We start from the raw sequence: 288,358 nt of genomic DNA, 5'->3' as shown, positions 1-288,358 counted from the left end.
GCTTCATTCAGGCATTCATCACCAGCCCCCGGAAGCCACCTCTCCTGTCCCCACGGGGAGGGGGGGCCGAGACCGCAGGCGTCGCTGGGCTTACAGATCCCCAGGCTGGCAACCCAGCGAAATCAGGAGGGCTCGGCCACGGCCCTGGAGGGAGACGGGTACTGGCTCAGGTATGCGGCACACGGGTCCTCATTTCCATGCGGCGTCACCTACGACAGCGTCGGGTGAAAGCCAGTGGGGCTTGGCATTCCTGGGATAGACGGTCCTGGAATTACAAGGGAAGCTTTTTCACTTCTCCCCTCTGAACACATGAGGTCCATGGTCCCCGCTCACATCTAACCCTGGGAATCGGAATCGGTGACTCCTTGTCCACCTGAGGACCACCCAAGAGGATCCACACACCTGCTGCAACAGCAGCACTGCACCTGGTCCGCAGGGTAGCAAAGCAAATCCCACCTTTTGACGAAAACTGGATTACCCCGACACTGGCAGCCTGCAGTGTGTATATATCGTCAGGCCCCCACATCTGCGGCGCCACCTGCAAGAGGAACACAAACCCTTAGTCCCGGGTTCTCACGATGGCCTGTGAGGTGGATGCTGGCACCTTCTCTCCTCCCAGTGGAGAGGAGAGAAGGCCAGGGCCAGAGCTGGCGTGTCAGGAGGGTCAGGGTTCAAAAACCCCATCATCCACCTCACACAGCAGCCCTGACCGTTCAAGTGACTTCTATCATCAGCCTGAAAATGGACCACAGTTACCAGTAATTCTGAGTGCTGTTCCTTCTGACGTCAGACATTTCGCTAGAAAGATTTTGCCAAATCTGCTTTCAAAATCCTATGCTATGAAATGTCTAACGAAAATCTGAGCTGTGAAATAAAGCACACATTTCAATGAATCCCAAAATGACTATCCCGAAGGAAGTTGTAACTTGAAGTGAAAAATACCCTCTAAAAGACATCAGCCAGAATTACCTGCCATCATTACTGATCCCATATGATTAATGAATTCTACAGCATCCTCTCAGATATAAACTTAAAACCATGAGCTGAATGCACATGTTAGCACAACCAAAGTTCTGCTTTCATAAGCAGCACAGGCGTCTCTGGAGAGGATTTTAATTGGGACTACAATGCGCACGGTGGTGGTAAGAGGTTTCATGCCGGCTGTTCTCCAAGGTGCAACACAGAAACACCACTAACCTCGAAGACACCTTTGTAACGAGATGATGAGAGACGATGTGGACAGAATACTGGAAATATTTGAAAAGGAGAAACAATGCAAGGAAAGAATCTTATCAGTTACCCTTTAACACGCTTAGAAAAAACCGATTTCTCTTTTGGGATGATTAAAGAAGAAAACGACATTTCTGGAGTTTTCTTTTTCTTGTCTTTTTTTTACATTTTCCTTTCTGAGACAGGGTCTTGGCTCTGTCACCAAGACTGGAGTACAGTGGAGCAATCACAGCTCACCGTAGCCTTAAGTGTTCTTCCCACCTCGGACTCCAGAGTAGCAGGGACCACAGGCACGCACCACCATACTCAGCTAATTTTTCTGTTGTGAGAGAGATGGGGTGTCTTGCTCTGTTGTCCAGGCTGCTCTTGAACTCCTTGGCCTCACAAAGTGCTGCGATTACATTACAGGCATAAGCCAGCGTGCCCAACCAACCTTTTTCTTAATTCTATAACAATTACGCCGCATTCAGAGGAAGGATAACTATTAGTGAGAAGAGACTTGGCGAAGCAATATGTTGATACGAAAACAAAATGGTAACAATTCCTCCTTGGGACATTTGAGTTTGAAACTGTTAACATACCAAGCAAAAATGATAGCTCAAATCAGGTTTTACAAAGAAGTCCAATAGATGATGATTCCAATTGTATGTTTGTTTCTAGATCTGAGAAAGTCAGTCATAGCCAACTTCTACAGTTTTGTTGCCATAGACCCAAGATTAAATCACAATGTGCGTGCGAACGTGCCCCAGGGTGCGGCAGGGAACCCCACGCCCACCAAGCACGCATATGCAGAAATATTTTGCCCAAATCTATTTTCCAACATATAATTAAAGAGGTCCCAGATATACTTCTCTCTCTCCCCACCAAGTATGTGAGGTCAAGTTTATCCTAGTATTCGATAAAAAGGCTCATGTGAAAAAGGGAACAGCAACGCTCAGGCGACCCACGCAGGCCCCGGCAGACGCTCTATAGCAGAAGGGACGCGGCACAGGCAGGGCTGTGGGTGCACCTGCACCCTCGCTAACCTCATGGTGGCAAGCACCCGAGGCTCTACAGATTCCACTCCCAGAGTTAGTGGGAAACTCCATCCTAGCACCGGGATGCTCTGCGTTGCTAGATGTACCTGCTTTAAGATATGCATGAACTGTCCTTACTCTACACACGAGACTCACTAGGAGATACTTTCAGATTTATCGGAAAAGAGACATTCCAGCAAATGCATTTCTGTAAGATTCTCTACCTCTTTTCACTGGGGGGGGGGTGGGGGAGGGGGGAGGGGGGAAAAGGTAACTTGCCTCCAAGGGTTGGAGACAAAGCCGTTACTGCAAGACAAGAGTGCTGCGCACCCCGGGAACCGCTGCGCCACGAGGCACGAGGCACGAGGCACGGCCGTGCACCCCGGACGCAGGAGTAGCACACGAGGCTAGCACAGGTTGACGCCAGCCCTCTCCAGAAGCAGGCCTGTCCCTTCCTCCTCCCCCTCAGCCCCCAGCTCCCTCCAGGCCTCAGTGGCTGCTGACAGGGCAGAGGCCACAACTAGAGGAGGCTCTCAACTCCACCAGGGACAGGAGCCCCGGACGCTGGGGACTCCGCTGCTGCCCTCCGCGCCCACCTCCCTCTGCTCCGCCCTATCTCAGGAGCCAGGCGTGGCCACTTTGACCCTCTCCTTCCCTTCTGTGACTCCTACAAAAACCAGTCCAGCGAGTCCAGGCTGCCTCGCACGCCACGGATGCCCGGCACAGGCCACATGTCCTCATCCAAGCTCCTGGGGCAAGAAGGCTCTTGCAGTATTTCGCTTTCTGGTTGAGCATCCCCAGCCTGAAATCCAAAGTGCCCCGAAGAGCATTTCCTGCGAGTGTCATATGAGGGAGAGCTCGGAATGTTTCAGGTTTCAGAGCATTTTGGAGTAGGGACGCTCAGCCTGAATTTGAACGTCTTTTCAAGGAGGCCACACACTGAAGCCCCCGATGTCCGCCCCACACAATCCCAGCACACCCTCTGAAGTCCCCAGCAACAAGATTTTCTTTCTTCAAAAAAAAATAAAAAATAAATAAATAAATAAAAAACCCCAAGTCACATAAACTCACACGCAACCACTGAAGGGGGTTGTGGACACCTGCACAGACCGGATGAAATGGAACTGTCACATCTTTACCAGGGTAATTTCAAGTCATTCCTCAAAACACACACCTGTTTTACTGAGCTGCATTTTAAGGTGAACACACACAAATCATTTCGGGGAAACAAATGTCACTTTGGGCCGTGTGTGGTTTCTTGACTCCTGGGAATAACTCAGCGTTCACACCCTCACTTCTGGATAAGGGAGAAGATGCAAAGAAATCTGTTAAAACAAAGACATGGAAACAAGTTTAAGAAGGGTTTGAAAGGTTCCTCCTGTCCCCCTGGAGGGGAGAGGAGGACACCTGGAAGGCTTACGGGGGACAGGAGCACAGCCTCCTCGGTGTGCCATGGACGTCGCCTCGCTGAGGGGAGAGGACGATGCCTGGAAGGCTCACGGGGGTGGGAGCACAGCCTCCTCAGTGCTTTCTACACTCAGCAGCTTCAGAGATTCCCGAAGAAGCAGAACGCGTGAGAACCGAGTCCGGAACACACCCCAAGGAAAGGGGATGAGGGGTCAACAAAAGCATTCGCTCATTACCAAGGAGCACGGGCATGACGCCGCTTCAAAGAACGTGTGAAAAAGTCACTCACGGGTGTTTCAGAAAATAAGGGTAGCGTGAGATTGCTCGATCAGTTCAAACAGGCTGCCATCCCCCAGGCCATGAAGCCCCTGAGATGAGCCTCTCACGGTGAACAGAAGTCACTCGCACCTCTGCCAGAGAAAGTCCTACAAGCCGACACGTGACCTCACGAAACCTGGCCTACAGCCCGTCGACCACAGTGAGTCTGACACGGTACATCCCTCCAGATGGTTAAGGACCCCAGCCTTCTCGGCACCAGGGATGGGTATCGCGGAAGACAATTTTTCTGAGGGGTGGTTTTGAAATGCAACTGTTCCACCTCAGGTCAGGCATTGGATCCTCATAAGGAGCACCTCCGAGATCCCTTCACATGCCGTTTACAATAGGGTCCCAGCGCCTAGGAGAATCTAAATGCTGCCGCTGATCCAAGAGGAGGCAGAGCTCAGGCGGTCATGCTCACTTCGCCCGCCACTCACCTCCGGCTATGACCCCGGTCCCTAACAGACCATGGACCAGCACCAGTCTGCAGTCCAGGACTAAGCCCTACTGGCCAGCACACACACACCAGCCCAGGTGGAGACACTACTCGTGACCCTGGCTGGGCAGGAAGGAAGCCTGAGGGCCATTTCCTGACCAGGATGCCACACCCCCGACCCAAATACAGAGGTTCCCCATAAAAACCCACTGTACACTCACCAGAAAACAGAGCCACACCTGGGCAACACAACAAGACCCCCCCATCCCTGCAACAAAGAAAAGAAAAATTAGCCAGGCATGCTGGTGCGCGCCCCAGGTCCCAGCTGCTCGGGTGACTGAGGGGGGAGGATCGCCTGAGCCAGGGATCACGCCACCGCATGCCAGCCTGGGTGACAGAGCAAGACCCTGTCTCGGAAAATATAAATAAACTAAAAACCAACAGAAACTGGGTGCATGTAGGGTGGAAGAAACGCCGCAGGAGACTAGCGAACGGCACCACAGGGTTTCTATCAGGAAGAACAGCACGTCTCCCAACCAAGTGCTCACGCCCTCATGAGACCCTGTGCTTGGGAAGCACCAGCGAGGCCACGTGGCTGGCCTCTTCCTGCTTTAAATCAAGTGGAACCAGACGCTGTGATGACACACAGGGACTATGACAAACCCTGGAGGTTCTAACTGAGAAAACAATGACATGTGTGAGTTCCTATGACAACGTCTCAAAACAATGGAAGGAGGGTACCGTTTGCAGATAAGACAACTTCTGAAGTCTATTCAAGTGTTACCTCTTGGGAAAATAGGGAAGACTCATTTTCTCCATAGACAGCGCACACACAGCACTTTGCCACACATAATACAAGGCGGTTTATGGCAGTGGCCGCATATTTTCACGTGTATCACCTTTTGGGCATCTTCTAGGTTTGCTAGAGCCGGCGGCTACTTTTATTCCCCACAAAACACACAGAAATGCATGAGCATTATCTCCTCTCATGGAGCATCTACACTAACAGGAAGAAGAATGTCGTGCTCCAAGTGTACCTGCAAACACGGTTTTCTTCTGAAAACCCAAGTGCATGCAAAGCAAACACGGCATATCACTAAAGCGCACAGGAGAGCAGAGCACCTCTTAGTAGAAAGCATGTAAAGGATAGCTAGTTGGGAGCATTATTTTAAAACGTTTCTATGGAATGAGTTATCCCAGGGAGCCCGTTTGGTACCTGCATTCAAAGGCAAGTCATTATTCGACATCCAACCTTTAACAGAAGGTTCACAGTAAGATCCCCGGAAACGGCATTCCCCTGGTGACTTTTCAATGCTCAGATTGCAGTATCGATACAGCTTGGTAAGCAGTCAGGAGAGGGGCGGCTCAGAGGCTGAAAGCACACAGGTCAGGGCCCTCCTGGGTCCGACAGCCTCACCTGGGCCTCGCTTTCTGCACTGCCCAGGGCTGCTCATGAGATTGTGCCGAAACGGAGCTGTGCACGCCAAACAGCTCTCAGCAGGGGCTCAACAGCCAGAAGCCGTTCCACCACACCGTCATCCCCCTTCTAACCAGAGAACACCCGATACAGAAACAGGAGAAACAGGTATTAAATGAGTTGGCAAAGCCAAAATCCACCCGGATCTACCACTCCAAAACAAACATACACCACACTGCCCAATATTGATGGGAGCCAAAAACATGGAAGTCCTGAGAGCCCACACTGACCACAGCCAGACACCACTTCTGCAAGAACCAAGCACGCGCCTAGAGATCGCCCGTGATGACCCAGGAGAGCAGCTTGGAGCAGAGACAAACGTGAAGGAGAGGCACAGGGGCCAGGGTGCTGGGTGTGCCCGTCTGTGTGACCTCACTGAGATTGCTGACCTCTGGCCCTTGGTGTCCGTCCTGTGGAGGAGGTAGCCCCCAAATCCCTGCCTCCCTTCAGCGCTGACGGAGGCTGCCCTGAAGCCTCCCCAGGGCTGAGACCGCTTCGAAATCCTGTCAACTGCACACCCACATAAGCACACAAATAAACAAAGTGTCAAGTACGCAGACAGGAAAAGAAAAGTATGCCAATCCTCCCCTATCCAACAGGCATTGAAAAAGGAACAGGAAAATTGTGGTAGTCTTGAAACCACCACCAGCTATCACGTCCTGTTGAGATGTTTTAGCCAATCAGGAACATCTCTTTACCAAGCACCTGTGTGTTTAGGAAGTCCGTTGACAGATTCCAAACAACCTCGGAGCCTGCGACCTGACCCCCATTCTACGCGCATCACCTCTCCGGCGGAACAAGCCCTGGACACCATTCAGATGGTGAGGAACAGGAACAAGGGTAGCTTTCCCTGACCACCACCAAACAAGCTCGACCCCGAGGAGCCCGGAGAACAGCGACGTTTGCTTAGACGCTTTCCCACTGACCTTGTCAGAGCGAACGTTCCCATCCCACGCCACCCAGTGTTTGACTCTCCCTGGGATGCCAGCAGCCGCCAACCCTCACAACTCACAAGCTGGAAACAGAGGCCAAGCTGACAGGAGGGAGGCCTCTCTCCATCCCCTACTGAATTCGCTCAGGACACGGAGGTTCCCAAACACACACGGCCCCGGGTATTCCACACCTGGAGAACATTCTAACAACAGACGCTGCAAAGACGTTCCCCTAAAGAGAAACTCAGTTTCTAACTTCCCTTAGGGAAAAATAGGAGGCCCAGAACTTTCCAGAAAATCAAGCCTGGGAGGAAGCCCCTCACCTCTGGCACTTCCTAAACCTGCCTTCCCGCAGGTGCTCAGGGATGTCCCCGCGCCAGCCCCGTCCACCCAGGACGGCAGCAGGGCTCAGGCAGCCAGCACCTGGGCAGCAGGCGAAGCAACCCCAGGGTGAAAACGTCATCCCAGGCACCACTTCCCGGAGCCCCTCAGCAAGAAAAACAGAGGCGGGACCAGAACCGAGGGCTGACTCGAGGCTGGGGAGCCACAGACCCGCACAGCTCAATCATCGGACACGCTCTGCTGTGGACAGAGGAGCCCAGCCCAGGGAGAGGCCAGCACAGAGATCCTCGTGCCGGCTCCACGGGCCAGCGTCCCCCAGGGCTGCAAGTTTGCGATCACAGCTTCAGAATCGGGTTCCAGAATCTTCCGGAATCAAAGACACACCCAACTGTAAAGCTGCCAGGACAGCAGGGCCCAGGAGCAGGCTCAGGGGAGGAGCAGGTAGAAACCCCACACACAGCACACACGTGTGCATGCTTACTCCACACATGCCACCCCTTCACCCGATACTATACACGCAAACGCCTCTATGCACTCCATACACACCCTCAAATACACTCACCAAATGTGATGCGTGTACACACTCCACACACCCTCCAACATACACGACACACGCATGAACACGCTCACTCCACACACACCTGCTAAATACACTCACCACACACGCACAAACGTGACACACGTGCACACTCATTCCAGACCTCACGCCCCTCACCAAGTACACAGGTGCACACATCCCCAAGTCCAGCACCTGCAGACTCCACAAGCTTTGGTTTCCCCCACTGTTTCTCTCATCACATGAGATCCACACACACACGTGTCATTTACTGACATCTAACACCCGGGGAGGCCCTTAGAGAGAACTGCAGTCACAAGTCGGCTTCATTCAGGCATTCATCACCAGCCCCCGGAAGCCACCTCTCCTGTCCCCACGGGGAGGGGGGGCCGAGACCGCAGGCGTCGCTGGGCTTACAGATCCCCAGGCTGGCAACCCAGCGAAATCAGGAGGGCTCGGCCACGGCCCTGGAGGGAGACGGGTACTGGCTCAGGTATGCGGCACACGGGTCCTCATTTCCATGCGGCGTCACCTACGACAGCGTCGGGTGAAAGCCAGTGGGGCTTGGCATTCCTGGGATAGACGGTCCTGGAATTACAAGGGAAGCTTTTTCACTTCTCCCCTCTGAACACATGAGGTCCATGGTCCCCGCTCACATCTAACCCTGGGAATCGGAATCGGTGACTCCTTGTCCACCTGAGGACCACCCAAGAGGATCCACACACCTGCTGCAACAGCAGCACTGCACCTGGTCCGCAGGGTAGCAAAGCAAATCCCACCTTTTGACGAAAACTGGATTACCCCGACACTGGCAGCCTGCAGTGTGTATATATCGTCAGGCCCCCACATCTGCGGCGCCACCTGCAAGAGGAACACAAACCCTTAGTCCCGGGTTCTCACGATGGCCTGTGAGGTGGATGCTGGCACCTTCTCTCCTCCCAGTGGAGAGGAGAGAAGGCCAGGGCCAGAGCTGGCGTGTCAGGAGGGTCAGGGTTCAAAAACCCCATCATCCACCTCACACAGCAGCCCTGACCGTTCAAGTGACTTCTATCATCAGCCTGAAAATGGACCACAGTTACCAGTAATTCTGAGTGCTGTTCCTTCTGACGTCAGACATTTCGCTAGAAAGATTTTGCCAAATCTGCTTTCAAAATCCTATGCTATGAAATGTCTAACGAAAATCTGAGCTGTGAAATAAAGCACACATTTCAATGAATCCCAAAATGACTATCCCGAAGGAAGTTGTAACTTGAAGTGAAAAATACCCTCTAAAAGACATCAGCCAGAATTACCTGCCATCATTACTGATCCCATATGATTAATGAATTCTACAGCATCCTCTCAGATATAAACTTAAAACCATGAGCTGAATGCACATGTTAGCACAACCAAAGTTCTGCTTTCATAAGCAGCACAGGCGTCTCTGGAGAGGATTTTAATTGGGACTACAATGCGCACGGTGGTGGTAAGAGGTTTCATGCCGGCTGTTCTCCAAGGTGCAACACAGAAACACCACTAACCTCGAAGACACCTTTGTAACGAGATGATGAGAGACGATGTGGACAGAATACTGGAAATATTTGAAAAGGAGAAACAATGCAAGGAAAGAATCTTATCAGTTACCCTTTAACACGCTTAGAAAAAACCGATTTCTCTTTTGGGATGATTAAAGAAGAAAACGACATTTCTGGAGTTTTCTTTTTCTTGTCTTTTTTTTACATTTTCCTTTCTGAGACAGGGTCTTGGCTCTGTCACCAAGACTGGAGTACAGTGGAGCAATCACAGCTCACCGTAGCCTTAAGTGTTCTTCCCACCTCGGACTCCAGAGTAGCAGGGACCACAGGCACGCACCACCATACTCAGCTAATTTTTCTGTTGTGAGAGAGATGGGGTGTCTTGCTCTGTTGTCCAGGCTGCTCTTGAACTCCTTGGCCTCACAAAGTGCTGCGATTACATTACAGGCATAAGCCAGCGTGCCCAACCAACCTTTTTCTTAATTCTATAACAATTACGCCGCATTCAGAGGAAGGATAACTATTAGTGAGAAGAGACTTGGCGAAGCAATATGTTGATACGAAAACAAAATGGTAACAATTCCTCCTTGGGACATTTGAGTTTGAAACTGTTAACATACCAAGCAAAAATGATAGCTCAAATCAGGTTTTACAAAGAAGTCCAATAGATGATGATTCCAATTGTATGTTTGTTTCTAGATCTGAGAAAGTCAGTCATAGCCAACTTCTACAGTTTTGTTGCCATAGACCCAAGATTAAATCACAATGTGCGTGCGAACGTGCCCCAGGGTGCGGCAGGGAACCCCACGCCCACCAAGCACGCATATGCAGAAATATTTTGCCCAAATCTATTTTCCAACATATAATTAAAGAGGTCCCAGATATACTTCTCTCTCTCCCCACCAAGTATGTGAGGTCAAGTTTATCCTAGTATTCGATAAAAAGGCTCATGTGAAAAAGGGAACAGCAACGCTCAGGCGACCCACGCAGGCCCCGGCAGACGCTCTATAGCAGAAGGGACGCGGCACAGGCAGGGCTGTGGGTGCACCTGCACCCTCGCTAACCTCATGGTGCAAGCACCCGAGGCTCTACAGATTCCACTCCCAGAGTTAGTGGGAAACTCCATCCTAGCACCGGGATGCTCTGCGTTGCTAGATGTACCTGCTTTAAGATATGCATGAACTGTCCTTACTCTACACACGAGACTCACTAGGAGATACTTTCAGATTTATCGGAAAAGAGACATTCCAGCAAATGCATTTCTGTAAGATTCTCTACCTCTTTTCACTGGGGGGGGGGGGTGGGGGAGGGGGGAGGGGGAAAAGGTAACTTGCCTCCAAGGGTTGGAGACAAAGCCGTTACTGCAAGACAAGAGTGCTGCGCACCCCGGGAACCGCTGCGCCACGAGGCACGAGGCACGAGGCACGGCCGTGCACCCCGGACGCAGGAGTAGCACACGAGGCTAGCACAGGTTGACGCCAGCCCTCTCCAGAAGCAGGCCTGTCCCTTCCTCCTCCCCCTCAGCCCCCAGCTCCCTCCAGGCCTCAGTGGCTGCTGACAGGGCAGAGGCCACAACTAGAGGAGGCTCTCAACTCCACCAGGGACAGGAGCCCCGGACGCTGGGGACTCCGCTGCTGCCCTCCGCGCCCACCTCCCTCTGCTCCGCCCTATCTCAGGAGCCAGGCGTGGCCACTTTGACCCTCTCCTTCCCTTCTGTGACTCCTACAAAAACCAGTCCAGCGAGTCCAGGCTGCCTCGCACGCCACGGATGCCCGGCACAGGCCACATGTCCTCATCCAAGCTCCTGGGGCAAGAAGGCTCTTGCAGTATTTCGCTTTCTGGTTGAGCATCCCCAGCCTGAAATCCAAAGTGCCCCGAAGAGCATTTCCTGCGAGTGTCATATGAGGGAGAGCTCGGAATGTTTCAGGTTTCAGAGCATTTTGGAGTAGGGACGCTCAGCCTGAATTTGAACGTCTTTTCAAGGAGGCCACACACTGAAGCCCCCGATGTCCGCCCCACACAATCCCAGCACACCCTCTGAAGTCCCCAGCAACAAGATTTTCTTTCTTCAAAAAAAAATAAAAAATAAATAAATAAATAAAAAACCCCAAGTCACATAAACTCACACGCAACCACTGAAGGGGGTTGTGGACACCTGCACAGACCGGATGAAATGGAACTGTCACATCTTTACCAGGGTAATTTCAAGTCATTCCTCAAAACACACACCTGTTTTACTGAGCTGCATTTTAAGGTGAACACACACAAATCATTTCGGGGAAACAAATGTCACTTTGGGCCGTGTGTGGTTTCTTGACTCCTGGGAATAACTCAGCGTTCACACCCTCACTTCTGGATAAGGGAGAAGATGCAAAGAAATCTGTTAAAACAAAGACATGGAAACAAGTTTAAGAAGGGTTTGAAAGGTTCCTCCTGTCCCCCTGGAGGGGAGAGGAGGACGCCTGGAAGGCTTACGGGGGACAGGAGCACAGCCTCCTCGGTGTGCCATGGACGTCGCCTCGCTGAGGGGAGAGGACGATGCCTGGAAGGCTCACGGGGGTGGGAGCACAGCCTCCTCAGTGCTTTCTACACTCAGCAGCTTCAGAGATTCCCGAAGAAGCAGAACGCGTGAGAACCGAGTCCGGAACACACCCCAAGGAAAGGGGATGAGGGGTCAACAAAAGCATTCGCTCATTACCAAGGAGCACGGGCATGACGCCGCTTCAAAGAACGTGTGAAAAAGTCACTCACGGGTGTTTCAGAAAATAAGGGTAGCGTGAGATTGCTCGATCAGTTCAAACAGGCTGCCATCCCCCAGGCCATGAAGCCCCTGAGATGAGCCTCTCACGGTGAACAGAAGTCACTCGCACCTCTGCCAGAGAAAGTCCTACAAGCCGACACGTGACCTCACGAAACCTGGCCTACAGCCCGTCGACCACAGTGAGTCTGACACGGTACATCCCTCCAGATGGTTAAGGACCCCAGCCTTCTCGGCACCAGGGATGGGTATCGCGGAAGACAATTTTTCTGAGGGGTGGTTTTGAAATGCAACTGTTCCACCTCAGGTCAGGCATTGGATCCTCATAAGGAGCACCTCCGAGATCCCTTCACATGCCGTTTACAATAGGGTCCCAGCGCCTAGGAGAATCTAAATGCTGCCGCTGATCCAAGAGGAGGCAGAGCTCAGGCGGTCATGCTCACTTCGCCCGCCACTCACCTCCGGCTATGACCCCGGTCCCTAACAGACCATGGACCAGCACCAGTCTGCAGTCCAGGACTAAGCCCTACTGGCCAGCACACACACACCAGCCCAGGTGGAGACACTACTCGTGACCCTGGCTGGGCAGGAAGGAAGCCTGAGGGCCATTTCCTGACCAGGATGCCACACCCCCGACCCAAATACAGAGGTTCCCCATAAAAACCCACTGTACACTCACCAGAAAACAGAGCCACACCTGGGCAACACAACAAGACCCCCCCATCCCTGCAACAAAGAAAAGAAAAATTAGCCAGGCATGCTGGTGCGCGCCCCAGGTCCCAGCTGCTCGGGTGACTGAGGGGGGAGGATCGCCTGAGCCAGGGATCACGCCACCGCATGCCAGCCTGGGTGACAGAGCAAGACCCTGTCTCGGAAAATATAAATAAACTAAAAACCAACAGAAACTGGGTGCATGTAGGGTGGAAGAAACGCCGCAGGAGACTAGCGAACGGCACCACAGGGTTTCTATCAGGAAGAACAGCACGTCTCCCAACCAAGTGCTCACGCCCTCATGAGACCCTGTGCTTGGGAAGCACCAGCGAGGCCACGTGGCTGGCCTCTTCCTGCTTTAAATCAAGTGGAACCAGACGCTGTGATGACACACAGGGACTATGACAAACCCTGGAGGTTCTAACTGAGAAAACAATGACATGTGTGAGTTCCTATGACAACGTCTCAAAACAATGGAAGGAGGGTACCGTTTGCAGATAAGACAACTTCTGAAGTCTATTCAAGTGTTACCTCTTGGGAAAATAGGGAAGACTCATTTTCTCCATAGACAGCGCACACACAGCACTTTGCCACACATAATACAAGGCGGTTTATGGCAGTGGCCGCATATTTTCACGTGTATCACCTTTTGGGCATCTTCTAGGTTTGCTAGAGCCGGCGGCTACTTTTATTCCCCACAAAACACACAGAAATGCATGAGCATTATCTCCTCTCATGGAGCATCTACACTAACAGGAAGAAGAATGTCGTGCTCCAAGTGTACCTGCAAACACGGTTTTCTTCTGAAAACCCAAGTGCATGCAAAGCAAACACGGCATATCACTAAAGCGCACAGGAGAGCAGAGCACCTCTTAGTAGAAAGCATGTAAAGGATAGCTAGTTGGGAGCATTATTTTAAAACGTTTCTATGGAATGAGTTATCCCAGGGAGCCCGTTTGGTACCTGCATTCAAAGGCAAGTCATTATTCGACATCCAACCTTTAACAGAAGGTTCACAGTAAGATCCCCGGAAACGGCATTCCCCTGGTGACTTTTCAATGCTCAGATTGCAGTATCGATACAGCTTGGTAAGCAGTCAGGAGAGGGGCGGCTCAGAGGCTGAAAGCACACAGGTCAGGGCCCTCCTGGGTCCGACAGCCTCACCTGGGCCTCGCTTTCTGCACTGCCCAGGGCTGCTCATGAGATTGTGCCGAAACGGAGCTGTGCACGCCAAACAGCTCTCAGCAGGGGCTCAACAGCCAGAAGCCGTTCCACCACACCGTCATCCCCCTTCTAACCAGAGAACACCCGATACAGAAACAGGAGAAACAGGTATTAAATGAGTTGGCAAAGCCAAAATCCACCCGGATCTACCACTCCAAAACAAACATACACCACACTGCCCAATATTGATGGGAGCCAAAAACATGGAAGTCCTGAGAGCCCACACTGACCACAGCCAGACACCACTTCTGCAAGAACCAAGCACGCGCCTAGAGATCGCCCGTGATGACCCAGGAGAGCAGCTTGGAGCAGAGACAAACGTGAAGGAGAGGCACAGGGGCCAGGGTGCTGGGTGTGCCCGTCTGTGTGACCTCACTGAGATTGCTGACCTCTGGCCCTTGGTGTCCGTCCTGTGGAGGAGGTAGCCCCCAAATCCCTGCCTCCCTTCAGCGCTGACGGAGGCTGCCCTGAAGCCTCCCCAGGGCTGAGACCGCTTCGAAATCCTGTCAACTGCACACCCACATAAGCACACAAATAAACAAAGTGTCAAGTACGCAGACAGGAAAAGAAAAGTATGCCAATCCTCCCCTATCCAACAGGCATTGAAAAAGGAACAGGAAAATTGTGGTAGTCTTGAAACCACCACCAGCTATCACGTCCTGTTGAGATGTTTTAGCCAATCAGGAACATCTCTTTACCAAGCACCTGTGTGTTTAGGAAGTCCGTTGACAGATTCCAAACAACCTCGGAGCCTGCGACCTGACCCCCATTCTACGCGCATCACCTCTCCGGCGGAACAAGCCCTGGACACCATTCAGATGGTGAGGAACAGGAACAAGGGTAGCTTTCCCTGACCACCACCAAACAAGCTCGACCCCGAGGAGCCCGGAGAACAGCGACGTTTGCTTAGACGCTTTCCCACTGACCTTGTCAGAGCGAACGTTCCCATCCCACGCCACCCAGTGTTTGACTCTCCCTGGGATGCCAGCAGCCGCCAACCCTCACAACTCACAAGCTGGAAACAGAGGCCAAGCTGACAGGAGGGAGGCCTCTCTCCATCCCCTACTGAATTCGCTCAGGACACGGAGGTTCCCAAACACACACGGCCCCGGGTATTCCACACCTGGAGAACATTCTAACAACAGACGCTGCAAAGACGTTCCCCTAAAGAGAAACTCAGTTTCTAACTTCCCTTAGGGAAAAATAGGAGGCCCAGAACTTTCCAGAAAATCAAGCCTGGGAGGAAGCCCCTCACCTCTGGCACTTCCTAAACCTGCCTTCCCGCAGGTGCTCAGGGATGTCCCCGCGCCAGCCCCGTCCACCCAGGACGGCAGCAGGGCTCAGGCAGCCAGCACCTGGGCAGCAGGCGAAGCAACCCCAGGGTGAAAACGTCATCCCAGGCACCACTTCCCGGAGCCCCTCAGCAAGAAAAACAGAGGCGGGACCAGAACCGAGGGCTGACTCGAGGCTGGGGAGCCACAGACCCGCACAGCTCAATCATCGGACACGCTCTGCTGTGGACAGAGGAGCCCAGCCCAGGGAGAGGCCAGCACAGAGATCCTCGTGCCGGCTCCACGGGCCAGCGTCCCCCAGGGCTGCAAGTTTGCGATCACAGCTTCAGAATCGGGTTCCAGAATCTTCCGGAATCAAAGACACACCCAACTGTAAAGCTGCCAGGACAGCAGGGCCCAGGAGCAGGCTCAGGGGAGGAGCAGGTAGAAACCCCACACACAGCACACACGTGTGCATGCTTACTCCACACATGCCACCCCTTCACCCGATACTATACACGCAAACGCCTCTATGCACTCCATACACACCCTCAAATACACTCACCAAATGTGATGCGTGTACACACTCCACACACCCTCCAACATACACGACACACGCATGAACACGCTCACTCCACACACACCTGCTAAATACACTCACCACACACGCACAAACGTGACACACGTGCACACTCATTCCAGACCTCACGCCCCTCACCAAGTACACAGGTGCACACATCCCCAAGTCCAGCACCTGCAGACTCCACAAGCTTTGGTTTCCCCCACTGTTTCTCTCATCACATGAGATCCACACACACACGTGTCATTTACTGACATCTAACACCCGGGGAGGCCCTTAGAGAGAACTGCAGTCACAAGTCGGCTTCATTCAGGCATTCATCACCAGCCCCCGGAAGCCACCTCTCCTGTCCCCACGGGGAGGGGGGGCCGAGACCGCAGGCGTCGCTGGGCTTACAGATCCCCAGGCTGGCAACCCAGCGAAATCAGGAGGGCTCGGCCACGGCCCTGGAGGGAGACGGGTACTGGCTCAGGTATGCGGCACACGGGTCCTCATTTCCATGCGGCGTCACCTACGACAGCGTCGGGTGAAAGCCAGTGGGGCTTGGCATTCCTGGGATAGACGGTCCTGGAATTACAAGGGAAGCTTTTTCACTTCTCCCCTCTGAACACATGAGGTCCATGGTCCCCGCTCACATCTAACCCTGGGAATCGGAATCGGTGACTCCTTGTCCACCTGAGGACCACCCAAGAGGATCCACACACCTGCTGCAACAGCAGCACTGCACCTGGTCCGCAGGGTAGCAAAGCAAATCCCACCTTTTGACGAAAACTGGATTACCCCGACACTGGCAGCCTGCAGTGTGTATATATCGTCAGGCCCCCACATCTGCGGCGCCACCTGCAAGAGGAACACAAACCCTTAGTCCCGGGTTCTCACGATGGCCTGTGAGGTGGATGCTGGCACCTTCTCTCCTCCCAGTGGAGAGGAGAGAAGGCCAGGGCCAGAGCTGGCGTGTCAGGAGGGTCAGGGTTCAAAAACCCCATCATCCACCTCACACAGCAGCCCTGACCGTTCAAGTGACTTCTATCATCAGCCTGAAAATGGACCACAGTTACCAGTAATTCTGAGTGCTGTTCCTTCTGACGTCAGACATTTCGCTAGAAAGATTTTGCCAAATCTGCTTTCAAAATCCTATGCTATGAAATGTCTAACGAAAATCTGAGCTGTGAAATAAAGCACACATTTCAATGAATCCCAAAATGACTATCCCGAAGGAAGTTGTAACTTGAAGTGAAAAATACCCTCTAAAAGACATCAGCCAGAATTACCTGCCATCATTACTGATCCCATATGATTAATGAATTCTACAGCATCCTCTCAGATATAAACTTAAAACCATGAGCTGAATGCACATGTTAGCACAACCAAAGTTCTGCTTTCATAAGCAGCACAGGCGTCTCTGGAGAGGATTTTAATTGGGACTACAATGCGCACGGTGGTGGTAAGAGGTTTCATGCCGGCTGTTCTCCAAGGTGCAACACAGAAACACCACTAACCTCGAAGACACCTTTGTAACGAGATGATGAGAGACGATGTGGACAGAATACTGGAAATATTTGAAAAGGAGAAACAATGCAAGGAAAGAATCTTATCAGTTACCCTTTAACACGCTTAGAAAAAACCGATTTCTCTTTTGGGATGATTAAAGAAGAAAACGACATTTCTGGAGTTTTCTTTTTCTTGTCTTTTTTTTACATTTTCCTTTCTGAGACAGGGTCTTGGCTCTGTCACCAAGACTGGAGTACAGTGGAGCAATCACAGCTCACCGTAGCCTTAAGTGTTCTTCCCACCTCGGACTCCAGAGTAGCAGGGACCACAGGCACGCACCACCATACTCAGCTAATTTTTCTGTTGTGAGAGAGATGGGGTGTCTTGCTCTGTTGTCCAGGCTGCTCTTGAACTCCTTGGCCTCACAAAGTGCTGCGATTACATTACAGGCATAAGCCAGCGTGCCCAACCAACCTTTTTCTTAATTCTATAACAATTACGCCGCATTCAGAGGAAGGATAACTATTAGTGAGAAGAGACTTGGCGAAGCAATATGTTGATACGAAAACAAAATGGTAACAATTCCTCCTTGGGACATTTGAGTTTGAAACTGTTAACATACCAAGCAAAAATGATAGCTCAAATCAGGTTTTACAAAGAAGTCCAATAGATGATGATTCCAATTGTATGTTTGTTTCTAGATCTGAGAAAGTCAGTCATAGCCAACTTCTACAGTTTTGTTGCCATAGACCCAAGATTAAATCACAATGTGCGTGCGAACGTGCCCCAGGGTGCGGCAGGGAACCCCACGCCCACCAAGCACGCATATGCAGAAATATTTTGCCCAAATCTATTTTCCAACATATAATTAAAGAGGTCCCAGATATACTTCTCTCTCTCCCCACCAAGTATGTGAGGTCAAGTTTATCCTAGTATTCGATAAAAAGGCTCATGTGAAAAAGGGAACAGCAACGCTCAGGCGACCCACGCAGGCCCCGGCAGACGCTCTATAGCAGAAGGGACGCGGCACAGGCAGGGCTGTGGGTGCACCTGCACCCTCGCTAACCTCATGGTGCAAGCACCCGAGGCTCTACAGATTCCACTCCCAGAGTTAGTGGGAAACTCCATCCTAGCACCGGGATGCTCTGCGTTGCTAGATGTACCTGCTTTAAGATATGCATGAACTGTCCTTACTCTACACACGAGACTCACTAGGAGATACTTTCAGATTTATCGGAAAAGAGACATTCCAGCAAATGCATTTCTGTAAGATTCTCTACCTCTTTTCACTGGGGGGGGGTGGGGGAGGGGGGAGGGGGAAAAGATAACTTGCCTCCAAGGGTTGGAGACAAAGCCGTTACTGCAAGACAAGAGTGCTGCGCACCCCGGGAACCGCTGCGCCACGAGGCACGAGGCACGAGGCACGAGGCACGGCCGTGCACCCCGGACGCAGGAGTAGCACACGAGGCTAGCACAGGTTGACGCCAGCCCTCTCCAGAAGCAGGCCTGTCCCTTCCTCCTCCCCCTCAGCCCCCAGCTCCCTCCAGGCCTCAGTGGCTGCTGACAGGGCAGAGGCCACAACTAGAGGAGGCTCTCAACTCCACCAGGGACAGGAGCCCCGGACGCTGGGGACTCCGCTGCTGCCCTCCGCGCCCACCTCCCTCTGCTCCGCCCTATCTCAGGAGCCAGGCGTGGCCACTTTGACCCTCTCCTTCCCTTCTGTGACTCCTACAAAAACCAGTCCAGCGAGTCCAGGCTGCCTCGCACGCCACGGATGCCCGGCACAGGCCACATGTCCTCATCCAAGCTCCTGGGGCAAGAAGGCTCTTGCAGTATTTCGCTTTCTGGTTGAGCATCCCCAGCCTGAAATCCAAAGTGCCCCGAAGAGCATTTCCTGCGAGTGTCATATGAGGGAGAGCTCGGAATGTTTCAGGTTTCAGAGCATTTTGGAGTAGGGACGCTCAGCCTGAATTTGAACGTCTTTTCAAGGAGGCCACACACTGAAGCCCCCGATGTCCGCCCCACACAATCCCAGCACACCCTCTGAAGTCCCCAGCAACAAGATTTTCTTTCTTCAAAAAAAAATAAAAAATAAATAAATAAATAAAAAACCCCAAGTCACATAAACTCACACGCAACCACTGAAGGGGGTTGTGGACACCTGCACAGACCGGATGAAATGGAACTGTCACATCTTTACCAGGGTAATTTCAAGTCATTCCTCAAAACACACACCTGTTTTACTGAGCTGCATTTTAAGGTGAACACACACAAATCATTTCGGGGAAACAAATGTCACTTTGGGCCGTGTGTGGTTTCTTGACTCCTGGGAATAACTCAGCGTTCACACCCTCACTTCTGGATAAGGGAGAAGATGCAAAGAAATCTGTTAAAACAAAGACATGGAAACAAGTTTAAGAAGGGTTTGAAAGGTTCCTCCTGTCCCCCTGGAGGGGAGAGGAGGACGCCTGGAAGGCTTACGGGGGACAGGAGCACAGCCTCCTCGGTGTGCCATGGACGTCGCCTCGCTGAGGGGAGAGGACGATGCCTGGAAGGCTCACGGGGGTGGGAGCACAGCCTCCTCAGTGCTTTCTACACTCAGCAGCTTCAGAGATTCCCGAAGAAGCAGAACGCGTGAGAACCGAGTCCGGAACACACCCCAAGGAAAGGGGATGAGGGGTCAACAAAAGCATTCGCTCATTACCAAGGAGCACGGGCATGACGCCGCTTCAAAGAACGTGTGAAAAAGTCACTCACGGGTGTTTCAGAAAATAAGGGTAGCGTGAGATTGCTCGATCAGTTCAAACAGGCTGCCATCCCCCAGGCCATGAAGCCCCTGAGATGAGCCTCTCACGGTGAACAGAAGTCACTCGCACCTCTGCCAGAGAAAGTCCTACAAGCCGACACGTGACCTCACGAAACCTGGCCTACAGCCCGTCGACCACAGTGAGTCTGACACGGTACATCCCTCCAGATGGTTAAGGACCCCAGCCTTCTCGGCACCAGGGATGGGTATCGCGGAAGACAATTTTTCTGAGGGGTGGTTTTGAAATGCAACTGTTCCACCTCAGGTCAGGCATTGGATCCTCATAAGGAGCACCTCCGAGATCCCTTCACATGCCGTTTACAATAGGGTCCCAGCGCCTAGGAGAATCTAAATGCTGCCGCTGATCCAAGAGGAGGCAGAGCTCAGGCGGTCATGCTCACTTCGCCCGCCACTCACCTCCGGCTATGACCCCGGTCCCTAACAGACCATGGACCAGCACCAGTCTGCAGTCCAGGACTAAGCCCTACTGGCCAGCACACACACACCAGCCCAGGTGGAGACACTACTCGTGACCCTGGCTGGGCAGGAAGGAAGCCTGAGGGCCATTTCCTGACCAGGATGCCACACCCCCGACCCAAATACAGAGGTTCCCCATAAAAACCCACTGTACACTCACCAGAAAACAGAGCCACACCTGGGCAACACAACAAGACCCCCCCATCCCTGCAACAAAGAAAAGAAAAATTAGCCAGGCATGCTGGTGCGCGCCCCAGGTCCCAGCTGCTCGGGTGACTGAGGGGGGAGGATCGCCTGAGCCAGGGATCACGCCACCGCATGCCAGCCTGGGTGACAGAGCAAGACCCTGTCTCGGAAAATATAAATAAACTAAAAACCAACAGAAACTGGGTGCATGTAGGGTGGAAGAAACGCCGCAGGAGACTAGCGAACGGCACCACAGGGTTTCTATCAGGAAGAACAGCACGTCTCCCAACCAAGTGCTCACGCCCTCATGAGACCCTGTGCTTGGGAAGCACCAGCGAGGCCACGTGGCTGGCCTCTTCCTGCTTTAAATCAAGTGGAACCAGACGCTGTGATGACACACAGGGACTATGACAAACCCTGGAGGTTCTAACTGAGAAAACAATGACATGTGTGAGTTCCTATGACAACGTCTCAAAACAATGGAAGGAGGGTACCGTTTGCAGATAAGACAACTTCTGAAGTCTATTCAAGTGTTACCTCTTGGGAAAATAGGGAAGACTCATTTTCTCCATAGACAGCGCACACACAGCACTTTGCCACACATAATACAAGGCGGTTTATGGCAGTGGCCGCATATTTTCACGTGTATCACCTTTTGGGCATCTTCTAGGTTTGCTAGAGCCGGCGGCTACTTTTATTCCCCACAAAACACACAGAAATGCATGAGCATTATCTCCTCTCATGGAGCATCTACACTAACAGGAAGAAGAATGTCGTGCTCCAAGTGTACCTGCAAACACGGTTTTCTTCTGAAAACCCAAGTGCATGCAAAGCAAACACGGCATATCACTAAAGCGCACAGGAGAGCAGAGCACCTCTTAGTAGAAAGCATGTAAAGGATAGCTAGTTGGGAGCATTATTTTAAAACGTTTCTATGGAATGAGTTATCCCAGGGAGCCCGTTTGGTACCTGCATTCAAAGGCAAGTCATTATTCGACATCCAACCTTTAACAGAAGGTTCACAGTAAGATCCCCGGAAACGGCATTCCCCTGGTGACTTTTCAATGCTCAGATTGCAGTATCGATACAGCTTGGTAAGCAGTCAGGAGAGGGGCGGCTCAGAGGCTGAAAGCACACAGGTCAGGGCCCTCCTGGGTCCGACAGCCTCACCTGGGCCTCGCTTTCTGCACTGCCCAGGGCTGCTCATGAGATTGTGCCGAAACGGAGCTGTGCACGCCAAACAGCTCTCAGCAGGGGCTCAACAGCCAGAAGCCGTTCCACCACACCGTCATCCCCCTTCTAACCAGAGAACACCCGATACAGAAACAGGAGAAACAGGTATTAAATGAGTTGGCAAAGCCAAAATCCACCCGGATCTACCACTCCAAAACAAACATACACCACACTGCCCAATATTGATGGGAGCCAAAAACATGGAAGTCCTGAGAGCCCACACTGACCACAGCCAGACACCACTTCTGCAAGAACCAAGCACGCGCCTAGAGATCGCCCGTGATGACCCAGGAGAGCAGCTTGGAGCAGAGACAAACGTGAAGGAGAGGCACAGGGGCCAGGGTGCTGGGTGTGCCCGTCTGTGTGACCTCACTGAGATTGCTGACCTCTGGCCCTTGGTGTCCGTCCTGTGGAGGAGGTAGCCCCCAAATCCCTGCCTCCCTTCAGCGCTGACGGAGGCTGCCCTGAAGCCTCCCCAGGGCTGAGACCGCTTCGAAATCCTGTCAACTGCACACCCACATAAGCACACAAATAAACAAAGTGTCAAGTACGCAGACAGGAAAAGAAAAGTATGCCAATCCTCCCCTATCCAACAGGCATTGAAAAAGGAACAGGAAAATTGTGGTAGTCTTGAAACCACCACCAGCTATCACGTCCTGTTGAGATGTTTTAGCCAATCAGGAACATCTCTTTACCAAGCACCTGTGTGTTTAGGAAGTCCGTTGACAGATTCCAAACAACCTCGGAGCCTGCGACCTGACCCCCATTCTACGCGCATCACCTCTCCGGCGGAACAAGCCCTGGACACCATTCAGATGGTGAGGAACAGGAACAAGGGTAGCTTTCCCTGACCACCACCAAACAAGCTCGACCCCGAGGAGCCCGGAGAACAGCGACGTTTGCTTAGACGCTTTCCCACTGACCTTGTCAGAGCGAACGTTCCCATCCCACGCCACCCAGTGTTTGACTCTCCCTGGGATGCCAGCAGCCGCCAACCCTCACAACTCACAAGCTGGAAACAGAGGCCAAGCTGACAGGAGGGAGGCCTCTCTCCATCCCCTACTGAATTCGCTCAGGACACGGAGGTTCCCAAACACACACGGCCCCGGGTATTCCACACCTGGAGAACATTCTAACAACAGACGCTGCAAAGACGTTCCCCTAAAGAGAAACTCAGTTTCTAACTTCCCTTAGGGAAAAATAGGAGGCCCAGAACTTTCCAGAAAATCAAGCCTGGGAGGAAGCCCCTCACCTCTGGCACTTCCTAAACCTGCCTTCCCGCAGGTGCTCAGGGATGTCCCCGCGCCAGCCCCGTCCACCCAGGACGGCAGCAGGGCTCAGGCAGCCAGCACCTGGGCAGCAGGCGAAGCAACCCCAGGGTGAAAACGTCATCCCAGGCACCACTTCCCGGAGCCCCTCAGCAAGAAAAACAGAGGCGGGACCAGAACCGAGGGCTGACTCGAGGCTGGGGAGCCACAGACCCGCACAGCTCAATCATCGGACACGCTCTGCTGTGGACAGAGGAGCCCAGCCCAGGGAGAGGCCAGCACAGAGATCCTCGTGCCGGCTCCACGGGCCAGCGTCCCCCAGGGCTGCAAGTTTGCGATCACAGCTTCAGAATCGGGTTCCAGAATCTTCCGGAATCAAAGACACACCCAACTGTAAAGCTGCCAGGACAGCAGGGCCCAGGAGCAGGCTCAGGGGAGGAGCAGGTAGAAACCCCACACACAGCACACACGTGTGCATGCTTACTCCACACATGCCACCCCTTCACCCGATACTATACACGCAAACGCCTCTATGCACTCCATACACACCCTCAAATACACTCACCAAATGTGATGCGTGTACACACTCCACACACCCTCCAACATACACGACACACGCATGAACACGCTCACTCCACACACACCTGCTAAATACACTCACCACACACGCACAAACGTGACACACGTGCACACTCATTCCAGACCTCACGCCCCTCACCAAGTACACAGGTGCACACATCCCCAAGTCCAGCACCTGCAGACTCCACAAGCTTTGGTTTCCCCCACTGTTTCTCTCATCACATGAGATCCACACACACACGTGTCATTTACTGACATCTAACACCCGGGGAGGCCCTTAGAGAGAACTGCAGTCACAAGTCGGCTTCATTCAGGCATTCATCACCAGCCCCCGGAAGCCACCTCTCCTGTCCCCACGGGGAGGGGGGGCCGAGACCGCAGGCGTCGCTGGGCTTACAGATCCCCAGGCTGGCAACCCAGCGAAATCAGGAGGGCTCGGCCACGGCCCTGGAGGGAGACGGGTACTGGCTCAGGTATGCGGCACACGGGTCCTCATTTCCATGCGGCGTCACCTACGACAGCGTCGGGTGAAAGCCAGTGGGGCTTGGCATTCCTGGGATAGACGGTCCTGGAATTACAAGGGAAGCTTTTTCACTTCTCCCCTCTTGAACACATGAGGTCCATGGTCCCCGCTCACATCTAACCCTGGGAATCGGAATCGGTGACTCCTTGTCCACCTGAGGACCACCCAAGAGGATCCACACACCTGCTGCAACAGCAGCACTGCACCTGGTCCGCAGGGTAGCAAAGCAAATCCCACCTTTTGACGAAAACTGGATTACCCCGACACTGGCAGCCTGCAGTGTGTATATATCGTCAGGCCCCCACATCTGCGGCGCCACCTGCAAGAGGAACACAAACCCTTAGCCCCGGGTTCTCACGATGGCCTGTGAGGTGGATGCTGGCACCTTCTCTCCTCCCAGTGGAGAGGAGAGAAGGCCAGGGCCAGAGCTGGCGTGTCAGGAGGGTCAGGGTTCAAAAACCCCATCATCCACCTCACACAGCAGCCCTGACCGTTCAAGTGACTTCTATCATCAGCCTGAAAATGGACCACAGTTACCAGTAATTCTGAGTGCTGTTCCTTCTGACGTCAGACATTTCGCTAGAAAGATTTTGCCAAATCTGCTTTCAAAATCCTATGCTATGAAATGTCTAACGAAAATCTGAGCTGTGAAATAAAGCACACATTTCAATGAATCCCAAAATGACTATCCCGAAGGAAGTTGTAACTTGAAGTGAAAAATACCCTCTAAAAGACATCAGCCAGAATTACCTGCCATCATTACTGATCCCATATGATTAATGAATTCTACAGCATCCTCTCAGATATAAACTTAAAACCATGAGCTGAATGCACATGTTAGCACAACCAAAGTTCTGCTTTCATAAGCAGCACAGGCGTCTCTGGAGAGGATTTTAATTGGGACTACAATGCGCACGGTGGTGGTAAGAGGTTTCATGCCGGCTGTTCTCCAAGGTGCAACACAGAAACACCACTAACCTCGAAGACACCTTTGTAACGAGATGATGAGAGACGATGTGGACAGAATACTGGAAATATTTGAAAAGGAGAAACAATGCAAGGAAAGAATCTTATCAGTTACCCTTTAACACGCTTAGAAAAAACCGATTTCTCTTTTGGGATGATTAAAGAAGAAAACGACATTTCTGGAGTTTTCTTTTTCTTGTCTTTTTTTTACATTTTCCTTTCTGAGACAGGGTCTTGGCTCTGTCACCAAGACTGGAGTACAGTGGAGCAATCACAGCTCACCGTAGCCTTAAGTGTTCTTCCCACCTCGGACTCCAGAGTAGCAGGGACCACAGGCACGCACCACCATACTCAGCTAATTTTTCTGTTGTGAGAGAGATGGGGTGTCTTGCTCTGTTGTCCAGGCTGCTCTTGAACTCCTTGGCCTCACAAAGTGCTGCGATTACATTACAGGCATAAGCCAGCGTGCCCAACCAACCTTTTTCTTAATTCTATAACAATTACGCCGCATTCAGAGGAAGGATAACTATTAGTGAGAAGAGACTTGGCGAAGCAATATGTTGATACGAAAACAAAATGGTAACAATTCCTCCTTGTGACATTTGAGTTTGAAACTGTTAACATACCAAGCAAAAATGATAGCTCAAATCAGGTTTTACAAAGAAGTCCAATAGATGATGATTCCAATTGTATGTTTGTTTCTAGATCTGAGAAAGTCAGTCATAGCCAACTTCTACAGTTTTGTTGCCATAGACCCAAGATTAAATCACAATGTGCGTGCGAACGTGCCCCAGGGTGCGGCAGGGAACCCCACGCCCACCAAGCACGCATATGCAGAAATATTTTGCCCAAATCTATTTTCCAACATATAATTAAAGAGGTCCCAGATATACTTCTCTCTCTCCCCACCAAGTATGTGAGGTCAAGTTTATCCTAGTATTCGATAAAAAGGCTCATGTGAAAAAGGGAACAGCAACGCTCAGGCGACCCACGCAGGCCCCGGCAGACGCTCTATAGCAGAAGGGACGCGGCACAGGCAGGGCTGTGGGTGCACCTGCACCCTCGCTAACCTCATGGTGCAAGCACCCGAGGCTCTACAGATTCCACTCCCAGAGTTAGTGGGAAACTCCATCCTAGCACCGGGATGCTCTGCGTTGCTAGATGTACCTGCTTTAAGATATGCATGAACTGTCCTTACTCTACACACGAGACTCACTAGGAGATACTTTCAGATTTATCGGAAAAGAGACATTCCAGCAAATGCATTTCTGTAAGATTCTCTACCTCTTTTCACTGGGGGGGGGTGGGGGAGGGGGGAGGGGGAAAAGGTAACTTGCCTCCAAGGGTTGGAGACAAAGCCGTTACTGCAAGACAAGAGTGCTGCGCACCCCGGGAACCGCTGCGCCACGAGGCACGAGGCACGAGGCACGAGGCACGGCCGTGCACCCCGGACGCAGGAGTAGCACACGAGGCTAGCACAGGTTGACGCCAGCCCTCTCCAGAAGCAGGCCTGTCCCTTCCTCCTCCCCCTCAGCCCCCAGCTCCCTCCAGGCCTCAGTGGCTGCTGACAGGGCAGAGGCCACAACTAGAGGAGGCTCTCAACTCCACCAGGGACAGGAGCCCCGGACGCTGGGGACTCCGCTGCTGCCCTCCGCGCCCACCTCCCTCTGCTCCGCCCTATCTCAGGAGCCAGGCGTGGCCACTTTGACCCTCTCCTTCCCTTCTGTGACTCCTACAAAAACCAGTCCAGCGAGTCCAGGCTGCCTCGCACGCCACGGATGCCCGGCACAGGCCACATGTCCTCATCCAAGCTCCTGGGGCAAGAAGGCTCTTGCAGTATTTCGCTTTCTGGTTGAGCATCCCCAGCCTGAAATCCAAAGTGCCCCGAAGAGCATTTCCTGCGAGTGTCATATGAGGGAGAGCTCGGAATGTTTCAGGTTTCAGAGCATTTTGGAGTAGGGACGCTCAGCCTGAATTTGAACGTCTTTTCAAGGAGGCCACACACTGAAGCCCCCGATGTCCGCCCCACACAATCCCAGCACACCCTCTGAAGTCCCCAGCAACAAGATTTTCTTTCTTCAAAAAAAAATAAAAAATAAATAAATAAATAAAAAACCCCAAGTCACATAAACTCACACGCAACCACTGAAGGGGGTTGTGGACACCTGCACAGACCGGATGAAATGGAACTGTCACATCTTTACCAGGGTAATTTCAAGTCATTCCTCAAAACACACACCTGTTTTACTGAGCTGCATTTTAAGGTGAACACACACAAATCATTTCGGGGAAACAAATGTCACTTTGGGCCGTGTGTGGTTTCTTGACTCCTGGGAATAACTCAGCGTTCACACCCTCACTTCTGGATAAGGGAGAAGATGCAAAGAAATCTGTTAAAACAAAGACATGGAAACAAGTTTAAGAAGGGTTTGAAAGGTTCCTCCTGTCCCCCTGGAGGGGAGAGGAGGACGCCTGGAAGGCTTACGGGGGACAGGAGCACAGCCTCCTCGGTGTGCCATGGACGTCGCCTCGCTGAGGGGAGAGGACGATGCCTGGAAGGCTCACGGGGGTGGGAGCACAGCCTCCTCAGTGCTTTCTACACTCAGCAGCTTCAGAGATTCCCGTAGAAGCAGAACGCGTGAGAACCGAGTCCGGAACACACCCCAAGGAAAGGGGATGAGGGGTCAACAAAAGCATTCGCTCATTACCAAGGAGCACGGGCATGACGCCGCTTCAAAGAACGTGTGAAAAAGTCACTCACGGGTGTTTCAGAAAATAAGGGTAGCGTGACATTGCTCGATCAGTTCAAACAGGCTGCCATCCCCCAGGCCATGAAGCCCCTGAGATGAGCCTCTCACGGTGAACAGAAGTCACTCGCACCTCTGCCAGAGAAAGTCCTACAAGCCGACACGTGACCTCACGAAACCTGGCCTACAGCCCGTCGACCACGTGAGTCTGACACGGTACATCCCTCCAGATGGTTAAGGACCCCAGCCTTCTCGGCACCAGGGATGGGTATCGCGGAAGACAATTTTTCTGAGGGGTGGTTTTGAAATGCAACTGTTCCACCTCAGGTCAGGCATTGGATCCTCATAAGGAGCACCTCCGAGATCCCTTCACATGCCGTTTACAATAGGATCCCAGCGCCTAGGAGAATCTAAATGCTGCCGCTGATCCAAGAGGAGGCAGAGCTCAGGCGGTCATGCTCACTTCGCCCGCCACTCACCTCCGGCTATGACCCCGGTCCCTAACAGACCATGGACCAGCACCAGTCTGCAGTCCAGGACTAAGCCCTACTGGCCAGCACACACACACCAGCCCAGGTGGAGACACTACTCGTGACCCTGGCTGGGCAGGAAGGAAGCCTGAGGGCCATTTCCTGACCAGGATGCCACACCCCCGACCCAAATACAGAGGTTCCCCATAAAAACCCACTGTACACTCACCAGAAAACAGAGCCACACCTGGGCAACACAACAAGACCCCCCCATCCCTGCAACAAAGAAAAGAAAAATTAGCCAGGCATGCTGGTGCGCGCCCCAGGTCCCAGCTGCTCGGGTGACTGAGGGGGGAGGATCGCCTGAGCCAGGGATCACGCCACCGCATGCCAGCCTGGGTGACAGAGCAAGACCCTGTCTCGGAAAATATAAATAAACTAAAAACCAACAGAAACTGGGTGCATGTAGGGTGGAAGAAACGCCGCAGGAGACTAGCGAACGGCACCACAGGGTTTCTATCAGGAAGAACAGCACGTCTCCCAACCAAGTGCTCACGCCCTCATGAGACCCTGTGCTTGGGAAGCACCAGCGAGGCCACGTGGCTGGCCTCTTCCTGCTTTAAATCAAGTGGAACCAGACGCTGTGATGACACACAGGGACTATGACAAACCCTGGAGGTTCTAACTGAGAAAACAATGACATGTGTGAGTTCCTATGACAACGTCTCAAAACAATGGAAGGAGGGTACCGTTTGCAGATAAGACAACTTCTGAAGTCTATTCAAGTGTTACCTCTTGGGAAAATAGGGAAGACTCATTTTCTCCATAGACAGCGCACACACAGCACTTTGCCACACATAATACAAGGCGGTTTATGGCAGTGGCCGCATATTTTCACGTGTATCACCTTTTGGGCATCTTCTAGGTTTGCTAGAGCCGGCGGCTACTTTTATTCCCCACAAAACACACAGAAATGCATGAGCATTATCTCCTCTCATGGAGCATCTACACTAACAGGAAGAAGAATGTCGTGCTCCAAGTGTACCTGCAAACACGGTTTTCTTCTGAAAACCCAAGTGCATGCAAAGCAAACACGGCATATCACTAAAGCGCACAGGAGAGCAGAGCACCTCTTAGTAGAAAGCATGTAAAGGATAGCTAGTTGGGAGCATTATTTTAAAACGTTTCTATGGAATGAGTTATCCCAGGGAGCCCGTTTGGTACCTGCATTCAAAGGCAAGTCATTATTCGACATCCAACCTTTAACAGAAGGTTCACAGTAAGATCCCCGGAAACGGCATTCCCCTGGTGACTTTTCAATGCTCAGATTGCAGTATCGATACAGCTTGGTAAGCAGTCAGGAGAGGGGCGGCTCAGAGGCTGAAAGCACACAGGTCAGGGCCCTCCTGGGTCCGACAGCCTCACCTGGGCCTCGCTTTCTGCACTGCCCAGGGCTGCTCATGAGATTGTGCCGAAACGGATGTGTGCACGCCAAACAGCTCTCAGCAGGGGCTCAACAGCCAGAAGCCGTTCCACCACACCGTCATCCCCCTTCTAACCAGAGAACACCCGATACAGAAACAGGAGAAACAGGTATTAAATGAGTTGGCAAAGCCAAAATCCACCCGGATCTACCACTCCAAAACAAACATACACCACACTGCCCAATATTGATGGGAGCCAAAAACATGGAAGTCCTGAGAGCCCACACTGACCACAGCCAGACACCACTTCTGCAAGAACCAAGCACGCGCCTAGAGATCGCCCGTGATGACCCAGGAGAGCAGCTTGGAGCAGAGACAAACGTGAAGGAGAGGCACAGGGGCCAGGGTGCTGGGTGTGCCCGTCTGTGTGACCTCACTGAGATTGCTGACCTCTGGCCCTTGGTGTCCGTCCTGTGGAGGAGGTAGCCCCCAAATCCCTGCCTCCCTTCAGCGCTGACGGAGGCTGCCCTGAAGCCTCCCCAGGGCTGAGACCGCTTCGAAATCCTGTCAACTGCACACCCACATAAGCACACAAATAAACAAAGTGTCAAGTACGCAGACAGGAAAAGAAAAGTATGCCAATCCTCCCCTATCCAACAGGCATTGAAAAAGGAACAGGAAAATTGTGGTAGTCTTGAAACCACCACCAGCTATCACGTCCTGTTGAGATGTTTTAGCCAATCAGGAACATCTCTTTACCAAGCACCTGTGTGTTTAGGAAGTCCGTTGACAGATTCCAAACAACCTCGGAGCCTGCGACCTGACCCCCATTCTACGCGCATCACCTCTCCGGCGGAACAAGCCCTGGACACCATTCAGATGGTGAGGAACAGGAACAAGGGTAGCTTTCCCTGACCACCACCAAACAAGCTCGACCCCGAGGAGCCCGGAGAACAGCGACGTTTGCTTAGACGCTTTCCCACTGACCTTGTCAGAGCGAACGTTCCCATCCCACGCCACCCAGTGTTTGACTCTCCCTGGGATGCCAGCAGCCGCCAACCCTCACAACTCACAAGCTGGAAACAGAGGCCAAGCTGACAGGAGGGAGGCCTCTCTCCATCCCCTACTGAATTCGCTCAGGACACGGAGGTTCCCAAACACACACGGCCCCGGGTATTCCACACCTGGAGAACATTCTAACAACAGACGCTGCAAAGACGTTCCCCTAAAGAGAAACTCAGTTTCTAACTTCCCTTAGGGAAAAATAGGAGGCCCAGAACTTTCCAGAAAATCAAGCCTGGGAGGAAGCCCCTCACCTCTGGCACTTCCTAAACCTGCCTTCCCGCAGGTGCTCAGGGATGTCCCCGCGCCAGCCCCGTCCACCCAGGACGGCAGCAGGGCTCAGGCAGCCAGCACCTGGGCAGCAGGCGAAGCAACCCCAGGGTGAAAACGTCATCCCAGGCACCACTTCCCGGAGCCCCTCAGCAAGAAAAACAGAGGCGGGACCAGAACCGAGGGCTGACTCGAGGCTGGGGAGCCACAGACCCGCACAGCTCAATCATCGGACACGCTCTGCTGTGGACAGAGGAGCCCAGCCCAGGGAGAGGCCAGCACAGAGATCCTCGTGCCGGCTCCACGGGCCAGCGTCCCCCAGGGCCGCAAGTTTGCGATCACAGCTTCAGAATCGTGTTCCAGAATCTTCCGGAATCAAAGACACACCCAACTGTAAAGCTGCCAGGACAGCAGGGCCCAGGAGCAGGCTCAGGGGAGGAGCAGGTAGAAACCCCACACACAGCACACACGTGTGCATGCTTACTCCACACATGCCACCCCTTCACCCGATACTATACACGCAAACGCCTCTATGCACTCCATACACACCCTCAAATACACTCACCAAATGTGATGCGTGTACACACTCCACACACCCTCCAACATACACGACACACGCATGAACACGCTCACTCCACACACACCTGCTAAATACACTCACCACACACGCACAAACGTGACACACGTGCACACTCATTCCAGACCTCACGCCCCTCACCAAGTACACAGGTGCACACATCCCCAAGTCCAGCACCTGCAGACTCCACAAGCTTTGGTTTCCCCCACTGTTTCTCTCATCACATGAGATCCACACACACACGTGTCATTTACTGACATCTAACACCCGGGGAGGCCCTTAGAGAGAACTGCAGTCACAAGTCGGCTTCATTCAGGCATTCATCACCAGCCCCCGGAAGCCACCTCTCCTGTCCCCACGGGGAGGGGGGGCCGAGACCGCAGGCGTCGCTGGGCTTACAGATCCCCAGGCTGGCAACCCAGCGAAATCAGGAGGGCTCGGCCACGGCCCTGGAGGGAGACGGGTACTGGCTCAGGTATGCGGCACACGGGTCCTCATTTCCATGCGGCGTCACCTACGACAGCGTCGGGTGAAAGCCAGTGGGGCTTGGCATTCCTGGGATAGACGGTCCTGGAATTACAAGGGAAGCTTTTTCACTTCTCCCCTCTGAACACATGAGGTCCATGGTCCCCGCTCACATCTAACCCTGGGAATCGGAATCGGTGACTCCTTGTCCACCTGAGGACCACCCAAGAGGATCCACACACCTGCTGCAACAGCAGCACTGCACCTGGTCCGCAGGGTAGCAAAGCAAATCCCACCTTTTGACGAAAACTGGATTACCCCGACACTGGCAGCCTGCAGTGTGTATATATCGTCAGGCCCCCACATCTGCGGCGCCACCTGCAAGAGGAACACAAACCCTTAGTCCCGGGTTCTCACGATGGCCTGTGAGGTGGATGCTGGCACCTTCTCTCCTCCCAGTGGAGAGGAGAGAAGGCCAGGGCCAGAGCTGGCGTGTCAGGAGGGTCAGGGTTCAAAAACCCCATCATCCACCTCACACAGCAGCCCTGACCGTTCAAGTGACTTCTATCATCAGCCTGAAAATGGACCACAGTTACCAGTAATTCTGAGTGCTGTTCCTTCTGACGTCAGACATTTCGCTAGAAAGATTTTGCCAAATCTGCTTTCAAAATCCTATGCTATGAAATGTCTAACGAAAATCTGAGCTGTGAAATAAAGCACACATTTCAATGAATCCCAAAATGACTATCCCGAAGGAAGTTGTAACTTGAAGTGAAAAATACCCTCTAAAAGACATCAGCCAGAATTACCTGCCATCATTACTGATCCCATATGATTAATGAATTCTACAGCATCCTCTCAGATATAAACTTAAAACCATGAGCTGAATGCACATGTTAGCACAACCAAAGTTCTGCTTTCATAAGCAGCACAGGCGTCTCTGGAGAGGATTTTAATTGGGACTACAATGCGCACGGTGGTGGTAAGAGGTTTCATGCCGGCTGTTCTCCAAGGTGCAACACAGAAACACCACTAACCTCGAAGACACCTTTGTAACGAGATGATGAGAGACGATGTGGACAGAATACTGGAAATATTTGAAAAGGAGAAACAATGCAAGGAAAGAATCTTATCAGTTACCCTTTAACACGCTTAGAAAAAACCGATTTCTCTTTTGGGATGATTAAAGAAGAAAACGACATTTCTGGAGTTTTCTTTTTCTTGTCTTTTTTTTACATTTTCCTTTCTGAGACAGGGTCTTGGCTCTGTCACCAAGACTGGAGTACAGTGGAGCAATCACAGCTCACCGTAGCCTTAAGTGTTCTTCCCACCTCGGACTCCAGAGTAGCAGGGACCACAGGCACGCACCACCATACTCAGCTAATTTTTCTGTTGTGAGAGAGATGGGGTGTCTTGCTCTGTTGTCCAGGCTGCTCTTGAACTCCTTGGCCTCACAAAGTGCTGCGATTACATTACAGGCATAAGCCAGCGTGCCCAACCAACCTTTTTCTTAATTCTATAACAATTACGCCGCATTCAGAGGAAGGATAACTATTAGTGAGAAGAGACTTGGCGAAGCAATATGTTGATACGAAAACAAAATGGTAACAATTCCTCCTTGTGACATTTGAGTTTGAAACTGTTAACATACCAAGCAAAAATGATAGCTCAAATCAGGTTTTACAAAGAAGTCCAATAGATGATGATTCCAATTGTATGTTTGTTTCTAGATCTGAGAAAGTCAGTCATAGCCAACTTCTACAGTTTTGTTGCCATAGACCCAAGATTAAATCACAATGTGCGTGCGAACGTGCCCCAGGGTGCGGCAGGGAACCCCACGCCCACCAAGCACGCATATGCAGAAATATTTTGCCCAAATCTATTTTCCAACATATAATTAAAGAGGTCCCAGATATACTTCTCTCTCTCCCCACCAAGTATGTGAGGTCAAGTTTATCCTAGTATTCGATAAAAAGGCTCATGTGAAAAAGGGAACAGCAACGCTCAGGCGACCCACGCAGGCCCCGGCAGACGCTCTATAGCAGAAGGGATGCGGCACAGGCAGGGCTGTGGGTGCACCTGCACCCTCGCTAACCTCATGGTGCAAGCACCCGAGGCTCTACAGATTCCACTCCCAGAGTTAGTGGGAAACTCCATCCTAGCACCGGGATGCTCTGCGTTGCTAGATGTACCTGCTTTAAGATATGCATGAACTGTCCTTACTCTACACACGAGACTCACTAGGAGATACTTTCAGATTTATCGGAAAAGAGACATTCCAGCAAATGCATTTCTGTAAGATTCTCTACCTCTTTTCACTGGGGGGGGGGGTGGGGGAGGGGGGAGGGGGAAAAGGTAACTTGCCTCCAAGGGTTGGAGACAAAGCCGTTACTGCAAGACAAGAGTGCTGCGCACCCCCGGGAACCGCTGCGCCACGAGGCACGAGGCACGAGGCACGGCCGTGCACCCCGGACGCAGGAGTAGCACACGAGGCTAGCACAGGTTGACGCCAGCCCTCTCCAGAAGCAGGCCTGTCCCTTCCTCCTCCCCCTCAGCCCCCAGCTCCCTCCAGGCCTCAGTGGCTGCTGACAGGGCAGAGGCCACAACTAGAGGAGGCTCTCAACTCCACCAGGGACAGGAGCCCCGGACGCTGGGGACTCCGCTGCTGCCCTCCGCGCCCACCTCCCTCTGCTCCGCCCTATCTCAGGAGCCAGGCGTGGCCACTTTGACCCTCTCCTTCCCTTCTGTGACTCCTACAAAAACCAGTCCAGCGAGTCCAGGCTGCCTCGCACGCCACGGATGCCCGGCACAGGCCACATGTCCTCATCCAAGCTCCTGGGGCAAGAAGGCTCTTGCAGTATTTCGCTTTCTGGTTGAGCATCCCCAGCCTGAAATCCAAAGTGCCCCGAAGAGCATTTCCTGCGAGTGTCATATGAGGGAGAGCTCGGAATGTTTCAGGTTTCAGAGCATTTTGGAGTAGGGACGCTCAGCCTGAATTTGAACGTCTTTTCAAGGAGGCCACACACTGAAGCCCCCGATGTCCGCCCCACACAATCCCAGCACACCCTCTGAAGTCCCCAGCAACAAGATTTTCTTTCTTCAAAAAAAAATAAAAAATAAATAAATAAATAAAAAACCCCAAGTCACATAAACTCACACGCAACCACTGAAGGGGGTTGTGGACACCTGCACAGACCGGATGAAATGGAACTGTCACATCTTTACCAGGGTAATTTCAAGTCATTCCTCAAAACACACACCTGTTTTACTGAGCTGCATTTTAAGGTGAACACACACAAATCATTTCGGGGAAACAAATGTCACTTTGGGCCGTGTGTGGTTTCTTGACTCCTGGGAATAACTCAGCGTTCACACCCTCACTTCTGGATAAGGGAGAAGATGCAAAGAAATCTGTTAAAACAAAGACATGGAAACAAGTTTAAGAAGGGTTTGAAAGGTTCCTCCTGTCCCCCTGGAGGGGAGAGGAGGACGCCTGGAAGGCTTACGGGGGACAGGAGCACAGCCTCCTCGGTGTGCCATGGACGTCGCCTCGCTGAGGGGAGAGGACGATGCCTGGAAGGCTCACGGGGGTGGGAGCACAGCCTCCTCAGTGCTTTCTACACTCAGCAGCTTCAGAGATTCCCGAAGAAGCAGAACGCGTGAGAACCGAGTCCGGAACACACCCCAAGGAAAGGGGATGAGGGGTCAACAAAAGCATTCGCTCATTACCAAGGAGCACGGGCATGACGCCGCTTCAAAGAACGTGTGAAAAAGTCACTCACGGGTGTTTCAGAAAATAAGGGTAGCGTGAGATTGCTCGATCAGTTCAAACAGGCTGCCATCCCCCAGGCCATGAAGCCCCTGAGATGAGCCTCTCACGGTGAACAGAAGTCACTCGCACCTCTGCCAGAGAAAGTCCTACAAGCCGACACGTGACCTCACGAAACCTGGCCTACAGCCCGTCGACCACAGTGAGTCTGACACGGTACATCCCTCCAGATGGTTAAGGACCCCAGCCTTCTCGGCACCAGGGATGGGTATCGCGGAAGACAATTTTTCTGAGGGGTGGTTTTGAAATGCAACTGTTCCACCTCAGGTCAGGCATTGGATCCTCATAAGGAGCACCTCCGAGATCCCTTCACATGCCGTTTACAATAGGGTCCCAGCGCCTAGGAGAATCTAAATGCTGCCGCTGATCCAAGAGGAGGCAGAGCTCAGGCGGTCATGCTCACTTCGCCCGCCACTCACCTCCGGCTATGACCCCGGTCCCTAACAGACCATGGACCAGCACCAGTCTGCAGTCCAGGACTAAGCCCTACTGGCCAGCACACACACACCAGCCCAGGTGGAGACACTACTCGTGACCCTGGCTGGGCAGGAAGGAAGCCTGAGGGCCATTTCCTGACCAGGATGCCACACCCCCGACCCAAATACAGAGGTTCCCCATAAAAACCCACTGTACACTCACCAGAAAACAGAGCCACACCTGGGCAACACAACAAGACCCCCCCATCCCTGCAACAAAGAAAAGAAAAATTAGCCAGGCATGCTGGTGCGCGCCCCAGGTCCCAGCTGCTCGGGTGACTGAGGGGGGAGGATCGCCTGAGCCAGGGATCACGCCACCACATGCCAGCCTGGGTGACAGAGCAAGACCCTGTCTCGGAAAATATAAATAAACTAAAAACCAACAGAAACTGGGTGCATGTAGGGTGGAAGAAACGCCGCAGGAGACTAGCGAACGGCACCACAGGGTTTCTATCAGGAAGAACAGCACGTCTCCCAACCAAGTGCTCACGCCCTCATGAGACCCTGTGCTTGGGAAGCACCAGCGAGGCCACGTGGCTGGCCTCTTCCTGCTTTAAATCAAGTGGAACCAGACGCTGTGATGACACACAGGGACTATGACAAACCCTGGAGGTTCTAACTGAGAAAACAATGACATGTGTGAGTTCCTATGACAACGTCTCAAAACAATGGAAGGAGGGTACCGTTTGCAGATAAGACAACTTCTGAAGTCTATTCAAGTGTTACCTCTTGGGAAAATAGGGAAGACTCATTTTCTCCATAGACAGCGCACACACAGCACTTTGCCACACATAATACAAGGCGGTTTATGGCAGTGGCCGCATATTTTCACGTGTATCACCTTTTGGGCATCTTCTAGGTTTGCTAGAGCCGGCGGCTACTTTTATTCCCCACAAAACACACAGAAATGCATGAGCATTATCTCCTCTCATGGAGCATCTACACTAATAGGAAGAAGAATGTCGTGCTCCAAGTGTACCTGCAAACACGGTTTTCTTCTGAAAACCCAAGTGCATGCAAAGCAAACACGGCATATCACTAAAGCGCACAGGAGAGCAGAGCACCTCTGAGTAGAAAGCATGTAAAGGATAGCTAGTTGGGAACATTATTTTAAAACGTTTCTATGGAATGAGTTATCCCAGGGAGCCCGTTTGGTACCTGCATTCAAAGGCAATTCATTATTCGACATCCAACCTTTAACAGAAGGTTCACAGTAAGATCCCCGGAAACGGCATTCCCCTGGTGACTTTTCAATGCTCAGATTGCAGTATCGATACAGCTTGGTAAGCAGTCAGGAGAGGGGCGGCTCAGAGGCTGAAAGCACACAGGTCAGGGCCCTCCTGGGTCCGACAGCCTCACCTGGGCCTCGCTTTCTGCACTGCCCAGGGCTGCTCATGAGATTGTGCCGAAACGGATGTGTGCACGCCAAACAGCTCTCAGCAGGGGCTCAACAGCCAGAAGCCGTTCCACCACACCGTCATCCCCCTTCTAACCAGAGAACACCCGATACAGAAACAGGAGAAACAGGTATTAAATGAGTTGGCAAAGCCAAAATCCACCCGGATCTACCACTCCAAAACAAACATACACCACACTGCCCAATATTGATGGGAGCCAAAAACATGGAAGTCCTGAGAGCCCACACTGACCACAGCCAGACACCACTTCTGCAAGAACCAAGCACGCGCCTAGAGATCGCCCGTGATGACCCAGGAGAGCAGCTTGGAGCAGAGACAAACGTGAAGGAGAGGCACAGGGGCCAGGGTGCTGGGTGTGCCCGTCTGTGTGACCTCACTGAGATTGCTGACCTCTGGCCCTTGGTGTCCGTCCTGTGGAGGAGGTAGCCCCCAAATCCCTGCCTCCCTTCAGCGCTCACTGAGGCTGCCCTGAAGCCTCCCCAGGGCTGAGACCGCTTCGAAATCCTGTCAACTGCACACCCACATAAGCACACAAATAAACAAAGTGTCAAGTACGCAGACAGGAAAAGAAAAGTATGCCAATCCTCCCCTATCCAACAGGCATTGAAAAAGGAACAGGAAAATTGTGGTAGTCTTGAAACCACCACCAGCTATCACGTCCTGTTGAGATGTTTTAGCCAATCAGGAACATCTCTTTACCAAGCACCTGTGTGTTTAGGAAGTCCGTTGACAGATTCCAAACAACCTCGGAGCCTGCGACCTGACCCCCATTCTACGCGCATCACCTCTCCGGCGGAACAAGCCCTGGACACCATTCAGATGGTGAGGAACAGGAACAAGGGTAGCTTTCCCTGACCACCACCAAACAAGCTCGACCCCGAGGAGCCCGGAGAACAGCGACGTTTGCTTAGACGCTTTCCCACTGACCTTGTCAGAGCGAACGTTCCCATCCCACGCCACCCAGTGTTTGACTCTCCCTGGGATGCCAGCAGCCGCCAACCCTCACAACTCACAAGCTGGAAACAGAGGCCAAGCTGACAGGAGGGAGGCCTCTCTCCATCCCCTACTGAATTCGCTCAGGACACGGAGGTTCCCAAACACACACGGCCCCGGGTATTCCACACCTGGAGAACATTCTAACAACAGACGCTGCAAAGACGTTCCCCTAAAGAGAAACTCAGTTTCTAACTTCCCTTAGGGAAAAATAGGAGGCCCAGAACTTTCCAGAAAATCAAGCCTGGGAGGAAGCCCCTCACCTCTGGCACTTCCTAAACCTGCCTTCCCGCAGGTGCTCAGGGTTGTCCCCGCGCCAGCCCCGTCCACCCAGGACGGCAGCAGGGCTCAGGCAGCCAGCACCTGGGCAGCAGGCGAAGCAACCCCAGGGTGAAAACGTCATCCCAGGCACCACTTCCCGGAGCCCCTCAGCAAGAAAAACAGAGGCGGGACCAGAACCGAGGGCTGACTCGAGGCTGGGGAGCCACAGACCCGCACAGCTCAATCATCGGACACGCTCTGCTGTGGACAGAGGAGCCCAGCCCAGGGAGAGGCCAGCACAGAGATCCTCGTGCCGGCTCCACGGGCCAGCGTCCCCCAGGGCTGCAAGTTTGCGATCACAGCTTCAGAATCGGGTTCCAGAATCTTCCGGAATCAAAGACACACCCAACTGTAAAGCTGCCAGGACAGCAGGGCCCAGGAGCAGGCTCAGGGGAGGAGCAGGTAGAAACCCCACACACAGCACACACGTGTGCATGCTTACTCCACACATGCCACCCCTTCACCCGATACTATACACGCAAACGCCTCTATGCACTCCATACACACCCTCAAATACACTCACCAAATGTGATGCGTGTACACACTCCACACACCCTCCAACATACACGACACACGCATGAACACGCTCACTCCACACACACCTGCTAAATACACTCACCACACACGCACAAACGTGACACACGTGCACACTCATTCCAGACCTCACGCCCCTCACCAAGTACACAGGTGCACACATCCCCACGTCCAGCACCTGCAGACTCCACAAGCTTTGGTTTCCCCCACTGTTTCTCTCATCACATGAGATCCACACACACACGTGTCATTTACTGACATCTAACACCCGGGGAGGCCCTTAGAGAGAACTGCAGTCACAAGTCGGCTTCATTCAGGCATTCATCACCAGCCCCCGGAAGCCACCTCTCCTGTCCCCACGGGGAGGGGGGGCCGAGACCGCAGGCGTCGCTGGGCTTACAGATCCCCAGGCTGGCAACCCAGCGAAATCAGGAGGGCTCGGCCACGGCCCTGGAGGGAGACGGGTACTGGCTCAGGTATGCGGCACACGGGTCCTCATTTCCATGCGGCGTCACCTACGACAGCGTCGGGTGAAAGCCAGTGGGGCTTGGCATTCCTGGGATAGACGGTCCTGGAATTACAAGGGAAGCTTTTTCACTTCTCCCCTCTGAACACATGAGGTCCATGGTCCCCGCTCACATCTAACCCTGGGAATCGGAATCGGTGACTCCTTGTCCACCTGAGGACCACCCAAGAGGATCCACACACCTGCTGCAACAGCAGCACTGCACCTGGTCCGCAGGGTAGCAAAGCAAATCCCACCTTTTGACGAAAACTGGATTACCCCGACACTGGCAGCCTGCAGTGTGTATATATCGTCAGGCCCCCACATCTGCGGCGCCACCTGCAAGAGGAACACAAACCCTTAGTCCCGGGTTCTCACGATGGCCTGTGAGGTGGATGCTGGCACCTTCTCTCCTCCCAGTGGAGAGGAGAGAAGGCCAGGGCCAGAGCTGGCGTGTCAGGAGGGTCAGGGTTCAAAAACCCCATCATCCACCTCACACAGCAGCCCTGACCGTTCAAGTGACTTCTATCATCAGCCTGAAAATGGACCACAGTTACCAGTAATTCTGAGTGCTGTTCCTTCTGACGTCAGACATTTCGCTAGAAAGATTTTGCCAAATCTGCTTTCAAAATCCTATGCTATGAAATGTCTAACGAAAATCTGAGCTGTGAAATAAAGCACACATTTCAATGAATCCCAAAATGACTATCCCGAAGGAAGTTGTAACTTGAAGTGAAAAATACCCTCTAAAAGACATCAGCCAGAATTACCTGCCATCATTACTGATCCCATATGATTAATGAATTCTACAGCATCCTCTCAGATATAAACTTAAAACCATGAGCTGAATGCACATGTTAGCACAACCAAAGTTCTGCTTTCATAAGCAGCACAGGCGTCTCTGGAGAGGATTTTAATTGGGACTACAATGCGCACGGTGGTGGTAAGAGGTTTCATGCCGGCTGTTCTCCAAGGTGCAACACAGAAACACCACTAACCTCGAAGACACCTTTGTAACGAGATGATGAGAGACGATGTGGACAGAATACTGGAAATATTTGAAAAGGAGAAACAATGCAAGGAAAGAATCTTATCAGTTACCCTTTAACACGCTTAGAAAAAACCGATTTCTCTTTTGGGATGATTAAAGAAGAAAACGACATTTCTGGAGTTTTCTTTTTCTTGTCTTTTTTTTACATTTTCCTTTCTGAGACAGGGTCTTGGCTCTGTCACCAAGACTGGAGTACAGTGGAGCAATCACAGCTCACCGTAGCCTTAAGTGTTCTTCCCACCTCGGACTCCAGAGTAGCAGGGACCACAGGCACGCACCACCATACTCAGCTAATTTTTCTGTTGTGAGAGAGATGGGGTGTCTTGCTCTGTTGTCCAGGCTGCTCTTGAACTCCTTGGCCTCACAAAGTGCTGCGATTACATTACAGGCATAAGCCAGCGTGCCCAACCAACCTTTTTCTTAATTCTATAACAATTACGCCGCATTCAGAGGAAGGATAACTATTAGTGAGAAGAGACTTGGCGAAGCAATATGTTGATACGAAAACAAAATGGTAACAATTCCTCCTTGGGACATTTGAGTTTGAAACTGTTAACATACCAAGCAAAAATGATAGCTCAAATCAGGTTTTACAAAGAAGTCCAATAGATGATGATTCCAATTGTATGTTTGTTTCTAGATCTGAGAAAGTCAGTCATAGCCAACTTCTACAGTTTTGTTGCCATAGACCCAAGATTAAATCACAATGTGCGTGCGAACGTGCCCCAGGGTGCGGCAGGGAACCCCACGCCCACCAAGCACGCATATGCAGAAATATTTTGCCCAAATCTATTTTCCAACATATAATTAAAGAGGTCCCAGATATACTTCTCTCTCTCCCCACCAAGTATGTGAGGTCAAGTTTATCCTAGTATTCGATAAAAAGGCTCATGTGAAAAAGGGAACAGCAACGCTCAGGCGACCCACGCAGGCCCCGGCAGACGCTCTATAGCAGAAGGGATGCGGCACAGGCAGGGCTGTGGGTGCACCTGCACCCTCGCTAACCTCATGGTGCAAGCACCCGAGGCTCTACAGATTCCACTCCCAGAGTTAGTGGGAAACTCCATCCTAGCACCGGGATGCTCTGCGTTGCTAGATGTACCTGCTTTAAGATATGCATGAACTGTCCTTACTCTACACACGAGACTCACTAGGAGATACTTTCAGATTTATCGGAAAAGAGACATTCCAGCAAATGCATTTCTGTAAGATTCTCTACCTCTTTTCACTGGGGGGGGGGGGGTGGGGGAGGGGGGAGGGGGAAAAGGTAACTTGCCTCCAAGGGTTGGAGACAAAGCCGTTACTGCAAGACAAGAGTGCTGCGCACCCCGGGAACCGCTGCGCCACGAGGCACGAGGCACGAGGCACGAGGCACGGCCGTGCACCCCGGACGCAGGAGTAGCACACGAGGCTAGCACAGGTTGACGCCAGCCCTCTCCAGAAGCAGGCCTGTCCCTTCCTCCTCCCCCTCAGCCCCCAGCTCCCTCCAGGCCTCAGTGGCTGCTGACAGGGCAGAGGCCACAACTAGAGGAGGCTCTCAACTCCACCAGGGACAGGAGCCCCGGACGCTGGGGACTCCGCTGCTGCCCTCCGCGCCCACCTCCCTCTGCTCCGCCCTATCTCAGGAGCCAGGCGTGGCCACTTTGACCCTCTCCTTCCCTTCTGTGACTCCTACAAAAACCAGTCCAGCGAGTCCAGGCTGCCTCGCACGCCACGGATGCCCGGCACAGGCCACATGTCCTCATCCAAGCTCCTGGGGCAAGAAGGCTCTTGCAGTATTTCGCTTTCTGGTTGAGCATCCCCAGCCTGAAATCCAAAGTGCCCCGAAGAGCATTTCCTGCGAGTGTCATATGAGGGAGAGCTCGGAATGTTTCAGGTTTCAGAGCATTTTGGAGTAGGGACGCTCAGCCTGAATTTGAACGTCTTTTCAAGGAGGCCACACACTGAAGCCCCCGATGTCCGCCCCACACAATCCCAGCACACCCTCTGAAGTCCCCAGCAACAAGATTTTCTTTCTTCAAAAAAAAATAAAAAATAAATAAATAAATAAAAAACCCCAAGTCACATAAACTCACACGCAACCACTGAAGGGGGTTGTGGACACCTGCACAGACCGGATGAAATGGAACTGTCACATCTTTACCAGGGTAATTTCAAGTCATTCCTCAAAATACACACCTGTTTTACTGAGCTGCATTTTAAGGTGAACACACACAAATCATTTCGGGGAAACAAATGTCACTTTGGGCCGTGTGTGGTTTCTTGACTCCTGGGAATAACTCAGCGTTCACACCCTCACTTCTGGATAAGGGAGAAGATGCAAAGAAATCTGTTAAAACAAAGACATGGAAACAAGTTTAAGAAGGGTTTGAAAGGTTCCTCCTGTCCCCCTGGAGGGGAGAGGAGGACGCCTGGAAGGCTTACGGGGGACAGGAGCACAGCCTCCTCGGTGTGCCATGGACGTCGCCTCGCTGAGGGGAGAGGACGATGCCTGGAAGGCTCACGGGGGTGGGAGCACAGCCTCCTCAGTGCTTTCTACACTCAGCAGCTTCAGAGATTCCCGAAGAAGCAGAACGCGTGAGAACCGAGTCCGGAACACACCCCAAGGAAAGGGGATGAGGGGTCAACAAAAGCATTCGCTCATTACCAAGGAGCACGGGCATGACGCCGCTTCAAAGAACGTGTGAAAAAGTCACTCACGGGTGTTTCAGAAAATAAGGGTAGCGTGAGATTGCTCGATCAGTTCAAACAGGCTGCCATCCCCCAGGCCATGAAGCCCCTGAGATGAGCCTCTCACGGTGAACAGAAGTCACTCGCACCTCTGCCAGAGAAAGTCCTACAAGCCGACACGTGACCTCACGAAACCTGGCCTACAGCCCGTCGACCACAGTGAGTCTGACACGGTACATCCCTCCAGATGGTTAAGGACCCCAGCCTTCTCGGCACCAGGGATGGGTATCGCGGAAGACAATTTTTCTGAGGGGTGGTTTTGAAATGCAACTGTTCCACCTCAGGTCAGGCATTGGATCCTCATAAGGAGCACCTCCGAGATCCCTTCACATGCCGTTTACAATAGGGTCCCAGCGCCTAGGAGAATCTAAATGCTGCCGCTGATCCAAGAGGAGGCAGAGCTCAGGCGGTCATGCTCACTTCGCCCGCCACTCACCTCCGGCTATGACCCCGGTCCCTAACAGACCATGGACCAGCACCAGTCTGCAGTCCAGGACTAAGCCCTACTGGCCAGCACACACACACCAGCCCAGGTGGAGACACTACTCGTGACCCTGGCTGGGCAGGAAGGAAGCCTGAGGGCCATTTCCTGACCAGGATGCCACACCCCCGACCCAAATACAGAGGTTCCCCATAAAAACCCACTGTACACTCACCAGAAAACAGAGCCACACCTGGGCAACACAACAAGACCCCCCCATCCCTGCAACAAAGAAAAGAAAAATTAGCCAGGCATGCTGGTGCGCGCCCCAGGTCCCAGCTGCTCGGGTGACTGAGGGGGGAGGATCGCCTGAGCCAGGGATCACGCCACCACATGCCAGCCTGGGTGACAGAGCAAGACCCTGTCTCGGAAAATATAAATAAACTAAAAACCAACAGAAACTGGGTGCATGTAGGGTGGAAGAAACGCCGCAGGAGACTAGCGAACGGCACCACAGGGTTTCTATCAGGAAGAACAGCACGTCTCCCAACCAAGTGCTCACGCCCTCATGAGACCCTGTGCTTGGGAAGCACCAGCGAGGCCACGTGGCTGGCCTCTTCCTGCTTTAAATCAAGTGGAACCAGACGCTGTGATGACACACAGGGACTATGACAAACCCTGGAGGTTCTAACTGAGAAAACAATGACATGTGTGAGTTCCTATGACAACGTCTCAAAACAATGGAAGGAGGGTACCGTTTGCAGATAAGACAACTTCTGAAGTCTATTCAAGTGTTACCTCTTGGGAAAATAGGGAAGACTCATTTTCTCCATAGACAGCGCACACACAGCACTTTGCCACACATAATACAAGGCGGTTTATGGCAGTGGCCGCATATTTTCACGTGTATCACCTTTTGGGCATCTTCTAGGTTTGCTAGAGCCGGCGGCTACTTTTATTCCCCACAAAACACACAGAAATGCATGAGCATTATCTCCTCTCATGGAGCATCTACACTAATAGGAAGAAGAATGTCGTGCTCCAAGTGTACCTGCAAACACGGTTTTCTTCTGAAAACCCAAGTGCATGCAAAGCAAACACGGCATATCACTAAAGCGCACAGGAGAGCAGAGCACCTCTGAGTAGAAAGCATGTAAAGGATAGCTAGTTGGGAACATTATTTTAAAACGTTTCTATGGAATGAGTTATCCCAGGGAGCCCGTTTGGTACCTGCATTCAAAGGCAATTCATTATTCGACATCCAACCTTTAACAGAAGGTTCACAGTAAGATCCCCGGAAACGGCATTCCCCTGGTGACTTTTCAATGCTCAGATTGCAGTATCGATACAGCTTGGTAAGCAGTCAGGAGAGGGGCGGCTCAGAGGCTGAAAGCACACAGGTCAGGGCCCTCCTGGGTCCGACAGCCTCACCTGGGCCTCGCTTTCTGCACTGCCCAGGGCTGCTCATGAGATTGTGCCGAAACGGATGTGTGCACGCCAAACAGCTCTCAGCAGGGGCTCAACAGCCAGAAGCCGTTCCACCACACCGTCATCCCCCTTCTAACCAGAGAACACCCGATACAGAAACAGGAGAAACAGGTATTAAATGAGTTGGCAAAGCCAAAATCCACCCGGATCTACCACTCCAAAACAAACATACACCACACTGCCCAATATTGATGGGAGCCAAAAACATGGAAGTCCTGAGAGCCCACACTGACCACAGCCAGACACCACTTCTGCAAGAACCAAGCACGCGCCTAGAGATCGCCCGTGATGACCCAGGAGAGCAGCTTGGAGCAGAGACAAACGTGAAGGAGAGGCACAGGGGCCAGGGTGCTGGGTGTGCCCGTCTGTGTGACCTCACTGAGATTGCTGACCTCTGGCCCTTGGTGTCCGTCCTGTGGAGGAGGTAGCCCCCAAATCCCTGCCTCCCTTCAGCGCTCACTGAGGCTGCCCTGAAGCCTCCCCAGGGCTGAGACCGCTTCGAAATCCTGTCAACTGCACACCCACATAAGCACACAAATAAACAAAGTGTCAAGTACGCAGACAGGAAAAGAAAAGTATGCCAATCCTCCCCTATCCAACAGGCATTGAAAAAGGAACAGGAAAATTGTGGTAGTCTTGAAACCACCACCAGCTATCACGTCCTGTTGAGATGTTTTAGCCAATCAGGAACATCTCTTTACCAAGCACCTGTGTGTTTAGGAAGTCCGTTGACAGATTCCAAACAACCTCGGAGCCTGCGACCTGACCCCCATTCTACGCGCATCACCTCTCCGGCGGAACAAGCCCTGGACACCATTCAGATGGTGAGGAACAGGAACAAGGGTAGCTTTCCCTGACCACCACCAAACAAGCTCGACCCCGAGGAGCCCGGAGAACAGCGACGTTTGCTTAGACGCTTTCCCACTGACCTTGTCAGAGCGAACGTTCCCATCCCACGCCACCCAGTGTTTGACTCTCCCTGGGATGCCAGCAGCCGCCAACCCTCACAACTCACAAGCTGGAAACAGAGGCCAAGCTGACAGGAGGGAGGCCTCTCTCCATCCCCTACTGAATTCGCTCAGGACACGGAGGTTCCCAAACACACACGGCCCCGGGTATTCCACACCTGGAGAACATTCTAACAACAGACGCTGCAAAGACGTTCCCCTAAAGAGAAACTCAGTTTCTAACTTCCCTTAGGGAAAAATAGGAGGCCCAGAACTTTCCAGAAAATCAAGCCTGGGAGGAAGCCCCTCACCTCTGGCACTTCCTAAACCTGCCTTCCCGCAGGTGCTCAGGGATGTCCCCGCGCCAGCCCCGTCCACCCAGGACGGCAGCAGGGCTCAGGCAGCCAGCACCTGGGCAGCAGGCGAAGCAACCCCAGGGTGAAAACGTCATCCCAGGCACCACTTCCCGGAGCCCCTCAGCAAGAAAAACAGAGGCGGGACCAGAACCGAGGGCTGACTCGAGGCTGGGGAGCCACAGACCCGCACAGCTCAATCATCGGACACGCTCTGCTGTGGACAGAGGAGCCCAGCCCAGGGAGAGGCCAGCACAGAGATCCTCGTGCCGGCTCCACGGGCCAGCGTCCCCCAGGGCTGCAAGTTTGCGATCACAGCTTCAGAATCGGGTTCCAGAATCTTCCGGAATCAAAGACACACCCAACTGTAAAGCTGCCAGGACAGCAGGGCCCAGGAGCAGGCTCAGGGGAGGAGCAGGTAGAAACCCCACACACAGCACACACGTGTGCATGCTTACTCCACACATGCCACCCCTTCACCCGATACTATACACGCAAACGCCTCTATGCACTCCATACACACCCTCAAATACACTCACCAAATGTGATGCGTGTACACACTCCACACACCCTCCAACATACACGACACACGCATGAACACGCTCACTCCACACACACCTGCTAAATACACTCACCACACACGCACAAACGTGACACACGTGCACACTCATTCCAGACCTCACGCCCCTCACCAAGTACACAGGTGCACACATCCCCAAGTCCAGCACCTGCAGACTCCACAAGCTTTGGTTTCCCCCACTGTTTCTCTCATCACATGAGATCCACACACACACGTGTCATTTACTGACATCTAACACCCGGGGAGGCCCTTAGAGAGAACTGCAGTCACAAGTCGGCTTCATTCAGGCATTCATCACCAGCCCCCGGAAGCCACCTCTCCTGTCCCCACGGGGAGGGGGGGCCGAGACCGCAGGCGTCGCTGGGCTTACAGATCCCCAGGCTGGCAACCCAGCGAAATCAGGAGGGCTCGGCCACGGCCCTGGAGGGAGACGGGTACTGGCTCAGGTATGCGGCACACGGGTCCTCATTTCCATGCGGCGTCACCTACGACAGCGTCGGGTGAAAGCCAGTGGGGCTTGGCATTCCTGGGATAGACGGTCCTGGAATTACAAGGGAAGCTTTTTTACTTCTCCCCTCTGATCACATGAATAAGGTCACCTGACGCCCGCCCTTCGCACCAAACATACAAACTGTTTTTCACACAAGACTGTGATGGAGCTAGCTCTCAGCTGAAAGCAAATACGTGAAACTTTATTTTCCCCATTTTGGATGGAGTGTGAAGACTGTCAGCAATCCAGGGCCCCAGTGTGAAGCAGAGAACAGATGATCTGACTCCCGCCTGAACATTTTCTTCCCTCCCCTGTCTTGGGTATTGAACACCCTCAGAGCTACTGAGTCACCCACATTTGCAGGTCATTTATCCAGCCACCAAGATAACGTAATTATGCGAGAAAAATGCCTTCTCAGGGCTTTGTCATACTCAACAAGGAAGCTCAGAAGGCTAGGGAAGGCCAAGAAAGGGGAAGCGTCCTCCAAACAGACAAAAACCGAGGAAACCTGTGCAGAGACTCTCTCAAGAGAGCAGAAACAGAGCCCGCTGTAGCCTTTAGGCCCTGTTGGCCGCAACCCTGCATTAGGTGACACACTTTCCACAGATGCATCCTGCTGGACCCATTTGAAAAGTCCCGCTGGCGAGACACTGACACCCACTTCCAGCTCCTGCAAGACCGGCTGCAGCCCCACTCCACCCCGGGGCCAAGTCTCATTGGTTGGGAAGGGGATCTCACTGCTCAAACACTCCCTGCAAACAAAAAATCCAAAACCCCTCTTTAAGAATGTTTACTATAACCTCAAAAGACGACTCATCCCAAGACCATGGAAGATACACACACCTGACATCTGGTGGGCATCAGTGTCCAACGCCACGGCTTCCGTGTGGCGTGTGAAGCTGGAGTCCTGTCACGGTGACTCAGGCTGGGGTCTGAATAGGGGTCTTAAAAGCAACTAAGCAACTAGGACGTACACCCCAAAACCCAAGTCCCCACACTCATGTACCTGTCAAATGCTGCGTGGCCATCACCACCAGATGTGAACCAAGATCGATCTGTATCCTGTGGCCCTCATAACCTCCGTACATGCCTGGGCCCAGCACAGGCCTGCACGGTACCCTGCTCACCTCCAGTGGGGCTCTCTCCTGCCAAGGGGGATGGCCCTGAATTAAGTTGAGATTTCCAAAGCTCTACAAAAGTCATCCTTCCTCCTGCTGGTTCAGAAGGCCTAAAGCCCTGAAGACACCAGTGAGAATTGAGCTAGCCTCTTAAGACAGCTCAAACACCTACACACAGAACGCTGGACCTCTCTGCCCTGGAGAGCAGCCGATAACCCACTGGGCTAAACAGAAGGCACAGACATCACACACCCAGAAGCAAGTGGTGCTCACGTTTGCATTCCAGGAGCCGCCCATGTGAGTCCCCCCCTCCAAGGCTTCCAAGTCCCACTTGATTGTTTTCATCATATCTCTATAACATCAGAGACATTATATCTCGTGGTATCTATGAGATCGCCTCTACTTTTACGAGCACATATGCTCCCTGAGTTACCATGGGATGAAACTGTTCCAATAAACCCAGCGTAAGCTGAAAATATCCTAAATAGAAAGTGCATTTGACATAATAGTTTCAACTTACAACGGGTTCATCCAGAGGCAGCCCATCTCGATTCGAACAATGCACCGAGTGTGACCAGTTCACACCATCACAAGGTTGAAAAACAATCACAAATGTAACCATTGTGAGCCAGGGACCATCTGTATTGTGGCTCCTGTCTTCAGAGACAACAGAAACCTCTTCTTAGACAAGAATCACGATTTATAATCCTCAAAATGTTTAACTAAAATTAGTTTAACAATCTACAGGTTCAAACAAAGCCGAAGTAGGCCCACAAGGCCGTTTGTGCCATTCACTAAGACACATGACTCTGTAGTAACCCTCACCACAGCCCCTCATGGTGGGTCCCACAGGTGGCTGAGGCTTGTGGCTACGGACACTAATGAAACCAAAATCAGTATGCAGGTGCAGTCAAGTCATATGACTTCTCCACTAGAATATGCACAAATATTCATCAGCAAATCTGATCTTTGCTTTACCTCCCCCTCCCATGACCTAAAAAGGAGTCCACCACACACACACCCCACTTGAAAAAAAATTCGTCCTTGCATTCAATTCTGGGCATTTGGAATAGACCTAATGGGGGATTAAACCTTTCCTCCAACCCATTGATTAGTCTTCTTAGAGGATGAAGGATTTTGCATAACACAAGTCAGCATGTAAAAGATCTTGTATAGAAACATACTTTCGAGTGGTCGTCATAGTGATTCAATATACAAAGGACCCAACACACAGCACAATGTCTATTAGAAGAATGATTAATTTGTTCCCCTAAAAATCCTAATATCTACATAGAAAAAATACCCTACACACATTTTATCATTCTTTACCAGTATAGTCATACAAAGGAGTATCACAAAAGCAAAAGAACACATTTGGTTTGACTCACAGTTCTAAATTTAATATAAAATTGCAAAAACCACCAAGACAAACATGACTATGAAGTATTTAACGATCTTCACCTAAATTCAAGTCACCATTCAACCACCAATACCTCTGCTCTCCTTACAGGAACTTTCCAAAAGTCAATTCTGGAATTAACAGGACAAATTTTTCTGGTGATAGAAATTAGGAAGAAATTGGTTGAAGACTGTTCCTTGGCTGTCAAATTTTTCTCAATAATATTTTGTAAAATAAAAGCGTCAAACAGATCTTTACATTAACTTACAATCTATCAAGCAATACTGGAGCAAGCTTTAAATATTAGCCACATTCTCACAAGACAGGGATGCCCTCTCTCACCACTCCTATTCAACATAGTGTTGGAAGTTCTGGCTAGGGCAATTAGGCAAGAGAAAGAAATCAAGGGTATTCAGTTAGGAAAAGAAGAAGTCAAATTGTCCCTATTTGCAGATGACATGATTGTATATTTAGAAACTCCCATTGTCTCAGCCCAAAATCTCCTTAAGCTGATAAGCAACTTCAGCAAAGTCTCAGCATACAAAATTAATGTGCAAAAATCACAAGCATTCTTATACACCAGTAACAGACAAACAGAGAGCCAAATCAGGAATGAACTTCCATTCACAATTGCTTCAAAGAGAATAAAATACCTAGGAATCCAACTTACAAGGGATGTAAAGGACCTCTTCAAGGAGAACTACAAACCACTGCTCAGTGAAATCAAAGAGGACACAAACAAATGGAAGAACATACCATGCTCATGGATAGGAAAAATCAATATCATGAAAATGGCCATACTGCCCAAGGTAATTTATAGATTCAATGCCATCCCCATCAAGCTACCAATGACTTTCTTCACAGAATTGGAAAAAACTGCTTTAAAGTTCATATGGAACCAAAAAAGAGCCCGCATCTCCAAGACAATCCTAAGTCAAAAGAACAAAGCCAGAGGCATCACGCTACCTGACTTCAAACTATACAAGGCTACAGTAACCAAAACAGCATGGTACTGGTACCAAAACAGATATATAGACCAATGGAACGGAACAGAGTCCTCAGAAATAATACCACACATCTACAGCCATCTGATCTTTGACAAACCTGAGAGAAACAAGAAATGGGGAAAGGATTCCCTATTTAATAAATGGTGCTGGGAAAATTGGCTAGCCATAAGTAGAAAGCTGAAACTGGATCCTTTCCTTACTCCTTATACGAAAATTAATTCAAGATGGATTAGAGACTTAAATGTTAGACCTAATACCATAAAAGTCCTAGAGGAAAACCTAGGTAGTACCATTCAGGACATAGGCATGGGCAAAGACTTCATGTCTAAAACACCAAAAGCAACAGCAGCAAAAGCCAAAATTGACAAATGGGATCTCATTAAACTAAAGAGCTTCTGCACAGCAAAAGAAACTACCAGAGTGAACAGGCAACCTACAGAATGGGAGAAAATTTTTGCAATCTACTCATCTGACAAAGGGCTACTATCCAGAACCTACAAAGAACTCAAACAAATTTACAAGAAAAAAAACAACCCCATCAAAAAGTGGGCAAAGGATATGAACAGACAGTTCTCAAAAGAAGACATTCATACAGCCAACAGACACACGAAAAAATGCTCATCATCACTGGCCATCAGAGAAATGCAAATCAAAACCACAATGATACACCATCTCACACCAGTCAGAATGGCAAACATTAAAAAGTCAAGAAACAACAGGTGCTGGAGAGGATGTGGAGAAATAGGAACACTTTTACACTGTTGGTGGGATTGTAAACTAGTTCAACCATTATGGAAAACAGTATGGCGATTCCTCAAGGATCTAGAACTAGATGTACCATATGACCCAGCCATCCTATTACTGGGTATATACCCAAAGGATTATAAATTATGCTGCCATAAAGACACATGCACACGTATGTTTATTGCGGCACTATTCACAATAGCAAAGACTTGGAATCAACCCAAATGTCCATCGGTGACAGATTGGATTAAGAAAATGTGGCACATATACACCATGGAATACTATGCAGCCATAAAAAAGGATGAGTTTGTGTCCTTTGTAGGGACATGGATGCAGCTGGAAACCATCATTCTTAGCAAACTATCACAAGAACAGAAAACCAAACACCACATGTTCTCACTCATAGGTGGGAACTGAACAATGAGATCACTTGGACTTGGGAAGGGGAACATCACACACCGGGGCCTATCATGGGGGAGGGGGGGAGGGATTGCATTGGGAGTTATACCTGATGTAAATGACGAATTGATGGGTGCAGCACACCAACATGGCACAAGTATACATATGTAACAAACCTGCACGTTATGCACATGTACCCTACAACTTAAAGTATAATAATAAATAAATTTAAAAAATAAATAAATCATGCTGCTATAAAGACAAAAAATATATATATTAGCCACATTCTGTCAGGGCTGACATTAAATCAGCCTCAGTCTCATGTCTTGCAGCATCCACAGCTCATTTTCTCAAAACCACTTAAGATTTCAAAATTAACTCAGTTAAACAATGTAAGTCATCTCCTTGATCTTTGACATGAAGGGGTAATTTTCCCCCAAAATAGTACCTCTTTCCTTGACATGATTTAATCTGCAGTTAGAGTATTTAACAGGGTTTTTTTCCTTCATAGAAAATAAAATATACACCTTTCCAATATGAAAAACACTAACTGATAACACTTTTGACCTGGTTCAGCTATAGTTTGTTTTTTTTTTTTTAAAGTTTAAAAAAGGAACCTAACTACATCTTTGGACCTTATGTGAGGTCGTGTCCAGGGTCACTGGGACCCCCGCTTGGTTAGTGCAGCCAGGTACCAATTGAAGACAGAAACCCAAGAGTTCACTCAAAGCCCCTTCCCAGTGGTTCATCCTAGTGGAATCCATGGGCACAAAGGAATACAGCATTCCACGGAGGGCTTTGGGGATAGGCTGCTTGAGAACAAAGAAGTGGCTCACGTCCCCCAAGTATAAAAGTCAGTGACTGCTCCCAGCTTCAATGCAGCATCATCCACATCAGCCAAGGTCTGGAATCACCCGAGACCCCATCAACAGGGGATGAACGGAACGTGGCCCGAACATACACAGAAGCAATACTCCACCACACAGCAGAGAGCCCTGTCATCTGCGGCAGCATGGATGGAGCTGGAGTACATTACGTTAAGCAAATGAGCCAAGCAAAGAAACAGCGCATGTTCTCACTCAAGCAGGAGCTGAGAGATCTCATGGAGGCCAAGAGTAGGTGGTGAACAGGGCCCAGCAGAGCCCACTCATAAGCAGGATGGGCAGAGGCTGGTAACGGGCACTAACAGCCTAATGGGAGCACAAGACCTACTATTGACAAATCAGCAGGGGGATGGCAGTGGGTCATCTACTGTGTATTTCAAAACAGCTAGGAGAGAATAATTTGAACATTACCAGCACAAGGAAAAGAAAATGTTTGAAGTGAAAGACATCCCAAGTACCCAGATTTAATCAATATAGGGATGAATCAAAATATCACATGCATTCCGAAAATATGTATATATATTATGTATCAACAAAAAGAAAAACTGATGACAGAACCATTTGCGAAGCACGTGCAGGAGAAGAATGGGAAGCCTGACATGGTGGCTGTGTGTCCCCACCCAAATCTCATGCTGAACTCTAACCCTGTGTTGGAAGTGAGCCCTGGTGGGAGGTGATTGACTCATGGCGGTGGTTTCTAATGGTTTAGCAAAATCCCCCCCAAGTGCTGTCCTCGTGACAGTTCTCCTGAGATCTGGTTGTTTGGAAGTGCATGGAACCTTCCCCTTCCAGCCATGTGAAGGCATGCCTGCCTCCTCTTCACCTTCCACCCTGATTGTAAGTTTCCCCAGATGTAGAAGCCTGTACAGTCCACAGAACTGTATGCCGATTAAACCTTTTTTTCCTTATTACCCAGCCTCAGGTAGTTCTTTTATTGTAGTGGAAGAACAGTACAGTTCTCAGGACCAGCAATGTTTTCCTTCTACCCAGTGGCCAACAAGGTCCCACACCCTAGCTGGTTTTCTGAAGCCTTTGCCAGAACACTGAGGCTGTTTTGGGGATACTAACTCCCCATCTCTGGCAAACCAGATGGGGCATCCTATTTCCCTTTTACCACCTTTGAGAGAGACCCCACCTCTGAAATGACCTCTGCCAGGGGCCTCCTTCAGCAGCAGCAAAGCTGAGTATTCCTTGCACTTCCCTTCTTCTGAACAAGTGAACATTTTAAGCTTGTTTTTCCATCTTCCCAGCTCATTGGAAAAAAAAAAAAAATCTTATGCTTTTTATACACACACACACACACACACACACACACACACACACACACACACGAGAAGTGCCATGAGGGCAGGGGCTCTTGTTTTCCCAGATCTGAGCCTGGCCCTCAAACACTAGCTGAATTCCTACTAACATGATATCCAGAGGCAGAAATGCAAATATCCCCACGACTTCAAATACCCTAAGGATCTAACAGGCCTAGTGGCCCATGTAACTATGGTTTGTGCAGGGCCATTCAACTAGTGTCCAAATCCCTGTCCAAGTGAGCTCTTTAATTTTAGGACTTTTCAGACAGCTTTTTTTGGTTGTTCTGTTTTGTTTTTGTTAAAGGGATCTATTACAGTTACAATCAAGAATATCCCAGGCCGAGTATGGTGGCTTATGCCTGTAATCCCAGCACTTTGGGAGGCCAAGGTGAGTGGATCACCTGAGGTCAGGAGTTCAAGACCAGCCTGGACAACATGTTGAAACCCCGTCTCTACTAATACAAAAATGAACCAGCCATGGTAGCAGGCACTTATCCCAGCTACTCAGGAGACTGAGGCAGGAGAATGGCGTGAACCAGGAGGTGAGGCTGCAGTGAGCCAAGATCATGCCATTGCATTCCAGCCTGGGCAACAGAGTAAGACTGTCTCAAAAAAATAAAAATAAACCAATATGCCCACTTACTTCTTCACCAATGTCAGATATATCAGTTAAAACAAAAATATGAAACATGTTTTTAAATTTCAGTGTTGAATTTAACCATATCTTTTGAGATATGGAGATAGAAGTTCCCCAAGGATCAGGGGAGAAAAAAGTTAAGAAAATTTCAAAACCTCAGGAGAAAAACAAGTATGGGGTAAGACCTCAAGGCAAAACTTTTTCTTTGTACTTTGATTTCAAAAGAACAGAGATACCAAAAATATGAAGTCTCCCATCTGCATTTTATACTCCTCTATGTCCTTTGAAAGGCTGGAGATGGGATCCCAGGTTCCAAAGTGCCTGGCCACGGCTCACATCAGGTGGCATCTTTCACAGCCGTTTACTCCCCTGTGTCTAGAGAGCTCTGTGGCCCAATTTACACAAAAAGGTCCTAATTTACACACGTTCATCACTTTGAACAAAGTCTCAAGAAATGAGACAAATATTGATACTCCACAGAAGTATTCTCTTCCGAAAAGTCAAGTGTCAGGCTTCCATGAGCCAGGCAGCTTGGTTACAGAAAGCACTGGCTGACTTGCTTGTTTAATGTTAAATGCATTTAAAATGCTAAGTGATCCGGCCCCCCCCAGTGGGTGTGTGTGTTGAGCTGGCTGTAGTAGTGATGCACACAGGACCATGTTCTTTCCTTTGGTTTTGCTTCAAGCAGAGCACCCCACACCCAGGAAGAGGCCATAGGATGGCATCGAGGTCTAGGACAGTTCTAAGGAGAGCTGCAGGCTGACTGCCTCATCCGCAAATAGTCTCTCATTTCAGAGGAAATCATTGAACAGAGTTCATAACACGTGAATGTTAAAATTTCTTATTTCTAATTTCATCGCATTAGAACTTTTGAATAACAGATGTGCACCTGCTCCAAGTCAATGAGGATGCTCGGACAGTCTCTCACAGGTCCTCCGCCTCCACATCCCACCTAGAAAACGTCAGCTCAAGCCGATCACAGCGCAGTGCGATTTTCTATAATGTGCACGCCTGCATCTCAGCAGAGATGTGAATGTCTAGAATGTGCCTGACAGGCCCAGGAGGAACTGCAGCAGCTGTGGGGACACACTCCGCTTAGGAATCCGATTTGGAGGGAACTCAAGGCAACTAAAACTAGTTCCACTGTTTTTTCTTGGCAAGGCTTGACCAGGGAAACTTATCACTGTTGCTAATTCATGGTAATTGGGATGGGGACTTAACAGTAATTAGAGCAATTACAGAATTTGCTAGTCAATTACAATGGCACAGATTCCTGAGAATGGAAGAACTGTTGCCCAGGAATAGAGTTCAAGATGTCCTCCCCATGCCCCGGGAAACATGGCATTTCCATGCACCCCTGCTTTGGTCCCCCAGCCACCACCCTCCTGATCTCAGCCATCTGATGGCATCACTCCCCACAGCTGGAAACACCTGACCTCTTGTCACCCTCCCATCTCCCCTGCCTTCTTCCAGCCCGGGGTCTTCAGGGATGCCCACAGAAGGGACCAGGAAACCAGGGCCTGCATTCAAAGTCCTCCACGGCAGGACAATCACCAACGGCCAATACTCCCAGAACCTTCCACCTCTAAAACGCTGCATTCTCTTTGCTATGTACACACGGAAGCATGTCAGGTTCCACCTAAAGGTATCATCAGGTTCCACGCTGGTCAGGAGCCCAAGCCTAGTCACTCTGCGTGACTCAATTCACCATCCACCGAGAAGCCTGCAGTTTGGATGGTGGATGCATTTCCCCTGAAGACTCAGAGACGGGAGCCTGGCCAAGGAGACCCATCAACCCCAGTCCCTGCAAGGCCCGGATATCCCCTCTGCTGTCTGCACAGAGTACCACAAGTCTAGCAGTGCTGGCTCTGTGGTGGGATCCATCTGAACCTGCAGAGGACCCGGGGCAGAACCGTGCAGCCTAGCTGCAGCCAGAGGCCTAAGGGATTCCCACAAGGCTCTCCAGCCAAGGTGCCCTCACCACAGGCAAAGCCATGCAAGAGAACTGCCTGCTGAACTGGAAACGTCCCAATCTGCTCAGCCAACACAGAAAGACAACAGCCACCTACAGCTGCTGAGCCCCGAAACGTGGCCACTGGGTCTGAAGGGCTGAATCTGGAATTTAATCTGTGAAGTTCTTTTCAAATGTGTTTAGCTATGTAATCAAATCTTTATTCTAATTAAATTTAAAGGAGCCTCTGGATATGGGCTCCCTTGTCAGGCATCACAGCTCCAGGGAATAATGGGAGAGAGGCCCAGAGCCTCTCTGCATTCTCCACGCTAATTCAACACATCATCATAAGGAAAGGCACTCCAGCAGGAGAGGTGTGCACAGGAAGAAATGGATTGGCCCTGACACAAGCATGACCCCCATGGCATCACAGCTGCCTCAGCCAACAGGCAAAAGACAATGATGCCCACCTGGACAGGCCACCGGATGTGATGACGCAACCCAAGCCCTAGGCCCACAGCAGCCAGAGACCACCCGCTGCTCGTCCCGGGTGAAACACAAGCCCTGGTCCCACAGCAGCCAGAGACTACCCGCTGCTCATCCGGGTGAAATAGGCAGAGCTGCCTGAGCCCTCAAAAGCAGGAAGAATTAAGGAGGCAATTCCCGTGATTCCCAGGACACACATGACACGCCTCGGAGACAGACACAGGCTTCGCTGCGAAAGTGCAGAGGATGGTGCAGTCCCTAGGTGGGCTGCTTCTTCCAATGATCGGGGAAGAAACCAGATCCATTTCCTTGTAGGAGAACCATTTGTACCGTGATTAGACAGGAGACAGAAGGTGGCTGATGTTATCAGATCACCAAACACCGCACGGCTGCTTCTCCAAGGAGAGCCTGGAAACTTGCAGCCACCCGTGTAGGGGCTGCAGTGTTTACAATGGAGACATGGGTGACTGAGGTCTGGCTTCCTCAGGGAAGCTAAATTTGAACTTTCACCACTGAGGAATCTGTCATTTACAGTCACTCTCCCTCAGTGCAGAAGAGGGCTCAAGACACTGCACCAGACTTCAACACTCAGGGACAAATTCACAAGTTTTACAAAATGTCTATTTACTTGGGATGCCAGAAGAGATGTAGCTTCACACACACACACCCCCGGGTTTGCTTAGCCCCTCCACCAGTGGACCTCACCAACGGATGACACATCCACGCCTCATCCATGGCAGCACAGAAAACCACTTGGAAGACAGCCACTCCCACCAATCTTCCTGGTTTTGGTGTTTAAAACCTGCATCTCATACGTGAGATTACACTTCTCCGAACAACAGACATTGCGACTGTCATTTCACCCAAAAGGGCTTTAAGAAATGACACACGGCCCAGATGCCACAGGTCGCAGGCCACCGTACTCTAGCCTAATTCCTTTGTACCTGTATGGAGGCTTCACAGATACAGCCCCATCACATTAATGACCGTATGAGAAGCTCAGGGCAGAGACTAACTCAATGCTGAATTTTTACATATTTATCGCCCTTTTATCCAGAAGACAATGGAGAAAGGCTGGGGCAGATCACCTCATTGAGTGTAATGACTCCAGCCACTTCTCTTCATCCCAGGTCACTCCCTCAAATCACACGCTTTTGAGAAACCAAAGTCATTCTGTTCTCTTCACTCTGGGTTCCAAGTACTAAATTCCTCCATTTTATATCTGGACTGCAATCTGATACAAAATTTAAAGCTAATTTAGGTTGCGGTAATAGCTCCTATTTACGTTATAGAAAAGGCATGAATGAAAACTTTAATCTGTTCATAGGACCAATTTTGTAAACAAACCAATTATTCAAGCAATGATTGTCTACAGTTAGATGCAAATTACTTTGCTCATAAAAGATTTTCCAATAGGCATTTTTAAATCCATGGTCTGTATTTCCTGAGCCTGTCTCTGCACCTTCCCGAGTGCACAGGACTTCTCAGGGCATCCCATCAGCAGGCCCACTGAAGAGAACAAGCCCGCAGCCCCCAGCCCAGCAATCAAGTCCGAGCCCCAGCAGCCCCTCATCCAGCTGGGGCTTCCTCACCAGCACAGCACCCAGAGGACTCCAGGTTTAATGCCACGTGTGCATGGAAAGTCGCGTGCTGGAAGGACCACAGTGGACATTCTACAAATGCAAATTCCCTCCTCGAACAGCCCAGCAACCCTCTACCTTCCTCAAAGTACCCATGCCAGGCAGGCATAGAGTCTAATGGGGTGCCTAGGAATCAGCATTTAATACGATTCTGATGAATAAAAAAGTTTGAGAGGCCGGTCAGCGAGAGGCTGCCATGGCCTCCACTGATTTGCAGGCTCTGAAGAGACACATCCAGGTAACAGGTCAGACAGGACAAGGATGGGGAGGTGGAGGGCAAATCCCATAGGCCACCAAACACCCCGCCATCCCCAGAGACTCCGTGATTTAAGGAGAGGCAAAACCAGGGAGAAAAGATGCCTGCACCACTCGAGGGACTGAGCTTTCACCTAAAGCGTGCAGCATGTGGCTGAGGGTCAAAGTTGGGCAAGCCAGGAGCACAGAACGGGGTTCACAGGCCCAGAGGTGCCCCCCACACCCAGACCTCCCAAGCACTGCCTGTCTCCTGCTCCCCTCTATTGTGTTGGTTTCTCAGCTGCCCCCCACCACCTTACACTTCTCTACAAGCTTGGTGAACTGAAAATAGCACGGGGGTGTAAGAGCTGGGCTCTGGGGCCAACATCCTGCCTGAGACATTAGTTCCACCCTACCCAGCTGTGATATGAGCCCGAGATTTCTCAAATGTGAGATGGGAAGGAACTGAACCCACTTCCCAGGGCGGCTGTGGAGACTGAGATCACATATAGCCACACCTCGGCGTCCAGCACACGTGGGACCCCAGCCGCGTTGACCCTGATGGGAATCCCTCTATGCCCCCTCTGCTACCAGAGCCAACTCCCACCAGTAGCTGTGGAGGGTGCGTCCTCTATTCCCACGCCACTCACCTCCCATCACTCCACACAGTGACCTGCCGCGCAGCAGCCACCAGCAAACCCAGCCCCACTATCCAGGCTCCTGTGGATAACCGAACCCTCACCTTGGGGCGTCTTCTACTTGCGGTTCCAAAGGGGGCCGAGAAACCGCCCTCAAGGGCACTCACCTGTTCCTTATTGCACGTAATGACGTGTCACGCAGGTCCACCAGCAAACCCGGCTCCACCATCCAGGCTCCTGTGGATAACCGAACCCCCACCTTGGGGCGTCTTCCACTTGCGGTTCTGAAGGGGGCCAAGAAACCGCCCTCAAGGGCAGTCACCTGTTCCTTATTGCACGTAATGACCTGCCATGCAGGGCCACCAGCAAACCCGGCTCCACCATCCAGGTTCTGGTAGGTAACTTCCCCCACCCCGGCTTCTTCCTAGGTGTCTGGGAGGCTCAGAAACTGCCCTCCAAGGGCACTCATCTGTTCCTTATTGCACTAATACCTCGTTTACAGAAACCCACTTTGACTTCCAGCACTGCAGGTGTGACAATTTAGGAATCCTGCTTGCTTGCATTCTCCAAGAGCTTGAGATCATGTCCACCTCACCAGCATCCCAGAGACACAGCACTGTCCCACTGTTTAAAATTCCAAAATACTCTTTCAAAATGCTAGTGGCATTTGGTTTGCACATAAAATGCTAAACACCTTCAAGTGAAACAAGTATCTTCAACAGTTTGATTCAATCATAACATGTGAGTTACACATCTGCGAAGTTGTAAAGCCTCATGCATTTATAACATTTTATGCATGGTCAAATGATTAATATAAATTATGAGAATCTCTAACAGGTTTTTTTTCTGACATTAGATGACCAAAGGAAAACTGGGTTCTGGCTGGCTTGTGGGCCTGTAGAGGCAGACATCGGCTGACACAACCAAGCTCCTTCCCACTGACATGGCCTCATCCCAGGCCCCTCACCCGGACGCCCGTAGGCCCCTGGAGGAGCAAGCTGACCTGCCCACATTTCTCAAATGCACAGCTGTTGCTCACACTGCAGATGGAGCTCAAGGCACGAGCAGGCCACCACGCTAAAACTACCACGCAGCGTCCACGCCAGGTGATGGTCGTTTTCACTCCATCCCAAAGCCCCATATTTGAGTTTACAGCTATGACTACTAAATGGATTTTTAGACCCTCAAAAACATACTTTGTTTGCTTTTATGCAACAAAGTTAAAAGTTTATCCCTCAGATACAGGCTCTGAAACTGTGGAATAATTATTTCGGAACAGAGCCTCTGCCAGATCAGGATAAGCACTTGGGACAACACCCCGTGACCTCAGCCCACACAAACCCATCCAGAGACCTCCCGCACTGCTCTGTAATTTCTGTGGATTTCTGTAAACGCGGTATTAGTGCAATAAGGAACAGATGAGTGCCCTTGGAGGGCAGTTTCTGAGCCTCCCAACCACACGGCCATGTTCAGGCTGAAGCCGCACCACCTGCAGAAACACTGTCCCTCCCCGAGGTGTGCCTGGCTTCTCCCTTTTTCCAGAACTTAACAAAATCTGAAAGGACAGGTCTGTGTAGAAAAACACAAACTACTTGCGATTTCTTTTCCCAGTTCAGGCTGTAGGAAGCTCCTTTCAGCCCTCACCGTGTTCTGACTGTGGCTTGGTTCCCATAAGAAATAAAGTCAGAAGCCGGGCGCAGTGGCTCAAGCCTGTAATCCCAGCACTTTGGGAGGCCAAGACGGGTGGATCACGAGGTCAGGAGATCGAGACCATCCTGGCTAACACGGTGAAACCCCATCTCTACTAAAAAATACAAAATATTAGCCAAGCGTGGTGGTGGGCGTCTGTAGTCCCAGCTACTTGGGAGGCTGAGGCAGGGGAATGGTATAAACCCAAGATCCGGGCACTGCACTCCAGCCTGGGCAACAGAGCGAGACTCTATCTCAAAAAAATAAAAAAATAAAATAAAGTCAGAATTCTAGTCCCCGTCTCCTGGGCAGTGTGGCAGGCATACATACCTTCAGTTACATGAGGAAAGGCGTGGCAAGCCCCCTTCCTTCAGTAAAACTGCACAGTTCCCAGAACCCTGATGCCATCCCCCTCACGCCACTCTGAACACCTGGACAGAGCACATTTCAATGCGTGCACCTTTGTAGGCTAGTTTTCTATTTCTCCACTAAATCACCCCAAATTTAGCGCCCTAAACACTGACTTATTTTCTCACATTTCTGGAAGCTGGAGTCCAAAACAGGTCCCACCAGCTAACGCCCAGGTGTCAGCAGGGCTGGCTCTGGGGGAAGCGAACATCTCCTTCCCTCCTGTGGCCTCTAGAGGCTTCACACATCCCCTGGTCCATATGGCACCCACCAGTCTTCAGAACCCACAACAGCCCTGATGGCCCAACAGGAAGACGCAGAACGTCAGGAACCCAGGCTCCAGTGCTATGGCCAAGCCTCCACAACCTCCCAGCATCTCACGCACTCCCGTGCGAGCTAGTATAGATTCCACTTTAACTAGTGTCACCTGTGTAAGGGGTAAGTGCCCAGCTGTGAACTGGTTAACCTCACCCACACAGACGCCGGGAATAAACTCACAGGCCATGGACCACTGCACAAGCAATGAGCGACCACCTGTTCGGGGACCTCCATGGCCCAGCAGAGCCCTCCGGTGCCTCCCCATGGGCTCAGGGACCGGCGGCCAGGGTCTGCAGAGCCAGAGGGCCCTGGATTAAAAAAAAAAAAAAAAAAAAAAAAAAAAAAAAAAAAAAAAAAAAAAAAAAAAAAAAAAGGCAGCTCCTATGTTGGGACGCACCCGCCCGTGGTTCAGTTCCCGGTACTTTAAGTAGCCCAGGTGGACAAGCCGCTCCGCGTGCAACCCCATCACCAGAATAACGTCTGCACGTGGCGACTGCACGGGTGTCCACCCCTCAGCCCAGCTGGCCGCGCTAAGCACATCGCCGCCGTGATGCCCAATCAGACTCAGCTGCTGGCACAGCCCAGGCATCGGACCCCAAGAACATTCCGGATCACAATTCACAGTAGTGATTGCGATCAGGGCCACATGTGGCTGAATGTATTTACAGGAGGACGCCACAGCCGATCTATCTGGACTGAGAGCATTTCCCACTGTACATTCTTACAACACCATTTTATTTGCACTTTATTAAACTTTTATGGCTTTTTCTGCCTATCTACTTTATGGGAGTGTTCTTGTTCTTATGACTGCAGTGATACTTCAAGCTACAGCTATCAATGTGTAAAATTAGTTTGGAAGGCGCCTTATCATTAAACATTTCACAAGCAAGCAATCAGAGGCACCTAACCTGGAGGCCCGTTTTCTTCTCTGAGCCAAACCTACGTTGGACTCAAAGAAAACAGCACACGGAGAGGGGCTGGATCTCCAGCACTCATTTCTAGGGGGCCTCCTGGGGAGCAGATATGGAGGGAGAAGCCCTGGGCTACGGCACTGTTGTACTAAAGAAAAGTCCATTTGGGTAAATGCAAGCACCAGACTGAAGAGATTAAGCAAACCATGAAAAGAAACCACTAACTACAGCTTCTCCAAAACAGAACTAAGCTCCCTTTAGTTTGAATTGGAAAAGCAGAAGTGATGATCAGGATACAAAAGAAATGACACAGTATCTGAACACAGGAGAATAATCAAGGGCCACTGTCTCTTCCGGTGTCAGTGGGAGCCTCACATCTAAGCTGGATTTAGAAGGTTGCTACTTTGGACTGAAAGTTATCCCCAACCCTAGGTTGTAAGCAAGTGGAGTAGAACGCTTCAATTATTTCAAAGTTTAGAAGTAAAGTTCTGCAACTCTCACAACCATTTTAAATGGTGTGAATTTTAAAGTGACTCAATCTGTTGGCTGGAGTATCTAACGGCTTAACCACAGGGTCATGTTGGAAAATTATTCCAGTTGCTTTTGTTTTTCCTACTGAAGATGTATTTGAACGTTCTTGTAGTTTGCAGTTGGCTGGTTCTGATGTTTGGTCCTGAGGAGGCCCAAGTACCCAGAGAGGAAGAATCTGAAACCTCAAGACACTCCAGTGCTATCTGGGGAGATGGAGACCCCAACCTAAGGGCTACTGACAGACTCAGCATGGGCGCAATCCCGCCTGACGCAATGGGCCACATATTTTCCGCTTACAAAACAACATAAGCACATACCCCCAGGTGTGCACCCATGCTCTGTACACGCTCATGTCTGTCCATGCCAATACCAGTACACACCCCCAGGTGTGCACACACGCTCTGTACACATCGGTCCCCGCCAACACCAGCACACACCCCCGGGGGTGCAAACACACTCTGTACACGCTCACGTCTGTCCATGACAACAGTACACACCCCCGAGGTGTGCACACATGCTCTGTACACATCTGTCCCTGCCAATGCCAGCACACATCCCCAAGGTGTGCACACACGCTCTGTACATGCTCACACCCCTTCCTGCCAATATAAGCACGCACCCCCAGGGGTGCACACACGCTCTGCACATACTCACATCTGTCCCTGCAGTCTGAATTAAACAGTCACGGAGAGGCAGAAGAGGAGGAGGAAGGACGCAATGGGCACTGAGGTCCTGGGCCGGCTCCCCTCCCTACCTCGGGAGACACCCCTCATGTGATCCTACTGTCACTCACCCTTCTGCCTCCATCCTCCATCCTCCCATATGGATCAGGAGGACGCCCACTGCACAGAGCTGTGATGAGCATGAACAGAAGATGGCAGGAGCTCATGCCAAGGTGCTGAGCACGGGGCCTATGGAGTGCTTCTTTCTGCTGTGGCTGATATCATTAAACAAGAGGCTGACACAGCTTCCGGAGAGAATGTCACTCACTGAGAAACTGAAACGTGTGACCTAGGAGCCTGTGAAGGTCTAAGAACCAACAAACCAAATGATTTTGTTTGTTTTTCAAACACTGTAGCCTGTTTTTTCTTTTTTTAATGCTCTACCTTGGGTATCATTTAGTTTAATTTCAAAGTAAGTCCAATAAATACACAAAATCACAGGACTGAGCATGGAGCATTGTTTCACTTCATGTCCTCCAGCCTTTAGGACACATTAAGGAAAGACATGATTCCAGGATTCCCATTAGAAAGGCTGCCCTGAGGCACCTGCTGGGACAGCCAAATTGCAGCTGTTGAAGTTGCCCCCAAGCTGCTTGGATGAAGCAGAAGATTCCTGAGGTCTCTTCTCTTCTGTGCCTCACCCAGGAGAGAAGGTGGAGGGAGAAAGGTGAGAGAAGACAGGAAGAAGGAGGAGGGAGGGAGGGAGAGAGGAGGGGGGAGGGAGGGAGAGAGGAGGGGGAGGGAGAGAGAGAGGAGGGGGTAGGGAGGGAGAGAGGAGGGGTAGGGAGGGAGATAGGAAGGGAAGGGAGGGAGAAAGGAGGGGGGAGGGAGGGAGGGAGGGAGGGAGGAGGGGCATGTTCCATCCACCAAGGCAGCTGCACTGCAGAGAGAATGGAGGGTGTGTTGCCTCTCAGGACAGCAAGTTCAAGCTGTTTATAATTGTTAGTGTAAACAGTGACCAGCTGAGGACAGGGCTGTAATTGGAGTTGACAACGTTTTATTTTCATAGTTGATATTGCGGACCTGGATCTAAAGCACCGTGCCTTGCCCTTTTGCCAGATGGGCCAATGCCTCTCTATACTTAAGTCTATTTGACTAAATACCTGATATTGACTAGGAATTATGTTGGGTAGGATACCCCTTACCGCAGTAACGTCAAACTCACGTTCTCAATGCAATTTGCTCAGGGACTGGCTTCTAACTCTGGGTGGGAATGTTAAACTCAGTCCAGTTCAATTCAATAAGCATTTATCAAGAAACTCCTAGACCAAGAGCTGTGTTAGACACTGGGTATGGGGTAATGGGGATACGAAGATGTAGAATTAGGACTCAAGAAGCTCAAATGCTCTCATTTAATTCCCTAATGCAATTACCCAGCTTCAACCTGAGGGCTGTAATGTCTAAATTCACTTTTTCTTCATTCCAGTTCTACATAACAAAGCATAAATAATAATAGAGGAATGATTCCGTGTTGGATTATTCAGTGGACAGAGAAGAGCATTCTGACCGGCGTAAGACACTGTCTCCATTTCCAGGGAGCCTGTGACGTGGCTGCACGGAGCACACGCGTGAAGATTCAGGAGCACGAGCGTCAGGTGACGGGAGGAGCACGGAGGCAGCACCAGACAGATGCCTGCCGAGGGGCCGCTGCAGCCGAGCTGGCCGGGAAGGTCACGGGAGCGGGCGCAGGCGTCTCCCTCCAGCCACACTTGGTTTTCATGAGGACGCGTGCAGGGAAGGGGATGACACCGAAATGCTGTGGCGTTGAGGGGAGGAGGGGAGGAATGCAGGGTTGAGGGCTGGCCACCACCCCTTGCGTCCCTGCCCCTATGAATGCTGCCAAAATCAGCCCCAATGGGGAGAAGTGAGGTGGCTGAAAGAGGTGGACAGACTTGGCTTCCATGGAATTCACAGATTCCAGTCATTAAAATTACCTTCTGACTTTTCATTTAGAAAACTTTGCAAAGGTACTTAGGGACAAAAGGCAGAAGATGAAACCAACACAGTTGGGCTCAAACCGCTGCCCTTCTCCTCTCTGCATCCAACACCCACCCTGAGCCCCTGAGTGCGAGGACCCGGAGCTGCCCAGCCCAAGGGCGCGGCCCCTGACCAGAGGAGGGAGCCGCACAGCGGGGCCCCCAGCATGTGGATGGCAGGATCTGTGCTATCTCAGTTCCAAGGCCCCAAGCAGAGAAGGCCTGGGGCTCCCAGCTGAAGCTTTGCTGTCTCCTCTGTCACCAAAGTCGAGAAGGACTGAGTGAGACCAACGCCGGACCTGCCGGCTCCTCAGTGGCTGCCGATGTGGCCCTCAGGCTGCGGGTGAGACTGTCTAGGGGAGCCCAGACAGCAGTGAGAATCACAGCCACGAGTGCTCCAGGGGACCCAAAACACAAGCGCAGCCTGAGGAAGGCAGCGACTGCTCAGATCCCCGTCCAGGCTTGTGTGCCACACTCCAGAGGCACACGGCATCAGAACATGGCGCTTTAAGTGGCTTTGTGGGGTGCAGGAACACAAAGTGGGGCCTCGAGTGGCTCAGAAGTCACTCCCACTAGACAGCGGGGACCTGGGCGGCCCCTCTGGACGTGGCTGGAGTCTCTCCAGGGCGGGCTCCAAAGTTCCACGGAGGAGGTGAGAGTCCGTCTTGCTCTGACCTGAGAAAGGCCCCTAATAGGTATCCTGAACATGCAGGCACACAGCTGGCTGACTCATCTGAAGGGACCTGCTGTTGCCACAAGCCAGGGAAGGCTGGAGAGAACTCGACTAACACAAGAACCTTGCCCAGGCACCCACCTGGGGCGCCCACGAGAAAACTAGGGAAGCTGTGAAGACGGAGGTCTGCACAGGGCTGGGAGAACCCAGGGAGGAGCCGCACTTGGGACCAGGTGGGACGGAGGGCTGGGCCTCACAAGCAAAGGACGGAGGCGCTCAGTGCCATGAAGATCCCGCTGCACCCACAGCTGCAGGCGTGGCTGGCAGCACGAGCTTGGTTGCAGGGGCCCAGGAGCACGTGTGTTTGGCAGGAGCTGCCCTCCTGGAGCCGCACTACGGGTACCGTCATTTTAGAGGCAGGCACCTGATATCAACGATGATAATCAACCATGCCACCCTGAATTACAGCCGTGTCCTCAGCGGGTCACTCTTTACGCTGACAATTACAAAGATCTTGAACTCGCTGTCCCAAGAGGCGACAAGCCCTTCATTATCACGGCGGCAAGCCTCTGTGCGGCCCTCCACCCCCGCCGCTTCCCGTTGGGGGCAAGTGAAGTCCCGTGACGGTGACTCAGAGCCAGCCCAGTAGCTTCAGTGCAGGAAAAATCACAAACACTCAAACACATCCTAAACATGGGCAGTTGGTAGGAGCCGATTCCTCAATTCAACCTGTTCGGAGGCTTTCTGGGCTAGCACAGCTCTGATCACAGGCTTGCGCTTTCTGCTCCCTGTGAAGGGCGGCGAGGAGGCCGGGCTCTGCCATTCTGCAGGCTCCACTACGTGAAGTCTGCCCGGTGGCCTGTGCCAGACAGTGTGACCGTTGCCCGCAGCGAATACTCGGCACAGCAGAGCCGGCGTGGGGAAGAACAGAAAGTGCCTTGTAAACCCACAGAAGACGCTAAGCCACGCACGGCCTCACGTGCACTGCGTGTCAATCACGGGAAGCAGGAAGGAGCTCTTAATAGTTCCAGTAAATGCAAAGGCCGCCCTGCAAAACTGCGTGAAACTTTCTGACGACTCACAGGTGAGGAGCCACTGCCTGAGACACAAAGGTAAAGAATTAATCTGAAACTGCATATTATAAAACTTATTTTTAAATGACGGTGCTTAATTGAAAAGACTCCCAAAGAGTACTGCATTAGAAAGTGACAGAGTGAAACCGTGAGGCTGACCACAGGAGTCCCTGGAAAATTCACCAATGGGGACATTGTTTCCCAGTGTCAAAACTAGGAAACAGAAGAACCGCACCTGATAAAACATTCAATTAATCACTTGAGTCCTCCCCACATACGAAGCTATGTTAAAAAGTGTTCCCAGAAGCTAAAGTGAGCAGGAGGGCTGTGAACACACAAAGAAAGAGCCACTTCGTCTGCGGACCACGACAAAAGAAACGCTAATGAGTGCCTATGACATGCTGGAGTCCAGGGCTCTGGGTACAGCTGTGACGGGGACACTCAGGGTTCCACTGTCCAGATGGGAAAACAGGGTGGAAACACCAGGGAGCCTGTCCCAAGGTGCAGAGCCAGTGAACGGTGGTTCATACTGGGCCAATCCCAGCTGCCAGGCTCTGGGGCTCCTGGGGACAGAAGCCTGTTGACTTCACTCTGGTGTGTGAGAGGCGGCAGCATCCCCCAAAGGAGCCTGGAGAAGTGGTGTTACCCTCCATCCCTCCATCCCCTGTCCCCGGTGTTACCCTCCGCCCTGTTCCCAGAGTTACCCTCCGTCCCCCCATCCCAGGTGCTACCCTCTGTCCCCTGTCCCCAGTGTTGCTCACCATCCTCCTCACCTCCGGGTCCCTCTCCCTGTCCTCCCTCATTTTCCTGTTCACCCAGAGCACGTCACATGACTCTTCCCTTTTCAAGAGGCTCAGCTATACCCAGAGGCATTCCAGCCTATTCAGGACAGGACACACACCCTGGGGAAATGCTAACACAGGGTTGGAAGGGCCTGAGACCCTCACTGTCACCCAGGAAGGATGGAAGAGCCCACGGTCATGCTGCTTGTGAGGCAGGATGAAAACATCTGTGTCCAAAATATTATTTTCACTAGAACTGTTCAGACCATTCGTGAACGAATCAGTTAAATACCAGCAAGGGCCATTCCCACTTATTCTCTGGCTACAGTTTTCCACCCACCAGCAACCACACTCCTAGGAATTATCCCTAATGCAGTATCAGCGCCTTGTGCCTTTAGGAAAACCTCTTTCTCTCCAGCTTTGTCCTCCTTCCACAAAAGGTGCCTCTGACTCCCTCACTCACCGTACCAGGATTTCGCTCGGCTACAGAGGAAAATCTGCATGGGGCTCAGAGGTGGGTGGTCCCCTCATGGGCAGCAGCTCTGTGACATCCTCCGAGGAGCCTGGCCCAGGCCTGCCCCACACACCAGGACTCTGCCTTCTGGCCCTCAGGCCCCCGAAGCTGCTTTCCCTCCAGGGGTCATGCCTCGGGCAAGAAGGCCGGACAAGAGCCCAGGGCTGCTGTGGGTCGGGAAAGTCTCCTGACACCTCCCACTCCAGGACCCCCCATCAGCATCCCAGCATCTGGACCTGTGTCACCAGCCGCTCTGCCGTGCAAGAGAATTGGATTTTCAGCTGGGTGTGCTGCTTCCCTAAACAAAGTAGGGTGTTGTTACTGAGGAAAAAGGAAAAAGCTAGCATCTTCCTGGCAACCCCACGACATCCAGCCACTGGTTCTCACCACCCCAGAGATGTCCATCCAGGGCAGATAGTGTCTTCAACCAAGCGCCACTGACCCAGAAGTGCAGTAATTAGTACACTTTCACCAGAATCACCCACTCCTTCACCTTTACACCCAAGAAAAACATGTTTGCCAGGCAAATTAGATGTCCAGGAGGTGTAAGGAAACCCCAAGCCTGCTTTAAGCCTCAGACTTTTGAGACCGTTGAGGGCTGTGCGCACAAGAGCAAGGCTGCACCCGAAAGCTCTGCTCCTGCCGGACGTCATGGACAGACCACACGGCTCAGCCACATGGACCCTTCCAGGACTTCACGAGAGGGACCTCCGTGGTACATGCAATGATGTGCACTTCGTTCAGCCTCGAACAGACCACGCCCTCGTTACAGGGTCAGTGATTCACCTCCTGCCATCAGCCCCCCACCTCACCGAGGGTCTGCATCTGCATCTGTCATAACTTTGCTGTTTTACCCGGGTACTAAAATGCAGCATCGGAATGTTTAAAGGTCTTTAAATATCAACCCTCCGGGTGCAGTTCTTGGCACTTTAATGCGGTCACTCGATGCAGGCCTCACTCACAACTCTGAGGTAGCTCATACCTTTCCTACCTAACCAAGGAAGAAACGAAGGCATGGAAGGTGCAGCTCCTAAGGAGCAGATTAGGATTCAAACCAGTGATCTTCGTCACATGCTGAGCTACCTCCCAGGCTGAGATAACATTCAAAATTAACCAGGTAGAACAGCGTTCCATAAATCAGCCAGAAATGGTCCTTGTGGATGGGCCTGTGGTTATTCCCTGAAGAACAAGACCATTCGCCCAAAAATCCACCTGTGTCACACTCAAATGTTTACATATCCAATTATTTTTAAAATACCCCAATCAAGCATGTTCACAGCCATTTAGAGCCATACAAATTGTCTGCTTTGCTTACAATCAACCCAAGACCTCTGTCGGCAAAGGGCACGGTGCCAGGTCCAGAGAAGGTGGGACAGAGACACAAACAGGAACCGCTCCGTTTCTTTGGGAGCCTCGCTCTGATGGGCCCGCGAAGACATGGCGCAGACGGCGGGGCACAGGCAGAGGGCAGGCCAGGAGAAGGGGCTGCATTGCCGGGAGGCAGTGCTTTGAGCTCTAATGGATGGAACACTGCTAACCAGCGAAGGTGGAGAGAGGGCAGCCGTCTGAGAGGACGAAGAGGCAGCAAAGCACAGTTGGCCTCGGGGAACCGGAAGCCACAGGGACATCAGGCTGGGTGCTGCTGTCTGCTGGCCACCGGCTGGGAGACTGTACTGGGCCTGGAGGGACATCCCTGACACTCCCCACTGGATGCCAGGGGCACCCCCAGCCCCAGGTGAGAACCACGGATCCCATGGTGAATGAGGACAGCCTGTGGGAAGTAGGGCTGGGACAGCTCTGCACGGCTTAATAGGAAAGTTGGGTTCTATTTTGTGGGGTTTTGGTCACGCCAATGGCCGGTCAGTGCTGTCCATCAGGAAGTGATTTGAGGATAGATTAGAGAAGGGGCTGCCAAGGCCAGCTGGGCATTCGCTGCCTGGGTCCAAGGAAAAGGAAATAAAGGCTGGCGATGTGACAGTGTGGGGGAGCACAGAGGGAAGGAACTGGTGGAGACACAGGACTGGCTCCGCACAGGGCCACGAGCAGCTACCCGGGGGTCGTCCTATTAATTCTCCTTAGGGTCCAAGAGGCGGCTGTGAGGATCCCTCTCCTGAGGACAGAACTGCTCCAGAGCCACACAGCGAGGATCCAAAGAACCAAGATCCCGGCCAGCTCCAAAGTGGGCGATCTTGACCCCTCACCCGTGGTCCTGAGGCAGGGATCAGAGCCCCCTGGACACACAGACCCTCCCAGGAACTGCAGGAAGGGGAAGCAGACGCCCCGGACCAGCGGCAGGACCCAGGGTTTCTGCCCTCCAGGGCACATTTGGACCAGCCACTGCACAGGTGGACACACGGTGCTTTAACCCGCGCTGGGGAAAGGAGCCCTCGCTGTCAGGATGGAAGGGTGGAGACCCCACCCTCGATGGGGACCGGCCTCCCTACTTTAACCCGCGCTGGGGGAAGGAGCCCTCACTCTCAGGGTGCAGACGGTAGCTCGATCGGGCTGGCCTCCCTGCTAGGCACAGCCTGAGCCACATGACGAAGTCCAGAGAGGATTACCATTGTACACCTGGCCCAGCTTCCGGCAGCCCCCGACCAGGCCACTACCCTCACTCCAACAGCCCGGTCCATCACCAAGCCCCACCCTCTTCTGCCAGCCCTGCCCCCACAAGGCCCCTCCTCTCGCTGCAAGTCCAGCCCCCAAGGCTCAGCTTGCCTGCAGCCCCGCCCCACTGGCTCCACCCCATCGCCTGCAAGCCCCATCCCCAAGGCCCAGCTCATCCCCGCCTACGAGGCTTCACTCCTCACCTGCAAAGAGCCACCCCTTACTAAGCTCCTCCCATCACTTGCACAGCCCCGCGCAACATAGCACTACGCCCTCCAGGAGCCCCTCTTTTCACCCGCGCAGCCCCGCCCTTCACCAGGCCCCACTCATCTGCATAGACACGCCTCTCGCCACGTCCCACTTCTCCCTTGCCCACTTCCCCCTCCTTCTACTGTCCACATCCTGCTGCTGGCCCCACCCCGCCCCTTTCGTCAAGCCGGCCGCGCCCCTTTTACCCGTGAGCACGCTTCTCCCCTTGCCGCCTCCTTCGGCATGTCGGCCCCGCTCCTCCCGCCCATCGCCCTCTGCACCGCCCTCCCGCCCGTCCCAGAGCAGTGGAGGCCCGCCCTTTTCATCTACAGCCTATCGCAGAGGACGTTGCCGTTCGCGCTGACCAATAGGAGTGGTGGCCGTCACGGCAAGCCCCGCCCCACGCCCTACGTCGCGTTAAGTGGGGTCCCTCGCCAGCCCCGAGCTGGTCTTACGCCATGTGGCGCTGTGGCGCGCGGAGGGGGTTGAGTTCTCTGAGGCGGCTGAGCGGCGGGTGAGGCGCTGCGGTCGGCGGCTAGAAGTGCTCGGCGTGCTGGCTCCCGGGAGAGGAAGGTCCAGGACGGGCCGGAGACGTAGGGGTCCCTGCGCCCAAGCCTTGCAGCTCCCCGCACTGTGGGCGCCCCGCACCCCGAGGCCCTGCCGGGGCCTTCCTTGGGCTCCCACATCCGGGGTTCTGAGGCCGGAGGACCCCGGGGCCGATGCCCCGGGCTGGGGGCCGGGTCTGCCCGTGGCGCTCCCGGCAGGGCCCTCCTTTGGAGTGGGCTTTAATGGGGGTAGTAAATGGGGCCGGCAGTTGCGGTTCTCGCTGGTGTCTTTGCTCCTAGTTCATTTTTGTTGGAGGCCGAGTCCTTAAGAGACCCGAGGCGCCCACAGCCCACTCTTAAAGTCCGGCTGTGTTCAGAGAACTGAAGCCTCCCGGAATTTAACTTTTTTTGGTTTTTTAACGACTCAGTTTATGGGGGAAAAAATTGACGAAGCGGTTTAGTGCTCATGGTAATCCACGAGCCAGTATTTAATGTAACAGTTCAGCGCTGCCGGCCCAGGCCGGGGGGAGACACGGGGCGTCCGTGGCGTGAGTTTGGCAGCAGGTTACTGGAAAGTTCGGGGGAGACCCTGGCCTTACCGCTCATGGGTTTCCTATCATGTCCTTGCTCATAAGTAACTTCTTAAAATGCGTCTCTGTCCCATAATTCTGAAATTTGCTAAATCAGTAAGCAAATGTTGACTACAGCATATCTTCATAATGTTGACAGTGACTGAATAGGTGTTTTCTTTTCCCCTGTATATATCTTTAAAATATTTTGGTGGGATATATTAATGTAGAAAAGCCCGTAAGACATATAGTACAATTTGAGAAAATAAAGTGTTTTTTTTTTTTTTTTTTGAAGAGACGGGATCTTGCTCTGTTGCCCAGGCTGGTTTTGAACTCCTGGGCTCAAGTGATCCCCCTCCTCAGCCTCTCACATTGCTGGGCTTACAGGCGTAAGCCATCTCATCCAGGTGAGAATAATTAGAAAAGAAGTAGGTTGGGCGCGGTGGCTCACGCCGGTAACCGCAGCATGTTGAGAGGCCAAGGCGGGCGGACCACTTGAAGTCAGGAGTTTAAGACCAGCCTGGCCAACATGGTGAAACCGCGTCCCTACTAAAAATACAAAAATTAGCTGGGCGTGGTGGTGAGCACTTGTCGTCCCAGCCACTCAGGAGGCTGAGGCAGGAGAATTGCTTGAACCCAGGAGGTGGAGGTTGCAGTGAGCCGAGATTGCACCACTGCACTCTAGCCTGGGCAACAGAGCAAGACTCTTGTCTCAAAAAAAAAAAAAAAAAAGTGTCCGCATGACCAAGCTGAAGATTTCCCCTAACTGCTCATAACCCTCTCCCTCCCGCTTAGATTAGCACTATCATACAGAAATGTCCTTGCTTTTTAAAAATATTTTACCATCTCTATGCATTCTGACAGTATCTTGTTACCTGTTTGAATAATACCTGTTTAGGATAATACTGTATCGTGTGTATCTTTTGTTTAACATTATGTGACCTTCATCTTTGTTATATGCAGTTGTAGGCACTTTTGTTGGTTAGTTTTTTTTTTTAATTGAATGATTAGTCTGCAGTTTATCCATTCGCTGTCGTTACACCTCCAGGTGAGTTGAGTTTGGGACTATCAGAGTTTGTGCTGACAATCTTGTCTGTGAGTGCTGGTGCAGCAGTGTAAGGTGTGGAGGATGTAGACCAAGAGGTGAACGGATTTCCAGTATTCAGATTTTTTTTTTTTTTTTTTTTTTTTGACGCCCAGGCTGGAGTGTAGTGGCGTGATCTCGGCCCACTGCAACCTCTGCTTCCCGGTTTCAACGATTCTCCTGCCTCAGCCTCCCAAGTATCTGGGACTACAGGCACCTGCCACCACGCCTGGCTAATTTTTGTATTTTTAGTAGAGACTGGGTTTCACCATATTGGCCAGGCTGGTCTGGAACTCTTCGGCTTCCCAAAGTGCTGGGATTACAGGTGTGAACCACCATGCCCTGCCTGCTTAGCTTTCTAAAGAATGCCAAGTGTTTTTCCAAAGTTGTTCCACTTTGTACTCCCTGTGGGACAGGTAGCAGTGTATGTAGCAGTATGAGAGCAGTATGACTAGCAGTGTGTGAGAGCTCCTGGTAATATTAGGCTTTTTAAAAAGTTTTCACCAATTCGGTAGGCATGTAATGGGATTTAACTGTAGTGTGAATTTCTTCCAATATTTTGAAGGCTTGTGAGGATTCTGTGAGGAAAAGAAGCCCTTTTGTTTAAGAGTTTCTTAAGGGGAATTTAAACCATGATTGTATTATAGTTATTTTTGAACATGTATAAAGAAAAGGTTTCCAACACTGAAGCTTTAGGTAAGATAAAAGGTCATTAAAATGGGAAGGGTCTTACCAGAAATTAGTTTTCTGGAATGTGCAAGATTTTGGAAGATGCAGTATTTAATTTTTATCTAATTAATGATCTTTATCATGTAAGAGTATTTTCACTATGTGGCTGAATAATGTTAGCCAGATAATTTTCCTGCAGCTCATCTAACTTAGATGACCTTTAGTCTAGACATGCACACCACAGAGCGTGGCGATGGAACAGTAACCGGGCTTGTGAGAGGGCTCTACACTATCAACTAGGAGACAAGATCCACGGATTCACCATAAACCAGGTATGGGTCCTTCTCGGCACCTCCTCATAAATCCACATACATTGCAGGTGTGGTTTCTGGCATAGGTACGGGCCCTTTAGGGTGGAGACTAGCCTTGTCCTCGTGTCCCAAGGCCCTGGCCCAGCTCCTGTTGCATGATGGCTACTCGGCTGAACAAAGCTTGTGAGAGAAATGACCCCCGGTCCCTTCCTGGAATCCCGCGAAGCCTGATTCTTGTCAGATTTGAGAGAGTAACACTTCCAGCTGGGTCTGTCATCAGACACACTCAGGTTTCTGCAGCCAAACCTGATGATTCGCTGAGTGTGAGCACGAAGACTCAGTGCCCTGATCTGTTCAGTCAGGTTTTGCCATCAAATAGTTTGCTCTAAACTTCTGCAGAATCTTTCAGTTTTCTGAGCCTTTTGGGTTTCAAAATTATAAAGAAGAAATTGTGGACTTATACTTACTTGGGTTTATATTAAAATGGATTCATTTTTGTTTTGTTATTTGCTTAAGTCTTTTCCTTTTTTTTTTTTTTTTTTTTTAGCATAGTAACTAAAAATGACCACACTTCACATATTTGGCCAGCTGTTGGCTCTGTGCTATGCTTGATGTTGTAGCAAATTTAAAAAACAACTTACCGTCTAGAAAGACTGATGCGGCTGTGACTGGAAGCACATGGTGGATGCCATGCGGAGGGCCAAGGACAAGGGTGGGAGCTGCTGCTGCTGCTGCTGCTGCTGCTGCTGCTGGGGGGAAAGGGAAGAGCTCCTGGAGAGGGTGGTGTAAGAAAGCAGCTGCCTCTGGGCAGGGCTCCAGCAAGGGAACCAGCGCAGTGACTAGGGGGTCCCAGGCAAGGTCCAGGCATGGGAGTCCTGACAACAGACTCAGAGCATTTGTGAAATCCTGCAAAGTGAGGGCAAAGACACCTCACTCTGGGTGAGGTCCTTATTAATAGTAGCCAGTACTATAAACTCACTCCTTTATTTTTCAAATTTTATAGAAATGTACTTATTTTTGAGACTGGTACTCACCATGTCACCCAGGCTGGAGTGCAGTGGGATGATCTGGGCTCACTGCAGCCTCAAACTTCTGGGCTCAAGCGATCCTCTCACCTCAGTCTCCCAAGTAACTGGGACAAGGTGCCCCCACGCCTGGCTCATTGTGTGTGTGTGTGTGTGTGTGTAGGTGGAAACTTGCTTTGTTGTCTAGGCTGGTCTCAAACTCCTGGGTTCAAGTAATCCTCTTGTCTTGTGTATTAGTCTAATCTCACACTGCTATGAAGAAATACCCAAGACTGGGTAATTTATAAAGAATGACCTAAAGAGTAAAGAGGTTTAATTGACTCACAGTTCTGCATGGCTGGGGAGGCCTCAGGAAACTTACAATCGTGGTGGAAGGCACCTCTTCACAGGGTGGCAGGGAAGAGAATGACAAGTGAAGGGGAAAGCCCCTTATAAAACTGTCAGATCTCGTGAGAGCGTACTCACTGTCACGAGAATAATATGGGGGGAACCGCTCTCATGATTCAATCACCTCCTACCAGGTCCCTCCCACAACATGTGGGGATTATGGGAACTACAATTCAAGATGAGATTTGGGTGGGGACGCAGCCAAACCATATCACCTTGGTTTTCCAAAGTGCTGGGATTAAAGGTGTGAGCCACTGTGTCCAGCCATAGAAACTTATGATAAGTCATGTTTCTTGTTTGAGAAATAGCTACCATGAGCGCTATTATTATTAAAGCTATATATTGTTAGAAAGCAGACATCTCACTGTATCTGCTGATTTTAAATGCATTGATCATCTGTTACAAAGTACGGTAAGCTTGGAAACGAGTAATTTAACAGCGGTAGATGATGCAGGTCGTAGTGGGCCACTTATGCATGGTGGTTGGATGGCAGGCTCCCTAGATTGGGCTGAGGAGACCCGAGGTCTCACCTCTGCCAGCGACTTGCTGTGTGTGCTTGGCCAGGTGACTCATGGCACCCGGACGGAGTGGGTGGCAAGTGTTGTGATCACAGGGACGTGGTATGTGATTGAGGGAGAGGGCCGGCTGGCATGACTGAAAGAGAAGACAGTTTCTTTCATACCGAAAAGTATGGACACTTACCAGGAGGCTTACCTAAAGTAAGGTCGGGGGCCAGAGTATGGAGCCACTGCCTCATCTCAAGAATAGCTACAACTTACTGTCCTAGGACAAAGGGGAAATGAGGCTTGAGACTCAATAATTTTAGTAGAAATCTGTTATATTTTACAATTTCACTTTTCATTTGTACCCAGCTAGTGATTATACTCTGTATCCATTTTCCACACAAAATCCCAAGGACCTTCAGAATCTCCTCTCGGTGTATTTGGACGCCACCTTTTTCCCATGTTTACACGAGCTGGATTTCTGGTATGTCATGAGTGATTAACTAGTTGATGCAGACTTTAGTATTTGAGTCACTGTCAGCTTATAATTATTTGTCCTCAGGCAGGAAGGATGGCGGCTGGAACACGAGAATCCTAGCGACCCCAGACACCCTTGGTCTTTAAAGGAGTCGTCTTTAGTGAGATGAAGGGAGGGTTTGTAAGTTTTCTTTCTTTTTAATGTTGTGTTCAGCTTACCTTACCCATGTACAGAACCATGATACAGACACATCTGGAAGGTGGTTGATTTTTATATAATATTCTCATTATAGGTGACATGTTCTTGGATTAGCTAGGTCAGTGCTGTGAGCAGAAGCCAGGGGATTAGCAGGGCCAGGATGCTGTCTCAGACCATGTCTGACGACCCCCGTGTATGATCTGCAGCGAGAGAAAAGCTCTTTTCATACCACTATCAACACATTGTCTTTTTCACTCATTCTTGCCCAAGTACATGGTGTACTTTCTAGAGGCTGCGTGGCGAGGTGTGTGACACGCACCAAGCTGCATACAGAGCAGATGGGGGAGTCCAGCTTCACCTCTGACCCAGACACTACAGAGGTTTGCAAAAAAGGCAACACAGCATCACTCTAAGTAGTCAGTTTTTTACTTTGTTATGAGAAATATTTTTCAAACATATTTATATTATCATGTAATGATGGCTTACCTTAATGCATAAGTAGTTTTTAAATGTCTCAGCTTTAATTTAGAATATAGAAAAATTATATAAACACACACAGGCACCTACACAGGCAAAAAAGCTCACATAATCAAAAGCTGCTTGGGTCCTCATTAAAACCCATTTATGCCTCGTGTTCCATTATTGGAATCCTAAGCTTGTGGGAGTTATTTATATCCTACAGCTCAAGGTCATTGCCAAGGTCTGAATTTTTACCAAAAAAATTGCAACCTCAGGCATAAATGGGTTAATTTTTCAGAGTGTAAAGGAGCCTTGAGACCATTTTGGATTAAGAGCTGCTGTCCTGGGCCCGTGTCTTCATGTCCCCTTGTGACTTTGACAACCTGCCTGTGCTGGTGTCCCTGGGGCTTGTGGGTGGCCTGCTCTCTGACTCCCGTAGCCCCCCTCAGCTGGTGAACTATTTCTTACCTTTCATTCTCAATTTGGTGGTCTTTTCTTCCAAGGAGCCTTCTTAAAACTCAAGTTAGGGTGAGAGCTTCTCCCCACTTCCCTCCTGGCTGGTGGGCAGACCTGGTGATCCCTCCAATTTGCAACACACATCAAAAAGTCCATTGTTCTCAATCCTTGGGTCCTGTGCATGGGTGATGAGTGATTGAATACGGTGTTAAACAATGCCTGCAGGGGTGTCTTTTTTTTTTTTTTTTGTTACCATTAGAACAGTTTTATTTGCAAAGTATTACAGGCATATGCACCAGAATGTGATCAATTGGCTATATTGTAAGTAATGTATGTGTGTATTATTTTAAATGTATATATTCTTATTTATTTCACATTTCAAGACAGACAATGAGAGGATATTCCCCCAGCACCTTCAAAATAGACTTCTTCCCGACCACACATACTCAGTGGTCTCCAGGGGTGACCCACTGTGCATCCCGGAGCTTATGTGGGAGAAGCTTAAGCAATTTCATACCACTCACTATCACCCAAGCAATGCTAGGTAATATTTTGTTGGAAAAGTTTGATGGTGGATTGTGGAAAGTTAACTTGTTTGTGTTCTTCCAATTTCATGACATGGTGTCTCTCACATTTAGCAATGCTTAGCTTCGAGCCTCTCCTTGGCATGGAGAAGTGCTCTTCCGATAGTGGATGCAGTCACAGAACCTTCATCACATCCTCACTTTCTGATCTATCGCTTGTTTCTTATGTCACTAGTATAAGGTCATTATAGTAATAATATAGTTATACGTATCCTATAAAACACTAATAATTTACATATAAATGCTAATGTAAAAACATATTTGCAAGGTTAGTTTATATAAAAACAATTATGAAAACTTTCAAGTATACAGAAAAGTAGACTAGGATAATGAGCCCCTAAACACTTATCACATAATAGATATCCTTTTCCTTGTGAAGTTTTTGGAAGTAAATTATAAATGTCATCATTTACCACTAAATATTTGAATTTGTGACCTGAAAACATGATTTTTTCTTACATGAGCTAATGCCATTTTCAGTTTTAATAGAATAAAACATACTTTCATAAAACTGCCTATTTCTTATTCCATATTCACATTTTCTAGTTGGCCCCAAAGTGTTTGCTGCACAGGGTCCCACAGATCACACCTGGTCAGCCCGGGTCTCTCCTGGGCACCCTCTCGGGGACGGCAGAGAAGTGTGCAGGCCGGGTTTCCTCCAGGCGCTCTCACTTTCCAGGTGTCCTGGCTGCTCCTGTGTGGTGTTGGGTGCCATGTTCCTGTGTTTCCTGAGAACTGGAACTTAGATCCAAAGCCTTAGTTTGAGTCAGGCTGTGCCTTTTTAAGCAGAGTCCCTCGTGGGGAGTTCTGCATTGATGGCCACATCCTACCATCGTGTGAGGCCTGCTTGCCTCCACCGGGGGGTCTCACACCAGCAGGGTGCATGCTGAGAGTCGGCCACTGTCTTGTGAAGATCTGCTTTCTCCCTTCAGCCACAGACCATCTGGTGCACTTGAGTTTCTGGTGTCCTGTGATAATTCCTCATCAACCTATTAATGGTTTTCATATTCATTGAGGATTATTGCCTGAATCATTTATTAGAGTTTGTGAAGTTTTCAAATTCTGTAATTCTTCATTCGTTTGCTGGACTTCTTCAAAGGAGAGCTCCACATCAGCTGGGGCTCTTGGGTTATCTTGAAATATGGTTCTGTGGAAAAGGCAGGGGCGGCTGCTCTCCCTGGGAAGTCCAGTTTGAGGAGGAGGGGTGGTGCAGGAACTACCTCTAATGTTGACAGAAGAAGCTGTCTTTTTTTTTTTAAAGACAGGGTCTGGTTCTGTCCCCCAGGCTGGACTACAATAGCATGGTCTTAGCTTACTGCAGCCTCAGCCTCCTGGGCCACCTCAGCCACCTGAGTAGCTGGGACTACAGATGTGCACCCCCATGCCCAGCTAGTGCTAATGTTTTTTGTAGAGACAGAGTCTCGCCGTGGTGCCCAGGCTGGTCTCGATCTCCTGAGTTCAAACAGTCTGCCCACCTTGACCTCCCAAAGTGCTGGGATTACAGGTGTGAGCCACTGCACCCAACATGGAGAAAAGAGTTCTTTCTTTTCTTCTTTTTTTCCCCCCAGTCGTCTTTGTTTTGTTTTTTAGTACCACTGTGACCTCACAAATATTTCTGTATATGTATATATTTGAGACCATGTGATCAGATGGAATTTATTTATTTTTATGCCGACATTTGCCACAGCTGTTGGCCCATTTTGGTCTCACTTCTTTGGTTTGTATGCCCCCATCCCCACCTCCCTAACGCAGGCACAGCCAGGCCTTCCTCCTCCAGAGGCTCAACTGTCTGTTTCCCAGGGAGCTCTGATTTCTGTGGCTAGTGGGGAAGGGCCTTTGGAGAGTAGCATCGGGACACTAGGGGTGGTGATTGCTCCTGGATTCTCTCAACCCCGAGAGTGTAAAATTTGTTTCTAAATTCTAGAATGAGAAATTTCTGAAGGTTCTTTAAGATACTAGTTCCCCAAACCTTAACCATAGCTCAGACAACATAGTAAAGAAAAAGATAAATTCTGTCATTGTAACCTTTTTCTTCTGGTTGAATAAATGTGTTATCTTTATTAACATGTATAACCTTGAACTTGTTGCCAAAAATTGACTTTTGTGAAATTGTCAGTTGGATTACTCTATTACTGTACCTAGGGTTATAAAGTATTTTAACAAATACTTCGTTTGGTTTTTGTCACATCTCTAGATGAAGTTTAAAATGAAAGATCAATTTCTGGCTAGGTGTGTTGGCTCATGCCTGCAAATTCAAGCACTTTGGGAGGCTAAGATGGGAGAATTGCTTGAGGCCAGGAGTTTGAGACCAGCAAGAGTAACCGTGAGAACCCATCTCTAAAACTTAAAAATTAGCCCACTGGGCATGGTAGCTCAAACCTGTAATTCTAGCACTTTGGGAGGCCGAGGCGGGGAGATCACCTGAGGTCAGGAGTTCAAGACCAGCCTAACCAACGTGGTGAAACCCTATCTCTACTAAAAGTACAAAAATTAGCTGGGTGTGGTGGCAGGCGCCTGTAGTCCCAGCGACTCAGGAGGCTGAGGCAGGAGAATGCTGTGAACCCGGGAGGAGGAGCTTGCAGTGAGTGGAGATGGCGCCATCGCACTCCAGCCTGGGCGACAGAGCGGGACACTGTCTCAAAAAAAAAAAAAAAAAGCTGGACATGATACACAAGGTGACCCCAGGAGACTCCTGTGCAGAGTAGAAACACACCCCAGCACTAAACTCAGTCCCTGAAGTCCCTGCGGGATTCTCCCCACCCCCCACCCCCGGGTCCACCTGTACCCACCTGGAAAGAACAGTGACACCGCCCCACAGCAGGAGCACCATCAGCGGCCGCGGCACCCCAGGTAGCTGGGCCACCCCCAGGGTTTCACAGGTGGAGAGGGAGCCTGGGAACGTGCATTTCTAGCAATTTCCAGGTGACGGGGCACCACACTTTTAAAAATACACAATACTAGGTCTTGAAAGGACTTCTATTCACTTGCACGTTGGTGGGATGGAGCCCTACATTGCAAAGGGCTTTTCTTCACGTGTCCTCCTTGAGCTCAGGGGCTGGCAGCACTTGGTGGGACCTAGTAGGGCGTCCCTTGCTGACTGCACACCCACAGCTAGAGCCCTGGCCCGGATGATTCTCACAGGAAGCCCGCAGAGCTCCTGACACCTCCCTGGAGGTATGAGAAAGCTGAGGCTCTGAGGGGGATAAACTGATTACTGGAAGGTAACGACCTTAGTGAAGTGGTGAAGCTACAGGGTAAACCCTAGTTTTATTTCCTTTTAACTTTCAAGACTTCCTGATTTCCTCTATTACGATACCTGTGCCTTAGAGTCACCAATGGGAACTTGAAGGAAAATAATGCCTGCTGAGGCCAGATGCTCATTTAATTGCCTGGGGGTGGAGCCTGTTTGGTTCTAAGCCCTCCCTCTGAACTTCTGAATGGTGAGGACTGCAAATCAGCTGCCTCCTGCTGGGCCCTGCAGGGTGAAACCTGATGAAGCCCCAGGAACATTCAGTGAGGGGTTAGGAGGGAGGAGAACACGGGTAGATGAAAAGCAAGAAGGAAATGCACCAGCATTCACTGGCAGGCTCTGTCACCCACAGGACAGGGATAAAGACGTGCACACCTGCAGTGCGGACTTTCACAGCCTGGCAATGAGGGCTTTCAGCCTCACAGGTAAATGTCACCTGTTTCACCACCTCCTTAGGGCTGTTCTAGGGCCCCGGCACACAGCCATTTGGGACAAAGGGCAGTTTCAGTGTCTTTCACTCCACGCTCAAGCTACAGATTGTCCTTATAGCTCAGGTATCCTGGGGATAATCCATCTTGTTTTGGTTTTGGGAGCCCAACCCAAGAATCAAATAACTTTCCTAAGGATTTCCAGGAGAAAACATCTTCCCACCAAGGAAGAACCTTACCATTTGGAAAAACACCTCCTGGTAATTTGCAAAAAACCCAGTTTTCTGGGAAGTGATAATCTTGTCATGAGAACCAAAGATAAAGTTGGAGATAATGAGGGAGTGGTTACATAGGAAATATGTGGTCATTACTCTGATCAATTAGTAAATCACTTTCTTCATATGATATACTTTTTAACAGCTTCTTACTAAACGACAGTGCAGGTAAGAGTCACAAGACAGCTTCTTCCTTGAGTCAGTCATCCCCGGCCCACACCAGGGCCTAGCAAGAATGACTTAGGTCACCTGGCTTATTTCCTGGCTACTTGGAGGAGATGGATTTCCCAGTTTACAAATCTCAGCTTCCTAGGATTCTATTCTGATAAAATCTAAATTGTATTTTTTTAAAAAAAGGAATAGGCTGGACACGATGGCTCACGCCTGTAATCCCAGCGCTTTAGGAGGCCAAGGCAGGCAGATCACGAGGTCAGGAGATTGAGACCATCCTGGCTAACAGGGTGAAACTCCTCTCTGCTGAAAATACAAAGAAAACTGAGCCGGCCGTGGTGGCATGCGCCTGTAGTCCTAGCTACTTGGGAGGCTGAGTCAAGAGAATCGCTTGAACCCGGGAGGCGGAGGTTGCAGTGAGCCGAGATTGCGCCACTGCACTCCAGCCTGGGTAACAGAGCGAGATTCCCTCTCAAAAAAAAAAAAAAAAAAAAAAAAAAAAGAATAGATGAACTCTAGTGAAATAATCTAGGTCTATCCTTTTACCTCCTCCGTTGTCTGGAGTAATAAAGCTCCCTGCCTCGCCCTCTCTCACAGCACTGAACTGCTTTTCCTGAATTTTCCCACACTGCTGATCACTCACTTGCTAATTTCGATGCATACATTCTTTTTGAGAAAGTCAGTTTGCCAACTCCTCCCACTGGTTTGTCAGAAAATGAGCTTACACTGCGCTGATCTCACTCCTGCTGCCAAACCTCCTTCTAGGGGTCTCTCCTTTGATAATGCAGGGATTATGTAGGCATGGGGAGGTGGGATACCAAGGGGGGATTCTGTCGACGGTGCTGTTCCCCCCTCCCCACCCCCGCCGGTTCAAAGTCATCGAGCCGGGGGGCCTCTCTGACTATCTGGACTGTGCAGACCACCGTGTCTTCCGGTAGGGTCAGGGGAGGGCTTGAGATAAATCTGTAGGGCTCAACCACCAGCCACTGTCCACCTCAGGTGCCCCAAGCGCCATCTCTGCCGGGAGCTATGTGGATGCATCGGTGACAAAATGGAAAGCCTCTGGTCCTGGCGGAGCTTGTTCCAATCAGGAGAGACCCGAAAGCAAGAAACACAGTGAACAAATGCATGATGCCCAGGGGTGGATGGCCGTAAGCACTGAGGAGAAAAATAGCAAGTGGGGTGGGGGGTGTTAAGAGGGTGGAGGATGGAGATGGGCTGCCATTGACAATCGGAGAGCCTGCAGACCTGCCTGAGAGTGACGTTTGGGGAAAGAAGGAAAGGGAAGAAGGTGAGGGAGGTTAGCTAAGTGGACATCTGGGAAAGAGCTCAGGCAGCAGAGGGGCTGGGGTGGGGGCGCGCTGGCAGCCTGCTGCATTCCAGGGTCCTCTGTGTGGCTGGGACGGTGTCGGCCCTCCCCTGCCCATCCCTCAGGGCCTTCGCAGAAACACTCACACGGGGACCTTCTATGTACAGGCAGCACACGCCACCCATCGCCGTGACCACACTGTCCCTCAGAGGAGCCGCTGGCCACGTGTGTCCCGTCCACATGGAGATGTACTTGAAGATTCTTTACACACTGGGTTTCAAAGACTTAAGTATGGAAAACAGTGTAAAATATTAATAACACAATAACTGATTGTTATCAAAATAGTGGGCTGAATAGAAAATATAGTTTGTTTGTTTATTTATAGATAGGGTCTCACTTTATTTATTTATTTATTTATTTATAGATAGGGTCTCACTCTGTTGCCCAGGCTGGAGTGAACCGGTGCAGTCACAGCTCACTGAAGCCTCCAACTCCTGGGCTCAGGCAATCCTCCCACCTCAATGTCCCACGGGGCTGGGACTGTAGGTGTGCACCGCCACATCCAACTAATTGTTTTGTATTTTTTGTAGAGACTGGGTCTCGCCATGCTGCCCAGGCTGGCCTCAAACTCCTGGGCTCAAGTGATCCACCTGCCTTGGGCTCCCAAAGTGCTGGGATTACAGGCGTGAGTCATGGCACCCAGCGTCCCCCCCTCCGGACCTGCCTTTCTTTAATGTGGCAACTAGATCATTTAAAATTGCATATATAACACAGGCCACCCATGCAAGCCGCAATCCTGGGAGATGCTCCCGTTGGAGAAACCTTCAAGAAGCGGATCTGCTTGGATTTGCAAACGGCCCCTCTGGCCCCAGGGGGATCTGCTGTGCAGAGCTGCTCTGGACTCAGCTCTTCAATACTGCCCTTGAGTGTACTGGGCACCTCCTGACTTTCGACCAGCACAAAGCTCCTTATTAAACGCTGACAAAAATTCCTTCCATTCCAGGTGCCATAATGGATTCATTAATCTCCTATTGATAGTTTTTTGCTGGTTTTCCCACTTTTTGCTATTCTAAGCACTGCTGCGAAGACTCTCCTTTTACCCCACCTGCCTGTGTCTGCTGCAGCTCACATGCTCCGCCTTCCAGCTGTCATAGCTGAGTCCCTGGGTCTCCTCGGCGGGGTGTGTCTGTGGGCACAGGGCTGCCCTGCCACATGCCCCACCCCATAACCTTCCATCTGTGGCCGCTCCTTGTGAGACCCTAAACTCACGACCTCCCCTCCTGTCCTCTCCTCTCCACAAAGCCACCCTTATTGGAGACAGTCAGTCTGCTTCCCAGTTCCCCCAAGGCGAATCCAAAGTCCTCCACTGGCCCACCCACCTCTACCGACTCCTCCCTCACCCTCCGGTCAGGTCAAACGGCCCCAACCAGAGGCTCCCCGGGCCCTTTCATAAGACAGGAGCTTTTCTTCTCAGGTCCGGCTACAGGTACATTGTACCCGCACCTCACCGCAGGAGTGAGAGCCGCAGGGGCGGAGATGGCTTAGTTCTTTTGCCTAAAGCCTGCCCTGACTCACCGAAGGCGGTCGTTAATGTGCGCAATGATTACAGAAACACAGAAATAAGGCTGGGGGTGGTGGCTCAAGCCTGTTATCCCAGCACTTTGGGAGGCCGAGGCAGGTGGAGCGCTTGAGGTCAGGAGTTCGAGACCAACCTGACCAACATGGTGAAACCCCATCTCTACTAAAGATACAAAAAAAAAAAAAAAAAATCAGGTGGGCATGGCGGCACATGTCTATAATCCCAACTACTTGGGAGACTGGGACAGGAAAATCACTTGAACCCGGGAGGCAGAGGTTGCAGTGAGCCCAGATCAAGCCACTGCACTCCAGGCTGGGCAACAGAGCGAGACTCCATCTCAACGTCCCCCACCCGCCCCGCCACACACACAAACAAAATCTTAATCGTAGTAAGACACAGCTGAAAAGATATGACGGAATGACTCCCCGAGGCTACTGGATGCCACTCCTTCAATCATTTTCCATTCAGAAAACTTCAGATCAGATCATTTACATATGTACGTTAAGACAAGGGGTCCTATATTAATGAATCTTCTCCGTCAAAATCCTGGTCAAAGTCAGAAAACAATCCCACCGGACTCCTGGGAGCATCTGATGTTGGAGAAACCTGGAGAAGTGGAGAAGCTGATCTGCAGGATTTGCAAACCGCGGCACTGCCCCCAGGGGGACCCGCAGCACCGGCGCCTCCCCGTGAGAGTCGGAGCCTCACTGAGACCCACACAGTCAGGATCTGCACCTCCAAAGGCTCCCCCAGGCGGCTCTGGGCACACGGAAGCTGGGAAGACAGCAAATGGGCCCCGGGGTTGGGGGGGGCCAGCACAGTCCAGCCTTTTCTCTTTTGTCTCCTGAAGACTTTCACTGTGGATGTGTGTTAGGGAAGGGGGGAGTGAAGAAAGAGACAGGGAGAGAAGATAGAGACTGAGTGATGCCTCCATTCTGCAGAGAAAAACACCGAGGCCCTATCTCAGCACTCGAGACAGTGGGGCCACGGCGGGACTTATTAAGTCTCTGCCTCTCAGTGCTCTGATCTGCCATGTGTCTGGCTGCCTCTTCCATCCTGACAAACACAATGACTGTAATTCCAAAGTACTGGGAGTTGGGGGTGAAGATGCAGAGAACGGAGGAGTGGGGAGGGAAACGGCAGCCTCTGGGCAGCTACTCTCTAATAAACACGAACACAACACCAGAAAGGGCTTGTAGAAAAGAAACATAAAATGCAACCCAACTACTGACACATGGCCCTCTGTTCCATATTCACCCACACGTTCTTAACAGAAACGCAACTGTGAACATGCAATCTGGTATCCTGACATTTGCCCTGACCAGGTTGTTACCGCATCTTCATCTTTCTAATTTTAATTGCTTCTGACGGCCCATCCGACTGGTCGAGCTTATTTAAAGAGCCCTGATTCTCCCTGATAAAAGGTTGGAGTCCTGTATCAAAAGCTTTTAGTTTTCTGTAACCAAGGGGGAAAACATGCTTCTTTTGAAAGATGACAAAATGTCTAGCTTCGAAGGGTCATCCGAGTATGGCACACAAGGTGGTCTGCATTCATAGAAAATGATGCCATCATATAAATCTCCCACTGTGTGACGGGGTGACACCATCACTCATCATCTGCCTCCCAGACCCAGTAAGTTTTGCAAAATTAATTACTGCACTTTACACTGAAAAGATCCCATCAAAGAATGTGTGTGCACAGGATGGTGAGGGGCGCCGGAGCTGTGTGAGGAGAAATGGCACTGTTCTCAGTTTCCCCTTCCATCCTACTGGGCTCTGAAGCATTGCTTCGGAGATTTTCAATTTTATCTTATAATTAAATAATATGAACTCTACTGGGGGAAGAAAAGCAGCCCATCACATTGGTATTAAGCCTTAATATCATTTTTGCCATCTTGACTCCTATCGCTATAAAAAGTCATTTTCTGTTCCCCTCACAAAACCACCCAAGGAATATTGCTTCAGATACCAAAGGTGCCCATGTGGGGCTCAAGCCTGGTGTCCAATAAATATGTGTGTCATTGACCTAATGCATGTCCAGTCAATTGAAACCTCACACTTCTGACTTCGGTTTTTAGGTTGTAATCTTGAAGTCTTAACAGTTTATACGCATTGACCTGAGGATATTGGAAACTTTTGATTAGAGAAGGTTGAATTCCTCTAAAGGACTTCATGAATGAAGAAGACAGCTAGAACCCCTGGTTTCCTGCTCCTCAGTGGAGATTCCAGGCGGGAGGCAGGCAGCAAACGCTTGCGTTCCTGTCAAGCGCCAGGCGTGGTGCTGGGCGCAGGATGGACACCAGTGAAGACACAGCTACACGCAGCCCTGAACATCCCTGCAGCAGCCACAGGGCCTGGCCACACCAGGGAGCTCTGTGAACTCAGGGAAGCCGGTACACCTCGGGCATCCCTTGCTCATGTGTAAAGTGGGGATAAGTCAGTGCCCAGGATCACTGAGGGCCTGCCACATAACAGAGTCACTAAACGCTAGCTATTCTCACTAGGATTGGAAAGGTTGAAGCTTACTACATTTCTGTGAACTTTCTATAAATACTGTATTGATGTTCACGTCACCACAGGCAAAAAGGACGCCGCTTTCCCATCCAGCCCACCCTAAGAATGCCCCTGGACTTCCCAGTACACTCAGCTCCACCAGGCACCAGGCCCTGCAGAAGCCACAACCTGTGACGAAGACAATGAGTCACTCTTGGTGTGTGGCACAGCGTGATGTGGCGGTGGGTACTTAGTCATGGTCAGTCCGCGATCCAGAGCTGTGGAGCTTATTTTAGGTTGGGTGAAAATCAATTTAAGTTTCCAGATATGTCTTGGGACAACAGAAGATACCCAAAGAAGCAGGGAAAAAAAAAAATAAAAAACAAAAACCCAGAGCCTGAGACAGAAGATACCCAAAGAAGAAGGAAAAAAAAAAAAAAAAAAAACAAAAACAAAAAACCCAGCCTGAGAAATACTTTCTTCATTCAAGGCCTGGGGAGTCAGGAATACAGGAAAGATATTTTCAATTTTATATTATAATTAAATAATATGAACTCTACTGGGAGGAGAAAAGCAGCCCATCGCGTTGGTATTAAGCCTTAATATCATTTTTGCCACCTTGACTCCTATCGCTATAAAAAGTTATTTTCTGTTCCCCTTACAAAACCACCCAAAGAATATCTGCGTAATTTTGAGCAAGTTGGGTTTTGCTCACTTTTGAGCATTAACTAGAATAAGGAGCTTCACCAAGAAAGGCCCCTGAAAAGCATGGTGGAGGCCTGACATGACGGCTCAGGTCTGTAATTCCAGCTCTTTGGGAGGCCAAGGCAGGAGGCTCACTAGAGGAGGCCAGGAGTTCAAGACCAGTCTCAGCAGCATAGTGAGATCCTGTCTCTACAAATAATAATAACAATTAGCCGGTCATGATGCTGCATTCCTGTCTTCCCTGCTACTCAGAAGGCTGAGGCAGGAGGATCACTTGAGCCCAGGAGTTTGAGGCTGCAGTGAGCTGTAACGGCACCACTACACTCCAGCCTGGGTGACAGAGCCAGACATAAGTACTCTTCGTGGTCTAAGGGAGAGTACAATATTTGGAATTAGGATCTGTTTTGCTCCTACCACAATCGCGTATGCACCTCACTCCCTTACCTAAGTTATTTTTCTTTGTGAGTCTTTCTCCCCACTTCCAAAATGAGGGCATGCCTCTCTTGGGACCATGTATCTAGGCTTGGAGATAAGAATTGTAAAGCTCCTAGTATACAAAATATTTTCAACAAATGGTAGCTATGGTCATTTTAATATATTGAATTGTACCATAATTTCACATCTGACAGATAATTCCCCTGAAATTGATACTTGAATGTGAATGTGTTCTCTGACCTCCAGCTACAGGCAATAGTCTTCTATGTCAGGGAAAATCAAGTACTAATATAGAATCAGAATAAAATGGCAAAAAGAATGGGGGCACAACAGATAAATTCTCGAGGAATAACTTACTTAAAGGATTTGTAAATCTGTGGCAGCTAAGACCAGGCCCTCTAAGCACATCTGGAGGTGAACTTCCTTAAAAGAAATGGGTCCAAATGCTCCAACAGGTTCAAGATCATACCTCGGAAGGGTAAAGCTCTTTACAGAGTTTACAAAAAAATTTTGACTTCGGCTCTGCCAGGGAAAGAAAGCCCAGGCGACCCGCCATGGCGGGCTTTCCCAGGGACAGCCCAGGTGTGACCCACGTGGGCTCAAGGCCACCGTATTTGATGCCATCTGCAGAGCTGAGAGCAGCTGTCTCCCATTAACCCGAGGCTGTACCAACCAAGCCACGTTCCCACATAATACTGGTTTCCAAAGTACCTTTTTCCCCAGAAGAGAAGAGGCGTGGACTTACTAACCTCCAATATGTGTAACTCCTCCCAGGTGGCAAAACCAGGGCAACAGAGAACACGGAGATTCTGCCAATGTATCCTAATTTCACGTACCTGTACACAAACTCCCAAGCATTTTAGCAAGCTTTTGGACATGGAGCTCAAAAGAATGACCCATAAATACTTTCCAATACATACAGCATCTTAACGTGTTTTTCTTTCTTTTTTATTTTTTGTAGACACAGAGTCTCATTATGTGGTCCAGGCTGCTCTGGAACTCCTGGGCTCAAGCGACCCTCCTGCCTCAGCCTCCGAAAGCACTCGCATGACAAGCATGAGCCACTGTGCAGGACCCACAGCACTTAAATTCCAAAATCACCTTGAAACCCTGACCTTCCACCTGCCCTGGTGGCTTCCAGAGGTCAGTTCCTCTTCCCGTACCAAAGGTTTCTTGTCTTTCGCGGCCCAGGTAAGGTCACTCCAGGTGCTCCCTCTGCTTTTGAAGGCCTTTGACTGAGAAGCCACTCTGGGTCCTATTAGGACCCCAAGGCGGCTCCATTCGTACTCGCACATCTCCCGGCCGGTTTAAGTCACGCTGGCCAGGCTACTTCCACTTCACTCTCCTAATTTCTCCAATCCCATCCTCTGCTGCATCACCTTTTCTTTCTCTGAGAACCCAACCCTGCAGGAGGAACGCTGATGCTGGGGTCCTTTAACTAGAACGCTAACGCCAGAGCACTTCCCCGGGCGCTGGGGGGCGGGCTGCCGGGCGGGGCCTGGCGCTGCCACCGGGGTGTCCCGCGGGGAGGGGGGCGCTGGGCCTAGGGAGGCTGCGCTGCTGGCTCGGGGAGCGCGCGGCGTACGGATGTCAGGGCCAGGGCGCATGGAGACGACGGGCCGGGCATCACGTAGGCGCTCGCGGCGGGCGGGGCGGCGCTGACAGCGCCCCAACATGCAGCACCCGTGCCGCCCCGAGCGCTCAAGGGCGAAGGGAAGGTCACCGGGACCGAGGGCGGGGGCCCATTCCCGCTCCATCCTTGTGCAGTGCGCGGTCCCGAAACGGGAGGAAATCCGCCATCCGCGCCTTTCCACGCATCTGCGGCAGGAGGAACCGGGAAAATAAAAATCAAAACCCAGCCCCGGGCGCGTCGCGTCTCCAGCCCGCGCTATCACTAAGGCTCCCAGGTGGCGTTCGCCTGGGAAGCGCCGATCTACCCGCCAGGGGCTGCGCGGCCTGGGGCGCTCCACCGTCCGGGCACCGGCGCCCTCACGTGCACCCGGGGCCTGGGGCGCGCAGTCTCCACCACCTCCGGCTCTTCAATGTTAAATGTCCTCCTGGCGCGCCCGCGTCGTGGACCCAGACTCGGGTCCCTCCTGGAGAGCCGCTTCCACATTGCAGGGCAGGGGAAACCCAGAGCCCGCGCCGCGGCGCCGCTGACGTCCCGGAGTCCCCGCTTCCTGGTCCTTCTCGTCCGCGGAGGTCTGCGGGGAGGGCCTGGGACCCATTTTAGTTTTCGGTTTTCTCACGAGCCGAAAGGCAACAGCACATGCGAGCGCAGGAAACCCATTTTTAAAATCTCCCAGCGGAAACGCGAGGGGCTGCCGGACCGCCTCGGAGACGCCAGGCGGGAACCCAGAGCACTCCTTCCGCGTCCCGCATTGCAGCAGCCAGGACCCCGCCCACGCCGCGCGGGGCACGAGGCGACAGGAGGCGCGCGGGGACCCGGCCGTTTCTTCCTCGACATGCTGGGGGGCGGCGTGGGGCGGAGTTGAAGGGCGGGGGGCCACTTAGGAAGTGATCGCGCTGTACCCACGCTTCGGAGGGGAAGCCCGGCCGGGTCCTACAGCTCAGAGGCAGAACGACTCCCGAGGGTCCTCCAGGCGACCCCCTCTGTCAGGCTCAATTTAAAACATAAACCGGAGGGGGTGGAAAGCTCACTATCTTCCGGATGGAGGTTCCTATCGCCATGTCCCTTCCTCCTCCGCCCCACCCGGCAAGGACCCGCGGGCTGCCTTGCTGGCTCACGCCGCCCCGCAGGTACCCCTGCCGCTGCCGGGCACGGGCTTCTCCCCAGTTCTCCCCATCGCTTCCCCGCTCTTCTCCCTGGTTCTTCCCATCGCTCCTCCACCTTTCCCCGCGTCCTCCCGTCGCTTCCCCCCTCTTCTGCCCCATCCCCCAAATCCCCTTCGCCTTGTTCTCCTCGGCTCCGTCCGCCCCTCCCTCGCCGCCGGGAGGGAGGTGCGCACCTTGAGCATCCTCGCCTCTGGTCAGCACGCCGACTGCCTTGCCGGCCCCGGAGAGGTGCTCCAGGAACTTCCGCAAGGAGCCCTTAGGGGCCTGGGAGTCGTCAGTGTCCATGGCGAGGAGGTCGAGAGGAGCCGCTAGTCCCGGTGCGCAGTAGGCAATGTGGACCCTGCCCGCGCGCGCGGGAGTCGGAACTGCTGCCCCGCCCCGCCCCAGGGCCAATGGGCGGTGACGGGCGGGGCCCGAGCGCACGGGAGGGGCTGCGGGAGCGGGGGCGTGGCTAGGTGCAGGGAAAGGGGCAGGTGCGGGCGGGGTGCGGGAGTGGGCAGGAGCACCTACGCCGGGGTCGTCGTAGGTGGGGGCCGTGCTAGCGGTGAGGTGGGCCGCAGACGTGGGGATAGCGCCACAGGTAGGCGGGGTCCCTGCGGGTGGGGCCGCGTCTCTGGTGCTCGAGACTCGCGGGTGGGCTGGAAGGCTCTGGTTGGGGACTTCAGAGATGCCCGGAGTGCCACAGGTGGGAGCAGGGGCAGCGTCCGGGGGACGGGAGACCACAGGGGGGCGGGGGTCACATCGTTTGGGGGGCGCGCCAGGGTGGGGCGGGATAGAACGCGGGGAGCATCTCCCGGGCCGGGTGAGGGAGACCTTGAGTGGGCGCGAACGTCTGGGCGGGGGAAAGCCCTGCACTTGCGGGGAGCGCCGATGGCGGGGCGGGGTGGAATTGGGGCGTGGAGACCCCACCTGGATGCGGAAGTTCGCAGCAGGCCCGGCCGCTCCGGCGGTTGTTGGCGCAGAGCCCCGCTGCGCGCACAGCTTCTAGTTGCCGGCAGGATTCCTTCTGGGGCTGCGCTGGGAGCCTCTGGGCGCGGCTTCCTCGACCTTCGCCCCCAGGTATTCTCTGTAGTCTGAGGTCGGGAAGGACGAACGGAGAGTAGATCCTCCAGGTGGTGGGAAAAACTGAGCGCGGCGGGCTTAGCTATGACGAAGCTGCGATTTCCCGGGCCCACGGGGGCTGTGGCGTCCACTCGGTTCCTGCTAATCCCACTGTATTATAAGGTGGGGAGAGTCAGCTTGCATAGTGAAACCAAAGAGAGCTGCGAGATGGAGAGTGAGAGTGAGAAACCAAGAGAGTGAGACACACACACACACACAAACACACACACACACACACACACACAAACACACAGAGAGAGAGAGGGAAAGAGAGGGAGAGTGAGAGAGACAGAGAGAGAGAGACAGAAAAAGTCAGAGAAGCAGAGACACAGAGAGACATAGAAAGATAGAGAAAGATGAGGGGAAGAGAGAAACAGAGACACACAGAGTCTTAAAAAGAGACACAGAGAGACAGAGCAACCAGGAGAGAGACACAGAGAGGGAGAAACAGAGACAATTTAAACCAAAAGAGAAAAACAGACCAGAAAAGAAAAACAACTAGTAGAGCTCGGAACTGCGAAGGTGGAATCATTCCGTTAGTCTCGGGTTTTGCTTCCTGGGTTTGTGACATGGTCAGAGTCCTTGTCTTTGATTTCCTAACACAAGTTGTTAAAGTTGGAAGTGAGTGTGAAATTGAGTTAGTCTAGCTTTATTCTTTCACGGATGAGAAGTGAATTATCTTCAGCAAGGTGGGTGCAGGCGTGGTCCCCGGGGGTCACTGTGGTGAACAGGCTGCCCTTGTGGGCAGCCAAGTTCGTCATCACTGGGACAGAGCCCAGGACACTTCCCCGGCTGGCCAGCCTTTTCCTAGAACCCCACACATTGCAAAGGATGGAGTCCAGATCTATACCATAAAGAAACGAGGGTGGTTACAGAAAGCACCACGATCTCAGCTGAGTGGCTCTGAGCACCCCAACGTTGGGGCACCTCAGTACAGGTTGGGGCAGCTCAGGCTGTGCCCAGCAGGGAGGCCGGCCGATCAAGCTGCAGTCTCCACCCTGAGAGTGTGGGCTCCTTCCCCCAGCGCGGGTTAAAGCATCGTGTGTCCACCTGTGCAGTGACTGGTCCCAGTGGCCCTGGAGGGCTGAAACCCTGGGTCCCGCCACTGGTCCAGGGCATCCGTTTCCCCTTCCTGCAGTTCCTGTGTCTGTGTGTCCAGGGGGCTCCGATCCCTGTCTTAGGACCATGGCTGAGGGGACAAGTTCACCCGCTTTGGGGCTGGCCCGGATCTTGGTTCTGTGGATCCTCGCTGTGTGGCTCTGGAACAGTTCTGTCCTCAGGAGATGGATCTTCACAGCTGCCTCTTGGGGCCATGAGGAGAATTAATAGGACGACCCCCGGGTAGCTGCTCAAAGCCCTGTGTGGGGCCAGCCCTGTGTCTCCACCAGTTCCTTTGCTCTGTGCTCCGCCCCACTGTCACATCGCCAGCCTTTATTTCCTTTTCCTTGGACCCAGACAGCGAATGCCCCGCTGGTCTTGGCAGCCCCTTCTCTAGTCTGTCCTCAAATCACTTCCTGACGGACAGCCCTGACTAGCCATCAACGTGACCAAAACCCCACAAAATAGAACCCAACTTTCCTATTAAACTGTACAGAGCTGTCCCAGCCCCACTTCTCACAGGCTGGCCTCATTCGCCATGGGATCCATGGTTCTCACCTGGGGCTGGGGGTGCCCCTGGCATCTGGTGGGGAGTGTCAGGGATGTCCCTCCAGGCCCAGTACAGTCCCCTAGCTGGTGGCCGGCAGACAGCAGCACCCAACCTGATGTCCCTGTGGCTTCTGGTTCCCCGAGGCTGGCTGTGCTTTGCTGCCTCTACATGCTCTCAGACGGGTGCCCTCTCTCCACCTTCACTGGTTAGCAGTGTTCCATCCATTAGAGCTCAAAGCACTGCCTCCCAGCAATGCAGCCCCTTCTCCTGGCCTGCCGTCTGCCTGTGCCCCGCGGTCTGTACCGTGTCCTCACGGACCGATCAGAGCGAGGCTCCCAGGGATGGAGAGGTTCCTGCTTGTGTCTGTTTGTGTCTCTGTCCCGCCTTCTCTGGACCTGGCACCGTGGCCTTTGCCGACAGAGGTCTTGGGTTGATTGTCAGTGAAGCAGACAATCTATATGGCTCTAAATGGCTGTGAACATGCTTGATTGGGTTATTTTTAAAATAATTGTATATGTAAACATTTGAGTGTGACACAGGTGGATTTTTGGGCGAATGGTCTTGTTCTTCAGGGAGTAACCACAGGCCCATCCACAAGGACCATTTCCAGCTAATTTATGGAACGCTGTTCTACCTGGTTAATTTTCAACGTTATCTCAGCCTGAGAGGTAGGTCAGCATGTGACGAAGTTCACTGGTTTGAATCCTAATCTGCTCCTTAGGAGCTGCACCTTCCATGCCTTCGTTTCTTCCTTGGTTAGGTACGGAAGGTATGAGCTACCTCAGAGTTGTGAGTGAGGCCTGCATCGAGTGACCGCATTAAAGTGACAAGGACTGCACCCGGAGTGTTGATATTTAAAGACCTTTAAACATCGCGATGCCGCATTTTGGTACCCAGGTAAAACAGCAAAGTTATTTCAGATGCAGACACAGACCCTCGGTGAGGTGGGGGGCTGATGGCAGGAGGTGGACCACCGACCCTGTAACGAGGGCGTGGTCTGTTCGAGGCTGAACGAAGTGCACATCATTGCATGTACCACGGAGGTCCCTCTCGTGAAGTCCTGGAAGGGTCCATGTGGCTGAGCCATGTGGTCTGTCCATGACGTCCGGCAGGAGCAGAGCTTTCGGGTGCAGCCTTGCTCTTGTGCGCACAGCCCTCAACGGTCTCAAAAGTCTGAGGCTTAAAGCAGGCTTGGGGTTTCCTTACACCTCCTGGACATCTAATTTGCCTGGCAAACATGTTTTTCTTGGGTGTAAAGGTGAAGGAGTGGGTGATTCTGGTGAAAGTGTACTAATTACTGCACTTCTGGGTCAGTGGCGCTTGGTTGAAGACACTATCTGCCCTGGATGGACATCTCTGGGGTGGTGAGAACCGGTGGCTGGATGTCGCGGGGTTGCCAAGAAGATGCCAATTTTTTCCTTTTTCCTCAGTAACAACACCCTACTTTGTTTAGGGAAGCAGCACACCCAGCTGAAAATCCAATTCTCTTGCACGTCAGAGCGGCTGGTGACACAGGTCCAGATGCTGGGATGCTGATGGGGGGTCCTGGAGTGGGAGGTGTCAGGAGGCTTTCCCGACCCACAGCAGCCCTGGGCCCTTGTCCGGCCTTCTTGCCTGGGTCATGACACCAGGAAGGAAAGCAGCTTCGGGGGCCCGAGGGCCAGAAGGCAGAGTCCTGGCGTGTGAGGCAGGCCTGGGCCAGGCTCCTCGGAGGATGTCACAGACCTGCTGCCCATGCAAGGACCACCCACCTCTGAGCCCCACGCAGATATTCCTCCGTAGCCAAGTGAAATCCTGGTACGGCGAGTGAGGCAGTCAGAGGCACCTTTTGTGGAAGGAGGACAAAGCTGGAGAGAAAGAGGTTTTCCTAAAGGCACAAGGCGCTGATTCTGCATTAGGGATAATTCCTAGGAGTGTGGTTGCTGGTGGGTGGAAAACTGTAGCCAGAGAATAAGTGGGAGTGGCCCTTGCTGGTATTTAACTGATTTGTTCACGAATGGTCCGAACAGTTCCAGAGAAAAGAACATTTCGGACACAGAAGTTTTCACCCTGCCTGACAATCAGCCTGACCGTGGGCTGTTCCATCCTTCCTGGGCGACACTGAGAGGGTCTCAGGCCCTTCCGGCCCTGTGCTGGCATTTCCCCAGGGTGTGTGCCCCATCCCGAATAGGCTGGAATGCCTCTGGGTGCAGCTGAGCCTCTTGAAAAGGGAAGAGACATGTGATGTGCTCTGGCTGAACAGGAAAATGAGGGAGGACAGGGAGAGGGGCCTGGAGGTGAGGAGGATGGTGAGCAACACTGGGGACAGAGGACGTAGGGTAACACCAGGGACAGGGGGATGGAGGGTAACGCCTGGGACAGGGGCATGGAGGGTAACGCCGGGGACAGGGGATGGAGGGTAACACCACTTCTCCAGGTGCCTTTGGGGGATGCTGCCGCCTCTCGCACCCCAGAGTGAAGTCAACAGGATTCTGTCCCGTGGAGCCCCACAGCCTGGCAGCTGGGATTGTCGCAGTATGAACCACTGTTCACTAGCTCTGCACCCTGGGTCAGGCTCCCTGGTGTTTCCACCCTGGTTTCCCATCTGGACAGTGGGACCCTGATGTCCCCGTCCCAGCTGCGCCCAGAGCGCTGGACTCCAACGTGTCGTCGGCACTCATTAGCGTTTCTCTTGTTGTGGTCCGTGGATGAAGTGGCTCTCTCTTTGTGTGTTCACAGCCCTCCTGCTCACTTTACCTTCTGGGAACACTTTTTACATAGCTTCGTATGTGGGGAGGACTCGAGTGATTAATTGAATGTTTCATCAGGTGCAGTTCTTCTGTTTCCCAGTTTTGACACAACATTTGGTGAAATTTCCAGGGACTCCTGTGGTCAGCCTCACGGTTTCACTCTGTCACTTTCTAATGCAGTATTCTTTGGGAGTCTTTTCAATTAAGCGCCATCATTTAAAAATAAGTTTTATAATATGCAGTTTCAGGTTAATTCTTTACCTTTGGGTCTCAGGCAGTAGCTACCTACCTGTGAGTAGTCACAAAGGTTCACGCAGTTTTCTCTAGGCGTCCCTGGCTCATAGCTCAGCAGATCCCTTCAGATGAGTCAGCCAGCTGTGTACCTGCATGTTCAGGATACTTGTCAGGGGCCTTCCTCAGAGCAAGACCGACGCTTACCTCATCCTTGGGACTTTGGAGCCCGCCCTGGAGAGACTCCAGCCACATCCTAAGGGGCCGTCCGGGTCCCACAGGCTGGTGGGAGTGACTTCTGAGCCACTCCAGACCACACTTTGTGTTCCTACACCCCACAAAGCCACTTAAAGTGCCGTGTTCTGGTGCTGTGTGCCTCACCAGTGTGCCACACAAGCCTGCACAGGGATCTGAGCGGGCGCTGCCTTCCTCAGGCTATGCTTGAGTTTTGGGGCAACTGGAGCACTCGTGGCTGTGATTCTTGCCACTGTCTGGGCTTCCCTAGAGGGTCTCACCCGCAGCCTGAGGACCACATCGGCAGCCACCGAGGAGCCGCCAGGTGCGGCCTTGGTCCCACTCAGTGCTTCTCGACTTTGGTGAGAGAGGAGACAGCAAAACTTCAGCTGGGAGCCCCAGGCCTTCTCTGCTTGGGGCCTTGGGACTGACATAGCACAGATCCTGCCATCCACGTGCTGGGGGCCCCGCCGTGCGGCTCCCTCCTCTGGTTAGGGACTGCACCCTTGGGCTGTGCACCTCCTGGTTCTCACACTCAGGGGCCCAGGGAGGGTGGTGGATGAAGAGAGAAGGAGAAGGGTGGCAGTTTGAGCCCAATTGTGTTGACTTTGTCTTCCGCCTCTTGTCCCTAAGTACATTGGCAAAGTTTTCCAGATGAAAACTCAGAAGGGATTTTTAATGACTGGAATCTGTGAATTCCATGGAAGCCAAGTCTGTCCACCTCTTTCACCCGCCTCATTTCTCCCCGTTGGGGCTGATTTTGGCAGCGTTCATAGGGGCAGGGACGGAAGGGGTGGGGGTCAGCCGTTGGCCCTCTGTCCCTTCCCTCCTCCCCTCAGCGCCACAGCATTTCGGTGTCATCCCCTTCCGTGCACGCGTCCTCAGGAAAACCAGGTGCGGCTGGAGGGAGATGCCTGTGCCTACTCCCGTGACCTTCCCGGCCACCCTGGCTGCAGCGGCCTCTCGGCAGGCATCTTTCTGGTACTGCCTCCGTGCCCCTCCCATCACCTGACGCTCGTGTTCCTGAATCTTCACGCGTGTGCTCTGTGCAGCCACCTCACGGGTTCCCTGGGAACGGAGACAGTGTCTCACGCCAGTCAGAATGCTCTTCTCTGTCCACTGAATAGTCCAACACAGAATCATTCCTCTGTGATTATTTATGCTTTGTTATGTAGAACTGGAATAAAGAAAAAGTGAATTTAGACATTACAGCCATCAGGTTGAAGCTTAGTAATTGCATTAGGGAATTAAATGGAAGCATTTGAGCTTCTCGAGTTCTAATTCCACATCTTCGTATCCCCATCACCCCATACCCAGTGTCTAACACAGCTCTTGGTCTAGGAGTTTCTTGATAAATGCTTACTGAATTGAACTGTACTGAGCTTAACATTCCCACACAGAGTTAGAAGCCAGTCCCTGAACAAATTGCATTTAGAATATGAGTTTGACGTTACTGTGGTAAGGGGTATCCTACATGTCATAATTCCTAGTCAATGTCGGGTATTTAGTCAAATAGACTCAAGTATAGAGAAGCATAGGCCCATCTGGCAAAAGGGCAAGGCACGGTGCTTTAGGTCCAGGTCCCCAATATCAACTATGAAAATAAAACGTCAACTCCAATGACAGCCCTGTCCTAAGCTGGTCACTGTTTATGCTAACAATTATAAACAGCTCGAACTTGCTGTCCTGAGAGGCAACGTACCCTCCATTCTCTCTGCAGTGTAGCTGCCTTGGTGGATGGAACATGCCCCTCCTCCCTCCCTCTCCCTATCCCTCCCTCCCCCCTCCTCTCTCCCTCCCTCTCCCCTCCTCTCTCCCTCCTTCCCCTCTCCTTCTTCCTATCTTCTCTCACCTTTCTCCCCCCACCTTCTCTCCTGGACAAGGGGTAGAAGAGAGGAGACCTCCGGAATCTTCTGCTTCATCCAAGCAGCTTGGGGGCAGCATCAACAGCTGCAATTTGGCTGCCCCAGCAGGTGCCTCAGGGCAGCCTTTCTGATGGGAATCCTGGAATCGTGTCTTTCCTTAATGTGTCCTAAAGGCTGGAGGACATGAAGTGAAACAATGCTCCATGCTCAGTCCTGTGATTTTGTGTAATTATTGGACTTACTTTGAAATTAAACTAAATGATACCCAAGGTAGAGCATGAAAAAAAAGAGAAAAAACAGGCTATGGTGTTTGAAAAACAAACAAAACCGTTTGGTTTGTTGGTTTGTTCTTAGACCTTCACAGGCTCCTAGGTCACACGTTTCAGTTTCTCAGCAAGTGACATTCTCTGCAGAAGCTGTGTCAATCTCTTGTTTGATGATGTCAGCCACGGCAGAAAGAAGCACTCCGTAGGCCCCGTGCTCAGCACCTTGGCGTGAGCTCCTGCCATCTTTCGTTCATGCTCATCACAGCTCTGTGCAGTGGGCATCCTCCTGATCCCTGTGGGAGGATGGGGGATGGAGGCGGAAGGGTGAGTGATGGCAGGATCACATGAGGGGTCTCTCCCGAGGTAGGGAGGGGAACCGTCCCAGGACCTTAGTGCCCATCGAATCCTTCCTCCTCCTCCTCTGCCTCTCTGTGACTGTTTGACTCAGGCTGCAGGGACGGACATGAGTATGTGCAGAGCCTGTGTGCACCCCTGGGAATGTGTGCTCATATTGGCAGGGAGGGATGTGAGGTTGTACAGAGCGTGTGTGCATACCTTGGCCGTGTATGCTGGCGTTGGCAGGGACAGATGTGAGCACGTATGGAATGTGTGTGCACACCTTGGGGATGTGTGCTGGCATTGGTAGGGACAGATGTGTACAGAGCGTGTGTACACACCTCGGGGTGTATGCTGTTGTTGACATGGACAGATGTGAGCGTGTACAGAGCGTGTGTGCACACCTCGGGGTGTGTGCTGGTGTTGATAGGGACAGATGTGTACAGAGCGTGTGTGCACACCTGGGGGTGTGTGCTTATGTTGCTTTGTAACCGGCAAATACGTGGCCCGTTGCGTCGGGCGGCCCTGCGCCCATGCTGAGTCCGTCAGTGGCCCTCGGGTTGGGGTCTCCGTCTGCCCAGACAGCACTCGAGTGGCTTGAGGTTTCAGATTCTTCCTCTACGGATACTTGGGCCTCCTCAGGACCAAACATCAGAACCAGCCAACTGCAAACTACAAGAACGTTCAAATGCATCTTCAGTAGGAAAAACAAAAGCAATTGGAAAAATTTTCCAACGTGACCCCGTGGTTAAGCCGTTAGATACTCCAGCCAACAGATTGAGTCACTTTAAAATTCACACCAATTAAAATGGTTGTGAGAGTTGCAGACCTTTACCGCTAAACCTTGAAATAATTGAAGCATTCTGCTCCACTTGCTTACAAACTAGGGTTGGGGATACCTTTCAGTCCAAAGTAGCAACCTTCTAAATCCAGCTTAGATGCGAGGCTCCCACTGACACAGGAAGAGACAGTGGCCCTTGATTATTCTCCTGTGTTCAGATACTGTGTCATTTCCTTTTTTTTTTTTTTTTTTTGTATACTGATCATCACTTCTGCTTTTCCAATTCAAACTAAAGGGAGTTTAGTTCTGTTTTGGAGAAGCTGTGGTTAGTGGTTTCTTTTCATGGTTTGCTTAATCTCTTAAGTCTGGTGCTTACATTACCCAAATAGACTTTTCTTTAGTACCACAGTGCCATAACCAGGGCTTCTCCCTCCATATCTGCTCCCCAGGAGGCTCCCTAGGAATGGGAGCTGGAGATCCAGCCCCTCTCCATGTGCCGTTTTCTTTGAGTCCAAGGCAGGTTTGGCTCAGAGAAGAAAAGAGGCCTCCGGGTTAGCTGCCTCTGACTGCTTGCTTGTGAAATGTTTAATGATAAGGCGACTTCAAAACTAATTTACACATTGATACTTGTAGCTTGAAGTATCACCGCAGTCATAAGAACAAGAAACACTCCCATAAAGTAGATAAGCAGAAAAAAAGCCATAGAAGTTTAATAGAGCACAAATAAAATGGTGTTGTAAGAATGTACAGTGGGAAATGCTCTCAGTCCAGCCAGATCCAGCTGTGACGTCAGTCCAGCTGTGGTGTCCTCCTGTAAAAACATTCAGCCACATGTGGCCCTGATTGCAATCACTAGTCTGAATTTTGATCCAGAATGTTCTTGGGGGCCGATGCTGGGACTGTTCCAGCAGTTGAGTCTGATTGGGCGTCACAGTGGTGATGTGCTTATCGCAGACAGCTGGGCTGAGTGGTGGCCACCCGTGCACTCGCCACGTGCAGCCGTTATTCTGGTGATGGGGTTGCATGCGGTGCGGCTTGTCCACCTGGGCTATTAAAGTACAGGGAACCCAACCGCGGGCGGGTGCCTCCCGACATGGGAGCTGTCTTTTTTATCCAGGGCCCTCTGGCGCTACAGACCCCTGCCGCCAGTCTGAGCTCACAAGGAGGTACCGGAGGGCTCTGCTGGGGCATGGAGGTCCCTGAGCAGGTGGTCACTTATTGCTTGTGGAGTGGTCCGTGGCCTGTGAGTTTATTCTCGGGGTTTGTGTGGGCGAGGTTAACCAGTTCACAGCTGGGCACTTACCCCTTACACAGGTGACACTAGTTAAAGTGGAATCTATATTAGCTCACACAGGCGTGTCTGAGGAACTGGGAGGGTGGGGAGGTTTGGCCCTAGCACTAGAGCCTGGGCTCCTGACATTCTGCGTCTTCCTGTTGGGGGGCCGTCAGGGCCGCTGCGAGTCCTGAAGACAGTAGGTGCCATATGGACCAGGGGATGCAGAAGCCTCTAGAGGCTGTGGGGGGCAAGGAGACGGTCGCTTACCCAGAGCCAGCCCTGCCGACACCTCGACGTTAGATGGTGGGAACTGTTTTGGACTCCAGCTTCCAGAAATGTGAGAAAATAAGTCAGTGTTTAGGGTGCTAAATTTGGGGTGATTTAGTGGAGAAATAGAAAACTAGCCCACAAAGGTGCACGCATTGAAATGTGCTCTCTCCAGGTGTTCACAGTGGTGTGAAGGGGATGGCATCAGCGTTCTGGGAACTGTGCAGTTTCACTGAAGGAAGGGGGTTCGCCACTCCTTTCCTCATGTAACTGAAGGTATGTATGCCTGCGACACTGCCCAGGAGACAGGGACTGGAATTCTGACTTTATTTCTTATGGGAACTAAGCCACAGTCAGAACACAGTGAGGGCTGAAATGAGCTTCCTACAGCCTGAACTGGGAAGAGGAATCGCAAGTAGCTTGTTTTTTTCTACACAGACCTGTCCTTTCAGGTTTTGTTAAGTTCTGGAAAAAGGGAGAATCCAGGCACACCTCAGCGAGGGACAGTGTTTCTGGAGGTGGCACGGCTTCAGCCTTAATGTGGCCGTGTGGTTGGGAGGCTCAGAAACTGCCCTCCAAGGGCACTCATCTGTTCCTTATTGCAGTAATACTTCGTTTACAGAAATCCACAGAAATTACAGTGCGGGAGGCCTCTGGTCTGGATGGGTTTGTGTGGACCGAGGTCACGGGGTGTTGTCCCAAGTGCTTATCCTGATCTGGCAGAGGCTCTGTTTCCAAATAATTATTCTTCAGTTTCAGAGCCTATACCTGAGTGATAGTCTTTTAACTTTGTTGCATAAAAGTAAAGTATGTCTTGAGGGTCTAAAAACCTATTTAGTAGTCATGGCTTTAAACTCATACATGGGGCTTTGGGATGGAGTGAAAACCACTGTCACCTGCGTGGATGCTGCGTGGTATTTTTAGCGTGGTGGCCTGCTCATGCCTTGAGCTCCATCTGCAGTGTGAGCAACAGCTGTGCATTTGAGAAATGTAGGCAGGTCTGCTTGCTCCTCCAGGGGCCTGCGGGCATCCGGGTGAGGGGCCTGGGATGAGGCCACATCAGTGGGAAGGAGCTTGATTGTGTCAGCAGATATGTCTGCTTCTACAGGCCTGAAAGCCAGCCAGAACCCAGTTTTCCTTTGGTCATCTAATGCCAAAAAAAAAAACCGTTTCTTGGAGATTCTTGTAATTTATATTAATGAACCATTTGACCATAAATAAAATGTTATAAATGCATGAGGCTTTACAATTTGGCAGATGTGTAACTCACATGTCGTTATATCAAACTGTTGAAGATATTTGTTTCACTTGAAGGCTTTTAGCATTTTATGCGCAAACCAAATGCCAGTAGCATTTTGAAGGAGTATTTTGGAATTTTAAACACAGTGGGACAGTGCTGGGTCTCTGGGATGCTGGTGAGGTGGACGTGACCTCAAGCTCTTGGAGCTTGCAAGCAGGATTCCTAAATTGTCACACCTGCAGTGCTGGAAGTCAAAGTGGGTTTCTGTAAATGAGGTATTAGTGCAATAAGGAACAGATAAGTGCCCTTGGAGGGCAGTTTCTGAGCCTTCCAGACACCCCAGGAGGAAGCGGGGTGGGAGGCAGTTACCCACCAGAACCTGGACGGTGGATCGTGTTTGCTGGTGGCCCTGCTTGGCAGGCCATTACGTGCAATAAGAAACAGGTGAGTGCCCTTGAGAGGTTTCTCAGCCCCCTTCAGAACCGCAAGTGGAAGACGCTCCAAGGTGGGGGGTGGGGGTTCGGTTATCCACAGGAGCCTGGTTGGTGGAGCTGGGTTTGCTGGTGGTCCTGCGTGGCAGGTCATTATGTGCAATAAGGTACAGGTGACTGCCCTTGAGGGCGGTTTCTCAGTCTGCTTCGGAACTGCAAGTGGAAGACGCCCCAAAGTGAGGGGAGGCTGGTGGTCGGTTATCCAGTGGGACCGGGTTTGCTGGTGGCCGCTGCATGGCAGGTCACTGCGTGGAGCGATGGGAGGTGAGTGGAGTGGGAATAGAGGATGCACCCTCCACAGCTACTGCTGGCAGTTGGCTCTGGTAGCAGAAGGGGCATAGATAGAGGGATTCCCATCAGGGGCAACACGACTGGGGTCCCACGTGTGGTGGATGCCGAGGTGTGGCTATATGTAATCTCAGTCTGCACAGCCGTCCTGGTGAGTGGGTTCAGTTACCTTCCCATCTCACATTTGAGAAATCTCGGGGGCTCACATCACAGCTAGGTGGGTTGGAACTAATGTCTCAGGCAGGACGTTGGCCCCAGAGCCCAGATCTTACCCGCCCCCACTCTTTTCAGTCCACCCAGCTTGTAGAGAGGGTTGTGTGGTGGTGGGTGGTGGCTGAGAAACCAACACAGTAGAAGGGGGGGAGGAAATAAACCAGGCAGGAGACACAGGCAGTGCTTGGGAGATCTGCACGGGGTGTGGGTGTGGGAAGCACCTCTGGGCCTGTGAACCCCGTTCTGTGCTCCTGGCTTGCCCAACCTTGGCCCTCAGCCACATGCTGCGTGCTTTAGGTGAAATCTCAGTCCCTCATGTGGTGCGGGCATCTTTTCTCCCTGGCTTTGCCTCTCTTTAAATCACGGAGTCTCAGTGGGGATGGCGGGGTGGTTGGTGGTTCACGGAATTTGCCCTCCACTTCCCCATTCTTGTCCTGTCCTGTCTGGCCTGTTACCTGAATCTGTGTCTCTTCCGAGCCTGCAAATGAGTGGAGGCCACGGCAGCCTCTTGCTGACCGACCTCTCAAACTCTCTTATTCATCAGAATCGTGTTAAATGCTGATTCCTAGGCACCCCATTAGACTCTACGCCTGTCTGGCATGGGTACTTTGGGGAAGGTACAGAAGGTTGCTGGGCTGTTCCAGGAGGGAATTTGCATCTGTAGAATGTCCACTGTGGTCTTTCCAGCACTCTACTTTCCACACACACACGGCATTAAACCTGGAAGATCCCTGGGTGCTGTGCTGGTGAGGAAGCCCCGGTTGGATGAGGGGCTGCTGGGGCTCAGACTTGATTCCTGGGCTGGGGGCTGCGGGCTTATTCTCTTCAGTGGGCCTGCTGATGGGATGCCCTGAGAAGTCCTGCTGTGCGCTCAGGGGAAGGTGCAGAGACAGGCTCAGAAAAGACAGACCATGGATTTAAAAATTCCTACTGGAAAATCTTTTATGAGCAAAGTAATTTGCATCTAACTGAAGACAATCATTGCTTGAATAATTGGTTTGTTGACAAAGTTGGTCCTATGAACAGATTAAAGTTTTCATTCATGCCTTATCTATAATGTAAATAGGAGCTATTACCACAACTTATATTAGCTTTAAATTTCGTATCAGATTGCAGTCCAGATTACAAACGGCTGCTTGATAACCTAATTGATAAAATGGAGGAATTTAGTGCTTGGAACCCAGAGTGAAGGGAACAGAATTGCTTTGGTTTCTCAAAAGCGTGTTGACTGAGTGGTGACCTGGGGTGAAGAGAAGTGGCTAGAGTCATTACACTCAAGGAGATGATCTGCCCCCGCCTTTCTCAGCTGTCTTCTGGACAAAACAAAAGGGTGATAAATGGAAAAATTCAGCACTGAGTTCGTCTATGCCCTGAGCTTCTCATACGGTCATTAATGGGCTGTATCTGTGAAGCCTCCATACAAGCACAAAGGAATTAGGCTAGAGTAAGGCGGCCGGCGACCTCTGGTGTCTGGACCGCATGTCATTTCCTAAAGCCCTTTTGGATGAAATGACAGTCGCAATGTCTGTTCGGAGAAGTGTAATCTCACGTATGAGATGCAGATTTTAAATGATGCAGATTTTAAACACCAAAGTCAGGAAGCTTGGTGGGAGTGGCTGTCTTCCAAGTGGTTTTCTGTGCTGCCATGGATGAGGTGTGGATGTGTCATCTGTTGGTGAGATCCACTGGTGAAGGGGCTAAGCAAACCATGGAGGTGGGGGGGTGTGAAGCTGCATCTCTTCTGGCATCCCAAGGAAATACATTTTGTAAAACTTGTGAATTTGACCCTGACCCTAACCCTGAGTGTTGAAGTCTGGTGCAGTGTCTTGAGCCCTCTTCTGCATTGAGGGTGAGTGACTGTAAATGACTGATTCCTCAGTGGGGAAAGTTCAAATTTAGCTTCCCTGAGGAAGCCAGACCTCAGTCACCCGTATCTCCATTGTAAACACTGCGGGACCTACGCGGGTGGCTGCAAGTATCCAGGCCTTCCTTGGAGAAGCAGCCGTGAGGTGCTTGATGATTTGATAACATTAGCCACCTTCTGTCTTCTGTCTAATCACGGTACAAATGATTCTCCTACAAGGAAATGGATCTGGTTTCTTCCCGATCGTTGGAAGAAGCAGCCCGCCTAGGGACTGCACCGTCCTCTGCACTTTCACAGCGAAGCCTGTGTCCGTCTCCAAGGAGTATCACGTGTGTCGTGGGAGTCGCCTCCTTAATTCTTCCTACTTTAGAGGGCTCGGGTAGCTCTGCCTGTTTCACCCGGGATGAGCAGCGGGTGGTCTCTGGCTGCTGTGGGACCAGGGCTTGTGTTTTACCCGGGGCGAGCAGCAGGTGGTCTCTGGCTGCTGTGGGACTAGGGCTTGGGGGTGCATCATCACATACGGTGGCCTGTCCAGGTGGGCATCATTGTCTTTTGCCTGTTGCCTGAGGGAGCTGTGATGCCATGGGAGTCATGCTTGTCAGGGCCAACCCAGTTCTTCCCGTGTACACCTCTCCTGCTGGAGTGCCTTTCCTTATGATGACTTGTTGAATTAACATGGAGAATGCAGAGAGGCTCTGGGCCTCTCTCTCCCGTTCTTACTCCCTGGAGCTGTGATGTCCAACAAGGGAGCCCATAGCCAGAGGCTTCTTTAAATTTAATTAGAATAAAGATTTGATTACATAGCTAAACACATTTGAAAAGAACTTCACAGATTAAATTCCAGATTCAACCCTTCAGGCCCAGTGGCCACGTTTTGGGGCTCAGCAGCTGTAGGTGGCTGTTGTCTTTCTGTGTTGGCTGAGCAGATTGGGGCGTTTCCAGTTCAGCAGGAAACTCTCTTGCATGGCTCTGCCTGTGGTGAGGGCACCTTGGCTGGAGAGCCTCGTGGGGGATCCCTTAGGCCTCTGGCTGCAGCCAGGCTGCACGGTTCCTGTGCCCCGGGTCCTCTGCAGGCCCAGATGGATCCCACCACAGAGCCAGCACTGCTAGACTTGGGTACGGTGTGCAGACAGCAGAGGGTCACGTCCGGCCCTTGCAGGGGATGGGGTGACTGGCCTCCTTGGCCAGGCTCCTGTCTCCGAGTCTTCAGGGGAAATGCATCTACCATCCACCATCCACACCGTGCACCAGAGGAAAACTGCAGGCTTCTCTGTGGATGGTGAATTGAGATCATGCAGAGTGACTAGGTTTGGGCTCCTGACCAGCGTGGAACCTGATACCTTTAGGTGGAACCTGACATGCCTCCATGTGTACAATGCAAAGAGAATGCAGCATTGTCAGCTTGAATCCAGATGTGCTCCCATTTTGAGGTGGAAGGTTCTGGGAGTATTGGACATTGGTGATTGTGCTGCCGTGGAGGACTTTGAATGCAGGCACTAGTTTGGGATAACCCTGGTTTCCTGCTCCTGTATGTGGGCATCCCTGAATATCCCGGACTGGAGGAAGGGCAGATGGGAGGGTGACAAGAGGTGTCAGGTGTTTCCAGCTTTGGGGACTGATGTCATCAGATGGCCGAGATCAGGATGGTGGTGGCCAGGGACCAAAGCAGGGGTGCGTGGAAATGCCATGTTCCTCGGAGCATGGGGAGGACCTCTTGAACTCTATTCCTGGGCAACAGTTCTTCCATTCTCAGGAATCTGTGCCATTGTAATTGAGTAGCAAATTATGTAGTTGCTCTAATTACTTACTGTTAAGTCCCCATCCCAATTACCATAAATTAGCAACAGTGATAACAGTTTGCCTGGTCAAACCTTACCAAGAAAAACCAGTGGAACTAGTTTTAGTTGCCTCCAGTTCCCTCCAAATCACATCCCTTAGCGGCTTGTGTCCCCACACTTGCTGCAGTTCGCCCTGGGCCTGGCAGGCACATTCCAGACATTCACATCTCCGCTCAGATGCAGGCGTGCACATTATTTATAGAAAATCGCACTGCGCTGTGATCGGCTTGAGCTGACGTTCTCTAGGTGGGAGGTGGAGGTTCAAAAGTTCTAATGGGATGAAATTAGAAATATGAATTTTAAAAATTAACGTGTTATGAACTCTTCAGTGATTTTCTCTGAAATGAGAGACTATTTGCAGATATTTGCAGGCAGTCAGCCTGCAGCTCTCCTTAGATCTGTCCTAGACCTCGATGCTGTCCTTTGGCCTCTTTCTGGGTGTGGGGTGCTCTGCTTGAAGCAAAACCAAAGGAAAGAACGTGGTCTGCATCACTACTGCAGCCAGCTCAACGCATACACCCACTAGGAGGGGGGTTTGATCACTTAACATTTTAAATGCATTTAACATTGAACCAGCAAGTCAGCCAGTGCTTTCTGTAAGCAAGCTGCCTGGCTCATGGGAACCTGGCACTTGACTTTTTGGAAGAGAGTACTTGCTTCTGTGGAGTGTCAATATTTGTCTCATTTCTTGAGACTCTGCTCAAAGTGATGAATGTGAGTAAATTAGGACTTTTTTTTTTTTGTAAATTGGGCCACAGAGCTCTCTAGGCACAGTCAGGGGAGTAAACGGCTGTGAAAGATGCTGCCTGATGTGAGCCATGGCCAGGCACTTTGGAACCTGGGATCCCATCTCCAGCCTTTCAAAGGACACAGACGAATATAAAATGCAGATGGGAGAGTTCATAATTTGGGCATCTCTGTTCTTTTGAAATCCAAGTGCAAAGAAAAAGTTTTGCCTTGAGGTCTTAACCCATATTTGCTTTTCTCCTGAGGTTTTAAAATTTTCTTAACTGCTTTTTTCTCCCCCGATCCTTGGGGAACTTCTATCTTCATATCTTCTTAAAAGATATGGTTAAATTCAACACTGAAATTTAAAAACATGCTTTCATATTTTTCTTGAAACTGATGTATCTGACATTGGTGAAGAACTAACTGGGAGTATTGGTTTATCTTTATTTTTTTGAGACAGTCTTGCTGTGTTGCCCAGGCTAGAATGCAGTGGCACGATCTTGGTTCACTGCAGCCTCACCTCTTGGTTCACGCCATTCTCCTGCCTCAGCCTCCTGAGCAGCTGGGATTATAAGTGCCTGCCACCATGGCTGGTTCATTTTTGTATTAGTAGAGATGGGGTTTCAACATGTTGGCCAGGCTGGTCTTGAACTCCTGACCTCAGGTGATTCGCTCACCTTGGCCTCCCAAAGTGCTGGGATTACAGGCATGAGCCACCACACTCGGCCTGGGATATTCTTGATTATAACTGTAACATATCCCTTTAATAAAAACAAAACAGAACAACAACAACAAAACAGCTGTCTGAAAAGTCTCAAAATTAAAGAGCTCAGTTGGACAGGGATTTGGACACCAGTTGAATGGTCCAGCACACCATAGTTACATGGCCACTCGGCCTGTTAGATCCTTAGGGTATTTGAAGTCATGTGGATATTTGCATTTCTGTCTCTGGATATCGTGTTAGTATTCAGCTAGTGTTTGAGGGCCAGGCTCAGATCCGGGAAAACAAGAGCTCCTGCCCTCACGGCACTTCTCTTCCATGTGTGTGTGTTAGGAAAATAGAAAACACAAGATATTTTTTTCAATGAGCTGGGAAGATGGAAAAACAAGCTTAAGATGTTTACTTGTTCAGAAGAAGGGAAGTGCAAGGAATACTCAGCTTTGCTGCTGCTGAAGGAAGCCCCTGGTGGAGGCTGTTTCAGAGGTGGGGTTTCTCTGAGAAAGGTGGTAAGAGGCAAATAGGATGCCCCATCTGGTTTGCCAGAGATGGGGAAAGTTAGTATCCCCAAAACGGCTTCAGCATTCTGGCAAAGCTTTGGAAAACCAGCTAGGGTGTGGGACCTTGTTGGCCGCTGGGTAGAAGGAAAACATTGCTGGTCCTGAGGACTGTACTGTTCTTCCACTGGTATAAATAACTATCTGAGGCTGGGTAATAAGGAAAAAAAGGTTTAATCGGCATACAGTTCTGTGGGTTGTACAGGCTTCTACATCTGGGGAAACTTAGAGTGGAAGGTGAAGGGGAGGCCAGCATGTCTTCACATGGCTGAAAGGGGAGAGAGAGTGAAGGGGAAGGTGCCATGCACCTCCAAACAACCAGATCTCAGGAGAACTATCATGAGGACAGCACTTGGGGGATTGTGCTAAACCATTAGAAACCACCACAATGAGTCAATCACCTCCCACCAGGGCTCACCTCCAACAGAGGGTTAGAGTTCAGCATGAGATTTGGGTGGGGACACAGAGCCACACCATGTTGTGCTTCCCATTCTTCTGCACGTGCTTTGCAAATGGTTCTGTCATTGGTTTTTGTTTCTGTTGATACATAATATTTTATTTTGTATCTGAAAAATACATATTTTCAGAGTGCATGTGATACCTTGATTCACCCCCATATTGATGAAATCTGTGTACTTGGGATGTCTTTCACTTTAAATAGTTTCTTTTCCTTGTGCTGGTTATGTTAAGTTATTCTCTCCTAGCTGTTTTGAAATACACAGTAGATGACCCACTGCCACCCCCCTGCTGATTTATCAATAGTAGGTCTCGTGTTCCCATTAGGCTGTGTGTTTGTGCCCGTTACCAGCCTCTGCCCATGCTGCTTATGAGTGGGCTCTGCTGGGCCCTGTTGACCACCTACTCTTGGCCTCCACGAGATCTGTTCTCAGCTCCTGCTTATGAGTGAGAACATGTGCCGTTTCCTTGCTTGGCTCGTTTGCTTAACGTAATGTCCTCCAACTCCATCCATGCTGCCGCGGATGACAGGACTCTCTGCTGTGTGGTGGAGTATTGCTCCTGTGTATGTTTGGGCCACGTTCCCTTCATCCACTGTTGACGGGCACTCAGGTTATCCCGGACGTTGGCTGCTGTGGATGGTGCTGCACTGAAGTTGAGAGCAGTCACTGGCTTTATACTCGGGGGACGTGAGCCACTTTGATGTTCTCAAGCAGCCTATCCCCAAAGCCCTCCGTAGAATGCCGCATTCGTTTGTACCCATGGCTTCTTCCACTAGGATGAACGGCTGGGAAGGGGCTTTGAGTGAATGCTTGGGTTTCTGTCTTTAATTGGTACCCAGCTACACTGGCCAAGCAGGGGTCCCAGTGACCCTGGACACTACCTCACAGAAGGTCCAAAGATGCAGTTAGGTTCTTTTTTTAACTTAAAAAAAAATGCTTTTGACCTGGTTAAGCTATAGCATTATCAGTTAGAGTTTTTCTATATTGGAAAGGTGTATATTTTATTTTCTAAGAAAGAAAGAAATCCTGTTAAATACTCTAACCACAGATTAAATCGTGTCAAGGAAAGAGGTACTATTTTGGGGAAAAATTACCCCTTCATGTCAAAGATCAAGGAGATGACTTACATTGTTTAATTGAGTTAATTATGAAATCTTAAGTGGTTTTAAGAAGACGAGCTGTGGATGCTGCAAGACATGAGACTGATGCTGATTTTATGTTAGTCAGCCCTGACAGAATGTGGCTAATATTTAAAGCTTGCTCCAGTATTGCTTGATAGATTGTAAGTTAATGTAAAGATCTGTTTGACGCTTTTATTTTACAAAATATTATTGAGAAAATGTTTGACAACCAAGGAACGGCCTTCAATCAATTTCTTCCTAATTTCTATCACCAGAAAATTTTGTCCTGTTAATTCCAGAATTTACTTTTGGAAAGTTCCCGTAAGTAGAGCAGAGGTATTGGTGGTTGAATGGTGACTTGAATTTAGGTTAGGATCGTTAAATATTTCATAGTCATGTTTGTCTTGGTGGTTTTAGCAATTTTATATTCAACTTAGAACTGTGAGTCAAACCAAATGTGTTATTTTGCTTTTGTGATACTCCTTTGTATGACTATACTGGTAAAGAATGATAAAATGTGTATTGGGTATTTTTTCTGTGTAGATATTAGGATTTTTAGGGGAACAAATTAATCATTCTTCTAATGTACACTGTGCTGTGTGTTGGGTCCTTTGTATATTAGTTGAATCACTATAATGAGGACCACTTGAAAGTCTATTTCTATACTAGATCTTTTATATGTTGACTTGTGTTATGCAAAATCCTTCATCCTCTAAGAAGACTAAGCAATGGGTTGGAGGAGAGATTTAATCACCCATTAGGTCTATTCCGAATGCCCAGAATTGAATGCAAGTACTAATTATGTTTTTGAAGTGGTGTGTGTGTGTGTGTGTGTGTGTGTGTGTGTGTGTGTGTGGTGGACTCCTTTTTAGGTCATGGGAGGGAGGTAAAGCAAAGATGAGATTTGCTGATGAACATTTGTGCATATGCTAGTGGAGAAGTCATATGACTTGACTGCACCTGCGTACTCTGATTTTGGTTTCGTTAGTGTCCGTAGCCACAAGCCTCAGCCGCCTCTGGGACCCACCCTGAGGGGCTGTGGTGAGGGTTATTACAGAGTCGTGTGTCTTAGTGAATGGCACAAACGGCCTTGTGGGCCTACTTTGGCTTTGTTTGAACCTGTAGATTGTTAAACTAAGTTTAACATTTTGAGGATTATAAATTGTGATTCTTGTCTAAGAGGAGGTTTTTGTTGTCTCTGAAGACAGGAGCCGTAATACAGATGGTCCCTGGCTCCCAAAGGTTACATTTGTGTTTTTTTTTCAACCTTGTGATGATGTGAACTAGTCACACTCAGTACATTGTTTGGCCCAAGATGGGCTGCCTCTGGATGAACCCGTTGTAAGTTGAAACTATTATGTCAAATGAACTTTCTATTTAGGATATTTTCAGCTTACGCTGGGTTTATTGGAACAGTTTCATTCCGTGGTAAGTCAGAGAGCATATGTGCTCATAAAAGTAGAGACAATCTCATAGAGACCGTGAGATATAATGTCTCTGATATTATAGAGATACGATGAAAACAATCAAGTGGGACTTGGAAGCCTTGGAGGGACCCACATGGGCGGTTCCTGGAATGCAATCCTGAGCGCCACTGGCTCTGGATGTGACATCTGTGCCTTCTGCTTAGCCCAGTGTGTTATTGGCTGCTCTCGAGGGCAGAGTGGTCCAGCGTTCCTGTGTTTAGGTGTTTGAGCTGCCTTAAGAGGCTAGGTCAATTCTCACTGGTGTCTTCAGGGCTTTAGGCCTTCTGAACAAGCAGGAGGAAGGGCGACTTTGTAGAGCTTTGGAAATCTCAACAGACTTCAGGGCCATCCCCCTTGGCAGGAGAGAGCCCCACTGGAGGCGAGCAGGGTGCCGTGCGGGCCTGTGCTGGGCCCAGGCATGTACGGACGTTGTGAGGGCCACAGGACACAGATCGGTCTTGGTTCACAACTGGTGTCGATGGCCACGCAGCATTTCTGCCAGGTATATGAGTGCGGGGACTTGGGTTTTGGTGTGTGCGTCCTGGTTGCCTAGTTGCTTGGAAGACCCCTATTCAGACCCAAACCTGAGTCACCGTGACAGGCCTCCTGCTTCACATGCCACACAGAAGCCGTGGTGTCGGTCACTGACACCCACCAGCTGTCAGATGTGCGTGTGTATCTTCCTTGGTCTCGTGATGGGTCTTGTTTTGAGGTTATAGTAAACGTTCTTTACGAGGGGTTTTGGATTTTTTATGTTGTTTGCAAGGAGACAGCAGGGAGTGCTTGAGCAGTGAGATCCCCTTTCCAACCAATGCAATTTCAGATCCCAGCAGGTAATTAAGGCAGCGGAGCTATAGGATCACCTTTCCAACCAATGAGAATTCAGATCCCAGCAGGTAATTACGGCAGCGGAGTGGGTGGCAGAACCCTGAACTGTGGCTGTTTCTGGTGTCTTGCCCCGCGGACAGAGCGTACTGGGGCCTCCGTGGTCCTCTGTGGGGTGAGTGGAGCGCATGAGCTGGGTGCTGCTGGGCCCTGGCTGGCTCCCCAGCCCGGGGTTTATGCAGCACTCGTTAGACAACTTGGAACCCAGAAAGCAGCACGAGGAGAACGGGATTGTGCCTTTCTGGATCGTTGGTGCTTCCCAGTCTCAGACACTGAGCAGGCTCTGAGGGGTCTCACCTGGAAAACTTGCACAGTCGGCCCCCAGGGTGGAGTGGGGCTGCAGCGGGTCTTGCAGGAGCTGGAAGTGGGGGTGAATGTCTCGCAAGTGGGACCTTTCAAATGGGCCCAGCAGGATGCATCCGTGGAAATGGTGCCACCTAACGCAGGGCTGCGGCTAGCAGGACCTGAAAGGCTGCAGCGGGCTCTGTTTCTGCTCTCTCTCTCGAGTCTCTGCACGGTTTTCCTTGGTTTTTGTCTGTTTGGAGGACGCTTCCCCCTTTCTTGCGCTTACCTACCCTTCTGAGCTTCCTTGTTGAGTATGACAAAGCCCTGAGAACCATTTTTATCGCATAATTGTGTTATCCTGGTGGCTGGATAAATGACCTGCAAATGTGGGTGACTCAGTAGCTCTGAGGGTGTTCAGTATGCAAGACAGAGATGGGAAGGAAATGTTCAGGCAGGCATCAGAGGATCTGTTCTCTGCTTCACACTGGGGCCTTGGTTTGCTGAGAGTCTTCACACTCAATCCAAAATGGGGATAATGAAGTCTCACGGATTCGGCTTCAGCTGAGAGCTGCCTCCAGCACAGTCTTGTGTGAGTAACAGTTTCTATGTTTGGTGCGAAGGGCGGGCGTCAGTTGATCTTATTTGTGGTGATGCTTATGGTGGGTTTTCCGTAAGGAATGTAGACTTTATTAGCTTTGGCAAGGGAATCCTGAGTGATAAATTGGAAGAATGTTTCAGGAAATTCTGGAACCTGCAGTGAATCTGGAATCTGTATGAAATTGAGATTTGGATTCTCACGATTTCCTAATGCTACCCCGAAACCCAGTAGTTGAGACAGTCGTAGAGCTTCAGTTGTGCTGCCCCGGTTCCCCATTTTAAAAGGAACACGTTGCTTTCATCTAGAATGTTCTGAGCTCTGAGTGCTGCCGGCAGAGTGACCAGCTCTCTGCATCAGAGGGGAAGCCAGGGCTGTGCTCAAGGTGTCGCAGCAGCTGGGAGCTGACCCTGGACTTCAGGCACGTGTGATGCTGAGCATTTTCTGTAATTTCCAAGGGTGTAGTGGTCTCCTTGGCGCTTTACAGTCTTCTGAAGCTTTTGATGTGTCTGTACTTTATAGATTTTTCAGAAGTAGACAGCATTTTCCCACACCCTTGGGCTGAGTTTCATCAGAGGCTGGTGTGTGGGAAGCACCACACCCACATTCTGACAGGGAAGACTCTGGTGCCCAACTGAGGTCAGAGTGGAAATTTGTTCTTCCTTCCCTCCAGTCTGGTCCAGCTGCTCCCTGGTTGGCCAGAAGAAAATCATGCTTATCCAAGTCGTAGGCAAACCCCCGAAGTCAAACATTTGTCTTTTTTCTTTAATAGGCCCATTTAGTTTATAAGGGATGATAGGTAGATAAATGTCTTTTAGGGGAAAATTAATTTCCTTAATTACAGAGAACTTTTTGGATAAAAACTGCAATCAGGAAGCTATTTTGTAACAAGATCTAGTTAAATACTACAGTGGAAAGCTCCTTATATTTGATCTTAAACTTGGGCCCTGTGTGCGTGTCCGCACGCTCGTGCTCATGACGCCAGGCGCAGATGTGAACTACAGGCACAGTACATACTTTCTGGTTGCTTTTTTGAAAGTCTCATTGCTTGGCCTCTCCGACTCAAATGTTGAGTTACGTTGATCCTGTTCAGAATGTTCATCCCTCCGTCTAAGGTCCAGTCGTCTTTCAGGGAGGAACCGTCTTCATCATCTCTGTCTCCTACAGTATTGTATATTTAATAGTCAAATATTTATAGGTTACATGGGTACATGGGTGACTGATCTGTTCATTAGGAGGAAAACGATGCCAATTTTCACATCATTATAATGCACTTTTTAAATGATTGTTACTATAATGAAGTTTCCATGGCAAAAGAGGCTTTGCAGATGTGAGTGTAATGGACAGTGAGATGGGGGAGGACCCTGGGTTGTCCAGGTGGGTGCAGTGTTTTCACATGTGCCTTGATGAGAGGGAGTATGAGGGTCTGCCTCAGAGGAGGAGACCTGAGGACGAGATAGAGGCCAGAGGGCTGTGGGGCTGAGGGCGAGTGTGGGGCAGGGGCCGGAGGGGTGCAGGGCTGAGGCCGGGGCAGTGGTAGGAGGGGTGTGGGGCTGTGAGTCAAGCTGCATGGTGGCCTCTATGAATTGGGGGACTCCAGGCAGGAATACAAGCTACTGACCCCTTGACTTCAGCCCTGGGACTCCTGACTTCCAGGGCTGAGAGGAGGTTTGCATTTGTGGTAATTTGTTGCAGCAGCAATAGGAAGTTGATGCATTGTATCTGTTCTTCACCTCCAAACCTTTGAAAAGTAACCCTGTTGTATTGGCCTTTTGTGTGCCCTAAATTCTAATGAGACGGTTTGTAGGAAATAATGGACACAAACGATGACAGAACAAAAAGTTGGACAGAAGCAGTGTCTTCTGCGGTTCTGTAGTTTGGGTCTGTGAAGTTAGATTTCGGTCAGAGAGTGTGTGGTCTTGTTCAGCGTATACCTGGAGTACTTGTTCAGAGCTCCTTGGGGGGTGGTCTTTAACACTGTTAGGATTAAAACTCCAAGCACATCAGGGCCAGAGTTCCTGAGTCAGTGTTAGGCGACCTTTGAATAAGAGTTGGCATGTAGAATCTGCCCACTTTACTAGTATGAAGCAGCAAAATCTTTTTTTTTATTTTTTGAGGTGGAGTCTGTCACCCAGACTGGAGTACAGTGGCGAGGTCTTGGCTCACTGCAACCTCCACTGTCTGTGCTCAAGTGATTCTCCTGCTTCAGCCTCCAAATTGTATGATTTATTTTCCTGTTTTATTTACTAGTATGTGAAAACTCTGCAAACTTTATTAATACAAAAGACATGCCAGAACTTAGGAGAATCTGGCATTTTCCCATGCAAATTAGTAGTGATGTGGAATTCCTGGGCTGGTTTGGTTTTATAAGACATGGGGTGGATTCTTTGCCTAATTTCTGTGGAGCTAACAATTGTTAATCACCCAGCACTCTTACCTCCCCCAACAGCTCAGGTGAGGGGGGTGTTATCCCTACTGTCGTGATGAGAGGCAGGAGACTGAGGCTTAGATGAGCAGGTGACACATTACTGTCCAGCCCCACCCACCCTGTAGTTTCCTGCCATGGCTCAGTTATCTTCCTGCAAGAAAGGACAGACACCCTGGTGCTGGGTAGAATTCCTTGTGAACCCCTTTCCAACCTCCAGGGAGTTCTTGTTTCACAGTGGTGGCTCATGGGGAGTCCTCTGGCCCACTGAGAAAAGTGACTCATGTTGTGACATTACTGCCTCTGTCCGGTTGCTGTTGATTGGGTGATTTGTAAAGAGACATTTATTGCTCACAGCTCTGGAAACTGGAAAGTCCAAGGTCAAGGCAGTCCAAGGTCAAGGCACCTGCACATCTGGTGCCCCAGGGCCTGTGGCTCACAGAGGGCAGCATCTCGCCGGGTCTTGCATGGCAGCGGTCGTCTCGTCAGAACTCACGTGGTGGAGGAGCAGGCCTCCCAACAAGGACACCAACCCCAGTCCTGAGAGCAGGACCTCCCAAGGGCCCCACCTCTTAATGTATCCCATCAGAGATGGTTTCAGCATGAGGTTTTGGGGACATTCAGGCCACAGCCATTGCTCTGCTGTGGTGTTAGGGCTGCATGGCATCATTACTGCAGCAGAGCCACAGCTTCTTATCTGCATTTGCTGCAGGAGGAAGGCACAGGTGCCTGTGCAAGTTGGGGTTCGGTGCAAGAAGTGGAGACCCTCTGGGAATCTTAGCAGGAGGAACTTAAGGGCTTTGAGAACTGACACTTTAGGACTGTAGTTTTCTTCAGACTATAAAAACCTTGGTGTGTGACAATACTGAACATTGCCTGAGCCCTGTGATCCTGTAAAACAGTGATGGTTAAGACACTCCCCCTCCCCACAACTGCGCTCCCACTTTTACTGCAAGAAGCCCCTTCCCATGTGGCTTAGGCTGACTGGTGGATGACCATTTACCGAGGGCAAGGCCAGATACAGGCCTTCAAACCCCCCTTCTCTGCCTTATAAGTGATTAGCTAAACTGCCTGTTCCCACTAATCAATCACCTCCCACCTTGAAATGGTTCTTCGTGGTGCGGTTGCGCCTAGGGGGGTGGACTTGTCTTTGACTGTCGCCTTCCACAGACGACAGTTAGGGTGGGCAGGAAAGAATTCTCTGCTACAGGTCTGCATTCCAGGCTGTTTCCAGAACTGGGAATTCTGGGGCCCTGGAGTCTGGGAATGGATTTCTAGTTTCCCAGCCTCAGGTGGAGTTGAAATTGAGTGAGGCAACCCACCACACCCATCTGGAGCCAGGAACTGGAGCCATTTTTAAAGTGGCAGTTTTTCCATAAGATTACCCAAAAAATGTGCTCAGCACGTTTCTTTCTTTCTCATATGCATTTGGCCATCTAAAATGGGAATGGTGGTTTTTGGAAGCATGGATGTAGTTTTAAATTTTGAGTATTGTAAACCTTAATGTAGCTTCTTAAAATGTTTGCCTGATTATCTAGAGATTTACTAAACCTTTGGAGTGGTAATAATGAGTTGATCTATATGACTTTGCTTTCTATGATGCAATGAAAGTACTCTAGTTAAAACCTCTGCAGTTGGGTCAGCAGGTGATTGGCCAAAACACATTCTGCTTGGGTTTCTTTAACCAAACAAGGGAATAGAGTGTAGACTGAAGTGGCAAATTCATTTCAGAGCATGCCAGAGCCCTCAGTGATTGAGCAGCCTTCTCAGGTGAACGTGTAACGTGCCGTGAGTCTTGGCAAGCCTGGCTACTGATGTGTGCACGTGACACCACAGAGCCACACCTAGGAAGATGTGGTTTCTGTAACAAGCTTTGGAAAACCAAAGTTCAACTTAATTATCCAACTTTGTTACAGAAAAAGCTTAGACCAGATAGCCAAAGACCTGATTGTTTCATGGTTGAGACATGGTTATAAAATTGCCCTTACTTGGTGCCAATCAGTGTTGGTCCACAGTGATACTCTTCCAACATCACTGAATAGTTTGGAGACTGATATGAGACTGTGAAAATCTCCTTAAGGTGAAAAGGGCTCTGAGGCACCCGGGAATGTCCACACACCCGTGGCCATTCCCCTATAAGGTGGAGAGGACGGCTGGGTCACGCGGGAGCATCAGCACACCCGTGGCCATCCTCTTTAAGACGGAAAGGGCTGCTGGGGTGCCCCGCAATATCTGCACACCCGCGGCCATTGTGGCTGTCCCCCTTTCTGCTCAGTCACCTCTGTGTTCCCGCATTCAGGCTTTGGGACACTCATGAACAGCTCGTCCCCTGGGCTGGTGAGGAAGGAGTGGGAGGTTGTTCTGAGGCTCTGTCACTGTCTGCCCTGTCATGAGCTGGGCAAGGCAGTGGCAGTGACCCTGGAGGAGTCTGGTCAGGGAGGGCTCCGGCAGGAAGTGCTGAGGCTTGCGGTGGCTCTGCCAGTCGTAACTAAATGTCTTCCCTCTTATTTCCATGATTCCTTCTAGTTCTGCACCTTGCACTGCAGTGTCTCTGTGTATCTATAAATACATGTGACTTATGATACAGGTGTCTCTTTCCCCTCTGTCTGGGGCTGGGCCCAGGGAGTGAAGTGCAAGACCCCCTTACTGCTGGATCCCCACCAGCACGAGGCACTGCCTGCCCTGCTGACAAATGCCTACAGCGAGTCCTGGAAGCCTCCTTCTGAGCACCTGGCCTGTTAACGGTGTATACAGGAGACAACTGAGCTCCCCTTGCCCCACCCTGGGCAGAGACTAGGGAGGCGGCGGCAGCACTGCCTCCATGGTGCATCCTTGGTGCATGGAGGAAAATCTGTTCATGCTTAAAACACAGCCCATCCTCTCAAAAGCAGGGTGACAACCACATTTACTTCTGGAATCTTAAAAAAGAACCCGTCTCTTTGAGAGAACGTGGCATGTATGTGTGTACCTGCTTTGTTTTTTTTTTGAGACTATTTCCCTCCGTCACCCAGACTGGAGTGCGGTGGTGCGATCTCAGCTCACTGCAAGCTCTGCTTCCCAGGTTCATGCAATTCTCCAGCCTCAGCCTCCCAAGTAGCTGGGACTACAGGCACCCGCCACCACGCCTGGCTAGTTGTTTGTATTTTTAGTAGAGACGGGGTTTCACCGTGTTAGCCAGGACGGTCTCGGTTTCCTGACCTCGTGATCTGCCTACCTCAGCCTCCCAAAGTGCTGGGATTATAGGTGTGAACCACCGCGTTGGGCCGTATGTGTGTACCTCTTTACAAGTCTTGCCCGACCTTTGCATTTAAAAATTATTGAAAAACTTAAGGATGTAACTGACAAGAAGTTTATAGGTTTCTCCAAGTAAAAATTTGGAAAAGTTAAGTGAACCCATAATGTGTTTTATTTCTATGAGTCCCACACTTGGATTTTTAAATGTGGGCAAAACATCTGTATGTTCTTCAGCCTGATTTCCGTGGAATCGTGAATGAAACCTGCTGAAGTTGCCGTGCGGATTTTGTTATGTGGCGATGACAAGTGGGGCTGGTCATCAAACAACTGGAGGGATCCTCGTCCTTTCTGTGCTCCTGTTGGACACTAGGCACGTGCTTGGGTGTTTTCTGTGTGTGTGGACAAGATGAGGACAGAATTTCCAGATTCACACGGTGGTATCTTCTCCCTTTTCTGTTAAAACGTGTCTTCTGCTGCTTCTACATAGACCAAGTGTTTCTTTCTCTTGCCTGTCTACATAAACGCTGTTTAACAAAAACCGTATTATAGACATGTGAAGCTGAATTCCACATGATAAAGCAGATAGAGATGACTGAGTATACTGTTTTGTGGAAGGAAGGTTTAAAATGATTTTTAACTTTTTCCCTGAAATAGGGAATACTTTTAACTTTTTCCCTGAGATAGGGAATAATGAAATGGGAAAATAATTAAATTTTCCCATGTAATTGTTAGATTATATTTAATTATTAGATTATTCATGTATTGCAAGGGAAAAAGGAACTAGATCACCCCATGTACTCAAATGAAAATTTAAAGGGTACGGGCGAGTTCATTTGAACTCCTTTAATTTGTTTTTGTTTGTTTGTTTTTGACAGTCTCACTCTGTTTCTCAGGCTGGGTGTAGTAGTACAATGACAGCTCACTGCAACCCCAACCTTCTAGGCTCAAGTGATTCTCCTGCCTCAGCCTCCCCAACGGCTGGGATTTACAGGCGTTAACCACCACACACAGCTTATCACCTCTTGGAGACTAGCTTTGAGTTTGGGCATTCATTGAACTATATTTTGGTTAATTCTCAAAGTTTGTCACTGTTTATCTTTAATTTGCTAAAAATCTACATGTATTGTAAAATGCGTTACATTTCCTTAGCATTCACGGATTCCCCGTTAGTGGGGCAGAGACACAGAAGGGCAGAAGGCGTTCGGACATCATCAGGGTTGCAGTTGAGTCCTTGCCCCGAACACACTGGAGCTCTGGGCTCTGTGGCCCCACGGGGGTCCTCTGTCCACTGAGGGGGCCGGGTTACCTGAAGGTCCCTCCAGCCTCTGCAATTTTGCCCTTTTCAGGTTAACATCTCATTGTTGTCCTGGACAGCACTGCCTTTCGTTCACTGACCCACGAGTGAACAGCTGGTCAGTGGCCAGTGCTGCTTCCTTCAGCTGGGAGGTGGTGATGTGATAACACTTCCGTGGAATTTGGTTCTTGGTGTATTAAGGGTTCAGTTGTATGTTTATTTTTATTTTTATTTTTATTTTATTTTATTTTATTTTATTTTATTTTATTTTATTTTATTTTTTTTTTTGAGACGGAGTCTCGCTCTGTCGCCCAGCCTGGAGTGCAGTGGCACAATCTCGGCTCACTGCAAGCTCCGCCTCCCGGGTTCACGCCATTCTCCTGCCTCAGCCTCCCGAGTAGCTGGGACTACAGGCGCCCGCCACTGCGCCCGGCTAATTTTTTTTCTATTTTTAGTAGAGACGGGGTTTCACCATGATCTCGATCTCCTGACCTTGTGATCTGCCCGCCTCGGCCTCCCAAAGTGCTGGGATTACAGGCGTGAGCCACCGCGCCCGGCCTGTATGTTTATTTTTAATCTGCACCTCTGAATTGGTCTTTTGATTGCAAAGAGATTGCTTACTGGATTTGTTTCTGAATATTTCGTGGATAACAGGAGAACCTTGGTTATCTGTGTGTTCATTTAATGTGTTTTTGCCTGGCATTTATTTGGGTGTGTTAGCCCTTAGCCCACTTTCTGTGTGTGGTGGAGTCATTGAAATCATTTATGTGAAGTGTCTCTTCTATTAAGGCCAGAGGACGTGGGGTGGTGTCTCCCTAAACTAGGGGGAAATGGCATTGTTCTGCCCTCCTCCCTGGGAAAGCTGGTGTTTCCAGGTCTCTGAACTTGGCTCCCACACTGGGAGAGTGGCTGTGGCTTCTGGAGCCCGTTTTGTGCAGTACTGACTCCTTCACTTGCTTTATTCCTCACTGTCTTTGCTGCTTTATGACGCAGGGATGAGGGAGTTGGGCCCAGGGGCCTTGACTATGCCTGAAGGACCCGATGCAGAAAACTCCTGGTGGGAAGGATGTTCCTTGAGGGCAGCTTTTGAAGTCTTTTCCTACTTTTAACTGAGAAGCAGCTATTCACATGGTTCTATTCTGCTGGTATGTTTCAAAATAATTGGCGTAGAGTTGCGAAGATGTCCGAGACACCCATGATCCACTCCGGGCCAGTGCCGGGCATTGTGCTCAGATGCCTTCAGACCGCATTCACATGCCAAAGATTCTTGCTTGGTTATTCTCAAACTTATGAGAATCTAAAACACGAGGCACGGTATGGATTTTCTCTTGAGCCCCCATGACTTTGCCTTGTATTTTGGGCATGAATGACTTCATCAAGGGGAAAGAATTTGAGGAAGGAGCCTCTGAGGCTAGGAGGGGGTGGGAAGGGGCGGGGGGAAGAGGAGGGAAAAGGCAAGGAGCTGTAGAGAGAAGAGCCAGGCTGGGGCTGGGGCATCTCCCCATGATGCTCCCCCACCCCTGGCGTGAGGCCCCAGGGACTGACTGATTTTCCCACAGGAAATGTGCATGATTGCGTGTCTGTTTTGTGGGCTGGCCATTTGGATTGAGGGAATGTCTGTGTTGTGATTCCTTATAGATTCAAAGGTTGGAAAGGTTTGTGCTCAATACAGGGGTCTCTTGGTGCGATGGGAAATGTGATCGCAGCCGCCTTCAGGGTGGGGAGAGCCCTTGAGGCCCTCAGTGGTGGCCGGTGTCGGCCTTCGCTTTCCTGGGTGAGCTGCCCTCAAGGTGGGAAGGGAGGCCCTCGGTGGTGGCCGCTGTTGGCCTTCGCCTCCCTGGGTGAGTGCTGTTCCATCCCCAGCTCTCCGACTCCTTGCCTGGCACCTTCCTCGTTGGAGACCGTGATCCATGAACTTTTTCCACGCGTGTCCTGCAGACTAGTGCTGACTGCAGGTTCAGGAGTGGTCAGAGGAGGCCAGAGGAGGCCCTCGTGATGCGAAGCTAAACGTTTAATGATGGCGCTGTTGAGTGCATGAGCCGCGTCAGCCCAAGAGTCTGGGTAAGAGGGAACCTTGGGGTGTGGAGGGAAGACTGGACAGATGGGTGCTTTCCTCGGCCCCCGGGAGCACGGCCAGGTCTGTGCTCAGACCTCCTGGTTTCTCCCATATTTCCATAAATAGCAAGGGAAGGACTTGGGGGCACCCAGGGACCTCAGGGGTATAAGCTGTGTCCTCTCGTGGCCCCAGTTGTGGCCAGTGACATTATTCTCTTTAACCTCAGGCTTATTTTCTATAAAAACACAAAGGGACAGAAGTAGTTCAAGGGCCTCTAAAGACTTACGTAATTGTTAATAGGTCTAATTTTATGCTTTCTTATGTATTAAGAGCAAATCATGAAACAAACTCATTTCTGTTTGAAGAAATCTTTACTGCTCTCATTTTTGTGGCAAGCAGCATTGATTCTTTGCTTAGTGAGCGTTAGTGCCCTCCTGCCTAGTGCTGCTGCCTGGTGTGTCCTCGCACACACCTCTGTCCATTGGTCTCCGTTCACCTTTCCGCCTAGAATTGTAGGAGGGGTGCTGGGATCTTAGGGCTAGAAAGAAACTCTGAAGACCACTTTCAGGGGCGGCTTTTAGTCAGGGCTTCCAGAGAGACAGCCAGCCGGGTGTGCGTGTGTCTCCAGGGCGAGGCTTGTTGCAGGGGCTACAGTGTCCAAGAAGCCCCAGGACACACAGCCTGCAAGCTGGAGTCCTGGGAGGGTGTGGCTTGAAGACTTGAGAAGCGGAGGGTGCAGATCCCACCCGGGTCTGAGGAGCTGAGACCCAGGAGCACGGGCTGCAGAAGACAAATGTCACTGGCCCATCAGCCAGACAGGTGGAGTGAACCCAGTTTTCCCCGCCTTGCTGTTTTACTCGGGCCCTGGGTGGATAGGGTGGTGCCCCCCACACCGGCGAGGATGGGTCTCCACTCAGTCCAGAGGCCAACATGCATCTCACACAGAAATAATGCAGAACCAGCCATCTGGGTACCCTAGGCACGCTCAGGTTGATGCACAAAACCAACTCCGTGCGTGGCCCTGACGTCTGCGTGTTCGCATCACTCCATGCACATTACTCGGTCGTCGCCTTGGTGAGTTTGTAAGCTCGTTGTGTGGTTCTGGGGCTCTTTGTCCCGGGTGGTAGTGGTAGTGATGTCATCACCACCCAGCTCAGGTATGAAAGGTGATGGCACCAACAGCTCCTTGTTTCTCAGACACTTGAGCGGGTGCTCTGTGCAGCCAGTTCCACCTGCAGCAGCATCTGTTCCCTATGCCGATTCCATTCGGAGTATGTGCCTCCCTTCTGTTGAGGGTGCAGCCTTCTTTCAGGGAAGAACTGTGTCCTGTTCGCCTATATCTCCTGTTGTGTATCTCATGGCTGAATAAGTAGCTATAGGATACCTCGGTGGCTGAATGATAAGTTCATTGGAAAGAAAACTTTATAATCTTTTTTTCTTTTTGGGATGGAGTTTCACACAACGCCCAGGCTGAAGTGCAATGGCACGATCTTGGCTCATTGCAAACTCTCCCTCCTGGGTTCAAGTGATTCTCCTCCCTCAGCCTCCCAAGTAACTGGGGCTACAGGCGTCTGCCACCATGCCTGGCTAATTTTCGTATTTTCGTTAGAGAAGGGTTTTCACCATGTTGGCCAGGCTAGTCTTAAACTCTTGACCTCAGGTGATGCACCCACCTCGGCCACCCAAAGTGCTGGGATTACGGCCATGAGCCACCACACCCAAGAACTTATTACCATTTTTTTAAAAATCATAATGGGCTTGTTAAATGCTTACATTAATGTTTATTTTTAAAAATGTTATCTGTGACCTTTTAGCTTTTCATAGCACTTCTCGTGTGAGTATTTAAAAAAGGCCCTTTAGTCGTGGGGGAGAAGCGGTTATCCCTTTCAGCAGAGGGAGATGGAGGAACAGGCCCTGGTGGGTCTGAGCACAGGCAGTCACCCCAGCCTTGGTGCTTGCTTAGGTCTGTTCTCCGTTCACCGTAGCCGCATCCACTCTCATTGTCAGCTTAAAAATAAGCTTTTTCCTCTTTCTAATCAGAACAGTTAGTTTGTTAACCATCACGTTAAGGTATCGAGAATGATGGCTTTCAGGCCTCAGATATGACACAAGTAATAAATGCAGCTGACCCTGAACCACATAGGTTTTGAGCTTCGAAGGAACACTTATGTTAATTATTTTCCAACCAAACCCTTACTGAAAACACCTGGCTTTGTGGAGGGCCGACGTTTCCTACATGCGGTTCCATAGGGTGGCCGTGGAGTCCTGTGGATACGTAGATTTGTGTAAACTCGGGGGGTGTTCTGGAATCCATGTCCCTGTGTATACAGAGGGACAACTGCAGCTTTTTAAAAGTTTGTGTCCTGCCTTATCCTAAAACGGCTCCAAGGTGGATGCAAAATTATTTCATTTTTTTGATTTTCTTGGTGGGATATTGATGTTTATTCTTCAGTGTCTAAAATCCTGAGTGAACAGAGTTACCACTTCAGGAACAAAGCCAGTCTGGAAACACATATTGAGATATCCACCTCTTCTTCATGGTTTCACAAAAGGCCATGATCATATTTTATTCAGTTGAACTATAGGAAACTGGCAGTATTTGCTGTTTTTGGCCTACAAAATGGCAAGTGCGTACGATATTAAAAACAAAGGCTTCCTGGATGGGGAAAATAGGAATCGGTAAGAACCTGAAGTTGTCTGTCATGGCCTCTGAGTCACAGGTAAATAAACCTGCGTGAGGGGAAGTTGGTTGTACAGTATTTTCCTTCTGTTTTGAGACTGTCAGAAAAAGGTCAGTTCCATTGCGTTGGGTCCCTTTGCCTCACCTTTGCTGCATAGGGGATTTGCCATTATACCTCTTGTTTCCAGTGCCCAAGAGGCTGATGCCACATAGAAGACCTGCAGGTCGGTGGATGTGAAACAGGCATCGGACACGCTGTGCACCTTGGGACGCATCTGAGAAGTGCGTGCTTGCGGCAGGTCTGAGGTGAGGGTGTGTTCCATCTCCTCTCCCTTCTCTGGCTTTTCAGGCCTTTGAAGTTGGTCCTGGAAAGTGAAATTAGTTAATGCTGATTTAAGCTCCAGGTCAAAGTCGGGGGGCCGAAGAGACCCGCCCTTCACTAGGGGTGTGAAGCATTGGACCCTCCCATCAGGAGGCAGCAGGTACTCGAGAAAGCCCCACATGCCCTCCAGTTCCCTTATGTTGAAATTTTTTGTACTCGGCCATGCCGGGTCATTTTGGGAGGTAAATGGGGCGTTCACATGGGGGTGTGCAGTATTGTTAGGTGTCAGGTGTGAGAGTTGAATTTGTAGAAGCTGTGCGGATAGGAAAGGGCGTGGCAGGGAGTGCTGTTTACAGGGAGCAGATTTAACGTGAGGTCTGTGCTCTGCCTGGGTCCATGTCTGACCGGTGTCTCCCAGTCTGCAACAGGACGTTCACGTGACTCGGCGCCATCGTCCCACTCTGTGTAGACGTCTGAGGATCTGTCCGCAGCTGCTCTGTGAGAATGAGTTGTGATAATTAACTGAGAAACAGTGAACAAATCCTGAATTTGTTAGCACTGGTTCCACGGCCACTTCTGCCGTGGTTGGAGTCATTCATAATAAAGTCTGCTGGACTCCTATGCAGAGCTCTGAATTTCACAGGCCCTTTAACTTGGCAGCTAACCAGCCGCTTCCTTCAGAAGACATTTGAGTCCCCTTTACCTACCAGGGTGACTCTGGGAGTTTGAAGATGAGTGAGACAAGCCCTCCGTGTCTTGTGGATTTTGCTGTCCAGAGGGGAGACAGATATGGATGGTGAAGGGGGCCCTATCAGAGGTCAGCGCATGTCAGTTTTGTTTCTTCAGCACTTGCTATGTTCAGGCAGTGCCCCGGGCCATGTGCAGAGCATCTGGGGACCCTGCCCATGGCATCCCAGGCACAGCTAACATCTGTGCCATCTTCGTACTTGGCCTGAGTTTTGGGGAAGTACCGAGGATGGCTTCTGCCTTTGCTGGAGAGAGTTGGAAGTCAGGGCAGCCCTCCACAAGGGAGATGATCGCCAGCTGATTCCTCAAGAAAGAGAGGTGGTCCCCACATGGGCAAAGCAGGGCAGCATGCACAGACCTGGGTGTGGGGTCTGGGGCATGTGCATCTGAGTGGGGTCTGCTGGGAGACAGCAGGGGTGAGGTGTGAAGGCAGTTGGAATTGACAGGATAAATTATCACTAAGGCGATGCTGGGAAAACATAAAATTGGGACTCTCTGGGGTAAACGTGGACTTAGGGTGACCCTGGGCGTGGGTGTTTTCAGGCTCTGAAGGCAGAGATTTAAGAAATTGGGGCAGAGCTGAGCCCCAGATGAGGATGAAGACCACCCTTGGGATGTTAAATGAGACAGGAGTGGAAATCCAGTGAATATCCTGGGGGGTCAGTCCAGCAGGAAGGCAGCAGAGGAGACCAGTGTCCTCAAAGGCCCCTGGGCCTGTCTCTCAAAGTGCTGGGATTACAGGCATGAGCCACTGCTCCCTGCTGATACTTTTAAAATTTCTAAGCTACTCTCTCTCATACCCACTCCCGTATTTATTTTTTTTAGACCAGGTTTATGGCTATATTTTTTCCAAGGGAATCAAAAAGTTACCTGTTTGAAGTACAAATAACACCGTGTTTAAAAACCAAAAATGCTAATTTGCATAGAAGTTTCCAAATACCCAGTTGGTTTGAGCCTTGCATTGCAGTGTCACTACCTGCTCTTAAATTTCTACACGATGTATAGATAGCGAGGCAGGGGGACGGCTCGTACATCTTCAGGTTTCGATTCTACTAACTTGGGCTATATTTTCATTTATTTTGGCACACCTGTGGGTGTGGCAAGCAATGCCAGGGTATTTATTTTGAAGCTTTTCCAACAACAGTTGGGAAGATTTTCACATTTTTAGAATTTTCATAGTAATAGTTATAATTTACAAAGAATTTAAAATTGTGTAGTCATTATTTTGCTTTTTTTCTAGATGTGCCCCAAAACAGGATTGCTAAATATCATTCTACATCACAGGATTCAGAACAGTACCCTTTTGGAGCAGATGCCTGTAATCGAGGAATTCCGCCTAGTCAGTTCACTTTAAACGTGTTTAAAAGGTTTTCTTTATCCTAGTTGGCACCTGTGGCTATAGTTTGTTTTCACTGCTGAGGAATATTCCATGATGGAAACCGTAATTCATCTGTTTTTCATATCGGTGGACATTTGGATTGTTTTGGGAGGGTGTGTATGTCTATTCAGCCTTCATTTTTTCAGGATTTTTTGTAGAAGATAATGTAACAGTGTAACATCCTCTGGTACAGAGCCAACACGAGCCCTGATTACAGCCACACAGACTCACACACAGACTCTCAGGCCTTGTTACCAACGCACAGAACCATTTTCTTAAGTTGAAACACAGTAGCAGAACCTGAAGCCATGTGAACGGGTCCTCTGATCTTACACTTGGAATTCACTTTTTATTACTATGTCTGCCAATTAGGAAGCATATCAATTATACAGAAAACTGAGAATGTAAAATTATACGTTTATAACAGAAAAAACCTTATTTAATACCCCAGAACATATGGCTATGTTTTTCCCTCATGCCCCACCACTGTTTTCTTTGCTTGAAATGGGAAATGACACTTGAAGGTGGTTTTCTAGCGACTGTTAGGCTGGCATAGTTCTTCAGAGACAGAGGATGTAAAGCACATGGAGAATTTCTGTTTGTGGAATGTGATTTCCCGGTCACCTCATTCAGGCTGCCACCGCCTTCCCTTCTGGTCGCCTGCACCGTGGGACGTCTGAGGAGGTCCCTGTTTCATCCTCTGGAAATTCTGAAAAGGAAGGAGAGGAGGGCGTGCAGGGTGTGGTGCATTTGTGTTGGTCCTTCGAGCTTTTATTTGGAGTCTCGGCTGCCTTGGTGGTTCCTGCCTTTATGTCCCTAGCTGGTGGCTTCGTCCTTGTGTCTAACTCACAAGCAGACAGATGGAAAGGGAAGTTGTATTCAGCCAACAGCTTGATGTTATTCTCAAGGCTCAAATCAGCTAGGTATTTGGAGACTTCTGTGCAAATTGGCGTTTTTGGTTTTTAAACATGGTGTCTTATTTGTACTTGAAATGGGTAACTGGTTCTCTGGGAAAAAAATATAGCCATAAAGCTGGTTCTTTAAAAAAAAAAAAAAGGGAGTGGGTGTGAGAGAGTGGCTTAGAAATTACACCAGTAATGGTTGGGCCTGGTGGCTTACGCCTGTAACTCCAGCACTTTGAGAGGAGGAGGCAGGTGGATCCCCTGAGGTTAGGAGTTCCAGACCAGCCTGGTCAACATGGTGAAACCCCGTCTGTACTGAAAATATGAAAATTAGCCGGGCATGGTGACAGGCACCTTGTAATCCCAGCTACTTGGGAGGCTGAGGCAGGAGAATCACATGTACCCGGGAGGCAGAGGTTGCAGTGAGCCGAGATCGCGCCACTGCACTGCATCCTGGGAGACAGAGCAGAAATTCCATCTCAAAATGGGGGGGGGGGGGGAAACACCGCAGTAATGGAAACCTGGTTGCGTCATTTGTGATGGAGATGGCGGATTATTTCCTTTTTAGTGGCAGGATGAATCGGATATGTTTGCAGTATTGATCTTGACAAGGGAAATGGTGAGAACCAAACGTGCTGCCCAGCTTGGGCCTTGCCGTTGGCAGAAGACCGTGGCGGGCAACAGACTGGAGACTCGGAGACCGAGGGAAGAATTCTCACGCTGTGACGCTGGTGCAGTGTGTGCTTCTGGACTCCTGCTGGAGGGAGCGGCCCCTTTGCCTTGCAGGCTTTGGTGCAGTGGAGACCTTCGGACCTGCCCCTCCTGGCACACCTGTGGGTGTGGTGAGCAGTGCCAGGGCTGAGGCACAGGTGCTGAGCCCGGAATGTGGGACGGCAGAGGCTGCACACGCCGGCAGGCGTCTGCTCCAGCAGCCGGGGGTTTCCGCAAGGGGGCGGGGGTTGGTTTTCCTCCTTGAATTTGGGTGGGGAGGGTGTCCTGGGGTGCTGTGTCTGCACTTGTGTTGCTCTGAGGTCAAGTTGTGGCCCCGAGTCCCTGTCCCTCTGCCAAAGTGAGGGTTTGCCCATTTTTAGGTCAGATTTCCCTTGGGTCCGGGTCTCTAGGAGTGGGGCGCATTCCAAGGGGGCGTGAGCACGGTGGACGCGCGTGGGCCTCTTCCTCTCCCCTCAGCGACTGGGCTGTGTGTGAAGAGCTGCCCAGCGGAATCACCCTCCTGCCTGGTATTTCATTCACCAGAAATTGTTCTCACTGTGGACTCTTGAGTCAAATGTAATCCAGGAATGGAACGTCCTGTTGCTGGATGCCACACACAGCATCAGGAGCTTAGTTGGGGATTATATGATCTTACCCCACACCTTAAAAGTAAAGACTATGGTTGTCAAGCCTCTGAGCCCAAGCCAAGCCGTCGCATCCCCTGTGACTTGCACGTATATACACCCAGATGGCCTGAAGTAACTGAAGAATCACAAAAGTGCAAATGCCCTGCCTGGACTTAACTGATAACGTTCTACCAGAAATAAGTGAAAATGGCCGGTCCTTGCCTTAAGCGATGATTTTTTGTGTGTCTGTGTGAAATTCCTTTTCCTGGCTCATCCTGGCTCAAAAAGCTCCCCCACTGAGCACCTTGTGACCCCCACTGCTGCCCGCCAGAGAACAAGCCCCCTTTGACTGTAATATTCCTTTACCTATCCAAATCCTATAAGACGGCTCCACACTTACCTCCCTTCGCTGACTCTTTTCAGACTCAGCCCGCCTGCACCCAGGTGAAATAAACAGACATGTTGCGCTCACAAAGCCTGTTTGGTGGTCTCTTCACACTGGCGTACATGACAATAGTTAAGGGGATACTGAAGTCTTTGGCAGCTCCAAGAGCTTTTTCAGTTTGTGTCAGGACATTTTAGGCAGAAGGAAAAGCTTGCTAAGAGAATCTTACAGAAATGTTTGGTGCAGTGCCATTAACTCGTGGAATAAATGTGTAACTTTCCATGGCGGACCTCTGGAAAGAGATGCAGTTTGAGTGCACCCTGGCCTGCTCGCTGCAAGAATCGGCCGTGTCACCCCGCTTTCCGTGGGTCTGCAGGTGTGCGTGGTCCATTGCCCTGCACTGTGGCCATGGAAGGGAAGATGATCTGGAATGCTGGCGACAGTTATCGGTGTGTGTTGATGTGTGCTGCTTTCTACAGGGGAGAACATTTCTGTTTAATAAACGTCTCATCACGATGATGACTGCAAGATATTTGAGTCTCATTCAATAGTGTTTCTGGGTTCCTTCTGTTTTTAATCTGCTTTCTAGCACTAGGCAAGTGAAGACATGGAAAGTAAATAACCCATCGAACTTGTAGAGACATGGTGTTGTGTAGGAGCAGACTGTAGCCTCTGGCTGTTTAAAGATTGTAGTAAACCTCTTACCTGGCATGGTCAGGGTGTAAATTATCTTGTTTAATTGAAATGTGTACGAGTCAAAGCTGGCGCCTGCATTGTTGATGAAATACCAGATTTTAAGGGAACATGTCAATGTGCCATAAGATACCAACAAAGTTCCTCACTGAGGTTTGGCGCGGGTTCGGAAGAGCTGGGCCTTAGGTCACCAGGGTCGTCTCTGGGAGCAGATGCTCAGTGTGGGCATTAGTCCCTTAGCCTTTCCAGAGCCGAGGAACAGCTCTCTGTGATGGTTTTTGGAACCTGTATTTTGAGTCAGTTTGTCCCACTTGACTTGAAGTTGCCGCGCAATTTCAGACCTTTGCCTCCACCGTGCGCTCGTTTTCTTGTCCCCTGATAACTGCCTCGGTTGCCCCGGCCTGACATTTGAGCCTCGTCGTTCAAGGACACAGGCTCTGCGGTGGGGCCAAGGCCGCGACTCCGGCTTGCACAGTTCCGGGCCTCTCACCATGGTTTATCACATCACTCCCGGGATCTCCCGTTTAGAGGAAGAGTGTCCCTTTCCTGCAGGCCCTGTGTGGTGTGGAAACCACCCCTACCTACCTTTCTCCTGTTTGAACTGTACTGTGAAGCTATTTCTGTTCTAGTCAACCGTCAGAATTTAAGGAACAGTGATTTATGTAACTTATCACACGCTTCTCAGCAGTTCTTTATGAATTTCATTCTGCTGTGAAATTATTGCAGTTTTCATGGCTATGTTGGTCTCACGTTGTGGCCCTTGAAATGAATTCCCTTCCCCATTGTGTGTTAAGGTTGTGCCCGGGAGCTGTTGAGGCCTCACCTCTGCTTAGGGCAGTGGCTTTGCTCTCCTGACAACAGGAAAAATCTTATTTAGAGCATTTCTAATGTGGTTTTTGCTTCCAGACAGAATTCCTTTTTTCACAGAGACAGCCACTAAAGTCATAAATTATGCTCAGGATGGACACACGAGTCAGCTGACAGAGTGGAGTCCAGAACAGATCCAAAGACGCAAAAGCAGTTCAGTGGAATTTGAGTCTTTTCAACAAATGGTGCTGGAATTATGGGACAGCCGTATGCAAAAGAGTGAAAACAGGGAGAAATTCCTGTATGAAAATTAAGGTGGACCATAGCCCTGAATGTAAAATACCAAACTACAAAAGAAAGGGAAATTGTGGAGACCGAGGGTGAGAGCTCTTAGCCACACCGTGATCCATAATCAAGGAAGAAAACAAGTAGGTAAGACTCATCAAAATTAAACTTCTAATATAAAAGACACCCCTAGGGAATTGAAGAGACACATTTTTGATAGACGGGGAGAAGATTTCTGTGAACCATGCAGCCGGCAAAGGACTCGTATCCAGAATGCACAGGACTCCCACGGCTCATGACAGAGAACAAATCACCTGACTTAAAAGCGGAAGAGACCTGAACAGATGCTTCGCTGAGAAGGACTGGGGGATGGCCCGAAAGCATCTGAAATGACCTTCAGCGTGACTGGTTGCACCGAGATGTGCACCGAAGCCGCAGTGAATTTGTTCACACCCCTGTGGAGCGCCTGACTAAGGTCTTCCGACAGCCCCAGGTGCTGGTGAGGACAGGCAGTCGGGACTCCTGTGCAATGCTGGGGTTCAGCACGGTGCAGACAGCTTGGCGGTTTCTTACAAAACTGAACTCACACAAACGTGGGGCCCGGTGACCCCAATCCTGGGTATTTACCCTAGAGAAACAGAAGCTGATGTTTAAGAAAAACTGTGCCCAGATGTTAATAGGGCTGTCTATAGTTGCCCAAAACAGGTTACAATGTGCCACAGCCATACGTGGAATAATATATACCCAGCAGCCCCGAGGCCTGGCTGTTGATCACAGGACACCCTGGGTGCACCTCCAAGCACGATGCCCAGGAAATCGTGATTTTGCGAGTGTTTTGCGACAACACTTGCAAAAGACAGACCTGGGGGATGGGAGAACACAGAGAGGGTGGTTGCTGGGAATGGGAGGGTATGCTTATGAGGCCCCGTGAGTGGGTTTGGGGCTGTTGGACTGTTTTGCTTGTGTGATGATGATTATGGGAATACTTGTGCCGAAATTCACAGAACTGAACACTGTCCACTTTACAGTAATTTTTAAAAGGTGGTAATATGCTTATTTTCGGTACTGTTTTTAATGGAAGATGGAGTTTGCAGATGATTTGTCAGGGCAAGCCTGTCTCAAGAGTTTGTAGACGATTCGTTAGGGGCCTGTCTCAGGGCCCTTGGGTTGGGTTGGGTTGGGTTGGGTTGGGTTGGGTTGGGTTGGGTTGGAAAAGCCTTCCCTGTTGCGGGCAGTAGTATGGGGCATGGAAAGGATATTGCCAAGGAAACACGTAGAATCCTTTGAGGAAACGTGTATTTCTAACTTGCTATAAGATAGAATTGGAAATTGTAATGGTTTTGTTTTCTAGAGTCTTGGTGGAATAGGGAAGACAGTGTAATAAAAGCTAATTTTGAAATGAAGAATTTGAAAGATTTTCAATAGCAATAGCTCTAGGAAGTCACCCTGGAAATGTTTTTAAAGATGTTCAATAGCAATAGCTCTAGGAAGAGTCACCGTGGAGTTGTTTCTTGAGTATTGGTCTCCTAGCTGTATCTTCCGACTTTCATTTTTAAGTTTTGCTGTGAGTTGAGGATGTGTGGGAATAGCCATCCCCAGGTGTTGGGTAGAAGTGGCCCTGCAGGGGGTGTGCATGTGCCCCGAGGCCTGAGGCACTGTTTCAGCCTAGCTTGCAATATGGGTACTCTTGTCAGTGGCTGGAGTAAGAGTACCAGCCTGGCAGGCTGGGGGAGCCCCGGGGTGGTCTGGGCACTGTCCTCCCTGCCTGCAGGATGGCAGCTGGAGGAGCTTGAAGGCTACCTGCCTCGTGGCTGTCAGCGCAGCAGCCCCTCCTGGCCCTGGAGCAATCTTTGGGTCCATAAGTCTCTGCGCCGGGACTTGCCTCCTGGGACCTCCGCCACTGTCCTGAGGGCCCTGGTGCCACTTTCCCAGTGGGACCCAAGCCTCAGGCAACTGCAACCCCAGATTCAGTTGCTTTCCCTGCCGTCTCATTGCAGCACGAGTGCTCATCTCACTCAATGTAGAGCCTCAGGTTCCTTCAAGATCCCCAGAGATGGAATCTCCCAATTTAACAAGATAGTTGGTGACAAGATTTGAGCGACACTGATTTAACTCAGCTTCCAGAGTTTAAGTTCCCAAGACACAGTCCTGCTCCTTCCCTGGCCTCATCCTGTGTGGCTGGTGTGGATGCGGGGTTTCTGGAGGGTGCGGCTGAGGCAGGTCAGCAGCAGGGGGACGGCTCATTATTGATCGCTCAATGCCTTGAGGATAACTAGAATTAATGACCTTTATAGGGCTGTAGTTTTGGAGTATGTATATGTGCGTGTGTGTGTGTGTATATATGTGTATATATGTGTGTGTATATATATATATATTTAAACGAGGTGGACACGGTTATCACTGCATTTTTCTGACATGAAACTTGGAGAGCAGAGGGTTTAGGAAACTCCTGAAGCCACACTGTCAGCGGGACCCGGGCGGTCTGGCCTTAGAACTCACGCTGGTCGCCCCTCCCTGCCACATTGTGGGGTTTTTCCTGCTTCTGGGCAGCATTTGATAGCTTGTGAAACAAGACCAAGACTTACTATGAGTGGATATGCCATTATCTGAGATCCAGAACGTTTCCTGGACCTGGCGTTGCCGATGTCACGTAAGGGAAGGTAAAAACATTTTCATTGTGGTCACTGGGGCTCCTGAAATGGTATTTTTCCCAGTGAAAGTTTACTCATAAAAATCTTTTAACTCAATACTATGTGAACAGGAAGAAATGTGTTGGGCTCTAGTTAAATGTCTCAGAGCCACAGAAGTAAATGAGGGCAGCTTCCGAGCACAGCCTCCCGGAGGAGGCCAAGGACGTTTGTCTGGAGGGTTTGCCATGAAGCAGGACTTGGGCAGGGCTGGTCTGCCTAGGGAGGCCTGTGCCATGAGGTAGGTTAGTTGAAGTAGTTGAGGGGTGGTGGCGTGAGGTCGGTGGTCCCCGAGGAAGCCCCTAGCAAGGCTGGTTTCCGTGGGATGGAAAACTGCCGTTCAGTGGCTTTAATCCTGGCTTCACGGGTCTGATATACAATCCTGCACTTGGATACTTGGATCCCAGCCAGGTCAGATGGCCCTGAAAGGACATTCGGACTGTGACGGCTGCACCCATTCTCAGCATCTGTAGGGTCTCCTATGTATGCATGTGTTTCCATTTTCTTTCAGCACAATTTCTCCCAGCGAAGTCGTGAGAAATAGAAGGAAAGGTGGAATGAAGATGTGATTGAGGAAAGTGTGGTGTGGTCTTCGACCTTATTTTGCTTTGGTTGGTGCTCAAGAACTCCACCTGACCTCAGAGCTGAGCGTTTCTGCCAGGAAGTCCTGCCTTTTATCCTGCCTGGAGGCCTGTTGAGACACTCCAAGAAGCTTCATTAACAAATTGCCTTTTCCTTTTACAGCAGTTGGATATATTTGCAGTAAAACAAAGGAATAACCCCCCAATATGGTGATGAAATGCGTTTAAGTATAGATAACATTCAGTCTTGAAGGGCCTGGGATTTTAATCATCTTTGGGTCATGTAACAAGTGGTGTCGGTGATTAAAATCTCCTGACAGCTTTGTTCTGCCACGTTCCTCAGTTTTGAATGATGATCTTCCTGGTTGTACCTTGGAGGGGCGTTTGTGTCAGTAGAGAGCAGAGTGGTGGTTCCCAGAGGCTGGGAAAGGACAGAGGTGAGGCCCCTGAAGGACGCTGGTCTTCCTGGTTTAGGGATTTGGGGCTCAGTCACCTTCCTGGGTCCGTGTAAATTATACCCAGGATCATTTTCACTCGCCCTACTTTAGTTGAGCATTGGAGCTTCAGGATATGTGTGCCCACGTCACCTGGGCCGTGATCCTGGAGTTGGGTGAGACTGATTCCCAGGTTTATAGAATTACTCTGGGATTATTGAAAACAGAAGCACTTGAGGCATTCATAATGCTATTTCCTGAACATAATTTATGTTCAGTTCTTCAGAAACATTTATCTGAGGAAGCATCTATAACTTTTATTTTCTGCCACTCAGTGCTAGAAAGAATTGTGCAACACTCAAGTGAGTGGCATTATTCCTCTCCCTCCACCATGCAAGCAAGATTAAAGGTACCTCTGGCTCCCCTCAATCTTCTCATCTGCGGGGCGCCTGGCGTGGCAGTGTGCTGCCTTCCGTCTTCCTTTTGGGGAGAATTAGTTGTGTTTGTGTGTACTGCTCAGCTCAGCGCAGTTGTGTGGGTGAGGAGCTTGGATGCTAGGTGACCCTCCCAGGCCTGCCTCCCACCTCCCTAGGCCTTGTTCTAAACTGACAGATAAACAATGTGTTTTGGAAGAGGGCAGCAGCAGGGCAGGAGAGAGTTTGTTCAGACTTTCTCCTTGCACTGACGTTTGAACCTTCATCCAGCTTGGGCACTTCTACAGAGCTGCGTTTGTGTGTTGCAAACCATTCCCTCCCAGTAACTGTGCTTTCAGAGGTTTGGAAATGTGACTTAACTCATCTTCAATTTAAAGCATACTATTAAATTTTAGTGTTGAAACTGATGTATTTTATGGCCTTTATTTGATTTCTCTTGATTTTTTTTTTTCCCCATATGAGACACAGCATCTTAAGGGAGACAGCCTGGTGTTGGCCGCCTTTCCTAAGGATGGAAGTGAATTCTGAAAGCCCTTTATGTAGGCAGTGAAATAATCAGGGAATCGTTATTATAGCTATGCCTGTCCATGTAAAGCGAGCACGACTCATAAGCAGAAAAAAGTGCAGCCCGGGGGCAAGGTGAGCCCTAATGCTGCCTGTGCCTCGCCTCCCTGCCATGAGGAACGGAAGTGCAAGCGCAGGTGGTTGAGTTAGCCTCCAAGCCCAGCCTGCGCCCCCCTCACATCCCTCTGCATCTGCAGAGGCACAGGCCGTGCTGCCACCCCTCGCTCAGTGCCAGGGCTGATGCGTCAGGAACGGGGGGTACTGTCCGCCCCTTGCTCAGTGCCAGGGATGATCTGTCAGGATCCCTCGTGCTCATCTGGTCCTCATGTCTTCATCACCAGCCTCCTGCTGGTAATGGGCTTGTTATTACCTTGGTATGGGTAATAACATACCCATACCAACGTATGTAATAACAGACCCATACCAACGTATGTAATAACATACCCATACCAAGGTGTTGTGGGGCGGTGCTCAGTCCTCCGAGGGAATCGGCCCTTAGCCGATTCATATTCAACAGGATTGGGAAATGGGTTCTTGTTCCCTGTCCTGGATCCCAGGAAGCCCTTGCCCTGGACCCTGTCATGCCCGGGGTCTTCCTGAGAAACGCTGGTGCCACTGGAGCACAGCCCGACCCCCTCCAGTTTCTCCGCTTTGTAACTGCACTTGTGTTTAGCAGGTCTTCCAGGACTTAGACGCTGCTTGGTGTGAGCCAGGTTTTGTGTGGAAAGGGGACAGATCCGAGCCGGCAACCAACCAGCCCAGAACCATCTTTTACGCTTCCAGATTCTGTGTCCAAAAACTCACCCGTGGACATTGAGGGTGATGCATTTCTGCTCCAAGACATCTGTGGACTCAGCTGGAGGGATGGAAAGGATGTGGAGCCTCTTCACTCCTGGCCTGGGCTTGGACCTGCTGTGCAGCCTCTCAGTGGCATCAGGGACCCCTTGTGTCACAGTGGCCTCGGGTTGGTGGCACTGCCCCAGGAAGTCCCAGGCTTCATGATGTCCAGGCTCCCCTGGCATGGTGGCCTCAGGTCGGTGGCACTGCTCTGACGGACGTCCCAGGCTTCATGATAGTAGGGCCTGCTTGTGTAATGGCAGCCTCTGGATGGTGGCACTGCCCCAGGGTGTCCCAGGCCCCAAGGCCAGTGTTCCGTCCAGCGAAGGGAAGTTGTACTGTAAGGTCTAGTCTCAGAAGATGCGTGGGGTCCTATCCTTCAGAGCGGTCCTGCACTCACCACAAATCAAGCCAGGGGAGGCCCTGCCAGAATTTGCAGCTGTGTTTCAGGTTGTTCCACAAGGCCTCTTTTATTTTGGGCTGGTCAGGTATATAATTCTTATTCTCTGGTTTTTTTGAGACAGGCAAAAAAAAAAACCTTTTTGTTGCCCAGGCAGTGGTGTGAGCATAGCTTACTACAGCCTCAACCTCCCAGGCTCAAGTGATCCTCCTGCCTCAGTCTCCTGAGTAGCCAGGACTCACAGGCACATGTTCCACATGTTCCACATGTCCTCATGCCTGACTTATTTTTGTATTTTTTGTAGAGATGGAGTTTTACAATGTTGCCCAGGTTGGACTCAAACTCCTGGACTTAAGCAGTCCAGCTGCCTCAGCCTCCCAAAGTACTGAGATCACAGGCATGAGCCACCGTGCCTGGCCAAGTGTGTTTCTAATTTCAAAATTAAGAGGACCCAGAGTCAGTTAATTACGTCTCTACTGGAACATGCTGCTTATAGTACATTAGGAAAAATCATCCAGAACTTGGAAAAGGGGCTGGACAGACACAGCCTTTCGAGGTTGTCTGATGAACCCCTGGGGTCTTTAACCATCTGGAGGGATGTACCATGTCAGACTCACTGTTGTCAACCAGCTGAAGCCCAGGTTTCATGAGGTTATGTGTCAACTTGTAGTCCTTTCTCTGGCAGAGATGCGAGTGACTTCTGCTCAGTGAGAGGCTCATCTCAGGGACTTCATGGCCTGAGGGACGGCAGCCTGTTTGAGCTGATCGAGCCATCTCGCGCTACCCTTCTTTTCTGAAACGCCTATGAGTTTCACACTTTAAAGACGAGTTCTCACACGGTCTTTAAAGCGGCTTCATGCCCGCGCTCCTTGGTAATGATTGAATGCTTTTTATGACCCCTTGTCCCCTTTCTTTGGGGTGTTCCAGTCTCAGTTCTCATGATGTGTTCTGCTTCTCCTGTGAGTCTTCCAGGCATGATGCTCTCCCCTTGGCGAGGCGGCGTCCATGGCACACCGAGGAGGTGTGCTCCTGTCCCCCGTGAGCTTTCCAGGTGCCCTTGTCTCCCCTCCAGGGGGACAGGAGGAACCTTTCAAACCCTTCTTAAACTTGATTTCATGTCTTTGTTTTAACAGATTTCTTTGCATCTTCTCCCTTATCCAGAAGTGAGGGTGTGAACGCTGAGTTATTCACGGGAGTCAAGAAACCACACGCAGCCCAAAGTGACGTTTGTTTCCCTGAAATGATTTGTGTGTGTTCACCTTAAAATGCAACTCAGTAAAACAGGTGTGTTTTGAGGAATGACTTTAAATTACTCAGGTAAAAATGTGACAGTTAAATTTCATCATCTGTGCGGGTGTCCACAACCCCCTTCTGTGATTGCTTGTGAGTTTGTGACTTGTGGTTATTTTTGAAGAAAGAATCTGTTGCTGAGGACTTCGAAGGGTGTGCTGGGATTGTGTAGGGTGGACATCGGGGGCTTCAGTGTGTGGCTTCCTTGAAGAGGTTCAAATTCAGGCTGAGCGTCCCTACTCCAAAATGCTCCGAAACCTGAAACATTCCGAGCTTCCTTGTGACGCTCGAAGGAGATGCTCTTCGGAGCACTTTGGATTTCAGGCTGGGGATGCTCAACTGGAAAGTGAAATATTGCAAGACCCTTCTGGCCCCAGGAGCTTGGATGAGGACATGTGGCCTGTGCCGGGCATCCGTGGCGTGCGAGGCAGCCTGGGCTCGCTGAACTGGTTTTTGTAGGAGCCACAGAAGGGAAGGAGGGTCAAAGTGTCCACGCCTGGCTCCTGAGAAGGCTGGACCAGAAGGAGGTGGGCGCAGAGGGCAGCAGCGGAGTCCCCAGCGTCCGGGGCTCCTGTCCCTGGTGGAGTTGAGAGCCTCCTCTAGTTGTGGCCTCTGCCCTGTCAGCAGCCACTGAGGCCTGAAGGGAGAGGGGGCTGAGGAGAGGAGGAAGGATAGGCCTACTTTTGGAGAGGGCCAGCATCAGCCTGTGCTAGCCTCGTGTGTTACTCCTGCATCCAGGGTGCATGGCCGTGCCTCGTGGTGTAGCGGTTCCCGGGATGCACAGCGCTTTTGTCTGCAGTAACGGCTTTTTCTCCGACCCTTGGAGGCAAGTTACTTTTTTCCCCAGTGAAAAGAGGTAGAAAATCTTATAGAAATGCATTTGCTCTAATGTCTATTTTCCGATAAGACATGGTCGCTTAGGCTAAATCTTTGGGAGGTCAAGGCAGGAGGATCACTTGAGGCCAAGGGGTTCAAGACCAGCCTGGACAACATAGCAAGACCCCATCTGTATTACAGAAAAGTTAGCTGAGTGTGGTGGTGCGTGCCTGTGGTCCCTGCTACTCTGGAGGCTGAGGTGGGAAGATCACTTAAGGCTACAGTGAACTGCGATTGCTCCACTGTACTCCAATCTTGGCAACAGAGCCAAGACCCAGTCTCAGAAAGAAAAGTAAAAAAAAAAAAAAAAAAATTCAGAAATGTCATTTTCTTTTTAAATCATCCCAAAAGAAAAATCAGTTTTTTTCTAAGAATGTAAAGGGAAACTGATACGATTCTTTCCTTGCATTATTTCTCCTTTTCAAATATTTACAGTAGTCCATCCACATCATCTCTCACCTCATTACAAAGCAGCAGGTGTCTTTGAGGTTAGTGGTGTTTCTCTGTGTCGCACCTTGGAGAACAGCGAGCATGAAACCTCTTACCACGATCATGCACACCGTTTGTAGTCCCAATTAAAATCCTCTCCAGAGACGCCTGTGCTGCTTATTATAGCAGAACTTTGGTTGTGCTGAAATGTACATTCAGCTAATGGTTTTAAGTTCATATCTGAGATGATGCTGTATAATTCCTGAAGCGTATGGGATCAGTAATGATTGAAGATAATTCTGGCTGATGTCATTTAGAGGATATTTTTCACTTCAAGTTAAAGCTTCCTTCGCCATAGTCATTTTGGGATTCATTTAACTATGTGCTTTATTTCATAGTTCAAATTTTCATTAGTCATTTCATAACATAGGATTTTGAAAGCAGATTTGGCAAAATGTTTCTAACAAAATGTTTGCTTATGACGTCCCAAGGAACAACACTCAGAATTGCTGGTAACTGTGGTACATTTTAAGACTGATGATAGAAGTCACTTGAACGGTAAGGGCTGCTTTGTGAGGCAGATGGGGTTTGAACCCTGACCCTCCTGATACACCAGTCCTGACCCTGGCCGCCTCTCCTCTCCACTGGGAGATGAGAAGGGTGCTAGCATCCTCCTCACAAGCTGTCCTGAGAGCCCTGGACTAAGGACTGGTGTTCCTCTTGCAGGTGGCGCAGATCTGGGGGCTTGACGATATACACACTGCAGGCTGCCAGTGTCGGGGTAATCCAGTGTTATTCATAAAGGTGGGATTTGCTTTGCTCCCCTGCAGACCAGGTGCGGTGCTGCTGTTGTAGCAGGTGTGTGGATCCTCTTGGGTGGTCCTCAGGTGGAGAAAGAGTCACCGATTCGGATTCCCAGTGTTAGATGTGAGGGGACCATGGACCTCATGTGTTCAGAGGGGAGGAGTAAAAAGTTTTGCTTGTAATTCCAGGACTGTCTATTCCAGGAATGCCAAACCACTGGCTTTCACCTGACGCTGTCGTAGGTGACACGGTATGGAAATGAGGACTCATGTTGCCCATACCTGAGCCCAGTACCCATCTCCCTCCAGGGCCGTGGCCGAGCCCTCCTCATTTCTTTGGGTTGCCAGCCTGGGGATCTGTAAGCCCAGTGACGTCTCCGGTCTCGGCCTCCCTTCCCGTGGGGACAGGAGGTGGCTTCAGGAGACTGGTGATGAATGCCTGAATGAAGCCGACTTGGGACTGCAGTTCTGTCTAAGGGCCTCCCCGGGTGTTAGATGTCAGTAAATGACACCTGTGTGTGGATCTCATGTGATGAGAGAAACAGTGGGGGAAACCAAAGCTTGTGGAGTCTGCAGGTTCTCGACTTGGGGGTGTGTGCACCTGTGTACTTGGTGAGGGGTGTGATGTCTGGAATGAGTGTGCAGGTGTGTCACGTTTGTGCGTGTGTGGTGAGTGTATTTAGCAGGTGTGGCTGCAGTGAGCATGTTCATGTGTGTTGTATGTATTTGAGGGTGTGTGTGGAGTGTGTACACGCATCATATTTGGTGAGTGTATTTGAGGGTGTGTATGGAGTGCATACATGCGTTTGCGTGTATAGTATTGGGTGAAGGGATGGCCTGTGTGGAGTAAGCATGCACACGTGGGGTTTCTACGTGGTCCTCCCCTGAGCCTGCTCCTGGGCCCTGCTGTCCTGGCAGCTTTACAGTTTGGTGCGTCTTTGATTCCGGAAGATTCTGGAAACAAATTCTGAAGCTGTGATCATAAACTTGCAGCCCTGGAGGACGCTGGCTCGTGGAGCCGGCACGAGAGTCTCTGTGCTGGCCTCTCCCTGGGCTGGGCTCCTCCGTCCACAGAAGAGCATGTCTGATGATTGAGCTGTGCGGGTCTGTGGCTCCCCAGCCTCGAATCAGCCCTCGGTTCTGGTCCCGCCTCTGTTTTTCTTGCTGATGGGCTCCGGGAAGTAGTGCCTGGGATGGCGTGTTCACCCTGGGGTTGCTTCGCCAGCTGCCCAGGTGCTGGCTGCCTGAGCCCTGCTGCCATCCTGGGTGGACGGGGCTGTCGCGGGGGCATCCCTGAGCACCTGCGGGAAGGCAAGTTTAGGAAGTGCCAGAGGTGAGGGGCTTCCTCCCACACGTGATTTTCTGGAAAGTTCTGGGCCTCATATTTTTCCCTAAGGGAAGTTAGAAACTGAGTTTCTCTTTAGGGGAACGTCTTTGCAGCGTCTGTTGTTAGAATGTTCTCCAGGTGTGGAATACCCGGGGCCGTGTGTGTTTGGGAACCTCCGTGTCCTGAGCGAGTTCAGTAGGGGATGGAGAGAGGCCTCCCTCCTGTCAGCTTGGCCTCTGTTTCCAGCTTGTTGAGGGTTGATGGATGCTGGTATCCCAGGGAGAGTTAAACACTGGGTTGTGTGGGATGGGAACGTTTGCTGTGACAAGGTCAGTGGGAAAGCGTCTAAGCAAACGTTGCTGTTCTCTGGGCTCCTCGGGGTCGAGCTTGTTTTGTGGGGTTGAGGGAAAGCTACCCTTGTTCCTGTTCCTCACCATTTGAAAAGTGTCCAGGACACGTTCTTCTGGAGAGGGGATGCACGTGAGTGGGGGTCAGGTCGTAAGCTCCGAGGTTATTTGGGACCTGTCAACTGATTTCCTGAACACACAGGTGTTTGGTAAAGGTGTTCCTGATTAGCTGAAACATGTCAACAGGACGTGATAGCTGGTGGTTGTTCAAAGACTATCACAATTTTCCTGTTACTCTTTAAATGCCTGTTGAATAAGGGAAGATTCGCATATTTTTCTTTTCCTGTCTGCGTACTTGATATTTTGTTTTTTGTTTTTTATGTGGGTGTGCAGCTAACAGGAATTAGAAGCAGCCTCAGCCCTGGGGAGACTTCAGGACCGCCTCAGTCAGTGCTGAAGGGAGGCAGGGATTTGGGGGCTACCTCCTCCACAGGACGGACACCAAGGGCCAGAGGTCAGTAATCTCAGTGAGGTCACAAAGACGGGCACACCCAGCACCCTGGCCCATGTGCCTCTCCTTCACCTTTGTCTCTGCTCAAAGCTGCTCTCCTGGGTCATCACGGGCGATCTCTAGGCGCGTGCTTGGTTCTTGCAGAAGTGGTGTCTGGCTGTGGTCAGTGTGGGCCCTCAGGACTTCCATGTTTTTGGCTCACATCAATATTGGGCAGTGGTGTATGTTTGTTTTGGAGTGGTAGATCGGGTGGATTTTGGCTTTGCCAACTCATTTAATGCCTGTTCTCCTAGGCGCGGGGACCCTTTCGTAAGCCGCATATTCTCCTGGGTTCTGGGACCCTATCATAAGCCGCGTATTCTCCTAGGCGCTGGGACCCTCTGGTAAGCCGCATGTTCTCCTAGGTTCTGGGACTCTATCATAAGCTGTGTGTGCTCCTAGGCGCTGGAACCCTATCGTAAACTGCATGTGAGGGATCTCGGAGGTGCTCCTTATGATGATCCAATGCCTGACCTGAGGTGGAACAGTTGCAATTCAAAACCACCCCCCAGAAAAATGGTCTTCCATGAAACCCATCCCTGGTGCCAAAAAGGCTAGGCAACAGCTGGCCTACCAGGTGCTAAGATGTCAGTAGATTTTTGGACTTGGGCCTCAGTTGAAGAGGATTAGATTTTGAAAGGTGGGGATTCAAGGCTTCTAAAGGGCATGTTTTCATCTCCAGTGGGGCCTGGGCAGAACTGGGTAGAACTGACCCAGAAGCTGACAACTAGTCAGGCTGGCTCACTGCCTGTGTCCTGTGTGTGCAGCCTTGCTGTTTATTCAATTGTCTGGTGTTGTGGTTTCAGAGTAGTGGAACCCATTACTTCAAGGCTGACCTTATTTAACTTTATCAAAAAGACATGAAAATCATTTATTAAAAATCTTCCAGATACCTGTATCCTTTCTTTTCCCAGAGGCTTTTAAGTATTGCAACTTAAAAATCTTCAAAAATAACTTTAAAGGAAAACCTCTAAGTACATTTTTGATGAGCACCCTTGACAGCTTTAATATGTGAAGTAAATTCCCTTGACTTTTGTATTCCTAGAAACTCGTTCATGTTTGCAGAAGACTTCGTATTTTCTCAACAGTGGCCACTGTTCAGTGACCATCATACCTGCCGTGTCTCATTTAGAAAGTTAGATGTGGATGTATTAACTTTTCAGACGCATAAACACATGGGCTGTTTGTTTTTGGTTTTGATTTTTTTGGGTTTTTTCCCCCCAGCTGAATTCAAGAAAGGGAAACAAGGAGACAGAGTACCCGAAAGCGTCTAAGTGGCTGGCTGGGGGATCCTACTATGGTGTTGGATTGTGTTCTGCCAGACATCGCTCCTCGAAAAGCTGACCCTGAAAGGGCTGGCATTGCCCTCACCCTGGGACATTCATCTGTCTCACCAGAAAATTGAAGAATCTGCCAGAGCACTGTGAGTCAAATTCAGTCAGAACTCGATTAACTAAGAGGCTTTGTCTCAAAGGCCAAAACATGAGGACACATTTTTAATTTTTAAGGAGTGCTTTATCGTGAGTCAGTCCTGATGTGTACTGCATTAGGAAACCTTTCAACTTCCACGGTCAGGCCGAGAACTCTGAGGGAAAGTGGTTGTGCCCTTCCCACTGATTTTTGTTACTAGCTTTATTCATTTCCTTAAAACCCTTTTTGTATGAGTTCTATTATAGTTTGAAAAAAAATTCACTTAGGTAGAACTGGAAGAGTTTCCGAAGTATTAATACTCATGACCCGTTCTGGGTCTCGGTATATGTGTACTCTATAAATGTACATGTGTGTATGTGGTGTATGCATACTACGTGTATTTCCACTGTGCATGTATTTACAACGTATAGGTATGTACACTATATTTGTGTCGTGTACACGTGAATGCTGTAGGCATGCATGTACATGTGTATATGTGTGTATCTATGGTCACTATGGTTATATGCACACTACTTGTACACTTATCTCTTCTGCATGTGTACCTACATGCATGTATTTAATGCCATATACATACCTTTGTACGTACACCATGTGGGTATGTGCACATTATTTCTGCAGATGTATATATACATATGTGCACACAAGCATGCATGTACACTATGCACCCTGAATAAACTTCTGGATATGTACACACTAATACATACACATGCTGCATATGTATGTACAGTGTTGCATATATGTATACGCTTTATACGTTAGTGTACTGATGTACGTTGTATACATGTGCATATGTGTACACTGCGCATGTGTATGCATGCTGTAGTGCACCTACGTACATTGGATAAGAGTGTATGCTATACGCACGTGTATACATATAGCAAATAGCATACCTGTGTACATATGGATGTGAATGTGTATGCCATATGCATGTACATACAGGTTATAGTATACCTGTGCACGCTGTATGCATATAGATGGGTGTACGTACTATGCATGCACATATGTGTTAGCTTACCTATGTACATTTGCTATATGGATGTGTGTATGCTCTATGCTTTTACACACGTAGTGAACTTGTTTGTACACTGTATTTGGATGTGTGTACACTCTATGCATGTATACAACATGGATCTGGATGTGTGTGCACTCTGTACGCATGTAGTGCACTTATGTACACCCTACGTATTTGGATGTGTGTACGCTCTACGCAGGTACATATGTTACAGTGTACCATAAATTTACACTATGTGGATGTAAATATGTGTGTGCTCTATGGCACCAGGAATAGGGCTCCCGCAGGGATCCAAGAACACACCATCTCGCTGGCACCGGAGAGTGTAGGATGAAAACAGTTGTTTGTTGCAACCTAGTTGAAATTTGGCAGGTTACTATATCCTTTGCAACGATTTAGGAACAGTCACTTGATTGATGTGTGTGTTCCTGAAATCACAAACAACTCTGTGAGGTGTGTCTCATCCCAAGACGAGAAAGGGAACCGAAACAACAATGACTCGGTCACTTAAGTGAGGTAGAACTAACATAGCAGCTGTCTAGCTTTCTGTATTATAACTTTGTCAGCAGCTCAATGAGAAATCGGCACTCATCAGGAAATGTGTCCACTTTCTACTGTTCTTTATTCGTGGCGTATTTCCTGCCTCGTGTTATTCCTCACGATGTAGCAAAATCCCTCCTAGAGTTGTGAATATAAACAGTTCATGACAAATGTAGTATTTTCTTTGTTAACATTGAAAACGATATGTAAGTTCATCTTCAGATACTGTTTGGAAGGATGAGAAAGAAGATATTTAGGACAAAAGAATAGAGAGCTTTCAAGTAAACAGGGAAAATAAGGACTTTGTGCAAAATATTTCCAAATTTGGAATTTGAGAACACTAAATCTCACATCTAAGATCATAGGTAGTTTTTTGGGGGGGTTTTAAAATTAGTACTTGGTTTTCCATGCCTTTGGGAATTTCAGTCCTGATGGAGGATTGCAAGAATAATCTGATTTTTCAGAACAGAAGGACAGTCTGTCTCAAAGGTAAATTCCAGGTTCTACCATAGAGAAATAGAAATTGCTGTCAACTTTCTGTAAGGTTCTTCAGTTCTTTCCTCTTCTGTGGTTAAAAAACCATCTCTGGGTTTAGTCTCAGCCAAGTTCCTCTTATTAGGCTGCCTTACATTTTGCACAGCTGTTGAGAGTCTTCATCATTCGTAGTTAACTCGTCAAAAGCAAAACTTTGTACTAGTTAGATCTGAGCACCTTGAAGGCAGGGCTTTGTTTTATATTTTTAATAAGCAGCAGGGTGATGGCAGGACTGAGGCCCTTCATCCCATCATGCGTTCCTCAGAGCTTTCAGAGTTCTCACTGCGTGCTGAGTGTGGTGTTGGCTGTGTAGCGTTTAAATAGGAATATGAGGCTCTGCGACTTGGGACGCTCTTACCACCTTCATAGAGAGCTTGGTGACAGCTTAGCATGACAGCTTGCACACCTGTTGTGTATACTTTATTACGGCCCCACAGAAAGGGTATTGATTTAAACGTGACTAATTTCTCGTGTTTATTTTTGCCTTTATTCCTAGTTACAGTCCCGATACTTTTTCTTCCTTTAAAATCTTGCTAATCGCTGGTGAATTAGTGATAAGCTATATTTATGTGTTCTCTAAATCTAGCGATTTAATTGGAGGTCATTATTCTTGTACCATGTGTCAGTGCTATGTCAGGATGGTTCAGTTTTACGTTGTCAAAGGATTAACTAGAGCAGGATGCAGTCTTACTGGAACTTGCTCATTTATGAAATATAGGCACTTTATTTTTTGTTATACTCGAGGTGTGCTCAAATGTAAACATTTTGAGCCATGTTAGAAGGATATACAAGATTGTAATGAAGAAATCAACAACTTGATCAAGTACCAGCTAATGAACTTTGTTTGAAGTTTGTGGAACATGGACCTTGGCAATCAGTTTTCATCTTGACCTTTTATTTTTTTACGAGAATCTTGGTCTGTCACCCAGGCTGGAAGGGTGGAGCACAGTAGTACGATGTCCGTTCACTGCAACCTCTACTTCCCAAGTTCAGGTGATTCTTATGCCTCAGCCTCCCTGGTAGCTGGGGTTACAGGGTGTGTGCCACCATGTCCAGATAATTTATGTTTAGTAGGGATGGGGTTTTGCCATGTTGGCCAAGCTGGTCTGCAACTCCTGACCTCAAGTGATCCACCCACCTCAGCTTCCCAAAGTGCTGGGATTACAGGTCTGAGCCACCATCGCTGGCCTGATCTTCTGTTCTAATATAGGTTATTCAGTCTCAGTGATAGCGCCTGGTTGTATTAATTTGTTGTAGAAAGCACAATTGCAATGAATCTGGTTGTGTATGTACGTGCTGACTTAGCGTTCATGGCTGCACTGTGAGGTGGGCATTGTTCCTGAAGGAAGGCTGGATGGGCAAGTCGGGGCTTAGATACGGGACTTGTGGGCAGTCACTGTTGTCCCATGACTGAGATCAGGCCTGTCTGTCGCCTGTACCCTGAACTCTTAACACACGAACGAGCAAGTGTCGAGTCGGTGCTCGAGTGTGATGTGGCCTGTGGTGTGTGCCTCTCAGCCTTGCTTTGGCTCAGGGTAACAGGGCAACAGCTCCGTCCCTCGTGCGGCTGCCTGGAAGTCCCAGGAGAACCCACTGATACGGTTTATAAATGCCAGACATTGAACGTTCTCCTTGGTACCAGCACATCTGGAATCGGACAGTGCAGTTAGATTCTCGGCCAACAAACCTGTACAGGAGTGTGTGAACTCTGCATTTGCTTCTCCCGGACAAAGGTGAATTCCTGGTCACTAGTGGATGACAACAGGTGTGGCCTCAGGAGCAGCACGGAGACAGGCACCCAGGTGCAGGAAGAGCATCTGCAAGAGGGGTCGGGGAACGTGACAGACGCACGTGCGAGTTTAGCTGCTACAGTAGGGGGTATGGGGTGGGTGAGACCAGATTTTCTTATTGTTGCCCCTTTCTGAAAAGGACCCTGAATTGACTTCTCTGTGGCTCCTCGTGCCTCCTTGTCAGGTTGGAGGAGACTGCTCCCCTGGCTCAGGCCCTGCTTGCGGCAACACGGAAGCTGCTGTTGCTTGCCCTGACCTCCCTGTGACGTCCTCTGTGCTGTTGTCCGGGAACAGTTCTGTTGAGCAAGCTTGGACTCTGCTCCCTTCTCCTCTTGGATTTCATGTCTGGAAGGCTTGTGTTCTTTCCTGATTTTTGATGATGCTGAGCTATGATTTTGCAAGGATCACACGTGCCCATACAGGGAGAAGCTCCTTTGCAACTTTAACATCTTGTCGCTCTCAAGCAGAGCTTGCTATGGAAGTTGACTCCTGTGTTTTTGTTTTGGCAGAAACTGAATTTCAGTCCTAGGACAGCTTCAGCACACTTGATCCTAGCTCTTCTCTCTCACTGCTCCCCTCGTGTGTGGCAGAAATCATATGCCCTGAAGTTTACCAGTCCCTTCATTTGAAAATCAGTTAATGTATGCGATCCTCATGAGAATTTTACTTTTTATAAAAGCAATCGCAAAGACTGGGTTTTGTGAAACCAGTGTTTTATGTGTATATTACTTGCACTCACAATAAGCTTTGTCTTCTAAATATTTCATGTTTCAGATTAGCACTGGAATCGTGCCCTGGAGTAGTTTTGCTTTTCCACTTTTATTTTTGGCTAAGGTAAACTTGAGAACATTGTGATACTAGGTGTAGTGAGCCCTTTAAGCTGCTTCTATGTCTGTTTTCCTTTAAGCCAGAACCAGCAGACGGATACCAGTTTGTGAGCACCTGGCATCTCCCAGGCCTTTTCTGGGTCTTCCCTCCACTGTCTCGTGGACAGAACAGTCACTCGTGGAAGGTGAACCTGAGAATCTGTGCATGGAATTAAGTAAATGTCATAGCTCTCTTCTGTGATGAACTGAATCACATTAAGCCCAGTAAATTGTAACAGCAGGTTTTGCACATACAAAGCGTTGAACACCAGGACAGGTAACCAGGCTGCGACACTTCTGGTCCTGCACAAGACCTCCGGTATCACAGCGCATTTAACAAATTGGTAGCATTGAGTGTTTGAAAACGTTGTGTATGTACCATGTCCGTGATTTTCGAGGGCCTGGAAAAACACCTCTGTGGTTATAGCAATCTTGATCAATGGGAGCTTAAGGTTAGTACTGGGGCAGACTGTGTTTTAAAGAATCAAGGTCTCTCGAGTATGTTTTGGTTTTCCCATGAAGAAGAAAGATGTTAGCTGTTCTTTCCTGGACTGTGACTATCAGAGTGCCCCACCTCGGTCACTCACATGTTTACTTCATTTCCGTTTAACCAGGCTGGGCTTGGGCCAGAGTTCTTCAGTTGTCAAATGTCATATGAGGCTGAGGAACTGTTTTCTGCTTCATCGTTGTCATGTGGAAATACTGTTTTCCAAAGCATACTCTACTTTCTCATTTGTGTTTATATAAAATAATGGAATGGTTATGTTAACTGTGCAGTTTCCTATGCTTGGTTATTTAATTGCAGAAAGATAACGGTTTTATTTTGCTAAAATCTGTGCTAGGAATTGTGCAAAATCTTTGTGAAATGCCCATTTTACTAGCTGAAATTATAGATCTTTGTATAGAAAAGAAAAAGCCTATTACTACAAGGAGCATTGTCTTTATCGATGCAAAAAGCTTTAGGCTTATTGGCCGTGTAGTCAGTAAAATGCATCAGAATGTGGCGAAAATTGAGAAAAGCATTGAAGTTTTAAAATCTGCTATGCAGTTTTCTTCAACTCCCTTGCAAGATACTTAATTTGAATAGAAGACAGAATAAAGTGTTCCCATTGAGGAAAGGGGCAGGAGGACTGTTGATTTTGTTACTCCTTGAACGGCTCTGAGATTGCTCATCGCGAGTTAGACATTTGCAGAAATGATCCAGCAGAGCTGCAGTCATCTTGCAGATCAAATGAAGTTTTTTCTGAAAGCTTGTTACAGGCTTAAATTTCTGACCCTTTCCATCCACTGATCTTGTATGATTGGTTTCTTTTTGCACCCATTTGGGTCTGTGAAGCGTCTTCCCACCGTGGTAGAACTTTAGCTCTGATTTCATGCGTGAGTCGGTATCCTCCTCATCTGTGAGGAGAAAGCGCTGCAGATCCTGCGCAGTTTCCATCCCCTTCCTGCACGCGGATAGATTGGGAGGTATTTGTGGTGTGTGAACTTGCTACCCCCAGAGGCTCCTTGTTCACTCCTCTGGACCGTACTCCTCCCTACTCCGATAGACTGCACTCCTCCCTCCTGGTTCATTCCCTGGACCACATTCCTCCTTCCTGGCTCACCCCCTGCACCACACACCTCCCTCCTGGTTCACTCCCTGGACCACACTCCTCCCTCCTGGTTCACTCCCTGGACCACACTCCTCCCTCCTGGTTCACTCCCTGGACCACACACCTCCCTCCTGGTTCACTCCCTGGACCACACACCTCCCTCCTGGTTCACTCCCTGGACCACACACCTCCCTCCTGGTTCACTCCCTGGACCACACACCTCCCTCCTGGTTCACTCCCTGGACCACACACCTCCCTCCTGGTTCACTCCCTGGACCACACACCTCCCTCCTGGTTCACTCCCTGGACCACACTCCTCTCTCCTGGTTCAGTCCCTGGGCCGAACTCCTGCCTCCTGTTTCACTCGCTGGGCCAAACTCCACCTTTCACCCTCGTGGTTCACTCTCCTGTGTCCCCACTCCTCCCTCCTGGTACACTGCTCTGGGTCCCCACACCTCCCTCCTGGTTCACTGCCCTGGGCCCCTACGCCTCCCTCCTTGTTCACTCCCTTGGACCCCCACTCTCCCTCCTTGTTCACTCCCCTGGACCCCCACTCCTCCCTCACATTTCCATCCCCAGGGCCCCCACTCCTCCGTACTCCCCTGGGCCGCATTCCTCCCTCCTGGTTCACACCCCTGGGTCCCCACTCCTCCTTCTTGGGGGTTTGATAGTTTCTGCTGTGCTTGTGCCAGCACGATAAGGCTGAGTGGCAGCTCTAGGGCTGTGGCTGCTCACGCCACTGTGGCATTAGTGCAGAGAACTGCGGGGATGCAGCTGCCCTTGCTGTGATGCTTCGAGTGTCATAGTCGGTGTCGGAAGCTAGGTGAGATGTGGATGTCCCAGGAAGGGACAGGAGCCTCCCCTCAGCCTCTGTCAAACACTTCTCAGCCACGCGTGGTGGCTCATGCCTGTAATCCCAGCGCTTTGGGAGGCCGGGGCGGGCGGATCACATGAGGTCAGGAGTTGGAGACCAGCTTGACCAATGTGGTAATTTTTGACACATTAAGGATTAAGGAAAATGACTCACACTCATTTGCCTTGCTTCTTTTTTTTTTTTTTAATTTATTTATTATTATTATACTTTAAGTTGTAGGGTACATGTGCATAACGTGCAGGTTTGTTACATATGTTTACTTGTGCCATGTTGGCGTGCTGCACCCATTAACTCGTCATTTACATCAGGTATAACTCCCAATGCAATCCCTCCCCCCTCCCCCCTCCCCCCTCCCCCCTCCCCCCTCCCCATGATAGGCCCCGGTGTGTGATGTTCCCCTTCCCGAGTCCAAGTGATCCCATTGTTCAGTTCCCACCTATGAGTGAGAACATGTGGTGTTTGGTTTTCTGTTCTTGTGATAGTTTGCTAAGAATGATGGTTTCCAGCTGCATCCATGTCCCTACAAAGGACACGAACTCATCGTTTTTTATGGCTGTATAGTATTCCATTGTATATATGTGCCATATTTTCTTAATCCAATCTGTCACTGATGGACATTTGGGTTGATTCCAACTCTTTGCTATTGTGAATAGTGCTGTGATAAACATACGTGTGCATGTGTCTTTATAGCAGCATAACTTATAATCCTTTGGGTATATACCCAGTAATGGGATGGCTGGGTCATATGGTACATCTAGTTCTAGGTCCTTGAGGAATCGCCATACTGTTTTCCATAATGGTTGAACTAGTTTACAATCCCACCAACAGTGTAAAAGTGTTCCTATTTCTCCACATCCTCTCTAGCACCTGTTGTTTCCTGACTTTTTAATGATCGCCATTCTAACTGGTGTGAGATGGTATCTCATTGTGGTTTTGATTTGCATTTCTCTGATGGCCAGTGATGATGAGCATTTTTTCATGTGTCTGTTGGCTGTATGAATGTCTTCTTTTGAGAAATGTCTGTTCATATCCTTTGCCCACTTTTTGATGGGGTTGTTTGTTTTTTCCTTGTAAATTTGTTTGAGTTCTTTGTAGGCTCTGGATACTAGCCCTTTGTCAGATGAGTAGATTGCAAAAATTTTCTCCCATTCTGTAGGTTGCCTGTTCACTCTGATGGTAGTTTCTTTTGCTGTGCAGAAGCTCTTTAGTTTAATGAGATCCCATTTGTCAATTTTGGCTTTTGCTGCTGTTGCTTTTGGTGTTTTAGACATGAAGTCTTTGCCCATGCCTATGTCCTGAATGGTACTACCTAGGTTTTCCTCTAGGACTTTTATGGTATTAGGTCTAACATTTAAGTCTCTAATCCATCTTGAATTAATTTTCGTATAAGGAGTAAGGAAAGGATCCAGTTTCAGCTTTCTACTTATGGCTAGCCAATTTTCCCAGCACCATTAATTAAATAGGGAATCCTTTCCCCATTTCTTGTTTCTCTCAGGTTTGTCAAAGATCAGATGGCTGTAGATGTGTGGTATTATTTCTGAGGACTCTGTTCTGTTCCATTGGTCTATATCTCTGTTTTGGTACCAGTACCATGCTGTTTTGGTTACTGTAGCCTTGTAGTATAGTTTGAAGTCAGGTAGCGTGATGCCTCCAGCTTTGTTCTTTTGACTTAGGATTGTCTTGGAGATGCGGGCTCTTTTTTGGTTCCATATGAACTTTAAAGCAGTTTTTTCCAATTCTGTGAAGAAGCTCATTGGTAGCTTGATGGGGATGTCATTGAATCTATAAATTACCTTGGGCAGTATGGCCATTTTCACGATATTGATTCTTCCTATCCATGAGCATGGTATGTTCTTCCATTTGTTTGTGTCCTCTTTGATTTCACTGAGCAGTGGTTTGTAGTTCTCCTTGAAGAGGTCCTTTACATCCCTTGTAAGTTGGATTCCTAGGTATTTTATTCTCTTTGAAGCAATTGTGAGTGGAAGTTCATTCCTGATTTGGCTCTCTGTTTGACTGTCACTGGTGTATAAGAATGCTTGTGATTTTTGCACATTAATTTTGTATGCTGAGACTTTGCTGAAGTTGCTTATCAGCTTAAGGAGATTTTGGGCTGAGACAATGGGGTTTTCTAAATATACAATCATGTCATCTGCAAACAGGGACAATTTGACTTCTTCTTTTCCTAACTGAGTCCCCTTGATTTCTTTCTCTTGCCTGATTGCCCTAGCCAGAACTTCCAACACTATGTTGAATAGGAGTGGTGAGAGAGGGCATCCCTGCCTTGTGCCAGTTTTCAAAGGGAATTTTTCCAGTTTTTGCCCATTCAGTATGATATTGGCTGTGGGTTTGTCATAAATAGCTCTTATTATTTTGAGGTACGTTCCATCAATACCGAATTTATTGAGTGTTTTTAGCATGAAGGGCTGTTGAATTTTGTCAAAAGCCTTTTCTGCATCTATTGAGATAATGATGTGGTTCTTGTCTTTGGTTCTGTTTATATGCTGGATTATGTTTATTGATTTGCGAATGTTGAACCAGCCTTGCATCCCAGGGATGAAGCCCACTTGATCATGGTGGATAAGCTTTTTGATGTGTTGCTGAATCCGGTTTGCCAGTATTTTATTGAGGATTTTTGCATCGATGTTCATCAGGGATTTTGGTCTAAAATTCTCTTTTTTTGTTGTGTCTCTGCCAGGCTTTGGTATCAGGATGATGTTGCTTCTTAATTGATGATTGGTGTAGCCCAGTAGTGTGAACTTGTTAAGCAACCATTCTTACTGAAAGACTAATCTTTAAAAGTCTCCTCCTCTGGACACGTCTTTGGCTGCTGTAATCAAATGCAATGTAATCAGCACTGGTTAATGGCTTTCCTTACTTGGCTAACAAATGCTCTTCAGAAACTTTGGTTTCTTGTTATTTTCATTTATAATTATGTTTTAAGCCTTCAAATTTTTCTAGCTTTCCTGTGAGTTGGGAATAACTGTGATGGGTGCTTAGTTTGGGATGTTGACATACACTCTATGCCCAGCTACTATGCCATTGTGTGAACACTGATTTGTCACTTTCTCATGAAGACTGATTTCACCTAGTTTGGTAAATTCTATTAATTTTAAGGAAGGGGGTGGAATGCAACTGCTGTTAGGAGGCTTTTTTAAGGGTTGAAGAAATGTTGCCATGATTATTACCGTTACAGAAGGAACATAAAAACACGTGCTGCCTTCAGTCATGATGAATATGTAAGTGCGCATCTGTGACTGCAGAAAACGGCAGCCCCAAATCTTAAAATCGTGTGGATGCACCAAGCCCATCTGCAGGGCACTGTGGAGCAGCCTGCATTAGCCGAAGTTGGCCCACAAGCCCTGAGGGATGGTGTCTGAGTTATCATAAGGCTCTGATTTGGGATTAAACAGGCCTCCAAATACTGTGATATTCTAAACAAAGACATGATACTGCCCAGGGAGCCCAGTGGGCACCTGTAGGCAGTGTAGGTGAGAAAAGGCTCCAAGGAAGATTCCTGCAGCTCAGCTAGGAGGATTCTGTAAGGCAGTAGACACATCAATGTTCACATAGGAGTGTTGAGCTATATTCATTCCTTTTAAGCAGCCAGGCTTGTGTGTGTTTTTAGGGGCACTCACATGGTGCCCCTTCCACAGTCACTGCTGGTTGTGCCTGTTTGATGTTGCATATTTCTGTGTTAAGTGTGTCCACTCTCCAAATGTATCTCTGTCTCTAGAATATTTTAGAGTAGACCATTTATTGGTTAAACGCTTGTTTTTAGTGAGGAAGAAATCTTTAAAACTGGCCATACAGACCCTACTATAAATGTTTAACAATGGAGTGTGTAATGTTTAACACGTAGTGTTTAAAGTCGAAGACAGTTTAATTTAGAAATCCTGTCGGAATGCCAACTTAAATTACCACAATCCGTATGCATATGGAAAAGAATGACAGTGAATGTGCAGAAATGGAATTTTCTCTGTTTTGTAGAGATTCTGTAATGGATCAGGTACAAGCCTCACTTCATGATTTAAATGCATGAAGCTGAAATTACAGAACTTGACAAAAACATGCCTTTGAATAGTGAGCCTTTATCCTCCTTGAAATAGTGATTCATTCACTAAAAGGTCCACCTGCAACTTTGTCAAACACATTTGTTGCATTAGTTCTTAAGAGCTCAGTTTTCCAGACAGGGAGATTATTACTGCTTAAAGTTTGTCCTGATGATGTTAGTGAACAGGGAAAATCCTTTGACGTGGATCCTGTGTGTGTGTTAAATATCAGACGCGGCCTGCCCAACCCTCTGCCTGTAACTGGGAACTTTGACTGTTGGGATCATTGTAGAGAATCTTGATGAAAGCAAAACAAAAAGCCTCTGGAGTAGCAAAAGATGTAGCTGATTTCATGCAGTAAAACTTACACATTTTTCTTTAAAATGCATCCTTCGGAACCTCAGTTTGCTGACTATTTTAGAATCACTGTAGTCTGCTGACAGCAGTTGTGGGAACAGGTGCATGGCCCGGCTGGTGCAGGAGGGTGTCAGAGCGGAGCCACACTGCTGACACCGAAGGAGGGGCTGGAGCCATCATGCTCGTGACTCGTGCAGATGGCCTTGGCTGACCTCCAGAAGAGGAAACGTCAGTATCCAAGAAGGAAAAAGTGTATTAATTTCATGAGTGTTTGCCTTCGCAATGGCTAAAACCCTGAGTTTGTGGCACCTGCTGTCTCTGGAATGAGGAGTCTTCCCTTCCTGACAGACAAGCTCTAGATGGGAACAGGAGCTGTGATTGCTGGATTGAAGAAGTTTCCTTCTTGGGGAGGTGGCCTTCGAGCTTGACTCGAAGGAAATTGTGACTGACGGGAAAGGTTCTTGGAGACAGTGTTTTTACCAGGAGGGTCAGTAACTGAGAACCATCCTGTTCCGAGTGTTGCCATTCTGGTTCTAGACTAAACTTGGGGAGAAACAACAGCCAAAAGCCTGGAGGAATCTTCTGTGATGTTGATCACATTTGGTAGATTTGTTGCTGAGACTCTGAAATGAGAAGCCCGGGAGGTGCAGATCTATCAGGCCATGGGACGTGGGAGAGTTGCTGCTTCAGGGGTTGGAGTCCCCGTACCAGAGGCTCAGTCCTGCAGAGACTTTTGCACAGTGGGCAACAGCTGCCTCCAGTTGATTGTGAGTCCCCCAGATGAATACCCATGAAAGATAGTGTGTCAGTAAAGACTCAAACTCTGTGAAGCATTTGGAGATTTATTCTGAGCCAAATGAGTTAGCATGACCCTTGATACTGCCCTCAGGAGATCCTAAGAGCGTATTCCCGAGGTGGTCAGAGCCCAGCCTGGTTTTATAGCTTTTAGGGAGACATGAGACAATCAATCAAAATAAATGTAAGATGTACATTGGTTTGGTCTGGAAAGGTGGGACAACTGGAGGCAGGGGTGTCCAGGTCACAGGTAGATTCTAAAATTTCCTGATTGACAGTTGGTCGAGAGAGTTGTCAGATAAGGGGTTGTGGAGACCAAGGCTTTGTCATGTGGAAGGAATCCTCCAGGTAGCTTTGGAGATAATAGATTGTAAATGTTTCCCATCAGACTAAGCGTCTAAGTTCTGTGTAATTCCAGAAGGGAGTTGGGGTGATGAGGCAAGTCTGACCCCCCACTGATCATGGCGTGGACTAGTTTTTCAGATTAGTTTTGGAATGCCCTTGTCAAAAGCAGGTGCTGTTCAGATGGCCAATGGGGCTTCGAATTCTAATGTTTTTACAACCAGAAAGTGATTGTGTTTTTTTCTGTAGATGACAGCCAGTGTGGTAATTAATATTTTATTAGCAGATTAATTTGGAAGTCAATGTGTTTTCAAGTGTGCTAATTATTAAGTCATCAACAAACAGAGAAGGGCTTACTTTGAAACCAGCCTGAGACTCAAGAGGTTCATCAAAGAAAACGATGGACTTGGGAGAACTGATTCACGTGTTTACTGCCCCAAGTTTCAGGCATTATGAGAGGTCTGTGCTGATACATTGTGACTTGAGAACTTAAATCTTGACTGACTCTTAAGAGTGAGGCTTTTTTTTTTTTTTCTTTTCTCTTTAAACGTTCACTGTTTCTGTCTCCTGTGTTTTGTCTTCCAGCCGCTGAGTACTTTAGCTTTGTGTTCACGTGGTGTTGTTCCCTGAACCACTGGCTTTGCAGCTCCTCTGTCCTGCCCGCCTTGATCACGTCTTCCCCGCCCCGTGGGTTTTATCCCAAGGACTGTTCCCTGCTGTGTGGAGTGGAGGATCAGTGGACACTGGCTTTACCAACTCATTTTCTATGTAGCTCCCAGTTTCTCAAAATCATAATCATCTTGGATTCCCTGTGAAACTGGGAGTCAGGCCTTGAGCACAGTGCTGGGTGGCCTTGGGTGCAGTACTGGGGCAGGAGGGAGAGATGAGAACAGGACGGACGGTTTGTCAGGGGAAGGAACCCCTTGCTGAATTCCCGTGTCTGTTTTAGGTTAAAGACGAATGGCCGGGTGGTGGATGTCTCCCCTGCTGTGGCTGGACCTCGCTGTGCTGAACCCTGAGCAGGGGCCCCAGCAGCTGCCTCCTGCCAGGCCGGGGCCACAGGGCTGGGCTGCTGCCTCTGGGGTGGGTTGCGAGGGCTCGTGCCAAGGTGCAAGGGTCTGCACCATTCCTGTGTGACCTGAGGAGCATGGGGGAAGCTGGTCTGTGCTCCTTACCTGGGAGAAGCTGAGCTCACCTGGGCTAGAGCCTCTGGGGAGGTAGGAAGGCAGAGGCCTGGAATTCCTGCTTTCCCCAGACAGCAAGAAAGCTCAGTGTTGCACCTGCTCTGAGATGCCCTCAGCAGCCATATATAGTTGACTTTAACATGAGGGAAGGTGTCACTTAACCCGGCTCTGTGGGGAGCTGTGGGGAGTACAGGCCCTGGGCCCCAGGCTTTTTAATATGTTCCTTCCTGAACAAAAAACAACAAAAGATCCCTGTGGCTGATGCCGACTGCGTGGGGTAGGACATGCCGAGCTTGCGTGGGGCTTGCCCCTGAGTTTTCTTGGTGCTCCTCCCAGCCCGCACGGATACCAGCCTTTCCAGGCCGAGGCTTGTCCTGTTTAGACCCTCACTGGTGGGGTCTGTGGTCCTGGATCGAGAGCCCAAGCACTGCTTTCATCGTTATAAATGACTCATCCGAGATGCACGGTTGCCCCCAAACATCTCAGGAGCATGAGATACAGCCAGTGTCACCGCTGCAAGCTCATAATTCTAGTGGAAAGAGGAAATTTTACTTTTAATGTGCTCGTGTGACTCAGATGCAAATATTCAGTTCCCGTTAAACTTTCAAGACTTTGAGAACCTCTGAGATTCCTTGAAAGCCGTTCCTTGGCCCCACGGCTAACTCTCCTGTGGAAGGAGGCTGGGGTGGTCCGCGGGGACTGGGGTCCTGCTGCGTTCTCCAGGATTCCTTAGGTTTCATCATTAGTCCCAGCTCTTCAGCAGGTGGAGCTGATTGACTCTGACATTTCCATTATTTTGTTCTTGTGTTGTCTCAGTTAACTTAGAATAATGAGTATTTACCAGAAATAATTGATGGCGAGATGGGAATTATTGGTGATTCCCGGACATAGGCAGCCTGTATAGGTAAGCGTGTTACACAGTGTCTGATTTCTGAGATGTTGGTCAAAACCTGCTCAGCAACACACTTTCATGGGTAGATTCCTGTGCAGGAGAAGCTGCTTTTCCCCGAGACACGGTGGCGGCCCCTGCACTGGCATGGCAGGGTGGCTGTGTGACTGGGCAGGGCTGGACGTGCTCCTGTCCACCCCTGCACTGGTCGCGTACCTCCATACCACATGTGTGTCGAGGGTGCCTGCCTTTGTTCCCCCAGCTCAAACTCATAGAATTGTATACCTTCCTTGACACATTCCTGCATAGAGATGATTAGATCTGGGAGTTGAATCTCAATCTGACAGGCATGTAGGTAAATTATTCACATGAATGACTTGGGTCCTCCACGTTCAGGGTCAGGAGGCGCGAGGTGGGTTTGGACACAGCTGCCTGGCCTCAGAAAGTTTCTCTCAGAGCCTGTTTCTTTCTCTAGCAAAGTAAATGATGCCTACCTCACGGGGCTTGACACACGCTCAGTACTCAGATACTGTCTGGTCTTTATTATAGTTGGTATTTGGGGAACAGCGTGGCTGGTAAGAAAATGCGTTATCTTTACAATTTATAGAATGTCATACAAGGCAAGCGTGAAACCGGGACTCTACCCTAATCTGAAGATGCTGGTGCTTACTCTTCTCCTTAAGCATTTTGTTGCAATTCTGGCGTGTGTCAGCCAAGTCATATGACGGCACCGCATGCGTGATGCCAGCTCAGTTACCTTGGAACGGGGAGCCTGAGACTGCCAGGGAGCATCCCTCCTGCCTCCAGCCCTCGGCGGTTTCTCTCTCTCTATCCTTCCCTCTGTCCCTCCCTATCCCCCAATCCTCCTCAGCACTCAGGCTCCCCTCCCTACCCCCCTCACTTACTCTACAACAGAGGCCCAGACTTTGACAAATCCCAGCTGGGCCTATTTACTGCTTGGCTGGGAAACCAGAGGGAAAGGGGCCCAGTTACTACAAAAATAGAGAATTGAAATAGAATGTGAGCTACTTTTGCAGATTTTTTATTTTAATCTGAATGTAAAAGGCAAGTATCAACACAAAATCTGTGCTAACTGAGCCACACAGCTCCGAGTCTGCCTTGTCAGGGCTCCGTGGGTTCCCACGCCTTGGCCTTCTCTATGAGTGTCTGGACACGCCGAGACTGCGAAAGGAGCATTTAGTTATGGTCCTTTGAATGTTCCAGAGTCATGTTTAATAAAAATCTTCACGTTTACCCACAGCCAAGTCTTGATTTAATAACAGGTACTGCAGTTCTCTGGGTGGGCCTGAGCCTCTGTTTTAGAAGCAGCCGCACCATCTGAGGGGCAGGTCCGTGTGGGCTGGCAGGCGGCCTGGTCTTTGGAGCACAGGGTGGACCTGACCCAGTCCTGGCAGTGCGGGGCCTTGCAGTTCTAGAATGTAGTGATGCAACCTGTAGCATAAATAAAAAGCCTCATGTGCCCCCATGAGAAGCTGGGGCTTCCCCCTCAGTACTGGGGTGTGCTGTGTTTGTGATCGTGCAGATGTAAAAGTGTGAGGGAGATGTCTAAAAACCAGGCTCCCAAAGACAGTCCTTCATGTCTGGTGCTTTCATGTGTGTATGTACACCTGTTTGACGCGTGTACACCTTCACTCGTGCCCGTTTCATGCGTGTACACCTGTTCATGTGTGCATGCACCTGTTTCGCGTGTGTATGTGCCTGGGCATTCACCCTGTATTGCGTCATACGTTGTATTTTACAGATTTTTTTTTTCAGTTTGTATCGTGAGCTTGTAACGACTTTGTGAAGAAAAAAGGGGGCCCTGGCAGCCTTTGACTTTGAGAAACGTGATGTCACGGGACCAGATGAGACAGCCCGGGTGAGGCCGGCAGAGGCCATCGTGGCCTGGGAGTCCGTGCACATCCACTGTCTGTCGCTTTGTGACAAGTGACCCCAAAACCTAGGGGCTTAAGGCAACGTACACGTACGATTGTACAGCTTCTTCAGGTTGCAAATTCAGGGCAGCCCTGCTGAGCGACTCCGGCCCAGTCCCCCGGGTCACCGTGAAGATGCTGTCCAGGGCTGCGGCCATCTGTAGGCTCAGCTGGGCTGGAGGTTGTGCTCCAGGATGCTGTGCTGACGTGTCTGCGGGCAGAGGCCTGCTCCTCCACACCTGGCCCCTCCCTGGGGCTGCCAAGTGCATTCCTGCCCAGGGCCGCTCCTTTCCCCAGAGACGTAGCAGTGCTGGTCTTATGCCCAGTGTCAAGGTGGCCGGGTCAGGAGCAAAGACTTGTTTCCCCTACTCAGAGTCTACTCCTGCAGGGCTGGGCGACAGTGGAGGTTGCGCAGGAAGGTGTTCGCTGAAGACCGTGCTCTGTGACTTGACGGGTGTTCCTCCCAGGAGGGTGAAATGGAGACTGGACGCTGGGAGCGGCGTCCTGCGCGACCCCGCATGTAGTGGGCTCACAGCAGAGCTACGTCCTTCCTTTACAGATACTTTTCAGAGTCTGCCCGCCTTTAGATTCTCTGAATAACATGTCTGAGGAGGGTCCCAGGAGTCTGCCACCTGCCAGGCCAAGGACGTTCCCTGCATGTGACTGGTCCCTTGACACCCTGAGAAATGTGACTTGAGAGGATCACCCGAGTTTCCTAAATGAGTCAACTGCCTTCTCTTCCCTTTGCTTTCATGCCTCCCACAGGCTGGGTCAGTCCTGTCAGCTGCAGCGATAACTGTATGCTGGGGTTACAAGGAGATTGGGGGTGTGTCTGGTCCCCCAGGGAGATTCAGTGACTGAGGATGCTGTCATGGCAGCCAATATGTCCTTATTGCTTTCACTTTTAGTGAAGTTCAGTGACTACGTTTTCTGAGGCACAACGATGTCCTTGTGAACAATTGGTGATCAAGGAAGCAAACAAGTGTGGGAAAATGATCCTGCCCTGAAACCTGAAAAACGGCAAAACAGTAAAGAGCCCTGAAGAGCCCATGAACCTCCTCATGGGGCAGTGAGGAGACACCTCAGTAATGGCTTAAAAAAAAAATGAGATGATACTGAAGAAAAGGTAAACTAAATTTTGGGTCTCCTATGGGTAAAGAGATTGTGGTTTACATTTTGTAGGCGTGTATTTTCATAATTATTTATTTTTCTTTGTTGGATTTAGAATTAGTAGCAATAAATGTGATTTTTTTTTAATTAAAAAATTAGGGTACACGAAGTCTAATCCCTTTGTGATATTTCTGTACTGTGAGGCTCCACATACAAAAGTGAAGCCCAGACTGTCTATCTCTACTGAACCAGAGAGAAGTGGTCATCTCCTGCAGGTCGGTCTGGCCTCCAGGCGTCTGGCCATCCTCCCAGTTTTGGGCACACATGCGTCACTGGTGCTTCCTGCCAGGCTGTGACTCTGCCCAGGTTTCAGGAGCACCTGGAACAGTTTTCCTGGGGGTCCTGCTTTGTTCTGGCTCCTGGAAGCACAGGCTTTTGATGGAAGGACTCTCCACCGCCAGGTCAATTGGTGATTGCCCCCCAGGCTGTATTTCTCGCATGGGGTGCAGAGAGTGCGGGCGTAGTGTCCTGGCCCTGGAGCCAGCTCTAGGACTGCACAGCGGCCTTGCCTCCACCCCTCATCTGGGAACAGGGCGGTGGGGAGGAGAAGGGAACCCCAGGGTCTTGCACCTTCTGCATCTTGAGAACACGGGAACACATTGTCCCATTGTCTCTCACCATTCACAGCCCAAGCTTGTGTGAAGTATTTATTTTATAACCTCCCCTGACAATGATGTATTTTATATAAGCAGCACATAAAGTGGTGATTTAATACCCTTATCAAGCAAGATCTAAACAATAGGGAACAGATATCACTGTAGAAAAGTTACTTTATCCGGGAAACATTTGTCTACTGCAGGTGGAAATGAATCATGGCTTCCTCCTCGGCGGCTCCTGATGAGCCTGTGAGATTCTGTCCTGTTCGCCACTATTAGTTTATAAGCTACACCTTTCTTTCTATGACGTTAGTTACAAGCTCTACCTTTCCTTCTATGATGCTTCTTTCTTGCCTGTTCAGCACTGTTACAGTTACAAGCTCTACCTTTCCTTCTGCGATGTGTATTTCTTGCCTGTTCACCACTGTTACAGTTACAAGCTCTACCTTTCCTTCTGCGATGTGTATTTCTTGCCTGTTCAGCACTGTTAGTTACAAGCTATACCTTTTCTTCTGTGATGTATATTTCTTGAAGGCATGGACTAAATCCTAATTCCACAGTATTCGATGCACATACTCAAGAGATACTTGTTTGAATGAATGGATTAATGGAAAATAGAAGTGGTGACTTCACTTTTAATTCATTATGCCAAACTTTGTTTACACACAAAATTTTATGGTCTTTTGGATAAACTAGGCTTCTGTGCAGGGTGGTTAGAGATTGTGGGAGTGCAGCAAATGGCTCTGTGCCTCTAGGCTCACAAGGGGCTTGAGGGACTTGATGGTGGCACCTGTGTTGAAAACTCGGTTCTGCAAATCCATTCGCGTGATCTGCCAGCACACACAGCCCTGCTTCCCAGCTGATTTCTGCCCAGAGGCTTCTCCTGGACACCCCAGGTGAACATGGGTTCAGCCAGCACTGCTGGACTTCCACAGCAAGCCAGGTGCTGCAGGGATGAGGGAGAAGAGGGGCAGGACCCGGATCTCCCTGGGTCCCAGGACCCGTGTGGGGACACTGGCTGGCCTGGCTCTTGTTGGGGAGGTCAGGGAAATGATGGCATGGAGCCTCTGTTGGCAGGAGCCGCTTGTTCAAACATGGATCCCAGGTCTGTGTGTGGGAGGCAAAATAGAAATGTATGTGGATATCATCAGTAACATAGCTAATGTGGGCTTCTTCCCTAGGGTGGCTGACCCTCTCGCTCATCTGCTGAGCAAAGGCCCGGCCCGGCCTTCTGGTCCTCCACAGTGAACTTTTCCCAAGCTCTGTCCACTCCATGGAGATGGCTGGAGTCAGGGCAGACATGAGGTGTTTGCCACCTTTCTTTTTTTTTTGAGACGGAGTATTGCTCTGTCACCCAGGCTGGAGTGCAGTGGTGTGATCTCGGCTTAGTGCAAGTTCCACCTCCCGGGTTCATGCCATTCTCCTGCCTCAGCCTCCTGAGTAGCTGGGAGCACAGCCACCCGCCACCACGCCCGGCTAATTTTTTGCATTTTTAGTAGAGACGGGGCTTCACCGTGTTAGCCAGGATGGTCTCGATCTCCTGACCTCGTGATCCACCTGCCTCGGCCTCCCAAAGTGCTGGGATTACAGGCGCGAGCCACCGCACCCGGCCAGGTGTTTGTCCGTTTTTGAAAGCTGCATTTAAAGAATGAAATAGACCGAACAGAATTACTTACTTTTGAATATTTAATACTTAGTTTACAAGAACACTTAAATATAGTTAATGTATTTGAATAATAAGGAAGAACTTTCCCTCTCTGTTTCCAGAGCAAAAGTACAAACCTTTACTTGGCAGGGATTTCACTCTGTTTCTAAAACGCCAGCAAGCACTTTTCCTGAAATAGACCCGTCTGTTCCTCTGCAAAGACCCTACTAACATTTTAACTGCATTTCTGCTGTATCTTCATGTCATAGATGATGGGAAATTCCTTGCTACTGGAACTTCACGATGTTTCCTTTTACACATCAGATAGAAAGTATGGATAGTAAATCTCAGATTAGTTGCCATCTCGGTCTTGGTAGAGCTGCCACCAACAGCCTCTGTCAGTTACAACAGAGTGTGTCTCCCCAGCAACCAGGCTTAGACTGCAGACCGAGCCAGCCTCACCCAGGATTCAGTGCAACGTCCTCCAAAGCTGTAGCCGCTGCTCTCGGAGGAGACTTGAGGAGCCCTCCCTTTGATGCCTGTGCATGGCTGTTCTCAGATCACAGCAGCTGCAGCAGCATCTCGGAGGATGCTGGCAGGGGTGTCCTGGGTATTGACACCACAGCAGGGGCCTGCAGTGTCTGAATGAAATGGGCCGTGACACTGAGCAGCCTAGAGGAGTCCACAGCCACGTTTCAAAGGTGCAGCGGCCCGAGGTGAACCCCAGAGTACTGAGGAGCCTGGAGTTGACGTGGCACGACTCCATTGAGAGAGCTGGCTGAATTCTGTACCTGTGGCGGCAAAAGATGGCTGTTTGGGCTTGGCCCCTTCCCAGGCCAGGGCTAGGGAGGTTGTCTGCACAGCTAGTGGGAGCTTGACTCTGTTCACACTCGGGGCTGAGTCCCTCACCTTTCTGTGACCCCAGGGAAGATAGACATGCCGAGCTCTCCTGGAAGAGGCCCCTGATGAGTCGAAGCTGAGCTTCAGGATGGTCAGCCTTGTGGTGTGCGGGACAGGTTCAGAGTCGGTGCGTGCTACATAGGGGCCCGGCTGCTGTTGTCACTAATTGGGCTCAGTAGACGCTGCCAGTGGTCGTGGCTCCTGTGGTACTTGGTGGTTTTCTCCTCACAGGAGGTACTTGGTGGGTTTCCCTGCGGTGAAGGTGTCGGTCCTGTGACAGGCAGCCTGGCAGGAGGAAGGCGCTGGTAGAGTTGTGCCCCGAGGCCCCCTTCCTCTTGAGGAACAGGAAGGGGATTTGGGATCCTGCTTCCGGCTGCGCTCCCTTGCTATGTTCTTGGCCTCTGGGGCCGGGAGAAGCTGAGTGCCGGCCTGAGGCCTGGACCCGTTCCACAGCCTCCGCAGCGCTTGTGGTGGTATGTGGGATGTGGCCCTTGGAACTCCAAGCCCTACCCTGCCATGCCCGTCTGTTGGGGCATCTCAGGCACCTGTGTGCCAGGCTCCGTGGAGGTGTGGGCGGTAGCAAGGACTGCGGTGTAGAGGGGACATGGTACGCGGATGAAGATGAGAAGCATCAGGGAGGCACTTGAGGCAGTGACAGCAGAGCTGAGACCTGCAAGGAGGGGACTGGCTGTGGGTGTTGGGGCTCAGGGATCTGCCTCTACCAGAGCCACAGTGGCGGCAGAGTAGGGGACCGAGGCCCGGGGAAACCGTGCGCACGGTTCGCATCAGGTGTGCAGATCTGCCGGGCTGTATTGCCCTTCTCAGTCCTGGCTGGGCCTGGGGTCCCAGAGGGCACTGAGGGTCCTCGCGTCTCCCTCTTCTTGCTTACCTGTTTCTTCCTGGTCAAGGGATGCTTGTTTATTGCAACTCTGGCAGTTATTCTGAATGTTAAGAGGAGTTTCACAAAATTGTAGGGGAGAGGGACCAGGGATTCTTTTTTCTTTTTTTTTCTCCCCCCTGATTTTACACGGAGGTTTCTGCTGTCCCTTAGTGTGGAGGCAGAGTGCAGATGCTCTGCAGTTCTGTCCAGGAAGAGAAGAGCTTCTGGAAAGTCACAGATCTGATCATTGCAATAGCACTGACATTTTTAAATGGGAGAATGCTGATGTCTATAATAATCAGAGTAAAACTTTGGTAACTTCAATATAAAGATGCCGAGATGATCTTAGAGCCACTTCGTCCATAAAACCTTCTACAGTGTGGAGTGTGACATCTCTACCAGCCTCTGGTCAGTGGCCGCCTGTGGGTGACAGAATGCTTGAAGTGTAAATGAGAAACTGAACTTCTAATTTTATTCAATTTTAGTCCAATTTAAATAGCTATATGGGCCGGGCACCGTGGCTCATGCCTGTATTCCCAGCAGTTTGGGAGGTCGAGATGGGTGGATCACGTGAGGTCAGGTGTTCGAGACCAGCCTGGCCAACAGGGTGAAATCCCATCTCTACTAAAAATATACAAAATTAGCCGGGCGTGGTGACAGGTGCCTGTATTCCCAGCTACTCAGGAGGCCGAGGCAGGAGAATCACTTGAACTTGAGAGGCAGAGGTTGCAGCGAGCTGAGATTGTGCCACTGCACTCCAGACTGGGGGACAGAGGGAGATTCTGTCTTAAGAAAAAAAAAAAAAGATTTAAAAGCCCCTACATGCCCCTAGTTGCTTCTGTGGGAGACGGCATGGTTCCAGAAGGTAGACTTAGTGTTGAGGACTCTGCAGTGTCAGGCTGGAGACAGTCTCCCTTTCTAGTAGCGTGTGCCCCTGGGCTGCCCCTCTACCAGAAGGGATGGTGACATCTCTGGGAGATATCTGTGGACTCAGATCGGTGTGGAATAGTGACTTGTGTTACTCACAGATACTAAATTTTATGGGTAAATGAATACCTGGACTTGCTGCAACTTCAGGGTGAGATTCGGGAGTAGAGAGTGAAAAGTGACAAGGGGACCTAGGGCTTGTTCTGCCGCCCCCAGGACCTGCTTGAGGCGCCTTCCCGTCTGAAGCCACAGCACCTGCTTGGGGCACCCCCCCTCTCTGAAGCCCCAGCACCTAGTCGGGGCTCCCCTCCCTTCTGAAGCCCCCAGCACCTGGTCGGGGCATCCCTCCCCTCTGAAGCCCCCAGCACCTGGTCGGGTCGCCCCTCTCCTCGGAAGCCCCGACACCCTCCTAGCCTGTGGTGCTGCTTCTCCAAATGTTGCCCTTGGCTGTCTCCCAGGAGTCACCAGCACCCGATCAGGCTACGTGTGTCACTTCTTCACGGATCTGCGGTGTTGGTGAAGTCGGTGAAGCTCATTTGTCTCATCTTCCTCCTCATGTGCCGTATCTCACCTGTTGTCTGTCCGAGTTCGTGTGTGTGCGTGTTGTGCGTTCTCAGGCTGTACTCGGTGCTTAGGTGAGAAGAATGTCAGAGCAACGGACTGTCTGCTCCAAAGGACGCTGTGTGTGAATCGAGACACGGTTTACTTGTGGGGTTTAAATTTCCTTGGTGTTGGAGGCAATTAGGGGGAAACAAGTTCTAAAAAAGCCCCTGTGGCGGAGGAAGACAATAAAGAAAAACATAACTCTATACACACTTAGCAGTTGATTTAATTTGAAGGTGAATTTTGCATTTTGGGGACTCCTAAAGCTACTATTTGTTGGGATTCCTTGATGAGCTTTTCTTGTTTTCTGTCAAGTAGAAAGTAAAGTACATCGGTTTTGCCTTTAGTTTTGTCTGACTAGAATCTAATTCCCTTTTTCCCCCATTCACATTAGGGTGGGGATTGGACTACAAGAGCTGTAGGATCTCTTTATTTCTGATCTTAAATAAATTTTTTTTTCCTTTTTTTTTTTTTTTTGGTGAGTTGCTATTTTTTCCTTCAATGCACTGTTCTTTGGTTTGGGAAATGTGCTATATTTGTACCATGTTTTAAATGTACACAGTGGTTCTAAATTGCTACTTTAAAGTTAGATATAACATCATAATTAAAATGTCATCTATAAATCAGGCACACAGTCTGAGGTCTGGAGACCCCTCTTGTCACTTCCAGCCGTTTCTCCTTCCCTGGCCACGTTGCCTCTGGCCACGTCTCCTCCCCCAACCATGCCGTGTCATCCCCCACCACGTCACCTCTGGCCACATCACCTCTGGCCTCACTGCCTGACTCCCTCCCTCCCGGTGACCTCCGTGGCTCCTGCTGACTGCCCTCCCGAGGGTCTGGTTGAGGCTCCTTCCCCGTTTTCTGCTCCTGAGTGGGTCTCGGGGCCTGGATGTTTCACAGGATGCAAGTTTCTTCCCTTCCAGCCGTGGGTCTCTGGGTGACAACTCCAGAGAGGGCACTAAGCTCTCCTGACCCACCTGGGGGCCCTGAGCCCTGACCGCCAGGGCTTCACTGCAGGGTGTGGGGCGGACTCATGCGTGAATTGGACTACAAAGGTGCTTCCAGGAATCCTTGTTTTAAGTGCATTGGAGCAGAGATGGGGAGAGGGGACCACCTGGTTTGCTCAGAATTTGGTCGTGATCACAGCCAATGAGAAAACATAAGCACCTCCAAAATGAAGCATTCCACAGACTGATTTTACACATGACAGTTGTGATGGCTGGAAAAGGCTTCACACAATGAGTGAGTTTGTGCTGCATTTGAAGGACGAACAGGTCCCTGCTGGTGGAAATGAAAGATAAGGGTGACCCAAGCCATCAGCAGCAGCGGAGGTGGGGTTGTGCTGACTTCCCATGGATGGTTGGCATGGCTGAAATGCCATGGCAGGAGAAGGTAGGGGCACTAAGGAACAGCAGGGCGGCATTACAATCCCCCTGCAGGAAGGGGACGTGACTGAGGTATTATCACATGTATACAACTGAGAGATGATTTGAGGAGGATTTCTGGGAGCCTGTGGGAAGAGCACATGGTCATCATCAGTTCTCTGGATCTCTTTTCATGAAATGAAAACAGTCATGCCTCTGCCTCTCTTGTGAGCTGTTAAGATCAAATCGGATAATCTACAGCGAGCCTTGTAAATGCTAAAGCTTAAGACAGACTGTTCCAGTCCCCTTGTCTTCACCCTCCTCTCCTCCCCGGTATCGTGAACCCTGCTGTGTACCACACTATCTGCCTGGCTTCCTCCTCCATAACGTGAGCCCTGAGTACTTGCTGGGCACCTCGCTGTCCACCTTTCCTTCTCAGTAACGGGACCCCTGAAGTATTTGCTGGGTACCTCGCTGCCTGCCGTACAGCTGGCTGTAGTCTCGTCAAACGTACTTGGCTGGGGCATAAGCAGAAGTGCTCGCCGGGCCTTGGGAGGGCTTTCTGACATGTGGGTGCCTACTTTTCCCTGTTAGGCTGGAGCTGCAGGAGCCCTCCTAGATCAGACAGAGGACCAAGGCTGTGACCTCGGGGTGGGGGCTGGGGAAGCTCCCTGTGTTTATTGTGTGGGTGAGAGAAAACTTCAGTCCCGCTGCGGCACTGGGATTCAGGGTTCCTTCTGGAATGTTCTGAGTGAGAAAGTGTGCACAGGTGCGTGTTCTGCGGATTTTATGGTTATGTAGGGAGAGCACTGGTGCCTCTGAACTATGAACCTGCAGAACCACTTCTTCCACTAACGGCCGCCTTTATATAAAGAATGACTTACAAACGATGCTACTTCAGATGGAGGCATTTGCAGGTGTGGCCTGAAAAATGAACAAAATGACTCTTTCATCTCACGAAAGTACCTTACATTATTCCCAGTGATTAGACATTTGAGATTTCCAGTGAATATTAAACTATAAAAATCTTGTGTCCACCACTTTCTCATGTGATCAGTGGTGATATTGATGTGGTTTTTTTGGACAAAGAATGAAATGTGGAAGCTGCTCATAACTCTGAACCAGTGTTTTCTAACCAATGTGTGATTACAAAATCCTGTGCCTGGTAAAAGCCATTCAAGTACAGGACGGACCAGTGGACTGAGAAGGAATTGGGGCAGAAAGGCCCGTCGACCAGAGCGCAGACTCCGCGTTGCAGACAGCCTGTACGGAAGTGCCGCTTGTTACATTTGGCAGCGGAGAATACCTAAAATTATCTGAAAACACAATGAAAATATTACTTCCTAATTGTATATCAGCATGAGGTCGGACTTTCTTCATAAACTTAAACCACGGCTCTGCAGCCTACTGAACGCAGATGCAGGCATGATAACCCTGCTGTCTGAGGTGCAGAGATGTTAGGCGTTTTCACAGCAGCACAAACTGGTCACGCTGCTGCTTATTTTGGAAAATGGTTTCTTCTTTAAGACTGTGTTAAGATATAATGACTTTATCATTGTAAAATGAACCAAATTGTTACTTTTATGTATTTATTTTTTTGAAACGGAGTCTTCCTCTGCCACCCAGGCTTGAGTGCAGTGGTGTGACTTCATCTCACTTCAACCTCTGCCTCCTGAGTTCAAGTGATTCTCCTGCCTCAGCCTCCCTAGTAGCTGGGACTACAGGTGTCCACCACCATGCCCGGCTAATTTTTGTCTTTTAGTAGAGACCGGGTTTCACCATGTTGGCCAGGCCGGTCTCGAACTGCTGACCACAAGTGATCCACCTGCTTCTGCCTCCCAAAGTGCTGGGATTACAGGCATGAGCCACCATTCCCAGCCTTATGAGAAAGCATTTTTGTGATCTTTAATAAAGTGCAAAGGGTTCCTGAGACCCAAATTTTGAAAACCACTGGCTTAAACCGACAAAATTGTCCATGATACTTCAGTGTATCCTCTAAACTGTTGATGGAGAAAGGACATAAGGGTTGCTTTACTTTTGTCCTTTCACAACTCAATGGTGCTGGGACAACTGGGTTATCCACATGGAAAAGGATGGACTGGACCCTTCCTCACCCTACACACAAAGCTCAAAATGGATCCAGTGTAAGGAGTCGACTTTGAGACCCATTCTGTCAGTCTTCTGGGTACCGTAAAGGACACCACAGACCGTGCGGCTTAAACAACATCTTATTTCCTTTGTTCTGGAGGCTGGAAGCCTGGGGTCAAGGTGCGGGCAGGGTTGGATTCTCTGGGGCCTCACCCCATGCTGTGTAGACGACGTCTTCTTATGTGTGTGCAGCACTGAGGATTGTGTGTCTAAATTGTCTTATAAGAACACCCGTCATACTGGATCAGGGCCTACTCTTAAGATCTTATGGGACCTAAATTGTCAAGTTAAAGGCACTGTATCTAAATACAGTGACATTTTGAGTTTCTGGGGTTGTGACTTTAACATGGGAAACTTGATGAGGGGGACAGTTAAGCCCATGACACCTCTAGGGGAGAATCCTGGTGAAACTATTACATTGGATTAGGCAATGTTTCCTTAGATGAGACGCCTAAAGCATAACAAGCAACTGATGCGAAAAAGACGGTATCAAAATGAAAAATGTTCATTTCAGAGGATGCTATTACAGTAAAAAAAACCCCACAGAACAGGATACATTATCCTGATAAGGGCCTGATATGAAGAATATATTTTAAAACTCTTAATAAAAATCCAATTTAAAAATGGACAAAGGATTTGAATAGACATTCTCCAAAGAAAGACATATAAATGCCTTAAAATGCACATGAGATGTTTAACAGAATTCATCATCTTAGAAATGCAAATCAAAACCAGCGTGAGGTACCACTTCACAACCACCGGGATGGGTAAAACCCCAGTATTGGACAGTGACATGTTGGTGAATTTGGGAAAACTGAAATCTTGATATATTGCTAGTGGGAGGGGAAGTAAAATGGTACAGTTGCTTTGGAAAAGTCTGGCAATTAGTTCCTCAGAAAATTTAAGCATAAAATCACCGTACCACCCAGCAATTTCACTGCTAGGCATATGCCCAAGAAAATTGAAAATATTTTTACCAAAAAATCTTATGTAAGAATCTTCATAGCGGCATTATTCCTAATAGTAGAAACAGCCCAGGTGTCTGTCAACAGATGAATGGATAAAGACAATATGTACACAATGGAATATCAGCCATAAAAAGGAACAAAAGAACGTGTGCTCCAACCCAAACGAGCCTTGGACGTGAAAGACGCCTGCACCAAAGGCCACGCCAAAGGTCACGCACTGTGAGATTCCACTCACCTTGGATGTGAAAGATGCCAGCACCGAAGGTCACGCACTGTACGATTCTCTTCACAATGTCCAGAACGGGCAAATCCAGAGAAACGGAAGTCTGCTGGCGATTGCCTGGGGCTGGCGGAAGGAAGGAGCAGGTGCTGACTGTTGAATGGGTTCGAGGATTCTTTGGCCGATGGTGAAAAATTTCTGGAATTACCTACTAGTTGTTGGTTGATGTGCAGCTTTGAGAATATGCTCTAAAGACTGAATTGTATCCTTTAATATTGGGGCTTTTATGGTTCGTAAATTGCTTTTCAATTTAACAAGGAACTCAAGAATTTCTTTGGTGTTGATACTTAGAATGTGAAAGAGACAGTATCCAAAACATGTTACTATGTAACTCATATTGTAACTCTAATTCAAGCCTACGTTTTCACACTCCTGGTCAGCCTCTACTTACACAACAACACCTAATGACTCACCAATTCCATGCTTATCACATAGTCAAACCTAGCCCCTGGCCACTAACAGGTGCTCTATCAGCCCTCCTAATAACATCCGGCTTGACCATATGATTTCACTTCTACTCGACTACCCTGTTAATACTAGGCCTACTAACCACCACACTAACCCTATACCAATGATGACGTGATGTTGTACGAGAAAGCACCTATCAGGGTCACCACACAGTATCCGTCCAAAAAAGCCTTCGATATGCAATAGTGCTATTCATCATCTCAGAAGTCGTCTTCTTCTCCGGCTTCTTCTGAGCATTTTACCATTCAAGCCTCGCCCCAACCCCCTACTTAGGAGGTCACTGACCACCAACAGGCATTATTCCTCTAAACCCCCTAGAAGTACCCCTTCTAAACACCTCTGTATTACTAGCATCAGGAGTCACAATAACCTGAGCTCACCATAGCCTCATAAATAACAACGGAAAACAAACAATCCAAGCTCTACTCATTACAAAGGAAAGTGGCCATTTCCTTCCTCCTGGCAGGCGGAGTGGGCGGCAGGCTTGACCAAGAGAGATAAAGGCCCACTTCTGGGAGGCCCATCCCCTGGGTCCCAGGCGAGGCCCTGAGCTGTGAGCAGCGTCCCTCTGGGCCTGACACCTGGCACTTCCCTGTCTGGCTGGGACTTGGGAGGCCACAGGGACCGCTTCTGAGCACCAGGCTTGAGATAAATTCAGTGTAACGTAGGTGCGTTTGTAAGACGTCAAAGGGACCATCTCTCTGCTGGCGACACATGTTTTCTGGTATTGATTTTCTGAAAAAGGATGACTGGCATTCGGTAGAATCATTGCAAAATTCACCTGAAAGGCATCCACATGGTACCTTGTTTCCTCCTGACATTCTGGGCACCACGGGGAATTATTCTTGTCTTCACCACTAGCGGGGGACTTTTCCTGAACACCTGCTGCTCTTTGGCGTTGTGGGTGTGAAGGGGTCAGAGTGACCTTGTCTTCATGGAGCTTTCAGACATCACGGGGACAGTGTGGCACGAGTGTCAGGCTCGGGTGCGATAGACGCTTTCCCCAGAAAACAGCTGCCAATTCCAGGATGGCTCTCGACCCCTCCTGCCTCTGTTCCTCCGCGTCATGTCTGAATTAAGGCTGTTCTATTGTAGCGGGGGTGTCATGTTAAATGCAAGTGTGCTTTTGTTCTGGGCAGTAAGTAAATTAATGGTACATTTGCCAAGGACAGCGAGGTTTGATTTGATGAATCTAATGGGGGAAAAGGAGAAGGGGCTTGGCCAGGTAGGGACGTGTGTGATGGGAGCAGAAAGGAGTAGCCATGCAGGCTGGTGGGATGGAGGGACCACACCCGCCGTTCCATGGGGTCCGTTGATGTTTGTGCCACTAGACCTGAACCTCTGTCTCTACTTCTAAAACCTGCATAGTGAGGAAACTCCTGATGGGCCTGAGTTGTTACTTCTGGTGGCCATTGCTGGGAAGTGCCCCGGACGCCTCTCCTGGCTGGTGACGGCCCCAGGCCTGGACACTGGGTTAGTCCTGAGCTCTGCGAGGGGCTTGGGCTCCATGCGCAGCAGGCACCTGCGCATCTCTTTGGATGTGAGATGTTGGCACTCGGTTTGGAGGCCACAGCGATCTGGGTGTGGTCAGGACTGGCTCATTCTTTGGGGAGAGAGCACCTGCCCGGGGGCCCTCTGAGGTGCGTAGCCCTGCAGTGCCCTCACAGGATGGCCTGTCCTCCGGGGACTTCCTGACATTCCCCTGGACTCTCAGGTGTGGGAGTCAAGTGTGGTGTGTGTGTCATGGGCGGGGGTGCTGAGGACACCACGTACCCGCTCATTCGAAGACACGAGGTGCTGCGTGGGCTCGTTTCCAGGGGGCCGTTGGCATCTGGGGGCCTGTGGGTGTCTTTCCACTGGCAGAAAATAATGGGTGGCCCGTGTTACCTTTTTTTTGTGTGTGTGTGTTTTTTTTTTGTTTTTTTTTTTGCCAAAAAGCCATAATGTCAACGGTGCTGTCCCACTGTGATAACTGCCTGTCTCAGGCTCACTGGCCCTCCTGTTTCTGGGTTGTTGTAGTGTTGTTGGGATAACCGTGTTAACTTCATCTGAATTTTCTTCCTGTTCCTTTGGAATAAGTGTTGATAGCTTGTGCTGCTTGTTCACCCCAGAAGCGAGGGTGTTCTTTAGGTCTGGCAGAGCACAGCGGTGCAGGAAGGTGCTGGGCCTCCTCCTCTTGTGCCCTCCACAGCCCTCACAATACATCTGCTCTTCTCTCCTCGTGCACACGGCCGGGGTCACAGGCTGCTCGCTCTGCTGTTTGAGATCCTCAGAAAAGGTGGTGTTTACACTGAAGGGAGAGATTGGGGGTGTGCGGCTGATTTTAAATAGGAGGAAACGACCGTAACAGAATGAGCAATGCCTAGCACTTAGTCTTAGGCTTGAGAAATCGTGTTTTAGAAGCAAGGTATGCCCAACTCCGGTTTTTCTTAATTAAATCTTTTAAAGAGTCCACAAATATAAATAGTTGAAGCCTAAAACTATGTAACAGAGGGCTTAGAGCCCAAGCCACTGCCACCTCTGACTCCAAGACACCTCAGAAACTTGGTGGTCCTCCTCAGAGAACCGGCCTTCTTCTCTTCCCTCCACGCTCCTCTTCCTCCTCCTCCTTTTCCCTGGACAGCCTACCCCTTCCACCCCTTTCCCCCCTTTCCCCCCTTTCCCCCATTCCTCCCTTCCCCCCTTTTCCCCCTTCTCCCCTCCCCCCTTTTCCCCCCCTCCCCCCCTCCCCCCCTCCCCCTTTTCCCCCTTCTCCCCTCCCCCCTTCTCCCCTCCCCCCTTTTCCCCCCTTCTCCCCCTCCCCCCTTCTCCCCTCCCCCCTTTTCCCCCCTTCTCCCCTCCCCCCTTCTCCCCTCCCCCCTTTTCCCCCCTTCTCCCCTCCCCCCTTCTCCCCTCTCCCCCTTCTCCCCTCCCCCCTTCTCCCCTCTCCCCCTTCTCCCCTCCCCCCTCTTCCTCCTCTCCCCCCTCTTCCTCCTCCTCCTTTTCCCTGGACAGCCTACCCCTTTCCCCCCATTCCTCCCTTTCCCCCCATTCCTCCCTTTCCCCCATTCCTCCCTTCTCCCCTCCCCCCTTTTCCTCCTTCTCCCCCTTCTCCCCTCCCCCCTTCTCCCCCCTTCTCCCCTCTTCTCCCCTCCCCCTTCTCCCCCCTTCTCCCCTCCCCCCTTCTCCCCCCTTCTCCCCTCCCCCCTTCGCCCCCCTTCTCCCCTCCCCCCTTCTCCCCCCTTCTCCCCTCCCCCCTTCTCCCCCCTTCTCCCCTCCCCCCTTCTCCCCCCTTCTCCCCTCCCCCCTTCTCCCCCCTTCTCCCCTCCCCCCTTCTCCCCCCTTCTCCCCTCCCCCCTTCTCCCCCCTTCTCCCCTCCCCCCTTCTCCCCCCTTCTCCCCTCCCCCCTTCTCCCCCCTTCTCCCCTCCCCCCTTCTCCCCCCTTCTCCCCTCCCCCCTTCTCCCCCCTTCTCCCCTCCCCCCTTCTCCCCCCTTCTCCCCTCCCCCCTTCTCCCCCCTTCTCCCCTCCCCCCTTTTCCCCCCTTCTCCCCTCCCCCCTTTTCCCCCCTTCTCCCTTCCCCCCTTTTCCCCCCTTCTCCCCTCCCCCCTTTCCCCCCTTCTCCCCTCCCCCCTTTTCCCCCCTTCTCCCCTCCCCCCTTTCCCCCCTTCTCCCCTCCCCCCTTTTCCCCCCTTCTCCCCTCCCCCCTTTCCCCCCCCTTTTCCCCCCTTCTCCCCTCCCCCTTTCCCCCCCTTCTCCCCTCCCCCTTTCCCCCCCTTCTCCCCGCCCCCCCTTCTCCCCTTTCTCCCCCTTCTCCCCCTTTCCCCCCTTCTCCCCTTTCTCCCCTTTCTCCCCTTTCTCCCCGTCCTTCCCTTCCCACCTTCTCCCCATTCCTCCCTTCCCACCTTCTCCCCATTCCTCCCTTCCCACCTTCTCCCCATTCCTCCCTTCCCACCTTCTCCCCATTCCTCCCTTCCCACCTTCTCCCCATTCCTCCCTTCCCACCTTCTCCCCATTCCTCCCTTCCCACCTTCTCCCCATTCCTCCCTTCCCACCTTCTCCCCATTCCTCCCTTCCCACCTTCTCCCCATTCCTCCCTTCCCACCTTCTCCCCATTCCTCCCTTCCCACCTTCTCCCCATTCCTCCCTTCCCACCTTCTCCCCATTCCTCCCCTCCCCTCCCCCTCACCCCATTCCTCCCCTCCCCTCTCACCCCATTCCTCCCCTCCCCTCCCCTCTCACCCCATTCCTCCCCTCTCACCCCATTCCCCCCCATTCCTCCCCCTTTCCCCCCATTCCCCCCCATTCCTCCCCCTTTCCCCCATTCCCCCCCATTCCCCCCCATTCCTCCCCCATTCCTCCCCCATTCCTCCCCCATTCCTCCCCCATTCCTCCCCCATTCCTCCCACCCTCCTCCTTCCTCCCTTCCTCCCTTCCTCCCACCTTTCCCCCCACCTTTCCCCCCACTTTCCACCCCACTTTTCGTCCCCTTCCTCGACAGCTTTCTTCTTCTTCTTCCTCCTCCCTGTCCTTGGGCAACCTCCTTGAAACTCTGGTTGAAAGTCACTGGTCTGTGGGGCCGTCCATTTGACAGACGAGCACGCTGAGGCCCAGGCACAAGTGACTGACTCAGACCTGCATGGAGGCTGACCCAAGGCGGATGCCATCTCCTGCCTCCCGTACCACCGAGTTGTCCCTAATGGAAGAGAATCAATGATGCTGCTTCCCTGATCTCCAGGGAAACCAGGTTGATAACAGGTTATAAACATGGGAACGTTTTTGGAAAATCCGTCGTCCACTTGTCAGCTCCATCTCTCCTGCCCAGAAGATGTAGAGAGAACCTGCCTTCAGCCCATCCTCATCCCTTAACAGGACAGAGGACAAAGGGGCAGAGACCCAAGTCCTGTCAGTGCCCTCAGGAAACCCCCGTTTCCTCCTCATGATGGAAGTGGAAACCGTGCTGCTGGATGATCTTCCCGGGAAGCCCCTCCACCCTGAAAGCAAGGAATCTGGTTTTGAGCGCACTCACATTCTTGGTATCATCACTTTCTGCAGCTGAACCCTGCGTACCTGGCCCATTAATCTTGCTAGTCCAGTGTTACTGGGTCGTGGGAGTTTCTGTGGGCTCATAACCATTGTCATGTGATTCTTTGGGTTGGTTGGGGCCGGGGATGCTCAAAGCTTTTCCTGAGCGTTAAGTTGTTGTTTGAGACAGTCTCGCTTTGTCGCCCAGGCTGGAGTGCAGTGATGCGATCTTGGCTCACTGCAACCTCTGTTGGAATCTGACATTCTGATATTGAGACTCCTAGGCATCAAGCCCCATGGAAGGGGTGGTGATTACATGAGCATTGGCGTTGATGTGGGCACTCTCCAAGCTGGACGCAGGGAGCTAGCAAGGGCAGAAAGAACAGGCCCCTCAGGTGCCATGAGAAGACAAAGTGTTGGCAGCAGTGGTGATGAGGGCTGGTGCCAGGGACCAGGAAGACGTGGCAAAGGGAGCATGTGCCTCAAGGCAGCCGTGGAACTCGCGGTCCCTGCAGTGAAGTCTGGTTTGCAGAGGACGTGGACGGCCACGCGGCAAGGCCTACAGACAGCTTGGACTTGGTTGTCTCAGAACTCTGGTGGGCGTTGCAAACGGCCCCACAGGGTTGCAGTGCACATTCCACGGACAGAAAGAAGACGCTTGGAACTGTTTCCGGCACGAAACCAGTGCCCTGTGAACATTGGCCGCTGCTGTCGTGACTGAGTGCTGTCCAACTCGTGGCATTTGCTCTGCTCAGTTCACTTAATTGGGCCAGGAATGGGGTTGCCCTGCCTTCAACAAGTTTGACACATTGAACGAGAACTCAGTGGATAGTGTACTCTGTAAACACCCTCTCCGGCCAAGAGTGAGCGAAGCCCAGGGAGCGAGTGGTTCTTCAGTATTAGACAGGTGTTTGTGGCGAGGCCAATTGTGCGGCTGCCAGAGCGAGTGTGACCAGGAAGCCTCTATCCCCCCGAGGTGGCCAGCGTTCCTGTTACAAGCGCCGTAAGCAGAAGGTGGGCACTACTGGGGAACTTGCTTATGTTCCTGTTTTCTGATTGGAAATTCAAGGTTTCTGAGCATCCTACGTCAAATTTGTACATTGCTGAGACTGTACACATTTCAACACTTGTTTTTCTCTGCTTTTCGGGTCTATACAGTCTGGCATTTGGCCGTGGCTTCCAGGAGAGACTGGATGCAGAACGAAGTCCTCTCCTCACTGTCAATGTTTGCCGATGTCTTTTTGTATAAAGTTTGTATTTCTTGAGACTTTCAATTAGGTTTTTACATAACTAGACTTTTAAAATTGCCATGGACGTAATTCTACCAGTTACAATGGTGAGCTGACATGGGTTTTTGGTTTTACTTTGATGAATGTTTCACATTTGCATGCTGGATGTGGGGGCGGAGGTCATTTATCTGCTTTTCATTTCCTTCTTGGTTATACTTAGTGACTTTCAGGTAAGGTGTGGAAGGCGTGGTACAGGGTGAATTGCAGGCCGCACTGTGGTTGGTGGATGAGAGGCGCGGGCTGCAGCGGTGTACACAGTGGATGACAGAAAAGGGGAGACTTCCATCCTCGAGGGAAACACACAACAATTTAAAAAACTGATCATATAGCTTACATGAAGTCCAACAAATTCAGTTTGCAAAGTTTAACTTCCAAGTTAATTTAGTAATTTTTTCCCTAAGTCATTAATTTAGTACCTTATGTTCAAATATATTTCCTTTGTCTAGAGCAAGTCATAAATTCTAAAATGAATGACTAAACATGGAATAATTTAGGCATACAGCACCTGAAGGGAAAGCTGCCAGTATGCTAAAATATTGGATACAGATGCTTAAAAAATCGAATGTAGCATTCTTACAATGCATGTGCTTTTAGCATGTAACTTGGTGAGTAGTTTTAAGCTCTATTTGTAGGAATGTGTATCTTGAATACTTCAGGGCACCACTGCAGATGTGTGCGTGAGATGTAGAAATATTGAATGTTCTTCTCCCTTCCCTTAAATGAAAAACATTAGCTCCCTTTTTTTTTTAATTTTAATTTTAATTTTTTTTGAAGTGGACTCTTGCTCTTGTTGCCCAAGCTGGAGTGCAGTGGCACATTCTCAGCCCACTGCAACTTCTGCTTCCCGGGTTGAAGTGATTCTCTTGTCTCAGCCTCCTGAGTAGCTAGGATTACAGGCGCCCGCCACCATGCCCGGCTAATTTTTGTATTTTTATTAGAGATTGGGTTTTGTCATATTGGCCAGGTTGGTCTCAAACTCCTGACCTCAGGTGATGTGCCCACCCCGACCTCCCAAAGTGCTGGGATTACAGGTGTGTGCCACCATGCCCAGCTAACTCCCTTCTGTACTGATTTATACAGTTGTTTTTGCTTTTTGTTTTTTTGAGGCAGAGTCTCACTCTGTCACCCAAGCTGGAGTGCAGTGACTCAAATCTTGGCTGACTGTAGCCTTCACTTCCTGGGCTAAGGTATCCTCCCACCTCAGCTTCCTAAGTAGCTGGGAATAGACACGCGTCACCAAGCCCAGCTAATTTTTTTTTTTTTTTTTTTTTTTTTTTTTGTATTTTTAGTAGAGACAGCGTTTTGCTATGTTTTCCAGGGTGGTCTTGAGCTCCTGGACTGAAGCGATCTGCCCGCCTCAGCCTCCCAAACTGCTGGGATTACAGGTGTGAGCAACACATCTGGCCCATTTTTTTTTCTTTCCAGGATTAGAAGGCGACTTTCAGAAAACTCTTCAACTTTACAAACTTAATTTTCCATAATATGCCTCTAGGATAAAAACAAGACAGAAACAAAGAAGTGTGTGTGGACTGCAGTTAAAAATGTTCAACACAACATAGCTTAGGAGAGTTGACATTGACAAAGAGCAGGAGGCCGGTTCAGTGCCTTCTAGGCATTGGAAATGGCGGTCTGTGGGCGACCCTAACGTGTGTGGCGTCCTGAGACGTGATCGTGGTGCTCACGCTTTTACCGAGGGCCTCCCGGGAGTACCCGAGGCTCTTCTGCAGTCGGCCAGCCAGGCAGCAGCTGCTGGAGGAGGAGCAAACAGTAAAAGACAGATGTACACGGTGTTATTGTGGCAGAGAGGTTAAAACCAGGCTCACTCTGTTCTTACTGTTTTAAAAAGCTACTAATGAAGTCCTTAAATATGTATTGCATTTCAGGATTTTAAAACAGTTGTGGGTGTGTCTGTGTCTCTCTCTAGCTCCCGTTCGGGTGCTCCCTGAGAAGAGATCTCAGAGATGCCACCTTTTCTTGTTGAGGTGACAGGGCCTAGAGAGGTGTGAACCCCGTGGTCGGGGGTGACTGACCTGTGGGGAGGCTGGGTCAGCGTGGGGATCCACCCCCACTCCACGTTCCTGTAGGGAATCCACAGTTCTAAGTCTATGATACGGGTAAGATGAACCTGGAAGAGGTGTTATTTTTAAAGAATTAAGTGCCATGCTCTTTTTTCCTCATATTTCTCCGTGTTTAAGCAGCATTGGAGGATAAGGCACCAGTAGCATGTTGGTTTGGAAACAACCTTGTTGGTTATTTTACGTTGAATCTGATATTAAGGTTGTCTGGTAACAGAAGTTTTCCTTTAACAACATGGAACTCTGTAGAATCTGTTGCCCCATTGTCTGAGCCGTCTGAAGTCCGTGCGGTGGCAGCTGAAGAGGCGGCTTCCCCATGGAGGAAGCCGCTGGATTGGCAGGAGGCACCGCCCTTGATTGAGGGAGTGAGGCGCCTTTGCAGGGACCACTACACCGCACCTGCGGCTCTCTCCTGCCCCTGCTGGCTGGCCAAGCAGCCTCGCGACAGTGTGCTCAGCGTGAATGTTCACGGGGCAGGCCAAGGCTTTTGTTCCAGAAACACTGACTTCAGAAACGGCCGGTCGTGTGTGTTGAGCATGGCAAGAAAGACTTACGTGTGTTTAAAGCTCTTGAACAGAGCAAGCTGATGTTTCAAAGGGTATTGACTTTGCTATGATCAATATTCAGGAGAAAATAGGGTTTGACGAAATAGAAAGACAGGAGTGGCAAGTGACGTGCTTGTGCCCCGTATGACTAAGCGATGACCTGGCCCTTCCACACCATGGCCTCTGAGCAGCCAGCGTTGCAGATACTGGATCAATTTAGATTGGACTCCTGGAGCTGTCAGCCCCCCGGGGGAAGCACGAGGAGTTCTGTGTGCCCATGATCATGATTCCCGCTAGTGTGTCCAACAATGTGCCGGGTTCCGATTTCAGCATCAGGGCAGACCCAGCCCTGAACACTATCACCGACGTAAGTCCGTGTGTGCCTCACCAGGCGGGCGCCGGCCCTTTTTTATCTACCAGTGCGCTAGAAACAGCCTTTTACAAATACCCTGAATGAGAGCTTCTCGTTATTTCCCCACCCCCTAGAAAATTATGTGTTTAGACTCTGAACATTTTTGATCTCCTTCCCAAAAATGTTTTACTACCTCTTCCTCTGTGTGGTCACCGGCGGGGGATGTAGCGTGGCCAATACCCCGGGAGTGCCCATGAGTACCTGCAGTGCTGAGGAGGGCTGGGCCGCAGTCTCCTGTGATTGCACCAGCATTAAAATTCGCTTTTTTTTTTTTTTTTTTTTTTTTTTTGGACATGCTGAGCCTAAATTTTCTTTAAGCCTCCAATACCCATTATGATGAACCCCTGCCTTGATGCTGAGGGTAGAAATTGAACTGAATATTTTATAAGTGTAGTCATTGTCCTGAGCACACCATTGCATTTGTTATCTCTTTGGTCTTGTCTGTTGACCTCATTTTCCTCTTTGTAAACCGGGGCTGTTAAATTACATCTAAGGCAATATTGGGGCTAGTTTAGGTTTTTGCCAAGAGACAATAATAAAACATAAAAATATATTCTTCTGTTTTTTTGTTTTGTTTTGTTTTCTTTGTGGGACAAGGTCTTACTCTGTCACCCAGGCTTGAGTGCAGTGTTGTGATCTCGGCTCACTGCAGCCTCGACCTCCTGGGCTGAGATGATCCTCCCACCTCAGCCTCCCGAGTACCTGGGACCACAGGCACGTGCCGCCATTCCCGGCTATTCACGTGGGAGCCTGAAATCCATACCTAATGCAAGAAGCATTTCATTTTTTTAAAATTTTGGTGTCTAAAATTTTTCACTAATTCTCAAGTTTTAATTTTTCTTGTGTGACTTAGTTCTCATGAATATTTTTCAGTTTTTCTTTTCCTTTTTTTTTTTTTTTTTTTTTTTGCAAATCCTTGGCATGAAACTTATTTCTAGCACTGGTAAATAAAAAAAAGCATTTACCATACAGCACATATAGTAAGTAATGCTTAGCACTTGATTCTTGCTTTTCTGAGCATCTTAAACTTTCTTCACTTTCTTTGCGAAGGAAACCTGCCCAGGTTTTCCCGTGTTCACTGGCTTTGGGGGCAACTTTCACCTTTTTTTTGGCAGTCACTAATCTCTGACCTAGATGTTGCTTCTCTTCTCCCGGTGATGGGTGTCACGGCTTTGCTGCTGCGGGGCTGGCCCAGCTCTGGGCTGACCTTCACGCTGGGAACATGAACATGAGTGTCAGTTTCACAGAGGGGATGCCAGCATGGCTTTCGCTGCTCTTTCACTGGCTTTAGCTGGATTTTTGGGTCCGTGAAAGTTGGGTGTGCAATGGGAGGGATTGAAACTTCTTTTTTCCCAAATTGTTACCTAATAGGAACTTGCCCAGAGGGAATGGGTGGAGAATTTGAGAGCAGTCACTGCAGTTAGCTGAGCATCTGAAGATGTGGGACAAAGCTGCTGTTGATCTCCCTGTGACTTTTTTTATTTTCAACTTTCCACACAAAGAGGTCCTTGTGGTATGTGATGTACACTTTCAGGCATAAAAAAATCTCTCTTTAATTCCAGGGTCCTCCGCTATAAATAACTTTTTTGTTGTTGTTTTTCAGATTGTAAATATGTAATAAATGTGTAGGGTCAAAATTTGAAAACCAAAATACGTGAGGCAAACACCCCCCAAATGATCAGTTCTACCCACTTTGACTTCCCTTGGAGGGACTGTGTAATTTATTATGCGATTGTTTTAAATTCAGTTTTTCATTCATTCAAGTTTCTCAAAGCTAGGTTAAACAATTTCGTTTTCTTTCTTTTTTCTTTTGTTTTCTTTTCTTTTTTTTTGAGACAGGTCCTTACTCTGTTTCTCAGGCTGGAATGGAGTGGTGCAATCACGATTCACTGCAGCCTCCACCTCCCAGGCTTAGGAGATCCTCCCACCTCAGCCTCCTGAATAGCTGGGACTACACGTGCATGCCACTGTGAGCAGCTAATTTTTTGTATTTCTATAGAAATGAGGGTCTCCCTGTGTTGCCCAGGCTGGTCTCAAACTCTGGGCTCAAGCAGTCCCCCTGTCTTGGCCTCTCAAAGTGCAGGGGTTACAGGGATGAGCCACCACGCTGGGCCTTAAGTTAACTGATTACAATAGAGAAAGAACTAGAAAGTGTAGTTAGTTGAGGCTCCCGTTGGCCAGGCACAGCCACCTTGGTAAGGGTATGTGTGTGTCCTCATTGCCCTTCTGATCCTGAGCTCCGAGGAATGAGGCTGTCTTGGGAGTGCTGTGCTTCTAGTCTCGTGATGGATGAGTGACACCGGCCGATCAAGGTCACCCCGGCGAATGCAGCAGCTGCTTGGGAGCCAGGACAGGGATGAGAAAGCTGCTGAGGGGTCCCTCTGTGGACGCCTGAAGGGAGAGGGACGGAGATGTGAACATGGCAGCTGTTTTCTCCAGAGTCCTGTTTACTGACGGCAAAACAGGATGAAGCCTGAGAAGGTTTGGATTTGGGTCTGAACTGGGCTTGTCTGGCCGTAGAACAGGAGCTGGTGACGAACTCAGGACATGAGGGTGTGAGGCAACTTGATGTGGATGGCTCCGGGTCGCTCCAGCCACTGTCCTGAAGCCATCGGAGGTTGAGGATGTGTGGGAGTGAGCGTCTCTTCCCTGTCCGGCCACACCCTCTGTGCCCCATGACTCATGGCCTGGTCCTGGGCAACATTTATGTTTGGGGTCTGTGGATGGCTCCAGTTGTTCAGTATATTCCGTGATTCTCATTGGGATGATTGTGCCCCAGGGGATGTTTGCACCGTCCAGGGAGGTTTCTGGTTAGAACTGGGAGAAGGGATGCTCCCAGCTTCTGGGGCTGGAGACAAGGGACACTGCGGAAAGTCCCTCCAAGCACAGGGCGGGCTCCATAGTAGGAGTCTGGCTCAGGACGTGGCCGTGTTGTGCTTCAGAAGCCTTGGGCGGATCTGATACGGTGAAGTCATCATCTTCTTTGGACACGTGTGTCCTCATCCTCACTCGTGATTTCCTTCTCGCCAGCATTGATGCTTAGCTGATGCCACAGCCCCTCAGAATCTATGCGGTGCTGGTGAGTGGGTCTTCCAGGCAGAACAGAGTGAATGAAATACCTCAGAGCAGGTGTTACACATTCTCAGGATGTGGCTGCAGGGAGTTTCGGTTGGACTCCTTTCATTCCCTAGCGCTGGCTGATGCATTACTCTGTCCTGTAAGCTTGATCAGGTCACATCAGAAACACAGTAGGTGGGTGCCACGCTGCTGTCAGGTGTCGCGAAGGTGGCGGTGACCACAGCATTGAGAGTAATTCCTTGTCATAGTGCGCCCCCCCCCCCCATGTACCCAGGGGCCCGGCTGTGTTCGGTCTTGAGAGTTTTATGCTTTTCTGGGCAGGGTCTCCCCCGTCTTGAAGCTTCCCTCCCCTTTTTTGGAGACTGAAGGAAGGAGAAGAGGAGCGATAGGGAAGGAGGGGAGAGAGGATTTGCAGCAATGGGTCCATTCCCACAGATTTCAATGTGGAGTTAAGGAGCCGAGACCTCCCCCACCTGCCCTCTTGCGTGCCTCAGGCACCAGGTTACACACACCCTCTGGCTTCCAGTGAGGGCTTCTTGGAGAAGCAACCAGCTCCCCGCAGCCAGTCTTGGTCAGTCCTGAGCTAGGGCATTCCACAGTAAAGGAGTGACATCACCTGTCTGAAAAGCATAAGGAGCCCCCCACGTGATGGTGCTGACGGGGCCACATCCTGGGCACCAGGCCAGCGAGTATCTCCAGATGAGTGTTTCTGGCTGGCAAGCAGGCTGGCATTTGGATTGAAGTCCTGCACAAACTGCCATGGCCAGAGCCTGCAAGGCAGAGCCTGTACAGAGCAGCCCAAGAGCTGGGCATGTGCTGGGCCTGGGTGGACGTGGAGGCCATGCCATGGGGCGTGGGGGACCCTGCTCACAGCTCACCTCGTGGTCGCCCAGCACTGACCCATCCACCTTACCCTCCTACCCACCACTCTGTGAACTCACCTGCCACAGATCTCCACCCACTGTCGGAAGCCCTCGGCCCACACGGACTCCTGGCCTTGGGATGCTTTGGGTTGCACCAGGGCTGCAGAGCCTGGGTTGCTCACTGTCCAACTCTCCTGGGGCGATGTGGGCCCCGCCCTGCGTCCCAGCAGTAGCATTTCTGCAGCAGATGTGGGGATATTCACAGGAAGAGGGACAAGTCCAAGTCCATAAACAGTTGGTTTTGCCGCCAAGTGGATGACAAAAATACCTTGCTGTGTGGGGCCGCTTGGAGGTGGGAACAGTGAGCGTGTAGACCTGTCCTGCTGTTACCTTGGTTAACACCTTGAGGTGGAGTCTGGGAAACCCCGGTGCACATGGGCTCCAGAACCGCTCCCCTTTCTGACACCGGAGCCCATTTCCCAGTGGAACCCCAGAGCAGCAACTCGGGCTCTTGCTCGCCTGTGTGGCTTTGTGTGCGGCTTCCTGCCGGTGAGCAGAGATGTGGCGTGGGGCTGAGTGTGACCCGCCGGTAATCCAGCTGCCTGCCTCCTTCCCTGCCTGAGCGTGGAGGCTGCCTCTGCACGATGAAGGCTGTCACTTGGTGTGGTCCTTACAGCTGTGTGCCCATCCCGCTGATCGTGGCCTGCCTGCAGGAAGCTACAGGAATGGCTTTGCCTTTAAACCTGCTGACCGCCCCGGCCTCCCTTACCCACGATGAGATGCCGAGAGCTGAGCTGTCCCGCTCGTGACTAACTCGCCACTGCCTGCAACCTGCTCTGCTGCCTGCCTCACCCCCACCCTGCTGTGCTGCCTGCAGGCCTCCCCTTTCACGAGGACCTGGGCTGTGCCCAGGCAGTCCCCTGTGTCGCTGAGGCCTGTCCTGCTACCGCACAGCCTCCAGAGCTCCCCTCGGCCCCTTGACCCGCATGAACCGGCTTCCGCTGGTGATTCAGGCCCCTTCTGTCCCTTCCTGGACCTCAGCGCAGGCCCTGGGGCTGGCAGGTGAGCACCCAGCACCCCCCGCTAACCGCTTGGCCCTGCTGCTTCAGGCTTACGAGAGCGCATGCGACATGGCCGAGGCGTGAGGCCGCCGCCAGGAGCTTTGCATCCACCTGTGTGTGGTGCCGGCCACGATTAGCAACAATGTCCCGGGCACAGAAATAAGCCTGGGCGCTGACACTGGCCTGAATGCTGTTGTCCAGGTAAGAGAACCCCGTTTCCTCCCATTGCTTTCTTTCATTTATTTTAGCAATTTGTTTTTTCTGTGCTAAGAATGAGCCAGATTTATTATTACTCTTCTCCACCCACCCCCACTCTTTATTAGCTTGACTTTATGTCGATCACACTGGCCAGAACAGGGTAAATTTTTTAGCTTCTCTGCCTTAGGGAGAATCTGTCTTTACTGACTAAAAGTGAGATGATATATTCAGTCCTAGGGGTCATGTTTCTATCCCACCTAGACTGGGGGAGCGGTGAGCACCATTTCTCTGGAGCCTGCCTCTCCTGCCTGCATTGACTAGCGAGGCTGCAGGGCCAGCTGTGGGAGCCTGCAGGAAGGGGTTTGAGTGCGTGGTACGTAAGAGCTCTGGGACACAGCCGTGTCCACTGGGGGCCGCTGCCTGGAACCACAGCCTTCCTGGTGAGATGAGAGGTTCTTGAGAGAGCTGAAATCAAGTCCTCCTGGGCAGGCAGCTTCACCAACATGTGCTATGGGAGGAGTGGATCCTGCCGGTCATGGGCGTGGTGCTGACAGCCACATGGTGGCCCCTCAGGTCCCTGATAAGCTGACCCACCTCTATGGTCATGAGCTGGACATGAGGACCTGTGGGAGTTTCACAGGCCTTTGCTGCGGAGAGGGTCCTCACTCAGCTGCAGACGGGACGGTGGCCACCTTGGCAAGTAGGGTCACATCAGTGGCTTGTCCGCCTGGTGCCTTCTGAAGAGCAGCCGCTGTCCTTTACCTTAGATCTTCACGTCCAAACCACCTCCGGAGTTTGCGGTGAAAACTCCCAGCCCTGTTGGATACTCCTTAGTTCAGCTTGGCACAGAACCTCGGAAAACAGCAGTTCTGTTCCGGGTTCAGCCTCCTGTGCCTCCCACTCGAGCTGAGGGCCATCTCTCTCCTGGGCTTCTCCTTGTCGTGTTCCCTGGTGCTGTGCTGGCCTTGCAGAGGCTGGCCCAGGCTCGTTCCCTGGACTTTCTTGGGCCCCGTGCTTGTCCCCTGTTCATTGAATGCCGTTAGTTCGGGCCATCGCTGGCTTAGCTCTCCTTTAGCACCTTGTAGATGTCCACACATGCTTCCACCCTCGCACCCCACACGTGGCGCAGCACAACCCCGGCCAGCGGCTCTGCTTTGCTGCGGGTCCCTTGCTGTAGCAGGGACGGGACCCCCCACCCCCTGCCCTGTCTGGCCACCGACTTCAGTAGAGGCTCGGCTGCCGTGAGGGATAGCAGTCATGGGAAAACTGGCCTCCCTGCAGATTCACAGAGCAAAGTGGTTCTCACAGAGAAGTCAGTGGCTTTTTTCTACCTTAACGCTGTAGCAAACGCCACCTTATCTTTCACCACCAATTTATAGTTCTTTACACCCACGGAGCAACGTGCTGGTGATGTTTGAACTGTAGCCTGGGCTCTCGCTCCCATGGGACTCCTTAGGGAATTTCCTAGCAGGATCGTGTGTGTGCCCTTGCAGGGGGTTGTGTCTGCCAGGCACATCCCATTGTGTGGCAAGAATGGCTGAGGTCACAGGCTCTGCCTGACGAGTGCGGCTCACAGCTGCTGTCCACACAGGGCCACGCTTGGGATCGGCTTTTTTCTTGTCAGTGCTACTTTGACTAATTGCCTGAGGCACGGCTGGAGTGACTTGCTATTTTTAGAGGCTAATTCAGGCTTCAGATGCCATCTAGGTAATGAGGAGAGAGTTCAGGAAAGCTGTATCTAAGCTCCAGCAAAGGCGGGTTCTTCCATCCCAGCTTTCACTGCGTTTACACTGAGAGGAGCAAACGGTCGGGGGCGTGGCTCAGGTGTCAGGGCTGCGCTGTTCCACGCACCCACAGCAGCAGCCTGGCGGGAGCAGAACTCAGACACTCTCGAGCACAAATCAGCCTCTTGGGAGAGCTGTTTTGCCTGCGGAATTCTTTTGCCATTAAGTGGTTGATGTCATTCTTTGAATGAGTGACAGTAATTCCCCACCTCAGGGTGGGCTGCGGGGGAGATTCAGTAGGAAAAATAACCCATGAGGCTTTGTGCCTCTGGGGGTCCTGACACCCCACCCACATTTTCCTTCCCATGCCCAGGATTCTCTAACACCAAGGGCAAGTCTTAAAGCCTTATGGCATCTTAAGTCTTAGATTGCAATTAGAGAGAGAGCCGGTACAGGTGGAACAGTGACACCCTCAGAATTCTGCACTGGCCCTTCAAGAAGGCAGTTGTGGGCTCTTTGGACCCTTGACGGGCTTCTGTCCTCTGTCCTTCCTAAGCACAAAGACAGGAATTCTTCCCATTGCCTGTTTCTCTCCCCACCTCGGCTTCTACACAATGCAAAGTGGCCCGCTAACTAGAGCCCGTGTTCAGTTTTGAATACATCAACCAATTATTTTGGGAGGAAAAGAATCTGTCAAACGAAGTATAGGTTGCAATGGTTTAATCAAGCCTGTGTTTATTCAACAAAGTGCGCTTTTAAATTTCATCCGAGGCACTCAAGTGAACATTTCCCAGTGGGTGTTAAACTTTCGTGCACAGACTCTCATATGGCTCCCAGTCTCAAGTCCACACCCCCACTTCATGCTTTTACTCTTGGCTGAGTCCCATGGAGGCCGGTTAGGGAATCCTGCAGGATCAGCCCTTGACCTGGACGGACGGATGGACAGACGACTGGCTGGGGAATACTGTGCTTATGTCATTCAGTGACAAGTATTTCTTGAGCGCCTGCTGTTTGGGCTCGGCCGGGTCCTGCTGATGGTGCAGTGGTGTGAGCCCAGCCCACCGTTCCTGCCCTCATGGAATTTGCAGCCTAGTGAGGACTGCAAGTCAAATAACCACGAGGTAACTGCAGGGAGAGACACCGGGGTGATTTCTATGAAGAGAGAACATGGGGTGCCCCGAGAGCCCATGACAGAGGGAACTTTGCGGTCCTAGAAACCAGGCGGTGTTTTCCTGAGGAAATGGCATTTCCCTCTGGGTCAGAGCTGAGGAAGGTGCCTGTGTGTGTCCCGTGGCCGCTGTGACCCTGACCATACACCTGGGGCTGGAAAATAATACTCCCTCTCCCACAGCTCTGGAGGGCAGGAGCCATGGACTGAGACCGGAGTGTTTGCTCCAGGAGAGTCCCTCGTGGCCCATTCAGGTGCCCAGAGCTGCGGGCCTTGCACGCCTTGTTCCCTGGCGCCGCCTCCTCCCCTGTGGGTGTGCAGCATCCTGCTCCAGGGCCTTCAGCCTCTGCACCCCTCATCTGCCGATGCAGGTCGTGGCACTTAGGGCCCACCTGGGTAGTCATCAGAATTCACCTTTATCACCGCATGAGGGAACAGTCCCAGGTTGCAGGGATTGGAACCGGGATTCCTTTGGGGGTCGCTCTCCCGCCCACCACTGTGCCTGAATGTGACGCACACGGCGGCCAGCATATCCAGAGGCCCCAGGAGGACCTGGGGTGGCTGGAGCTACAGTGGGACCTGGTGTCAGAACCAGGCGAAGCAGGGATTCTCGAGAAAGGCTTGACGTGTACTTGAAGTGAGCAAAGGGTTTTGAATGACTGGATCAGATTTATGTTTTTTATAGATGGGTCTCCAGTCTGTGTGAACAGATTGGAGGGTGCCGGGGTGGGAGCTGAGGCACAGGTAGAGGCCCCGCGAGGTGGGGTCCAATAGCCATCCCCTCTCCCCTCCTTGGCTATTGGGAGCCATGGTGGACTCATAGCCTGTTTAAGATATTGTGAGTAATATTGTCTCCCCCTCTGGAAATAATGAACTCTTTCACAGACGGGTGTACACCTTCAGTGTATTGCTCAGGGAACAGTGATATAATTAATTATTAAACGTCAAGAATCGATTGTAATAATTATCAGTAATACTATCAATTAAAATTTTACCATTAATATGGATAATTATTTTAAATAGATGATGTCAAATTACCGTTTAATAATTATATCATTTATTAATGTTACTAATTTTTAATATCGTTTTTTGCCAGCATCACTCAGTATTGATTTAAGATTAATTGTTGATATCTTTATTTTATTATTAATAGTGTTAATATTAATACTCATCGTTAATATTTTTAATCAGTATTAATATTTAGTGTCTTTATTGTCATTAATCTCGATGATTAACATTAATTTGTATTATATTAATATTAATAATAGACTTGTTCCTCATATGCGGTGGGTAGAAGATGATATTCCTCCCAATATCGCAGAAAGTGTACATTCCTCTATGATGTTTTTCCTAATAACCAGGGGATAGAAGATATTATTGAAACTACCGCAGTGTGTGTACATCCTTTCGATCATCTTGTTCCTTCTATCCAGGGTACGAGAGGATGATATTACTCCCAATATCGCAAGGGGCCTGGACCTCCACTGTGATATTTTCCCTCACATCCAGCCGGGGAGAGGAAGATATTACCCCTCATATCACAGGGGTGTACATCACCTTGTGATGTTGTTCTGTATATCCTGGGATGGAGAAGATAATACTAATGGCAATATCGCAGGGGTTTTACACACCCACTATGCTATTGTTCCGAACAACATGGTATGACTCCCAGTATCACAGGAGGGGTACATCCTCCTGTGATATTGTTTCTTATATTCAAGGGGAGAGAATGATATTACTCCCAATATCGCAGGGGTTGCACACACCTCCTGCGATATTGTTCCTAATATCCCGAAGAGGAGAGCATAATATTACTCTCAATATCTCAGCGGGTGTACACCTCGTTTGTAATATTTTTCATAATATCCAAGATGGGAGAGGATGATAAGACTCCCAATAGGCCAAGAAGTGTACATCCGCCTGTGATATAGTTCCTAACATCCAGGTGGGGATAGGATGGTATTACTGCCCATATCGCACGAGTTATAAAACCCTTTCAATATTTAGCCTACGATCCTGTGGGGAGGGGATGATATTACTCCCAATATCAAAGGAGGTGTACACCCCCTTGAGACACTGCACCCAATATGCACGTTGGGTGATGATGACAATATGCCCAATATCGCAAGGGATGTACACAAACCCTGGGATATTGTTCCTTATATCTAGAGTGGGAGAAGACACTATTACTTCCAATAACACAGGGACTGTGGCTGTACACCCTTCCTCTGATATTATTCTTAATATCCTAGGCAAGAGAGGATGATACTACAGCCAATATCGCAGGGGGAGTAAACCCACCCCGTGATGTTGTTCTTAATGTACTCAACCTCCTACCTCCAGGGATATCGTTTCTAATATCCAGGGGAAGAGAGGATAACATTATGCCCAATATTGCAGGGGAGTGTGCACACCCTCTCTGATGTTGTTCCTAGTATCCAAAGGTAGAGACAATGATGTTACTGGCCATATCGCAGGGGGTGTACACCCTTCTGTGATATCATTTTTGACATTCAGTGGGGGAGAGGATAACATGAATCCCAATATCGCTGAAGGTGTACAGACCCCTGTGCTGTAGTTTCTAATGTACAGGGATGAGACAAGAATATTGCTCTCAATATCACCGGGGGTGTAACCACCCTGCCCCCTGTATGTTGTTCCTGATATGCAGTGGGGTGGAGGCTCATAGTACTCCCAATATCCCAGAAGGTGCACACACACCTGTGATAGAGTTCCTAATATTCAGCGGGAAAGAGGCTGATTTTACTTTCGATATCGCAGTGGGTTTACACCGCCCCCAACCCCGGGGTATCTTTCCTAATATCCAGGCGGGAAGAGGATGACATGGCTGACAATATCGAAGGGGGTGGACAACTCTACTGTGATATGGTTCCTGATATCCGGGGGGTGAATGGATGATATGACTCCCAATAACGTAAGAACCGTACAGCCACCCTGGGATTTTGTTCTTAATAACCACAGCGGAGAGATGATATTACTACCAACATTGCAAGGGGTGTACCCCCCTCCTGTGATACTGTTTCTTATATCCAGGAAAGAAGATGGTATTACTACCAATATTGAAGAGATATACAACCCCTATGGGATATTGTTCTAAAGATACAGGTTGAAAGAGGATGAGACTCCATCCAATATAACAAGGGGTGTACACACCTCCTGTGATGTGAATCGTAAAACCTAGGAGAGAATGACATTGCTTCCAAAAACACACGGGGTGTACACCCACCCTGTGACTTCGTTCCTGTCATCTAAAGGAAGAGATGATGATACTAGTCCCACTACCGGAGAAGGTACACACCCCTCTGGGATATTGTTCCTCATAACTTGTGGGGGAGAGCATGATATTATTTCCAGTACGACAGTGGCTTGACACCCAGTCTGTGATATTGGTTCTGCACACCAAATCTGTGCCCCTCATTTCCCATGCATTCTCTCCACACTTTTGGAACCTCGGGGGAGGCTTTGTCTTTGGTTACAGATGAAGAAACGAAGGGTCTGAGAGGTTAAGCAAGTTTGTTACTGGAAAGCAGTTCCGATCCAGACCCCAAGAGAGGTTTCTTGGATCTCACGTAAGAAAGAATTCCGGGCGAGTCCATAAAGTGAAAGCAAGTTTATTAGGAAAGAAAAGGAATAGAAGAATGGCTACTCTGGCCAGGCGCAGTGGCTCACTCCTGTAATCCTATAACATTGGGATGCCGAGGCAGATGGATCACCTGAGGTGAGAAGTTCGAGACCAGCCTGTTCCAACATGGCAAAACCCTGTCGCCACTAAAATACAAAACATTAACTGGGCGTGGTGGCAGGTGCCTGTAATCCCAGCTACTAGGAAGGCTGAGGCAGGAGAATCACTTGAACCCAGGAGGTGGAGGTTGTAGTGAGCCAAGATCACGCCACTGCATTCCAGTTCAGCCAATAGAGCGGGACTCCATCTCAAAAAAAAAAAAAAAAAAGAAAGAAAGAAAGAAAAAAAGAATGGCTGCTCCATAGGCAGAGTGGCCCCAAAGGCTGCTGGTTGCCCTTTTTCATGGTTATTTCTTGATCATACGCTAAACAAGGGTTGGACTATTCATGAGTGTTCCAGGAAAGGGGTGGGCAATTCGCAGAACTGAGAATTTCTGCCCTCCCTTCTGAGACCACGTAGGGTAACCTCCAGATGTTGCCATGGCATCTGTAAACTGTCGCAGCGCTGGTGGGAGTGTCTTGTAGCAGCTAATGCATTATAATTAGCATATAATGAGCCGTGAGGAGAACCAGAGGTCACTCTCGTGGCCATCTTGGGTTTGGTGAGCTTTGGCGGACTTTACTGCAACGTGCTTTATCAGCAAGGTCTTTATGACCTGTATCTTGTGCCGACCTCCTATCTCATCCTGTGACTAAGAATGCCTAGCCTCCTGGGAATGCGACCCAGCAGGTCTCAGCCTCCCTTTACCCAGCCCCCATTCAAGATGGAGTCGCTCTGGTTCACGTGCCTCTGACAAGTTGGCCTGGGTTGAGTGTTCCCTAGTGTGTGGTGGTTGGAGCTGTTCCTAGGAGTAAGAGGTATTGCCAGTAGGAAACAGGTCTCTGTTAGCCCGGGGGCTGGCACTCTGCACCAGTATGTCGGCCTCATTTTAGTGGTGACAAAACTGGGGCTCAGAGACATCAACTCCCTCATCCCGACCCCCAGACTGTCAGTGGTGGGCTGGGGTTTGAATGTGGGGCTTGAAGACCCATCATCTCTGGTACCCCAGTCTCTTCTGCCCAAGAGGAACAGGATCCCAGGATCCAGGCCCCTCATGGCACCAGCCAGGGTGGGTGGAGATGGGGAGGCAGAGTTCCAAAGCCCCCCGGACTCTGAGGCAGGTCGGGGACCAAGAGCAACCCGGACCTACGGGCCCCACCCCGAGAAGAATGGCTGCAGGCCCGGCCCAGCGGGCAGGAGGTCTGTGTCCTCACTCAACGTGACGGCGCTTCCGGCTGCTCCAGCCAGGCCGTGCTGTCTTCAAGTTTCCAATCATGCGGCCTCCTCTCCAATTCCCAAACCCAACCCACAGAGACAGCGATCTGGGGTCTTCGTGAGGTTTGTCAGCAGCTCTGACCCGCTGCTTCCCACCAGCCCCGCGGCCGGTTCTGGAAAGCTCTCTGCTGCCCCCTGCTGGGGAGGCTCAGGGTAGGGCTCTGGCTGCAAGCATGGGGTCCCAGAACCTCCTGGCTCTGTCACCTCTGCTGGGTGGAAAACCAACCCAGGATTGAACCAGCAGATGGGTGCCTGATTCCTTATTATCAGAGCTCCGCCTAATGGCAAGTCTCTCTCCGGGCCTCAGTTTCCCCTTCCATTAAACGAGGGGCTTGGGGGATACCAAGGAGGGGTAACTGCTTAGTGAGGATGGGAGGTTTCTTCTGGGGAGATGAATACATTTTGAAACTAGATGGCGTGAGTGGTTGCACAGGACTGTGAATGCACAAATGCCACCACATTATTCGCGTTGAAATAGTTGCATGCGATGTGAAAGTCACCTCATTTAAAGTGTTTAAAAGAGGGGCCTGGGAGAGTGCAGTGTACGTGAGAATCAAGTGAGACACCCATAGTCTCTGAACCTCTGTTTTCTTGTGTAAACTGGCAAAGAGACCGTGTGAACTGTGTTCCCTGGGGCCAAGAGATTCCAAGAAGGAAAACCTGGGATTCCTGGCTCTGGGATGAGGGCTGGGGGCCAGAAGGGGAGGGGCATGTGAGGATGGCTGGGGTCAGCCCAGATAAGGCTTTCAATACTGGGTAGCAGCGTCTACACAGGCGGAAATCCCTGCATCTCACTTCCCGCAGGGCTGACCAGTGGCCAGAGGTAGGACTGGCCAGGCTCGGCCCAACCAAGTCTGGGAGCAGAGGACACTAAGTGAGGGATCCCCGTCGCCACCCTCACTGGCCTGTGGCTCTCCTGACACCACAAGAGAGCTCCAGGAGCTGACCTTGGGTCCTAATGGGGGACACCTTCCTGGCTGCAGGCTGGCAGGGTGGTGTGGTGGTCAGGGTACTGGGCTCTTCGTTTCTGCCCCTACCTGCTGTGTGACGGTGGGCCAGACACCTAACCTCTCTGTGCCTCTATTTCTTCAATGGAGCCCCCACATTTGGGCACAGTGGCCTGAAGGTTAAAGGCAAGAGCAGCACGAGACCTGCAGTAAAAGCTCTGAGCAGGGAGAACAGGGAGCTGCCCAGGGAGTTCCACCACCATCTCCCCTCTGGCCGCCGAGGAAACCGAGGTTCATGGTGACCTGGCCCAGGTCTGTTGGACTCAGGGTCCTTCTCATCCCCAAGATCAGAGGGCTGCCACCAGGGAAGGAGCTGGCCCCTAGACCCAGCCCAGGAAGCACACAGGGAAGGATGCCCTGGGGACTTCGGTATGTTATTGCAAAAAAAAAATTTATTGCTATATGAACCCTGCTTTCATTCCTCCATTTCCCAGAAAATGAGCCACGGGAGACACCAGGAGAGGCAGGAGACCATCCTCCTTGCACAATACCCACTCCCTTGGATGCTGTCCTCAGCGAGGGTGGCTGGGGTCAACCAAGGGGCCCACCCGCAGGGTGGCAGAGGAGGTAGGTTGACCCTGTGGACGTTGAGCTCGGTGGCAAAGGTCCTGGCCCTCTGGTAGAAGAAGAGCGACTTCTCGCTGTCCAGGAGGAAGTTGTGGGAGATGGTGGCCAGCCGCGTGTAGATCTTCAGCTGTGCCTTCTTGTTGCCCAGGTCCACGGCGGCTGCCAGTGCCAGCTGGTAGTACCTGGCTGCATCAAACGGGTTCTGAAGGAGACAGGCCATGCTCAGCAAAAGGGGGACTCAGAGCCCATCTTCCCAGAGGCCATTCCTGTCTCCAGGTCATTCCACATGTCCAGCCAATGCTGGCTCACCCCATGAACCCCGAAGCCTGTGACACTGCTGTGGTCTCAGCTGCAGGAGGTGGGGACGACCCTGATACCCCTGGAAGACTTCCTGACTGTCCCTACGCCCCACTCACCCCAAGCCTCCTGCCCCAGTGCCACCCTCTCTGCAGGCAGTGGCTGCTTTCCCCATGGGCTGAGGTCAGGGCAGATCCTGCCTGCTCTGAGAGTTCCATGCAGGACCCGTGGCTCCAAGCCACAGCAGGGGCACAGTGTTGAGTGACCCAGGCTCCCCTCTGGCCCCTGTCCATGCTGACCATTTCCAGGCCCTCCACGGGCCAGGCCAGGTAGAAAACCATCTCTAAGGTGTCCTCTTTGGCAATGTTCCCTGAAATATTGACAGAATGTGACTCCCCAGATATCCACTCCCATTGTCAATGCATCTTTGGCTCAAACTCACCATCGCTGGGATGGGATGCCATCTCCCAGACCTCCTCCTTGACCCTCCCATCCCCCACCCGGCTTCTCCCCAGGCTCCTCCTCCACATGGGGGTCACCTAAGGGACCTCTCTAAGACCCATGCCTGGCCTGTCCCTCTTTACCATCTCAAGATGGCTCCCAATGACAAAGTCCAAGATGCAGCAGTCCATTCCCTCACTGTCCCACCCCACACACGGAGCAGGGGCGTGAGAAGGCCCCAAGTCACCGCCACTGCTCATCCAATGCACCCGGCCCAGCCGAACACTGGACTCTGTGCTGGGTGCGTGGCTGAGCCTAATGTCCTTGCTCCCAGTCTGAGGGCCTCGGGAGTGAACACTGACCACACAGGGTGGCCCGGGCTGTGGCAGAGGGAAGCCCAGGAGGTCCCAGACTCAGCCAGGGGTGAAAGGCAAAGGCTTCCTGAAGGGGTGGGGACTTCCCAACTAAATAGGAAGGAGCCAGCCAAAGCATATGTCTCTACATGTGCCTGTGCGTACGTGTCCCTGTGTGTGTGCGCGCACCTGTGTGTGCCTGTGCGCATTTTCATCTGCCTGTAGTGTGTACAGCAGCTACTGAGTGGCAGGCTGAGCCAGGACACACCTAATCCACCCTATTCCAGGGCTCACTCTCATGTGTAGACTAAAGGGGACACCATTTTAGAGGCAGTTGGCAAAGATGCCCATTTACCCCTGCTTCTCTGCCAACCTTCCAGGTCCCATCCAGCCCGGCTTTTTCTCCCACTCCTCTGGGCCCTGGGTCCAGAGCCTCCTATACAAGGAGGAGGGTGTAGCCTTGGAAAGACAGCCGCCCTTGGGGAATTCCAAGGGGGCCTCCCTGTGGGAAGCTGGCCTGCGCTGACAGCATAGTCACGATGAGGCCCAGAGGGCTGTGCATGGGAAGGAGGTGAAGGAGGCCACTGTCCCCCGACCCCAACCATGGACTTTGGCCTCTCAGGTACTACTTGGCGCTTTCCTTTCTCCTGGACAGGCGGAGTGGGCGGCAGGCTTGACCAAGAGAGAGAAAGGCCTCTTCTGGGAGGCCCGTCCCCCTGGGTCCCAGGTAAGCCCCTGAGCAGTGAGCAGCGTCCCCCTAGGCCTGACACCTGGCACCTCCATGTCTGGCTGGGACTTGGGAGGCCACAGGGACCACATCTGACCACCAGGTGTCGCCAGCACTGGGCTGAGGCATATCGGGCTGCTGTAGGCCTGCAGTGGGGGATACAGGGCAGGGTCTTAGGGCTGCCCCGCTCCTCAAGTTGTTCTAAGGCCTCCAAGATCTCGGCCCCTGGACTGGAGTGCCCGGGCCCCTCAGCCCATAACGAGTACTGACGCGGTGCCGGTGTGATGCTAAGGAAGGGCGGTGCCTGCGGGGCAGAGGGGTGGAGACAGCCCAGGTCTGAGTCTGCCAGTCCCAGCTCTCCAGCCCTGCAAGGCTGGGGCAGACAGAGCACAGCACGTCCCCTCCAGACACACCCGACCCAGCAAGGCCTCAGCCTGGCTGGCTGGGGCCCCGCCCCACTGCACCTGCCCTGAGCTGGGGTTTCCCTGTTTGTGAACCCAATGGTAAGATACTGGTCCCACCCCACCCTTCCTGGGTGATGTGAAGATTCAAGGTGTCTCGGGACTCCAGGAAGGAGTTGCTCCGTGCAGGCTGGCACCCTGCGCAGGCTTCCTAGAGGAGGTGCCAGGATTTGGGTTGGATCTTGCAACGTGGATTCAATGTGAGGATGATGCTGTCCTCCGAAATGTCCTTCTCCCGACCCTATTTTCTTTGTTAAATGCACCTTGACACTTGACTGTCAAGACTCAGCTTTGATGTCACCTCCTCCAGGAGGGCCTCCCTGACTACAATCCTCCTTCTTAACCCAGAGGCCACCATTGCCCACTCATGTGTCAGTCTCCCTGGCTGAGACTGAGTTCCTGAGGGTGGGGCCTGGCCATCTTGGGAGCTGAATTGTATCTGCTAACCTTGCTGGCTCCTCCAGCCGGGCATAGAGCTCCAGGGCGGCCACTGGGCCATTTCTAAGGAAGGCTGGAACCCAGGCCTCGGGTCTGGGTGGAGATCCCACTCCAAGGGGACTGGGAACACCCCGAGCCCTGCCCCTCCCTCCCACCTTCAGGTCGTAGAAGATGATGTCACGGAGCATCAGGTACACCTTCACGTAGTAGAGGGTCTCCTCGTCGAACCCCAGTGGCAAGTTGCAGAGCTACAGGGTCTTGAGGTAGAAGTGCTCCGCCAGCTTGTCATGGCCCAGCCGGTGGTGCAGGGTGGCCAGCCGGTGGTAGGCCACGCGCTCATTCAGCCGGTCCCCTGGGGTGCAGGCCAAAGGGGCAGGTGTGAGGACGTGGCTCCCTGGGGCAGGCAGGGCACAGGCCCCTCAGGAGCAGGTATACAGACCCCAGGCAGCACTCGTGGCTTGCCTCCAGGCACCTGTGGTCACCTGGGCAGCTCTGGCCATTCCCTTCTGGGTTCCCAGACTCACTTTCCCGTCTGGAAAGCAGAATTAATAAGGCCTGCCCCTGTCTACTGTGAGGCTTTGGCAAAGTCGGACCTGGATGGCCCAGCTCTGTGTCTACACATAGCCACCTGCCTTTGCTCACTGGTTTTAACCAGGGGAGCCCATGCAGTTCAGGTGCTCCCGGGTACCCCAGCTCCAGGCAACCCACAGATGTGACATCTGACTCCTCCTGGGTGTGTCACGATCAGATCCCCCTACCTTGGGAAGTCAGCTGCACACCTACTGTGTACTGGTCCACAGGACACAAGGCACTGGCACATGTGGCCTGCCTAGGGTTCCCTGTCTCTGGAGGGGGACAGACGACCCTGGCACAGCACCAGGGGATGCCCGGCCTTAAGGGGCAGACTGCTGGAAGGGGAACTGGGATTTTTATCAGCCAGAGAGCCGTGTGGTTGATGACGGTGGGAAAGGCACAAGACAAAGGGAATGTGCCACTCAGCCTGGCACATACAGGGACCAACGAGATGCCTGGCATGTCTGGAAGGCAGAGGGCACACTGGGCGGCCCTTGTGGTCAGCAGCGGGAACAGGCAGAGGAAGCAGAACTCAGGCAGGCAGGGAGCTCTGCACTGCGTGAGAGACCTCGGGCTGTGCCCCACAGCCGGACGGGGAAGCCAGTTGGGCAGATCTGCCTGCCTGGACAGGAGACCAGGAAAATCCAGCAGCTGTTTCAGCTCCTGGCCTGCAGACCCAGAGGCTGGGCTCTGGCAAAGTGTGGGTCCTGGCAGGGTGGGGGCTCAGGGGACGTACCCAGAGTGATGCTGAGTGCTAGGACCATGTGGGCAACCTCCAAGCCCTCCTGTGGCTGCTCCATTGTGACCAGGAGTGCCACCAGCTTGCTGCACAGCTGTAGCTGCAGCTCCACCCTGCGGTTGTCCGTAGTCACTGCCAGGGGCAGGGCCTGGTCCTACCACACAGGCAGGTGGGGTCAGGTTTCCCACAGCACCCACCTTGCGCAGCGTCCTCATCAGAGCTCAAACATGTGCTTGGAGCTTCCCACACCCCAGCTACTCCTGCACCTCGACACAGCTCTGTGCTGTGGGATAACACATAGTTCAGACACCCAAGTTGGGGGCTGAAGAGTCACCTGAGGCCCATCCAGCTACTCCCGACAGCCTCAAACCAGCCGCTCCCACCTGAGCACTGGGGGTCTGACTGGGGGGAGCCAACACTCCTCTCTGCTCTAGAAACACCACACTGATCTGTGCCCAGGGCTGAGCCACACTGTGAGCTCAGAGGAAAGGAGAAGTCGTCCCGCTTCGGGGTACATGCAGACCTGGGCCTCCCACTGATATGCTGTGTGTCCTTTGACATGTCCCTGTGCCTCTCTGAGCCTCAGTTTCCTCATCTGGAAGATGGGGACAGGACTTCCCACTCATGGTTGCTTGAGGTCATCAGGTACAAGGGTAGAGCAATTGTCACGTCCAGGCTCCGAGCGTTTTTCCCGGGCAGCGGCATGGTCATATGCCTCAGACCACCAGGTGCCCCACTGAGGCCCACCCACATCAGCCCACAGGCCAGCTCACTCGGTAGAAGGGCATGCCTTCCTCCTGCTCCCAGGGCCCATTGAAGAAGATGTCTCCAACTGCCTCAAACAGCTCCAGCCCCAGGTTGGGGTCGCCTGTGTGCACGTCCACATTCTGTGCCACCTGAAAGGAGACAGAAGTTCGCTCCAGACCCACACCTAGCAACGTGGCTACGCGCACCTTTGCCAGCCTCTTTTCTCCCACACACTACAGGTACACCTGAGCATTTTTCAGACCCTGTGCATGGAGGCTGCCCCCACCACTGGCATGAGGACAATGAACTGATGCACCTGAGTGCCAGGAGGTGACTGAGCAGCTGCAGCCCAGGAGCCCGACACCTGTGAATCCTACCACCAGGGGTAGCCCTAGCCCACTCCCCCTGCACTCAAACCAGTCTCCGTGGCCCCTAGATTGCTGGGAGCCCAGCCCCTGTCTCCTTTCTGCGTTGTCACATCCCTGCCACATCAGCAGTGTTTCAGTGTTTGTGGGTGGGCCTGGTCCCCTCTTGGCCATGAGCTCTTGATCCCTCTCCTCAGCTCAAGGAGGTATACAGCAGGTGCTCAATAATGAAAGCTTCACCAGGCTCCTGGGCTTCACAATTTGTACCAGATCACACAGTGTTTCGGAAAGCCTCTGAAAACAGCCACTATGATAGATTCATTTTGTAAGGAGATGTGCCACGTGTCGCTTGGAGCAAGTTCTTCTGTGTGTTAACTGAGTGGTCACATTATTTGAGGATGTGCTGTATACCAGCAAGTGCTGTGCACTGTGAGGGGCCGCGCCTCTGCCCTCAGGGAGAAGATGCTGGCCACCGGAGGAGGATGTGAGGGAACCAGTTGGAGGGAGGGAAAAGGCACACAACAGGTGCTCAGCAGTGGCTTAGGAATGAGTGGATGGATGGATGAATGGATGAGGAGATGAAGACACATGGATGGATGGAAGGGTGTGTGGATAGATGAATGCTTGGATGGATGGGTGGGTGGGTGGAATGATGTGTGTATGTATGGGTGGGTAGATAATGTATGGATGGGTGGAGGGTAGATGATGTATGTACATGTGGATGGATAGATGGTGGACAGACGAATGTATGGATAAACAAATGGACAGATAGATGAATGGAGGGATGCATTAATAGGTAGATTGGTGGGTGGGTGGATGGACGAACGGTGAATGGATGGATGGGTGAGAGGATGGATGAATGGAAAGATCAATTGGTAGGTGGATGAATGATGGATGGATGATGGATGGATGGATGAACAGGTGAATGGATGGATGATGGAAGGATGAACGGACGAACAGATGGACGGATGGTGGCTGAATCAATGGATGATAAAGGGATGGATGGATGGAAGGATGAGCAAGCGAGTGGATGCATGATGGATGGATGGATGATGGATGGATAGAAGAATGAACAGGTAAATAGGTGATGGAAGGATGAACGGATGGGTGGATGGACAGGTGAATGGATGGATAGACGGGTGAATAGATGGATGATAAAAGGATGGATGAATGATGGATGGATGAAAGGACAGACGGATGGATGATGGATGGATGGATGGAAGGATGAACAGGTAAATAGATGATGGAAGGGTGAATGGATGGGTGGATGGACAGAGAGTGAACAGCACAGGAGTCCTCCTGCATCCCTTGCCACTCACCTGGATGTACAGGTCCACCAGCTCGCTCTGCCGCAGGAGGTAATAGATCTTCCCTGCTTGCAGCCAGGCATGTGCCTCCTCTTTCCTCTGGAGGTCAATGAAAATCCCCAGACTTCGTTTGGTGTAGTCCAGAGAGGATTTGTAGGCCCTGGAATCACTGGAATCAGACACAGGTGTCAGAACAAGGGCTCTCATCCTCCTGGAACCAGTCTGCCTCCTCCCGTGGGTCTGGTGACAGATGAATCTGGCATGTGGGGACTGGGAACGGCCCTCTTGTGTGTGCAGTGTTCTGCCCTTCCCAGGCTGCTGGGATGGCCAGAGTGAACACACACGGCATGGAAAAGATGAAGGACATCCTTCTGAGGGAATCGAGCATCATGCTGCCCTGTGGCAGGAGGAGTGTGCTAGTCCATCTCCCCTGCCTCCCAGACATGGCCTGTGTCTTCTCCAGACGCACCAGGAGCCGTTAGTGTTCAGAGGCTATCTAGGTCGATGGTTCTCAAGGTGTGCAGGCATCACAGTCACCCGGAGGCCTGTCCTTATAGCTTGCTGGCCCTGCCCCCAGAGCTTCCGGCTCCACAGGCCTGGGGCAGGCCCTAGAACTCCCACTTGCCACAAACTCCTAGGTGACATGGATGCTGCTCTACTGGTCCAGGGACTACACTTTGAGAAGCATGGCTCTAGCACACTGTCCCATTTTCCTTCTGTGAACTTGAGGCCAAGACTACAGTCAGTCTCCCAGGTCCCTATGGAATCTGGCTCCTTCTCTGCTTTCTCAGTAAGTCCAACACTCAAGGGGCTGGGACTGCAGCAATGTCACTGGGCCCTATGGGTGGGGTGGCCAGGGCCATGGTTACCCCACCAGGTCAGGATGCTTGGGGGAAGCTGACTAGGCCAAATATGGGATGTGAGACCTTGAAACCCTGCCCCAGGGAAGCAGGTGACACAACTGGCTCTGTCTTCTGTGGGAGAGAAGCCACAGGTGGCTGCTGTGGTCACATTTAAGGGGACAGACGAAGCCCAGGAGTGAAGATTCGGGGCAGGCACAGGTAAGATGACAAAAGCCACCATAGTAGGAAGAACAGCCCAGAGTGCACCTACTGCCTCTGCTGGGGTTGAGGTGACCTTTGCCCCAACAAGGGAGGCTCAAGCTGGGACTCATGGGCCAGCAGCAGCCCTGGGATGACCCCAGGCCGGCCAGCTCAAAGCATCTGATGCCAAAGCACCAAATGATCAAAAGGAGAGGGGCTGCTGGGCCCTGGGCCAGCTTCCCTGTGCCCTTCTCCCTGCCCGCCCCCACCTCCACCACTGCAAAACCAGCCCTTACCGCTCCGTGCCCAGGGACAGGTACAGCTGACTGATGGTCTCCAGGAGCTGCCCCTCCAGCACCTTGTCGGCCACCTTGCGGGCCAGGGAGAGCTGGAGATCGTGGTAGATGACATACTGGGCCTCGCTGGGCATGACGGCGCTGTAGAAGTAGCACAGCCACTGGACGGCCCGCAGCTGGTCTGGGCAGAAGACAAAATGGAAGACGTTAGTCTCCCAGCATCGAAGCGAGGCTGGCTGGGCTCAGAGGCCCCTGCTTGCCTCCTTCACACCTCTGTGAGCCTGGGCCCCATAGGCGGGGCGCCTGAGCGCAGACAGGCCATGCACCTGTGCCAGGGCAGACGCCAAGCACACTGTGACATGGGCACATCTTGGTGCAGATGCTCATGGTACAGGCCGGCCTTCTTTACAACTCCCAGGGCCGAGGTTGTGGATGGACGCAGAGTGAACAGCAGGGGCTTGGCACCTGCACCAGGCCATCTATTTCTGCTTCACAAAGACCCTCTGGCCAGGATCAGGGCTGCCTTCAGCCTGAGCTGATGAGGCCAGGGGCACAAGTGGCCCCTGTCACAGATGGAACCCTGAGAGAGCAAAGCCAAGCATCACGTCTGCCACACATGGCATCATGTTGGGGGAATGGGATTCAAAGCTGGCCCCTGGCGTTCCCACACATGCTTCTCTCATGCAACCAGGCTCCCAACCCACAGGCTCACTGGCCTCTCCCAAAGCCTGATTTTCTAGTGTCAGAAACATTCCGGAGATTAACATAGGAAACCAGGTACGCCGAATGGACATCTGTCACACACGCCACCCAACAACAGCCGAATACACAGTCCTCTCGAGCACCCATGGGACATTCCCCATGACAGACCATGTGCCAGGCCACAAAACGAGCCTCAGTGAATGGAGAAGGACTGAGACCAAAGCAGAGGTGTTCTTCAGCTGTACTGGCACAAAACTAGAAATCGACAGTGAAGGAAATGTGGGAAATTCAAAAAATATGTGAAAACTACACACTCCTAAACAACCAGTGAGTCAAAGAGACCAGCAGGGAAACCAAAAACTAATTTGAGAAGAATGCAAACAAACGCACAGCCCCGGCCAGTGCGGTGGCTCACGCCTCTCATCCCAGCACTGTGGGAGGCCGAGGCAGGAGCATCGCTTGAGTCCCGGAGTTTGAGATCAGCCTGGGAAACATGGTGAAATCCCGTCTCTATATTTAAAAAAAATACAAAAATTAGCCGGGTGGAGTGGTGCACATCTGTAATTCCAGCTACTCGGGAGGCTGAGGCATGAGAATGGCTCTAACCTGAGTAGAAGTTGCAGTGAGCCAAGATTGCACCACTGCACCCCAGCCTGGGCAATAGAGCAAAACTCTGTCTTTAAAAATAAAAATAGCACAACGTATCAAAAATTCCAAGATGCAGCTAAGGCAGTGCTGAAAGGGAAATTTATAACTGTAAATGTCTACATTCAAAGAAGGAAGAAAAATCTCAAATCAAAAACCTAACCTTCCACCTTGAGAAACTAGAAAAAGAACTAAACCCAAAGTGAATAAAAGGAAGAAAATAATAAACGTGAGAGTGGAAATGGAAAGTAAAAATACAGAGAATGGAAAAACAAAAGAGATAACAGAACCGAAGGTGGGTTTTTTGAAAATAACACAATTGACAAATCGTTCACTAGACTGACCGAGGAAAGAAAGACGGGACACAAATGACTAAAATCAGAGACTGAGCACCATGGCTGACGCCTGTCATCCCAGCACTTTGTGAGGCTGAGGTGGAAGGATCGTGAGGCCAGCATTCAAGACCAGCCCGGGGGAACATGATGAGACCCCATCTCTAATAAAAATGAAGAAATAAAAAATTACAAACCCAAGTTTCTAAAATCAGAAATGAAAGAGGAAACATTATTGCCGACCTGACAGAAATAAAAGGATTCCACGAAAACACTACGAACAATTGTACACCAACAAACCAGACCATCTAGACACAACAGCCAAATTCTTAGAAGGACACAAACTACCGAAAGTGACTCAAAAATGACCCCAAGGAAGCATGTGGGGTATCAGCCCCGCCCTTGGTCTCCTCGATCGTTCAGCGCAGGGTGGGGAGACAGGGAAGCATGATCCCCGTTCCCTGGCCTGCATTTCCAAGTCTGAATCCCCTAGCACCCCGGGGAGGGCCTCGTAGGAGGAGGTACCACAGGCTATTGTGCCAAGAGCCACTGGAGGCTGCAGTGGGGGCTGGGGCACTGGGTTCCTGGAGGGTCTCCTTCCAGTAAGAGAATGTCCCTGGGGAAGAAGCCTGGGTCTGAACCCCCCAACCCTCCTTGGGCAGATGTGTGGGACCGGGGCCCCTTCACACGGTCCTTTCCAAAATCTTATCCCTCCTAGGGCCAGGAGTGGGTGCCAGGCCTGTGCTGGAAATGGGCAGGTTTGGTCACAGCCCCTGGGGCTCTGGTCCAGGTCACAGGAGGCACCTCTGAGTGGTCTCACTATGCCATGACAAAGCGCTGCAAGACAGAGGGGACCCACAACAGTATCCCTTGTCTCAGCCATTTCCCTGGACTCAACTTCCTCATCTATTCTCTGTGGCCTAGATTTCGGACAGGCCTGCCCACCTACTGTCCGTTCACTGCTCAGTCTGCAGTGACTGTTCGATAGCACTCCATGGCTCCCCAGTGCTCTTGGGGAAAAGGCCAAGCCACAGCCTGAGGCCCCAGGCCCTGCTTAGCTCTCCAGAAGAGCTTCTCACCATCCAGCACCCAACCCACCCCCTCCCAACTCTGCACCTCCCTGCATAAGCCCTGTTCACTCATCCCCGCTCCCACCCCACTCAACCCCGCTACCACTCCCGCTCACTCACCCCCACTCACACCCCACTCACCCCGCTCACTCTCCCGCTCACTCACCCCATCACACCCCACTCATCCCCGCTCACACCCCCCCACTCACTCCATCACACCTCCACTCACTCACCACCACTCACACCCCACTCATTCCCACTCACTCACCCCCACTCTCTCACCCCTAGGCCTTCACACAGGCTACACCACCAGCCTCTCCTCCACCAACTATTACTTGACTAAATGCTCTCAACCCTCTGGTTCTAGACTAAAGAGGCTTCCCTAACCCAGGGCCAAGTGCTGCCCCGCCATCACGCCATTCACCCTTTTGTGGCTTCTGTGGCCTGAAGCTCACATTCCCACGCTCAGTCTCTGCCACCCGAGGACCCCACAAGCCCCATTTGTGGGTGGGGCCTGGCACACTGCACAACGAGCTGCTTTTGCATGAACTGCTCTGCGGCTTTGGGCAATCACCCGCCCCCGTGTCCTCTGTGAAGTGGGATGACAGGTGCGCAGGCTGCCAACATACCAAGCAGATAACACGGGCACAAGAACTGGTGTTCAGGGCCTGGCTCATGGTGGGGCCCGAAGTCCCAGCGCAGCCGAGCCTGCCTTGATCCCAGGGTTATGTCTAGGAATTCCCAGCATGCAGGACTTTCAGTGCCCAAGGCAGGATGGTCCCTGGGCAAACCAGGAAGAGCTGGCTGCCTCAGTAGGCCACAGAGGGCCTGGCCCTGCATGGGAACCGCCTGTCTCCAGGGCGCTTGCCAACATCTGCTGCTGGACATGGCTCAGCACTTTCGATGGTGGAAAAACCACCACTTGTTTCTGAATCATAAACCCCAGGTGAGCCCTGACCCGAGTGGCCCCAGAAGGCTCACAGGAGGAACTAGGGCACTCACTCTCCACATGGCCTATTTCTACGGTGACCAGAAGGGCCCACTCATAGTAGCCCTTGCCCTGCTGGGCTGGGCCCTGGCGGGTGCAGAGGTGGCCCAGCTGCAGGAGTACGTGGGTGAAGTCTCGGCCACACTCCCTGCAGGGCAGCCTCGAGAACAGCCGCATGGCCCCCAGGAGGTAGTGCTGGGCCAGCCTGCTGGCACTTGCATGCAGGCACAGGGTCCCGAAATTGGCCAGCACCACTGCCTGGTTCCTCCAATGGCCCAGGTCCCAAGCCGCTCATAAGGCGCAGTAGTAGCCCTCAGCTGCCTGCCTCGTCCGGCCTGTCCTCTTCACAGCCACGGCCAGCATGTTGGCCATTACACCCTCTGGTCCTCTCTGGCCACCACTGCATCCTGGACAGACTGCAGGATGTTCAGGGTCACCAGGCTCTGTCCATGAAGCACGTGAAGCCAGGCCAGGGCCACCAGGCAGTCCACGATGGCATGGACTCTGGTCATGAAGAGGCCAGCTTTCTTGGCCGCCCCTCGGGCATGTGCCAGGCACTCAGTCAGCTCCTCCTCGTCTCTAAAGCTGCAGAACATGCCGCTCAGCCATGGCAGTGCCACGTCGTACAGGCCACAGAAGCTGGCCTTGTACCCGGGGGCGTTCAGGAACAGCAGCAGTGAGCTCAGGGCCTCTGGGTCCTCCCAGTCGTCCTCAGCTTCCAAGAAGAAGGAGGGGTCCTCGGGGTCCTGCAAGCTCACGTTGCTGGATGCCGCACAGAGACCCCAGGACGCTGGCTCCAGGGGGCAGCCTGGGCAGGTCTTGCATTGTTCCAGAACATTCTTCACCTTCGACAGGGTCTCCTGTGGATCCAGGCCCAGACAAGATGGAGGTATTTCTGCAAGTCACAAAAACACCTAGACATATTAGAGTCCGGCAGTGAGTCCTTGGTCCACTGGGGGCAGGGTCCCCACATCCCCGCCCTCTGTGTCCCCGGCGCAGCTTGCCATGAGCCCTTAAGAATTATGTGCAACGCAAATTCGGGGCCTGGAGCACGTACGAACTCCGGCACTACGGGGACAGAGAGAACACGCAGGCCCGTGGCCCGACTCTCCTACAAAATCACCCTCCTGTCCTGTTTTGTCGCCCACCTGACAGCAAGGTTTTAGGAGACTGTGTCAGAACAGTGACCCCTCAGAGATGCCTTTCCCTTTAGAAAGAATCAAAGCCTTCTAACTGGACCCATGTATATGCAGCACCACAAATACAAATGTAACTTCTGTCAGCATATTGGGCCCCCCGGTGGGGTACAGGAATCCATGAAATCCTCAACAGCCAATCAGAGCTATGGATCAGCTCAAAAGCTGCTATGCAAAATTGGTAAAGCCACCAACGGCACAGGACAGGGGTGTTGTACCCATGTACCCAGCTCCGTGCAGGGAAACGGACCATCCCTGCAGGAAGGATGGGAAAGCTGCCAGGCCCCTGTGGCCACCTTCACCGTGGATGGTCTGAAAACCTGAAGCCCACGGTTCCTAAAGGGTTAACAAAGGCCAGACTGCTCCAGCAGCCCACTGGTGTCTGCTGGCTTTGGTGGATTCCTAGCCAAAGCCCCCTCCCAGAGGTGAGCAAACAAGCGCATTTCCTGTTGGAAAACCTGGGATGAAAGGAGGCATTACTGGGAAGGGAAAAACCTAGATTTAAACCGACCCTCTGTTTCAAGCTCACATGCAAAAAATATGTTCAATACAAACTGCCTCCTTATTCATCTGTAAAGCCTTAGAATTAAAAAAATAAATAAATATGATTTAGAGGCAAATGTCTGACTTGACTACACTAGATTAGCTAAGAAATCGCCCCCACCCGGCAGAGGCACACAGCCCCTCCCAGCCACTACCCTGGTCTCCGGGGCAGCTGGAGAGCCACGTGCCTTTGCTCCAGTGACTTTGGCAGAGGGTGGAACCACCCCCTCCCTGAGGCAAAACTACAACAGCCTTCCCTTCCCCCCTGGCTCCCCTCAGGAAGGAGCAGACCCTTCAGAGACCTCAGTTGAGGCCCCTGCAACCTAAGGCTCTGAATTCTGCTACCCGCTGAGGGCAGTGTGGCCTCCCATCTCTGAGGCAGAGCACAGGGTGAACTGCAGCTTCTCCAGGTCATGAAAAAGGAACCCACAGCTACATGTGGGTCCCAGCAGTGGAAAGGATGCCCCATCTCGGTCGGGGACCAGGCGGGGGTCAGCATGTTCATTGGAAGAAATGTGGGACCTCACGGCCTCCAGTGTCAGAGTAGACGGGAGGTTCAGGCCCACCTCAGGCGATGTCCCTCAAGTCCCCAGCCCACACCACAGAGGGGTGACAGCCGCATCCAATGCCCACCGTACTCACCTCTGTCCCCTCCCCTGCCGTTACTCCAAAGCCCAGCTCATAACCAGAGAAGCCTGAGCCACGGGCAAAACCTACCTTGTTCCTGCGGCTGCTCGGTCTCAGCTTCCTCTACTGAGTCTGGCAAGGGAGAACAGAGAAGCAATGAACACCCCCAGCCAGCACCTCTGGTCCCATGTCAGGTTGAGCTGGTGTCGGTGTTGCAGGATGAGAGCATTGCAGGGTGCAAGGGTTGAAAGTCATATCGTCCTCTTCCCTCCTGGATCATGGGAACAACATCACTGTGTGGTGTACACTTTCTGCGATATTGGGAGTAACATTGTCTTCTGTGCCTTGGAATATTAAGGACAATATCACGGGGGGACGTGTACATCTTCTGCAATATTGGGAATAATATTACCCTCTCTCTCCCTGCATACTAAGAAAGATATCACAGAGTACGTGTTCACCTCCTGCGATATGGGGATTGATACCATCTTCTCCCCTTCCAGATATCAGGAAGAGTATCACACGGGGCTGTACGGTGTCTGAGATACTAGGAGTAATATCAACCTCTCAGCCTTGGAATATCAAGAAGAATATCACAGGGTGGATGTACACCCCCTGCCATATTGGGAGTAACATCAGCCTCTCCTCTCCATGGATATTAGGAACAATATCCCAGGCTGGGTGTACGCCTCCTGCTCTATGGGGAATCATATCTTCCTCTCCCAGGATATTAATAACAATATCGCAGGGTGGGTGAACACAGCCTGCGATACTGGAATTATTATCATCCTCTCCCCCTCCAGATACTAGGAACCATATCACAGAAGAGCTATACCCTCCCTGGGATATTGGGAGTAATATCATATGCTTCTTCCATGAATATCAGGAGCAATATCACCGGGTGGCTGTCCATTCATTGTTATGTTGGGAGTCATGTCATATTCTACCCCTCTCAATATTAGGATCAGTGTCACAGGGTGAGTGTATACCTACTGTGGTATTAAAACTAAAATCATGCTCTCTGTCCCTAGATATTAGGAACAACATCACAGGTAGGTGTGAACCCCCTGCAGTATTAGAAGCAATAATATGATTAATTAGCAAACATCAATCATCGATTTTAATAATTATCAGGCTAGTCTCGAACTCTTGACCTCAGGTGATCTGCCCGCCTCAGCCTCCCAAAGTGCTGGAATTACAGGCGTGAGCCACGGCGCCCAGCCAACACTACTTGACATCCCTTTTTGGACCTCATATTTAGCATGCGGAAAACACACTTTTGATTCCCCCTACTATAACCCACTCCTCCCATAGTCTTCCCGATCCCAATAACAGCATCTCTAGTCTTCCAGTTACTCAGGCCAAAATCCTTGACATCATCCTTAAAACTTCTTTTTCTCTCTCTTGTCATCCAACCCATTTAAACTCTCCTTTCAAAATATGTGCCAGACCTAACCACTTCTCACCTTCCTCATCATTTCCAACCAGGTCCAGCCCTCATCATAGCGCTCTGGGTTACGGCAAAAGCCTCCCAATCGCCAGGCACAGTGGCTCACGCCTGTAATCCCAGCACTTTGGTTGGCCAAGGCAGATGAATCATCAGAGGTCAGGAGTTCAAGACCAGCCTGGCCAACATGGTGAAACCCCTCTACTAAAAATATAAAAAATTAGCCGAACATGGTGGTGGGCGCCTGTAATCCCAGCTATCCGGGAGACTGAAGCAGGAGAATCACTTGAACTCAGAAGGCAGAGGTTAGAGTGAGCCGAGATTGTGCCATTGCACTCCAGCCTGGGTGACAAGAGCGAAACTCCATCTTAGAAGGTAAAAAAAAAAAAAAAAAAGCTTCCCAACCCACCTCTCTCCTTCCACCTTTCACCCTGCCCTGCATTCTACCTTCCTCTCTCAAACATTTCAGAAAAAAAAAAATTATATCCACAGAGAGGGAAAGTACAAATGGGGTGAAATGTTTGGGGAATCTGAGGGAAGAGTATATGGGAATTGTCTGTACTATTTTTGCAACTTTTCCATAAGTCTGAATTATTTCGAATTCAAGAGTTAAACAAAGAAAAAAAAAAACATTATCTCCCTTTGTGAATCCATCCTGTCTTTCCCCTGGCAACTTAAGGACACTCTCAACTAACACATCTATTTTTTCATGAACACTAAAAGAACCCTTGCCGAGTTTTGACTTTCTGTGCTTGGCAGTAGAAGTGTGTGTGTGTATGTGTGTGGTGTGTATGTATATATAGAGAGGGAGAAATATATATATGAGTATATATATAAATATATACTATATTTACAATGGTAATGTATATATATATAAATATATGTGTGTGTGTAGATATATATAATACGTACCCCATAGCCTGTCCTTAACCAGTTCTAAACTTAGTCCGAAAAACACACATCTAAGCACAGAATTTCAAAATAATACGATGAATATTTTGATAGAGGGATGTGTTGCTATGGAACACGCTGCTAAGACACAAAACCTCCTAGATGGGACAATGAATGAACGAAGTTTGCACCTATAGGCACCCCCTCTGATATCCCCTCAAACCTTTATAGTTATATGCATTTGCTTCCGCCAGGACCCCTATTTCATAAGGGTTAGTTCTAGAGTCTAGCAAGTTCCTACTACAGCTGGCACACATATGCCATTCAAAAATCAGTGGCGGAGTGAATGACGAGTTAAGAACCGTTTGTCAGCCAGTGCTCAGTAATACAACATGCACTGGTATGCAAATGATATTTTTGTTGAAAGCAACAGCAGGATCACAAATTATCTTTCCAGAGAAAGCAAACCTCAAAAGCTTCTTTACCCTACTAAAGCACATTATAAGAAGCTCCCCTTATATAAAAGAAAACCTCCTCATTCGTTATCAATGGCATGTAAACCTAATAAGCCTCCGTCTCTGATGACATCTCTTCCATCCCCAGGGCTAGATAAAGGAGGTTCTGGAAACCCTGGGAGTTGTGAAGGTGGCTCCCAGCTCTGACAGTCTTGAACCCTGCATGCGTGGAGGTCACACAGCAGAAGAACAACAGAGGGAAGCATCATCAGGCTTCGAATATGTTTGAACCAGAGATAGCAAATAGGCTGCAGCCAACTGAAAACACCAGAGATTCATGGTGGCCACCTGAGGGGTTGTGCTCTTAAAAAACAAAAATAAAAAATAAAAATTAAAAAATTAAGAAAGGAAGGGGTCAAGAATCCATCAGGTCTGACTGAGACGTGTATCAGTGACTAACACCCCGTATGGCAAAAGTACTCCGGTGCGCTTTGGGTACTCACAGCTTCAGCAGTATTCAAAGGCGTGTGCTCCCCTAAGACTAAGCCACGGGAATACCCCCAGCAACACTGCCAGGAGAAACGTCTCCCATGGATTTGGCTAGAAATACAGTTGTCTTTAACAAATTCACACTGAATAAATCCTGACTTATTAGAGCCTGTGAGAATGGCATTCTCAATGATAACAGTTATCACTACAATCTCCAAACATCTGCGATCCTGCAGGGAGGAGCTGTGACAGTGCAGGCCACAGGCCACATGTCCAGAATGTTTCCCAGATTGCCTGTTACAGAATAAAAGAAATGAATCCCCCCCCAAGAATGTCTTCACTCACATTTAGCCAGTTGTTCCTTTGTGTGCATCTCTGTGCTAAAATGGCCATTCTTCCCCACAGCCTGAAGTCATATGCTAAAATAAAAGAGACTCACATGAAGTCAGAACCATGCAGATGCAAGGAAACCACCACAAAGGAAATGGGCTGGAGAGTGTGGCCAGGAGGATGGTACTTCCCAGGAAGCAATTACTTCATCTCTGCCCATGAAGCAGGCAGCTGTTATTGTCCCCCAGGCCCACGCCAGCCACTCAAAGTAGGTTCTAACCAAACTACCTCCAACAATCAATATAAATACACCACACAATTGGCTTCTGAAAGGACACCTTGCAACCAACAAGAAACTGTTAGCACAACTTTGACAAACTGTACAACTAAAAACCTTGGAAAGGGATAAACACTGCCACATTTTGACGCAAATACTGCTACGTGGTAGCACCGCAATAATTCACTGAAACAAAAGAATGAATGAGGAATACGTTTATATAGGAATCAGAGGAAGCATGACTAATCATTTAAAGAAATAGGTCAAGAAACTGCTAGGTTCAAATGCTACCGTGAGACACTGTCAGGGCCTTAGGCAAATTCACTTCTCTTGGTCCTGTTTCTAGGTTCATGAAAAACCAGCTTTGGATTAGGGAATCTATTGCTTCCCCAAGTCTTCCTTCTGTGATTCCAGCCCAGATTTTAGGACTGCTTTCCCACTTGGTATATGAAAGCACTTTCGATGTAGAATAGCACTAGTACATTTCTGTGTTGAATGCGGTTTGGGACCTACTCTATGAGGCAGAATATCATCATGTAACTTTAAACGTGACGACAAGGCGCACTCTAGATAAGGATAACACATAAGATGTGGCCATACACCTGTGCATGCCTGACAGGGAGATGGGGAAGTCTCATTTAATGAAGCCAGGGTGCCTGTTGCACCTGAACATCCTCAGTCCACGTCAAGTTCACAACGTCCTTCTGACATCAAACCACAGGTATCACATACTTTTCCATACTTTCCACCCAAGATTAAAATATGCAGAGCACCGTGATAAAGACACCTCCATTCCCAGCATGTTGGCTTTCATTCCATAGAATTACATACTTTCGGTGCAAAATGGTGACCAGGTTCCAGCGGCAAGCAAGACTGGACTCAGTGGGGACAGCAGGCCCTGCAGGAGCCACCACTCCTGTCGCCACAGTCTGATGCAGCTGCAGAGAAGCTGTGGCTGAGGCCATTCACTTTGTGAGAGAACCGCACAGGAGGGAAAAGGTAGGGAAGAGGGCAATGTCATGCTTCTGAGCCCAAGCCAAGGAATCGCATCCCCTGTGACTTGCACTTATATGCCCAGATGACCTGAAGTAACTGAAGAATCATAAAAGAAGTGCAAATGCCCTGTCCCACCTTAACTGATGACATTCTACCACAAAAGAAGTGAAAATGACCGGTCCTTGCCTTAAGCGATTATATTATCTTGTGAAATTCCTTTTCCTGGCTCAAAAAGCTCCCACACTGAGCACCTTGTGACCCCCACTCCTGCCCACCAGAGAACAACCCCCCTTTGACTGTAATTTTCCTTTACCTACCCAAATCCTATAAAACGCCCCCACCCTTATCTCCCTTCGCTGACTCTCTTTTTCAGACTCAGCCCGCCTGCACCCAGGTGATTAAAAAGCTTTATTGCTCAAACAAAGCCTGTTTGGTGGTCTCTTCACAGGGACGTGCATGACAGGCAGGTGCAGAGCCAGGGAAGGGCCAGTGATGAGAACAGAAAGGAATGCGTCTCCCTGTACACACACTCGGATTTTATGACAATGTGCGCAGGGGGCTGAACTGGATGCCTGAGAACATTCCTCCAAGTTCTTTTGCTGATTTTCTAAATATTGGTGTAAAATCTGAACTCAGACAAAATTTTTTTAAATCGCTTCAATCAACATCTTTGTCTAGTGCTCAGCATCATATCTACATGATCATCTAGAAAACCAACTTCTGTTCTAAGGCTCACATCTTCCTATTAAGTCCCAGGGATTTTACAAGGGAATGCACCTCTCATTCGCATCAAGAACACACACAACTACTGTTAAAGAAATGATTAAATTGCTTACATAATTTTTTAAACACCCAGATTTGAAATACAACAGAGACAACTTTTTGATAGCCCTGCTTTCCAACTGCGAACTGCGAGTGGAGAAAATAACCTACCATGATTTCTAACCAGTCAACAACCTGTCTTCCCTGGCTGCAGTAGGAGCAATCTTTCTGAGCTCAGGATGAAAAAGAACCCAGCTGGTTAGGGGACAGACAATCTTCAGTTCTCAGTGGACTTCCCGGGTCCCAAATCCCCATGTGACACGTGGAAGTAAACAGCTATCATTGACCAAGCATCTGAATGCTTATCTCACCTCGCCATCTGATTCTCCTGCCATGCAAATTTAAAATTAATAAGCCTGCTATTAGAGAACAGAGTTGGTGCTACATCTGTCTTCCTAAAATTATGGATAATTACCAGCCCACAATGGCTTCTAATCAGATTTGAGTAGTCCCTTAGACAGGAAGCTAAAGTGCCTCAGCCCTAAACTGAGAAGAAAACAGAAACTGGAATGCTCTAGGTTTGATTTTTTCCCCCTTGTTCTAAAGTTGCTGTTCATGAATCTCCTTCTACTGTCTTGTTTATAAAATGTATGAGAAACAGGGAAATTCAAAGACATGATAGAAATGGCCACGTTTTCTAGGTACAAACTTTGTGAACATTATTTTTAGGTGTTGGGCTTTTTCTCCACAAATTGTGAGCCTGGAGTACATTTTCTCCCTCGTGGTTACACATTCAGAGTCAGGGAAAGTGGCTTTAGGAGTAAAGAGGGGAGTGCAGTGAGAAGTGACCGGACACTGAGAAGGACAGACAGGGACTCTACCTTGGTGGCCTACAGCATTCCTGGGCCTCCGACTTTACTTTTCTATCTGTACAAGGGATCTAAAGGCCCGTGATTCTAGGCCATGACAGCTCTTCATACACACATACGCAAACATCACACGCCTGTGTGAAAAGCTGTGACACTGGCTGATTTCCTGAAGAAGTTATCTTGTATCATTTCTACTCAAATACTCCACCTCCTTCCAGACAAGTATCTGAGGATGATGGGCTATCCCACAGCCATGTGTGTAACCTCTGCTGCTTATGATCCCTGTTCATATAGCATTTTCCAAAAGCATTTGGTGTGAACTGACAGAAGAAAGAAGAATAAGGTTCTTTCAGCCCATTCATTCATTCATTCATTCATTCAACAAATATTGACTATCTATGTGCCAGGCACTGGTGATATAACAGCGAACATATATTTTTGTAGGTAGCGACAGACAACCAAAAAGTATGTTAAAGAGTGATCAATACTGTAGAGGAAAATACACCAGGAAACAGGAAAGAAGAATACCCCTAGCCACCCTACACTGGGGTGACGCTAGTGTTACAAAATGGAAACAGCGGCCGGGGGCGGTGGCTCACACCTGTACTCTCAGTTCTTTGGGGGACTGAGGCAGGCAGATCACCTGAGTTCAGGAGTTCAAGATCAGCCTGACCAACATGACGAAACCTTGTCTCCACTAAAAACATAAAAATTAGCTGGACGTGGTGGCACACAACTGTAATCTCAGTTACTCAGGAAGCTGAGGCACAAGAATCACTTGAACCTGGGAGGCAGAGGTTGGAGTGAACCGAGATCGTGCCACTGCACTCCAGCCTGGGTGACAGAGCAAGACTCTGTCTCAAAAAATGTAATAAAAAAAAAAATGTAAACAGAGAATAAGATACCAAAAGAAAGAACATGAACGATTAATTGTAACAAAAGCCTTTGTAAGCTGATTCTTTCCTTCCTGGATCCTTGTCCCTTACAAATGGAAAAAGAGGGCGGAGAGGGGGTAGTATCCAAATGATGTTGTAAGATGGCTTCGGGTTTCAGATGTCTGACAGCCATACTCATGTACTTCAAGGAAAAAGCTCTAGCTCTATAAGCAATCTGGGCAATGGTTTAATGATCCTGTAAGATCAGTACCATATTCTCTCATTTTTCATAGATGAGGAAACTGAGGCATAGAAAGGCTAAGTAAATTGTCCATGGTCACAGGTGATTTAGAAACTTTTCTTCAAACTTTCAAAAGTTAACTACTGCCACTATTACACATGGGTTTTTGTTTGTTTGTTTTTGTCTGTTTTGAGACAAGGTCTTGCTCTGACCAGGCTGGAGTGCAGTGGCGTGATGATGGTTCACTGCAGCCTCGACTTCCCGGGCTCAAGTGATTCTCGCACCTCAGCCTCTCCAGTAGCTGGGATTACAGGCATAAGCCAATACACCTGGCTAATTTTTTAATTTTTATTTTTTGTAGGGATGGGCTTTCACCATGTTGCCCAGACTGGTTCCAAACTCTGGGCTCAAGAGATCCTCCCAGGTTGGCCTCCCAAAGTGCTGGGATTACAGGTGTAAGCCACTGTGCACAGCCCTACAAATGTGACTCATACAAAGTGAGAGCAGTGAGCAGGAAGAGAACAGAGACTTCAGCGAGTCTCCTGGCTGTGTCAACGCCGTATCCCTCCTCCATACCGTAATGTGTCTACACCCACCAAGCTCCTAGACGTTGAAGGCAGGCCAGCTCAGAGACGAAACAGCAGTCAAGAAAGAGAAGATGCAGACATGCGTCTTGATTTCAGCTCGAGCGTGCCTCTCTGCCCTGCAGCTGCACAGGCAGGAACCAGGGGCCGTGAGTCTCAGGCAGTGTGTTCGGTTCCTGGCTGGTAATCTTTTGGGAGACCATCCCATACAATTGGTGTTACACTTCTCAAAAAGGAAGTGTGAGTTTTATAGAAAAATCGATTCCGTTTGGGAGAAAGGCCTAATAAAACCACAAAAGGATAACACATTCATACAACAACAAATTCAATTCATCTGTCACAAACTGAAATGCCAAAGCCATCTGGGCACACAGCTGCTTTTCTGAGCTGAAATTCAACTTCAGTTGAGAAACAGGTCAACTTTGCTAAAAAGATTTCTTTTTCACATGCCTCCAATAAAAATTCCTTTCCCTCACTTGTCATTTTCCAGATTTAATGACTCTGTTGGCCTTTCTTTCATTTAGGCTGTGAACACTGACTACATGTCTAATACCGCCAGGACTCCAAGGGAGGCACCCTAGGGAACACAGATGACCACAGCACAGCGACAACCTCAAGGAGCACAGACAGGGAAGGCAAGATGATACAATCGAAGACTTCACACAGAAAAGAACTTGGCATCCATACCCCGTCCCATTTCTAGAAAACAACGATGCTCACTTAGGAACATTTACCGAACAGCCTGCAGTGTGGAGGCAGCACGAGGGGGTTCCATGCGGGGAAGAGCACCTTCAGAAGGGGGCGAGCAAGCAACGTGGAGGCAGGAGACGCCCCCACGCACAAGGGCCAGCCTGGGGGCCTGCAGAACTGCCCATGCATCTGGGAAGAGGGAGAGAGGACAAGATACTTAAATGCTCCAAAACGAATAGAAGCCTCCCAAGAACCTCCCCCGAAATGGGGCAGGGATTTACAAAAGACCAAACCGAGCATGCGCAGTTACCTGAACATAGCGCCACCAGAGCGAGCTATCAAGGAAGAAACAGGGTCACTAGAAGCCTGAGCCTCTACTCGCAGCTCTGCGACTCATTCACCCTATGACCTTGGTGAAGGCTCTTAGCTTCTGTGAGCCACAAGAGAATCATGGGAAAACAGAAGATATGAAAGTGCTCTACCTTTTTCACAGAACTGCTGAGGGAATAAAATCAGATAACGGATTTTAAAATTCTCTGTGAATTACAAAGCGAAATGCAAACTTATGAAATCATTCCTACCATTAATAACAGTACTGTAAAATTAAGAGAAGAGTTAAGACCACAGCATTTTCCATCCCCCGACTCCCGAGAGAAACAGTGAGTCCAGCTGACGTATTTGGGCAACCCCAGTATCTAGGCTTTGAGAGTCTCAAACAGCTCATGAACTCTGACAGTATCACTCCAGCCCAGTGCTCATGAAGTTCTCCAAGACAGCCAACTGACCTAAAATACTACAGCTTTTTCAGCTGGACTTGAAGCCCTCCAAGCTCACAGCACAGCTAAACAATGAAGAAGAGGTTTTCTGCCACTAGATTCAAAAGCTGGCTTTCGTAGATTCCCATAGAAAGAACATTCAAGGCCAGGCATGGCGGCGCATGCCTGTAATCCCAGCAATTTGGGAAGCCGAGGCAGGAAGATCACCTGAGGTCAGAAGTTCAAGAACAGCCTGGCCAATATGGCAAAGTCCCATCTGTACTAAAAATACAAAAATTAGCCGGGCATGCTGGCGGGCACCTGTAATTCCAGCTACTCAGGAGGCTGAGGCAGGAAAATCCCTTGAACTCAGGAGGTCGAGGTTGCAGTGAGCTGAGATCACGCCACTGCACTCCAGCCTGGGCGACAAGAGCGAAAGTCCATCTCAAAGAAAAAAAAAAAGAAAGAGCATTCTTTTTTGCTGATGTTAAATTTCCTGTGCTTAACACAGAGAAATCATACAACACTGAAATCCTGAAAAACATATCATAAAAAGCATTTAGTGACTGAAAAGACATTCAATATAACCTGTAACAGTGAGTTCCCCTCCTCTTTCCAGCCAGCTCCACTAACGCTGTGACCCTTAACAATGCTTTCACTAACACAGAGGAAAATTAATAGGACCACTTATCCCTCTCAGCTGACAGCTAAACCACTGTTTCTCCCTGGGCTCACTAAAGATGACCTTTACCCAAAACCAGGCTGCAACGACCCTGTAGATGTTGACTAACAATTTCAAAATTCCCATATTCTTTGTCCCCTCCTAAGGAAGATGAACTGAAGTCAGGTGTCTCCAAGTCAGAACTAACAGAGGCCTTAAACATCAGATGGCCCATTCCTTTCTTTGACAACCGGGGGATTTAAAGCTGAGCTTATGGAAGAAAACAGCCTGTTTAGTAACAAAGCGAAAACCAAACCCTAGTCACCCAACCTCTGGTCCAGAACTCCTGCGACATTCCAGCACCCATACAGGATGTGTCTCCCTAACCAGAAACTCTGAAATCCACAACTTTTGAGTGCTGACGTGACACTCAACGAAACGTTCATTGGAACAGCTCAGACTCTGAATTTTTGAATTCAGGATGCTCAACCAGCAAGTATAATACAAATATTCAAAAATCCAAAAATGTAAAGAAATCTGAGACACTTCTGGTTCCAAGCAGTTTGGATGAGGGATATTCAACGTGCATTTTTTTTTTTTTTCCTCTAATGAAGGAAATTAAAAACGAGGCCCAAGCAAAGTCATTCAATCCATACTAAAGTCATTCAATAGTTTAATTAGTACCCATTTAAAGTTAAGTGCTACCCGCAGATATTTAAAAGGATGAATACATACATGCCTATAATTCCAGAACTTTGGAAGGCCAAGGTGGGAGGATCACCTGATGTCAGGAGTCCAAGACCAGCCCGGCCAGCATGGTGAAACTCCATTTCTGCTATAAATGCAAAAATTAGCCAGGCGTGGTGGCGCACACCTGTTATCCCAGCTACTCGGGAGGCTGAGGCACGAGAATCGCTTGAACCTGGGGGAAGCACGTTGCAGTGAGCCGAGATCACACCACTGTACTCCAGCCTGGACCACAGAGCAAGACTCTGTCTCAAAAAAAAAAAAAAAGAAAAAGAAAAAAGAAAATTTAAATTGTGTTTTCACATGGAGCCGATGTTCCCAGAACACAAACCCTGCTCTGTGCTCCAAGGGCACACAGGGTGCCCCTTTATCTTAATGCTCACCATATTCCATGGCAGCCATTGGCACGTGTCTGTCCATCGCACTAGACTTCCTGTGCATGAGGCAGGGATCATATATTATTACCTTTCTGTCCCCAGTGTCTGGCCTAGAAGACACTCAGTAAATGATTCCTGAATTAAGTCAGTTACTAAAATATGTTAAACTTGTATTAACAAAATTGATTTAATAAGTTTGCCAATGCAGCGTTCATACCACACAGCTTAAATCTCAATCTGCGGATTTATCTTGTGTTCTGCTAGATTATCACCTATTAACATTCAGAAGGCACCTAGTATGTGCTAGGCATTACTAATTGCTGGGGACCTAGCAGTTACAAAACAACATTCCTTGTTCAAAGACAAGTTCTAGTATAAAGAGGAATAGAAGGAACAGGCTAGATTGATGAGAGAGCTAAGAAAAGGACAGGCTGCCATGGGAAGCACCTGGTCTTGTCTGGATGGTACACAGTTAACAAAGTCTGAGTGCTTCATATAGCATAAGATCATCTCCTCCAAAGAAGCGAATGAAGCTTTGATTCCCCAGTACCAGAAGTCACCATAAAGGTGTGCACAGCCACATGTTTAGTGTAGGAAGTGAAAGCAAACGAACAAACAAAGCTCCAACTTCCAGAGGCAATGGTCCAATTATGAAATCCTCTGGCTACGTTCAATTGAAATTCAAGGTATTCAAGAGGCCAATATTTAAGGGATAAATTAACCCAACCACTTAAAACTAAAGTAGTCAATGGGTAAACGTATAGTACCTTTTACACATTTATTAGCTCTTAATATTTACATTTAAATATGACGACGATGGTGTAATAACTTTATTAACTAGTTATTATGTGTTAGGCACGAAACTAAGCACTTTACACACACATTTACACGATCCTGTGAGATGATAATGACCCCTTGTCATCCCATTTCATAGATGAAAGTCAGGTTTATATAAGCTTAAAAACTTGCCCCAAATGACACAACTACTTAGCAAAACCCAGGCAGCCTGACTCCATAGGCCTTGTTTAAAGAAGTAATATTTATAAACTGTCCAGCACAGCGGTGGTACAAACAAGAGTTCAATCAATGCCTAAAGAGTACTTCATACCCAAAATCGTTTCCCGCCAATCAAACTAGACTTACTCTGGTTCTGCATAACCAACTGTCAAATTATTGTTCCATGAAGAAAAGGTGGAATGGGTAGAGATCAGAATAGAGTGAATAACTGGTCAATGTACTTCATGACAGGTAGTAACAGGATGTGGCATTTAGGCTATTTCCACACTTGTTTGCATAACACTTTTTCACAGTTCTAAAGCACAAGAACCATTCTAAGCTGGTGAAAGCGTAAGGCGTGTCTATGATCCAGGACTCCAATTCACTGTGGATCAGTGGATCTCAACCTTTACTCAACCTTTAGGGTATATCAGAACCACCTGGGGGTTTTTAACAGCACTATAGCTGCCCAGGCTCCATTCCTGCAGATTCTATTTCAACTGGTCTGGAGTAAGCACGCATGTGTTTTTCACAGCCCCCCAGATGCAGCTAGGTTTGCAAACCACTGTCCAAGATGCTCTCACACTTCCGCTCCGTTCAACACACACTCACTGAGATTCTAAGCACTATGAATCGGACTAGGTTAACAAGTCAGGCTCCACTCCCTAATAATATTGTCAAAGAAAACAATATCAGAGATTTATTCCAGTCCAAACCAAATAAATTGCCGGGTGAAAAAAATGCCCTGGCATAGTTTGTCATACAAAACAACTTCCTGCGTCTTCCCGGTCCGTAGCCTAGAGACTGACTTTGAGCCATGAGAATTCAGAATCAGGGGAAAATGCCAGTTTGAGGCATCTGCCACACTCCTAGCACACCCCCAAAAGCGTCCAGCTACATTTCACATCCACTGTCCTAACAGGGGTCGAAACAGGGAAGAGCAGTGCAATACAGAAAACAGAGCCTGCTGGGCGCCAAAAGGCTGGAGAATTCCAGTCCTAGCCCTGCTACCAATCGGTCTGGTCACTTCTCTCTGGTCCTGGTGTGGCCAACAGTTATGCGCGAGGGTGAGGCCTAAAAACACAGATGTCAGGCAAGCTCCAGCATCCAAAATACATAGAAATTAAAAAGCATTAAGGTGATAGCAAGGAATGTATGCCATCAACCAGAAAAGTAACTGAAGTATTCCTTTTCCCATTCTTAAGAAATCAAAAGTGGAAGCAAAAAATTGAGCAATCAGCCTACCAAGTTGACTGGGGCAACAGAATACACTCACGGATTCTGTTCACAACAGCGCGGGTGACAGACCAAAAGGAGAACTGCAGAGCGTCCCTCTCTCCTCTGTCCACCCATGCCACCAGCACGTGAGTGCGTCCACATGCAGCGCCCAGTCTCCTGTTCCACTGACGCCAGCGTCCACTCACCACAAGCCTACTAAGTGCCACATGTGCTATGATGCTCCCTCATCTCATCACCATAGACATCCCTGCTGGAGGTGAGTATGTGACAGACGAAAATCACGGAGGCCTAGGGAGGTTGAGACCCGCATTCCCACTGCGGTGAGGGTGTGCTTGAGAGGGACCCCACGGCTGGGCCCTCCATGCCGCTCTCCTCAGTAATCACTCCAGACCAGAGCAGTGAGGGTGAATTTTCTTCCTCTATTTTCAGCCCCTTGGCTGACCCACCGTTCCCCAGAAAGCTATCGAGTTCTGGCAGCTCTGAGGCCACAAAGCCATAAACACACGGGACACACATCCCATCTGTCTCTAACGGGTCTTTTACTTGTCATGCTGGTCATTTCAAAGAGCAGATGGGTTAAGAAAGACTTGGCGAGTTACCACGAAATGACCCCTCCACTCCTTCCTGGGGGAAGGGTGACTAGCGAGCAGTCAGGCTGGCTTTCTTCCCCCACTCCCTGTATTCCTGTCACCAAGGAGCCACAGACAATCCCACCAAATAGAGGCAGGAGACAGACGCCTCCTTCCTACAGCTGGGGTGGGGGGAAGGATCCTCTCGGGCCTTTCTAACTGCATGAAAACCAAACTGTGAGCTGTACTGACCCGGGCCTCACCCATGTTGCAGTCACGTACAACACAGGTGCCCAGTGGTATCATCAGGCAGAACTACGAATGTGCTTTCCATCGTTTTCATACAATGATTCCAGAACCGCTATCCACACAGCTCCACTTCTCACACATACGACGTACTTCACGGATTACACAGCATGTTCACCATGGCCCTCATCTGCTCCTCCCAGCAGCCTTGTGTGATCCCTTGAGTATGTTTTCCCATCTCCATTTCTTAAGAAATGGAGTTTCTGAGGTTATGAAATCAAAACTTTCCCAAGAACATCCAGCTAGTGTTAGAACCAGGATATGAGGGCTTCTGATTCTAGAACCGGTATTTGTGCCACTATTCCACATGGGCCCCTCCAGGGATTTCTGCCTGATCTGAAAATGCAGACAGCAAATCCGTCTCTCTACAGTCCTGGGGTTCCCTATAGACAAGAAGTCAAACTTCTAACAGAAAGCTTATACTTATTTGGAAGGCTACCTGGGATATTTCTTTTAAGTTAGTTTGTTCATGTTTTGGAAAGATTGTTCCAATGGCAATGTGGGGCATGAAGTGTAGAAAGGATTCCATGATGAGACAGAGAAACAATTTGGTGGCTCTTACAACGGTTCAAATGAGGCATGAGGTGCAACCAGAAAGGACAGAGGGAAAATGCATTGGAAAGAAATGCAAAATGAAGTCCACTCAGACCCAGGATGGAAAAAAGGGGAGTAAACATGATGGTGGTTTCTAGTTTGAAAGACTGATGAACAAGGAAGTCATTAACTACTACAGAGTGGTATCTGGGGTCTGGGTGCACCAGTTTGTTTAACCATTCACCTGCTGAGCAGTCTCCAGGTTGTTTCCAGTTTCCAGCCTTTATAAATAATGCTGCTATGAACAGATACATATAGGCTTTTGTGTGAACATAAGTCTTCATTTCTCTGGGATAACTGCCCATGAATGTGAGTGCTGCATCCTATGGCAATTGCACATTGAGTTTTTTAAGAAACTGTCAAGCTGTTTTCCAGAATGGCTGTACCGTCTTCCATTCCCACCAGCCAAGTGTGAGTGATCCCGTTTCCCCACGTCCTCACCAGCATTGGTCTTGTTACTACTTTTTATTTTAGGCATTCTGATAGGTGTATAGTGACGTGCCTTTAGTGTGCATTTTTCTGATAGCTCATGATGTTGAACAGCTTTTCATGTGCTTATATGTTATCTGAAATGTCTCTTCAGGTCTTTTATTCATTTTCAAACTAGATGATTCGGTTTCACTGCTGAATTTGGATAGTTATTTATATATTATAGATATGAGGCCTTTATCAGACATGTGGTTTGCAAATAGTTTCTCCCAGTCTCTAGCTCCTCTTTTCATCTTTATTTTGCATTTTACATTTTAGTCCATGATCCATTTTGAGTTAATTTTTGTACTAGGTATGAGGTTTAGAGAAGAGTTCAGGTTTTTTTCCTATGAATAATCAGGTAGCCAGTAAGTTTTTTTAAGAGACAAGGTCTCACTCTGTCACCCAGGCTGGAATGCAATGACAAGGTCAGAGCTCACTGCAGCCTTGACTCCTGGGCTCAAGTTATCCTCCCGCCTCAGCCTCCTGGAGTAGCTGGGACCACAGGCAGGTGCCACCATGACCTGTTAATTTTTTTAGTTTTTGTAGAGACAGGGTCTTGTACCATGTTACCCAGGCTGGTGTGGAACTCCTAGGCTCAAGTCATCATCCCACTTATATGGGGCCAGGCAGTGGCACATGCCTGTAATCACAGCACTTTGGGAGGATGAAGCAGGAGAATCACTTGAACCCAGGAATTCCAGACCAGTGTGAGCAACAGAGGGAGGCCCTGTCTCTGCAAAAAATTTTAAACATTAGCTGGGCATGGTGTTGTACACCTGTGGTCCCAGCTACTTGGGAGGCTGAGGTGGGAGGATCTCTCGAGCCTATGAGGCTGAGGCTGCAGTGAGCCATGATCGCACCACTACACTCCAGCCTGGGAGAAAGTGAGACCCTGTCTCAAAAAAAAAAAAAAAAAAAAAAAAGAAAAGAAAAGCTAGAGCATCACCCATATTAAAGACAGGTATTGTCTTTTTGATAATTTAATTACAGTTATATAATGGACATGTAAAATATCCAGTTTGGAAGTTTGAAAAATACATAACTTTAAGTATTCTTACCTTAAAATTCTGATTCCTACCTATCTCATACTGTTTACATAAGTATCACAATGCCGGGACAACAACTAAAAATGTGTACGAGGGAGAAAACTGAGCATGTATGCCTATTAATTCAGGTATATTTCCCCCTTATTACATAAAAAGGTCATCACGGCAAATCCCTGTGACTGTATCTAAAGCAAGTCTACAGTTTTACTTCTCTGTATTATAAAATGCAAGGCTAAAATTCAAATACTAAACATTTCCTGAAGCCAAGGGTAGTTTACCTAAAATAAATGCCTAGGGTCTATATAAAAAATATGAAAAAGCTAGCTACTTCATAGTCATTCCAATCTAAGTTCAGTTTTTTCTTTTTTAATTGACACATAATTGTGTACTGTACATATGTATGTAGTACACATGGTGATGTTATAATACATGTATTGTAGGTGATCAGCATAATTAGCATATCCACCATCTCAAACATTTATCATTTCTTTGTGTTGGCAACGTTCAATACCCTTCCTCCAGTTATCTGGAAATATATATATATATATATATATATATATATATACACACACACACACACACACACACACACACATTTTTTTTTTTGAGACAAAGTCTTACTCTGTTGCCCAGGCTACAGGGCAGTGGTGTGATCTCAGCTCACTGCAACATCTGCTTCCCAGGTTCAAGCTATTCTCCTGCCTCAGCCTCCCTGGTAGCTGGGATTACACAGGCACTCACCACTATGCCCAGCTAATTTTTGTATTTTTAGTAGAGATGGGGTTTCACCACGTTGGCCAGGCTAGTCTCAAACTCCTGACCTCAGGTGATCCACCCACCTCAGCCTCCCAAAGTGCTAGGATTACAGGCATGAGCCACCGCGCCCAGTCTGAAACTATATATTCTTGTTAACTATAGTCATCCTATGTTATAGAACACTAGAACTTATTCCTATCCAGCTAGAATTTTGTATCCTTTAACACATTTCTCCCTATCTCCCTCTTCCCCCACCCTTCTCACCCTCTAGGATCCTCTGTCTACTTTCAACTTCAATGAGATCCACTCTTTTTTGCCTTCCACATAAGAGAACATGTGCTGTGTAACTATCTGTCTCTGGCTTATTTCATAATATCTTCCAGTTCCATCCACATTGCTGAGAATAACAGGACTTCATCTTGTGTTATGGCTGAATAGTATGCTACTGTGTATAAAGACCACATTTTCTCTATCCATCATCTGCTGTTGGACACCGAGGCTGATTCCGTATCTTGGCTATGGTGAACAGTGCTGTAGGAAACAGAGGTGCGGATGCCCCTCTGACACTGATTTCCTTTTCTTTGGGTATCTACACTGTAGTGGGACTGCTGGATCACACTGTAATTTCATTTGCAGTTTTCTGAGGAACCTCCATACTGTTTGCCATAGTGGGTGCCTTAGCTTACTCTTACTCTTTCTCTTTTTTCTCTTCGAGACAGAGTCTCACTGTTGCCCAGGCTGGAGTATAGTGGTGTAACCTCGGCTTGCTCACTGTAGCATCTGCCTCCCAGGTTCAAGTGGTTCTCATGCCTCAGCCTCCTGAGTAGCTGGGATTACTGGCACCCGCCACTGCACCTGGCAAATTTTTGTATTTTTTTGTAGAGATGGGGTTTCACAACATTGGCCAGGCTGGTCTTGAACTCCTGGCCTCAAGTGACCCACCCACCTCAGCCGCCCAACAGTGCTGGGATTACAGGTGTGATCCACCGCTCCCAGATAATTTTTGTGTTTTTAGTAGAGACGGGGTTTCACCATGTTGGCCAGGCTGGTTTCAAACTCCTGACCTCAAGTGATCTGCCCGCCTCCGCCTCCCAAAGTGCTGGGATGTCAGCGTGCGCCCCACGCCCAGCCAGCTGCTCTAGTTTACACCCCCCTACAGTGTGTAAGAGCTCCCTTGTCTCCATATCCTCGCCAGGATTTTTTGTCTTTTTGGTAATACTCATCCTGACAGGTGAGATGATACCTCACTGTGGTTTTGATTTGCATTTCTCTGATTATAAGTGATACTAAGAATTTTTCTCACATATTTTTTGGCCATTTGCATGTCTTCTTTAAAGAAATGTCTGTTCTGTTGGGTGTGGTGACACAAACCTGTAAGCCCAGTACTCAGAACGCTAAGGCAGGAGGACAGCTTGAGCCTAGACCAGCCTAGGCTGCATAGTGAAATCCTAGCTCAAAAAAGGAGGAGGAGGAGGAGGAAGAGGAGGAGGAGGAGGAGGAGTAAGAAGAAGAAGAAGAAGAAGAAGAAGAAGAAGAAGAAGAAGAAGAAGAAGAAGAAGAAGAAGAAGAAGAAGAAGAAAAAGAAGAAGAAGAAGAAGAAGAAGAAGAAGAAGAAGAAGAAGAAGAAGAAGAAGAAGAAGACGACGACGACAAAGAAAAAAGAAATAGCTTTGTCTGTTCAGCTTTTTGACCTCCAAAAATTAACAGCCCATTTTGGAATCTGATGACCTGCCTGATTCAGAGACAATCTGTGTTTGGTTCTACTCTGCTACTTCCTATGTGACTTTGGGAAGTTCCCTTAGCCACTTTGAGCTCAACTTCCTCAACATTAACCAGGAATAAGTGCCACCTGCCTCTGCTGGTTAACGCTGAGGACTGAAAGGAGAACCTCCAGAACGCCACTTGACAATGCCACCTGATGGAAGCCCCTCAATGCGGGGCTGGTAGGATCATCTGAAGCTAAGTACAACTTTCCTTTCCACTTTCCCAGGCTCATTCTGCATACGATTAGAAAGGAATAGCGAATAAAGGAAACCAAAATACTTGCTTAATTTTTTATAAGAAATTTTTAAAAAGTGGGGGTGGTGGAAAAATAGGAGGGAGACGAGGGGAAGGAAAAGCAGCCGGTCACAAGTTCTAATCCAGAGCTCATCCCCGGCCTCCTCACTCAGGCAATCACCAGTCCCCACCTCCTGGAGAGGGGTACTTTCTCGGCGGGCTTCACCCACATGGAAGGCACTGCCACAGGTGTTCAGAAACCAGGAGCACCTTGAAATGGGCAATGTGCTTTGGGTAGGAGACCTACAATTTCCTCAAAGAAACCACGGCACAAAAGTGACCCACATAGGAGGTAACCAACGGCTGTAAATACTTGGTGGCAAAAACTGATGTCATACCTTGTGTACAGGAGACACACACCCAAATAAAACTTGCCAAAATAGCAGAGAAAAAAATACAGCAGACATCCAGTACCATTCTGTTACAGAAATATTTATATCCCAAAGCCAGGGACCTCTCTGGAACACTGCCTTTATTTCCATGTTTCATGGAAGATGTTTGAGTGCACTCACGTGTGTCTCAACAAACTTCCAGTCCCTGCTCTAAACCCTGTGGCTCCTCAGCAAAACCCAAAAACAAGTATCAGTTTTCCTTCCAAATGGGAAATTTCCTGACCTAACGAAACCAGCATCAAATCGACTTATTATGAGATAGCTGATTACAGGCGAAGCCCTCTAGTCCCAGGATGACTCCCCTCCTGCAGGAGCGGGAAGGATGGCCATAGCACTGGCCTTCCAGACCACATCTCCAGGTAGTTCGAAACCATGGCTGCTCAGGTGAGCCATGATAAAAATCTTAACCAAGTATCTCTGAAAAGTGTACATGTCAAGAGCCACACCTCGAACCAGACTCAGCAGAAATGGACGTTGCAAGGTTTGTTCAGAGACCTCTTCTCCATACCCCCTCTCCCCAGGACCTCCCTCCTTGCACTAGGGGTCCAGGGCCAATGGACCGCTCCCTTACCTCTAGCCCAGTGCATTTTCAGGAACAGCTCCCAGACTGTACCAGACCCTGAAATGTATTCACTGAATGCACTATTTCTTCAAATGATCATAAATCACCTGACTATAACAACAATTGTTTTAAAAGTTTTCTCTCTCTCTGTTGGGAATCGTGCCATGAGTTTGAGCAAGCAGCTTTGCTTCTCTCTACTGCAATCCTATCATTTGCAAAATGTTAACAATTACTGTGTTCACCCATAGCATTGTTGTAAAAAGCCTTAAGATCCACTTCATGTAGTCTGCCTGGAGCACAGACCCTGTCATATGGCAAACGTCCACTGAAGGTGAGTTATCTGTAGCTATTAGTACCTAGCACTCCAGCGAACAAAAGGAGTCAATCAGGTCTCATCGTATCACCATGAAAGGATGTCCATGTAGACTGCGCAGTGGGAGTAGGGGGACTCAGTGTTTATCAGGTACTATTTTGTGTTTTACAAAGTGTACATATATATTTGTAGGTACACTGGAAAAGATCTGGAAGGAAATACACCCAGTGTTAATAGTGACTACCCCAAAGACACATTCATTCAAACAAACAGAAAAACACTCACTATCTTTCTGTCTTCCATATCATTTGAACTATTTTCAATAAGCATCTATGGCTTTTGTAAAGTTTTTGAAAGGAATTTATTGCATTTTTTTCTGGAGAAACAAGCAGGAGCATGAGAAAGGTGGAAACAGAAGGTAAAATGGAATGGGACTCAATGGAATTGAGTCCAAGCCAGGCTCAGCAGGCACACGAACCACACACCTCTCACTACAACTCAACACCAGCTCTCTCTTCTCTTGATCCAATGGCCCAAGACTTAGAGATAAAATGTTTATTGTGATCACATCAATCACACCACGGAGCTTGGAACCACCCTTCAAACTCCTCTGGTTCTGTGTACCTGCCCAGGGCTGTTAGCTTTCCTCCTGTGTCTTTGGCTGGCCTGTAATCCCCTAGTGGTGGAAATGCACCCTGACACTTAGCCATCATCCCTACAACACTCAGCACCGCATAGAGACCAGGGCAGTGATGTCCACTCGGACTGTGATTCTACTTATAAAGCAAAGGACCAGGGACCAGATGCGACTTGTCTTTGGTAACTCACCAGCTGTTGCTGGAACCAGAACAAACTCGGGTCTCCCGATGCCCAGAAAAGAACTAGTGCCTCTCCCACTAGAAAAGTGATGAAAATGTTTTGCTTGCTGTGAAAAGATGTACTACTGGAGAAGATGGGTGCAAGTTCTCATGGAGGCACTCAGCCCAGATCACCAGGAAACAGGGCTGCCGGATGAGACACTCCGCCCAGATCACCAGGAAACAGGGCTGCTGGATGAGACACTCGGCCCAGATCACCAGGAAACGGGGCTGCCAGATGAGATACTCGGCCCGGGTCACTAGGAAACAGGGCTGCCGGATGAGACACTAAGCCCATCCACCGGAAAGGAAATCTGGCAGGGCAGTGGAGGGAAATTCACACAGCCCAAGGACAGCAACAGCATGAACAAAACAAGAAATACCTGACTGGAAAGCCATAGCCTGGCTAGCAAATTCGAAACAGAGCCACAGTCCTAGCAGCACACATCACTGCAACACAGAGCTTCAGTCAGTGTGCGCACACTGTAAGTAGAAATGTAAAATGTCCATGTTTTTGGAACAAGGGGGCTATCTGTGTGTGGGTGATGTCAAAGAAAACAGCTGAGAAGAAACTGTTGGCAAGGAAATAGAAATAGGCGCCCTTACACATTGACAGTGAGATAACGGTATGGCCCTAACGGAAGGAAATCCGGCAACACCCATCAATATTTAAAATGTGCAGAACCCTGGATCCCACAATTCCATTTCTAGCAATGCATCCTATGAACATATTCACGCAAATATGCAAGAATTATGTACAACTCAGCATTGATTAATCCAAACGGTTGGGAACAACCTAAATACTTAGCAGTGGGGAACTGGTGGAGAAACGTGTTTATCTTATGCCAACATCTGTGTTTTTAAAAACAAGACACATAGGCTGGGCACGGTGGCTCATGCGTGTAATCCCAGCACTTTGAGAGGCTGAGGCAGGTGGATCACGAGGCCAAGACATCCAGACCATCCTGGCCAACATGGTGAAACCTCGTCTATACTGAAAATACAAAAATTATCTGGGCGTGGTGGAGCACATCTGTAGTCCCAGCTACACAGGAGGTTGAGGCAGGAGAATCGCTTGAACCCGGGAGGCGGAGGTTGCAGTGAGCCGAGATCACACCAGCCTGGTGACAGAGCAAGACTCTGCCTTGGAAAAACAAACAAACAAACAAAAACTGGCAACAGTGGTCACAGGCCAGTGATGGGAGTAAGACTGCCTTTCACTCTCCAGTACGTTTTGAATGTCGCTCATATTACATATTCAAAATATATGACTACAGCAAATATTTTCAAAGTAACTATGAAAAACTGGGAAAATAATATCTAACACACAGAACTGCTGTATAATTAAAGGATGAAAAACAGGCACTATCAGAGTTCAAAGGAAGAAAGATTAATTCTAGCTTGGATGTCAGAGCGGGGATCGTGTAAAGGAAGTATTTCAAGTCTTGAAGGATGGAGAAGATTTAAAGAGGCAGAAGTGTGGCGATGATGTCCCAGATGGAGATAAGAACATAGGCGAAGAACATGGCCCAGTTGGAGATAAGAACATAGGCAAAGACGATGAAGAGATGAGAAGGTATAAATTCTAAGTGCAGCTCTCAGGCTGGGCTTCAGAACAGGGCTTAGGCAACAAGCTGGAGTGCAAGGCTGATGGCGGGAATGGAAACACTGAAACTCAAACTTGCATATCACGCCCTGATCATGAGCCTTGAATGCCAAGCCAGGGAACCCGTCCTTGATCTTAACAATGAAAAATCACTGGGCCAGGTGTGGCGGCTCATGCCTGTAATCCAGTGCTTTGAGAGGCTGAGCAAGAGGACTGCTTGAGGCCAGGAGTTTGAAACCACTCTGGACAACACGGCAAGACTCTGTCCTTACAAAAAATTTAAAAATTAGCTAGGCAGGATAGCACACCTGTAGTCCCAGCTACTCAGGAGGCTGAGGCGGGAGGATCACCTGAGCCCAGGAATTTAGGGTTACAGTGAGCTGTCATGGCACGCCTGCATTCCAGCCTGAGCAACAGAGCAAGGGCATGTCTCAAAAATCAAATCAAATGAAATAAAATCACTACAAGTTTGTATAAAGTATAAAATCATACCATATATGATTTAATCCAGCTATATAATATAAATTAGAAGGGGAAAAGAGAAATTAGGAAGCTATTATAAGAAAACAAGACTCAACTAAGACATGAGCAAAGGCCCTCGGCTCACAGTGCTATCTTTATATAAAGGAATGAACTACCACATTTATTTTCATGGCATCACCAATTCAGATACAGGCTACAGTATTCTGGAACCATCTCTGTATCAGTCAAATCAGATGGCCATAATACCGTAGGCAAATACCATCAAAAACACCATAGGCTGTGTGGTTTAAGCATTAGTTTATTTCTCACAGCTCGGGAGGCTGCAAGTCCAAGATCAAAGTGTCGGCCAACTCAGTTCCAGGACAGGGACCTCTTCCTGGCTTGCAGACAGCCATCTTTCTTCTTGTTTCCTCACACCAGGGCAGTGAGAGCTCTCTGCTTTCTCTTTTTATTTTTGAGAAAGTGTCTCACTCTGTCACCAGGCTGGAGTGCAGTGGCACAATCTCAGCTCACTGCAACCTCCGACTCCCTGGTTCGAGCAACTCTCCTGCCTCAGCCTCCCGAGTAGCTGGGATTACAGGCACGTGCCACCACACCCAACTAATTTTTGTATTTTTAGTAGAAACAGGATTTCAGGATGGTCTCAATCTCCTGACCTCGTGATCTGCCCACCTCGGACTCCCAAAGTGCTGAGATTACAGGTGTGAGCCACCACACCCGGCCTGGTTTCTCTTCTTCTAAGGGCACCAATCCTGTCAGACCAGGGCCCACGCTCATGACCTCATCTAACCCTAATCACCTCCCAAAGGTCCTACCCCCTAATACCATCACACAGGCAGTTAGAGCTCCAGTACAAGAATCTGGGGGAGACATAAACATTCAGTTTATAACAATGTCTTTTCAATCCTGTTGAAAAAAACAACCAAATGAGTAGGCGACAAAGTACCTTATATGTAAAAAAGTCAGGACTTTTCATATTTCTGCTAACACATTTAGGTCAATTTAAAATGTCTGATAGCAAGAGTCAGAAGCAGAGATAAATGAAAGTTAGTTACTCTGCATTTTAGGCCCACATTGAGCTGTCTTCCAATGACATTGTGGCACAAAGAACACTGCTTTCTATTCCTGGTTTTCCCTGTATTTCCCTGTATTTTTCTGTATTTTAACTGGAAAATTTCCCTGTATTTCCGTTTATCTCTAAAATCACTTGGTTGACTTAGCAGACCTCCAAGGTCCCTTCCATTCACAAATTCCACAAATAACTTCCTACCAACAGAGGCTACACAAATAAACTACACTGACGAAGGGGAAAGCTAACACTAGCAAACAATGAGATACACACAAGGTAAGACGTATAGAGAACTGGATCAACCACAAACTGGTGGACGATGAGCCGGCGGTGCATAAAAACACATTCCCTAACGATGGACAGAGAGGCAATGGCGCCGAGGTAGTATTGTTGAAGATTTCCTCTTTTAAATCTTCAAGATAAATGGCCCCATTGTTTATATTCATTCTGATTCAATGTGAATGTGAAAACTTCCTCCAGGGGACACAGACATCTAAAATCTTCCCAATGTATCCAATTTGTCACTTGATATTTTTACTGACAAGAAAAATGAGGGACTGAATATACAAACAGGTCTTGCCTGATCATATGTAGAAAGACAGAACTCAGATCACAACCTGTAGCTGCCCACCCAGGAAACCAATCCCCTATCTACAGTCAACAGCCAGGAGGCCAGCCAGGCTAGCACATCAGACAGGAAGCCAGACTGCTCTCTCTCCACAACCCAGAGACTAAACCACAACTCTGTCCCAGGTGACCAGGACTTGACTCAAAACTGACAGCCACCCTAATTTTGGCCCATGTTTCCAGTTAGGATCATTCAGAGAAAGCCAAATATGCCCCTAACCAATCACATAGGACACCCCACTTCTGCACAGCCGCCTCCAGCCCCCACAACAGCCTCCACTGGGAGCCGTTCTTTCCATCCTGAAGCTTCCCCACTCCTCATCCGCCACTCACTTGCATGTCAGTCCCTGCCACACGCAAGTGACGGTGCCGACTCTCTTGCCACAGCAGCTCTGAGAAAGTCGCCTCTGCCTGTCTCATGTGGGTGGCCTTCCTTCATTTTCCTCAAAGAATAAGTCTTAAATGAGGGGCTTCTCTATATGGTCAAGCTACACAATTCAGAAGCCCAGCATGGCAGATTCCAAGCCTGGAAAGACCATACACCCCTCAGGTCCTCTTTCCACAAAACACAGCTTCCTTGAGTTCTTCAGTCACTCCGACCAACCAGGGAAGGAACCACGTGTTATGGAAAGATCAAGGGCCTTGAAGTCAAACTTCTGAGTTCATCCAGTACTTCATCTTTCAACTTAAGAAATTACATGGCCTTGGCCAGGCTGGTGGCTCGCATCTGTAATCCCAGCACTTGGGGAGGCTGAGTTGGGTGGATCACCCAAAGTTGGGAGTTCAAGGCCAGCGTAACCAACACGGAAAAACCCCATCCCTACTAAAAATACAAAATCAGCCCGGCGTGGTGGCGCATGCCTGTCATCCCAGCTACTCGGGAGGCTGAGGCAGGAGAATCACTTGAACCTGGGAAGCAGAGGTTGTGGTGAGCCGAGATCACACCATTGCACTCCAGCCTGGGCAAGAAGAGCAAAACTGTCTCAAAAACAAAACGAAACAAAACAAATGATGTGACCTTGAACAATTTTCTTAACTTCTCTAAGCCTCTATCTTCATCTTCAATAACATAATTTTACCTCCAAGATTGCATTAAATGGAATCCCACATGTAAACCAGCTGGCAAATATTAGGGGCCCTACAGCTGTGCGCTGCTACTGCCGCCCCACTTTACCCCAAGGGAGAAGCGCAAGATGTCCAGAAAAAGCCTGTTGATCCCTACACCTCAGCATCCTGTGTTCACACAAGGCGCAGTGGCATCCAGACTTACCGGGGTCACCCAAATACAAGACATGGTTTGATTTTTCAACTTAGGTACACATGGCTTCTAACGTTCACCATATGTGATCCATAATTTAGAAGAGATTTTCCTACACTACCCTGTGGTTCTATTTTAGTAGACTTAGATGTGCCATAATAGCTCACTCTCTTAAGCCCTCTTCAGTATCAAAAACAAAACTTTCATCTGTAACACAGTCATCAACAGTGAAAGTGGAAAAGGCACCTATGAGTCAAAATGACCCTCGGCCCCGCCCTGCCCCACCCTACAAAAAGCTGTTCAGGAGGATTTGGGCTGCTTATGAGAACGCTGTCTGTATTCCCAGGGACAGACAAACGCCTACCCTGGTTAGAAGCTGCGCTGCTCAGCCTCCAGGGTAGAAAGTGCCCAAACCCTCTACCCAAGGAGAAGAGAAGCAAATGGGGTGGCTAGGTTCCAGGATGTGGACTGTTTAGTGTGGTTTCTGCAGTCCAGGTCACCGCCATGGGTGAAGCTCTTCCTTCCTTCTTTTCCACCCAAGTGGCCAAGGTCCTACGGCTGCTGTAGGGCCTCTTCCCTATGAGTCAGCCCAGCCATTCCCCTTCCCTTTCCTTCTGTTTTTTTGAGACGAAGTCTCGCTCTGTCACCCAAGCTGTAGTGCAGTGGCATAATCTTAGCTCACTGCCACCTCTGCATCCCGGGTTCAAGCAATTCTCTTGCCTCAGCCTCCCAAGTACCTGGGATTACAGGCACCCGCCAAAACGCCCAGCTAATTTTCATATTTTCAGTAGAGACGTAGTTTCAACTTGTTGGCCAGGCTGCTCTCGAACTCCCGACCTCAGGTGATCCACCTGTCTCGGCCTCCCAAAGTGCTGGGATTACAGGCATGAGCCACTGCGTCTGGCCGAGTCAGCCCAGCCATCCTGACTTTTTGTTCTGGTAAAATTACTCTCTTCTACATCTACCTTCCAAGTAGCTAAATCAGAGATCTGGCCCTTGGGGCAGGCTTGAAGAATCCCTGTTTTTGGTCCTCAAGAGGTCCTACCAGGGTCTGGGACAATTCCAAGACTTGTGTTCTGAAAGAGGAAAGAAACCTCACATACACGGCTCTCGCAGAGCTCAGGCAAGGCTTGGGAGGGCCCTAAGGTTTGGGTGTGCCATCTATGATAACAGCTAAGAGATCTGAAGCCAGCTGTCTGGGTTCAAACCTCAATTCCAACAGCACTGGCTGTGTGATGTTAGACGACGTCCCCAGGCTCGCTGTGGTTCAGTTTCCTCACTGTAAAAGGGCCACAATAAGAGAGTTGCTCTAAAAGTTAAGTCAATTGGTGCGTATAGGGTATTCAGAATAATGCTTGGCACATGGGGGAGTTCAATAGACACGTACTGAACAGAGTAACTTAGCAATTACTAAATATACTCATGCAGGCCAGGCGCGGTGGCTCACGCCTGTTATTCCAAAACTTTGGGAGGCTGAGGTGAGAGGGTCACTTGAGCCCAGGAGTTTGAGACTAGCATGGACAACACAGCAATATTCCATCTCTAAAACTGTGTGTAACATACATGTATACATACACTCAAATGTTCACAGTGTATTTATAGTATACAAAATAGCTGGAAAACAGACTTAACTATTCACAATGGTTACTTCTAGAGAAGGGGAAATGCAAATTTCAGCTTTTTACCCCACACATATATTCTTGTATCATCTGAAATATTTAAGCAAATTGTATGTATAAATTTGCCCCGAAACACATAGCAGAACAATGTAGTTTTCACTCAAAAATCTTCAAATCATGATGGAATTGTCCTGTGAAAGTAAAGTTATAGAGATGAAAAGCCTCCCTCCAGCCTAAATGCTCGTTCATATGACCTATATTACACAAACCAATGCAGACACCCCAATCCTTTCCCCACTGTCATAAGAATTTTTCAGTGAACTGCGTTCCCCTTTACAAACTAGATGATAGTTACAGTTACCAGGCAAGAACGTGGATCCAGTTCTGCTTTTTCAAAGGCCAATGTTTCTCCCATAATAGCAATGCATTCTTCAACCGGTCAACTGCCCCCAACACCTGAGCTCTCTGTTGTACACAACTCAACGAGGCCTGGGAGAAAACAGGTGCAAATTTCACTTAGTAACAACACATCCCGCCTGATTCCTCTGCTGGGCTAGTTCTCAAGTCGTCCTTTTCTAAGCTTTCATTCGGCTCTACCACACGTACCTAGGCTGGGTAAAACACTTGACCAGGTTTTTTTTTTCGAGACGGAGTTTCACTGGGTCGCCCACGCCGGAGTGCAGTGACGCCATCTCGGCTCAGAAGCCAGCGCCCGGGTCCATGCAGCCCCCTCGGCGGCAGACGCGGGGAGCCGGGGAGCAGAGGGGACCGGCCCCTACCGGCAGGGCGACCGGGACCCCCGCGCGGGCCCACGCGATATCGTAGCAGGCGCGAAGCCCCCGGTGCCACCCGAGGCCGAGACAAAGCCCAGGCGCAAGGACCCCGGATCCCGACCTCGGACCCTGCGGAACCCAGCTCGGAGCCGCCACGCCCGGGGCAGAGACCCCCGCCCGGTCCGGAGACCTCGTTTCCCGTTCTCACCTCAGGCCGCCGCCTCGGAGCGCTGGCTCCTCGCCGCGGCGCCTGGGCCTACTGGAGCGCATCTGAGCAGCCGACAGAGCCGAGGCAGCCTCAACCACGGAGCCCCGGGGCGGGGCCGCTGCCGCCGCTTCAGCCCGTGTTCCACGCTCAGGATCCGGCTGGGATCAAGGAGCTGCAGCTGTCGCGGGGCTGCGGCCGGAACACACACCATGCAGGCGCACAGGGCCCCGCCTGCCGCCCGCCACCTCGCCCCCAGCGGAGTCGGGCGCCCAGGGCCCGCCCCCCGGCCAATGGGGAGCGAGCCGCGCGGAGAGGGCGGGACCTAGGGGAACAAATGGAGGCTGGGCGGGGCGGTGCTGGGATTGGGCGTACAGGGTTCCGCGGGAGGACCCGACCCAAGAGCTGGCCGGATCCCGGCCTCCTAGAAGACCCAGCTCTACGTCCACCTGCAGTCTGCTCTACAGGACGCGCTCATCTCAAGCCCAGAACTCAGGCTTTTAGGGCAGAGAGCGAGAGACAGGCTTGCTTTACAAAAAGTGAAACTGAGGTCCAAGGAATAGGATTGCCTGCTGCCCGAAGTCACGTAGTCCCATTCACTCATTCACTTTGTGATTCAGCAAACATTTGGAAGCACCTATGGTGGGCTTTAGGAGTGAAGTAGGGCCGGGCGCGGTGGCTCGCGCCTGTAATCCCAGTACTTTGTGGGGCCGAGGCAGGTGGATCACTTGAGGCCAGGAGTTCGAAACCAGCCTGGCCAACAAGATGAAACCCCATCTGTGCTAAAAATACAAAAACTTAGCCGATCGTGGTGGTGCGTACTTGTGGTCCCAGGTACTGGGACCTGTGTAAAACAGGACCTGGACCCTGAAGGCACTCACTCAGGGATGCTGCTGGGATGGGTGGATGCACAGTTCAGGTCTTCATGGTGACTGAGGCTGACCTCATCCCCATCGCTCTTCCCACACACACCTGAACACTCATCACTCCCACGCTCGCACCCACCACTGAAAGCCTGGCCCCTAATCTGATTTGCCTAACAAGGTCTCCAGATGAACATCACATGCTTCCCTACCTCTCCCCTGCTAGGGCCCCACCGTGTTCTGGGATGTACTCAGGGATCAGGAGAACAAAACCTCAGGGAGTGAAAGGACATTCCAGGGTGCAGGCCTCTGCATCCCCCTCCATGCCCTCACCCCTGCCTGACACACCCTCACCCCTGTACCTGGCCAGCTCCTACCAACCCTTAAATTCTCACCAAGTTCAGTGGTGGCAGCCACACCCTAAAGTGGCTGACCCCCCAATAACCTATGCCCTTGTATAGTCTTCCTGACCTTGGGTACGAGCAAACCGGTGACTGGCTTCTAACCCATAGAGCCTGGCAAAAGCAATGGGATGTCACTGTCACAGTGCATCACCTTCGCACACTTGAGAGAAATGTTCCGCCTGCAGGCGCTGCCGGAGGGAGATGATATGCTGAGAAAAGACCTTTGGAGGGGCCCCGTAGGCAAGGAAGCAAAAAGCTGGTCCCTTGCCAAGCGGGTCCGAGGAAATGAATTCTGCCAGCAACCTCAGCGGACCTGGAAATGGATTCTGCCCTGGTGGAGCCTCAGATGAGGATGCAGCCCAGCTGCTTAGCGTGAGATCCCAAGCACAGGACCCACTAAAATGTGCTCAACTCCTAGTTGGCCAAAATTGGCTTAAAAGTGTGTGTTGTTTTAAGCTTCTAAGTTTTTAGTTATTGCCTGTGAAAGTGTTAAAATATGAGACAATAACTTAGGTCCCTTCCCCATCACACACATTCTTCTTTCTGGCATTCATCACAATTATAGTTATTGATTGAAAATCTCCCTCTTGACTGGGTGCAGTGGCTCAGGAGTTCCAGACCAGCCGGGCCAACATGGTGAAACCCCATCTCTACTAAAAATACAAAAATTAGCTAGGTGTGGTGGTGCAATCCTGTAATCCCAGCTACTCGGAAGGCTGAGGCAGGAGAATTGCTTGGATCCAGAAGGCAGAGGTTACAGCGAGCCGAGGTGACACCATTGCACTCCAGCCAGAGTGACAAGAACAAAACTCCGTCTCAAAAAAAAAAAAAAAAAAATTGTCTCTTGCCACTAGCATGAAGGTCCCATGAGAAGAAAAATGGAAACTCTTGCTCATAACAGTGCCCCAAATGCCCAGCACGGTGTAGTTCTAGGGCAGTGGGTCGATGGTGGAAGCTTCTGGTTGGAGGGCCCAGCTGGCCCTCCCAACTGCCTTCTCCCTGGTGAGGTTCCATTATAGAGAACAGAATAGTTTCTTGCCTTTCTAGAGTCCCTCTTAGTGGGGATTGGCCAAGTGACATTGTCCTGCCCTGGGACACATAAGTGGAAGTTGGCTGAAAGGTTTCTAGCCATGGTGTGCTGGGGCGATTTGAACCAGGACATGAGAGCTGACCATCCTTGTTCAGGAATTCTGCAAGTTGGTTGTTCAACACATTCAGTACTTCAAAATATTAAATAATATAAACTCGCAAATTAAAAAATGCATTAGACCAGCAAATTAAAAAATGCATTAGACCAGCAAATTAAAAAATGCATGGCCCACGTCTAACACATTGGAAGCCTGAGGCAGGAAGATCACTTGAGCCCAGGAGTTCAAGACCAGCTTAGGCAAAAAAGGAAGACCCTGTCTCCACAAAAAATTTTAAAATTAGCTAGGCATGGTGGTGTGTGCATCCAATCCTAGCCACTCAGGAGGCTGAGGTGGGAGGATCGCTTGAGCCATCTGTTCAAGGCTCCAATGAGCTATGATAGTGTCAATGCACTCCAGCCTGGGTGACAGAGCCAGACCCTATCTCAGAAATAAGCATATTTCATATATCAATAAATTTATAATAAATGTATATTTATATATACATTTATGTATTACAATTATATATTTAGACGTAAATATATATTTCTTGTTTTATTTATTTATTTTGAGACTGAGTTTAACCCTTGTCACCCAGGCTGGAGTGCAATGATGCAATCTGGGCTCACCACACTCTCCACCTTCCAGGTTCAAGTGATTTTCCTGCCTCAGTCTCCTGAGTAGCTGCGATTACAGGCACGCACCACCATGCCTGGCTAATTTTTGTATCTTTAGTAGAGATAGGGTTTCTCCATGTTGGTCAGGCTAGTCTCGAACTCCTGACCTCAAGTGATCTGCCCACCTCGGCCTCCCAAATTGCTGGGATTACAAGTGTAAGCCACTGTGCCCAGCCTATATGTTATATTTATATATTATAATTATGTATATTAATTTTATATAATTATATATAAATATAAATATAAAAACTTTCCTTGCCTTCTCTTGTTTCTACCTACAGTCAGTCCCATGACTTCAAATACTATCTACATGTAATAGTTTTAAATGTATATTATATATATATATATATATTTATATATATTTTTCTTTTGAGACGGAGTCTCACCCTGTAGCCAGCCTGGAGTGCAATGACGCAGTCTCAGATCACTGCAACCTCTGACTCCCGGGTTCAAGCGATTCTCCTGCCTCAGCTTCCCAAGTAGCTGGGCTTATAGGCTCCCAGCACCACGTCCAACTAATTTTTGTATTTTCAGTAGAGACAGGGTTTTGCCATGTTGGCTAGGTGGGTTTCGAACTCCTGACTTTAATTTATCTCCCGCCTCGGCCTCGTAACGTGCTGGGAATACAGGCACGAACCACCTTGGTCAAAATATTGTTCTGTTTCCAAGCACTTTACATGAGAGGAAAGCGGAGAATAAATCATCTGACACTCTACTGTTAAAAAAAATCTTTGTGTCTCTCTTCTTTTCATCTTTCCTAAGTGTACATATTACCAAAATGTCTTTAGGTTGAGGTCCCCACGTGAAAACTTTACAGGGTGTCGAGTTCTCAGCCACCCTCCTGTCTTTTCCTAGTCCTGGTATTTTAGAACTGTCTGGGGATGACCCAGGATACCCACAGTGGCCATGTCTTTTGGAGGGTCTAGTGAGTATCAGCCCCGGGGTCATCTCATCGCCAAGGACAGCCTGAGGTAGAGGGTAGAGTCTCTCAGGGGAGTAGCTGGATGCTCTTGGCCTTAGAGGAATCTCCTGGTATAGTTTCATCTAAAATGGTGACCCCTTGGGGTTATTAAACTTTTAGGACATTAAAATGAATGGACAATACAACGTAATGTGATTAAAGCTAGGTCATTAAAACTGTTCCTCCAGCTGGAGTTTTTATTCCTCGGAGACACATTGACGGTCTGCCAATGGGATGCTGATATTGAGAGGAAAAGGCAGAAATGGTTTCTGCTCTCTAGATTGTCTCAGACTTGTGAAGAGAGAAAAACTGTCCCAAAGGACAAGGAAAACCCACCCCAGAGAGGATGTGCAACAACTTGAACATTAAAATGCACTGAAGGCGCACAGGAGGACAAAGAGCAGTGCCAGTGCCTCCTAGGTGGTCACTGAGTACTTTACTGAACAGGATGGGTGTCCCGAGGGATAGAATGGCCTGCCGTGACACTTAGAAAGGTGTTGGAGTCTGCACTGCCTCTCCCTGAATTTGTTACCTTGAAAAGACTTCTCCACTTCTTTGAGTTTCAGTTTTTCATTGACTGTGAGATATATTTAATCTGTACAGCTTGAAAGATAAACATACTATTTCCAAAGAGGCAAAGTAATATGATGTATTTTATTTGCTAAAAATTCGTATTTATTTCTTCCCCAGAGTGAGTGTAGTAAGTTTTAAAGGTCTGTTCTTTTCAAGGGTAATTTCAAATGGAATTGTAGGACTTAGCTTTGTCAATGCTACCGCTGAAATAAAAGTGTGATCGATAAATTGGTGATTTACAAAGATTCACCAAAATGTCAGTTTCCCTCTTGTAGCACGGTGAAGAATTTATGACAGTGGACACATCCATATCCTCTTATCTGGATACCTGAGGGTTTTTTTTTTTTTCTTGGAGACACTGTCTTGCTCTGTAGCCTGACTGGAGTGCAGTGGCGCTATGTCTGCTTACTGCAACCGCCGCCTCCCGGGTTCAAGTGATTCTCCTGTGTCAGCCTCCTGAGTAACTGGGATTATAGGCAGCCACCACCACACCCAGCTAATTTTTGTGTTTTTAGTAAACATGGGGTATTAGGCCTGGCACAGTGGCTCAGGCCTGTAATCCCAGCACTTTGGGAGGCCAAGGTGGGTGGATCATGAGGTCAGGAGTTCCACAGCAGCCTGACCAACATGATGAAAACCTGTCTCTATTAAAAATACAAAAAAAATTAGCTGAGCCTGGTGGCAGGCACCTGTAATCCCAGCTACTCGGGAGGCTGAGGCAAGAGAATTGCTTGAACCTGGGAGGTGGAGGTTGCAGTGAGCCAAGATGTTGCCACTGCACCCCAGCCCAAGCGACAATGTGAGACGCCGTCTCAAAAAACAAACAAACAAACAATAAAACGACAGGGTTTTGATATGTTGGTCCGGCTGGTCTCAAACTCCTGACCGCAGGTGATTGCCCTCCTCAAACTCCCAAGCTGCTGGGATGACAGGCGTGAGCCACCATGCCCTGCCCACTCTATTTTCTTTTTATTCCCTAAATTTTAATGTTTGAGTTTGTCTGTTCCTTTATTACTGTTTTCTTATATAAAAGAAATTCTGCCTAATCCTTCGTAAAAAAAAAAAAAAATCTTCCTGTGACTTCTGAAAGTGTTCTGGTTTTATCTTTCACATTTGAATATATAATAAGTTGATTATGGTTCATGGAATAGAGAAGAATACAATGCATTTTCCCAAGTAGATGCCAGCCTGGTTTGTCTCATATTTTAAAATGCATGTGATTTCTTTTTCTATTCTACAGTGCCTACTCTATCATTCATCAACTTTCCATATAAATGCTGGGTCATTAACACTTTTTTTTCCCTTTGATCTGCTTGCTCATCTCTCTGCTAATACTGTGCTGTCCTGAATATTTTCGTTTGAAAATCTTAGAAGTATGTTAGACAAGCCATCCCTCTTTTTTTAGATGACTAAAATTCATTAGACATTTGTCATTTTTACTACGTAAGAAAAAGTAGTTTTTCTTGCCCAAAAACAACCTGAGTTGGGAATTTATGTGATTTCATAGGAATAACATCTGGAAGTGGTGATATAAATGTCATTTTAAAAAACATGTGTCACATTTCCTCTTATTCCTTTCTACCTTGATATTGTGCAATAGAAATTTTTAAAATTGTGGCATTAGTATTACCAAATATCAATTATTGGTTTTATTTACTACTCAGTTAAATCTAATGAGCCTACTCTGTCTTGGTGTAATCACATCACATGGGCTCAACTCCTCAGTTAACAAGTGACAGCATGTGTAAAATATTGTCTACCAGGGAAACTCATTGAACACTTAGTGTTCAGACTGTGTTTTGGTGTCTGGTTCCCTAAGCACCACTGCAGTGACACAAAATAATAGACCTTCAGCAGAAAAAGTTTTGGCAAATATAAGCCATTTAGATGCAGTGAGTCATTCTTATTACTTGGGTTGGTGGAATCCCTTTCAAAATGTAAGTTACTAATACAAACAAAGATGGAACTTTGCGAGCAGGCGTTTTTAAGAATAAGTAGTCTCAAGACTTATAATATTAACTCTCTTATGCACATCAGGTAGGACTTTATTATGACAGATACTATAAATGTACAAAGTGAAGTTAAATGGTAACTCCTAGCAACATATCTTACGCCCTGGTTTCTCTAATAAGATGGGAGTTTCTACTTTGCTGTTGCCTTTTTGAATAGTTCAATTCTAGCATTCGTACTGCTGTGTGGGAGGGAGTATGTGTGAACAGAGTAAGAGTTGTGACAATCAAGTCACAGAATAAATGCTTGAAATTTTAGAATCATGTAAACAGCTTATGGATTGAGTATAGATTCCCAGTGCTGTCAGTTCCACCCATCCTTCTATCCACATGTGTGGGATGTTCTAGGACCCCGTGGCTTTTGAGGATGTGGCTGTGAACTTTACCCAGGAGGAATGGGCTTTGCTAGATTCTTCTCAGAAGTTTCTCTGCAGAGAAGTGATGCAGGAAACCTGCAGGAACCTGGCTTCTGTAGGTGAGAATGACAAAACATTTCACTTAATTACAGAAGTATTTCCCTATCATCAGTGCTATTTGTGATTTGGAATGTGGCAAGGGAATGATTTGGTGAAGAAATCAGGCATGGGCACTCTGTACAATGAACATGAAATCTAGTAATGTTTCTATAGTTTGTAAAAATTTATGATAATTTTGTGGGTCTGTATTTTAGGAAACAAATGGAAAGGCCAGAATATTGAAGATCACTTTGAAAAATCTGGGAAAGAGATAAGATAATTTGCACTGAGGAGAGGAAATAAAGTCCTCTGAAGGAATCTTAGCTTGTCATGAACTTAAAAACAAGCGATCAAAACAAATAAGAGTCACTTGAAATTTATTTCTTTTTAGAAAAATTTCACCCAAAATGTAATGTGCTTCAGTGTAGCAGTCAGTGTTTGGAAAACAGTTTACTTGAAAATAGTACTACAAAATTGTGCACATGAATGTTACTAATTTGGTCATAGCCATGCAGGTGGTAGCGGTGTTTTCAGTAGTAACCCATTTACTTTCCAATAATTCAGTCATGGCAAAAAAAAAAAAAAAAAAAAAAAAAAAAAAAAAAGCATTTTCCTTGGTATTGGTAGCAGTGTAAGTCAAAGACCTATTAATAAGTAGAAAGTTATTAAACCAACCAATAATAATGTGCTTGTCTTTTTTTTTTTTTTTTTTTTTTACAGAATTCATATGATACAGAGACTGTGTGAAAGCAAAGACGGTAGTCAGTATGGACAGTTGTCAGCCAAATTCCAAAGCTTGATCTGAATGAGAACATTTCTCCTGGATTAAAACAATGTGAATGAAGTATTTGTGGAAAAGTCTTTGTACGTCATTCCCTCCTTAACAGGCACATCTTAGCTCACTCAGGATACAAACCATATGGAGAGAAGCAACATAAATGTGAACAGTGTGGGAAACTCTTCGTTTCTGTTCCAGGTGTTAGAAGACACATGATAATGCACAGTGGAAATCCAGTTATACATGTACGATATATGGGAAAGCTTTTTATTTTCTCAATTCAATTGAAAGACATCAGAGAACTCACACAGGAGAAAAACCCTATAAATGTAAACAATGAGGTAAAGCGTTCACTGTTTCCGGTTCTTGTCTAATACATGAACAAACTCACTCTAGAGAGAAACCCTACGAATGTAAGGAATGTAGAAAAACATTCAGATTTTCTTGTTCCTTTAAGATGCATGAAAGGACTCACACGGGAGAAAGACCCTATAAATGTACCAAATGTGATAAAGCCTTCAGCTGTTCCACTTCCCTTGGTTACTATGGAGGCATTCATACTGGAGAGAGACCCTATGAATATAAACAATGTGGCAAAGCCTTTAGTCATTTGAGTTCCCTTTGTAACCATAGAAGTACTCATACTGGAGAGAAACCCTATGAATGTAAACAATGTGACCAAGCCTTCAGTCGCCTCAGTTCCCTTCACCTCCATGAAAGAATTCATACTGGAGAAAAACTCTATGAATGTAAGAGATGCGGTAAAGCCTACATTCGTTCCAGTCAGTTTACTGGCCATGAAAGACGTCATGATATAGAGGCTGGGTGTAGTGACTTAGCCTATAATCCCAGCACTTTGGGAGGCCAAGGAGTGTGTATTGCTTAAGCCCAGGAGTTTATAACCAGCCTGGATTAAAACAATGTGAAACAACCTGGGCATCATGGTGAAACCCCGTCTCTACAAAAAATAAAATAATGTCAGGCGCGGTGGCTCACGCCAGCTACTCGGGAGGCTGAGGTAGGAGAAGGACGTGAACCCAGGAGGCGGAGCTTGCAGTGAGCCGAGATCGCACCACTGCACGCCAGCCTGGGCGACACAGCGAGACTCCGTCTCAAAACAAATAAATAAATAAAAATAATTAACTGGGCATGGTGGCACATTTCAGTGGTCTTAGTTCTTTTTCAAGGACATAAAAAGCAATGGGGGGTTGGGGAAAAGCCCTGTGCATGCAGATCACGAGGTCAGGAGATCGAGACCATCCTGGCCAACATGGTGAAACCTCATCTCTACTAAAAATACAAAAAATAGCTGGGTGTGGTAGCATATGGTTGTAATCCCAGCTACTCAGGAGGCTGAGGCAGGAGAATCACTTGAACTCAGGAGGCGGAGGTTTCAGTGACCCGAGATTCTGCCACTGCACTCCAGCCTGGTGACAGAGTGAGACTCCATTTCTAAATAAATAAATCAATACACAAATAAATAAATAAAGCCCCTTGAATGTAAGAAATGTGGTAAAACATTTACTCTTTCCCATTCCCTCATAAACATGAAAAGGCTCACACTGCAGAGAAAACTTAAGAATGTAGGAAATGTGGCCAAGCCTTCAGATTTTCCCGTTTTTGAAGATTTGGGAGGCCTCAGACTGGAGAAAAGCCTTTTGAATCTAAATTTGTGGTAAGGCCTTCAGTTGTGTTAGTTCCATATGAAGACATCAGCTCAGTCCTGAGAAAAACCCTATGAATGTCCAGAACGTGGGAATGTTTCATTTCTCTCATCCCCACTCAAGGACATATGAAAATGCACACTGTAGCTGGCTGGACCTTGTAAATACAAGAACGTACACAGGATTAAGACTCTAATAGTTTAGAAACTTCAAAAATATTTTCAGTTTTCACATTTACTTGAAAAGTCATGTGAAAACTCCCATGGGAAAGAAGCTCTATAAGTGAAGCTTTTCTAATTTGGAAAGCCTGATGCAAATTAATTATCGTGCAGTGTTTGAAAAAAGTGTATGAAATGTTACACAAGTTACAAGTATATTGTTTTTATCAGTGACTCATTCTTAAAGAGTCTTGAGTATGCATTTCTCCTTGTTTTGCAGGGAAAGCTAGAGGTGAGAGTTCTGTAAATGCTCTTTAAGCAGTAGTACTTGAGTTTCATAGATAATGAGATGAAGTTTGTTGGTAGAATTTTTGTCTATTCATTTGATAATGTCCTGGATTCATGGTTGAATTTTGATGTTTTTCTAATATGTAGGTAAGTTCAATTTTTTTATTTCATTATTATCTTTTTTTGAGATAGAGTCTCACTCTGTTGCCCAGGCTGGAGTGCAGTGGTGTGATCTCGGCTCACTGCAACCTCCACCTCCTAGGTTTAAGCGATTCTCCAGCCTCAGCCTCCTGAGTACTTGAGACTACAAGCGCCCGCCACTACATCCAGCTAATTCTTTGTATTTTTAGTAGAGACAGGATTTCGCCATGTTGGCTAGGCTGGTCTTGAACTCCCGACCTCATGATTTGCCTGCCTCGGCCTCCCAACGTGCTGAGATTACAGACATGAGTCACCGTGCCCATCCAGGTAAGTTTCATTTGTATGTATTGCCCTGTGATTAATGGACCAGTGAATAATGATTGTGAATTTTTGAGATAGTCTTACTAGCCTCATTTGGTAAACTTTGATTATACCTTGTTCATTATACACATTCCACCTTTCTTTATTAAAGGTAAAATTACTCTTGATGTAAAGATGTTTGTTTTTTGCTAATACTGAGTTGGTATTAATTCCTAAGTACATAAAGTTTATCATAGAGTATCATCTCATGAGTTCTTTGCATCTGTTGCCCTTTATTCTTTATTATTTCTGTCTGTTATTTGGATCGTTCACTTTGAATGAAGGAGAGAGGACTGTGATAGGACGATACGTTGTAACCAATCTGAGGGAGGAAGCATTCAGTCTCTCAGTCACATACGATAACATTGGGCTTTTCATCGATCCCTTTGGTATTGTAGTAGATCGTATTACACCATTAAGGTATGATAGTTTATATATTGTATTTTAGAATATTACAGTCTTACCAGTCAGTGTCACATGATTCAGTTCCCTACCAGCCAACAGATAAACCAATCACATACTCCTGTAGGAACAAAGGAACATCCTCAGCCGGGCACAGTGACTCACGACTGTAATCCCAGCACTTAGGGAGGTCGAGGCAGGCGGATCACGAGGTCAGGAGATTGAGACCATCCTGGCTAACACGGTGAAACCCCGTCTCTACTAAAATTATAAAAACTCAGCCACGCATGGTGGTGGGCACCTGTAGTCCCAGCTTCTAGGGAGGCTGAGGCAGGAGAATGGCATGAACATGGGAGACGGAGCTTGCAGTGAGCCGAGATCACACCACTGCACTCCAGCAAGGGTGATAGAGCGAGATTCTGTCTCAAAAAAAAGGAAAAAAAAAAAAGAAACATCCTCACTTTTTTAATGTGATACCACTCCCTGCTCCCAAGTTAATCCGTGTTTGGGCCTGTGGGAGCTTACGCCGTCTTCCTGTATGTAATTAATAACTGATGTCTGGCTTATCTGTTTAGTAGTAGATATTATGTGTTTAACGGTGCCAGTAAACTTAGGGTGCTCATTTCTTCCTCACCAGTGGGGTGCATGAGACGCTATTGAAACAATTGGCAACGCAACACGAATGGAATGGACCAGCCCTCATGCAGGACACCTGCTCAACTTGACCTACCTGCTGTCGGCTGATGGTTCTGTAACACATCAGCAGTCACCTGAGTCAGAATCATGAGCTGACGATGGGCCTTCCCTTTGTTCTGCACAGTGTCTTGTGGTCTTCAGGTGTTGTCATCTTCTCCCACACTAAAATGCTCTCATCTCCTAGACATGAATGTTTAATTGCACCCCAGCATGACATTTGGCCTGTGCTTAACAGGCAGTTTTGAGGCCCTGGATTATTAATGCACAGAAGCACAGCCCATAAGCCGACACTTAAGTCCTAACTAGCAAGAATCAGGCTGTATCTCTGTAGTCCCTGCATCTACTCTGGTCACCATCTCTGTATGTTTAGGGCAGCCATGTGAACATTATTAATTACTGTACACTCCAAGACAATAGTAATTATGTAGGCAGAAGTAGTGGCCTTGTTTGTTTCTTGTGCTGCTGCTCCCCTTGCCGCTGTCCCCTACACCCTCCTGATGAGGTGTACATCCATGGTGCCTCATGGTTCAAGAGAACCAGTAGATGGCTCACAAGAACACTCTGTCGCTACTGTCTGTGCCTCTGTCACAACAAATATCCTGATCCTTCAGTTTGAAGGGTGCAGGGCCATTTTCCTCCCTTTCTTACTGGTAGTTCTCAAGATAACTGTATGATATGCTGGGAAGGCGATATCCTGATAATCAGGTGCCATTGGTCAGAACAGCCCAGGCCCTGTTAGAGTCCCTGCTCGAAACAGAGTGGCCTTTAACGTTTGTGTCCAGCAACCACATCGTGGGAGAAAACCCAAGGTGGGCTGCTTTCTGGGGTCCCTCAGTTGTAGTGCAAGTGAAGCATTTACAGTCAAAACTCCATCCATCTGCTATGAGTAGCCTTCCTGATCTTGTGGTAGCGGTTCATATTGAATCCTAGGCTTCTGTTGTCTTTTGTTTGCTATTTGTAAGTAATAAACTCATTTTATGGAATTTATGTATGAATGTGTTTGGTCTCATTGTACTCAGAAAAGTTGGTAGCCATTACACAGTGAACTCGCTTCATAATTGGTGAAAACACCTATGGCCCCTTTGTGCCACAGCGAGGAGGTTCATTCAGCCAAACATAAACTTCATGTTCCTAAAACCCTGTAGCACAATTATTACCATGTGGGAGGCCTTTAACAATGGTGATGCTGATTTGAAGAACTCTGAAGGAAGAAATTTACACAAATGGGTTGGGTACACGGGAGTCCCTCCTAACTTAAAGCAACCCTTACTCCCCTCCACCTAAAAAGAGTGGAGAGGGCAGGCACAAAAGTTGGGAAGCCTCCGTGTCTGAAATTCACATGTGGCTCAAGTAAGAATTATACCTGGGGATACCCAAAAGTTTAAATATGGTATCCCCTGTGATATTATGAGGAATTACTGTACATAAAACAGGTTGCCTTCCTTTAACTCTGTAAATAATATTATCTTGCCTAAATTCTCCAAAAGGCATCGCTCTGCAGTATCCTGTAGTGGACATAGGTTTCCTGACCAATGAACACCAAAAGTAAGTGTGTGCGACTCACCTATGTTCTTATCAAAATGGAAATCCCCGAATCCCACCAGTTAGAATAACATGACAGAATGTCAGGTTTTTGGAATATATAGGTTTTCTGTAAGGTTATTAGGTATTGATTCCATTTTTAAAGTAGATATCAATATTTTTAGATTACCTATTTCTCCTATGTTTTAGTATTAATAGATTGTGCCTTTTAATTCATCCAGTTGGTCTAATTTACCAAGTTTGTGGGTTATGGAGATTGTAATATTCTTTATTATTTTATCATCCATGGGCTCTCTAATATAAAGGCCTCTTTTAATTCTTCTATTATTAGGTTGGTGCCAAAGTAATTGTGGTTTTGGACCGTGAATTTTAAATTTTTATAACTAGGCTGCAATACATGTTTATTAATCAAAATAGAACCCATTACAATGGACTGGGCACAGTGGCTTACACCTGTAATCCCAGCACTTTGGGAGACTGAGTCGGGTGAATCAGGAGGTCAGGAGTTTGAGACCAGCCTGACCAATGTGGTGAAATCCCGTCTCTACTAAAAATACAAAAAGTAGCCAGTGTGGCGGCATGTGCCTGTAATCCCAGCTACTCAAGAGGCTGAGGCAGGAGAATCTCTTGAACCCAGCAGGCAGAGGTTGCAGTGAGCCAAGATTGCACCTTTGCACTCTGGCCTGGGCGACAGAGTGAGACTAGGTCTTAAAAAAAAAAGAAACCATTACATTGAACACATTTTTGCCGATGAGAAATAAACTTGTTTATTCCGTGCTTTCAGGGTTCGATGAACTCTTGGAAAGCATTTTCTGCATCCTGATGGTTGTGTAAGTGTTTTCCCTGCAAAAATTTGTCAAGATGCTTAAAGAAGTGGTAGTTGGTTGGCGAGAGTTCAGGTGAATATGGCAGATGAGACAAAACCTCATAGCCCAGTTTATTCAACTTTTGAAGTCCTGGTTGTATGACATGTGGTCATGCATTGTGGAGAACTGGGCCCTTCATGTTGACCAGTGCCAGCTCCAGGTGCTGCAGTTTTCCATGCATCTCATCGATTAACTTGGCATACTTCTCAGATGTAATGATTTCACCAGGATTCAAAAAGTGTAGTGGATCAGAAGACCGGCAGCTGACCACCAAACAGTGACCATGACCTTTTTTTGGTACAAGTTTGACTTTGGGAAGTGGTTTGGAGCTTCTTTTCAGTCCAACCAGTGAGCTGGCTGTTGTATGAAATCTACTTTTTGTGGCATGTCACAATCTGATCAAGAAATGGTTCATTGTTGTTTCATAGAATAAGAGAAGATGACACTTCAAAAGGATGATTTTTAAAATATTTGGTCAGCTGATGAGGCACCCACTTATCAAGATGTTTCAACTTTCCAATTGGCTTCAAATGCTGGATGACCATAGAATGGTCAACATTCAGTTTTTCGCCAACTTCTCGTGTATCTGTAAGAGGATCGAATTCAGTGGTTGCTCTTAATTGGTCGTTATCAACTTCTGGCCCAGAGCCTGGGGCTGAGGCTGCCATGACCATCCTGTTCTCTACTTTCTGTTGCACTTGGGCCCAGAGACTGGGGCTGAGGCTGCCATGACCACCCTGTTCTCTTCCTTCTGGGGTCCCCAGGAAGCTTCCAGGACTGAATGATCCCCACAAATACAGTGGCCAGAATGGGAGGGCTGGAGGTCAACTACCCCCCCCCCACCACAACCAAGAGGCCCCCATGGAGGTTGGCCCCGAGATGTGAGTCCCTGTGGGATGCAGGCTCCCACGGATACTTCAGGGGATGAGCACGGGTACTCCTGGCTGACAGGACCTGGTGGGCACTGGGTGTGCAGGGCCTGTACAGGTGGGTTGGACAGAACTGGGCCTAACCAGGGAGCCAGAGACTGGTGTGTCTTCCAGATTTCCTATGAGATCCCCTATCTGGTCATAGATGATGGTGATTGCTCTGAATCCATGTAAGGTGTTAGGCGCTCCATTCTTACCAAGTTTATTTTGTTACCTGGTAGAACTTGGCTCATAAAGAAGAAAATGGTGAAGAGGAGGACAGGAATCCTCATGGCTGAAGAAAGAAGAAAGTTCGGCTTCATTTCCAGGAGGCAGAGAAAACTTCCGTCCGTGGCTCTCTAGCACCAGTGGAATGTCTCTGTTTGGATAAGAAGAGCCTTTCTGTACGTCATTAGGGATATTCATAGATAGAGGTGTTCTATGCTTGCACAATTGCTTTGATGGGAGGACTGATGTGGGTGCACAGTTTTGGCCAGAAAACCTTGTTAAATGGGAACATAAGCTACAAACATTTTGGCAAAAGATGAAAGTTGATGAACAAACAACCATTTATATTGTTACAATAAGTTAGACTGTGTTGAGAAACCAGTTGCTTTCGTAAATGACCAGACATTTTGTTAGTGAACACTTCCCAGACTTTACTAGCCCTGCTAAGAATTAATCACCCCACTTGCTCCTGGTCTGAAACCCCAAAGTGCTTTGTTGATGTTACAGTGCTTACTGCCTTGTATGTTAGATTAGTGAATGTATATTTGCCTCTTCCACTACTGTATGAGCTTCTTGCTTGCTAGGACAAGGCTATATTCCTCAGAGCAGAGGAGGGAGTTGAATCATGCGGCCATTTATTCTCAAATCCTCTTCACCAAGTGGAACAAAACAGAACAGCGAAAGACCACTGCACATGGAAGCAGGAGGTCTGGATTTGGGTTCTAGATCTCTAGATCTATTACTAACTGGAGGTACGGATATAGTCAGGAAAATTGTCTTCCTTAGGTGCTTACTTGATAACACCTATAAATGTTGAGATCTGTTGGATCTAGATCAGGGGATTCTCAATCATTACTATGCATAAAATCAACTGGAAGAGTTGCTTTGGTATACAGATGCTTAGTTCCATCTCATGATATTTTTACTGTTTTTTAAAATTGACCTAGTATTTTTCATTAAATAATGTAAACTTTCTTAGTCTACATCTAATACAACTCCCACCGGCATACAAATACATTGAATGATATTAGCAGCAGAATCTTTAAATAAAGTAACCATATACAACTATTAAACCACTTTTTTCATTCCTTATTATTTCATGCTGTTTGTCACCATTGTCATCATAATCAGCATCATCCTACATTGCTGAACAGCCATTATGAACCATATGGCATAAACATTTTTCCTACTCATAAGGAGCATATATTCTCTATATGCATATGAAATTAATGTCTGAACAAAGTGGCTTAAACAAGGCAGAAGTTTATTTCTTTCTCACTTATATCTATAGTTACACCTATCATGGCTGGTACAGATGCTTGCCAAATTCATTAGGGACACAGGCCCCTTCCAGCTGTCTGCTCTGCTGTACTTTAGAAGAGGCTCCAGTTTGGCTGCTAAATGCCCACCTATCATTTTTTAATTCCAGGCAGCAGGAAAGAAAATAGCCAAGAGAGAAAAACAAGGGAACATCTACCCCTCCCTTTAAATTTTTTAACCAACCACCTCTTTTTTTTTTAACCCAGTTTGTTGAGCTATGATTACATTTAAAAAGCTGTACATGTTTAAGGTATGCATCTCAGTGAGTCTGGGGATAAGTATACATCATGAACACCACTACCCTTAAGATTATACACACATCCTTCACCGCCCAAAGTCCCCCCCATTATGATTATTATTATTACTGGTAAGAAATGTTGGTAAGAACACAAAATCCACCCTTTTAGCAAATTTTCAGTATGCAATACAGTATTCTTAGCTCTAAGCACTATGCTGTAAATGAGACCTCCAGAACTTACTTATATGGTATATCTGAAACTTTGTGCTCTAACCATATCTACCCATTTCCCCTGCACCACGGCCCCTGGTAACCACCATTCTTCTCTCTGCTTTTGTGAGTTTGTCTATTTTAGATTTCAAATGCAAGTGAAATCATATAGTTATTGTCATTCTGTGGCTGGCCTATTTCATATAACGTAATGTTCTCGAAGTCCACCCATGTTGTCACAAAAGACAGGGTTTCATTATTATGTAACACTGAACAATATTCCAATGCATGTATGTATTACCCATTTATCCTGATACTCTCCCTCCACCTGCCTCCCAACAGGCCCCAGTGTGTGTTGCTCCCCTCTCAGTATCCATGTGTTCTCATTGTTCTGCTTCCACTTGTAAGTGGGAACATGCAGTGTTTGATTTTCTGTTCCCGGGTTAGTTTGCTGAGGATAATGGCTTCCAGCTCCATCTATGTCCCTGCAAAGGACATGATCTCATTCCTTTTTATGACCGCATAGTATTTCATGGTGTATATGTACCACATTTTCTTTATCCAGTCTATCATGGATGGACATTTGGGTTGATTCCATGTCTTTGCTATTGTGACTAGTGCTGCAACGAACATGTGTGTGCATGTATCTTTATAACAGAATGATTTATATTCCTTTGGGTATATACACAGTAATGAGCTTGCTGGGTCAAGTGATCTTTCTGGTTCTAGGTCTTTGAGGAATCACCATACTGTCTTCCACAATGGTTGAACTAATTTACATTCCACCAACAGTGTTAAAGTGTTCCTATATCTCAACAGCCTCATCAGCAGGTAGTTTTATTTAAAAAATTTTTGAGAAACCTTCATACTGTTATCCAAAATGACCATAGTAGTTTGTATTTCCACCACGAGTATACAAGGGTTATCTTTTATCCACATCCTCACTAATACTTGCTATTCATCTTTTTGATAACAGCTATTCTAAGAGGTGTCAGGTGACATTTCATGGTGGTTTTTATTTGCATCCCCCTGACAATTAGAGATGGTAAGAATTTTGTCATATATTTGTTGGCCATTTGTATCTTTTCTTCTTGGAAATGACTATTCAGATCTTCACCTGTTTAAAAAGAAATTTCAACTTTTATTTTAGATTCAGTGAATGTATGTGCAGGGTTTTACATTGGCACATTGTGTGATGCTGAGGCTTGGAGTATGAATGATCTTGTAACCCAGGTAGAAAACATAGTATTTCATGGTGTATATGTTTTTCAGGTCTTGGTCCCCACTTTCCCTTCCCCTTCTTGTAGTCCCCAGTATCCGTTGTTCCCATCTTTACATCCATGTGTAATCAGTGCTTTGTTCTTACTTATAACTAAGAACATATGGTATTTGGTTTTTTCTTCCTGCATTATTTTAGAATAATGGCCTCTAGCTGCATCCAAGTCGGTGCAAAGGACATAATTTTTTTAATGGTTGCGTAGTATTCCATGGTGTACATATACTATATTTTCTCTATTCAATGATAGAGAAAATATTCATGTCTTTGCTATTGCAAATAATGGTATAATAAATATATGAGTGCACACGTCTTTATGGTAGAACAATTTATTTTCTTTTGGATACAAGGGTCAGTCCCCATGGCTGCTGTCAAGGGCTAGCGTTGAGTGCGTGCAGCTTTTCCAGGCTCAGGGTGCAAGCTGTCAGTGGATCTATCATTCTGGGGTCTGGAGGATGGTGGCCGTCTTCTCAGAGCTCCACTAGGCAGTGCCCCAGTGGGGACTCTGTGGGGGCTCCTACCCCATATTCTCCCTCTGCACTGCTGTAGTAGACATTTGCCATGAGGTCTCCACCCCAGCAGGCTTCTACTGGACATACAGGCTTTTCCATACATCTTTTGAAATCCAGGTGAAGGTTTCTGATATGGTTTGGCTCTGTGTCCCCCCCCAAATCTCACCTCAAATTGTACTCCCACAATTCCCACATGTTGTGGGGAGACCTAGTGGGAAATAATTGAATCATGGGGGCAGTTTCTCCCATATCGTTCTCATGGTAGTGAATAAGTCTTACGAGTTCTGATGGTTTGATAAGGCGAAACCAGTTTTGCTTGGCTCTCATTCTCTCACTTGCCTGCTGTGTTGTAAGACCTGCCTTTCGCCTTCTGCCTCCCCCCAGCCATGTGGAACTGTAAGTCTAATTAAACCTCTTTCTTTTGAAAATTGCCCAGTCTCGGGTATGTCTTTATCAGCAGCACACACCTGTACTTTGTGCAACTGCAGGTTTAATATCCCATGGCAATTGCCAAGGCTTATGGCTTGCACCCTCAAAGCAGTGACCCAAACTGTGTCTGGGGCCTTTTTAGCCATGGCTGGAGCTGGAGTGGTTGAGAGGTAGAATGCTGTGAGCACTGTCCTGCCCTTGCCCTGGCTGGTTCAGCCCTAGGCCCAGCCCACAAAGCCAGTCTTCCCTTACAGGCCTCCAGACCTTTGAAGGGAGGGGCTGCCACCAGCCAAGGACTGTGAAATGCCTTTCAGGCTCTTTCTTCATTGTCTTCTATTAGCATCTGCTTTCCTTTTAGTTATGCAAATGTCTTCAGCCTGCTTGAATTTCAGAGGATACCAATGGCCTTAAAAGTACCATATGACCCCTAACACTTCCTGACTTCATTTCTGCAATGTATTTTAATTTTTTACATCATCATGAATATTGAAACTTTTTATATCTATTCACTTTCCATTTGTTTTCAAGTCCAGTTTACTTCCAAATAATTTTAGAATATAGAGTCTCCATAAGACTCTAGTTTGTCTGGTTTCTTGCTGTACCCCATGACTGGGAATGCTTTCTAGTACATACAATACACTCAAAAGTACTTACGAGGCTGCATGCGGTGGCCCACGCCTGTAATTTCAGCACTTTGGGAGGCCGAGGTGGGCGGATCACGAGGTCAGGAGATCGAGACCAACCCGGCTAACATGTGTGAAACCCCGTCTCTACTGAAAAAAAAAAAAAAAATAGCCGGACGTGGTATCGGGCGCCTGTAGTCCCAACTACTCGGGAGGCTGAGGCAGGAGAACGGCGTGAACCCGGGAGGCGGAGCTTGCAGAGAGCTGAGATCTACTACTACTGCGCTCTAGCCTGGGCGACAGAGCAAGACTCCATCTCAAAAAAAAAAAAAAAAAAAAAGTACTTATCAATGAAAAAAGGAATGAATCTTCCTATTTTTCCTTCAAAATAGCCTTAACTCTTTGGTTTCCAAGTTGATGTGGGGTTTTTAGTACTTGTCTCAAAAATCCAATCAAATTGACCCTGGTGTGTCTCCAGAATGAAGTTTTGATGAGGTTCAGTATCTGTGCAATCAGGGCATGTCTCTTGGAATGTAGTGCTGATTAGGTTTATCAATTGTTTTTTCCTATATAAGGGGAAGCCAATCAGAGGATGCGTTTTCCCAGAGAAGGAGCATCAGAAGAGTTTAAGACCTTGGGGGAAGAGAGTCTTGCTGCTTGCTTGTGGGACTTGCCTTGGAAGGTAGATAAGTTCACAGCATCCTCCAATTTTTTATTTTTGGTGAGTTCTCCAAGCACTGAGATGTGAACTGGTCTCATTCCCTTACAATGATACTGTTACCAGTAGAAGAGATTCGAGTTACTGGCAGCATATCTGCATGGGTCCATAAGCAACTTCAGTCCTTGCTTCCTCAGAAGAAAGAATTCGACTGAGGGGCATACAGCGGAAAAAGAGACTAAGTTTCAGAGCAGGAGTGGAAGTTTATTTAAAAAGGCTTTAGAACAGAAAGGAAAGGAAAATTCTCTTGGAAGAGACCCAAGTGGATGCCTGAAGGTCCAAGAGAGAAAAGAGAAGGGCCTTTTACCTTGATCCTGGGATGGGCTTCCATCTTTCCCATGATTCTTCCTTTAGGGAGAGTTTCTGGCATGCACAGTGCTTTCCTTACCCTTTGGAATTGAGCATGCCCGGTGTGTTTAGGGAGTTATATGCATGTCCATCTGAGGCTTTCTTTCCTTTTCCAGCGGAGTGTGTCCCCGGAAGATTATACTTTGTCATTTTTGTCTCTTAACATGAATGCCCAAGAAGTTGCTTCTTCCTGGAGTCTGCATTTAATTAACATTTTTGATGTTAACAGGTGTAGACCACCATGAAATGGCCTCTCTCTGGTGCTGCCTAATTATCATTTTTAGAGAGGCAAAGTGATCATTAACAGACCATCACCTGACATTTCTAGTGGGTAGGGGAAGAGCCCTCTCCTGCCCTGCTCCTGCTCTTCTACCTGTAACAAGACAAGCCTTGAATATCATCAGACATGTGTCCCATCAAGGCAGCATCTCATTATTAAACTTTACTGTGTGAATTGTTCCTTCACATCCTCATATTCTGTGCTCACTATCTGTGTGCCTTGTCCATTTTTGTTTTGACCATATCTCATTATTTTAAGTGCCTTCTCCAAGATTCTAGATCTGCATTGACCAATAGAGTAACTACTAGTCACATGTGGCTATAAACTGTAAATTAATTATAATTAAATAACTAAATGGCATATCCTTAGTAGTAATAGCCAAATTTGTGGCCAAACTAGAAATTCTGTAACTACATATGTGTGGTAGTTACTGCATTGGACAATGTAGATACAGAGAATTTCTTTCATCACAGAAAATCATGTTGGCCATGTTGGCTGCTACTTACTTTTATTTTATTTTTATTTTTTATTTCTTTGAGACAGAATTTTGCTCTTGTTGCCCAGGCTGGAGTGCAATGGCATGATCTCAGCTCACCGCAAGCTCCGCCTCCCAGGTTCAAACGATTCTCCTGCCTAAGCCTCCCTAGTAGCTGGGATTACAGGCATGTGCCACCACGCCCACCTGGTTTTTTTTTTTTTTTCTATTTTTAGTAGAGACTGGGTTTCTCCATATTGGTCAGGCTGGTCTCAAACTCCTGACCTCAGGTGATCTGCGTGCCTCCGCCTCCCGAAGTGCTGGGATTGCAGGTATGAGCCACTGCGCCCGGCCTTATTTTTAAATTCTATTTGTGTGCTTTATAGTTAAATTATATTCTGCTTCTCTATATTCATTTCCTTTCACGGATTTTCTCAGGCAATTCTTAAATTTCATTCATTTACCTTCTTGAGGAAAGTACTTAAATCATTTTTTAAAAATAATGTACAGCAAATAATTTTTCCACGGATATTGTTTTAGCTTTATTGTGTTGGTACTTTTACATACTATATTCAGGTGTTATTATTTTTCATAACTTACTTTAAAAATTGTGCCAACTTTGTTTAAAAGAGATTTCTCCCTTGATTTTCAGAGGTCAGATTGTGTCTTCCATTACTGTTATTTTAGTTTAATTTTATTTTATTATATGTAAATATGTTGCATATTCCTTTTTTAAAAATGTGAGATTTTTTCTCTCTCTTGTTACACAAACTTTTTATGCAGTGTTCATTATGCACTTTAAAAATAAGTATTTTGTTTCAAGGCATAGTGCTTTCACACATACAACCTTAGAATAATTTTAAATTCCATTCCACTTTCACCATTCCTGAACTACTTTGAATATATTGGATGTTGGAAGCCATAAGAGGTTTTGACTTGCAATCCAGTCAAGATAATAGGATTTTCCATTTATAGTGTAATCTGATATATAATCGTTTTGGTTTCATACTTTTAAAAAATCTATTCTCTTTTACTCTGTAGTGACCTTTGCTTTTCTATTTGTGCATTGCTAGAATGTCAGCTGCTGTTTCCCTAGCACCTGAGATGTTACTCAACACTGTATAGTGCTGGTGTTGAGAATTGAGAGAATCTACTAAATAATAGCACTTTTCAAGACCGCAGTTCTGAATTAAAAGGAAGGGAAAGGACAGGCAAAAGAATATAGACATCAGCTATTTTTACTGAAGATCTGTTGGAGAACATGGTTTTGGTGTCCAGGAACTTGAGACCTAATACTGCATTCCTAATACTTCACTAAGGTGTGCCTAAATAGCCCTGAAAGGGCGAGGAAGTCACAAGTCAGCCTCTTAATTGTTATGGGTGTCCTTAAAATATTAAGGGAATATTGAGGATGCAGAATGGCTCCTTCCTCATGACTTTTTAAGAGATCTGGGCCGGGCGCTGTGGCTCACGCCTGTAATCCCAGCACTTTGAGAGGCTGAGGCGGGTGGATTACCTGAGGTCAGGAATTCCAGACCAGCCTGACCAAAATGGAGAAACCCCGTCTCGACTGAAAATACAAAATTATCCAAGCGTGGTGGCGCACGCCTGTCATCCCAGCTACTTGGAAGGCTGAGGCAGGAGAATAGCTTGAACCTGGGAGGTGGAGGTTGCAGTGAGCTGAGATTTCACCATTGCACTCCAGCCTGGGCAACAAAAGTGAAACTCTGTCAAAAAACAAAAAAGGAGAGAGAAAGAGAGAGAGAGAGAGAGAGAGAGAGAGAGAGAGATCTGGAGGGAGATACTAAGCTGTGCAGGCTCTCATCTTGAAGTCACCAAATACGTAAGTTGTTATTCCTGCTCTGGTGAGAAGTTTGTCAATACATTTTTTCCATGAATTAATGAAAATTTTAGACCCATAACATAAGTTTTTAAAAATTTATCCTAAAGATTGCTTGTGTATGTATGTGTTTTGAAATATATTTAATCTCTATATCTTGAAATAGTTTTTATAGATTCCACACAAGAGTCCTTTAGGAAATAAGTGTGCTTTAATTTTCTTATAATATTTGTCCTTTTTTGTCCCTGGCACAGTCTGTATATGACCATTTAAATTACTTTTAGTTCATGTTTGGGTTATAATCACACACAGATATTCTCTAAAGTCCAAATCTTATTTTGATATTCAAGGAAGAGTTTACATGGTAATAATAGTAAGGGTTACAGCTGGTTTCACTGAAGCTTTGTAGGCATTCTCTAATACCTTATTGTTTTGAAGGAATATCTGTTCTGCTTGAATTATAGACTACATAATACATGTACTGTCAGGTACATTCATGGAAGGGACAGGCAGATGGAGTCATATGTTACTGGAGTCTCGATGAACAGATGCAGGAAATAGTCCAAGGAATAAGAAAAAAGTTGATATTGAAAAGTGCTTGTTGAAGTCTGTAAATGTGCATTAAAATGTGGCAGTAAAAATAGACACAGTGAAGTTTGGGAACTGGGGTCTAAATCCTGGAGTCCCCAGAATCATAGAGAACCTTGGTTAGGGGAGTAATTTTGTAAAAAAACAAGAAGAGGCAGTGACAAGGCAGAATATATTTAAAAGTATTGCTGTGTCATTTTCTAGTTTTGTAATTTTGTCATATTTGTCAAACTCTGTTGATCATTTATTAAACTGGTAAATAAACTATAATCAGCAGGGTTATTATAAGGGTTAAATAAGGAAATTTGTGTATATCTGTAAGCACAATGTCACAATTAATACAAAGTTACCCTTTTTATTTTTCCTGGACTTCATGTACAAATGGGTCAGTTAATTTTTTGTTTATGACATAGAATTATCATTTGTACATAAAATATATTTAATTATTTTTATATTTTTAGCAGGGAAATAATACATGCATGTTTTCCCCCATCTCAAACACATGCGTTCATATAAACATATCCATCTATATACCTACATATCTATGTATGAATATACACATGGACATTAGTATTTCTCAGCAAATATGTATCATGATAATCAGAGATATTACAGCTAACAAAGACTAATATAAACCATGACTGCAAGAATTTTAGATACCACCTTAGTAAAATATCACATTGAGCTGCTAAATTTCTCTCAGCCCTAAGTCATTTTGTATTTTCTGAGCAACCTAGAGGATTGTGACTGTATACACAGGACAGAAACACCATGACGCAGGGTACTGCTGCGAATTTCTGATGCGGGGGATTTTAAGGGCTAGATCAGCAGGATGGGAGTGTTGACCCTCCAAGTGAAATAAATTCCTGAGCTGATTATCCCCATCCTAAAACAGATTTTGTGTGTGTGTGTGTGTGTGTGTGTGTGTGTGTGTGTGTGTGTGTGTGTGAGATACAGAGTCTTGCTCTGTCGCCCTGGCTGGAGTGCAGTGTTAGGATCTCAGCTCACTGTAATTGCCTCCTGGGTTCAAGCAATTCTCCTGCTTCAGCCTCCTGAGTAGCTGGGATTACAGGCAAACACCACCATGCCCAGCTAATTTGTGTATTTTTAGTAGAAATGGAGTTTCACCATTTTGGCCAGGCTGGTCTTGAACTCCTGACCTCAGGTGATCCACCTGCCTTGGCCTCCCAAAGTGCTGGGATTACAGGCGAGAGCAACCGCACTTGACCCTAAAACAGATTCTTACTTGATTGATTTCTGAGTTCCAAGGGGAAATACAAAAGTCAAAATTGAGAGAAAGTAAAAGTGGAGTAAGGTTTCAGAAGGCTGTGATTGGTGTTGGAGAAACATTGCTAGGGCATAAAGCTGGGATAATAAAATCTGAGAAATCCCACAGTGTTTATCTACAGGTAGAAATCATATTCCACATGTGGGCGGAGTCAGGGATCCCTGTGTTTTAAAATCAGTGAGGGAATTGAATATCTGGACTTGTGTCAATTAACATACAAAACCTAGTGCTTTTGATGCTCTCATTCATAAGATATCTGTGTTCCTTCTTTGTCAGAAACCATAGTCATAGGCTTCCTAATTTTGACCATGGGAAAAGAGGAGAGGCCTCTGTGTTTGTGTCTGTTGGTCAGGCTGTGGGGCAGGTGGCGTCACCCTTCAGTGAAGGTCTGGCTTTTCATCACAGGTTGGTCTGAAAATTATGTACAAGGCTGGTGTCTCACGTGTTCTCTCTCTAACCTCAGCTTTTCTTAGTGCCTGAAGTGTCTGCAAGTGGAAATCCAGAAAAAGACAGAGAGAAACTGAGTTCTTGACAATGCATTCACTAGTGAGTAGGGGATGGCTCTTTCTACTGAAATTATACCCATATTGCTGGCAAATGGGCAGTTTTCTCCAGTTTGCATGGGTGTTTCATTTTTATTCTTTTTTTGTTTGTTTTTATGATGCAAAGTCCACCCAGCCTGGGTGTTCCAAATGCAATCAGGAGACTTTCAGGTATCTGGCCTCCAATTAAGTTTTCTCAGGACTCTAGGTTGGGTATCATGTGTCAATGATTCCTAAATTATCAGTATAATTTCTAATATTACACTACTTTATTCCAGCCCCTATGCAGGCTATTTACAAGAAAAGACATGGAGGTCTCATTTATGTATTTCTTTTTCTTCTATCCATCCTATAACCTCATAGGGAAATAATGGACCCATTAACTGTACCATTGGCTGAAATAGACTTAGGATTGTGATGAATGCAGGCACTAGAGATGCGTGAAGAGCAGAAGATCACAGCCCAATAATGAGGCTGATGTTCTAGGAGCTGAGTTCAATAAATCCCGTGTGATAGGCCTTGGGCAAGAGCTGCACAGTGTTGAGGAAAAAGGAGAGGTTGATAAAATATATTTATGCTTTTAAAAACTTTGCAAAAGGACAACTAAAGAAGTCATTATTATTCTTATCCCCATTCGTTTTGCCTTTTGATAATTAACCTTTTTGCCTTCTGGTAACTGAAAGTAACATATAAGAAATACAATTACTTAATTATGGTTGCACACTCAGGAGAAGGAATATAGTAGATATAGTACAATTTAGGGTTCTGTGGAAATGCTCTATAAGGGCTGGTTAGAAAAAGACAAAACAGTAAAGAGGCCTTTTTATCCTTGAACAAGCCAAGTGACAAGGTAAAGTTAAAAGAGAGGCAGTGATAACTGATGTTTGGGTTGCCCAGAGAAAGTTGAGAACAGGAGGCTTCATATGACAGGAATCATCAGACTAAGACTTCCTCAGTATAGCAGCCTCAGCGGTCTTGTCTTGTGCGGCTGGACTGTCTTTAAGCCTTGTCATGAACACCTGAATTACATAACATTAGAGTGACTATATGTATGAATTGAATCCTATATTCTGCGTAAAACTTGTTCAGTTCTGAAGAATGCTGGAGTCTGGTTCATCACTTTCTAACTTTTTAATGAATAAGGGACCAATGACCTGTATTTAATAAATATTTGCTAGATAGGAAACATGTTTTCTATTACTTCTTTAGATTATTCAAAACACACAATAGGTCTTTTAACCATTTGATTGGTGAGAAACCTGTGGTTTATCTAGAGAAATAATTCATTTAATCACGGTCATGTTTAAAAAGTAGTAAATCATGGTTATTTGCCTTGTGACAAATCTGTAATTTACTTGAAATTCATGGTAAATTTGTTTTATTTATGAAGGTTCAAGTGAAAATTTTATAATCAATTATGTACAGATGATTACCACATTACTGAAAAATATCTGGGCTATATTATGCCACATCTCATGCGATATTTCTTCATAGGAAAGTTTAATGGATTAAGAGTGGGTATGTCTCTGTGAGTGAATTTGAAAGGCAGATACCAGTTTAGTATTGAGAATGAACTGGCTGGAACCTAAAATACTGAGTGTTCTGCATACCCAGCTCCTACCTATGTCATCTCAGCCTTCCTCCTCTGGACATTAAAAGGGATTCTCTGTCTAAACTAAAATGTCTGATGTTTTAGAACAAAGTGACTTTTGAAGATGTAGCTATTGACTTCACCCAGGAAGAGTGGGCCATGATGGACACATCCGAGAGAAAGCTGTACAGAGATGTAATGCTGGAAAACGTATGTCACCTGGTGTCCCTCGGTGAGTCCCTCAACATTCACATATGTATGTAGACACACATTGACTCATTCATTCGATAAGTGTTGGAACAGCTTCCCCATATCTCACTCTAATCTCTTCTCTGATTCTCTCACAGATCTTATCTGAAAAAAGTTTGAGCTCTCTAAATCTGTCTAAAGAAATATCTTTATTTTATTTTATTTTGTTTTGTTTTGTTTTATTTAGTGTGTCACGCAATTAGAATGTAATCTTGACAGGGATTTCATGGTTTCCTTGGTACTCAGTCTCTAATACTCAGAACAGACCTGGGAACTTAATGAATATTTTCAATGTATTAAATTAAATATTTTCTAAATAACTCTTCTGCTTCAGTCACTATGCTTAGGCTGAGACCAATTAGTGAAAACGATAGCAATATCTTTTCTGTATAGAACACCAATTATTTTTGTAAATCGAATGTTTTTTTGTTCTGCATGAGAATAATAATAAACATACTGTGCAGAGGTTTAATTAATCTCTTTCTGAAGAGACTGTGTATTATGCATTGTGTCTTGGAACTTAGGCATGGACTCAGCATTCATAGGTCCTGACTGTTTTGAATTTCCTTTTCCTGATGGACCTTTTGTTTGGATTTATTTTCTAGTCTCACGTTGGGTCAGAAAAATCCTGGGGAGTTTTCTGTGTTCTAGGTCTTGTGGCCTGAGCTGACCTTCACTGTTTTTATTCTTCCTCGGTAGCCTGCCTTACAGTTGGTGATAATGCACATTTATTGACAGTGAACTCAAAACACATGTACTGTTTCCACTAACAGGGTACAGATAAGCAAATCCTATATAACTTTGCAGTTGGAGCAAGGAAAAGACCTCTGGCGGGAAGGAAGAGAATTTCTCCAAGGCTAGAATCTGGTTAAGCAACAGGGTCCTGTGCTCTAATAGGAGGAGGTGCTTCGTCAATGAATAATATCAGTCAAATATTAATTAGCGGTTTCATTAAATGAGTGGTAATTTCTAAAATATAGGTTAAGTTACTGGAGCAGAATTCCTTAGATGTTATTATCATTTTGTTCATATGTCAGATGCTACTCTTGTGTCCTCTTGCCTTTTCTTTTACTTTTGGGAAAAGGATAATTCATGTACTTGTTGGGGTTAAACTGTCACATGCTGACTCTTTTCCCGATACCCCTGTGAAGACTATCCCTCTATTTACCTGCCTGATATCTCATCTCCATTTTATCTCTTTTCACAATTTAATTTTAAAGCACTTTCTAATTGCTGACGCTGTACAATCTGTTTCTTCTATTGAAGTATTTTCTTCATTTGACACATTTGCCACATCTAAGTGTCAATTTTTGAAAAAAAGTAAAAGGGCCTTGGGGTTTTTCAAACAATTTTATTACCATAATACCAAGGTAACAATTTATTTTTCAATTATTTCAGACAAGGAAAGTGCCCTTAAGAAAAAACACACGATATTCATGCATCCTATCAGAAAAGACGCATCCACCGATATGACAATGGTGAGTTTTATAGCTGTGTACACCAGCCATCTAAGTTAAAGACCTGGTAATGGGTTAAGTTAGTAATGACGCACAGTCACCTGAGTGTAATTAGGCTGGCATTAAGTGCTTTCTAAGCAAAAAAAAATTTGATAGTTTGAATTCAGTGAATAAAGTGACCTGTGTTCTAAACCATAACATGAGATCTTTAAAATAGAACAAGTGCATATACATTGCTCATGCTCAGACTTTGAAAGATATTGATATCATCACAATTAATAGAATAACTCTGCAGTTGGGATCTTATAAAAGAGAAAATATCTGTGTCTGCAGGAGATAATGTGTATGCAAGTGTCAATCGAGAAAAATGACGAGACAAGTCTCAATCATTTTAGGAGATTTATTTGCCAGAGTTAAGGACATGCACCTGGGGGACAGGTGTATGCCTTTCTCCAAAGATGATTTTCTCTAAATTTAAAAGGGGAAAGGGTGGGATATTGAGAAGTACACAATTTTCATGTAAAAGGTGGGTAGAAAAAAATAGTAATTCGTACATTTTTCTGGCTCAGTGAATCTGGATTTTTTACATGAGATGACATAAACAAATGAGGCAGAGGAATAATGCAGGAGAGCTGCATTTTATATAAGACAACATAGGCAAAATGGGGCAGGGAAACAATCGGATATGCATTTGTGTCTGGTGAACTGGGGATGACTGCGCCTGTAAAGACAAGCTATCAGTTTGCATTGCCATGGTGTAACTTTAACAGCTCATGAGGAATTTCCTTGTGGGCAAAATACGGGGGAGGCAAGCAGCTTTTCATCTTGTAGCCATATTATTTAGGAACGAGAAGGGGGAGGTAAGTTTGTGTGACCCTGTTCTCAGCTTGATTTTTCCCTTTGGTTAAATGAGTTTGGGGTGCCAACATTTAATTTCCTTTCACACAAGTAACATTGGAAAGATTTCAACTGGACTCTACCACTGAATGGTTGGTCTGGGATTCAAAGGTGGTGAAATGAACGTATAGATGTATGTCGGTAAATCAATAAGAGCTTTTAATCTTTGTCCCTAAAGGAGAACTCTCTCATTCTGGAGGATCCCTTTGAATGTAATGATTTGGGAGAAGATTGCACTCACAGTTCCACAATGACGCAGTGTTTGTTAACTCAGAGTGGAAAGAAACCCTACGTCAGCAAACAGTGTGGAAAATCCCTTAGTAATCAGTTGTCCCCTAAACCACATAAACAAATTCATACTAAAGGTAAATCATATCAATGTAATATATGTGAAAAGGCCTATACTAATTGCTTTCACCTTAGATGGCACAAGATGACTCACACTGGAGAGAGGCCATATGCATGTCATCTATGTGGAAAATCCTTCACTCTGTGTTCTCACCTTAGAAGACATGAGAAAACTCACACGGGAGAGAGACCGTGTAAGTGTCATCAGTGTGGGAAAGGTTTTATTCAATCCTTTAACCTTCGAAGACATGAGAGAACTCACCTTGAATAAAAGCGTTATGAATGTGATAAAAGTGGGAAAGTCTTTAGTCAAAGCTCTGGCTTTAGAGGACACGCAAGAATTCACACTGAAGAGAAACCACATACTTGTCTTCTATGTGGGAAAGCCTTTAGTCTATCTTCTGACCTTAGATGATATGAGAGAACATGCACTGGAGAAAAGCCATATGAATGCCATTTATGTGGGAAAGCCTTCAGCCAGTGTACTAATCTTAAATAACATCAGAAAAGTCACCCTGGAGAGAAAGTGATAAATGTCTTCAGAACATATTCTGACTTTAGATGACATGGTGTTAGGAATGACGAATGTAAGGAATATGGAAGAGACTTCAGCTGTAGTTGTAACATGTAAACATGCCAAAGGACTCACATTTTGAAGAATTACTATAATCAACATGGACGTTACTTCAGTTACCTTTATTCTTCAGTCCTCATCAATAAATTCATATGGAAGAGAAATTGTACGACATGTATGTACCAAAGACTTGTTAGTGATCTGATCATAAATGACACGAGAGAGCTGAAACTGTCAACATAATAAACTAAAAGTCTTCAGCAACAGTTTTAATAACTTAAAACATGTGGGACTTTCAGGTAGAGAATCTCTAGCTCTGCATTCAGTGTGAAAATGTTTTTATGTGCAATTTGTTGTCCACTAACATAAGAAAACTTTACTTGGATGAACCCTTTATTTGTATTTTCTGTGAATAAACATTCAGCCAAGCACTAGGCTTGATGTTCACAAGAAAACACAGTGATAAAATGCTGCTAAAATGGAAAATAAGAGAGGAAATCCTTTATAAGCTAAATAAGAAGGGAAAGTCTTTCCAAGGGCAATGAATTCTCTTGGAATACCAAACACTTCTTACTGGAGAAGTTATGTCTTGAAAAATCGGCCGGGTGCGGTGGCTCAAGCCTGTAATCCCAGCACTTTAGGAGGCCGAGACGGGTGGATCACGAGGTCAGGAGATCGAGACCATCCTGGCTAATGCGGTGAAACCCCGTCTCTACTAAAAAATACTAAAAAACTAGCCGGGCGAGGTGGCAGGCGCCTGTAGTCTCAGCTACTCGGGAGGCTGAGGCAGGAGAATGGCGTAAACCCGGGAGGCGGAGCTTGCAGTGAGCCGAGATCCGGCCACCGCACTCCAGCCTGGGCGACAGAGCGAGACTCCGTCTCAAAAAAAAAAAAAAAAAAAGAAAAATCATGAGAAATCCTTTCTTCACAGAGTAACGCTTGTGGCACATGTGAGATTTCACACTGGACAAAACACAGTTAGCATCTTGAAAGGAGAAGATTCTTAAGTGGTAATTTATTTCTTAGTTGACATTAAGTTTCTCACATTGAGAAGCTATCAAACTTGAAAATCACTGTGGAGAAACCTGATAGATTTCTCATCAGAAAAGTGAGTCAAGAAGGTGGACCTCTAGAAAAAACTCTTAACACATAGTTTAGCAAAATAATTCAGAAATTTGAGAAAATGTCTATTCATAAAAATGCAGCACATAAATGTATAATAGCAAAGTGACCTGCGCATAATTGAATGCAGAATTGTATAAGAAATCTCATTAAACATTTCCAAAAGATCAATACTTACAAATATTGAAAGAATACAATCGGATGTTGAAAAAATTTAGTGTGTTGGTGAAGTCCTTCTTTCATTTATGCAGCCCTAACAAATCGATTTGCATCTGCACTCCTTGGCTTATGGGTCGAGATTCTACCCCAACTTCTGAGTCTCCCCAGTCTTCAACGGCTCTTTCCTCACAGCTCACCTCCCTTTACTTGCATGTCCACTGAAACCACTTGTTTCCATCCAACCCTGGAACTGACACATCAGGGATCTTCAGCCCCACTTGCCAGATTTCTCAGTGTGTCATTGCATAGATTTAGCAAGGAAACGGAGGCTGGATGAAAGACACCTAGTATATGCATTTGGGTGTCCCTAGCCTTTGCCTCTGTCTCTGAGTAGTTACCTGGGATCAGAGAACAAGGCAGCCCTGCTCTTCTATCCCCCAGAAATTTCTTGAAATTTTGTCCCTGAAGCCTCTCTAAGTGGAGGTAGCAGTTCATCTCATGACACCCCAGAGTTTACTCAGGTAAGTCCTGAGTTATTACACAGAGACAGACACAGCTGTGTTCCTTTTACTTCTGTCCAGAAGATAAAACACCAGCATGATAAAACAGCCGAACCTGTCAGCCACCATGCAAGCCTTTCCTATATTTGATTCAATGTACTTTTCCAGAAGCAAAATGAAAGTTCTCACAGATGGGGCCTCCTCTGCCTTGTCCTCAGAATTGGAAAATGTATTGTCCATCAAGGAGCCTCAGTACTGAACCTAAAACTCAAGAGAAAACATTTCCTGAATAATAAGTGGGTGACGATTTGAAATTTTGCAAAACAGGCACAATCTTAATACGATAGGCCTTACTAAGGCTAAATGGCCTTATCCATGGTTGAAATTGCCACATCATTATATTAAAAAATCTCCACAAGTGATTGATTTTACTCAGCAGCCAGGGTTTATGTCAAGTGTGAGGATAACGAGCAAGAAATTCAAGCCCTTGGCAAACTGGTTGGAGAGGCAAGGATTGTGTCCAGGTAGAGCTCATAACATTATTTATTGTTTAATCTATTTAATTAAACATGTAATTTACCCTCAAACTGTGGCTGACATTATATGTAGTCCTGAGCCACATTAAGATGTACTATTTGTGCTGTGAAATTCTACGGGATTTGACAAGTGCATGGTGGCAGATCTCCAGTATTAAAGCATAACACAGAATGCTTCTCTTATTCAAGCTCTTCTTCCCTTCACATAGAGGGAATCAATCAACTTTTGTATACTAACTTTCGAATTTGTTTCTTTATTCCCATCTTCTTTAATTAAAGCACAAGATATCGTACTGAATTTCCATTTGATCTTCCAAAAGAAAGGTACAGAATAATCCATACCTGAATTTCATTGATTCAGACTCAGGTCCACCGCTCAGCAGTAAAGGCCAAACGTCCTGTGCTGCCACCTCATGGCCGGCAAAGGGCAACGAAATCCATCGTTCCGGCCATGCAGGGCGCATGCGCGGTCTGCTTCCCGCGGCGAGCCAGATCTCCAGGGAGGACCTGAGTTTTCTTTACCCAGGGTGAGGAAGGTGCCGCCGCCCTGGCTTTGGGGCTGGGGCCTCCGGGGAGGTTCCGGGTGGGGGCGTTGAAGAGGCCGCTCTTTTTGCAAGGCCCAAGATGGCGGGCCCTGCACAGGCCGCGCTGTTCCGCGCCCTCAGGGCGTCAGTATCCCGTTGGGGCCGGATGCCCCCGCTGGGCCCGGAGCATCCTTGGCGCTGCCCTCGCAGAGCCGCACTGAGGCTGAGGTGGCGCGGGGGGCCCGGGCTCCGCGAGGAGCGGCGGCAGCGAGGGCTGGAGGACCCGGGCTCCGGGGCTCCGGGGCGTCTGGCCTGGATGGGACTGACGACTGGGACTCCCGGGTCCTGGTGCGGGTGGATCCTGGGCAGGCTCAGGACCAAGTCCCTCTCCTTCCACCAAGGAGCGCCCAGAGGCCGGCGGGGTCTCCAGGTTCACCTCCTCCTCCTTCAGGTGTTTACTTTTCCTTTATTTCTGTAAGGCCAGAAATTGGCGCCATCCTTCACATCGGTGAATTGGGACCCTAACACCCATTACCTCAGGTTTATTGTTATTGCCATTAACTGTGTTGGTGGCATTATCACTAAGATCATCATTGTTGTTATTGTCATTCATGATTATTAGCAGGTGTGTACATCGTTTTGTCTCACTATGCATTTTTTTTTTTTTTTTTTTTTTTTTTTGTGATTGGTTTTGTATGACGTTGAATTGAACTTCTCTAATCTTGACTAGTGTTGTCAGATTCCTGAAGAGCATTCCGGAGGACAACCCCTGCCTTTAGTGCAGCCACAGAATTTCGTGGGCACAGGAGAGCACCTAGAATATTCCCCTTTCATTGCACAGCAGCTTTGGGAAATGGTGGCTGCCTGGCTCTGAGATGAGGTGGAAAAGACTGGATACTGGGGCAAGTGATAGCACCTCCACTGATGTTTTTATGAAGCCAGTGCACTGTCTCCCACGTAGACTTAGAATAAAATCTGATGGCTCTAAAAGGCCATGTTTGCCCTTCCTGGTCTTCCTGGGAGCCTTTAAACCTTGTGTGGTTCCTAGAGTGGCTAAGTTGCCATATCTGTGCCTCGTATGGCAGCACCAGTCTTTTCTGGGCCAACAAGGGCACTTAGAATGTTTCCAGAAGCTCAGGCATGCTGTCTCTGTTCCACCCTTCTGTTCAATGGCAATTCACTGGGTCCCTGGCTGACATAGAACATCGTGCAGAGGGATGGGCTTGGGTGACTTCCTGGCCAGCCTTTCCAGGCAGTTATCTTTGAAAAACTTGAAGAGACTCACAGAGGCCATTCACTGGTATTTCATGACTGCAAGTTGGGTTTCTGGTTCCTTGAGTTTACTTAGAATATCTGAATGGCTCTGAATGGCCAAGAAATCCTCCCTGGTCTTGGAAGCTGCCAAAAGCTATTACTGGGCCTCTGAAGAGTCTTTAAAATTTTTCAGGGTGCAGCTGAGAATAGGAAACTTTTCCAGGTCTAGCCCAACCAGCTCAGGTCGAGTCCTGAAAAACTGGTGGGTATTGGGGGAGCTCATCTTATGAAAGAGCAATTGGTGGCAAAGCTGTGTCTCCAGGACAGCTGTGTGTGTATATGTCTGCAGAGCATGCCTTGTAGTCATCTTTAGTAACTGAACACCATTTGTGAATGGATAAACTATATTCCTTGCTGTACAATAGTGAAAAATTCATATTAACAATGGTAATAATAAAAATATTGATGAATATTAACAGGAATGACGATCATCATGATACTAGTACCAATGGTTATAATACTGATAATAATACTAACCCTATGGACTTGGGACATACAAGTTTTCCCTAAGTGTATAATAGGCATAAATATTTGGTGGTGTAGGGTTATTTCAAGTCCCAGAAAGCAAGGATGAACATCTAGAACGAGAAGAAAAACAATCTGGAGGTTGGCATGTGCACACCTGGGGACTCCTGTGTTAACTTCTGGTGTTTCAGCCTAAGAGGGAATGTAAATATAACCCTGGTACTGTAACACCATGCTGACCAACACCTACCAGCTTTCAGGAGATAAGATAGCTGGCTGATGGGACAGGGATCCAGAGAAGTTACGTGTCCAGACCAGTACATGTTGCCCAGTGGCAGAGTTCATGACAAGCAATAAACCCCAGGATAATGTCATTCCCAGCCACCTGACTGTCATCTGCTCTTTCATGGCCCCTCTCTACTGGTACCTCTAGGCACTGGCATGTCCTCCAGAGGCTGTAGGAGGGCATCATACTCAGTACTCACCCACCACCTGCAGGAAGCAAGAAAGATGGAAAGAGCTAAATACCATGGTTTCTGGATTCTTTTTGGTGGGCATGGCATATTTCGCATTTGCTTTAATAATGGTGGAACCCAGTCAATGGTTTGCAATAAGCTCTGGATGACTCTGGACACCTGTAGAGATTTTGACAATTTCCAGAAGGTCACAAGTTCTTGGAGGACTTTTTCATGAGTTCTTTGACTGAAAAGGTGGTTCAAAAAACTACTGTTCTGACTTAGAAAATGTTGCAGAGGTTGGGCGCGGTGGCTCATGCCTGTAATACCAGCACTTTGGGAGGCCGAGGCAGGCAGATCTCGAGGTCAGGAGTTTGCGACCAGCCTGAAACCCCATCTCTACTAAAAATACAAAAATTAGGGGGGCGTGGTGGCATGCACCTGTAACACAGCTACTCAGGAGGCTGAGGTGGGAGAATCGCTTGAACCTGGGAGTCGGAGGTTGCAGTGAGCCAAGATTGTGCCACTGGACTCCAGCCTGGGCGACAGTGCGAGACTCTATCACAAAAAAAAAAAAAAAAAAAAAAAGAAGAAGAAGAAAAAGAAAATGTTGCAGAGACTCTGGTGAACAGGTAGTCCCTCTCCTGCCACTCCAGGTAAAAGTTTCTTGGCCACAAACCTGATTTAGCAGTATCCCTTCATCTTAGGTGGGTAACAGAAAGCCATTCTTGACCTATCCAAGCATGGAGGGGGAATTTGACTTAGAAAACTTTTAGGTGGACTAGTTGGTGAAAGAAAGTGCATTCTAGGGCTCACAGGCCTACACATAGAGTTGCTAGCACATAAAGCATATGTATGAATTCTTTCTGAGCCCATGGCAAGACCAGGGTGCACTTCATCCATCTCCTATGCTGATATGAATAGGTACTTGCCCCAAAAATAAAAGAATAACTCAGGAAGCCCATTCTACAGGACACCAGGTGATACAGTAGGAGTCTTGGGGTTGCTGTGGTATGTATGTTTTAAGGTTGCCTTTTAATCATCTTCAGCAAATTCAACAGTCTTCAGAACATAAAAAAAAAATTATTCAACATTGCATAATAACTACCACAAATATATCCATGATAAAGAACTGTACCCACATAATAATAACATTAATAGCAATCACAATGGTGATGATATAAATGTCATTTTAATGAAGAGAATAATAAAAAGCAGATATTTAAGAGCATATTCCTATAAGCCTGTGACATTGTTCCCATATGAGCCCTCATGTTATTGATTACAGGGAGAGGCTTGGAGCTGCATCTTGGAATATCTTCTGTGATGGCAAAGAAGAGTGGCAGTAGGGAGAATAATTCTGAGCCACATGAGGACCTGGGCAAAAGTGGAGATGCCTGTGCCACGTGGAAATACATTACAAATGGACTATGGAAAAGGGTCTGGCCAGAGTCCTGCCTGACACAGGTCATACAAAAACTTTCAGTAGTTCACCCCAAGAAATGGCTGGTCCAGGCTGTAGATGAGAAGCACTGGGCAGACAGATCCACACCCGCTTCCTGAGTCTCAGAAGTCTGGTGTGCATCGAACATTAAGCCCCTAAGCCTACTGAGACTTCACCTGCTGGCTGGTCTTCTACCATCTGATTCTTGAGCCCCATCACGTAAATGCCATCTTCATACTGGAATTGCTGACAATGTCTGACGGAGGGTTTCACCCTGGGTACTCAGTACCAGCAATGGATGAAATACCAGAAGGGAGGCTCCAGGGCTTCCATAGAAGACACATTCTAAAGTTGCTCAGGTGATCAAATGGTCATCTCATAGATTTTCAGCAGAACTGCAGCATTTTGTGAATACCTGAGTGAATGCAGAATGTATCCAGACGCATGGGCATTCTAGGAAGCTCCCTGTGTAAATCAAATACAAGGAATATCTACTTCTGGGCTCAAAGCTAACTTAGAAAATAAAAAAAGTGAGATTCTGGCAGAAGGCAAGTAACTCCACTTCAGTTCCTGAAAGAAAAATAGTTCTGTAACCTCTGAGTTTATTTAGAAAAAGTTTAGAGCCTCAGGAAGACCAAGTATATCATTCTTGATGTTTCTAGGACAGATTGGACTGCTTAGGCCTCTGGGACTATTCTAAGTCCTCTCAGGTTTCCATGGGAGACTGTAACTCTACTCCTAGAGCTCACATCACCCCTGAGCAAGCTCATGGTTTTCTAAATATCCCAAGGAAGTCCATCAAGGGTATTCCTGTATTGGTGAGTTTCACCTTGGACTGGCAGGAGAACTCTGAGAATGATACGTCCTGACTTCACTTGATAAAGGTAGGGGAGCCAAGAAGTCCAGATCTGGAGAGCACCTGAAACACCGGATGGCAGAAGGACAGTAAGGAGGTGAAGTCAGCTATGGAGGTGGAGCTTCATGTTTACTGCATGTAGGATTCTGAGTTCCAGGACTGATGGGCTGGTGGGGATGAGATCCATGTCTTCTTTGCAGGGAGCCAGGCCAAACCAGCCATCTGGATGCACTACTGAAAGCTTTTGTGTGCCCAGTGGTAGGCAAGACACAAGCCAAACTCTCTTCACCTCTGGCTGGTAGTCCTTGACTAGAGAGGTTTGCACACAAGTGGTCCTATTAGCCCATGCTCTCCTGTGGCTTGCTTTCCTTTTACCTCCTGTTTCTCATGTTTGCCGTCATGGAACACATTTCATTGTGAAATTCTTTGACTCTGACTCCAAATTACACAAGGAGGACCCAATTTGTGAACTTTTCATATATTTAGGAGAATCTCCACATTGATTTTTGTATCCTTATGTTCATATTGTCACCAGTATTCAAATTCTTACTATTTAGGTCATTACGTTCACTATCATAATTATCAAATATTTTTCATTTATCATTTATTTTTATTGGTTAATTTTTATGGTAGCTGTTATATAACAATCACTAGAGTTTCTCTATTCATGAAAGATGTCCACGTTAATGGAAGTAACTAGGAGTGTTACTTTACAGGTATGTAAACACAGATAATCTTGACTGAACTGTGGCTATATTGTCTGGTGTCCCTTTGAAGGTGAAGCCTCTTGTGTTATTCTAAGTGACCTCTGGAGACAGAAACTGTCTCATAATTGCAGGGACGACTTGAGAAGGCATCCTGAGCCTATGCAGAAATGCAGAAGCACTTCCATGATCTAAGCAACCTATGTGAAGGCCTGAAAGCCAAAGCAAAGCTGTTCAACAAAAAGTTTTCCTAGTAACACTGGAGGTCCATCAGTCACTCCTCCTGGTCTGGAAATGCCAGAAATGTCCTCCATGGTTCTTGTGAGGGTCTAGATCTTTTCAAAATCACCTCAGGAGCCACAGAACCACTCCATCCTACCTGAAATTGCAGAATGACTCTTCTTTTGACCAGAGTCTCAAAAATATATTCATTGATAGTTTTGATTCCTGGGAGCCGCCATTGCTTGCAAAAGATGTGCCAGAGACTATATATTTTCTGTCTCCTCATCTTGCCCGGGGAAGACTGAAGTTTTTCTGAAACACAGAAATGGGAATCTGACCCTCTGAGCAGCCCCAGGATTTTCTAAGTCTTCCAAGCAGAGTGGAAGTTCTGGTGAGGACCCATTGTACCCCCGATGGTCTGGAATCACATAGGATGATGCGTTTAAACAACTCTATGTGGAGATATATTTTCTGAGATATTCCAAAAAGGAGGGACACAACTGGACCAGATGTTAAAAGGGCAGCTGAGTATTAAGTGCCTATGTAGTGTTTGCAGCTTAATGTCCCATGCAGAAGGGGACTCTGGGCTCTTGTGTTGGAATTCAGTGTAATTCTGGGGTCCTGCTTTTCTTCCAGGAAATCCCACTTCCATCTGGATGTCTGGATGAACTACTGAAAGCCACTGAGTGTCCTGCAGCAGGTGAACTGTGGCCAGAGCCCAAGGATGAAGGGGGCTCCTTCCGTCTGTGACTGTGAAGAAGAAGCCTGAGGTATAGCAGACCCAGGCCCCAGAAGGATGGAAAAAATGAGGTGGGGAGTGAGGGGACCTCAGAGGAAGACTGAGGTCTGCAGAATCCCAGGGTCAAGGAGACAGTGCGCTGTCCTGGTGGTGTCCTTGATATTTGAAGAGGGGCGATAATCCATCTCCTGAGTAAAAGCTTCATAGGGGGTGAGGAGGGGAGAAGTAAACAGAGAGGAAGCAGGGAAGGCCAAGACAGCGACCAGCCTTAGAGCAGTTTTAACCAGAAATGGACACAGACCCTGGACCCCATCGCGGGGTTGCAGGCCAAGGACTGTCTCTAGGCGATGCATAGCTCCCTTGTGGGGTTAGTGGGAGTAGGCATTGTGACGTCTGCAGGGGTGTGGAAGGCTGGGCGACGAAAGCAGCTTACTGGGCTGGACCAGAAATACCGAACTTCTTTTCCATCAGTGAAATCCACTTCCGGGTCAGAAGAAACTGCAAGTTCTGGAGGGGCAGGGCCTAGGAGGAGGTCAGGGCCTGAGCCTTCCTGGTTTGACCCCCCTACCCCCCGTGTTTCTGGGTCTGTCCTCACTTCCACCCAGCGGATCTTGAGTATCCTCCTTTGAGTCCCCACGAGTGTGTTGTGTGCAGTGGGGCCAGGCTGCTTCATCCACTGCACGTTAAATGTTTCCAATACTTTCTGGCCAAAGTTTAGAGTTGCCAGACCACTGACTTTGAATGTTGACCTGGTTCCTTTTGAACACAGTAAAATCTATTGAAGTTTAAGGTCACCTCTTTTCATGGATGGTGAAGAGGCAAGCTGTTCAGGCGCAACTGCTCAGGTCTGGAGGGCGGCGGAGGTCACTGTGGGTGGTGGGTGAATCCGGAACCTCTGTGGCTCTAGACTTTCCAATATTTCATTTTTTTCTTTTGTAGTTTTTGTTTGTTGCTTGCTTTTTTTACAATGGGAACTGGAATGTAAGATGCCAAACTAGCCTGTGGGGGACATGGATTTTCACAACAGTAACCACAGAGTGTAGTTTCCATTTCTATTCCCTGTTCATGTGGGAGGCAGAGAAGGAAATCAGGTGCTCAGTTCTAGGGACATCACAGGACTAGGACATGTACAGTGAGGGTGGAAGGCAGAGGCATTGCTTTAGGAGAATAAAATTACTGCATGCACACACATATGTATGTATATGGATGGATGTACACAAATATGCATATTTATAGATTCTGTTCTCCCTCTCTATATATAATTTTCTTTATTTCACACTTGGTATGATTTTTTTAATTATATTTTGTGTCCTAGGGCACATGTGCACAATGTGTAGGTTTGTTACATATGTATACATGTGCCATGTTGGTGTGATGCACCCATTAACTCGTCATTTACATTAGGTATACCTCCTAATGCTATACCTTCCCCCTCCCCCCACCCTACATCAGGCCCCAGTGTGTGATGCTCCCCTTACTGTGTCCAAGTGGTCTCATTGTTCAGTTACCACCTATGAGTGAGAACATGTGGTGTTTGGTTTTTTGTTCTTGTGATAGTTTGCTGAGAATGATGGTTTCCAGCTACATCCATGTCACTACAAAGGACTCAAACTCATTCTTTTTTATGGCTACATAGTATTCCATGGTGTATATGTGCCACATTTTCTTAATCCTGTCTGTCATTATGGACATTTGGGTTGGTTCCAAGTCTTTGCTATTGTGAATAGTGCTTCAGTAAACATACATGAGCATGTGTCTTTATAGCAGCATGATTTATAATCCTTTGGGGATATACCCAGTAATAGGATGGCTGGGTCAAATGGTATTTCAAGTTCTACATCCTTGAGGAATCACCACACTGTCTTCCACAGTGGTTGAACTAGTTTACAGTCCCACCAACAGTGTAAAAGTGTTCCTATTTCTCCACATCCTCTCCAGCACCTGTTGTTTCCTGACTTTTTAATGAATGCCATTCTAACTGGTGTGAGATGGCATCTTATTGTGGTTTCGATTTGCATTTCTCTGACGGCTAGTGATGATGAGTATTTTTTCATGTGTCTGTTGGCTGCATAAATGTCTTCTTTTGAGAAGTGTCCGTTCTTATCCTTTGCCCACTTTTGGATGGGGTTGTTTGTTTTTTTCTTGTAAATTTGTTTGAGTTCTTTGTAGGTTCTGGATATTAGCCCTTTGTCAGATGAGTAGATTGCCACAATTTTCTCCCACTCTGTAGGTTGCCTGTTCACTCTGATGGTAGTTTCTTTTGCTGTGCAGAAGCTCTTTAGTTTAATTAGATCCCATTTGTCTATTTTGGCTTTTGTTGCCATTGCTTTTGGTGTTGTAGACATGAAGTCCTTGCCCATGCCTATGTCCTGAATGGTATTGCCTAGGTTTTCTTCTAGGGTTTTTATGGTTTTAGGTCTAACATTTAAGTCTCTAATCCCTCTTGAATTAATTTTTGTGTAAGGAGTAAGGAAGGGATCCAGTTTCAGCCTTTTATTTATGGCTAGCCAGTTTTCCCAGCAGCATTTATTAAATAGGGAATACTTTCCCCATTTCTTATTTTTGTCAGGTTTGTCAAAGATCAGATGGTTGTAGAAGTGTGGTATTATTTCTGAGGGCTCTGTTCTGTTCCATTGGTCTATAGCTCTGTTTTCATAACAGTACCATGCTGTTTTGGTTACTGTAGCCTTGCTGTATAGTTTGAAGTCAGGTAGTGTGATGCCTCCAGCTTTGTTCTTTTGACTTAGGATTGTCTTGACAATGCGGGCTCTTTTTTGGTTCCATATGAACTTTAAAGTAGTTTTTTTCCAATTCTGTAAAGGAAGTCATTGGTAGCTTAATGGGGATGGCATTGAATCTATAAATTACCTTGGGCAGTATGGCCATATTCACAATATTGATTCTTCCTGTTCATGAGCATGGAATGTTCTTCCATTTGTTTGTGTCCTCCTTTATTTCATTGAGCAGTGGTTTGTAGTTCTCCTTGTTGGATTCCTGGGTATTTTATTCTCTTTGAAGCAATTGTTAATGGGAGTTCATTCATGATTTGGCTCTCTGTTTGTCTGTTATTGGTGCATAAGGATGCTTGTGATTTTTGCACATTAATTTTGTATTCTGAGACTTTGCTAAAGTTGCTTATCAGTTTGAGGAGATTTTGGGCTGAGATGATGGGGTGTCTAAATAGACAAGCATGTTATCTGCGAACAGGGACAGTTTGACTTCTTCTTTTCCTAATCAAATACCCTTTATTTCTCTCTCTTGCCTGATTGCCATGGCCAGAACTTCCAACGCTATGTTGAATAGGAGTGGTGAGAGAGGGCATCCCTGTCTTGTGCCAGTTTTTAAGGGGAATGCTTCAAGTTTTTGCCCATTCAGTATGATACTGGCTGTGAGTTTGTCATGAATAGCTCTTATTATTTTGAGATACGTTCCATCAATACTGAATTTATTGAGAGTTTTTAGCATGAAGGGTTGTTGAATTTTGTCAAAGGCCTT

General features: G+C 48.8%; 2 protein-coding genes, 1 long non-coding RNA gene and 2 pseudogenes across 23 annotated transcripts; 2 read left to right on the top strand and 3 right to left on the bottom strand.

Moving 5' to 3' along the window:
• Positions 1-66,310: 66,310 nt before the first annotated feature.
• Positions 66,311-72,534, bottom strand: LOC140713383 (uncharacterized; annotated as a pseudogene).
• A 1,024-nt stretch (positions 72,535-73,558) lies between these two features.
• On the top strand, positions 73,559-203,897 carry LOC140713385 (uncharacterized). 13 transcript variants are annotated; one of them, XR_012095466.1, is made up of 11 exons: positions 73,559-73,860; positions 76,438-76,545; positions 84,217-84,289; positions 85,738-85,889; positions 86,215-86,336; positions 86,476-86,551; positions 86,638-90,361; positions 92,221-92,450; positions 188,942-189,071; positions 201,653-201,785; positions 203,532-203,897. It is a non-coding gene; the product is annotated as an uncharacterized lncRNA (long non-coding RNA). The 13 variants fall into 13 exon arrangements; XR_012095471.1 differs by lacking the exons at positions 188,942-189,071; positions 201,653-201,785; positions 203,532-203,897 and adding exons at positions 129,415-129,532; positions 133,172-133,385 and having other exon boundaries at positions 92,221-92,402; XR_012095467.1 differs by lacking the exons at positions 188,942-189,071; positions 201,653-201,785; positions 203,532-203,897 and adding exons at positions 147,896-147,985; positions 148,866-149,347 and having other exon boundaries at positions 73,560-73,860.
• Positions 92,194-96,803, bottom strand: LOC140713398 (uncharacterized). Its single transcript, XM_073023329.1, has 5 exons — positions 96,775-96,803; positions 94,965-95,128; positions 94,229-94,714; positions 93,197-93,476; positions 92,194-93,077 (listed from the first exon to the last, which is right to left on the bottom strand). The coding sequence occupies exons 1-5, from the start codon at positions 96,801-96,803 to the stop codon at positions 92,597-92,599; spliced, it is 1,440 nt and encodes a 479-aa protein (XP_072879430.1). The 3' UTR covers positions 92,194-92,596.
• LOC140713382 (SH3 domain and tetratricopeptide repeat-containing protein 1-like) lies at positions 201,589-245,133 on the bottom strand. Of its 9 annotated transcripts, none has more exons than XM_073023306.1 (8): positions 244,924-245,133; positions 244,304-244,431; positions 215,766-215,946; positions 213,324-214,204; positions 209,573-209,753; positions 208,246-208,402; positions 206,588-206,710; positions 201,589-201,987 (listed from the first exon to the last, which is right to left on the bottom strand). In XM_073023306.1, the coding sequence occupies exons 4-8, from the start codon at positions 213,484-213,486 to the stop codon at positions 201,634-201,636; spliced, it is 978 nt and encodes a 325-aa protein (XP_072879407.1). In that variant the 5' UTR covers positions 213,487-214,204; positions 215,766-215,946; positions 244,304-244,431; positions 244,924-245,133; the 3' UTR covers positions 201,589-201,633. The 9 variants fall into 9 exon arrangements, with proteins under 9 accessions (XP_072879407.1, XP_072879408.1, XP_072879406.1 ...); XM_073023307.1 differs by lacking the exon at positions 244,924-245,133 and adding an exon at positions 244,549-244,910; XM_073023305.1 differs by lacking the exon at positions 244,304-244,431.
• A 25,402-nt stretch (positions 245,134-270,535) lies between these two features.
• Positions 270,536-275,687, top strand: LOC140713454 (zinc finger protein 705D-like; annotated as a pseudogene).
• The last annotated feature ends 12,671 nt before the right edge of the window (positions 275,688-288,358 follow it).

The sequence above is a fragment of the Chlorocebus sabaeus genome, chromosome 14, assembly GCF_047675955.1.
Source record: "Chlorocebus sabaeus isolate Y175 chromosome 14, mChlSab1.0.hap1, whole genome shotgun sequence".
Classification (NCBI taxonomy): domain Eukaryota; kingdom Metazoa; phylum Chordata; class Mammalia; order Primates; family Cercopithecidae; genus Chlorocebus; species Chlorocebus sabaeus.
Note: the sequence above shows the minus strand (reverse complement) of the source record. Positions and strands in the feature narration are given on the sequence as shown.

What these genes read in the sequence shown, in the direction of transcription:
- LOC140713398 (XM_073023329.1), bottom strand. Translation starts at nt 96,803, where the DNA reads ATGGATCCCATGGCGAATGAGGCCAGCCT. An exon ending in ATGGCGAATGAGGCCAGCCT is followed by an intron (nt 95,129 to 96,774) that starts GTGAGAAGTGGG and finishes TCCCGACCTCAG; the next exon opens with ACTACAGAGAATACCTGGGG. An exon ending in GGCCGCGCAGCCCCTGGCGG is followed by an intron (nt 93,078 to 93,196) that starts GTAGATCGGCGC and finishes CTCCTGCCGCAG; the next exon opens with ATGCGTGGAAAGGCGCGGAT.
- LOC140713382 (XM_073023303.1), bottom strand. Translation starts at nt 213,209, where the DNA reads ATGTCCAGCAGCAGATGTTGGCAAGCGCCCTGGAGACAGGCGGTTCCC. An exon ending in CTGTCCCTGGGCACGGAGCG is followed by an intron (nt 208,403 to 209,572) that starts GTAAGGGCTGGT and finishes GTCTGATTCCAG; the next exon opens with TGATTCCAGGGCCTACAAAT. An exon ending in TGGTGGACCTGTACATCCAG is followed by an intron (nt 206,711 to 208,245) that starts GTGAGTGGCAAG and finishes GTCTCCTTTCAG; the next exon opens with GTGGCACAGAATGTGGACGT.